Source organism: Telmatherina bonti, assembly GCF_933228915.1.
Source record: "Telmatherina bonti genome assembly, chromosome: 8".
NCBI classification, from domain to species: domain Eukaryota; kingdom Metazoa; phylum Chordata; class Actinopteri; order Atheriniformes; family Telmatherinidae; genus Telmatherina; species Telmatherina bonti.
The window spans coordinates 14,948,046-15,195,379 of NC_136626.1; the positions used below are offsets into that span (position 1 = coordinate 14,948,046).

At 38.5% G+C, this 247,334-nt stretch overlaps 5 protein-coding genes across 8 annotated transcripts; 2 read left to right on the forward strand and 3 right to left on the reverse strand.

Moving 5' to 3' along the window:
• Positions 1–90,189: 90,189 nt before the first annotated feature.
• atg4c (autophagy related 4C, cysteine peptidase) lies at positions 90,190–98,920 on the reverse strand (the record flags this gene model as incomplete). Its single annotated transcript, XM_079244676.1, has 10 exons — positions 98,821–98,920; positions 98,175–98,258; positions 96,808–97,032; positions 94,221–94,560; positions 93,397–93,467; positions 92,570–92,751; positions 92,251–92,329; positions 91,368–91,444; positions 90,765–90,884; positions 90,190–90,357 (listed from the first exon to the last, which is right to left on the reverse strand). Exons 1-10 carry the CDS (start codon positions 98,894–98,896, stop codon positions 90,190–90,192), a joined length of 1,422 nt encoding a protein of 473 aa, XP_079100802.1. The 5' UTR covers positions 98,897–98,920.
• Positions 98,921–100,425: 1,505 nt separating this feature from the next.
• On the forward strand, positions 100,426–152,990 carry dock7 (dedicator of cytokinesis 7). Of its 4 annotated transcripts, none has more exons than XM_079245531.1 (50): positions 100,426–100,534; positions 103,572–103,671; positions 105,484–105,659; positions 107,366–107,434; positions 107,565–107,694; positions 107,870–108,082; positions 108,244–108,329; positions 108,429–108,495; positions 109,125–109,274; positions 109,964–110,044; positions 110,350–110,512; positions 111,513–111,655; positions 111,749–111,842; positions 111,988–112,150; positions 123,231–123,348; positions 123,835–123,905; positions 125,951–126,089; positions 126,242–126,343; positions 127,022–127,108; positions 128,409–128,640; positions 128,946–129,110; positions 129,343–129,363; positions 129,672–129,841; positions 133,024–133,113; positions 135,124–135,219; positions 135,329–135,469; positions 135,956–136,069; positions 136,261–136,428; positions 136,554–136,693; positions 136,791–136,960; positions 138,191–138,369; positions 138,521–138,703; positions 139,175–139,310; positions 139,605–139,701; positions 141,664–141,760; positions 141,924–142,058; positions 142,186–142,338; positions 142,627–142,785; positions 142,929–143,029; positions 143,824–144,016; positions 144,109–144,252; positions 144,470–144,601; positions 145,784–145,798; positions 149,954–150,079; positions 150,175–150,264; positions 150,406–150,642; positions 150,854–150,997; positions 151,079–151,185; positions 151,276–151,443; positions 152,229–152,990. In XM_079245531.1, exons 1-50 carry the CDS (start codon positions 100,497–100,499, stop codon positions 152,269–152,271), a joined length of 6,336 nt encoding a protein of 2,111 aa, XP_079101657.1. In that variant the 5' UTR covers positions 100,426–100,496; the 3' UTR covers positions 152,272–152,990. The 4 variants fall into 4 exon arrangements, with proteins under 4 accessions (XP_079101657.1, XP_079101660.1, XP_079101659.1 ...); XM_079245534.1 differs by lacking the exon at positions 129,343–129,363 and adding an exon at positions 130,871–130,960; XM_079245533.1 differs by lacking the exon at positions 133,024–133,113.
• On the reverse strand, positions 115,037–118,168 carry angptl3 (angiopoietin-like 3; the record flags this gene model as incomplete). Its single annotated transcript, XM_079245147.1, has 7 exons — positions 117,572–118,168; positions 116,953–117,063; positions 116,675–116,786; positions 116,479–116,592; positions 116,126–116,221; positions 115,398–115,670; positions 115,037–115,221 (listed from the first exon to the last, which is right to left on the reverse strand). Exons 1-7 carry the CDS (start codon positions 118,097–118,099, stop codon positions 115,037–115,039), a joined length of 1,419 nt encoding a protein of 472 aa, XP_079101273.1. The 5' UTR covers positions 118,100–118,168.
• A 253-nt stretch (positions 152,991–153,243) lies between the features above and the next one.
• usp1 (ubiquitin specific peptidase 1) lies at positions 153,244–163,024 on the reverse strand. Its single transcript, XM_079245396.1, has 9 exons — positions 162,977–163,024; positions 162,289–162,504; positions 161,196–161,337; positions 158,591–158,692; positions 158,215–158,396; positions 157,276–157,979; positions 157,000–157,158; positions 156,557–156,758; positions 153,244–155,431 (listed from the first exon to the last, which is right to left on the reverse strand). The coding sequence occupies exons 2-9, from the start codon at positions 162,456–162,458 to the stop codon at positions 154,657–154,659; spliced, it is 2,436 nt and encodes an 811-aa protein (XP_079101522.1). The 5' UTR covers positions 162,459–162,504; positions 162,977–163,024; the 3' UTR covers positions 153,244–154,656.
• A 3,024-nt stretch (positions 163,025–166,048) lies between these two features.
• kank4 (KN motif and ankyrin repeat domains 4) lies at positions 166,049–241,289 on the forward strand (the record flags this gene model as incomplete). The annotated part of the gene is made up of 10 exons (XM_079244612.1): positions 166,049–166,152; positions 222,967–223,040; positions 223,518–226,982; positions 230,532–230,625; positions 232,889–233,140; positions 235,018–235,102; positions 235,320–235,539; positions 235,648–235,790; positions 237,596–237,796; positions 241,182–241,289. Exons 2-10 carry the CDS (start codon positions 223,025–223,027, stop codon positions 241,287–241,289), a joined length of 4,584 nt encoding a protein of 1,527 aa, XP_079100738.1. The 5' UTR covers positions 166,049–166,152; positions 222,967–223,024.
• Between the last annotated feature and the right edge of the window lie 6,045 nt (positions 241,290–247,334).

Genomic DNA, 247,334 nt, shown 5'->3' on the forward strand with positions numbered 1-247,334 from the left:
TGGTCATCAGGGACTGCAGCTGTTTGCACTTGTAAACTGCACTCAGGCAAACTGTGAATGAATAAGCCCTGTTAACGATTGAGAGACTATAAATCAAAGAATTACCAGTTTGCCTTAAAGGTAGTTAAAAGAACATTGAAGTTTTGTTTTCTCTTAGTCATGTGTTTGAAGGGGTATTCAGGGCCAAATGTGATTATAAATTGCTCAAAAAGTCACTGGAAATAAACAGTAAAGACAGTGAAAGTAAATGCATTTAAGAATACAACTGGGAATCAAGTTTCCTGTTTTATTTCTGACCTGACATTAAAAAATAACATTTTAACATGCCATTACTGAAATCTAAATATGCTATATTGCACAAATATTCCCTTCTATTTTAACAAAATGCACAAATATAAATCTAGGCCAACCCAAACATCATCTTATTTTTTACAACAGCATCACATCTGAAGTGTTTAGCTCTGATCTCATTCTACCATTGATGTTTTATCGAGGACTGCCTTAAAATCTGCTTTGCAGTCAACTTTGCGATATTCCAAATCTATTCCTGTAAACTTTGAGGGATTTCCAACCATTCTGAGAGTTTTCTAAAATGCCTTTCTCTGCTTTACCTTTAACTGTGTTAAAATCTGATAATTACTTGCTGCATTAAAGTTTTAAATAACTTAAACCAGAGTAAATAAAATGCATAACAACAAATGTAACCACAAAAAATACCTGAAATAACACAGTTTAATCTGACGGCATTTAAGATTCTTTTGTTGCAACTACAACATGAGACGTTTCTGATCTAAGTAGAGTTCATGGTCTTGGAAACCAGAAGTGGAGCAAAATGAACATTTTTGGTTTCCTGTATGTCTCTTCTGCATAACACTATCCTCTCTGTGTTGATACTTATTTATTGTAAGTCAGAAACTTTCCATTGCTCGCTTATCTTGAATGCACTAATAGACAGGGAGTATCCCAGCTGCCAATCAAAATGAGCCTTTTGCCCTCAGTAGGGTGGGGATTATTGCAGTAGCACTGAAGCATCCTGTTTAGTTATTCAATTACTGTTAAGGCTTGTTGCCTCAAAACAAGTTTATTGAGTTATAAAGAAATCCATTTTGCGCAAAGAATGCAGAGATATGTAAAATTTGAAACCTTGCCTAGTCTGTGACCTTTCAAATATTTTTGAATATAACTGTGAAAGTGAAGAGTCTTCTCATTGTGGTGCCCAGAAAAGTAACTTAAGAGTCTAAACTATGCTTATTTGGGAGTTGGAAAGACAGAAAACTAAGAAAGGAACAAAAGAAAGGAAAGCAATGAGTAAAAGTTCAGATAATTTTAACTGCTAATATGTCTCCATCACAGATATGTTTTTCCATGATGTTCTGCAATAATTTTTCTTCAAATCTGATTATCCTAATCTAATTTTACTTTGAACACCTTTGAACAATTTTTTTTTATTGTCTTCTCTGATTTCTGTACAGACAAAGAAAAAAGGAATACTGAAGAGTGTGTGCCTTGAGATGATCTGCACAGGCATGCTCGTCTGTGGACCACAGGTGTCTGTACACATTTGTCACTGTAAATATGATGTGTTTTGGATGTGAGTGTGTCTCTTTTCTTCTCTGTGGTTTGTATTGCAAGAAGCACTGGATGTTATGAAATATTAAGAAGCTTTCATCCACTGGGAATGTTTACATACTCTGTCAAACCTCTTTTGCACAAAGTCCAGGAAGTAAAATGTATCTAATAATCACCTGGACTATTTGATATCTAAAAGACTGTTTAAATAAAATGTTCTGGCACAGTTTAAATAAACTGAGATATGCACAATTGTTTCATTCATGCACAAATGAGTTGAACTATCGTCCAACCATGGTCTTTAAAAAGATTCTTGGGGGAAAGGCAGAGAAGTTGGCTACATTCTGTCTTAACCAAATAAGTATGAACACACAAGATATAGTGTGGAGTTTAGATGAGCACACTGTGAAGATGATCAAGTGTGAAAGAAGGTTGTGTGTGGTCTGGTGCATATCTGTTTAGGTGTATATATGAGCTATTTCTCTCAGTGCAGTAGTAGTGTGTATCTGCTAACCCACAAAATATATACACTGACTTTATTCTATAATTATTTCTTTTTGCTCGGAAAGCTTACAGATGAGAAGCACATGGCTTTTTATTTGATGTCCTGAAATACCTCCTCCATTTCAGCTGACTTATTATTAGGTTAGTCTATATGTTTTCCTGTTCTTTTGCTTAATGCTTTGAATGAAGTGCTCTTGTGACTTATATTCATGTTGACAGCTGCTTTTGGATTTTATTGAAAAACACATTTTCTTGAATGAATTTGGTAATAAGGTTATAGAATGAATAGTAGTGAGAAAATAAATCTTAAAAGTCCCACCATGAGGTCTACTTATGCTCTGAAGGACATGCAAACAAAGACAACAGGTGACCTGTACGTTTTCTTGTTATCGTGGAGGACTGTAACTTGCAGCTGACCAGTAAAATAGTTTCCACATAAAGCATCCCCAACACGTAAACATAAATGCAGACAAGTTGGTTGATTACAATAATTATATCCCACATGTGAACACTTTGGTGAACATTATACCTGTCTGTTAAACCAAATATACAATAACCAAAAAGAAACCAACATTTTCAACAACTCTAAATAAATTATTCATTAAAAAATTTGGTATAATTGGCTTTTTGTATGATGTCAGAATGTACTTAAAGTAAGGACTGTGAGAGCCCCAGAAATGTGCATCATAGTAAGTCAGTGTGCCGATAAAATGAATAAGAAGCAGTGTTTTAAGGACAGAAACTTGCGTAGTATTACTACAACTGATCTGAAAAGTTGTCTTAGCCCTGCCACTATATAAAACATACAAATCCAAAGAAATAAAACTTTAGCTAAACCCAGTCATTTTTTGCTGAATATAACATGCTCAGATTTCGCTTTCTGTAAAACATTCATGATTAGTAAAATTTATGAGGCCGTCAGTGAAGATAGTCATATACCAGACAAGGAGAAAGCAAACAAGTCCAGAAAGTTCCTCCAAACTTGTCTACAAAGTTCTAACCCTCTTACTTTGGTTTCAGTTTAATATGGTAAGTTAATCATAAAACAATATATACTGAGATTAATTTATTAATTTAAATAAATAGTTAAGAATAGAAAAAAACAGACCTAAATATGAACTAATAAATGAGTATTGCTTTACTATGAAAAGGAACAGATAATGAAAAGCTTGATCATCCACAATTCCCATTTCTTTATTTTAATAATACAATGCTTAGAACATATAAATAAGCATATCCTGTACATGTTTTCTTATAGGACTGAAACAGGGCATGATATATTGCTTACTTAGTACTGTTTTGCATTAAATGACACACCAAGAGTGCTAAACTCCCCTGCTGTTCATTTATGATTCACAAAACAAAGTAGTCCTACCCACAGTATATAGTCCTGCAGTACTATATACTGTCATCATGGGACAGTATATAGTACTGCAGTATATAGTACATTATTGTGCATTTAAATCATGCAAGTGTTACGGTGTTAGTTGTTACAGCAGATGCATTTGATGATAACTGTGAATTTTTATATTCATTCTTATTTTGAACAAATTAGCTTGTTTTTAAATCAACATACTTCCTATTAGGACTTGGTGTTTGAAATTTTCTCTCTAAGTGACAGTCAGCGAATAAAGCAGACTGCAGCTTTCTCAATGACTCCTCTTCTGATGAAATTGGCCTACATGAAGCTACAAGCTTCTCCAACTCAGAGTTGCTGCAGCCTGAATTGGTGGCACTTAAAGATGTGTTTTCACTTTGAACAGACTTATTTCTTGAGAAAATACCACATATATTGGATTTGAACTATAATTCAACCACATGGGCAGAAAAGTTAATGATAATCAATTGAATTAGCGTTTGCCTCGTCTGTGATCTTGAGGAAGTTGAGAGGCCTGATTTGAGACAAGGCTGGCATTGCTTGTGGGTTTGTCACATGTTTTATAAATTATACGAATCTACTTAAATAACTGAATCCGTTTAAGATTAAATTAGGTATTAGAAATCAGAGTAAGAAAGGCTTCAATTGTGGTTCAACATTTCAAAGCTGGTACCCACCCCCAAGTGTTGATAGAGACACTAAAACAAATTAAATGTCTGTATCATCAGAACTGAGAGCCGCGGTCTTGTTCTGTCCCCTTGATTGAATGTAGTATAGTTATTATGTAGTGTCTCTATTTCACATATAAGATTACCAATCCAATACACTTGACCATATTGTATCATCATCATGTCACTAAATCCAATCTAGATTATATTCCAACTCTAATGTGTTGTGGATTTGTTTATATCTGGAATTAACACACATGGTGCCTTAATTAGGTCAGTTAATTATTAGTTAGCCTTTTGATAAAAACTGAGGCACAACTGACCTGATTAAAGTCATCCTGATGATTCTGGCAAGAAGATGGAAACATGCTGACTGCTTCTGTTTGGTTTCCAGTAAATGTTTTAGTAAAGCAGAATTTAAAGATGATATAATCCCTTTAAGGATTGGAATGATGAAGAAATGAATATTAAGTTCATCCATCCATCCATCCATTCTCCGCCGCTTATCTGGGGTCAGGTCGCGGGGGCAGCAGCCTAAGCAGGGAAGCACAGACTTCCCTCTCCCCAGCCACATTTGCCAACTGTGCGGGGGGGACTGCCAAGGCGTTCCTAGGCCAGTCGAGAGATATAATCCCTCCAGCGTGTCCTGGGTCTTCCCTGGGGTCTCCTCCCGCAGGGATGTCCCAGGAACACCTCACCAGGGAGACGTCCAGGAGGCATCTTGACCAGATGCCCGAGCCACCTCAACTGGTTCCTCTCGATTCTGAGGAGCAGCGGCTCTACTCTGAGCCCCTCCCGGATGACTGAGCTCCTCACCCTCTCTTAGGGAGAGCCCGGTCACCCTGCGAGGGAAACTTATTTCAGCCATCTGTATGTGAGATCCCTTTCATTCGGTCATGACACACAGCTCATGACCATAGGTGAGGGTAGGAACGTAGATCGACTGGTAAATCGAGAGCTTTGCCTTCTGGCTCAGCTCTTTCTTCACCATGACCGATCGGCGCAGAGTCCGCATTACAGCAGACGCCACACCTATTCGCCTGTCGATCTCGCGCTCCAGCTTTCCCTCACTCGTGAACAAGACCCCAAGATACTTAAACTCCTCCAAGAGCAAGACCTCACTCCCGACCCGGAGAGGGCAATCCACCCTATTCCGGCTGAGGACCATGGTCTCAGATTTGGAGGTGCTGATTCTCATCCCAACTGCTTCACACTCGGCTGTGAATCGCTCAAGCAACAGTTAGTCGATCATGGCAAGATGATGCCAACAGGACCACGTCATCTGCAAAAAGCAGGGACCCAATCCTGAGGTCACCAAGCCGGATCCCCTCAACACCTCGGCTGCGCCTAGAAATTCTGTCCATATAAGTTATGAACAGAATCGGTGATAGAGGGCAGCCTTGGTGGAAACAAATCCGACTTACTGCTGGCAATGCGAACCAAGCTCTGACACCTGTTGTACAGGGACCAGTCAGCTCATACAAGGGGGTCCGGTACCTCATACTCCCAGAGCACCCCCCCACAAGTGCCCCCAGGGGACACGGTTGAATGCCTTCTCCAAGTCCACAAAGCGCATGTTGACTGGTTGGGCAAACTTCCATTAAATCTAAAAATTTTTATTAAATGTTATTATTAATGACTAAATTTAAAATTAAATATTTCTTTCAGATGCTTTTTTTCCATAATAAGCTGAAAAGTGTCCACAAGTGGTAAATGTAATTGGTTAACATCATTAAGAAAATGCACAAAAGTGTAATGAAGTAAAACCAAACAAAAAAATCTTCTTAAAAGATCAATGACATAATTTCATGGTCCAGTTATGAAAAAGCTAGCTGTCTTCATGACTAAAGTTTGCCAGACTAAGTCAGTCAAATAATACAGGAGCTAAAAGTCACACAAAAAGCTATCAGATTAGTCCGAAAAGCCTAAATACTAGATGACACTTCAAAGTTCGGGGCAAGACATTACACCCACTTTCAGATCTTTGTAGCTCCCCAACATTACCTACCCCAGTTTTAATATTTTGTGTGGCCAAAGTTCAGAAAAGGCCCTAAGGTGTTTACTGATTGATCCAGCCAACAAAGAATGAAGCTTGTGTATCTTATTCATCATTAGTCTACAATCCTGGTGTGGGTCAAAGTGACAGCAATCTTTGCTCCCTCTCCTGCAAGCTGTTGACACTTCATGATGAGTGAAAGGTGCACAGAGGTGGGGGGAGCAGGAGGAGAGCAGTGAGACTGGTGATACATGACAGAGAGGTGGAGAGAGAGCTCTGTTTGGGCTTTGAGTGTGTTTTGGAGGCTGCTTAATTGAAGGATGTTTTAATGCTGTCAGATGATGGCAGGTTGGAATAATCATAGCTATTTGTTTACGGAGCAGACACCCGGATGGACTTTTAATGGCTACAGCCTGTGTAGTGCTTCCAAGTGCCCTGGTGAATTTGATTTTCATTACTGTGTGGAAACATTCACTCATCTCCGTTGCTTTCCTCTCTTGGTTTACATCAAGAAGCTGGATTCTGCATAGATGAAAAGGAAGCACCAGGACCCAGTACCCTGAGAGTTTTTTTGTAAATGTAGAAATGCAGAAAGAGAATGTGGCTCTGACTCTGAGTCTGTTTTTCTTTGATGTTTCTAAATTACAGCCTTCTGTGTCTTCCAATACATTTAGTAATTCTAATTTGCAGTACTTGATTTGATATGTCAATAAATTTGAACTGAAAACATTAGCTTACATGCTTTTTCCAGAGTTATCGCATATGAAACATTTATCACATGTTGGCTACAGTTACATGACGTTTTTTGATTTGGAATTAATAACTCGGAATTAAATAATTCGGAATTAAATCATTCGGAATTAACATATTCTTCTATGAGTTTACATGAAAATAATAATTCCGAATGAATGTTTACATGCAACACGTCTTCACTTAATTCCTCTTTAGAGCGGCGGGTTGGGAAGGGTAATGATTGGACAGAGGGTGCACGTGACGTATGACATATACTGGAAATAAACAAAGTCGGCTTCCTGCTTCTCATCTTTTCAGTCCTAACTTGTAAAAACTACATGATAAGTACTAGTTTCACCACTATTTTTAGTATAATTTTGAAGTACCAGCTCAACACAAGCATACTACTTCACTTTATGCATCAACTGATAACAAGACAGATAGACCACTGAACATGAGAGGCAAAACAACGCACGTCGTCGGGACAGGACAAGGTAACGAGCATGCGTAGAACAACTGGAATTGACAAAGAGCGGAATTAAGGTTTACATGACAGAGGAATTAAATAGATAGGAATTAAAATGCGAATAAACCAGCTACTTACATCGGAATTAAGTTTAATTCCGAATAGAAATTTGCATCAGGAATTAAATGTTTACATAATTATTTTTCATCAGTTTAAAGCGGAATAAACTTTTATTTGGAATTAAACAGGAATTGAAACTCCCATGTAAATGTAGCAAATGAGAGAACAAGTTAAAACTGTCCACCTAAAAAAATAGATTGTAAAAATCTTTGTAGTATCACAATTTTGCCACAACACCATGTAATATCACCCATAACGCTAATGATTCTTATTTAGATGTCAAGTGAAACTAGTTAGAAATACAGACATACAAAGCTAAAGCTCAAATACTCTTAGTCCAGTTTTATCTAATTTATCTGGTTTAGATCTTGAGAAAAAAAAACTAATTAGTACCAAATGTAATTAGGTAAAACCAAGAAAAAGGAATAAGCCATTCTCCATCAAAACATATCCCCACAGTGCATAAGTTCATGCAGGCCAACATGACCTATAATCATGGTTTCTTTCTTTTTCTTTCTTTCTTTTCACAAACTAAGTGGACTTTCTGAGCAAATGAACTAGGATTCGAATAAAAAAGGCTGATGTTAACGTGCCCTTATAGTAGTCTGGTTCTGATGTGCTTGTAACTGTACTGACTGAAGCATTCAGGATCTGATTAAAAAAAGTAGCGCATGTTAAAATGGGAATTCATAATAAGCCTTAATATTTTTATCATTATTATTTGGATGATCTTGTTTTCCAGGTTTTTTAAATCACCATTTATATATGGATAGTAAATGAAGACAGAAGTACAACCATTATAAAGAAGAAACAGACACAAGGATTGTAAGAATTTCATTCTGAACTGACATTTTTATTAAGGCTTTCCTTAAGAAAATATCACTCGTAGATATCTGAGAATACCAAAGACTTTAATAATTAATAATAATAATTAACATGGTAACTTTAAAAGGGTTTAGTTTATTCATTAAGAAATAAGTTTTGTCTGACCTTCTGTGAGGCTGGGTCAGGGGTCATATCTCTAGAGGGGATTTAAAGATGACTGTCACTTCTGCTGGTGTCCGTCTTCAGTTTAGCCTCCAGGGCAGAAACTTCCTGTTTGCCAAATTAAAAACAAAAGCTGCCTTGTTATCATGCATTGTGACCACCTAGCACATCTTTGGGAGTCATGAAGTCGAGGTGACTAAAGGGGTGAGGGGCAGGTCCTGTAATCTACAGCTGCAGTGGGGGGTCAGTTCAGCAGGAACAGGCTTTCTTTTTTATGTGACCGTTCTCCCTTTAGTTCCAAATGGGGCATTAATCAGTTAGTAGTGGGAGGAAAGGGGAGTTGGAAGTGAAAGGTGGAGAGCAGTGCTGTTATCTCTTTAGTGATGTGATACACAAGACTCATTTTAATGTTTCGAATATGTTGCCTGAAGAGTGGATGAGAACTGGTGAATGACAAAATTAAAACATAAGTCTCTGCAGTTTAACTCGGCTCAGTATAATGATAAAAATGGTATTTGGATTTATTCAAAACTTAAAGCCAGAATATCTCTTACTTGCATCTTCTGTTCATGTGACAATTGCAGTGTTTGTCACACAGCACATATATACGCATACAGTCACACACATATGCACACGTGCACTGTGGATGTTTAATTACATTAATATGCAATATCGGTCATTAGTACCGCTTTAATTATGAATGAAGATGTAATGACATTATCATTAATATTTAATTAAAGGGCAATAAAGTGTTATTTGGCAGCATTACAAAACTAGACACTAATAAGGGAATGTCTTTAACAAGTAATCATTAGAGACAGAAGAGCTCTGTGCCTCTTTAAATCTGGCAGTGCAAAATAGTAAATATGTAGGACACATGGAGGTTAAAGTGTGTCAACACTCTACATCTATGTGACTTCATTGACTTCCTACTTCTTTACTATAAAAAGCCATTAAACAGCTTTTTTGCTGTAAGTGGAAGGACCTGATTCAACCTCAGTGATCTTTTTTATCTGTAACAATTCTGCTCAATGCAAAAACGCAAGGTGACAGCATGTTAACATATGTAAATATCAGACAAAAGGAAGCAAATAGAGCTCTATGGTGATGGTAAAATCCCTGTAGAATGTTCTGAATATTCTTCCCTATGATAGCCCCCAGCCAGGTGAACGACTCTCTGGCTTGAGTCAACTGATCGAGCCACTAACACTTCAATACGCTGTGCAACATATAAAAATATTTATAGTCCTGTTTGGATTCTTTGACAACTACACTTGAAGGTTTTCAATGACAACATTAATCTTCTAGCTTTTAATATATACCTCTTCTGATGCAGACTTTCAAAACAGTTTGTTTATAAACCCTCAGAAGATGTCTAGAGGGGCCCACTGGGCAGAACTGCGTCCAAAGTTTTCCCAGGCAGGAATGTGTGATGCCAGCAGGAACAACAGATTGCTTAGCAGCAGACACCCATGCAGTGACATTGAGATGCTAAAGCTGTAGCTTGTTTACACAAGTTTCCCCCTTTTTTCCTCTCAGAAACCATCATTTAGCTAGACAATGGGCACAATGTGGCCCTCATCTGTGAGTGGGATGGGCTGACAAGGGAAGCAGTCAGCTGGGGCACTCTGGTTTTCTCTGGAGTGGATGTTTACATCAGTGGGAGGAAGCATTGTTTTAACCTAGAGGGCCATGCACACATGACTTTCAGAAGTAATTAAAATGGTAAACAGTGTTTTCTCTAAACAATCCATAATCAAGAAAAAAAAACAACAACATTGCAATGATTCCTTATCTTTGCTATTCAAATCTTACTTCCATCTCTGAATTTAGACTCAACTTTAGGACGTTAGAGTGACCGAGAATGTAACTTTATGGCTGGGCAACACTTGGAAAAATCTTTAAACAGTCCTTAGCATTACTGTGTCTTTTCATAACTAATGTCAATATTTTGCAAATCTTAAAAACGATAACCATAAATAGATTTAATTAAAATGGTCATTTTAGTATTAACTCAATGTTTACTCGTATAACATCAATTCAGTAAATTGAAAGATATTGCCTAGTTCGCTCATATGAATTATAATTCAGTCAAGTACCATTCATTGTAACTGTGCTCATATAATGTCATTTCATCAAAAGTTAGTTAAATATAGAAAGGATCACATATAACATATTAGCATTACAAGCGAGTTAAATGTGCGTTTCAAGCTTATGGAAAGAAAATAATTTATTCATATGAATGCTGAAGAAGAGACAGAGCACAGTAAGAAACATATACTATAGACAACACAGTTTCTTATTGGAATAGTAAGACTTGTAAATCATCACTGAGCTAAATTCATAGACAGCGCAAGACTGACATGCAGGCCTCAGAGCTACTTCAGTGTATATTAAGTCCAGCTAATGAGCTGCTCAGTGTGACAAGTGGTGGCTGTGATCGATGTCCTCTCTGAATTGATGTGATCTGCCAACGACGGACACTGACCCACGAAGAAAATGTTGATGAAGTAGTCGCCTGGAAGTTCACAGTTCCACACAGACTGAGAGGATCATGTGTGCACAACTATCAAGGCAGGTCTCATTTCACTGGACTATAGGTACTCATCTTAATTCTACTCTTCAAGATAAGCATTAATAAGGTCTAAAGGACCTAAAGTTACCAAACTAGTGCGACACTGAGACAGTCATTAATTAATAAAAAACAAAAAACAAAACATGGTTAACTACAAAGCATAAAGGTTTGAAGATTTGATTGATTTATATATTATAGAATTTATACAAAAATCTTAAAAATATCCCTAGAATTTAAAGAACATAATCATCTTGAAATGTGTTTAATTCCAAATACATCTTTTTTATTTCATTTCACTTGTTGCTTTATACTCTAAAAAAAATTGTGATATATGTGCAAAAGAAACATTTTGTATATGGTAATACGTCTATTCAGTCTACTCTTTTAGAACCATTTAAAGACCAAAATATATTTTTCTAAAATTGCACAGTTTTAATGAAATGTATCATGATGTTGTCAATGTCCTTTTGATTTTCTCAATCAGAACATTTCAGATTGTGATGGTAAAATATTTTTTTCACATAATAAACCATATTTATATATAGCAGATAATTTTTTTCTCTTCTGACAGTTTTTGGATATCTCTATTTTTCTAATTTCAGGCTTAGTCAAAAAAGACTTAATCTGCATATAGAAATCATCAGAAAAGTCTCCATCTGAATATATTGGCATAAGATTATTACTTTTTGGCACTGACCCAAATTAAAGATGAGACGAATTACTGATGAGCCTCTTTTAATGCTAATGTATAAATCCTGGGATATATATAAATATATGCTTTGACATTAATGACTAAATATTACTTCTCAGCCTTAGAACAATGATGATCAAATGTACTTTCCTTTTTCTCCCCTCTTTAAAATTTCAGTTCTGTCTTCCTTTTTCCAACTAATATTGTGGATAAAAGATTTCTGTATGTCAGTCTTAAAGAGGGGGAATTTATTCTATTGGTCTAGCAAAGTTTTAGAAGCACTGTTGAAAGGAACAGCTTGGAAGTTGTGGGGAACCTTGAACTTAGGACAACTGAATAAACAATGCCCTTTTAAAGTATGCAAAACAAACATAACACTTTTTTATTATGTCCAATTGCTTTTGACATTATGTTGCATGTGAGAAAAGTCTGTTTTTTCTCATTTCTCATTTCCATTTTCAGTGCTGTCCTTTTTATTTGATGTTGACTGTATATTAAATAATGAGGGTAAAAGAAGACTGTCAGTGTTTCAACCAACTCATCTGCCGTGCACGAGTCCTGTTCAGTATGCAGCACAAGCAACAACTCAATTAACCAGAGGCCCCTAGCCATCACACCAGCAGGTTGCCTCATAATATTTCCCATAATGTTTCATCCAATTTGGAGAGTTTGACGTTTACCCCCTGCAGGACTGCAGCAAGAGACAATGACTGAAGGCAAGGGGGCACTGAGGTAATGGTGAAGTGTGTGCATGTGTGTGAATAGTAAAACGGTGGAGAAATCACTGTTCAGCCCTGCAGGCAATGAAGCACCATCAACTTTTTTAAATCAAGTATCTTAAACTTTGCAAACACTATCACATAGTATTTTTCAATTTGTTGTGCATAAGCAGTCCACAAAAAGTACAAATAGTATGAGTATGTGAACAAGAGAGTGCATAAAAAATTATTTTGTGAGATATCGCACAGAGGTAATAGACTACCAAGACTGCGGGTGTTTAGTGCCGAGCTGCTGGTTAAAGATAATGTTTTAGGAGTTTCACAATACCAGCATAAAGATCCTCCACTCTAAAGAATATTTAAGCTGGGAGCCACTTTAAGGTCACCTGTCATTGACATGACCCTCCTTTTACCTCTCCACCACCTCCCTGCTCTCCTTCTCCTCTGTCTTCTTGGACAGAGGAGATCTCTGCAGCTCCTAAGCAGCAGTGAAGGAGTCACCCCGGTGGAACTGATGCTCCTTATCAGCGATGGGCTGGAAAAGCATAAAGACAGAAAAAGAAGGAGTGGATGGAATGGCGATGAAGAGGAGAGTGCTGAGACAGCACTTTCCTTAACCCACAGAAGGGGGAGAGAGGGCAGTGAAATAGAGTGAGGGAGGTAGATAGAAAGAAATAAAGACAGGGAAGAAGAAGAGGGAGGGGTCTCATTTATGATTAAAAGATAGGCCAAATAACCCTGCGATCCTGCTGGGCTCTAATGGCACCTGGGTAGGGAGGGGAAGCTGGGGCATCATTAACCAGGATATTTGAATCCTTATCTTTGGCTAAGATACTTCTTGGCTGGAGTGAGAGACACTCAAAGTTTTCTTAAAGGATGCTGGTTGAAAAATATAAATTAAAATATCCATAACCTCTGGTATAAACAAAGATTTCAAATGGTACGAATCCTGATGGACCAAAAGGAAAATGCTGACAACATAAATTTAACAGGGAGAATATGCGGGAATGTAACACTGGATGGGTGTACACACAGTATGTTCCACCTGTCTGCCACTGCTGCATCTCTGTTAAACAAGCTGCTCCTAATGAGTGGGTGAACAATAATGTATCTCATTAGCTAAAACAGGTTTCTTCATGAGCAAATGCTGCTTCAGCCACCACTCCAGATTCAAATATAGCTTTGCTTTATCATCTGACAATGTTCTAGGAAATTTCAAAGGTAAAAAGTTTGATTTGATACAACATTTGCCCATATTTAGAAATTTTTTGAGTTGTTAAGTCTTACAACTATATCATATCATATACATATATATTACAACAATGAGCCTGAAGATACTTGGCTAGCATAGCATGAACTTGAAAGACAAGAAGGATGTTATGGAGGGTAAAGTTGAAACAAAAATCAAAGTAACACAGGGGAAGTTCAACAACTGTCAGAACTCCAGAAGAGAACACCTACAAAAGGGATATCCAAGAGGTACAGCCAGTTTTTTTTTACACCTCAGGTTCTGGAAATGGCCAAACAAAGACTCCATTGCCTGCACACATGAAGAGATAGACCAGGAAAATAGAAGCCAGGAAGATAAACTGTCTGGCCTGCTGTAATGTAGCTAAAATGTACTCCCAGTGGCTGGGTAATACCACATGAGGTAACCCACTAAGACTGGAGACTGAACAATACTGGAACTTATGGGCTGGGTAGCATATGAGAGAGGAAAGCCTCAGATCAGGGAAGAAGAGTGGTTTAAATACTCAGAACAGACCACTTCTCCTTCCCTGAACAAGGACCAGCTACCATCACAGATGGTGACTTCCCTCCACGAGTGTCTCGCGGCACAAATGATCCAAATGCTAAGGGATGGGACCCACCTTGATTGGCTGATACTGAAAGATCCCCAGAAGGGAACACTCCCATCCAGCTATCATTTTTTAAAGGGACTTAAAAGCAGATTGGAAGCGAAAACACTGACAAGATTAAATTGTACTATCCACATCAGCACGGGCGTTGAGGAAAATGTTGCAGGACAGTATATTTTTCAGTGTGTTTTCAAAGGATAATATTGGACAGGCTGGTTGGGTGTGTGTGTTTAGTGGAGTGGGTGGTGGTTGACAGTAAGGTAAACCCTTTTAGCACATTCATAAAGGCAGCATTTAGCATTGTCACAACAACTGCTTAGGAGAAGCCAAGCCTTCATTAAACAAGGGCAATGATGCACTACAAAGTCACAGCCCCTTAGCACATCGGCCCACATCCAGCCCACGGTCCCTTCTGCATAACTTACTGCCTGCCTTGTATACAGTTCTTGGTACACAGCAGCATGAGAGCGGTTTTTCTGAGTGATTTCCAGTGTGAAGTTATGGTGTTGATTAGCACAGTGACAGCTGCCATGATTAAAATGGCTGATAGTAATAGTGCAGCATTCATGCATTGACAACTTTGCTCTGCATGGCTTTGTGAGTGGTGATGTATGACACCATTAGGGTAACCTCAGGGCCCTGGAGGACACTTATCTCCCTCGTCACGTCCTTCACACTTCCCATTCTCCCTCCAACAAAAGGACGCCTGCCGACCAGCTTGCATGCTTATGAATTGTGATTACATGTGCATGTGTTAGTGTGCAGTAGGTCTGTGTGCCTATTTACTGTCCATCTTTGGAAAGCCTGGTTTTCAAAAAGTAATACTTTTTGGACAAAGAGAAAAACTCTTTAGCCTTTTTTACAACATCTGCCTATTATTGTTAAAAAGCTCTCAGCTGCAGAAAAGTTTAGCATAAATTCAGTTTAGTTGTCACATAAACACAAACTCCTTTCTGGATTGTTAGACCCTGTCTTGTAATGTTGAAATTCTTGTGTTTTAGCATTTCATATGCCTGTACACTCATTGATTCTTATCTCGCACCTGAGTCCAAGATTTTGTTCATTCAATCATTTAAAAAAAAATTATTTCAGTACATAGGGTGTCTGTTACAAAATTATTGGTAAGTTCTCTTAACAATCTCATGACGGCAGGGATTGGTTACAATTGAATTGACGTCATTAATCCACATTTGCATCACATGTGTTTGTTTTTCAAAGTGTAAAAAGAGCAAGACAGTTATAAACATCTCTTCATGTGCATGCATCCTGTCTGTTGGGTTGCGCTGGGCAAATGTTTGTGAGAACACCTCTGTAAACATGCACATCCCTTGGGGGGGATCAGCCAAGAGGTTGCTGACACCTAAAACACTCCCACCACTGACACTGCAGTCATGTCAACGGAAGTGTAAGGCAATACCCAGTTTTCCTAACAAGTTGAACCTATCTGGAGGCATCCTGGCATCCCAAGACTCCAAACATATGTCCACTCCCCACTTCAAAAATACACACCCCCTTATTTTTGGCGGCATGCAACCCTTGATTATTTCAGTGGGCTGAATTTGAGACGATTAGGTTCTTAAGATTTTGCGGAGGGCATGGAGTCAAGATACCAAGGAACAGCAAGAAAGAAACACCGAAGGCGACAGGATATTTAAGGGAGGGAGGGTGTGTGTATGTGTGTGTGTGTGTGTGTGTGTGTCTTTGTAGGTGGGTAGACGTAAATGACGGGCATGTACATTCACACAAACAGATTCAAACTGCTGTCCCTGTCTCTCAAGTCCTCTTGTCCCGTCTTCTGGCTGCTACACCACCACTACTGATGAGAAAAACAGACCCCAGCGCAAGCTCTGTCTTCACCTGGGATTGATAACATTTGTAATTGAGGTGCTTACTATGGAGTGCTGGTTTCCTCTGACTTGCACGGTGGTTTCCAGGTTGTCTCAGTGAGACGAGAGGCGAGGGGTGATGGGAAGAATCTGAATGTAGCGTGTTGTGTCCAAGCATTAGCAAACAAAAAATGGGAAAACCAAAGATTAAATTCAGTGCTGCTCAAGGGCTTGTTCAGTGATTCATACCAACACTTTTCACTTGAGATGTTCATGCACATCATCAGCTCAGCAAAATAAAAAATTAAATATGGCTGATAGCATAATGGAATTGAAGAACCATAATTATGCCATACTTGTGTCCATATACGAAATTTTAGCCAGAAAGAATATCTTTATTTGTGTTTATATTAGTATCAAGCAGTTGATGTTGTTAAATAAAAGTTTTCTAGACATATAAATTCTATGACGAACTATTTTAGGATGGCTTTTTTTTTTTCCCTCCAAGGCAGAGTTTGTTTTCAGTGGAGTTGGTTTCTCTGTATGTCTTCTGTAAGTAATATACCTCAAAAACCTTATTATTGGATTAAGTTAAATTTTCAGGAAATGTCAGTCATTGAGGGAGTTAAGGGAACAAGTTATTATATTTTGAGGCCAATCCAGTTCACTAATTGAATCTGGGAATTTTTAAAAAGAGTCTTTACTATAAGGAGAAGGCAATAATTTTGCTTTTAGAGGTTTCAACCCAAAGATAAGGCCCACAGTCATTGACAAGAAAATTACAATAGCTTTTCAGAGGTTGGTGCAACCTGAGGGCTTCTAGTTTTTGCATGTTTTTTTCTGTCAGTTGTTTAGATTTTATAATTTTGTCATTGATCTTTTTCTTTTCAAAATTTGAAGGAAAGTATCAGAAAATAAAATGTAATAATGACAACTAAATCTTACAAATCTATATTTTATATTTAAGTAATCATAATAAAATGCAGGACCAGAAAGCCCCCGTTTCTAATTAGTTTGTTGTTTCACGTTTGTTATTTGATTACAAGCACCTGCTGTTTGCCTGTGAAGCTGGTTGTGTTGTGAATGATGTAATGGAACAGCCAGAATATAATTAGACTAATGATGCACTGACATGTAGTGATGCCAAAATATATTCAGTGAAAGAAAATCGTGTTCTAGATATCAGTCTGGTGTCATTCCTCTATACCAGGGGTGTCCAAAGTCGGTCCTCGAGGGCCGCTGTCCTGCAGGTTTCCCATGTATTCCTGTTCCAACACATCTAGCTTCCACTAAATGGATCAAACAGCCAATGACGTGCACAACTGATTAAGCTCTACTACTAATTAATTTGAATCAGGTGTGTCTGAGCAGGGATACATAGAAAACCTGCAGGATTCTGGCCCTCGAGGACTGGAGCTGGACACCTCTGCTCTATACTTTATGTTGACAGGTCTGCAGTCAGCCTCAACCAGCTCAGATAAATTAGGTTTTATAAGCATCCTTGTCTTTATTGAAACTTTTTAAATTATTCAAACACTGTGAAACCTTTAAGACACCTGATGCAATTCTAAAATTGAGTTTGTCAAAGACGATACACATTATTTCTCAACAAGTCCCTCCCAGTCCAGTAAATGCTCGGTGGAACTCACCAGTACTACAAGTGTGGATCAATAGAGATTGAATGAGAGTAATAGCTTTCATTTATAACACACAGATTTCAATTATGCTAGTTTTCAAGCAGACACTTGGCATTTTCAGAACTGTTTGGTGTATCACTGGTTATACAAACTACCTCAATGATGCATTGATTATTTGAGATGATTTTTAGAGTGAAAAGGAATAAACTATAATAAATTATACTTCTCTAGTTTGAAAAGATTGCTTCTTTATACATTAGTGCTTTCCATATATCAACATTTAAAAGTAAGTTGTAAAAGTGACCGACAAGAGTCTGTGTTTCCAAATAGCAAGTCTAAAAGGAACAACTATGATAAATCATGGGGTGAAACGTGAGTCCGGGCTGTTGTCAGAGATTTATTGGCAGCTGTATTTTTCTAGTGTCAACTGATGTTCCATAAGACTTAGCCAACGTCTTACGTTGCTCCCACTCATGCTCACTCCCCAGCAACGCATGCCCACATACACATACGTGTCGTGTTCTGTGCACATCTTGAGTGGACAGGAACACACACTATGCTTCTTCAGTCCATCAGCAGCTACCCAGTATTTAAATTTGAGAACTATTCCTGTGAGAGCATTAAACACAACAGATTGAGATGAGTAGCAACTCTCCAGTGCTAGCATAAGCCCCACTTATCTTATTAGTGGGACAGCTCATACACATTTGATACCCCCATGGCTTCTACTCTTCTGGCCTCAGGGAACCCGTAAGGGCTTCAAAGCCCTGATCTGGCGTCCTGGTGGCTCAGCATGCTGAGGCGCATACCACAACGATGTTGGTTTTAATTCAGTCTGTGGCAGTTGTTGCACATCTTTTATGGTCACATTTTCTCTTCAGTGATTTGAAGTGATAAACAAGAAGTTAGCACTTCTATTTTCCATCACGCTGACTTGTAGACATGATCTATCTATCTATCTATCTATCTATCTATCTATCTATCTATCTATCTATCTATCTATCTATCTATCTATCTATCTATCTATCTATCTATCTATCTATCTATCTATCTATCTATATATCTATCTATCTAGATGAATAGATGTTAATGTTATTAACAAGGAGACAAAAATGAAGGAGAAATTGTGGGAGTAAGAGAGGAGGTTAAATACTGCAGGTGAAAATGAGTCGAGTTAAAGAGGACCATGGAACAGGTGGTAAATGAGAAGACATGAAATGGGGAGCTGAAAACAGAAAAATGGCAAGGAAAGTAGAGAACATGCAAAAAGCGTAAAATAAGAATCACGAACTTTACAAGTAAAAATTGGATGTTTGAGGATTTTGTGGTATTTTGAAACACCAAGTTGCATCAATTAAATTATAATTTCACTTGGAAAAAAATTATGGCTGCTCATGAAACATATCCACAACAATAATTATGCTTCTTCATTAAAATGAGACTTTCAATCTGTGTTTTATTTCACCACATTTCTATGATTGACATGCAAGTTGCGTAGTGGTAACGATCTGGTGTAAAGGAGTCTCTGTGTGTTACTGTAAGTAGCAACACATAAGTCTAACCTTTAGCTGCTCACTGAAAACTGAGCTGAGGAAAGCTGCTTTGATGATTTGAACCTTGTGCGTATGTGCACATACGAACATACACAACTGCAGCACCAGCGGAGCCACACACTGAGCCATGCTTACATGTGCTGTGTAACCTGCTATAATATACCTTGACTACCATGCTGGGGAAAAAACCAAGACAAAGATGATTTCCTCTTGGTGATTTGGGTGACAGTTGATGAATAGTCAGCTGCCCCCTCGCTTTTATTTTGCTATTTATTTGTTTAGCTTCTCTGACTCTCTGAACTAGGGGTGCCCAAGTCTGGTCCTCGTGATCTACTACTCCTGCAACTTTTTTGCACACTTCTTCTCTTGTGCACCTGAATCAAATGGCTGAATTCCTTCATTCACATGTCAACAGCTCTGCAGAGGCCTGGTCAGGAGACATCGATTTGATTCAGATGTGTTGGAAAAGGGTTGCATCTAATAGTTGTGGGTGTAGATCTCAAGGACTGGACCTGGGCATCCCTGTTCAATACACTACCAGACACACAAACATATTGTTCATAGTTGCTCAATCCTCCCTATCAGCACCCTGTTGTGCAGAAACTGCTTACAAGACGCCTTGCTATTCTTAAAGGAGTCGTGTGAACATGCTGGGTGGGCAAACAGCCACTTCACAGCTCACCTGCCTTTCTTTGGCACACCCACTTTTCTCACACTTTCTTCTGCTCCAGCCACTCTCTCTCTCAGCCACACACACTCAGACACTTGTCACCATAAAACAGGTTGTGTTGTCAAGTTGCCTGTCACCATGCTTGTTTCTCTGCACCATATATGAGCTCTGTCAGCTGCTCCTCACGGCTGAACCACAATTAACCCCACGCATACATGCTCAGAAGCACACTTGTGCGCGCACTTACACACTTGTAGGCCTCCACGCATAGTTTGCACTCTCTCTGGCTCTTTCTCACTGCGGCTGCCCTTTCACTATCAGCTCACACTGAAATCTAATCCATGTTGGAGGGTCATTCACTCTTTCTGTCAGGATTTAAGTGTCACTAAGTGAGTTTGCAGCATTCGTTTAATGTGTGTTGCAATGCATATGATCTTTTTTTCATTGTATAAGAACTAAAAACTGTTAGTCTTGGTATTAAGAGTTGGTTAATTATATTAATGTTGTTTGATTTGTTTCTGTATAAGAAAGTTCAATCCCCAGATTAAATGCCAAACCCATAAACCAAGAATAAACCGAAGGAGAGGTCTCTCACCATTAACCAAATTATGGGGTCTGACACTGGAGCTGGTGGTATCTGAGCAATGTGACATCTAAATAAGAAAGACACTGAAAATGTTTCAGGCTTAAAGGAAAATAAAACCATAATGTTATGAAGTGTTTGACTTCCATTACAGGAACTAGAATTTTATTACAGAGGGGGTAAATGTTTGCAAATGGTGGCAATAAATATAGATAGATATTTTCAGAATGACTATTGACCTTGGTAAGGGGAATGGAGATAGCCTGGTCACATTTTACATCTACACTACAGACTCTATGCTGGCAATTTATGCACAACAAAGCTTGATTTAGTCTCATCTTTTTTTTACTTGATTGTTTCCCCTTCCTTTAATCGTTTACACTTTTTACTAGTATTATCTTATTGCCTTCATTAGTTTTCCAAAGCTGCTAGCTACCATCATATGTTAATCATCTTTACATAAAGATGCATTATGTAACTTTCTAACCTGAAAAGCATTGGTCTGCTTTGACTGTTTGTCGTATTGGTCCAAAATGTTGCAGTGCAAGGCAGCCACAATATCCCTTCTTTCAGAAGTGTCGACTTTCAGGAAGCAGGTGTAGGAGGTCTAGGCAAGAAGTCAAGAAGAATGCAGACAAATGAAGTCGCTGAGGTGGTTTTTGACACAACCCTGAATTGGATTAAGTTGTATAGAAAGAAATGAATGACTGAAGGAAAGGTAATATTTGAGGTGGTTAATGAGCAGTTTCCTCCGTGGAAAACAAAATTAAACATTAGTGACTTTATGCCTTTTACAAATCAACGCACACTAACACACACACACACACACATACACACACACACGCACACACACACACACACACACACACACACACACACACACACACACACACACACACACACACACAAACTCATTTAAATAAACAAACCAAAAGATGTGAATATGAGTGGATTTATCAGTTGCTTGGCAGTGTTATAATCATTTATAGTTTAGTTTTTTTGGGTGACCTAAGCCCATTTTAATCTAGTTAGTTATTATGTTGGATGTAGGAGTAGTTTGATCCTGACTGAAGTATGTTTACATGTATGTTTATATGTAAGATTTTGTTTCAGTGTGCCCGAAATGATACAGCTTATTATATATAAAAGCCTCATTTTGGTCTAACCAGCACAATTAGTTTTGATTATTTTTTTAAATATTTATGTATTTTCTAATAAATAATTGTTTTGGCTTTGTTGTCATAATAGATTTTTAAAAATTGCTTGTCAGGTTTATCAGGTGTTGTCCCCAGGACTACTGAAAAAGAACATTATGTTAAGGGGATCTATAATAATTTATGTCTTATCTGAGTTAGAGATGGGAAAATTACATTTTTTCCTATCTTCTGGTAATAATGCACTCTTTAATCTGAAAATATGACAACACATCTATGTATTTTAAATTAAAATAATAAAAACAAACCATTTTTTCAGCTGAGCATGGCCTACGAGTACTTTGTATTCATTTAAGGTAAATGATGTTGCAGAAGTATCTGGGGCTTGAGACAGCTCTTTTCAATTAAATGGCCAGTAATGAGCGTATTTGTCAACACATGCAGTCTCTTACAGCAACACTCCATGGTACAGCCAGAGTTTCATCTAACCAAGCACAATACAGTCATGGAAATCATTAAAATCCCCCAAACTCACTCCATCACTATTTCCAAAGTGATCTGATGGAGATATTACCTAAATGGCTGGCAAGCTGGGGGCTGCTAGCTAAATGCTAAAGCGTGTCAGAGCTTGGGTGAGGATTTATGACTCACCATCTGTTCCCCAGCATACAGTACAATGTTAGCTTATAATGTTAGCTTTGATCAAGACCTCCTTGTTCATTTATCCTAATCACATCTGGGAAGATATTAGAATCAAGTACTTCTCCTTTAACCTGATCGTGTTCTGCACTGCACAATACTCATTTACATATTTCATTTGCATTCTAGGAGCTGAGCTCTTTTTTTCTATAATAAAATAAATAAATAATAATGACAGCATTGAAAATGTTGCTTTGTAATTCACAACCTGATTAAATAGACTGCAAATGAATAGATTTAAATCAATGATTTACCTTCAAATATCTACTCTGTCACTGCTTTTTCGTCTTGAATTATTTATTTATTTTATTTTGTTTTTTTTCCATTTTCAGTAAACACTGAGATAAACTTTCTCAAAATATATCTGACATCACACTTTTATCTTTGAAAACATTGTTGAAAAAATTGTTTGGGATGAGTGCTTCAGTGAGATTGTTTTTATACTTATTGCTCAAACACTGTGTGACAGTTAATAGAAGCCACATAATGAAGGAACCATTTGCTAGTGATCTATATGGATCAGTAAGGAAAAATAGTGAACTTTGTGAAGAATTCCACTCAATCCATCTGTCCAAACAAGTTTATTCTAACATTTGTCTTCCCTGAGAAACCTGCAGGCTTCGAGCATGCCTAATACCATTTGATGAAACAGTAAAGATTCTCCATATCTTTTCCACACTAAAAGGCTAATTGCTTTGCTGTAGTCAGATTTATGTCCCCCACCATTCTCCTTTATGCGCTAGGCATCTGTAAGCCCTCATGCTGCCAGTCTCCAAAGGGGTGTATGTTATGATCCCGTGTCAGCGAAATCAATCCTTATCAATTTTAAAGTTCAGATTTTTATTTCATGGCTTTCATGGGAGTGCCTTTCAAGCGAAAATGACTATTCCAGCTCTTTTTTTCTGCTGCTACCTCTCTTCCCATCTGCGTCCATATTGATTGTCTGTGTCTGCAGCTCTCCTGTGGTTTTTTGGGGCCCTGAAGCGGCCCATGGACTGTTGTCAGCAAGTGCCTAAAGACATAACTGAGTTAAATAACACTAACTAGAGCCAGTAATCTGTCTCTGTGTGACTTCCAAACATTAACAAGCTCTGGCAATTGCCATGTCTCCACAGTGTCTGGGCTGAGACCAACAAAGGTCAGATGTGGTGGTACAGAAAATTACACTTTGCTATGTCAATATATGTTGGAATTGCACTCTTTTTTGTCACATATTTATTGTCTAAATTCTCCACCCTGATAATTACATTCAACACAGTGTCAGGCAGGAACGGAGGTTAAATATGACTGGGTGCTTTTACAAAGACTGACGGATTAGACACTCAACTCACTGTTGTGTCTAACTGTGTGTAAAAAAACCTGTTTATGTGAGATGGTAAATGGTGTGGTGGTGGTGAGAGTAAAGAGTCTGATTTCAATCTTCTAGTGAAATAGCTGGAAAGTTAATCACAGACTTGGTCCAATCAGCACAGACATCATGAAGGAATTCAACATTTGTGAGACAAGGTGTGCCAGAAGGTTTAAAAAAAAAAAAAGAAAACTAAACAAAACTATATTTTAAACAACAATCCTGTGTGAAGACATATATATTGCAAATATGCGGAGAGAAGAATATAGAATAGATAGATAGATAGATAGATAGATAGATAGATAGATAGATAGATAGATAGATAGATAGATAGATAGATAGATAGATAGATAGATAGATAGATAGATAGATAGATAGATAGATAGATAGATAGATAGAATATAATATAGTCAGGATACAGCTTGATGGGCTGTAAGAAGAGACTGGTCGATCAGTTTACAGTGACACAGACACATATTTTCTTTCCAATACAATATGATCCTTGCTGAATGATGAAGATAAACTATGCTCATAATTCCTTCTGACATTTTGATTAATTTGTGAACATACGGTACGTGCACAATGTATATTCAAAAACCTTTGAGTTAATTTGGTCTCATTTCAACTGCACAAATCTTACCACAACTTAACAGTCATCAATACACAAATGAGAGAATAAAACTGGTCTCTGTGGTTTATCTAAATTTCATAGTCAGTGTCATCTAATATTTTCTTAAACCTTTTCTTAAACCTAACTTTCCATTTCTATAGACTGTCCAGTTGTGTTGGTCCAAGTATGCATGCTCTTCCAATGTCATTATGACTTCTCTCTGGGTTCTCTGGAGTCCCACCACACTCAACAAAAGCAAACATGTTAAGCTAATTAGTCAGAGTACACATGGTTGTTGGTGTTTTTGTCTAACTTGTCAAGGCTGTACCCTCAACAGTACTCTGTCCGATACCAGCTGAGTTATCCACCCTTTCATGACCCTTAATGGCATAAAGCAGGTATGGAGGATGAACAAATTTCCAAAAACATTTTAAACTTGAACTGTGATCTGCAACTGGAATGTTTAGAGATGAAATGGTCCAATTTAAAACCCATCCATGAGTCCCAGTGTTACTGTCTGCACAAAGTGCATCATTTGGACTTGGAGTAAATACCGAATCCTTAAAAAAAATAGAAGTAAAATAAAGCGACATTTGTTTTTTGCACATGTTGTCTTGAACTGCTTTCAGCACAACAACAGAGAAATAGTTCCTGATAGCATTGGGTCCAAGCGTTTACTGGCAGCCAACAAAGTTTATTCCCTCAGTTTCTTTGACTCTTTTCCTTTTTACAACTTGTGTCAGGTAAACATTGAAGAGCCGAAGATTTGGCAGAAGGGCTGTTGTTCACATTGTGTGTGAGCTATGGTATCTGTGTGTGTGTATATTGTGCAGAGGATAGCTGTGAGGCCTCCAAACAGTAAACTAATGGTTCAGCGCTAACTGTCCACTAAGTGGGTGGGACAAGGATGGCCTGACCCCACTGGCCTTCCCACCAGTCCCCTCTAACAGCTTTGGCCTTGGGGTCAGCTCAATTTCCCCACTGCTGAGTGGTCATTACGGAGCACAGCTTTGATAAATGCTCACGGCTGCTCCGGCTCCTGCTGGCTAGAGACACTGCTCATCTGCCAGGCTCAGAAGCCTTAACTGTGCAGTCAGACAGACAGAGAGGAGGGGGAAGAATTGGTGTAAAATGTAAAGGAAGAGAGAAGAAAATGCACATGATCATAAAGATGAGAATACCAACAGGAAAGAAACTGGGAAGCAGCAACCCGACCAGAACGGGATCCCCAGGATTCTTCTACTTGCCTCCGCAAGACCAATGTTGCTAAGCAACCAGAGAATCTGATCCGCCTCACATTTTTCTTCAGACAGAAAGGGTAAAGTGAAAAAGATAAAAGAGGCAGTGATGGTATAAGAGGAAAAACAAATCAGATGAAGATTGTTACAGAGCCCAGTGGCACTCCCAATCTCCTTTTTTCTCCCTGGCTTTCTCTGCCTCACTTCCACTGAGACACTGTTGATAAAAACCTCTGAATAATCCCACATCCCTCTAATTCACTGAGCGTGCCAGGTTGGCAGTTAGCCACTTCAGGGTGCTAGGCAGATTTACTCCACCACTCTTCTTTGTCTTTGTGCTACATTTTCAGCAAGACTGCATCTCAAAAACAACATTGGCTGATAAAAGGAAAAAAAACAATAAAGTTTTATTCTTTGTGCTAAAATATCATAGAAACAGCAAAACCTAAGAGATACAATAAATCACACAGGAATACTATTTCTGCTTGTAAAAGACAATAGGGTCCTTTGCAACGTAAATATTGTGAAGCCAATATGCTTATCAGTATAAAACACTGAACCTGACTACAAGGTAGATTCTGAAAGGCCCACTGGTTGTCCTCGTGTAAAAATGAAAAAGGCTGTTAGTGATTTCCACTCGCTTCTTAACTTTCCTTTTAAAATGACTGTGGTCACTGAGTTCAAAGAATCACGATTTTTTTATTCACTCACAGACTCTTAAATTCCTCCTCAGACTGTTAGATTGTAATTAAAAACCAAAAACAAGCCGAAAAGCAACATATCGACTGTTGAGCTGCTGTTCAGACACACAACTACTTTCCTACTTGTTTCTTTACTTTGAGACAGTCCAGTCACATAAAAACAACCATTCACGTGTTCATCCTGAATACAATGTATGCAAACCAGATTTTCTTTGTTATTTTTTTTCCCCTTCTTGTAGAACCATCCCTAAGGGGACCTCACGCTCCACTGTGACTCAGACCTTGAAGATGTAAAGAAGAGTGAGTGTTTATGCTGTTCTTCCTGTTTGTGTTTGTTAACCACACAGTAAGGTAGAGTTGATTACACACTCATACAGAAACACAACTACACCACCATACACCAACAAAATCAGAAGGTTCCTTTGAAGGCCTCATACCACAATGACAGTGAAGAAACCCAAAAAGATCATCTGAAGATTTCACATAAACAAAAAATGGAAGGCAGACACAGCGCAAAGGAATACAATGAAAAGGAAAACAAGTGGAAAAGGCATTTTTCTCATCTATTTCTATCTTTATTTGCACCACCGGTCCAGATCAGTTCAGACACTTGTCTTTTAAAGTATTAAAAGGGAAATGATCGCAATATTTACATAGAATCAGTTTCTTTATTAGTCCAAGAGAAAACTGGCATGTGAACAGAATGACACGTAAAAAATGTTTACTTTCCTCGAGATGAACAATGTGAAAGGCAAGTTAAACCATAAATTAATTTAGATAAGACCCAATCTGAGAGGTCAGACTCACCATTTCCTCTTCAACTTCAATATCAGCATGTTTGAATATGTTGAATGTGTTGTCACTAATAAACGTTTCACAAAATTCTCAACGTAAATGTACGACAGTTAACATAGGAAATCATGAGGGTCATGTTAGTTCTCGGCTTAAAACATTGCTACTTTGCATAAAAACCTTCAAAAGTGACAAATTGACTACACTTTCTGGGCTTTGATATTATTCCCAACTATGTCCATACCATGATGCAGTGTTTATGCAGTCAGTTGTTATAGTTTCATTATTGCAGATGTCTTATTTCAACAGTTGTCATTGTGGTGGTGAACTTAAACTATTATTCATCACATTACAGAAAAATAGTACTTCATGGAACATGGGTGCTTTTTGTATGGGTGCATGCGTGATGCATGTATGTAAAAGTGCAAGAGTGTGTGAATGTCTTAGCCTAAAGAGGAGATTGATGTGGTGCATCGAGCTAAAGTAGTCTCACACCTCCCCAGCTGCTCTGTCTGAGGTAGAAGCCTGAGCAGAATCATGAATTAGAGTTTGCTTTTACAAAATATTAAAGTTGTTTAATGGCCTCTGGATTGTAAAACTGTGAGTTCTTAATACAAATTTTCAAACAGTTGTTTTATTTAAAGTCCATGTGGGACCACTCTTAATATATCCAGGAGATGTTAGGCTGATAACTGAGAAACTGTGCTTGCTGACATATTGCACTGATACATCTTATTTACCCAAACTCTTGTTTCACACTATTGCAACATTTTCCAACATTTGTGGCCTATGACTCCACAACTCTGATGATAAACAGACATTTTTTATACAGTATCAACAACTATGCAAATTTACGTCCTCGCTCGCTCACTCACACGTTAACAGCTGAACAGACAGAACACCCTCAGACACTGAAACTAAACCAATCATACCTAACCACCAGATCATCAACTTTGAACTCAGGGAGTTAAAAGACTTTGTAGCAGAGGAGTGGTATGTTTAGTACACATGTGACATCTGTTTGTTTTGTCAGAAATGAACTGGATGCCTCGGAGCATGCAGCTGTTATTTTGACACCTTTTTGCATATTCAAGAGATCCTCTAATATGAGTTTTCTTCTCCTTCCTCCTATTCTAGTGTTGTCTTTCGTTACCAGTCACAATTTCAGTGATGCCTCAAAAATGGCCAAGCAGCTGTTCCTTTTTCATAAATGCAGAAATGAGCCAATAATAATAGGACTATTATTGAGGAAATTGACCCAGAACAGCTTAAAATACACCCAATTTGTCATCTTGACTACAAAAGCTTTAATTAATTGTTCTTCCTTTGATTATAAGGGATAGGTTTAGAAATAAACAGCACAACCTGTAGAGAAGAAGGCTTGTAGCTGCTACAGTGTTTGATTAAGTCATTCTGTATAAACCTCACATCTTATATATCATTATTTTAACAGTTATACATGCTAAATTTCCTCCAATTGTTGTAGCACCTACAGTAAGTAAAGAAAAAACTACATTTAAGTTGTAACTTTAAAAGTAACTGTCCACAGTGCATTGGTATGTTTGCACATTTTAACGAAGATAAACAATTTTAAACAGGTATTAAATTCCCTGTATTCAAACAGCCTGCATACACCCTTTCCTCTCAGAGAATGCCAGTATCTGTCAGAGCGTTTGTCTGCAGGGAGATGTGTGTTTGCATGTCTGGTTACTGTATCTAAAATGAAGGAACAGGAGAGTGGGAGGGAGGAGGACAGAGGCGGGGCTGCAAAGGTAACAGATTGGCTGTGAAATATTGTGGAGTCTGCCAGTTGCGCCATGATGTATTGGGAATCACTCGCTCACTAATTACCTTAAATTAACAGTAGAGTTGGGTGTGACAGTTCACGTAACTGTTTTTTCTGCTGCTACAGATGAATGGGCTGGGGGAGTTGATGCCAGGTTGCTGTTGACAATCAAATTCTCCTTCAAAGTCCTAATCAATTCCCCCCTCTCTCTCCACATATGTGCTGGGGAGAGATTTAGATGAGTCAATGAACCTGCGATGAGGTTCAGAGATTTCTGTGTCAATGAATTAACCGAGATTAGTACATTGATGATATCTTTGTTTATGAATTACCATCTTCATTGCTTTTGTAAAATGTGAATAGAAGATGGCTCTGTAATCATGTGAGATCCTCTTTCCAATAATATTTGGGCAGCACAAATAGGCTCAATGAGCCTGGTTTGCACTTTTAACTTGGTTCTGGGCATTTTGAGGTGAAGCTTTAGGAGTTTTTCCAATTCTGTGCACAACTTTAGCAACTCCTTGTCATTACTAAATGTTTATTACACATGTGTGAACGCAAATGTTGTTCCCTGTGTGATCAAACAACTGAAAAGTCTTGCCTTTCTACAGCATACATGTTCAGTCACACTAACACACAGAGTACATTATTTTCACCCCCCCCTCCACCCCTTTAAAGAGAGCTCAGGGAGGATTTGTGGGTCTGTGGAAAGGACCAAGAAAAATGTTTTCTGATAAATTATTCACAGTCCCACAATCCCTTTTGGGCAGAGTGTTGCATCGCACGGCATGACGCATTACACCTTCACTACCACTCCCGTCCTCCATTTTCCTATCCTTCATCACTCACTCACTCTTTCAACGTGCCCTTTTCCTCCCTGTGCCTCTGATTTTTTTTTTTTTGCTCCTCACTTTTTTGTATGCTGCAACCCCAAGCCTCACGCCCCCAGAGAAGGGCCCAGTTCCCGGGCAAGCTGTCGCTGATAATGGTGGCAATTAATAACATGTCATAATCCTGCAGAGAGCAAGAGGAAGTGTGTGTATGTGTGTGTGTATGTGTGTGTGAAAGGCCAACACCAGTGAGTGTGTATGTTCCAGAGAACAAACCCTTATGTTTTTTGATTCAGTGTGTAAGAAGTAGGACAACGTCCTTGTGTATGTGCATAAATATACACAATATTAACATGTGCGTGTGTGTGTTTATATTTATAGGATAAGCTGCAACCCGTGTGGATGTGTGTGTTTGAAAGCATGTTATGAGCCATGGTGAGAGAGGTAAAGAGAAGGCTTTGGCAGCTGCAGGTCTTTAGCACATCTAATGCTTAGTGGACACAGGTGTTGTACACATTTAAGGTCACTGAGCTTCATACACTCACATACACCCACACGTGCACACATAAAGGCTTCAGAGTCCACAGCAAAGAAGCCGAGTCATGGGCCAAGTCACACCATACTGGTACATAGCTGAACATAGAAGTGAAATGAACAGAGAGGACAGTTTGGGATATTTTTACTGTTTCCTCCCCAACATGCAAAAGCTGCAGATGGATAAACTAAAAATATAAATACAGCCAATTATTAGTTTGAAATGAATGGTTGTACCCTCAGTGTATTATTAAATGTACTATAACAAGTATATAAGCAGATTTACAGTCGGTTTAAAATCTCCAGGGAGTTTGATGCCATATGTAATTTCAGTGGAAGCTGCAGCACAGCATTCAGAATTTTTACCTCTATGTGTTGTTATTCTATATACATGTTGCCATCAGATCCTCCTCCCCAGGTGCACAGTCTTGTATAGACACTGTATGCCTGTTTTGCCTCCCCTCGCCTCAGTGCAAACTGCAGCAGACAGGTGTGATTCTGAATACTCTTCTTTTGACCTAACATACTCAATTACACTGATAGACACATAGACATAGTCATATTCACCCATTTCCACATCTCAAGACAACAAAATACAGGAAAATAATTTTGTATGTACAAACACAAATGCAAAATAGTTTTCTTTTAACAACTGTATGTGTATTACTCTGTGTAAACCATTTCTGTTTTTATTCTGGATTACTCAACAATTTATTGTTCCTCGACATACAATAAATATTGAAACACATAAACCATTATTGTGGCTTTGATGATCCTTTATCACCATGGCGCTGGGCTTGTCCGTGTCTATTGAAGTTGTAGTGTGATAAAACAATAGGTCTATGTGGAGGTCAAATGGAGTGTCATGGCAGGATCAGAGAACAGGGTGCAACATTCCTTCCTCGGCCTCCACTTGTCTGTGGCCTGCACAGATACATTCATCTCCTTATATACCGGCTTGATCGCGGCTTTTGGCTACTTCCACGATGTTATTCCGTTCAAAGAGGATCAGGTTTAACACCTATTCTTTAATTTACCAATATAAATAACATTTCTGGTTGAGTAAAACTGTTATTGCTGGAGAGTAGTCTTTCAGCTATGCTTTACTTTTACAGAGGGGAAATAAAGCTGTTTTTTTTTCTTTTTTTAAATTCAATTCATCTCATTTACATGTTTAGTTGTAAGCAGGAGATAATGTCTAGATGATTTTTGATCTTTTGGAGATATCAGACACTTTTCCATTGTTTGATTTAAAGTATATAAACTAAGCTTTTGGTTAGTTATGCTAAAGTTTAATTTTCTAACCTTTTCTTCAATAAAATCTTTAAAACCTAACTTAAAGTGTGCAGTGCAAACTGAGCTATCAGTGTGCTAATTGCACAAGAGAAAGATAATTCCACACTAATGGACGTGCCAATCTGCAGGCTAATTTTGATCCTTGCTGCAAATAGTTAGCTGAAAGTTAGTAAAGTCTCTGTCACACCTGAAAACACCAGTTGTTCCATTGCTTGTGTCTGAACTCTTGCATGAAACTCTCCAAGAAGGCCATTTTCCATCCTCTTTATTTTCTGTTTCAGCCTTTCTGACCTGGCTTATAGGTGTAGCAATACTTAATGGAAGAAACTCCCCTCCTACTCGTCTGAGTCCACCCCCTTCATCGTGGTGCACCACTGAAGAGTTGATTTAGTTACCTACTTATATTACAACAGCAAAGCTGCCTGCAAAAACCTGGCTGCTTCAGCCTCAAACAGCCAAAGTTTACAAACCTCTGGCAATTTGTACACTCCTATTAGTGGTCAGGGGAGGTGCATTAGTAACTGTCAGTGAGCCCTGCCTGATGCACTGCTCTCATTTGACCCAATTCATTCCAGTGGGTGTGTCCCAGTGGCAGTGATATATACCTCCTGTGATTTTACTGATGTATAATCACTCAGCTCTCTAAGAACCCACAGTTATCTTTACCTCAATAGGCTGAGGAAACAATGAGAGCGCCATACATAAGCTTTCTGAGAGGTTGGGGCAGAAGGGTAGGTGTTACTGTGTTGTGTAGGTGTGTACACTAGATTCTATAGGGTGGATGTGACCAACAGGCTTAAAGCCACTTAACCAGTTGAGATGATGGTTGAGTTACTGTTTAAATAAGGAAAATAATGCATATGAATCTGTTATAATAATTGTCTATAGTGTAGAATAACTGGTGAAGACACCTAACTTGAACATAGGTCATGAAGGCATAAACAAAGTATCCCTGAAGCTTTGCTGTTTTGCCTTGTCCTCAGGGAAGATGGGTGACTCCATGTAGAGTATTAGTCCCTCCATATCTTTCACGGAGTTTTCTATTATACAACCTGCCTCATCTTTATCTGTCTAATAAAAAGATGCCTTTAACACATCTAAAACAGACATCCCCCACTTTGGTCCTCAAGGTCCACTGTCCTGCAGACTTTCAATGCTTCAACACCCTGGACTCAAATGCATGGCTCGTTATCAGGCTTGTGCAGAGCTTGTCAGAGATCCATTTATTTTGAATCAGGTGCGTTGCAGCTGGGAGACATCTAGTATCTGTAGGCTAGTGGGCCTTGAGGACCAGGGTTGGGGATCATTGATCTAAATCTTAAAATTTCTTCTAAAAGTTTGTCTTTTGGAATAACTTGTGAATAACACACCTTATGGCTGTTGAATAATAGTCTATGTATGGTGCATTTACAGCAAGTTTAAGAAAAAATATTTATTTAAACCTTAGATTGGGTGCTGAAATTCAAACTTCATAGTTTCAGGTAAATAACTGAATAGGAATGGGCTCATCATTTGACCTTGAGTCACTAGCAGAGAGGGAACCATAATCAGTCCCAATCATTTTTTGCCATATGTATTATAAATTAAATGGAGAAAAACATGTCAGGTGTGCTTTAGAATAGAACAGGCTGGCTCAACTAGACCAGCATCAGCTCCTGGCTAAAATTATTCTTTACCATAGATATGAGAGTTCGGTGAAAAATGTTCGTTGTCCATCTCTAAATTGCTTCTGATTGTTGTTGCAAGGAGCATTCTCTCTTCCTGTGTGTTCCTCAGATGCTTGCCTTATTCCTTTTGTAGCGTGTTTGTTATTCTTATGGCATGGCGGACAGCACCCAAGAGTAAGAAATGCATGAGATTCATCTTAGCATCCTTCTAACCCTGATGCAAAACAACAACCTCTGCCCCACAGAGCTGTTTCATCCCAGACCCTTCATCTGTGCTGTCTCTCTATTGCTCTGCATAGCATAGCATAAATCAAACCATGTGGGATTCGTTCTCTTTCTCACAGCAGCCATAGTCATACCCCTTCTCCCCCTGTTACATTCACAGATTTAGTGGCATTGTAAATAGATAAACACAAGCAACATCTATCAATGCAACTCCTAGAGAGGGTCTGTAATCAGAGTACGGGTTTGTGGCCGACGAGGGCTATCTCCATTTACCTTGGGATAAATCCATCGGTGTGACCAACACAAGCGTGCCGGAGGGGGCCTGACAAATCACCCCAGTCAGACCATGGGGCTGCTGGGCCTTATTGGCCTGGCCTCTAAGTGGTCTACCCCTTCAGCGGAAAGGATTGGCCCTGTCAAGCACAGCTAGATTAAAAAGTATACTGTGAAAGAAATGATTTGTTATTAGAAAATGCCCCTTTGTGAATCTTTAAGGGGGAAAGCAACCATGTATGACAGCAGTGGAGGGCAGTGGAGGGTGGGCTGTAGATGGACTGGTGGTTCCTGCACTATCCACTTCTGTCCCTCTTGCATTCTTCCATCGTTCTTTGTTTCTGTCTTGTTTGAAGGCCCTGTGTACACTGAATGTTTCTGTGAATGCTTTCTTGATTCAATTTTTGACTGTTTTAGGATTGCTTTTGGAGTTATGAATATGGCTGCTTCGTGTGTTTTAAACTGAGTGAAGCATTGGATAAAATTGTGGAAAGAATTTAGGTGCTTCTCAGAGTTAGTGGTTCCTCCTTGAGTCTTTTTAAGTCCAGTTCAGGAAAATATGTTCATTTGGAAAACATACTGTGACAGAATAGTTAAGGATGTAAAAAAATGCCACCCTTGCATTGGGTGGCATTTTCCACCCAAATACAGGCTAAAGCTAAAGACAAAACAAAGAGCAGGTCTGGTAGTTGAATGACTGAATCCGGGTTTTCTGGGAGAGCAGACAGTAAGACAACCTCAGGACAGACAAAAAAATGTAAACAAACAGAAAACCCAAGATCAGCTGGCTCAGGAAACACAACACAAACCACAAACAATCATACAATAGTGGGTGTGTTTAAATCACAGTAATTTTGAATTGCACCCTACTGTTTTTAAACCACCATATCTGGATAGCTAACAGTAATTTATCCTGGGATTCCATATTTAGCTTTTCTTCAGAGGAACATATAATGTCAACAGCTTTACTGTGACAATAGACATGATGAAACAATTAGATCCAACAAAATTTGAATGCAAATTGCCGTGACATCAATCTGCCTTCTGTCTTCTCACCTAGTGCAAAGGATTGTGGGTGCTTTGGGGACACAGAGGAAGCACAGAACTGACCTTAAATTTATATTCATGAAAGATCTTTGACGTTGGAGCCATCTTTGCATATTTCCGAAGGCTTGGGAATCTCTTGTTCTCTTTCTCTTGGAAGCACTGAAAAGGGTGGACGTGGACAGCAGAGCAGGTCTTGAGAACAGCTCAGTGTTTTGCCCTTTCAACCCCAAAGACACAGCCTGAAATACATGGAATAAGTACTTTAATGTTAAATTATAAACTCTGAAAATTTTACCATCTATTTTGAATCTTTGGTACAATGATATTATAATTATTTCCATTTAAGTTTACACCAAACCCATGAGGACAAAATTTAAAAGCAACTATTCTGCATTTATTTACATTGCAAAATGGGGATGTGTTGAAGATATTCACCTTGTACGTACACCCTGTAGAAACAACCATTTCTTAATTCTGTTTTGGCTTTAAAGATGATGTTTACAGAGAGGTTTTTAAGAGAAAGAAAGTCAGAACACAATGGATATGAATAAAAACAAGAACATTTTTCATATTTCCATCCTGCTATTTGATGATAATGTGCAGATATTTTACAGCCATGATTCTTGCTACTGTTGTTTTTGCCGATGTTTCACTAATTCAAAAAAGTTAAACGACGTGACGACCTGCAAGATGAAAGTTGTGTGTCATAGTAAGGACTTATAAGCAATAAACAATCAAATGTATTGTGGTAACTTGTATAGATCATGAGAGAAAGTGTGAGATTTGTGAGCTACTGCGTTACTGACAGCATGGTTAAAAACGGGGCCGGGGCTGAGAGAAAATAAACATTATTTCTCTGTGGTTTACCTGACGTTTGACTTTGAGGGCTGAGATTTAGTGACACTTTTGCACCAAACACTCTGTAGACACACAGCAGTAAATTATTTGAAGGTTGGGAGTATGTGCAGTCTTGCTGACAGAAAATATTAGGCACTTTTTTTTCCCCCCTCTTGTGTGTATGTGTGTGTTTGAGAGCGTGAAAGAGAACATGTGAGTGTTATGTTGCCTGTTGTAGCCATTTCACACCTCAGCAGTGCCCTATTGAAACTCCTCCAATGGACAGGATGCCCATTAAATACATTTCATTTGTGTTTGCATCGTTTCTCTGAGGTAATCCTAAATATTTATTAGATGTGCGCAGTAAAAAACCTGTTCATTGGAAAGCTGGTCAGCGAGTTTGACACTAGGGACAGAGAAGAAGAAAGTCTGTTTCTAAAACAGTCACACCATCTGTGCTCTATTCCTCTAACAACAGAAGTAGACAAAAACTGAAAATACAAAACTTATAAAACAACTGTAAGTGTTTGCATGTCTTTATTTACATGCCTCTAAACACTATAAAATAATTTTGAAAAAAGTTAATGGAGAAACAATTTTACAAATATTTATTTAAAGACCTTTAGCCCCGCATGTAGCTTATTCACTGAGTTGAGCTGCTGGCAGATTAAATTTGCAGTGGGAGGGTCAAAGGCAGTGATGGAAAGAGGATAGACGGAATCTGTTACTAAAATGTCTACAGAGTTTGTCCTTTTTCCACTGAGACACAAATGTAAGTATGCACACACACACACACACACATACACACACACTCACACACCTATAGTGTCTCAGCTCCTTCCTGGCACTCTCATTCTGAGGCGTACCTTCGCATACCTACATGTGCTGAGACAACACAGCTGGAGGAGAAGTCAAAGGTTACAGATTTCCACAGTTTACTGAATAACTGTATAACTGTATGAGACACAATTTGGACATTTTCTAACATACAGTGCACGTAACGAAAATAAAGTCACGGTGATTAATATGTTCAAAGACATCAGTCACCATCCACTCAAAGAACATCAACCTTCATTTCATTTCAGATAAATGAATCCCTGAAATTTCTTGATTTGTCATAAACTTAGATAAAGTTTTTAATCTACAGGAATTACAGGTTGGAATCACATCCCAACAAAATGTTGAAACAACAAGAATTTTTACTCTTCTTCACGGCGCTGAAGATGTTCTGGTGATACTGATACATTAATAAACCAAGAATGTGTAATTTTTCACCATGTTCTAGAGATCAATGGAAAGCAATACATTTTGACAACTTGGTGGGTAAATTTACTTTTCAGTATATTTGTTGCTGGAGATCATACAGTACATGCACAGAAGATAGTAGCGTTGTGGCAACATACAACTAGCTCAATGCAATTTTAATATCTAATCCAAAATAATTCCATTATTCTTTTGGTATTCAAAGTTAAAGTTTAAAGTTTTGATTGTGGGAACAGTAGATTTTCAAACGCTCGTCATACTATCATGTATGTAAAGGTGTAGTTGCTTCAGGTCACAATGCATAAAAAGAGCTACACCTTGCTCTGCCAAAATGCTCCGAATAATCAGAGCAAGGATACATAACCTTTAAATCTAAATGTTGAAGTAGTACCTACATTATCGCCAGGATCAAATCTTTTTTGAGCTGAGCATGGTGTTTTCATGATATGATGAGTTTCACCATGTCATCTGTCAGTAGTTTTAATGTTGTGGCTATTTTCTGCAAATTTCCACATTTTCTGCACATTTTTCCTTATCTAAGCAATTATTTGCCCCGTTTGACATTGGATGCATAAAATTGTGAAGAACTGATCATTTGAATAAAGTTTGCCATCATGATCTCCCTGATAAAATAAAGATATTTTATCTGAGTTTAAAATTATTTTGTAAATTCTATCAATTTACTGCTTTATTGTCATTGGCATAATAACATAGACATAACAAATAACATTTAATAACACATAAATAACAACAAAATGCCATTTGAACATCCTAATACAGGCATAAAAATGATCTATCAGTTCTGAAATGTTTTAATTGTAAGGGTCAAATTGAACGAGAGCAACAGTGTAATTATCAGCGGTGGGAAAATGTACTTTCCCTGAGAACAACCTCCTATTTTCACAGCAGAGAAGCTGAACTGTGACAATCTCTTAGAAGTTACAGTGTTCTAACAACATGTCAGACTCATAAGAAAGGATGATTACATTGCATGATGTGGCAATGAATAGGAGGAGTTGAAATTACTGAAAAAATAATCTTACAACAGAAACTGCACCTCATCTGTACATGTTTAGCTCCAGCTGCCCTGTTACAGATTGACCAAAATGTGGCCGCCAATCCAGTTCAATGGCCTTTCCGACCACCACTGAAAATTCACACACCAGTGACACCCACACCTGAGGTAAGGAGGGAGAAGTGTCTTGCCTTGATAGATGGACTGGGGCAGCGGGATTCAAACCACCAACCTTCACATCACTAGATGACCTTTAATGACTTCAATTTCGAGCTTACAATTACTCCAGAACTCAGCGGCACAAGTTCTGACGAGGACCAGGATGTGGGAACACATTACACCAGTTTTAAAATCGCTGCATTGGCTCCCTGTGCGTTTCAGGTTTGATTTTAAGATTGTTTTAGTCATTTTTAAATGTCTTACTAGTCTTGGGCCTTCGTATTTATCTGACATCCTTTTAAGATATGAGCCCTCGCGGACCCTGAGGTCCTCTGGTACCGGCCTATTACATGTTCCTAAAGTGAGAACAAACTTACGGCGAGGCGTCTTTCCATCATTAAGGTCCCTGTCTCTGGAAAAGCCTGCCGGAGAACCTCAGGGCTGCAGAGACTGTTGATGTTTTAAAAAAGAGGCTCAAAACCCACCTTTTTAGTTTAGCTTTCAGATGCTCTTATCCGGTGTTTAGTCGATGTAAGGGTTATTTAACCATTGTTGTTCTTATTGCTGTTCTACTGTTTTTCACTTGCTTATTTTTATCCTTATTTTATCACTTTATTCTTAAAAAATGTTATTCTTGTGTTTACTTTTATTCATTTATTTAGTTACTTTTTTTTCTTAGCTGTTTTTGTAGCTCTTAATCTTGTTTGATCTTTTAAGCTATGTTATTCCAGTGTTTTCCTCAAGAGGATCCTTCACGCTGCCTACCCATTTTGCCAGGTTGTTGCCAGGTTGACGGCCATTTTACAGGTTGGCCCTTGCATTGCAGCCATTTGGCTGTGGTGGAGATCTGAGCCAGCCCTGGGTTGTGGCCGGTCCAGTGGTGACGCGCTCCATGGTTATGAGTGGACTGGCCCCTGGTGTGAAAGGATCCCTAGGATATTGTTTTGTCACAGTTTGCCAAGCCAGATATTTATTCTTTTATTATTATTCTTACTATTATTATTGGTTAAAAAAAGACGGAACATTACTTTATAGTTTTGCCATGCAACATGGGATTAGGGGTGTGTTCAGTATGTGTGTGTGTGTGAATGATTATGTTTCTAATTGTTTTACTCGTTGTTTTAATATATGTAAAGCAATTTGCACTGCTTTATGTATGAAAGGTGCAATACAAATACATTTTGATTTGATTTGACTTGGTCTACTAGCTGTGCCACTGCCACCCTTTAGCTGCAGAGAACAGCAAGTAAGTAAAACAGTGTTATAAGTATTACAGAAAACCACAAGGGATGTCATTCCGACATGACACCATCAAATCCAGTTAACTCCAGATTATTAGACAGACTACATATAAATACAGCTCATCTGTAAATACAAGCAGTAGAGATGCTACACTTACCTCGCACTTATTAGCCTATAAAATCATCACATTTGGTGCCTCTGCATTGATTACATTTTCCTCCATGCCACTCAGAATATTTGAGATGTTATGTTACACCCTATTGATTACCAGTGTTAATTAAAATTTTAATTACATTTTCTTTACGGTCACCATTTTACTTGTGATAATACAACAGAAAGCGAGAGAGAACACCCTCACCTTCATAAATCTCCTCTTTATTTGCGGTGGCTGGCCATCAACAAATACAACTGTGTACATAAAATTTTACTAACATTGATTTTGAAAATATTAATATTACTTTAAACATTGGAGATGTGTTATTCAATTTAGAACCAGAAAGCATAAAATCCTGGCACTATAACTCAGTTAATGAACAGGAAAAGTCCATTACAAACCTATCAGTAGACGCATCATCTGATCCACATAAGTGCCTGTGATAGAAGCAGAATCATTTACTTTAAGGCTGCACAGACGACTCCTTTAATAACAGCAGACGGAGCATTGTGAAAGCAAAATGAGCTCAGATGAATGAATAGTTTTTCCTTTTGTCTTATGAACACAGAAGACAGTTTAAAAACTAAATTTAATTTTTACCCTGTGTATTGATCATGTATGTCACCATGTATTATTTCTTGAGGAAGAAAAATCTGTGTGATTTCTGTCTTTCTTTTTTTAAATACTTGTCTTTTGTTCTTTAATAGAGCTAATTCTGTCCAAGTATAATTGCTTGATGTGATGAATGGATAAACATTTACCACATCCAATTTGTTGGACAAACTGTTTCTTCAGATCCTGATGCAGCCGTGTTTCCTTCCACTCTTTATCAGCAATAATAAGACTAAAAACTATTGAGGTTAATTATGTTTACAGAATAAACTTGGAAAATAAATAAAAAGAAGATATTTTTTTACTTCAGATTGTTGGTATGGTGTATAGTTTTATACCAAAAGGTGGAGCCAGGCAAGAAATTCCCACAAAGCAGGAAATGAAAAAAGGAGATGAAAGAAGTAAGAATTAAGGACAAAATAAATGAGATGACAGAGACACATAACTGAGTGAGTTGTAAAAGCAAAGAACAGGCAGACAAAGCTCTGTACTGTCTCATCTGTACCCAGCAGTGTGTGTTAATTAGAGGAATGCAAGTTTTAAATTAAGTGCTGAGTAGCATGGAGCTGTAATGAACTGAGATTGGCCTGGCACTGGGCGAAATGCTGGAGGCCTTATGGTATTTATGACCTAGGGGGCCTCTGCCTCATCCCTATCCTCCCCAGTCCAACTCTGCCACAATAAAGCACTGTATTTTTGCGATTTGTTATTTTAAAGAATAAAAATTTACATCAAAACTCCTGAATTCTTAGATCTTTTTTCCATTGTGTTCTATTGCTGCCACGTCAGCTTCAATGTTACCATATTTGTCAGAGTTTTATGACACTTGGATTACATTTTTTGGTGCAATTTTGAGGATTTTTCTTTTAAATCAAGAAATTTTGTCCCATCTATCTTGAATGCCAAAGTTTCAAGAATATTATCAAATTATATATTATAATCAGATGCCCACTTTCTACTGAAACAAGTCAAATAGATAAATAACCCATCAATGTCCTGATAGGCTAAGAAGAACAACCCCCAGCTCATGAAGCCATGCTCTTCCAGTCACAATTGTAAAAAGATCCATTCCCCCATGGGAAGACGTTCCCTACAGAACAGAAGCGTGGGGGGTATCATTGTCCCACTGCCACCCTCCCTCCCACACAGGTCTGACTGATGTGTCCTGGTATTGTTGTTCAGGAGGATCATTGGGATCATTGAGTGGCGTGTTGTTTTAAGGGCTAAGCTCTAACCAAATGGCTCCATTGTATGAGCCATTCTGCCCATGGCTGTTAACAGCCCAGGGGCAGAGCCAAACAAGATGGACTCATTTAGAGGCTTTATGGCAAGCTAAGAGGCGTCTGGCTTAAATAATGCTTTAGGTTATTCAGTTACAAGCAGTCTTCAGTTTTAAATTCCTCATGTTTTTCCTACATCTGAGTATTTCTGTTTTGATGTTAGTGTTTGTTTTGTCGGTGAAAGTGTATATAGTGTGTCAATTTCCCATAAATATGTCTTATTAGTGAACCATAGTTCAGTTGATAATCCTGATATGCAGGGCAGGTGTTTGAAAATGCTTATTATGATTGCATGCACTATGGTGCATAAATAGTATTATTTCGAAATGTGTAGGTTTGGCTGTGTACCCAATTACTATATATATAATATGGGGATATTTCTACAGTACACAACATACTTAATGTAATTTTCAAGTTGAACTATTGCGGTAATGGTGACTTTGAATAAATATTCTTAAGTTATGAATATCTTTTTATGCATTTAAATGATTAAATGATGAAAAAAAATATACTGGGAATGAATTGATGAAAAATTGTTGCCAATTTTTTGCATTTACTTTGGAGCCTGCAACATACACCGGCTCTTGAGCTTCTCTAAGCATAATATAGCTAATCTAGTCAGATGCATGTTCTGTTCCAATCATCCCCTATTCCTTTATCAAAGATTTTCTGTACCTTTAGTTTATTATGAAAAAGTTAAACATATACTTACCTATCAAATACCTGAATTGTCCAGTGAAGGACAAACTATCTTCCTGCTCTTTTGTAACTTTGCAGCACTGTGCATGAAAACTGTCAAGTGTTAACCCAATATGTCATTTCTCAACCTTTTTCATTTAATGCATGGCGTGGATTGTTTATTTATTGTCTGTTTGCACAGTCTATATATATATATATATATGTATATAGTCATACATTCATTCATTTTCTGAACCGCTTATTCCAATTCAGGGTCGCGGGGAAGCTGGAGCCTATCCCAGCTGGCTTTGGGCGACAGGCAGGGTACACCCTGGACAGCTCGCCAGTCCATCGCAGGGCTATATATACATATATATATATATATATATATATATATATATATATATATATATATATATATATATATATATATATATATATATATATATATATATATATATATATAGTATGTATGTATGTATGTATATCTGTAATGTAATAATGTAATTTAATGTAATAAAAATATAAATTCAAGCAGACAAGAGATTGCAGATATTTGTGACAACACAGGACACCCACATACATGAAGGGGGGGTTCTTACTTTTTTCTTTACACAGACTCTCAGATACGGCGACATTTCTCATAAATTCTTTTTTACACAGATACACTTTACATGAACTGTGTCTGATCAGCAATTCATCTAGAGGTGAGTATTGACAGGTTTTGTTATTCATAGCATATTCAAGCTATTATATTTTCTCCTCTGCTGCCATAATGTTGCCAGTGTTGCGGAACACATTGGTAGCTATCATTCGTCAGCTCTTTTTAAAAAACGTCTTGAGGCGTGACATTATTACCCATGAGCCATAAGGAGCCTATTCAATGACCAAACAGGGCTGGTTTCTCCTTTTATGGCTGCCATGCTCTCCATGAGCACCAGAGTTCAAAAGGGCACGGCCTTCCTGCCCTCGCGACACATAGAAGCCATCTTTTTATACTTCCTTTAATCGAAACACCGTGTACTACATCACATTTATGCTTTGGGCAAATTAAGGTTGCTATATTGATTTCATATTTATCATTATATGCCAGGCACTCATATGCTCACAGATCATCCTGTTTGCCCCATACCAGTAGACATGCATCCCCCATCCTGCAGTATATCATCCTACATAGAGCCATATTTGTTCAGGGGGCGCATTGTATTTTCCATTGTTTTGGTGTAGCATAGCTCTCTTTGCTTGGGCTGGAATCACTCTTCAGGACTTTGCCCTTCCCAGGAGTCACTTTGGGCAATAAAGGAATCCAGTTGGGTGAGTGCTTTAAACATAGATTTGTTGTCTAGCATTTGTCAAAGGTCAACAGCAAACAAGCCCTTCGGTGGCCATTTAACTTTGCCACTGAACTTGTTCTTTTTCACACAGAGATCTGCGATTAGTAAATATTTCTAACCTTTCTTAGCCGTGTAGGTCAAAAACAGGTGATTCATAACAGGGCTGAAAGGTCATGTCAAGCGGCATGTTAGTATTTCACTTACACTGTGATTAAAGATTTTTGGAAAAGATGGGAAAATGACTTAATTTCGGTGTGGTCCTCCCTCTTCTTCCTTTGTGTCCAGGCTTCTATATTTCCTCCAGAAATCAATAAGTTGGGAGCTGAAGAAGCTATTGCGGCACTCTCTCTAGGTGCGGTGCTCATTCATTCATCCTCAGCTTCTCTAATAGATCATGGAAGGTTGAAGGAGCATACAAAAACAGACAGAGCTCTCCTTGCCCACCCTGCTTCTCCTCTGTAGGTTCTTTATAACAACAACAATCTTACAAAACATGTACTGAAATCAATTTAAGTTTCAGGTAAATATAAACTTAAAACATACAATGAACACTGAATGATTTTATGACGTAGTTATAGTTTTCCTGGCTAAAGAAGTTTGTTTTATTTGCTCAGAAACTTGTGTGGTTAAGGTTTTATGTTTGTTGTTTTTGACAGTGCAGCTGTTTCAGCGAATGTGGAAGATTACCAAGTTTAATTCTAGTTACTAAAATCTCCCTCTGGTAGCTGTGATTTAAATACTGTGGGAAGCCCCTGGCAGAGGATCTAGCATTTAGTTGCAGCTATAATCAGTTAATTGTATCTGTGCAAAACTGAATAGATCATTTCATAAGATTCATTACAGAGCAGCAACTGAATTCTCAACAAAGAAGAGGAGAGAAAGAAAGAAAGAAAGAAAAAGCCAAAAGAGAAGTTTTGAGCTTTGGTAAATGATTGAAAAACTGTGCTTAAATATCAAAATGCGTCTTTACTGAATCGCATGCAAATATAAACGTGTGACATGCATTGAGATTAAAATTCACCTCTACAATATATTACCTCACAGTGGAGCCTGACACGTTTAACTGCATTATGGTTTCACCATTCAGAGGTCTAAAGTAATGACAGCACTAAGGAGGCACTTAAGCAGCTGCCTATCGAATAAATCCTTCCACTAGCATGCAGTCATATTTACACTTGCAGCAATGTAGTAGAATACTGTCCAATGTCTCAAACATGCATGCAAGTAACACATGCACAAACACTTAAAAAATTGCATCAAATTCATCTCAGCACTGCAAGGCTTGATGATGCGGTGAATTATTATGCATGTGGCGCATATTATATTGTTCTGCGTGCGATGCACATTACGCACATGCAACTTCTTACATTTATTATGTTGCATTAAACACACAAAGGTCCATTGCCTGAGGCCTAGACAGGCTAAATTGGAGCAATGGGGGAAAACAAAAGGGGATTATCAGCCCAGATAGACTCTTTTGCTTTTGCCGTTGCTACCGTAGCTGACCACTGAGACAAATGTCCACTGAGACACCTTGGGGGGGGGGGGGGGGGGGGGGGTCACAGAACAATTTGTTATCTTCTTGTTCATTAACTGTAATATGAATGTAACTGTACGCACACTCGAGGGAGTTGGGCGCCAGCCACAATTACCGCTGACCCCAGTGTAATGGGAAACAAATTTGTGTGAATATCGCCAGCCATTTGTCTTTATTTACACGTGGTAATGAGGTAGAGTGTTATAGCACTGAAACACTCTTCTGTGGGGAAGCTATATCATCAGGCAGGCTGATACAGACAAGAAAATGACCTGCTAGACCTAGAGTCAGGACATGCAGATGTAAAGTAAAGGAAGAAAGAAATCTAAATTTGGAGGATAGTAGCAAAAATTAAATGCAGGTTTAAAGAAGATGCAAATCCACAACTATGTATGCTAGTTTAGCTACCATATTCTATATCTTTAAATTCTAAACAACTGAATTTTAATTAAAACTAGTTTAAACCTGTAGTAATGAGAACAAAAACGTTTTCAATTAATTATACTAAATTAACCATTGAGCTGCAAGTTTAAAACTAATCAATCATTCAGAAAACTTAGCACTTTTTACTGGGCCCTGTTCTCCTGACTGTTATCCTTCTTCAAAAAGCCAGGCCACCGTTTCTTACATTTTCATTGATTTCATTTTTCGTTCTTTATTTAATTTTTGCACTTTGAATCACCCTGTTGTTGAATTGAGCTATACAAATGAACTTGCTTTGCCTTGCATATGAAGTCATTGAGTATTGTGACCTCAAAAAACACCTTTGAAAGAATTGTAAAATGTGTCTTTGTCCTTCACATGAATTACAACCAAAACAAAATAAACCAAGTTAATTTCAAGCTTTGATATAGTCTCTTTCTACTTTAAAATGACCAAATTACCTTGAATATCTCTCGCTCTGTCTGTGTGCATAGACACTTAGTTGAAAACAATGACAAAACCAAGCAAAAATGGGGGGAAAAGGTCAGTTTTATATCAGAACTATTACAGGTGTGATAACATTATTCCTCTTTGAATCATTTTCTGCATTTGAAATCATTTTGGTTTAATTTTACCACAGTAAGAATCTGTTCCAGTAAGAACTAATAAAATCTACCTCCCAAACAGAAAGCTCTTTGTGAGTATGTCCCTGTAAATATATATCCTCCTCTCTCTGCATGCCCCACTGCTCTTTGAATAAGCGTCACTAAAGAAGCATTCAGGGGGACATGTTCCTGTCAAAGATGCTAAACCATGCAAGTCGGCTCTCGGGTTCTCTACATGAGTCCCTCTAAATGAGATGTCCCTGTGGATAATAGGACGGCATGCTTGCAAGGTAGTGCTCTGTGTGGCTCTTTTCATGCCAATTAGACTATGTGATATAGTCACAGCAGATGCACTGCCAGCACCAGAATATCCAGCCGATTCCTGGCCCGGTCGCACATCATGACAACATGGAGACAAAAAGAAACGAGTATGTCCTTTGCAAGCCTTTACTAGTTCCTACCACTAAAATTCTTGTAATGAAAACTGTTGTGAGAAAAATGATCATCCTTATGTTACCAAGAAAGGTTTCACTTCATGCTACACTAAAGTTTATCGCAATTACAAATGTAACCTTGGAAATGAATCACTTTTGTCTTAAAGTTAAACAAGACAACAACTAACCATCACTCTAAACGTAGATACTCCAATTTAGCTGAAATTCAGGCACATAATATGAGTTGAAAACTTGTTCCAACATCCATACCCCCATACATCTCTCTAGCTCCCTCTACTGTCTCCCATAACTGCCCTGAAGGTGTTCAATGTGTCACTGAGACCATTAACCCTCAGACAAAAAGTAAGATGGCCTGTAATGGCCCTAATGAAGTGTGACAAGCACGGAACATCTCTAGCCGACATATAGAGCCTCCAAAATTGGATTAGTGATTAACCATGTTGTCCTGCATTGAGTCAAATGGTCGGGGGCGACACACAGTGCCCAGTCCGCTGCCCTGCCCTGCTGAGAAAGGAAGCTCCAGGAAGACAGAGAGGGGGGGGGGGGGAAGAGGAGCAAAAGGTTGAGAGATGGGGGACAAACTGGAAATGGCTTGAACAAGGAAAGGAAGAACAGCAAAGCAGGGGGTGTCCCTGGGGCTCTTAGCAGTGCCATGTCTGGAGGCCCCACTGTGCAGTGAAATGAGAAAGGCTCAATGCACCTGAGCAAGCCCAGGAGGGGCCTGAGGCGGTGGGAGAGCCTGAGTAAAATCCTCCCCTTCGTGCTCCCCTCCATCCTCCTCCAAGCCGCTCCTGAAATATATCTTGCCGTAAGACAAGAGCGCCAGTGCAAATCAAACCCACTGCCCATAAATTATCTCTTTTATTCTCCCTTTAGCTCCTTCTCTCCATCTCTCCACCTCCTGCCCCACATTCCTCCTTTTTTACCCATTACCCTTGCAGCTCCCTCCCCCACTTCTTCTGTGCACAGCTTCACTCAACATGCAACTTCCCATTGCAATATAAACTTGCCTGTCAGATGGGCAGTTGCAATGTGGCAAACTTGCCATCGTAACAGCAGCTTGACAAATGCGGAAGGGTGGCGGAGCATTGTGGTCCACGTACTATACCTCCTCCCTGCTAACCCCAGTGCATTGTGGAGAGAAGAGCATGTGATGTGATGCAAGAAGAGGACAAGAAATGGTAGAATGAGAGGAGGAGATGAGGCAGGGTGAGGTGAGGAAGAGGGGGGGGGGGGGGGGGGGGGGGGGGGGGGGGGGGCAGAGATAGAGAGAGTGACTTTCAGAGGGATAATGAGCCTTTGAACGATGGCTGAAATGTTGCCGTCAACCTGCCCTTCTGCTGCTGGGTAATTAGGTAATCAGTAAAGGCCTAATTATGGGATCAAGGTGCAGGGAAACAATTAGCAGAAAGTATTGCCACATAAAACGGAAATTTACGTTCTGCCAAAGCATTTTTAATTCCTGGATGTGTGTGCGCTGTCCTTTCCAAAAAAAAAAAAAAAAAAACACATAAAGGGTATATTTCCTTTTGCCTCTCACATGGCAAATGAAAAGGTTCATGTTGGTGATCCAATCAGCATTTATGGATAAATATAGAAATTCTGTGGGTATATGATTAAATTGAATTTTAAGACTTATGGTAGATTTTCTTGATTTTGTACATAGATATGACTGCTGTGTTAAATACATCTGAGCGTCCGTCTTTGAGTGCACAGGAAAATCGTGGCTTTGTTCTGTGTAAATAGATGTATAGTTAAGTAGCCTCATTGGTTTTGTAAGTGATTGTAATTAAATCATGTTGCAGGGCCCCCCCACTGACACAGCTGCTGTGTGTGTGCTAGAATTTGGTTAAATGATGTGGCTTTGTAGAGACAGAAGGCAGGGAGAGAAAATGTAAAAATAAGGATCAGTCAATGCTCTCAACAATGCACTGGCAGCCCATACAAACATAAAAAGAGAGAGGGGAAAAAAAAGAGAGAGAGCACGCGAGAAAATTGAGCTTAACAGCCTGATTCTTAACTATTATTTATCCATTATGGGGGGAATGGAGCTGAGGTGCTGTGCGGGAGAGGATTAGAGAAGATTTGTGGGCTTTACAAGGCCCTGTCCTCCCATCCGCATCGCTCCAGCTCCCAGGGGCTCCGCAGCCAGCGCCGGCTCAGCTTGTCTGATCATTTATCCATAATTAGAAAATTAATATTTTAGATGGCGCTATGATGAACCCATTATGGTGATGGGCCCCGATATCAATTATAACTTCAATTTCAATTTCACTTACAGCCGCGGCAGCAAAATGGCTTCGGGTGGCGGAGTCGAGTGATGGGCTCGGTGCCATGGAGCATGACGAATACAGATCACTGCACATTAGGATGAGCAATTATTTGAACATGTATAAAAACTATTTACAAGCAATGTAATTGACCAGGGTCACGGGGAGATGCGGGAAAAATGGACAGGTTGACAAATTTTTGTCCCTACCAACAGAAAAAGGGGATTTATTAATTTCTGGGGAGGCTGTAATTGAATTTTTGAGAGAGGTTTCTTGTTAAGTCGCCTCTGTGGTCCAGGGCTCATCTCCCACTATGACCTTACATACATCTCACGCCACAGACAGTCTGCTACCCCCACCTCACAGAAGCACACTCATGGCCTTTATGTGAGGATAAGGACCAGAAGCACCTAAAGAAGAAAAACAAATAAGTAAAAGAGAATTTTTGTTGACAAAAAAGCAGGAAAGATAATAGAAGAGAAACATAGCTTTCCATTTTTCTTTAAACATAATGCAAATTCTGCACCACTTTTAAAATGTATGTATATTTAGTTTGCTTTAAATGCAAACAATATTTATGACAGTACTTTGTCTTATGTATGCAGAAATAATATACATATTTTGAATTAGTCTTTGAGCTTTGTAAACTGCGCAACAATAAAAATATTAAGGGTAAGTACCTGAAGATGGAATATTTGTGATGGCATATTAGCAGACACTGTCTCTGACTCTTTCTGATTAGCTGTTAATTCAAAATGCATTATTATTAATTATCTTTTCAACAAATCTACATTTCCAGCACACATGCACCCTCCCCAGAGTTTAGTAATTATCCCGTATCACCACATTTATAATTGAGCCATATTTATTATTTAACTGCTTTCATGTTTTCCCAATATGTGTTTTCACCAGGTTCTTCTTATGTTGCTGCAGCATGAAGTGAGAATCCTATCCATCATTCAGTCCCATTCGAGCATGGCAGAGGGGGGATATTACTATCTCACCACTGCTACAACAAGGGGAGATGAATCTCTGTAACAGCCCTAATCATACACACTCTTCATCACTGAGCTTAAACTACTGCGCGTTAATTATGTAGACATCACTCAAAGTGCTCCGCTACACTGGACCATTCACCTCAAAGAGCTCATTTGTCAGCTGTGTGTGTCGCACAGAAACAGAAAACAAAAGGTCAGTTGGGTGGACATGATTTCAGATAACCTGCTTGGTCACTTTTTTAGACATCTTGCTCTCTCTCTCTCTCTCTCTCTCTCTCTCTCTCTCTCTCTCTCTGAAGCCCAAGCTTCATACAGAAATGTACATTTTCTTGCATTTATAAGAATCTTACAGTCAATCTGGATAGCAGTGCTTATTTACATATTATAACCAGTGTATCATTGATTTATTTATTCATTTACATTGCCAATATAGGGGATTCTTGTCATTTTAAGAGATGCTCAATTTGACCTTTTTTTTTCTGTTACACTGGTTTGACTTGAGGCTTGTAGAAAAGAAAAGATTAAAAAAAAGTATTTACTGAACTAAACCAAACATTCAATCCAGAAAGCAGTATTGGTAGGAACCAAACAAACATTATTTCGATGTTCCCTACCATGGGTCCCAACCCAGACTTTGACCCTCCTCCTGCCCTACGGGCTCAGCCCTTGTATGCCTGCTCGACACCTTGTTTTCTTCATGTCAATTTAATTGTTCACTGTCAGGGGCAGAGCAGCGGATAACAAGCTTAGCAAATGATGTCTGCTGTTGCTACACATTGATTAATATTTTACATGTTATTATCCTCTGTCCATTACCACAGCAAATTAAACTATAAATCACCCCCTCTGCTGGTGTCACTGGATCATAAATTGTCTCTCCCGAAGCTGCACGCTGTGCCATGCCATGCCGTGCAAGGTCTTCTCTTTGGTAAGACAACAAAGTGGGGTAAGTGCCTGTGTTCTTTAGCCTGAGTTATGGACTAGTCACGGTCACCAAATACATCAAAGCCATGAAAAATGAGGAGTTTGTTCTGCTATAAACTAAAACAAGAAGCAAACATTCGACTTTTAAAAAGTTTGTACCTGCAAGAGCTTTAAGTAAACTCAAATAAGAAACAAGCACAGATCACAAATAATTATTTATTATATTTTATAGTACATGTTTTGTGGCATTGGGTGTTTGATAACTTTTTCAGACAAATACAATATTTGATGGTATTGACAACTTAATGCGGTCATTTTAATGCCAATGACACAACAAATACACATTAAATTGTATTCAGATTTATTCCCATTATCTGACAGCTTTATTTGCATTGGTTTGTAGTGGCAGTCTGCTAAAGACGCTACAGATAAACCACATCCTTCCTTTGATGGAAGTGCTGCTGCTGGTGTTAAATGGAAATTCAGATGGAGCTGTAGATAAATATTTTTTCCCTGACTGTTTAGACCCATTTTTCCCTGGATATCATCAAAGATATCAGATGACCTTTCCTGGCTTGTCATTTTTTTTCTCATTTTCCACTCTGTGGTGGGAGAGATGCAAAGGTGCTTTACCAGCAGCTGGAAATCAATTTATACAGTCTCGCGTTGTATGTAGGGAGAGATGGGACAGAGCGGGCCTGATATAATGACACGGCCAATTGCATTGTGTTCAGCTGCGGGGGTCAAGTGGGGTCTGAGTGTGCCACGGATGCAGGCTTTGTTCGTATGAGGGGCATTAGGCAGGAATTACACAGCGAGGTCAAATGACCCACACCCAAGGAGGCAGCCATCACCTTAGCCCCCCCTCCCAGCCCCCTCATCATCAGCTTGGGGAGATGAAAGTGACACGGGATGACACTCAAAAAGGAGGGGGGTGGAGAAACACTCCTACTAAACACTTCACCTACTGATAGGTGCCACTGACCCTTCCTAAATCTCATCATCATCGCGCTCAACGTAGGGGGAGATAGCGTGGGATTTTCTCTGACACCCCCTTTTATACCTTTCCCCCCTGTCTCATTCGGACTCTGCGGCTCTCTCTGGATCTCTGTTGCAAGCTCACTCATTTGTATACAGACGCATACACCTAGATTTATTTATCTATCTGTCTGGCGGATGTAGCAGATGTCCCCTGCTGAAGATGGCAATACTCACAGACTGATCCCCCATAATCCTGCTTAGCATCTCCCAGCAGATACAGTCCCTCTGCATCGTTCAATGATTTATCAATTTACAATGTTTGTTACCATAGCTTTGCTGTGGCTCAACAGGCAAAAATCTGCCACATGTTCCTAAATCACTCTACAGTAAGACACACATTATAACCTTGCCTGATCTGTCCTGTGATTCAACCATATTTTGTCCAAACAAAGCTGAATATTATTAATGTATTATTAATATACTAAGAAAGTTCTTGATCCAAGGAAAAAATCCTAAGTCTTAGCTTTGATGTTGGTGAAGGGTTGCCAAGGGAGTCTGACCCTCTGACAGTCCAATGGAGTGCATAGATCTGGGGTTAAGTCATCTGACCTGGCTGACTGGTCAGTCGCTTGCTTTTTCCCATAATTACTGCTCAGACAACCAAACTTTTCTCCCTTTCCTGCTCTTAAACCAACACAAATCCATCCCTCACACCCACCATAACCTCAAGGCTCTGATGTAACCTTTGCCTATCAGTCTTCCAGAGTCCATCTGTCAAACTCACTTTGATTTATCAATATGAAACATTCATCATAGGTTTTAGTGGCTGCACCTTGCAGCCTTGAAAACCTTTCAATATGAAGTTTAACACTTAGCATATGAGCATATAAATATCTAAATTTTACAGATATCTTGGTAGAATATGACAGATTGATGATTTATGTGGAAGTAATTTGTTTGGGTTAAGTTTGCTGGACTCTTGTTGATAGAGGAAGTATGAGAAAGGGATGATCAAGATTGCACAGTACAGAGGTGAATCATATGCTAAAATGTACTTATCTTACACAAACACACATAAATCCAGCAGCAAACAGTTTGCTCTCAAGATTTTTTTTCAGCATCACATGCACCACGGCTGCCGCCTATCTGATCCAAAGTGAATTCAAAGAGCCCTGGTCGTGAAAAGGTGGGGAAAAGGGTGATAGAAAGAAAATAAAGGCAGAGGAGAAGAACTACGGGTGATAAAAATGAAAAGAGAGAAAGTAGGCAAATAAAAAAGAAATCGAGTGAAAGAGAGAAAGAGCAGGATGGCTCCTGTCAGCTGAGGCCCGCTACAGTGAAACACTAACTGTAGCGACAGGCTGATGAGTCAGTGTCTCTTTAAATGGCAGCTTGTCAGGCCTCCAGCTCTGAGGTGGGCTGCCGACCTGTCAGGGCCCTCACCACATTAACCAGCTGACCCTATCATCCTCAACATTGCTCTGCCACTGAGCTGCCTGTCAGTAACTCTGCCATTTGGCTTTCCAGAGATCTGCCAGAGAGGGCAGGCACAGCCACCTCTTAGTGTTGTTTATTGATTTCTGACCCGCCGCTTAATAGTTTTCCCAGTCCCCCTGAATGGCTTTTGTAAGCAATAGGGTTTGTACATCTCGCAGATCAATACCTTTTATATTTACAATAAAATTGAAACGGCTTCTTGGTGGGCTCCTAGTACCTCGGCATTTGTCATCCTTCTGCAAGGGAAAACTATGTCATTATCTGAATTAAAACATTTATTTCTGATTAAGAGAGTGTCCTATCTCATTAATTTTCCCCTTTCCAATACAAGGGGAATGGAATCCTATTGATTTTTGCACTTTTTACACGTCTCCACTACTGGGAAGATAATTGAGAAGTTAGCCAGATTAAATGAAGTTTCTAGTCTTGCAGGGCAGCCAATCCCTTGGAAATGTGAGGTGTTTTTGTGGGAGCAGGCCTTTAATTTTGTGCCAGCAGAAGACAAGGGGACTGAACAAATTGGATTAAGGCTGAGGGTGGTGTAGAGTTGAGGGGCCAGAGGAGTTGGTGGGTGTGTACCAACACTGTATGTGTATGTGTGGAAGGGAGTAAACTTGGTATTTCAACAATAATAAGACCAACCCCTCGGCACACCAACCAACTTTTTACACTATGAAGATACTTCAGAAGGTGTAAATGAACGCATTTGAAAGACACAAGTGATGAGTTGCTGCTCCCTGCTTATTGTTGAGGAAGATTTGAAAGACAGAAAATCAATCTTTGAACTCGACCTTTAACACTGCAGGGCTCATTGATTAAGCATTATCAAATTAATGAGATTGAATTAAGTTGTGGCGGTTATCTTTTTTGTGCCATACAGTCCCTGGGGTCAGCTTTCTGTGTGTCTTCTTCTTCTACTGATAATATTTAAAATATGTATCAAACTGGTCAATTTCATTTGCAAATTACACAGCTTTAACATCCAGATTAAGATTTGTAAATTGAGTGTTGAAATATCATATTTATTCTAACAGGGTTAAGAGAAATATGAGAGCATATAACAAAGACTAAAGTCATTTATCCTGACATGACTTCCATCCTTTACTTGTAAGTTTTGCTTCTTTTTCTCATCACATAAATCTGTTTTGCTTGTTGTGACAAAGAAAAAGAGAGAAGAGTCACAGAGCTGAAATGTGCTTAAATGTTGCCCGCTTGCTGTGGCATGGCCACTGGACTGATCTCCAAAAGGCAGGGCCGTGTGGTCAGCTCCAGTTTGCACAAACCCTGCGCAACTGATATGGGGGTCGTGAGAGGGGTGACTGAACACAGCAATTGGACCTCACAAACACTCGAAGAGGCCAGCGCCAGCCAACTGGTTGAGACTGCCCGATCTTGCTTCGGGGACTGAGAGAAAATGTTGTCCGACTTGGAGAGGGCATCGTCCATCATGGCCCCAGTCCTCCTGTCAGCCAGCTGATTGTGGAAGAAAAGAGAGGATGAAAGAGAAAGAATGAGGAAGAAGCTCAGGAGTCAACTGGGAATGCAACCGTGAGAGAAGGAGGTGGAGAGTAAGAAGAATAGGGAAAGAGAGGAAGACGTGAAGAGCATGGTCTCTGCTCCCATCTACTAACTTGCCGCCTGGCTTTTGGCCACAAGGCCCCTGAGAGGATTTGCTCCTCCGTTCCATCCCTCTTTTCCTAAGCCATACTGCCATGCTTTCTCTTGCAATCAACAACACTTCCTTTTCTCTTCTCTATTAGATCTCGCCATCCTTTGGCCCACTGAAGCCTTCTCTTTCTCTCTCTCCTCTCTTTTACTCTCTTCTTTTTAAATGATCCTTCTGTCATTCCTTCCCTCCTTCATGGACAGCTGGATGTAAGGCTGATAAGTCATGGAGTAAGTGGGGCACCTGCCAGCACCTTGCTGCAGAACAGTCTCTGACAGGCCACTAATTTAACAGACAGAAGAGAAACCACAACCAAACACTCAGGATATCAGTCCAAAGAGAGGCTAGAAAAGTTCAGAAGATTGGAGGACGAACAAGAACAGACAATTGTGCTGGGTTAAGGTCTGGGGAAGTAAAATTTACTTCCTCACTCCAGTTATGGTATTTAGGAAAATATGCTAAGATAACAACAAAAACATTAAGTTGACTTTGGCTGTTAGGCATGCATGAAGTACTTGTAAATCATTTCTTATTTGTTGCTTTAAACAGGACAAACTGAATTAAATGGTTTTCAGTATTTTTCCTGACCGGCCCCACCATGTTGAAAACATAAGCAGTTTCAGAATATGGCAACTTGGACAGAGAAAAAGATGAAAGTTTATAGAATATGCATGAAATGGAACAATCTAAAATAATCAGACGAATATTAAATCATAGGTGAAAGGAGAATCCATCATAGACTGAGTTTTTTCTATCAAGAACAAGTCATGTGTCACCACTTTGCACACACTGTTTCTGTTTGTAAAAAAAAAACAAAAAAAAAAAACAAAGAGCTGGGATTTTCAGAAAATATTCAGAAAATCTCAAGGTCTAAACTAGAAACATGACCTTTTAACCAATAGACATCACTGAATAAGGAATAAATATGCCACTAAGATCAGTGTGACCCCACACAGCCTGACATGCACTGGAAAACTACAGTGAACACAATCCAGTGTTGAATCCAGAGACATCACCTGAAACTTTATTATGGGGAAGCCATATACTCTCCAGTTCTCTGAGCTTGAGCTTATTTGAAATGTACAGACTGACAATGGTCAGGTAAGTTCACTTCTCAGCTGGTTTTTAGGAAAAATAAAGTTGGGTTCTACTTGTCAATCATGAGACCATTTTAGCTGCTGTCAGGGAAAGAAGCAAATGCCAGCAGTTTAATAGGATTTAGTGGACAATTGAATCCAATAATTGACACAAACATTAATACTGTAAACTCAAGCTCTAGTCATGTTTGGGAAAATGTATGTATGCCTGCTGCTCTGATTCCAGACTGACACTGGGTGCTGTGTGAGGACCAAGCCTCTTAAAAGTGTTGTTGGATGGATGCAGAGACTGCTGCAGCACTCTATATTGAGACTTCAGAGAAAGTCACCGGTGCACCAGAGTAATCTGTGTATCAGGAAATAGTGCTCTGATAAATGTTCTGCAAGGTCTGGAATGCTCAAATGCGTTATTCTTTCTGCAGTTCATTTGTTTTCATTCACACATCTTTTACTTCTTTTTTCAACCTTCAGATGAGTCAATTGAGAAGAACCTTTACGTATTAACAATGATAACCTGGCAAGCGACAGCATAAGAGGCAATTCAGCAGCAGTGGGGCAAGGAAAACACAAGGAAATTTAAAATTTCAAAACACCAACTTTTATATAAGGCATAATTGACAGTGTTGGTCTTCTTGTATAGGCTAGTTGTGTGTTTGATTTTTCTTTAGTTTTTCATGTTTATTTTACATTAAAGTAACAAAAGGGACATTTTTCTGAGCGTACATGTGCACTTGAGCAAATACATATTCTTTATGATTCAACATGATCACAAAATTCACAACTGACTGTACATTTTTGCAACTTTTAATTTTTTATTCTATATTTATTTTGTTTTACTATTTTTTGATCTGTGTTAAATGTAGCTTTTTCATTGTTTTACATTCTTCATCTTCATCTTCTTATTCCTGTTTTACCAGTAGGCTACTTGACTCTGTGGATTTTGCTAAATTTAGCTTAATGTATTCTTTCACATCAGTCCTATGCTGACTTATTACCACATCTAAATAACCTTAGTTATTATTTCCAGGCAGTATGTGTTCTCCCAATTTTCTGCCAGTTTCTTATCTATATTTCCTTTGCCTGTTTCACCAGCTTATTTAAGCTTTTTGCTTATGGCATCTTAAGTTGTGTGTGTTTGTATTTCTATTTTATTAAGCTCCTGCTACTGTTGTGCTTTTAGCTTGTTAAGGTTATTATTTTACTCACCTGCCTCCAACTACATTTTGGTCCAATACTAATATTATAATCTTTGCAAATCAGTTCTATTAAACAAAGAACTATAATTTTAATTGTTAATTGTCTCTTAAAATGGTCATGAAATTTTTTTTAAAACTAAAATAAAATCAAAAACGCACAAACAAAAAAAATGTTCTTATGCAACAGGACAGGCATTAAAAACACACCACACCACCTCTTTCCATTTGTTTATCTGTATAAACGTACTCATGGCCGGTCAGGAACAGTGTTCAATGAACAGCTTAATTTGTGGATGAATTTCTATGCCTAAAGTAATCTAAGGTGGGATGCAGAAAGGTTGGGTACATTCATCACAAACACAAGCTTAACATAAGTGAAAAATTACAGCATTCCCAATGACCTTCCAACCAATCAGGCCTGGTAATTACACTCATTCATTACAAAGGAAGGAAGAGATGGAAGAATACAGAGATGACCCTTCAGGACAACAAAAATGTTTATAGATGGGAACAAAGAGGAAAATGCAAATAGTTTAGCTATCTGGCTGGATGGCCCTGAGAATGCAAAAAAAATATTTTTCTTTTTATGCCTGCATCAACTTTCATTTTTGCTGTAAGATAAAGAATTGTTGTTTTAAAGAAATACTTTAAAAAGAAAAGAAGTGTCTGCGTTGTATCTGTGCCTTTTAATTAAAATTAAATTAAATGTGGCCACATTTCTATTAGGCTAAACAGATTTAAAAAAAAAACAGGTTTCTTATTGTGATAGTTCACCTTATGTGTTATTGAGATTGAGTAAGATTCTCAATCCCAGTAAATCAACCTTTATTAACATTCTGAATAAAGTCTAATGTAATAATGGAGTAATTACAGTCTACAGGGCTGGGATTATCTTGTTTAACTGTTTTGACACAAGCATTTCACATGAATTGTATATATTTCTAACACTACACTTTGTGTTGTTCTTTGGGTGTATTTTGTTGGCCTAGCTTAAACTCTCATAGCATGTTTCTTCTAATACAGTAACCACATGTTGATTCATAACTCATCACTCATGCATAAGTGGCGTGACGCTCTGGTACTGAACTTTTCGATTCATTCCATTTCCCAGACGATGGTTTTTGACTGCTACTCTCTGATTATGCAGATGATATTACTTTTTTTTTCTCTTGTTGATATGTGTTTAGGTGTCATTTGCAGTGGATGATGTTCTCATTGCTCAGTTTACCGCGCCCATAATAAGATCACCTGTGCTATGAATACATTTCCCCACTCTGCTCGTGTATTTGGATTTGCAGGATAAATGAGTTTCTTTCGGCCTCGAAAAGAGCGAGAGAGACAGAAAGAACAGGAGTGGGGAGAGAGAACACATCAGGCACGTTCTTAGATTCACTTTAGAGCTTGACACCTCAGCGCTCGGTCAGTAAATGGCTTTTCTACAGGAGGAGGTTGGATATGGGTTTGTGTGTATGTGTGTGTGTGTTTTTCTGCTTCAACATTTGTAGACTACATGAGCGTATAGGTGTGCCTGCAATACTGCTTGGGGTTTTCTCATGTTTTGGTGTGTCTTTTGGAAGATGTTGGTGTCAGTGTGCACACACGGCAGAGGAGCTGAATTTTGTAGACATATCTACATCTATTTGCCCTCTTTGTATTCCACCCTGCTACCATAGCACAGGCCTCAACTGTCATTATTCCCTATCCATCCACAGAGAAGTTATAGTTGGCAAAAAACCCATCAGGTGGGCCGGACAACAGATAATTGAGGTGATGATCGGAGCTGTTCAAAGACAATTGATAGTGATGGGGGAGCGAGTAGCTGAGCCGGCTGACCGAGCTCTCCTGGGGCTCAGGGAGCATCAGACTGGAATGAAATGGATACTGCAGGGTTTTTTTTGTTTTTTTGTTGTTTTTTTTTGTAGAGAAAATTAAAAATTTACTTTCAAAGAAAAATTATATTTTCTGACTTTTGTTCACAAAAAATAGTTTTATTTCCCCCCAAAACAGCAAAAAAGTCCTGTGAATACTGGCCCCCAGACCACCTTGTGTTTTATTAATAGCCCAAATCCCCTTTGCCAAGACTACTTCAATTACATAACAACATATTGAACTAGCAGAGAAAGCCATGACCTGAACATCATATTTCCACCTGCCTCAATTCTAGTGACAAGTTGCCAAACTTCAAAATCCCCCAGAAAACCCAGTTAAGGCAAAGCAAGTTGTAAAGGCGTTTTTCATAAGCCGAGGGACAAGGAGGAACAAATGGAGGTTATTACTTTCCTCCATTTCAAATAGCCCCCTACTGTCTGGCTGAAATAGGCCAGGCAAAAAAAATGTCTTTATATCTCACATCCATACATGACATCATGCTTCTGGATTTTTCTATTACCCGCCGGCATCTTTTTTTATTCGTCTGCTCTTCATTTTTCTTTGCCCGCACGCAAATGTTATCACCAAAATGTCATCAATTGTGTACATATAAAATCAGCCCATAATGTTAACACATCTGCTCACTGCCTAGTTTCAGGAACATGATTCTTCAATGTCCTTGGATGTCTTTGCTGAAAAGTTGAGATTCCACCGCCTGTTTTTGCTGTGGATCTGAAGCATACGCCACTTTTACCTGACCTGCATGCAGTTGTTGTGTTTCAGAGAATCGATGAGTGGTTTAAGTCCAAGTGCGTGATATCAATAACGCATCACACACAGTGACAGCCCACACACAAAGTAAGTCATAGATGCACACATAAAAACACGCACAATGCTCGGATGTTAAACAGTTGCGGTATCAATAACTCTTTCAGCTGTACAGCGACACACAGACACTGTCACACACATGCTGTCACACAGAGATGTTCTATCGATAACTCAATATTTCAGGCGTCAGTCTTCTAAGGTGTACCATGCCCTCTGTGGGGTGGAACCTGGGGGAGGTGGTGGTGCAGGTTGGCAGCAGAGGACAGGGAGGGACACTCCCTGACAGGGCTGTCACACCTTTCAATATTTCCACTCAGCCTGTCATTAGCTTGTATGTGTGTGTCTGAACTTGTGGCTTGAGCTGGCTCCGTCAGCAACTATCAGTGATGGCTCCCTCCCCTAATTTTCACCACACACACTTTGTCACCTCGACGTTCTGCAGATTTCACCTCAAAGTTGGCTCATCTGGGAGGATGACCCACTCCAGCTCCCTATTGTGACTCCCCCCTATAACTCTTTTCTCATTGCTGGTTCATCCACCAGCTCCCAAGTATTGACCCAAGCTGTCACCCCGACCGGCACCCCTGACCCCTCTCTGCGACAGGGGATCCATGACAGGGCCGAAGGTTCAAATGATTTTCCTCTGACTCCTGCCAACCTGTTTTCCCAGTGAGCTGATTGCTAATGACAACATTAGAAAAGGGCATAATGGAGATTCCACAAACAATTTGCCCCTTGGATTTGCAAATCTAAATCTCTGCAGAATTTTCTAAAACAATGAAGTCTGTCAGATTTATTTGTGTGTGCAGAGGCTGCAATGAAAATACTTTGGTGCACCTTGAGCATGGGCTTAGTCTTGCTATTGGAACATTTTTAAAAATGATTTGATCATTTTACTAAAGAAGTTAAAAAATCATACTTTGCAGCTATTTTAAAATCAATGTTACTAACAAGGACTACAGCAATAGCAAGTATGTTGTTAACAAAAACAAAGTCCTGCAGTTTTTATTCTTTTACTTTCTGGATCAGTGCTAACGTAGCTTTTCCCCAAAAATCAGTTTATGCAGTAACATCCTGCCAAACCTCCTGAAAAGGATCCCTAGAGTAGCTAAAATGTCCCTCCATTACAAGCCTTATAACACCTGCCTGAGATATATGTATTTATGTGGCAGGAAATAATATTAGAGTGAATTGCCATAACAACTTTATAAATCAGGCAAATAGAGGGATGGCAGGCACAGGAGAGCGAGAGGCAGTACCAAGGTGGCAGTAATGCTGATGAGAGGTATCCGAGATGGCATTCATCACATCCGCGCAGTTTGACATACTTTATCAAGAAAATAGGTTAAATCCTGCTTCACCAATTTAAGTGCAAAACCCCTCCCCATAAAACATAAAATCTTCACTGTCCAAACCGAGGTTCAAGGAGTGCCAACTCCACCCTTGTTGATCCCGCTGGTCCTGCAGGTCGTCCTGCTTCTCCATCTATCCAGACAAACAGTGGAGATTTCATCATTAATCAAAAGTTACAAACACACTTGGCTGTGTCATAACTCCTACAATGGGCTTTTCCGTTGATTGATTCCTATACACACATGCTGTCTGATTACCATAATGTGTTCCTGTGGCAAAAATTCTGGCAGTAGGGGCGAGTGCGGGTGGGGGTTGAAGGGGTGGGGGTGTTGGTAAGAAGGGGTTTTAGGAGGGGGGTTTGAAGCAAGCAGGAAGTAAATAACAAATGGCCCAGACCCCACCTCATCCGGAGTGATTTCAATCCAATGTTCCATCATAGCTAGTGGAGAGAGGCGAGTGTTTGGGGTTTGGGCAATCAATTACAAATATGTGTAGGCAGGCAGACACTATCATTTCACTGATTGTCACCAGTCCACTGTGGTGACATCAGGAAGTGATTCATCAGTCTATTTCCTGTGACACATAGAGAAAGATGACATGCTAGGACCAGTGGAATTATGGGGTAATCTGAAAGAGGAGCTCTTTAACATGTTGGGGGACAAACGCATTCTAATGCAGACATTTAACCTCTCTCCCTCTGCGATTGCTCTTAACTGACTCGTCCATTCATTCATTTCAGCCCACAAGTCTGCCCGCTGATGAAACCATCAGCGCTATTTGTTCACCAACACGTCAAAAACTGGATAATCGATGGAATCCGTGGGACTGGAAAGTCAAAGAAAAGAGCTGAGAGACCAAAGAAATCGTCAAGCTTTCACAATTTCATATATCATTACAACAATCATTCACAGCAGATGAGATTTTGAATTTGTTAATTTTTCATTTCATTTTTGTCAAAACAATTCCAACAACAAATCCAAGCATGTGCACTGATACACTTATACAGTTATGGTGTGGTGTAGTTATTAGGTAATTATTCTAATAAGTCAACTGTGATACGAACTAAAAAAATGATCATTTAAAGGTACATTGCTGAAAGAATAAGATGTAAACTTTGTTTTTGTGCAGTTAGTTCTAAATGTATTAAAGATAGGCAATAGTTTGTAATTGATGTAACAAAAAGTTACACTGTTTTCCTAAACCTGAATGCCTAAACTTAACCAAGTTGTTCTTAAAATCTAAACCTAGCTAATTGGTGTCTGTCTGAACAGGTATTGAGTTACTTATAGAAAATCTATAGCTTGCAACATTTCACTCTTCCACCAAGGTCCCATCACCCATTCATTTGGTTATAATTCAAGATAAAAGTAACCAAGAGAAATTCAAGGTATTTCAATATTTTTAGGTTTGTGGTAGTTTCAAGAACTTTCAAGAGTATTTCATCATCCTTCTTCACCCACTCCTGAATTCAGTAATATTATACAACTACATAATGATGGTTAAATAAACTAGAGCTGAAATAACACTGACAATATTGTATCAGTGTGCCATTTTCTTTGTAAATGTACCAAATATACATTTTTTTAGAGAACAAATTAAATAAGGTGTCAATCCTAGAAGGTGACCTTGTCATCTAATGTGTTTATTCTATGTACAATGACAAATATCAAACAGCAAAAATATCACTAGCTGTTAAAACTGTTTAATCCATATAATATATACAGTTTCTGAGACATTTGGCATCACTTTATGGTGCAAACTTTGCTCAAAATACTATGGAAAACAATCTGATTTTTGTCTTCTGCCCCTGAATGGATACCAGAAAGCAGAAATTAACACTTATCACGTGGTAATACATGGTAAACATTCCTCAAACGTTTGTTACATTTATATTTTCCACTTTTTAAAGGGATTTTTTAAAAAAAGCCTTAGACTTATCTTCATTTTTTTTCATGGGTTGCCTCTTTATGGGTTAAAAAAAAAAGTGAGAGAAAGGAAGGCAACAAATTGCAGGAATGTCACTTGGTATTTTTTATTTGAAAATGATTTAATAATAATAAAGAAAAATTTTATATTGTTTTCAAATAATGAACAATAAACAAATACAGTTGTTGTTTGGCAGTATCCCTACATAGATGCATAGATGCAGCTATAAGCATGGTCTCTCAGGTCATCCTTCCTTAGAGATTCATGCCATGTTGGTGGTAAGCACAGATGATACCAGCAGGCCAAACTTTATTCCTCCCCATTGCAATTGCGTCTGTGAGCAGTGACTCTATCAATCTGTAGGCGGTTGGGGAAGATTGCCTAATCCAGTAGCCAAGGGACTCTTATCATCAGTCTGTTTCTTCTTTGTGTGTCTTTGTGTGTGTGTGTGAGACCAGCCAGAGCTTCATTGGTGGGAAATGTATGTACTTCCCCTCTGCTCCTCTGCTTAACATTATCACCCTCATTTGTAAACACAGTCATCCATCAGTTTCCTGCCCCCCACTTATCCAAACAGATGAAGAAGGTGTATGTTCTTATAATTTGCTCTCATCTCAGAGAGAGAGAGACTGAATAATAATAATCTCTTCCTGATGTACAGTTGCCCCCTCCTCCTTTTCTTTTTCCTCCACTTTCATTCTCTCCCCTTTCTCACTTGTGGATGGTGTATTAATGAAGCAGCCTAATTTGACACCCTGCTGCAGTGTAATGGATTAAAATGAAACTGTGCCATCCGTCTACCGGCCACAAATAAGGGATGCAATATAAATATTGTAATTCATACCTGTGATAAGGATCGTGCTGCCAGCTCTCACCTAAGTCATAATAATCTAAACATGGTGATGTTTGGCATATTGGAAAAAAACTGATTGTGTGCCAAACTATGCTTGGGTGTTTGTTGTGGTACATATAACATGAGAACAATGTTTCTTGTTTAATTGTATGTAGCCTATATATTATTGTGATGCTTGTAATTAACAGTCTTATCAGGTATTTTTGATACATGGATATATGTGTGGTAGAAATATTAAATGCATTCCTGATCCCTTGAATTTAAACTATAACCTTACTATTATGTAAACTTGAAACAATTGATTCCTCCAGATAAATCTGACGATGTTATTGTGTGAGAAAGCAAATATTTCAGGTATAACTCAGAGTAGAGGCCAAAGTACAAAAATGTCATTTATTGGGCCAAAAAGGGATTCAGTACTTGGACAATGAAAACAGCTGATGGGAAAAAGTTGGATAAAAAAAAAAGGAAGAAATAAGATGAGCAGAATTACTTAAAAGCCTGGGGAAAAAAGGTGTGGGCCCCAGATTTCTGGTCCAGAGGAAGGAGGAAATACAAATGTAGGCCAGCCAGCTACCAGAAGGAAGAACACCGTAGGTAGCGTAAGTTAAGTCATGTTGCATTGGTCACGTCTGTGTCACAAAGCAGACGCTCCAACATTTAAATCTGAACCAGTTCAGATGCAAACCAGTCTAATAACAGCAACAGAATTTTATCAGGCATTTCCTTTACACGCTCAGGGTTAATATCTGCCGTGAGTGTAAAAGTGTTGTCTTTAATTGAACATTGAGTGCGTGGTCCTGCCAAGATGAAAATATTCCTGATGTACCAATCAATGCAACAATCAAGATCAAAAGCTGAAATTTGCAACTATGTATGTTTGAGGCAGTACCCAGTCTTATAAATTTGGTAAAGTTATATAATTTAAGTAAGAGAAAACAATAGTTTAAAAAAACACAATAAGTACTTTGACTACTAGTTTTTGATCAATGATACAAATCACCTACTTCTTTCATATCATTTGTTGAGGTTTCACAAATATAAGGTGTCCATCAAATACAAATAACAGAATTGATAATAATAAAAAGAAGAGAGAGAGAGAGAGATGAGATCAATAAAAATGAATTTTTAAAGCTGTGGCCACTTGGCATTATGGGAAGAAATTGTGGCAGGTGTAGTGTTTTTTATACTGTAGAAGATCATCAGTAAACACTGAACCACTTTATTTTTGGATTTAAGTACTTTCACGTAACTAATTTCTGTATCAGTTTTCAGAAGTGCAAGCATTATATATTACAATACTCATCTACATCAGATTACATCTGTAGCTAATAAATGTCATTTTCACATTCATTTGGAAGTCAGTTTTGAAAGTAAATTGACTTCATTATCAGTCTTTCCAAAATTAATTTTTATCTTGTTGTTCTGCTTGAAATGGTTTGATTTGCGTGTCGCCCAGAATCAGATATTTTGTATTATCATGGTTATTCTTTTCCCTTTGCTGGCATAATCTGAAGAGTTTTGGCATGAAATGCGTTGTTGTGTTTGACATTTACAGATGTTTTATTTCTATTTATATTTTTATTCCTATAATCAGTGAAGACACAAAAATGAGCGTCTGGAGTTGCTGTTTGAGACGAATGGAATACATGGAATGTTTGTTGTGCTTTGCAGCTCACAGCGATCATCACTCTCTAATCACAGCAAATCTTTATTTTCTTTGTTGCTCTGTTTTTAATCTTCGTCATGTTCCCCCGGCCTTTCTTTTTCGCAGCAGGTGTCTGGACTTTAACAACTCCTATAAGCCGCTCAGTCTGTCGGCACATTAGTCACGCTCTCCCAAGGAGCTTAAGTTGCTCTTGATAAGAGAACCCAGCTTTGTGTCCACAGGTCTGTCCACATGGTTAACACACTGAGACAGTCTTCTGGAGCAACTATGTGAATGAACATGACGTCTGGCAAAATACCAGTAAAACAGCCATGATCAGATATGTTGTTCCCATCTGTCACACCCATAGAGGTGTCGAATGTTACACAAAAAGACTATGAGGAATTTATTTGTTATTAAAACCAATAACATCAACATCTTTTTTTAATGTTAGATGTTGCTTTCATTATAAACATTTCAATGAACTGCTGCTTGTTTGTCTAAACCGAGCTGCTCATTAAATCTGCGGATTTGCAATTATTTTCTCTATGTAATGCACCGTTGCCACAAAATCAGTCCAATCTTCTCAACACTTTCATTGCAGACTATTTTATTCAGGACTGAACCTCTTGTATAAGCACTCTTGCAAAGAGGGCCTATCCTGGCTGATGCTTTCTGAATAGCAAACATCCTGGTCTCTCCATTTGCAATGTAGATGTGCGTGTGTGTTCTCACTTGCTATTGAATTGTTTTCTTAATCGTTTCCTTTGTGCCAAGAAGTAAAGAAAACAGATTGTGTCTGAAGAGCATTGGAAGTGCCAATGACCCCTGGTCACCACAGCAGCATTAGGACTGCCAGAACAGCAGATAAAGAGCCAGATGGGTCAAGCGCTCTGTCCTGCCATGATTGCTTGCACCAACATTTTCTTACAGAAGACAAATTTGGAATTCCGCTTTGCTCCTCTATTGTTGATGTAAATTTACTAGAATGCAGTCCCTTCATTTCGCTGTCCAAGTGTGTCTGTTCCACTCAGTCTCTCCTTTTTAACAATAAAAGCAGCAAAAAGTCTTCTATTAGGTCATATCTACATCTCCAATACAATTATCAAGTTGCCAATCCTGTAAATAAGAGTACTCAGGTATGAACCAATGTTTGAGGAGAACATCATATGAGTGCAGACTCTGTTGAGCAGAAGAGCCCCCATTTTATTTTGCATGTCCTTCTCCCTAATATATTGTAAATCCTTGCTTATTTATCCGAAAAAAATTTCAATGTCCACTCATAATAACAATAATTACAACGAGAATAAGAGTATCAAATAAGACCAAGTATTTAACCTTATTCAGTCTAAGAAAAGAATAGCCAAATTTAACAGCAGCAATGATCAAAACACTGTAAAACTAGAAAGAAACCTAATTGCCTTTCAAACCTCCGTGGCACATTCTATTTATTAATCCAATAATGGTTCCAAATCTTGGGGATAATGAAAATCTCTTTAATAAATATGTATGCAGTGAAGTTGCAACATAATAGGGGCCTGGTGAAAAACAGGAGGCAGCAAGGCAGCTGAAGGATGAGGCACAGGCCCTGCAGAAAAGAATGTTCCTCCAGCAGAAATTGGTTTAATTAATAGGACATTTTACATAATGATTACAGTGTAATTGCACCGACTAGCAGAGTGTCATTAAATATATCCTTGCTCCTTTACAACACCCTCCAGCTAAAAATAATGAGTTACATTGGAAATCACCATGCAACAGGTTCATAAATAACATTTAAGCCCATACAAGGCAAGTACTTATAAATAATAAATATTTGCCTTTTGTAATTGAAGAAAAAATGACTGCCTCTTTTTTCTGCCACTGCACGCAGCTTTGTCCCGTTGTAAGCCCATGAAAGGAGATTTTTCCCATATTTTCCCCTCTTGTAAGTGCTGAATAATTGATTTGCTGGCTAATAGTCAACACTGTTAACACCCGGTGGTGAAAATATACCTGTGTCCAGATAAATGCAGCAGCCGGCTACAAAGCGATTATTCCCTGCTTCCAGATATTTTGTTGGAAGCAGTCCCTGTATACACTGCAGTAAATCATCAACTTCCAATTACCTTCCTCCATAAAACAAGGCTCGTATTCAAATCAGGCCCCAAAAGAGAGACAGAGATGAGACAACGGAGCATGCCGGGGGGCTCTGACTGAACATGTGCATTTGTAAATGTGTGAGTGCATGGAGGGAGTGTGTCCAATTTGTTTCTGCTTGTTCCCTCTTCATCCCAAAGTGACACTGAACTACTATCCCTGCTTAAAGACTTTCCTTCAAGTTGATTTTTCTCTATTCAAAAAGTTAGCAACTAGAATACTTTCTCTAGTTTTTATCTCAACAGAAGATCCAGAAATTTCTCTGACATATTCTCCAAATAGGATGAAAGAGTTATAAACCAGTGACACATTAGCTGAATGAGCAACGCAGCGGTAATTGTTCTCAGGGGATTGTTTTGCTGTAAGTGGATCTATCAATCATTTTATATACCAGAGTTTTAAAGGGCACCTTAGGAGCCTTGTTTAATCCTTGGTGCTGGTATTTATTTATCATTTGTCTTCAAAGAGTATGTCTTTCAAGAAAGGGAAATATTGATGTGTGCATGTGTTTTACCAGACATAACAGCAAAGTTGATTGGTTATTAAATATTTATGTGGGGGAAAAAAAGACAGTATATTAGATCCTGATTTGTTACTATTGTGTTTACATTCAAATATATGTTGTGTTGGTATCACTGCAGGAGAGTCAACATAGCAGTCTCATCTGACTTTCTTCATGTGCTAAATAATCATATCTAAAATAAGCCCTGGCACAGCACATAGTTTTTAATAATGTACATCCTTCTGCACAGCAGAGCCTTAGAAAAGTATGTGCTTTACATATTTAAGAATAGCCCATAGAACCTCTATTAAAAGAAAAAACAACTAAAAAACAGTCCATTTTTTACTGGCCAAATGCTATTTGATCTGCAAGTCATAATTTTAAGTATAGAAATAGCTATACTATGTATAATTGTATAGCTTTGCAATTGATTGTATTTGCATTGTTCATATTGAGACAGGCAATGCTAATGTAAAAGCTATTTTTTGCATTGACATTAAGCTTTCTGCATATCTGTTGGAAAACTTTGCACTTTTTTTATGTGTGTAGAATCCATTTAGCTCCTTTTCACCCATCTCCCACCTCCTTATTGCCTCCTTCTTATTCCCTTACCATGAACCCCTCTTATCTTGGCTCCACTCCTTGACATCATATCCTTCTTATCCTCCACTGAACTAGCAAGTCTGATAAATGTCTACCAAGGTGTCATCATCACACATGCAGAATACCCTCGAACACGATTCACTTCTGATCAGCTCCTCTGTGCAACACTGGGTAAAGACCATTTAGGTTGCTTTTTTCACTGCTCTTTTTCCTGCCTCTGACTTTATTAAATACCTCCACTCACACACACATAACAAAATGCTTCTCTTTCATACCCATATCCTAGCAGCAGACACCACCAATGGATTGCATTTATGGAGAATGCATCAATAACCAGAGAAACTAAGAGGCCTTGTCAGGGATGGGGAGTTGTCACAGGCGCAGGCAAATGATTCTATGCGGTGCTCATCTGAGCTGCAATCAGCCTATAATCTGAGTATACATCAGGCCCCTGTGACATGGAAATTTCCTGCTCCTCCAATCTCATTTTCAGATGCAGTAATCACAAGGAGAGGCGCTCAACCTCACCAAAATGTATAAATAATTTTCATTCAAACATATTAACAGTCAAAATACTAGAATCCATCATGGTGTTGCAGAGAGCTTCTTACGAAGCAATCAGGGCGTCCGCGTGTGTTCTTTGTCTTTGGCAGCTGAGAGACAGGGTGCAGATTACTTGTGTGAATCCTGTTTTGCATAATGGTCTACCCCCTTGGTGCTTTTAAACTTTCCTTCCAATCCATTATGTTTACCAGGCCCAGCTTCCTGTCTGCCTTTAATATCATGCTTCCTTGGGAAGTGGATGTGGACGAGGGCTTAAAGACCTTTTTATTAAGGCGCGCATGTCGGCATCAATTCATCTTCCCTAACTGGAAGACACGTTTATGTACCATGGACAGGTTATGTACCGCCACCTTAAAGAGCAAAAACTTGCCCTTTTTACTTCATTGGGTAAAAATGGAATCATTGAGACTAGTGTGTGGACTTCAAGGTTGTCAGGCCAAAAATCGTTTGAGCAGAAACGGACAAAAATGTTTCTGAAATGGTATGTTTTGAAGACATTTTCCAACAAATGCGTATAAAAGACAACCGTGAGCCTGAATTTCAACTCTCTGTTTCACCGAATCTAAAGATGTGAAATGACACAAATTAGGCATAACACCATCTCATTAAAGCACAGCAAAATATCCCTTTCTTCATGCCAGAGGAGAAAGAGGATGTTAGTTCAATTCGCAGTAGTCGAAAATTAAGGCAGTTTGAGTTTGGAAGCTACCCGAGCTTGACAGGACATGGGCTGCAGTTTTATGTCATGTCATTTATCTGCAGTTTATATTTTATATGACCGCATTGTGTCTTTCAAGAACCTTTGGAAAACACATAAGCTGTAAAAACAGCCACCCTGCATTGTGCCTCTCGAATGCTAATGTTTTCATAAGAGTTTCAGCCTCTCAATGATCCACACACACTTTTGCACAAGATATTTCTTTCTGATGTTGGTTCAAATGCATCTTTCTGAGCAGCAGATGTGGGGGTCAGTGAAGGTAGAAACCTTAGGAAAAATAGGTGAGTAATGAAACATTCTAAAGATGGTGTGAAACTAGTGAGGGATGCCCTCATTGTCAGCGATAAAGCACACTGAGGCAAGGCAAACACCCATGGATCACAACCCTTTTCATTACAACAGTAAGAGGATCCATACTTTCCATTTCATACTATCAGCTTTAAACGTTAAAACCAAAACTCTGATGTAAAATTCCATAATAAAAAGAATAATAATGGCTTTCTGTGTGCCTACTGATTAATGGGATGGATCCCGGGTGGGTGAAAATGGAAGGAAGAATATATTTTCAAACATTGTCTAGGTAGAATTCAGCTGACAGAGACATAATATGCATTTCCAGAATGTTTTTTAAACAAAAGGTATGCAAATTGTCCCAGAAATGCTGATGATACATGTTTATCTCTTCTTTATGTTTTTATTTTAGGCCCAGTAAAATCATATTTACATATTCTAGTCAAGACACAAACAGAAACTAACACAATGAGCAATTGCAGCTTTTTCTTTCCGTACACAACATCACAAATTATTCAAACCATTTCACCTGACAGTATATGCAACTCCAAATGTAACAAATGACAAGCATTGCAAAATCTTTCCATGTCTCCTCAAACTTTTTGCTCTTGAGGAAATGAGAAAAACTGATTGCAGACAAAGTATGTCCACAAGCAAACAGCTGGAGTTGTGCAAGTTTGTACATCTCCTTCCACTTTTCATTAAACTAAAAATCAGGATTGCAAATCTTTTTATACTATTTGTCTTTTGATTTGTTTCTCACCCTTTTTGTCTTTTCCTGCGCTCTCTGTAGACCTGTACACTCAGAGGGCAACAAGGAATTATAGCTCAGTGGAGTGCAGTGGCTGAGCTCCAGAGATTCATAGACAGTTTCAATGATAAAGTCCAGTCCAGTTGGATTGCTACAAGTGCAATAACAGCAAGAGAGGGTCACAATAAAGTTTAGTTTAATGACAAGAACAAATAACTTTAACATTTGGCTGGGACACTGAACCCTTTCCCTGGGATCACATCTGATATATCAGCAAGCAACTGGCTGTGACTGCTGGGCGATTGTATTTGCCACTCTGGTGCTAGTGATGCATGCAGGGTCTCGTGGCAGGTGTCCATTTTATAGAGTTATTCAGCTGGAAATGCTGGACTCTGACTAAGGCACGAGATCAGGAGGAGAGGTCTGGGTAGTATTACTGGTACAGCACAGCTGACATCACCCAGACTCTTATCTGTACACACACCTGGCCTCTTGCTAACTGTTAGCCTCTGAGTGCTGCAACAAGCAGCACAAGCTACTACAGAGCTTTGGACAGGCTCTAGAGGACAGGTCCACTTAGATACAAATGGCACACAAAATGGTATAAAACAGAAGAGGAATTATAGGTAACCAGCTGCTAGTCAGTTCAGCCTTATTTGGTTGCCAGCCATAGAATTAGGCGTAAATAATGGTGTTTTTATTTTTATTATTAGTATTATTCACAGCAGCGGTTTGTTTGTTTTTTTGTTGTTTTTTTTTTTAAATGTTAAAAAGTGAAGAAAACTAAAATGGTACTTATATTTTGAAAAATTTGAAGGTTATATCTTTAAATCTTTTATTTTGTCTGATCAGAACTGGAGTCTGAATCAAAACCTAACACTATCTTGATCACATAAAAAATATAAAGAAATAAAAAAAATCTTGACATTGGAAGAGCTGAAACAAGTCTGATGCAGTCCTTTTTGTCACATTAATCAGTAAAAAATAATCAAACAGTTAATTTTTCCTAACATATTTATTTCAGTTATAATATTAAATAAGATGATAAGTGGGTTTGCAGTCACTAAAGCTCTCAACTGTCACTTACTGGCAAACATTTCTCACAAGCTGTTCTGGCTTTCATCAACATGTTAACAACATGAGCATGCACAGTGCACTGATGAGAAAATTTTATGGATCATAACAATATTCAATTTGCTGCCACAGCACCCTTTGACAGGGTACTTAGCCTCAGTGAGTGATGAGCACTGATGGCCCTGAGGTGTTGCTGATGGCTGCATGGGTCTGCTGGGCAGCTGCTGGTCTGTGGCTGTATCAGGGGGATCAGGCAGGCAGCCATATTGTCAAAATCTGTAGCAGAGGAGGCCGTAGCGAAATGGATAATGGGAGATTATCACATCTTGTAATGTTTAGGTGCAAGTTTACACTTGTTTCATTTATTTGCTTTGGGCAAAATTAAATGGAATATTCAAACTATCATCAACAACTTTTAGGAAGCATCACCTGAACTTATCATTCGCTATTCCAAAAAAAACCTTCTGACCGATTATCTGTGGCCACATTTCAAGTTTACACGGCCTGAAAAAGACCCATTCATGACTTCTATTGTTGAACACAGACCTCATATGCAGATCCATTTGAAGGACCATTATCCAAAAAAGAATGTGGGAGACAAAGCGAAGACAGGGTAGTGACAAATGATCAGCTAGATAATAGGCTGTAAGACACACTTACCATGCTAACAACAAGGCACACAGAATGGACGCGCCCCCTGTCGAAAACAAACAATGTGCTTCTAATCTATCATCGTTGATCCATGTCATCATTACCCCTCGATGGCCGTGCGGACATCAACATGACAATGCGACATGCAGGGGTGGCATTAGTGCGATTGATTATTATCATAGAGAATGTGGCACAAATCTCTTATGGAGCATTATAGCCAGTGAGGAGAGTAGCAAACAAACAGATTTATGTCATGCCGTCCCTGAGGAGGCAACTTGGCTGAGCAGCGTGTGCACATGCATGTGTTTTTGGCATAAATGTGTATTGGGAAGCTTTGCAGGTGAAATGTTGTGCTAATTCTGTACAGGTTGGGCTAATGTCAAGCCCCCAAGTCCTGTTCCGCTGGCAGGCTGACTGGTCATTAGAGATATAATTAAGAGCAGCTTTGACACAAGTACCATCTTCCACCACCTCAAGTTCCTGTTCATCACCCCGCCCTCTGCCTTACACACAAATACACACTCTGACTGCCCCCGCGGGCCACTTCACATTGCTGTTTATGGTGCTTCCTCCATTATCCACCAACAAAAGGAGCCCTCATTGCACAAAACCCCAGCCAGCTGTGAGCCTGACATGGTGGCGAGTACACAGTCTCTCTCTGGTGACAATAAAAAGAAACTTGAGTTTGAACAAAAAAAGTTACACCATATTTGCTCAGACTAACTATGATGAAAAGCAATGAAGACAAGGGATCCTCATGTAGGTATCAATATAAATATTACTGGAAGGTCAATTAATATGTAAATTAACTCCTCCATTTAATTAGCTATTTAACTATTTTCCAAGGCATGGACATATTAAATCATGCTTAAAGACCCCTCTAACTAGCCTCCTGACAATAGTGCCAGGGAGTCGTGGGCTCATAAACTACCGGCTTGACCTATAAAGAGCCCCGAGTCTGCTAATTCCATCTCAGCCTAATTTTATGACTTGCATAAAATAACCATAGTGCAGCTTTGTAGCTGTAAAGAGGATATGGGTAATAAAACGGAGCTGGGGAAAGCATCAGAAATCTCCTCTTCACTAGTGTCCTCATTTATTATTCTATTATTCTTTGCAGGGTACCAGGCTCATGTGAAAGACAAATGACCTTATTATATTAAATAATTTGTGAGGATATTAACCGTTAATCACACATAAACAGCATTTAAAAGGTATTGATTTTCCAGCGTTCTCAACAGCTTGTTAAATTTACCTCCAATAACATGATAATAGATAATCAGGTGAGTGATACTCATTTGTGGAGGACAGAGGAAAGGTAATGGGCATCACTGACCTTGACTCCACCATACTTCTTTATCCTGTTCTTTCATGACCTTCAAGCATGTCGTGGTACGACCATGTGTTAGATATTGTCTCGAGCAAGGGAGCGTGATAGTAAGTCTATTATGTGAATGAAGCCGCTCCGACATAGCTTATTTAGTTTCGTATGTTATCAGGCACTCAGTTGTAGCATAGGCCAACCTGACATGTTTCAACTGCAGTCAGAGATGTCCTTTGACATCTGTAATATTATCAGAATGTATAATATAACAAAAAAGTGTTCAAATGAAGTTGCAAGAGAGTTAATTGAGGATGAAATAGCTGGTCATTTAAGTGACTAAGTGGCAACTGTTTTATCAATTAAGAAAACATGCAAAAAAAATCCAAAGATTGTGCGGTTTTTTTCTACTAAACTGTGACTTTTCTTGTTAAAAAAAACCAACTCTTTTAATTCTATTGACTCATAAAGACAATTATTGCATCCAAAATTGGTTAAAAAGGTTTACTTTAATAGCTCATCAGAGGTAAAATTAGATAAAATTAATTCTACGTTTCTCCTGACTTAACTGGCCTGCTGGAAGAGTTGAACGGACAGTAAACAGGCTCATGCTGGAGGATAAGATATAGCTTTTAGACCTCAATGACCTTGTGTTTGGCTTCATCAGAAGCAACTAACTTTGTCTGAAAAGTTGCTAACTGTTTCTTTGCTTCTGAAACGCTTCATCAGAGTCATCACTAACTGTTTGGCACGCTTGACAGCTGTATTCTGATCTCCATGATTACTTTTTGATGCAGTCTTTTCCTTCTCCAGTGTGTGTGTGAATTTGAACGAGAGAAACAGCGTGTGTGCATGATTTCTATGTGTCTCCTGACCGCCTGCAGATACCATTTAGGTTTGAAAAGTCCTCCAAGTTGCTGTTGGGGAAGCTGACTTGCCACAATAATAAATTTGCAGCAGGTAACAGAGAATAGCAAGTGGCATGCAAATCTGTCTTGGTGTCCCTCTGGGGCCCCAATGTTCACTCCGGGAGAAAATGAAGCCATGCTGCGCCAAGCACTGTCTCTCTTTCTTTCCCGGGCCGAATGTTAATTTCAGTGGAAAGAGCCAAATAAGGTGTCAACTGGTCTCTTTTCTCCAGCCATGTTAGCACACCGAGGCTTGCTCTTTGGATGGATAAGAGAGAGGATAGACTCACACTGCCGACATGACACTGGCCCTCTTGATTCATTATGACAGGCCAATCTTTTATTAGCCTGGGCATCGTATTCAAAACCTATCTGGAAAAAAAGTGAAGTTGAATTTTTTTCTTGATGAGTATGGCAGATTTATTATGTAGAGCCTCCTCCTGACCCCCCTCATATAAACCAGATAATTATTAGCCTCATGTTTTTGACAGAACTGGTTTTCAAAATGTTATCTGATGTCAATGTTATGCAGCACCAATTGAAAGGTTTGACACAGAGTCATGCTGCTCTGCAAATGATTTTGCTAAAAAAAAAAAAAAAAAGAAAAAGAAAAACAGAAGTTGGACCTTCAGTGTGCTCCCTCCCCCTCATGACTGAAAGGACAGCATCAAAAATAACCTGTTTTGCTATTACTTGCAGATTTCAGGACAGTAAATGAATGAACGGTAGAGTAATTCAATTACTGTGTGGCAATGCAAGTCTAGTTTTATAGCCTGTTCTCTGCTCCGTGAGCACATCTGCAGCTAAATGAACAAGACAGGAAATGGTCATCTCCCATGTTGTTACAGGATAGCTGTTGGGCTGCCTCAGTAAGCATATAAACCAGGTCTGGGTTCAGAATATTTTTACGTTAAGCAATCATTTCAAATTATTTATATGAACAGATCATCATATGATTAGATCTGTTTTCATACACATACACACAAATATATACATTCTATACACACACACACACACACACACACACACACACACACACACACATATATATAATATATATATATATATATATATATATATATATATATATATATATATATATATATATATATATATATATATATATATATATATATATATATATATATAATATATATATATATGTATACATATATTTACATATATATATATATATACATATATATATAGAATGTCTAAATGATTTGATGACTATTTATTAAAGTATGATTTTTTTTCATCTTGAAATATGTGTTTTTCTTTTTTTCTTTCTCTAGAACCAATATTTCTGACTACATCTGTCTGGTTGCCTCAGTATTTTTTTTTTCTTAGTCCAAGATGACCATCTACTAAAGACAGCCTCACAATAAACTGAAGTCAAAATGAATTTTTGAATCACTTTTGAGGCCCATCCGACTGTTTCAAAAGCAATACTTGTGTAAAAAAAGCTCAGTTTCTCTATGACAGAAAGTTGGCTAACTCGAGATTCAGGACTTGTAGTGCAAGTGATTGCGAGGCTCGTCTGTGACGGTGTTGGTGGATGAATGTGCTCTGGTGTTGGGTAAGAGGGGTAAACTGTAATGATTCTGATCCAGTCTCATTTTTGTAAGCAGACGGCATTTCACGCTGTGTTTGGGTACCTTTTTGATGGCCTTGACAGCTTCTGCTGAACGCTGTCAGAGACTATTTGGCAGGCTGGACAGGGGTGGTGGAGGGAGGGACATGGGGAGGAGGAGGAAGGCAAAAGGAGAAGGAGGAGGATATCTGTTTAGCTCAGTGCGGGCTGGTGACAATCGCTTCAGCCTTGGAATCAATTCTGTCTGTTTACAGACCATTTCACAGTCTTTTACCTGTAACATCACTTGTGTCAGTCTCATTAATACTCCCAGATATATAATGGTTGAATTAGCATAATGGCTAAAGCAAGGCCCTGGACTGTGAGCAAATAGCAAACGTCAACATGTTCTCTTCACTATAACCCAATTAGAGGCCATTAACAGGCCTGCTTGGCTGCTAACATCAGCAAAGTTAAAGACAATTCTAAACAACATCCCTCCAACCCCCTTATTCATTCTTGTAATAGATGGCCCATAGAAAATGAAATGTTTGTAAACAGTTGGCCAGCTTAGACTTCCGCTGGTTCATCTCAAGTCCGCCAGTGTCTTCAGCCTTTGCAGTAAAATGCTGCCTTTGTTTACTTTCTCTTTATCTACATGTTCCTGACATGTATCATTAAGCTGCTTCACAAAAACTTAAGCTCTTGTTTTTATTTTTTTAACATGTTTTCTGTGAAATGTAAGGAAAACAATGAGCTCAAACATTACACATACCGTAATATTGATCCTTATTTAAATGATAAAACCTGTAACGGGCGGCTCAAACAAAAAGGTAGGCAGGTGTTTGCAGATCACTGAAGCAAACATGCTCTCTGTGCTCGGAAAAATCTAATGAATTCAGATGCATATTTAGTGTTGCCCTATTAACTTCTTTTTCAATTAACTGGTTGAAACAATTTACTCAAATAGCTCAGTCTTTAAACAGCTGGTAATCTCGCAAATGCTAGCACATTAATTGTGAGGTAAGGAACGCGTTTTAACCGGTTTGAACCTTTTATTACCAAAAACTAATCCAATTATTAAAATGCCTCCAAAAATACGCCATAACAACTGTTCTATGAGATTGCATTTACAGTGTATTGCTATTGTCTTTGTAGTTTCTGATTAGAAAAGAAAAATAGGAAAAGTAAGTCATATATAAAGTAAAATAAACAAAAAAAAACAACAACAACAGTAGTTTACTTTTTAGACCAAAAATATAAATGAGCATTATTGGATTAAAAAAAAACTGTAGCAATGTAAAAGAGGAAAAAAAACAGAGCTACACTCATACAACATCTTCCAGGTTTAATTTCTAAACCAGTCAAATTAAACATTTGTTATTGTTGCTTGTTGATAGATAACTACTTATATTTTCAGCATCTACACATTTTTCTGCTTTAATTAAAAAAAAAAAAAAGGGTTCAGGCTGTTATCGGACCACAGTTTGTATAATTACCAGTAGACATCAGTCAGACACACACATCTTTAACTAAATACAGAAAATATCTGTCATATATCCATTAGTCAGAAGAAGGGCTAATTCAGTAAATTCTTTAGTTTAGAAAAAGAAAGACAGACATGATTAGTTTCTTCATACAGTTTGGATTTACACGTAAATGTGAGAAGAGTGCTTATACTTTTAGTGTAGCATGAGAACAGCAGTACAAGTGTCAAGAAAAGTCCTTGGTAGTTTCGTCTGAAAACTGCAAAGGCAAGCAAGGCCTGCTTACACATCATCAATGGCCTTCAGTTAGTTGTGTTCCTGCCAGATGATGGTTCTGCCCCTGAAAAAGCTCTTCAGATATCAAAATGCTTGAATCCACAGGTCCTTGTGGTTTTTAATTGACTTTAATTGTCTGTATAGCACAACTATGCTTTCCAATTTAGTCATAGAAGTTTTTTGTCATGTATCTTGCACATGTTAAAATGAATAAGCAAATCAAAGAATGGAAACCAGTGAAAGTGAATAGGATTTGTGAAATGAATCAACTTCTATCCTAAATGTATACACAACTTGCTAAAGGTACCCCAGAGATGTTGCCTCTTTCTGCACTTGTGTGCTATTAATCTGAAACTGAATTACACAGTATTGTGTGATAATTGCAGTGTCAAAGTGTTTATGATAAATAATGTGTTTGGACTTGGTTCAATGCTCTCACCTCAGTCCAGCTATTTGGACAAATATTGGACAAAAATGGACTAAAATAATAGCTTTCAAACAAAAGCAATAGCTTATGAATAAACATCTTCAGCAACCAAAGGGTACGAGTAAAGAGACACTCGTTTTACACATGTTCATGTATGATCTCATCATCACTTAAAACAAGAGGATCAAGAACACACATCTGTAATACAGCCAAGTAGTCAATGCATTGTTTTTGTATTTAGTATTAAGTTATTCTGCCATATTTCTTTGATTTTGAGTGTTTATTTCTTGTATGTTTCTGTTGTATTTTTCTATCATGCCTGGTACATTTCAATTTGAAAAACCACCACAGTATATTCCTTAACACATCGTTCGTTAATATCGCTCTACTATTGTAATTAAAAATTACTTAATGAGTCTTGCAAAATGACTGCATTGTCACACAGTAAGAATTAGGCTACAGTGTGAAGGTGGTGTGTATATTTTGCAAAGTTACTTGTAGGAAGACTCATGCGAGCAGGAACAGTGGCCTTTCTGTGTGGAGTTTGCATGTCCTCCCCACATATGCATGGGTTCTCCGGGTACTACGGCTTCCTTCCATCCACAAAACATGCATGCGATGTTTAATTGCTGTGGCTGACTGATCACTTCTCACATGCGAGTCGCTTTGGATAAAATGTTGGGATGTAGGACAGAATCTGAGATGTCTTTGTGATGTGACTTCTTATTCACACACTTCATGTTTCTAAAGAATAGATTGATTCCATGTTAAAGGATATAAACACAGCAAATGCAGCTGAGATGCTTTGTTTTTCTTTTACTTTGCAAACTTGGCTCATAACAAATTGGCAACTGCCTGCCAAGCAGATCACTGATGCAGCCACCAGGCCTCAAGTGGACATCAGGATGCAGCCCACTGTCTGCTGCCCCACTCGACTCACCTCTGTTCAGCTTCGCGCCCAGGCTACAGTGATAAGTCACCCAGCCAGCTAGTATTGATTGGGGGTCCTCGAGGCTTATACAAAGGCAAGTAGGGAGGTGACTGATTGTGTTTTACAGAGAACATTATCACTCCACTCAACGCAGGAAAGCCGACAGAATTTCCTTGCCCAAGAAATGGAGACGACCACCCAAGCTGGGAGTATATGACTTGACTCACTGAAGCGCTAAGTCCAATTTGAAAGCCAAATTGTGAGGCTTAGAACAAAGGGGAGAAAAGGAGAAATGGTTCATTTGTCTGATGATTTTTCTCTTTGTAGCATTGACCAGTCCATACAATGCTGCCTTTTTTTTATAAAATCATAAAAGCTTTTGAACAAGTAGCTCTCTTCAACAAGCGCTGAGCTTTAACCTTAAAGCCAAACAGCAGAGAAACTTTGTATTTTAAAGTCTGCTTTAGTCTAATTAGCACTGCTCTTATTGACTCTTTTAATTAAAAATTAGTGGTATTAGTCACATAAATCAGAGAAATAATCATTTCTTTGTTTTTACATAGAAAAATTATGCCACATTTATTGATGTGCATCAGTTAAAAGATTACTCCGAATAAAGAAATGTTTGCAATAAATAAAAACTACAAGGTGACTGCAGTTCATTTGATCTGCCTCCTCTGTCTTTTCCACTCCTCTCCTCCTTTCTTGTCTCCTTTCAATCTTTCTTGATCATTTTCTGCCTAAATAAAGCTTGCACTCTCTCTGAGTAATCAGGCAAGAGTATCAGGATCTAATAGACTCACACAAGCTCCCTTATCAGCCAGGTGCAATCTGAGGCTGCTGCTGCTTAACAAGGAATTAAACATTTTTCCATGCTGCTGCCAGCACTTTAATTGATTGATGCTAAAAGTTTGGAAAATATAAGCCTGGTGCGTTGAATGAGGCGCTGTTTTCCAGGCCCTGCCGGACCTCACTGAGAGAAGAGTCCTGGATTAGAAGTGGCAGTTCACATTTTCAGCATCAGCCGGCCCTGTCATCTCAGCCCAGCTAGGATTTGTGTGTAGGTGTGAGCGTGTGTGAGTGTGTGTGTGTGGCATGCGTGTCTGCCACTTCACATGGAGAGCAGCGGCTGAAAGACACATGTACTTGAAATAAGGGAATCAATAGAACACTTAATGAACAATTAGGGGAACAGCTGTAGGCCTGTCAGACACCCATCTGCACACAGATCTGCTCTGAGAGAGCAAGACTGAGAGTGAGCCCTTGTTACAGCTCGGAGGCTATCGCTTCAGGACATGTGCAACCCCTCTTTAGCCTATAAACATCCATTTACACACTCCTCACCTCCCTCCCTCTGCTCCAAGCTGTGTGAGCCGGGCGCAATTTAGCCATGCAGACCTCCATCTCCTTTCATCCCTCACCTCACATTAGCAGGAGAAGCCACTTAAGATATGGAAATGGCGCAGGACATCCTTCAGGGTTGTGTCAGAAAAGGAGGAGGATCAATAAATTTGACAATCCATGGCATTTAATTAAAATGGCTGCTGGAAGCTAGGCAGTTTGTTTTTCTGTGTGGGACTCAGCCCGGCGTTTATTGCTCAAATGAATACATAAGTGTATTCATAAGCACCATGTACATTAAATCCACCTCACTGGTTGAGAGGGATTGTGAAAGGGTGTGTGTGTGTGGGGGGGGGATTCAACTTTCAACGCTGACTGAACACCCGGACAGGCAAAATTAATATCTCCACCTCTGCCCCCAGTGACTTTTAACGTATTCTTGATGCATAAAGAGATATCCTCCTCAACGAGGGCTCTGACAAATGAACATCGACCACAGCCAGCTCTCCTGATTTGCCTGTCTGTGACAGTGGCGACCTTATGTGCCACTCAGGACGAAAAATAGTCAACAGTAAACGCACGCTGACAGAGGTGTTGGATAGATAGGTTCAGCCTTCATCTGGTTATCTGACGTTTTTACATGTAGATCAGCAGGCTATGACCGATATCTATTACAGCTAACTAAGCACGGGAATCCGGGAAGAGGATCAGAGGATGTGCAAAGTCTGATAATTGACCTTGTACAGCCTCTCCGTCGTTCTTTATTAAAACTTCATTTAAAGAAGAACAACCCTGGGTGGGTGCTGCTCAAGACTCTTTATCTCCTGCTCTTTCAGCAGCTATAATGGATTACATAGGGATCCATTATGCCTTCCACACAAGAAAGAAGTAGGGCTCAAGACCTGCTTAAAAATATATTTTTAGTACTGAAAATTAATGTGTTCACACAAGCCAGTGAATCATTTTAAATGTTCTTTTTTAGTATATTAGGTATATGTGTTGAAAAGACCTATATTTCAATGAGGCTGTGGGGCTAGTGGTGTGAGAGTAATGGGTGTGCTAATTTATTCATGATTTTAGCAGTGTTGCTATCTCTGGTTTTCCTTGTGCTTATTATTGCATTATTTAATGGTGTACATTGTGTGTTTTCAACTATATTGCTGTCGAACGCCATTTTCATACACTTGTACTTCTTATTTAGTATAAATACCAACAAAACTCTATCCAACCAGAGGCAATGGCAAATTTCCCAAGCTTTAGACACACCTGCCTTGCACTTGACTGTGCTTTACATTTGGCACTATAATTTATCAATAGTCCAGCCAGATTGGTTGCATTATGTGGAATAATTTGGGGGGATTTGATCTCTAATCAGAAAGCATTGCAGTTTTTCGATGAATGTTTCATATAAATAACCAAAAATGTATGTTGTGTTGACTTATTTCTTTGAAGTTAAAGTGGCTGCATTTACTCTCAGGATAACAGGAAACATTGATGACTTACACAAAACTTGTATTTTGACAGATGCACTTTAACTTTCATGCTTCGGCTTCTTTCCTTCTTCCCAGAATGTAACTGTGTCTTGTTTACTCCTGTTCTTCCTGAAGTCAACAGCTATCCCTTTGTTTTGTTAGTGTTCAAGACGAGTTAATTCTTACCACACCATCTCACAAATTGATTGATTTGTTGTCTGTACTCAGTTTTTTGTCAAATCACCGATACACCCCACGACTGCAGAGAGTGTTTGTACAGATGTCCAGACTCTTAGTTGTATTGCAAGTCTGAGGTGTACAGTGTGAAGAGAAATGGTGAGAATACAGTCACTTGTGGTGCTCCAGTGCTGCTGACCACCATCTCAGACTCAAAATAAAGAACATGCCGCCAAAGTGCTTCCCGATTGGTCCAGATGAGTGTGGGCTCTGTGAAGCAGGTAGATGATGGTGTCTTCAACCTTAAAACCATTACAATAAGCAAACTGTATTGGCTGCTTTAAGGTATTTGCTATTTTATTGGGGTGAGTACATAACAGTCTCTTAAGAAGTTTCATGATGTTGAGAGATGTTGAGGCAACTGGTCTGTAGTAATTTGGTTAAGATGGCATAAAATGGATAAAGCATAATGTTTTCCACGGCACAGAAACCCTTCTGACTCTGCCTGATGCTGAAAAGGCGCTGAAGAATCCAGCTGTCACCCTATATGACAATATACAGGTGTTAATAAAGGCTAATTGATGTCAGATTATTCGCAAGAATTACTGACAAAGCCAACATGAATGTCTATTCCATCTTTGCTGGATCAGATAAGTAAATGGCACATCAATGTCTAGTTCTTTATCTTCCTGAAGATGGATAATAATGGAGTCTTTATGCTGCAAACATTAAATCATATAATTATAAGTATAGGTTTTGTGAATAATACCTAAGAATATAGGTAAACATGGTAGAAAAACAAATTTGACCCTTTCCACTTTGCTATATTAAGACAAGAAAGATGCACTTCCATTGTATCTTGCTTAATTATTTGTAAGGCACATAAGAAAAATGAGGGTGTGGTGCAAGCTAACAGCGAATGTAGTCGCAGTAAAACAGATTAATCACTTTGGCTGTTTTTATGGAATGCAATACTTTCCTGAAGTTATTGTAAAAATAGTGGATTTAATATGTAATTTTTTTTATCAACAAGAATGCAATAAGATTGCTAATAATGTTAGTTTTGCTGTTGCTCTCTTGCTAATTTACCTTCAAAGTTTCATCAAAGTTGAACATAAGACGTCAGTAATTTCATTTGATTTTACTCATTTTGTTGGGCACCTTATTTTTGGTTCAAACAGGCACATTTTAAATATTATTTCGCTGATTCATAATCAAATGATAGTTAAATGATAGTCTTGTTTCCTAATTTTCAAGTTATCTTTCTTTCCTTTTTTTTACGAATTGGCCTCAGTTGGTTTACCCTCTACTTGTATCTTATTGGCACGATGTATAGCTCTTTCAGCAGCACTAACGAAGAGTATCAACATACCGGGACAAACGGTCTGTGCGATCAAATTTTGGTTGATTAACCTTTACCCAATCACAATTCTAATGATTTTACCTCTAACAATGTCATACACATGCTTACTTGTACCTGCTCTAATATTTACCTTGGACAATGGTCCACTCATTGTCCACTCAAGAATTCAAAATACAGAATGATTACAGCATGTATAATATTTTACAATTTTAACTTCTGAGGTATTAAAAGGTTAGATTGCGCCATTAGGTTGACTGTGAGCACAGGTGCTGATTAAGTTGATTCACTGAGGCAATTACAGCCAGATCCCCTTTAATTACTGTGGGTTTTATTGCAACTGTGTGATAATGGTGCACAGGGCCTGCAGGAGTTTTAGATGGTGATGAGATTGCAAAGCCGCACACAAAGACACAAATCCTCATGAACGAAGAGTTCCCATAATCACACATACACTCACCGACATATGCACATACTAAAACCAAAAAAGCTTGAGAGGGAAAAAAAAAAAAAAAAGAGGACCGGTACATTGCATTCTCTCTCACACACACACACACACACCCACACACACACACACACAAAACACACTGTATGCCATTAATTACCTCCATGTTAGAGGATAATAACCAGATCAAACTTACAGTTTAGCAGTAACTGAAACTAGTTACAATATAAACATCAGAAAAAGCTAAAGTGGCGAGAGTGTGTGTGGAGTATGATCCAGTCCTTAATTCATGGCACGTCCCGCCACATACATTTTACACACACAGACAGCCTTATAACCTCCTAACCTCCACCGTAGCCCCCCCCCTCCCAGCCCTCCCTTCCAGACTCACACATACACACCACAACATGTTTGCCACCCTGCTCAATGCTGGCAAGCAATGAAAAAGAAGCCGACAGCTACACAGCAGGCAATATCCATTGCCTTCAGCTTGGGTGCCTGTTTCGGATGCATCCGGTTAGTAAAAGCTGACAGAGGGCTGGCCATGCCTCAGAGGACAGCAGAATGAGGAATTTCGGCGTTCCTCCACATCACCTTTGAGATGCAGGAAACACAGGAGCAAATCCTCCCACCACCACCTCCAAACGCTTCCCCGCACACAACACCTCCAGCCCCTGATGTGCTCCTAAGATTCTCTGTCACCAGGAATGGAAATCGAAAGCGGCACACACATCCGTTATCTAAATGTTAACTCCAGTGCCCTTCTTGTTGTCACAGCCGGGCGAGGTTAGCCAACAGAGGAGCTTTGCTTTGGGCCTCTGCCACAGGAAACCCCTCACTGAAGGAAGAAAAGAAGGACAACTTGTCCTTTTTTCACAAGTTTTTTTTAAATATATATATATATATCATGAAGGTTAAAGGGATGCATTGAAAAAATTTGTTCTGATGATGTTTTTTTTCACTGCACATGTGAGTTACATTTCAATCTGTTCACAGGACTATTTGTTTTGTTAAAAGCCTGAAAGCTCAGAAGAGGATAATGGATTAATTCTTTAGCAAAGCCCATTAGTTTTACATTTGAACTGATTTATTTTCCCCAAATAAAATTAACATTATAAATATAGTCATAACTTACACTACTACTGAAAGGAGAGTTGCCGAATGAATTGAATTAAAATTAATTACAAATAACTGATTGAAGTCAGAGGATGTTCTGCAACAAACTCTTGGTGACAGCATCGTCTGAATCTGCTTCATATTAGCTTTTTTGTGTTCAAGTTTAACTAAGCCTTACAATAAATACTCAATAATTCTCTTATTATTTATTTTAGGAGTTTGGAAAAATTTTGCATCATAGCTGAATCCTATACAAACTGTCCCAGCTGTCTTGGCTGGTTCAGAATCCGTGGCTGTGACAATCCTCTATATCTGCTGTAAGACATTCATTCATTCATTCATTCATTCATTCTCCCAACCGTTTAATCCACTGAAGGGTCACGGGGAAGCTGGAGCCTATCCCAGAAGGGTACACCTTGGACAACTCGCCAGTCCATCGCAGTCCTGTGAGACATATTCTATTAATTAATGATTATTTGTTTGGATAAACAGCATGGTCATGCTAAGAAAAAATACAGAGTGCAAGCCACTGGAAATCTAGAAATATTGTGCTGAATTGTTTCTGAACCTAAAACTTTCATCATGTATATTATCAATTATCATATTATCTCTTGTTGCTGCATTTATGAAGAAATACATGTACTCCTTTTACCCTTTTGTTGATGCAAAACTGAACACTTGTGATTATGAAAGTAATCAGTTGTGGATACATCATTGTGCACATTTTTAACCAAAGAGGGAAAAAAGGTTAGAGACCTTTGCCCTACTATGTGCTGTAGGTCATGTTCACAGGGCAGAACGCTCTTAAAGCTGCTGTGGTGCTGATTAATCACAGCAACATGACATTTGTCTGGCTTCAGCCCAGAGGAGATGTGTTAGGCATGCAGTGCCTCAGCACTTCTCCAGGAGCTGGTGGGGGTGTCGGAGGAGACGGGTGGAGACAAGTGGACAGTTGCATGGACAGACTTGAGGCTCTGAATGCAGTCTGATGCAGTGCAGGCGGTATTTACGCTCTGACGGCTGCGGGATCCGGGAGCTGGGTATATTTAGCCGCCTAGAGATCACGCCGAGATGAGATTTCAAAGTGAAGTACCTGTTTGAAGATGCATGGCATTCCACAAGGGTGGGCAAGGGCTACTGGGTATAAATCTTGCACCCCTGCACCTGGTGTGAAGACAGGGAGGGAGTGTGACACCTAAGATTTAGAATGTCTAACACACAAGCTGTACATGTGTAAACTACACATTCATCCATATAAATTTACATGCTCCTTGGGAATGATAAATGAAAAAGACATCACATTTTTCCACATAGCCATACACATAGATACACAGACGGTGCATATTACGGTTTCCCTTTGTTGGTAGAAATAATTGTGCAAAGCATTCTCAGGACCATTCATCATGATCTGATCTTGATTTGAGGAAAGGGTTAGAACTTGTGTGAACTATAAGGTTTGACAGCGTTGAGTTTAGGTCTAAGGTGAAATTAGGCTAATTTTTTAATATGGATATAAGATACCTATAATATGTGCTGCTTTCACAGGCATGAAAGAGAGACTGCTAAAAATATGCCTATTCTTAGTCTTTTTTTAAATTGTAATAATTCATGACAATGCTTTTCTTGCTTTCTGCATCTCTGTCTAAAAGCACATTTTCTTTGTACCTTTCTTGTATTTTATAAAGTTAAAACTCAAACAAAAACACTTAGCTTGTTTTTGGTATCAACATTCATCTGGCTGTTCTCAGATCAGCACTCTGACTTGAGGATTAAAGGCAAAAGGTCTCCGTGTACTTACGAAAGATCCATGCCAAGATTTGGTCGGGTGATCGTTGTACAAGTAGCTATAGTCTTAAGTCATAAAATCAGATCATACTTGATGTGCTTACCTAGTGCAAGGTTTGCATACCACAATATCCTAAAACTGATGACACTTCAATCCAAATATTTATTGTCCATCCCGTCCTCCTATCCATGCATCTGTGGAACAGAGGAAGGCCTCCAGCATGGTGTCCCTCTTGTTAAGGAATTTGCTTGGCTACAAATGATTTTTTTTTTTTTAGGAATCTGCAGTATCAGTGACACTTTGGTCAGCTGTGTTAAATGGCAGACCATTGTGTGTGTGTGTGTGTATATGTGTGTGTGTATGCAATCAGCTTGCTTTGTAAAGCCAGCTTATACTGCATTTCCCCTGAGCCTGTGACTCAATCAAATATTCATACATTCCCTGTAAATACATGGTGAACACAGTCAACTCTCACAGATCAGTCTGTCGCCACAAGCACAAATGCTCTTTCATGTTTCTGACAAAAATCCCAAATGTCCCATTCCCTAATGCCCATTCAACCCTTCCGTTTCCTTTCCACGCTCCAAAACAGAAGAACATCTCTGCAGATCCTTTTGCATATTTGAGGCTCCCGCTCTATCTACTCAGTCTGTCTCCAATCCAAGAGAGAGGAGAAAAAAAAAGAGACAAAAACATAGATCAGACAGATGATCTTAATGACTCCTTTATGTACTCTGCTGTTGCTTTTCCATGCCAGAGAAAAGAACAGATGAGGGATTCTTGCGCTTTCAGTCCATCCTCACCCTTGCCCTGGCTGCTGCACACAAGAGACATTCCCCTCCTTTAAAAAGCGCAGCTCATCATAATACAAGAATTTGTATTGTACATGAAAACAGTCCAGCATAGCTCAGACTAGGGGAAAGGGGGTGTGTGGACGACAGAACAGATTATCCATGGTAACAGAGTTTTGCACACAAGGATATTTTCTTTTCCTCCACAGAGGAACACAATTGCTGCCAGTGTCACTGGGTCACATTTTTTCCAGTTCCTGGTTAATGGGCTGTAGAGATGGTTAGCACGTACGATTAGTTTTAATCTACAACATTTGACTGGGAGAGAAAGGGATTGAATTCATTTCAACACACCGCTGAGATTTGCATGCAGCAGTGCAAATGAAGCAAACATTTCTTTTTTCACTCTCCCAGAGTCACTATAAGACCCGCAAGTAGACTCAAAAAAAGCAAAGCAATAAAGTGAAATACTTTTGACTTTATTCAGCTTTTATTTTCCTCCAGAAGTGTTAAAAACATTTACAGACACATTTTCAAAGTTATGCAAACAGACAAGCAGTGCATGTTTTGCTCTGTAGAAAAGAACATGAGAAATGGTTCAGGACACTTCAGTGTTTTTAATCTCGCAAATGAAAGCGCTGGACTGCGGCTTGTAGCTTGACTCTGGTCCACCGTCTCATGTCCAGGTTATTCATTTGTGATTATTGCACAGAGACAGAATTTCACTCACCAAGCAGGAAACATGAAAAAGGATTACGTGACATGCTGAATGTTAATAAAAAAAAAAAAAAAAAATCCCTTTTGCATGGACAAGATCCTAATCCTAAAATAAATTGCCAAAATTGGAGAGTGCACATTAAATACACAGGTATTAATATTGATTTGGAAATTAAATTGTACATTTTTATCGGGTTTAATATCACAACTTCCTGGATTTAATTTAATCATAGTTTTATCTTGAAGCTGGGATGATACTTCATAGCACGTGCTGCCTTGAGGTGTGGCAAATGACATTATAACATCTTGGACTCTTGCACCAATTGGTCTCCTTAAGCATAAAATACGCACCTATTCAGGCTGACAGCATCATCACATGGCAGTGATATATTACTGCTGAGAGAAATAGATGAGCACAAGTGAATAAGAGAAATGCGTGTGGAATTCTGGTGTTTACTTTTTACAATTCAGCCAAATATTTTTTGGCAAAAAGGTTTAAAAAAAAAATAAATAAATGACTTGGCGCTTCAGGGAGGGCTTGTACTTCTTGTACTGTTTATGACTTGTATTATAAACAGCCCTAAGATGGTATTTTAGTATTGATTTTAGATTTTATTACTGCTACAGTATTTATTCTTCAGTTTTGAATTCATGAAGAGATGTTTATCTGGATCTATTAAAGAAGTTATTAGCAAATTCCTCCAAAAAAAAAAAAAAAAAAAAACAAAAAAAAAAACTAAAGAAAAAGTTAAAGAAAAACTGAAGGATTGCTTCTCAGCTGTGTGTCATAAATCTGCAACCAACTTAAGCAATGAACATTTGAAACAGGGATAGACTTAGCTTCTTCTTTCGTTAACCACACGCATTTTCCAGCATCCGGGTTTTTAATCTGAACACCGTACATGTGGTTTATTATTCGCTACACTTTTAAATAACAGTAACTTTATCCATAAACTTCAAATTTTACATCATAATCAAACGCCTATGCTTCTCAAATAGTGACAGTGATATAAAACTATTGGGAAAGTCACAGCAACTCTATACCCTACTTGTAGATATGATCATTTCTCTATGAAAGAAAGGATTTATCTTTGTTAATATTTGGGATGTCTGTAACATCTTATCACTACAAAAAGTTCTTATCAAGATCTTCTGTACGAGAATACAACTAACTGTGCAAAACTGCTTAGTATTCTCCAAAATGCTGGTATAATAAAAAATACTAGGACTTCAGATTCAGCTATACAGCAAAATATTTCCTCATTTTTCCAGACATTATTCATTGCGTTGAAATTGCCAAACACATATATAAAACAATACTTTTCAACAGGGCTGTCAAAGCAGCACAAAATCCCCAGCGGTGGTGACCGTTCTCTGCGTGTCACGGATGAAGGGCCATTCCCGCTTCTCTGGGGCCAGGCCCGCCACCAGGGTGTAATCTCTGCTGTGACCCTGCATGAAAGTGAACGCCGGGTATTTCTCCTTTGGTGAAGGCTGCAGCACCTTGAACAACAAAAGATCAAGCATCTTTGTTTTTGATTTTCACTGCTTTGCATAACAAGTAGCATTCTCACTGCGTGGATCCAAATTACATTCACTTCAGCACAAAGAGAGATGTACTCAAAGAAGAGGTATGACAAATTTAAGGAGGGAAGATTGGTTTAAATCATCTATCCAACATAATGACTGGGCGGAGAAGCCGACCACAGATGAAGTCAAATCCATGGCTAAATGGTGCCACCTACTGGCCAACACAAATAACACAGGAACAAAAGCAAAGCCACATCAATAAACACTGAATACACAGTAGTGTTAAAATAACAACCATAATATCTGGGAAATGACTCATAAAATTATAGCACTGGGTGAGTTAGTTTTAAGGTGTTCTGTGACGTTGCAGTTTTACCCACTTTGGATAGCTCTTCCCTGATTCTCTCATAGTCTTGAATGCTTCTGGAATAGAAACCAATGGTGCAGCTCGGGTCCATCTTGCTGAAAGGCATCTTCTTTGGCGAGGGGCAATGATATGACTAGACAAAAGGAGACACATTACATCTGAACATATCCATCAGGCTGAGGGGCCACGCACCTGCAGGGCATACATACACTCCGTGACAGCGTCAACAAAAAAAATAAGATGTATTCTGCATCATTTGATGAATGAAATCCTATTTATTTGCTGTCACGGGGTCTATAAATTTACAGCCACGCCGCGTTGTCACATTGCATGCCACGGCATGCAAAAGCATAAAACAAAGTTGCTATACTGTGCTGAGTGCTGATTTTTATGTATGACTTCTGAAATTTTAAGCTTCACAGTGACAGATTCTGTATTTGCAGTATTTCTGTTAAGTGGCAGCTTCACTTATCTGAGCAGCAAATAAATCAGTCGATCGGGACTCTGTAATTGGGCTGAACGAGGCTTTAAGATTCACACCCGTAAGTACTAACAGAAACTATTAAATTCACATTACTGGGGCTGCAGTCAGCTCGTCTATGTAATTTCACATTACCTGGAGAGGGAAATCGCTGGTGCTGACATCCACAAAAGACTGACAATAATGAGGGTCCATGTAAATCAAGCTGTCATCTGCAAGGACAAAACAGAAGACAAGTTATTCAAAAACATCAGATTATTACAAAAAAAAAAAAAAAAAAAAAATCTGCTTCTCTTCAATTTCTATGCAGAGTAGTTCAAAGTCACCCGCTTGGCCTGATGTTGGGCTTTTGCGCGTCAAATATGCCTCCCAGAAGGTTGTTGCTTTTTAATATCCAGCAGGGTGGATTAAATTCTGCATAATCAGATGCGTTTGTACAAGCACATTCTTTACACCCACAGAAAAAAAAAAAAAGAGGAGGTTGTCATTTAATTTTTGTGAGAGGGAATTACTTTTACAAACACACAATTATATTCGGCCATTTGCATATGATGAATGCTGCGCTGAGCCGCGCCCTGGCAGGGAGAATGTATTGCTTGTCATTTAGACATCATCCACCACTGTATATCAAATTGGTAAAATGTAAATGCGTAAATATTGACTGCCAAGATGTACAACTGAAGGTTCCTCCTGGCTCCTGAAGGTGATGAAGAGTGGCTCACTTTGGGGCTCCGGATGAAATTTAATGCATGCCTCTTATGGAAATCAATTACAGCTCACAACTTGGGAGGTTTACTTGTGATGAATGGGTGAGGCTTTGATGGGTCAGAGAGAATAAAGTAAGCCTTGCTTCACCCGCTTTCATCTCCACTCCTCTCCGTTTTCCTCACACAAACATGAATACATTAACTTACTTTGTCTCTACACATATGAAGGGTGTATTATGCAAAAATAATTTGTTATTCACTGCAACCTCTGTGTGTGTGTCTTTCTGTTTTCCGTTATGTAAAACACTAACCTTGAAATCCCACAAAGTAGCAGGCCTGTTTGGGCTTTCCTCCGATGATTCCTAAGCAGTATTCCAGACTGAGAATGCTCTACAGGATCACACATGGACGACACAGAAAAGCATTTTGTTTCCTGCTTAAGATATTCTACCTGCATTAAAACAGATATTTTAAATACATTTCTTGTCTCCATAGTGACTTATTTCCACTTTGCTTTAACCCTTGACTATCTCCAACCAGATTTCTTCTCACATATGTTTTTAAGCTAAATGAGAACTTTAAGTTAAATCGAAAACTTTAAAAATGGTTTGAAATAGATGTACTGCAAACCTTTGCAACGTTAAAATACTCAGGATTCGTCCTCTCTCCTCCCAGTCTCACAGGAATGAGAATGATGACAGCTCGGTTGTGGGGCGAGACAGGTTCAGATGCTGGTTGATTGTCCGATGATGTCTCAGAGGACCGCCCTGCACTGGGTGCCCTGTGGCACTCGGCGACATCGGCACTGTAGACTAGCAAGGACCAAGAGCGCAAAGATGAGATGAAGATCCTTCTGCAGTAGCTTGTTTCTTTCAAAAGGTTCATGCTCATTGTCTTAAACATTTGTAAAAACATTTTATTATTCATATATTTGCTTCATACCAATCAGATTTTGTTGTTTCATACGAGTTATTTAAAAAAAGATTAAAACCAAACACCTCTCTTCCTGCTTTTAATGAAAAATAACCTATTAGCTCCAAAATACAAGCCAGACAATTCAGCTAATCATGAAGAGATAATGAAAAAAGCTATTTTGGATTATTGGATATAATATAGCATTACAAGTAAAACTTGAAGAGTCGCATCTTTTTGCAACTTTAAAACCACACTTTCAACACACCAAGGTACCATCTCTCACACAAATGGCTATCTTCTGCTATTGGGAAGACAAACATGAATCAACAGCTAAGATATTGAGGTTAAGAGGAGGTAGGGCTGGGCGGTTATAGATCTGGAATGGATGTGTTTGTTGGGGAATAGAAACAGTGAGACTGCTGTCACCACTTTAAGCAGCTCTAGACTCGTGGCTTCGGAAGGATGGTGGGAAAAAAAGAAAGGTCGGTTTGGGCACTGCGCCCAGTCTCCTGTTTTATCAACAGCTGGATCATCTTTCATACCTGTACAGTCCTGGGAGACGTAGGCAGTTATACCCTCTAAGCCAGGGTCCATCGCTTCCTCAACAGCTTTCCTAAGAGAAACAGAGAGGAGAAGAGAAGAAGAAGGGAAAGAAAGTCAGGAAGAGTTTACATGTGGAAGTTAATCTTTTCAGAGGATTCTAAACTTATCAGTAATAATATTAATTGTTTAATATCAAATTAGTTGGGCATCTTTTATAGGATATTTTACAGTGAGTTTAAATAAGTTAGCAGCTTGAAATTCATGATAATTTTTCAAATAGCAGCAAAGCCGATAAAACATAAATGACTGAGTTAATGGGAGTGTAGGTGGAAGCTGGTGTTCTCCTGCATGGATTTATATTACAATAAAACAAAACAAAAAGAATATTACCCTCATTTTAGGCAATAAATAATGTTTTTTCTGTATTCTTTTCATTTAAAAAAAAAAAAACATTGTTTTTTAAGATATGCTTTCTTACCTCGAAACCATTAGTTCATTCATCAATGGACATAAAATGTACTTTAATTAAATGCAAATGATCGAATGCATGAAAATAGCTATTTACAGTCTCAAATATTTTTTAAAATCAGAGGAAAAAAATGTTTGAGCAAAAATCAAATGAATAACCTGGATCTGGAGAGAAAAATAACAAACCCAGAAAAAAACACCACATTTCTGAAAACTCCTCTGAGAATCTTTTCTTATTGACCCACTATGAGACAGACTGCGCTCTGCAAAAGCACAAGTTATAAATAAGCTGTCATTTATTGTAAATGTTTACAGATGTATCCATTTATAAGTACTGAACGACATCTGAACTTACTTGAGGATGTGTGCCACGACAGCTGGTCCATACCAGTCCCCTGCCTGTTTTCCCATTGTCAGGCCCAAATGGACAAGTCTATGCAGACCTAGTGGGGCAGCAGAGCTGTCACCAAACCAGGAGACCAGGGAGCGATGGTACATCTCCTTCAGATGTACATCTGCCTCCTCTGCAGATCCCAGCACCTGGACTTTAGGTGGAAGACACGGGCCGTTATTGGAAGTCTTGAGTGAGCCCTGCAGGGAAGCCTCTAAAGAAGCGACAAGACGCTTGGCTGCAGTGGTGGTCCACGTCTCTGCATCTAAAGGCTGCAGTGTCAGCGCCTCTGACCAGGTCCAGTCTGTGGAGAGATAAACGGGATTAGGGCTGGTTATTCTGGAAGGCAGCCAGTTTCTAAATTTAAATGACAAAACAATTGATTATAATGACAACAAAGAATGTAAACTGAAGTCAACCCTTCTGGGTTCACTTAAAACTATAATGGAGATGATCACAAAACTGTGAACGATGTGTTTGTTTTTTTACCTGTGAAATATTTGTAAACATCTCAAATGCAAATAAAGAGAATTATGCATTTTTAACTTTTACAGTTGGCCACACCAAACCACCATCACAAAACAGAGCAAAGTTAGGATCTTATAACATGAAAAATGCGCTCCATCCAATCATCTGTCCATTTTCTTTGGCTTCTCTCAGCTGAGGTCTCAGAGGCAACAGGTCCAGGAAGGAAACACAGACAACCCTCTCCCCTGCAACACAGGATCCCACACTTCTTGGGGGATCCTGGGGTGTCTAATGCACAGAGTGTGCTGACAAATATTCAAAGAAGGCTGGATGTAGAAGAAGATGTCCCAATCAGATGCCCAAGCTCCTTCAGATGACTACTTTCTTTGCCAAAACTCTGCCGTAATATCTCCCTGGATACTCTCACCATATTTCTAGGACTGAGCCCAGCAACCCTCAGAAGAAAAACTAATTTCTACTGTTTCCTCATTCCTCACACCTACAGTGGCAACCCAGGGTTGTTAGCTGGAATAGCCAGCAAATCATAAACATTGCTTCTCCGCTTGACTTCCACTTTACAATCATGTACTAATGTAGCACCTTTAATACTGCTGATGAAGACCAAATCTGTCTCTTCATCTCTCTCTTTAACTTGCCATCATTTATGAACATGCTCCTGAGATACTTAAACTGCCATATTTGAGGCAACAACTCAAGAGATGGATAAATGCAGCAGATTTACCCTCAGATGCTTCACACTTAGCTGCAAACAACTTTAAAGCACAGTGAAATTCACTTCTCAAAAAGGCCAAAAGAACCGCACCATTCATCAAATGCAGCGCTACGACAGACACCCTTCTCTCCCCAGCTACGCCTCAAAGGAGGCAGTACGATGCCATATTTTTTTCTACATTTAGTAAATTCAATTTACTAAATGTAATCAACAGGACACTGCTGCCACAACAGCAGACATGGTAGGTTTGAACAAAACGCTTATTTTAGATTTTATTAATGAAAATGTATAACAACACAAATACTAATGTGGATAAATGCATAAAATGTAATTCTAGGGCCCAGAAAAAGTGTAAAGACCTGATATTTGAAATGCAAATGATGAAACACCCCCCCCCCCCCCCCCCCCCCCCCCCCCCCACTGAGGAATCCTGAACTGGACCGCTTAACACATCACACTTTCAGCTTAGACCAATACGAACAAAAAGTCATTCAGACCTTGAATTTAGAGTTTTTACCTCTAAAAGCCTGAACCCTCATGTGCTTTAGTAACTGATTAGGTGTCATTCGGTTCAATTATAAGTTTGAGGGTCTGCATATTTCACTTTAACAGCGCTTTAGCCTTACAAACAGGGTGGGGACTGAAGGCGGAGAACATGGGAGTTGCCCGGGCCATAAAACAGGCTAGAGGCAAGTTGAAGGAATTAATAAAAATGACCTTGATTCAAACTGAATCAAAGTGAAATTGATCAATAAATATCCTGAAATGGACATTAGTCTCTTTATAGAGAAATATTTCATTAGTGACATATTTTAGATTGGAGAGAGGAACAAGTTTTAGAAACTGTTTTCTAAATGGCTGCATTAAACTGACAGTGAGCTCATTATGCAGACCCATAAAGTCTTGGACACTTCAAAGATGACTGATCTTAGAAAGATATGAGGAACTCACTCGTGTCAATGTCTGAAATACCTGATTAAACTTTCTGATTTAATAAAAAAAAAAAAATCATAAAGCCCTGACAAGAAACAGTCATTATTTTGTCCTTACAAAAACAAAAACTGTTGCGGCTCATTCTAAAATTACACCTTTAATAGCTTGTTGATGCTACCACTCCTTATATACACATTCATTGCAAATAGTCAGTAAATGAGCCACCTCAAACAGCAGAATGCAACCAGCCAATACACTGCTTTCCCTTTTACTGAAATGTACTAGCTATGAACACAGAAGTCCTCATGTGAATAAAAATGACTCAAATGAGACCCTACACGAACAGCTTTCTTTTATTTTTTAATCTGCACTGTCCATGTGTCTCATTCTGTAGCCAAGTTGTGGGACAATGCTCACCTCTGCCCAGAAAGTGCAGAACAAGAGCCTGAGCCAGCATCATCTGTCCGGCCCTCAGCATGCAGCCCCAGCCACAGTCAGAAGTCAGCGTGCTGCCTGGCAGTGGAAGGAACTCTTCCCTATATGTCAGCCACACACGGGATGTAAAATCCCTCCGAAAAGCCTCCGCATCCCCCAAGTCATCATCAGAGGCATCACTGCAGGCTTCAGTAAGACTGTCGTCATCTGGGGGAACAATGCATCTCAAATTAGTCTAAAGATCATGTCAATGAACCGACCATTTCTGTAAACTAATATGAAACCAAAGAAGATGTTCAAGTTTCTTTCATTCCTCTGGGAATGAAATGAAATGAAAAATACTTTATTAATCTCCAAAGGGAAATTCAATATTGCAGTAGATAATTAATTTGAGGAGGTCTTGTTCCAGAGGCTGATGGCAGAAATGATCTTCTGTATCTTTCAGTCTTACATCGGACCTGAAGAAGCCTCTCACTGAACACACTTTGTTGTTTCATTGCTGTGTTGTGGAGAGGGTGTGAAGAATCCTCCATCATCTTCATCAGCTTGTGCAGCATTCTTCTTTGGACAATCAGCTCCAGCGGCTCCAGAGTTACTCCAAGCACAGAACCAGCTTTCCTGATCAGTGTGTTGATTCTTTTCTGGTTCTGATGCTACTACCCCAGCAGATGCTGCAAAGCTGATTGCACTCTCCACAACAGACTTATAGAAGATATGCAACATCTTGGTGCAGGCATTAAACGATCTCAGTTTCCTTAAGAAGTACAGTCTGCTCTGATCTTTCTTATAGATGTAATCAAGTCTAGGAAAGTCTATTAAGAGCTAAAACACACACACACACACACACACACACACACACACACACACACACACACACACACACACACACACACACACTCACACTCAACACATCACGCCAGGAGAACAATTTGCCATGTTTACTCCCCTACCCCCATAAATAATGTATTTATTGGGGTAAATATGACCAAATAGGAGAACAAATCTGACATTATAAAAAAAAAATAAAAAAAATCCCATTTTCCATAATGACTCACAAAACTGATGCTTTTGCAAAAATACGTCTGTGAAGAAAACTAAAAACAAAACTGAAGCAAGGAAATCTTCCAACCACAAAGACACAGAGATGACTTCAGAACAGAGGCTCCAAATCCCAGTACAGATATTAGAAAGGTCATGACTGTTATGTAAACCAGTTTAAAGAAAAAGTATTATTAGCTGCTCCAGCACTCAGTTTTACTTTCATTAATCATGTCTGTTAAAGATAGTTAACGTCACCATGTGGTTCATTTGTAATCATTTGCATGTGTGCTTATAAGTGTGCATCATACCTTCAGCTTTAAAATGGTAGCATTTCCCCAGAAGCAGCACTGGAGAATTTCTGCTAAAGGGCGTCTTTGCTTTAAGAGCCCAACCTAAGACAAACAACAAACACATACATAATACATCAAAACTTGGCCTATTAAACATCTCTCTTGGCTCTAACAGATTCTGTTCATCTAGTTGAGTGGCACACCTACAGCATAACATTCATCATTCAATGTGTTAGCTTTTCCAGACCACTTACAAGAGACCCCCTTTTGTCATAGGAAAGTCACAGTAATCTTTGTTTTTATCAAAGAGAACAGAAGTAGAATGAGATAAGATACAATGTTTTCTCACAAAATAGTATGGAGAGTATGACAAAGGTCTGACTCAACAGCAGCAGGTTGTTTTATCATTGCATTTAGGTTCTTTCTGTGCCCATTTTCAATCTTTCTTGTCACAGGACATTTAAGTTTCGACTTTTACATTTCAATGATAAAATGTCAAATGAGACAACCTTTGAATATAGTTTTTTGTTTGAATACAATGCGCTATGGAGAGTATTGTTATGTTTAAAAAAAAAAAAAAAAAAAAAAAAAAAAAACGCAGCAGAAACACAAGACGTCAAGCATGTAACAAAACTAAGTGTTTGTGTGTGAATGTTTGACTTACTATACTTCACATTGTGCCAAACTGACATGAACTTCGTCTTTAGCTTTTCCACCTCGTCGTTCCCTTTGTTCTCCATCTGGACCAGCGAGGAAATGAACCCATTCCCAATCAGCACACAATCCTGAACATTGTACACACAAACACAGCTTGTACACAGCTGAGCGCAGCAGTATCACTTCTCTCTGAAGGATTAACGCGAAATCATTGGTTGTTGACACGTTGCTACCTTAACACTTATTCAGTCCAGTTGTTTTCCACTTAAAGACGCGATGCTGCTTCGTATTTAACTTTAAACGAGACATAGTGATACAGAAATATTTAAAATATTAAAATTAATTGTAAAAGAGTCCTCAAAAGGTCCTGCGTAACTTAACACACCCCTGAAATGATCACTGTTTACACTTATGAGGAAGTGAGGAGTTATGTCAAGTGATCTCGCGGTGTTTCCTGCGAGATTAAGAAGGACAGGACGCGACAGGGGGGCTCGAATTGAAAATTATGGTAGCCCGAGCGGGCGGAGTTAATAGCGTTTCTCGACCAATTAAACTATTTTATTTACTTATTTATTTAGTTAGTTAGGTTAATTCATTCAGTTCAAAACTAATTTAATGAAGTTAAGGTCCATATTATGTAACCAAAAGGGAAAATATTTCAGACATTGTGAAGCTGTCACTTCAGTGTAGCTATTAAAAAAAAATACGTAATTTTACTTGTAATAGAATTAAGCAGTTGAATCAGGGTTGTGGCTTATAATGCTTGAACATTTTTTTTTTTTATCACTAAACATATGATGAATGTGTGAGACTAAAGATTGCTCTGGGGAAAAGTCAGTAACACATCAAATATTTTATTCAATTAAATGTTTTAAGTCAAGGACAAGGACAGAACATCTGGAGAAAATGTCGAGAGACGAGATGACCACTGGACTTGAGTTCACAGAGAGCAAGGAAAAGATCAATGCCTATCTATCTATCTATCTATCTATCTATCTATCTATCTATCTATCTATCTATCTATCTATCTATCTATCTATCTATCTATCTATCTATCTATCTATCTATCTTCAGTACACAGCGTGCAGAAAATCTGTTCACTCACTGTTAAACCTGATCTTTGATGAAGCTAAGTTGGCCATTTGGAAGACCAGAAGGAACAGGATCAAAGGTCAAGGGTCAGAAGATGCTCTCCTGGTTTTCACCAGGTTATTGGCGGCTCGGCTCAGAGTGGAATTTGATTTTTTTAAGCTCACAAACAGGTTGGAGGAATTTGTGGATTTTTGGGGTCTGCAAAATGTTCTGTGTTCAGTTACAGAGAATTGTTTGTGTTTCAATTTTTGATCCTCCCTCCCGCTCACCTTTGGTTGTTGTACATGTAAATTATTCTCCTTTGTTTGGGTAGGCTGAAATAAAGGACCTTTTAAAACTATCTATCTATCTATCTATCTATCTTCAGTACACAGCGTGCAGAAAATCTGTTATCTGTCTATCTATTATCTAAACTTGTGCCCCCACCCCCAATTTTGCGCTAAATCTTTTTAATGTTCGCGCACTGTTGCGCAGTATTCCAGGTTTTACGGCACTGCTTCCATTCTCCCGTTTTCCCTGTGGCCGTAGTGAGTGGAAAGCGGAGTGCCTGCTGCCTGGGAATACCGTTAAAGCACATCAGCGGCCACTGCCATGGCTGAACGCCGCGCCTTCGCCCAGAAAATTAGCAGGTAAAGACTTGGGACTCTGAAAGACATTTCTCCAAATGAAAACAGGGCACTTTGTGGGTTTTAATGTAGGTCGCCCTTACCCCACCACTGCAGGAACCCTGCAGGAGGCCCAGTAGCCTGTCTGTTCCGAGCTAACCCCTCGTTAGCTGTGACGGTAGAGATGCTCAGACCCACCCAGGCAGCGACTGTGCTAGCTGCGGCTTTCCTATTCCACTGAATGCTAACAAAGGAGCGATATACATATGTCATAAAAGTATATTGGCAAGAAGGAAATTAGGTTTCCTTTCACACCCCACACTTAAGAGACTCAGCTACTGTAAATTGAAAACCATACATTGTGAGGCGTTAGCTAATTTGCATCCAGTAGCTAGCGATGGGAAGCTACTGTAGATAGTGACACAGATAGAGATGCGGCTGAACTTTGTTGAGCTGTTTTCAACAAGACCTGCCTGAAGAGAGAGCAGAAATCTTACGTAGGACAAAAACCACCCACATGCGCCATGAAATACTGATATTATAATCTCATCCCCGTCTCTCAGACAGATCAAAGTAATCTCCTTAACAAAGGGCTTTGTGCAAGCTGTCAAATGCCACCATCCCGGCGTTAATATAGACATAAAGTAAAAATCCACACGAACTACCTCATTTTATCAGTCAATTTATAATTGGCTCATTCCATATTAAAACTCATATTTTTGCTGATTAATTTAATCATAGTGCTGGCATTTATTTTGGATAAAATAACTGCTTTATCCCCACTGGAGAGCTTTTTATTATCACCTGGGATTTTAGGAATTATGGAAAACCTTTACATGATTATAAGAGACCGCACACATTGTTCTTGCTGTTCTTTCCTATTTATTTTAGAACTGTTAATTAAGTCAAATCTGAAATGGCCAGTATCATAATAAGTTAAAAATGTTATTTTGGAATTGTAGCTTCACCTGCAAGACAGAACAAGTGCAACTCTTACTGTATAAACATGGATGTTTGCTTCTTTTTTTTTTTCTTCTTTTTTTTTTTTTTTTAAACAAAAGTGAAAAATCAAGTAAATATAATGTCCACATAAGAGAACAGAAGTGCAACCAGATTCAGTCATTACACGAGTGTAAACACCGCCAATGAGCTCTATTAAACTGGACCAAGAATATATTTCTGTTAGACTCTGACAACTGTTTTCAAGCAGCTAAAGGAGACTGTTATGACTGTGCAATCATGAATACCTATGATTACCTAAATTAAATGCAATTGCATGTTTTTAGTTGTTATTTTGGACAAAACTACTGTTAATACCATCTGAGACTGAAGTAAAATTGCTCAATAGGATGACAGAATAAAGATTTTATTTGTGATACAATGTAGAATGACCACTGTAACGTCTTGTTGACTGTTCAACTTTAAAAAAAAAAAAAAAAGACTTTGTAACCTCCATTTTTAATGTTCTCTTTGGCAAAGTTTTAAGACAAGAAAATTAAATTTTAGCTGTCAAAACTGGTGTAAAAGTTTTATTTACAGTCTTTATAGTCTTTTTTTCAGATCTGATGATTATTTCTGATTGGATATGTATAATGCATTCTTTTAACAATCTTCTTGCTACCACTATTCTCAAACCAAAAATAACAACACATTTGTTTTGGTTTATCTCATCAGATTGCATTGTAGGTTTTTTTTCTTTGAAATTTTATCTGTTGGAAAAAAAAATATGGAGGATCTCAATAATGAAAGATTTGTTTACCTTTATCACAGACAGTCAGAACACTTTAGCTCTTTGGGAAGACTTTGGAACGTGCTGGTAAGATCAGCCTTTCTGCAGGAAAGTTGGCACTGCACTGTAAGATGCCATTGGATCTTTTCTACTGATAACTGGCAGGATGGATCATCTTCTTTTTTTTAAATGATAAGTGGGACTTTCGTTTGGCAGGCTTGTCAGACAGGATTGGTGTACAGAAACCGATATGACTCAGTTGTTTTCAATGGCCACACTGACAGACTGACAACTCTCCATTACGTTGATCATGGTTAAGAGTTTGAAGTTGCATTAACACTAGTTACTTTGTTTTATGATGAATACTGGGAAGCTACAGGAGCATTGGACAATTTGTTGGTTGTATGGAAAAGTTTGATAAAAAATTACAGTTAATCGTTGCCATGGAGCCTCATTGCTTCCTTTATTCCTGTTTAACCTTGATTTCAATTTTTTTATTTATTTATGTCACTTTGGGCTACTTGCTGCATTACTGTTTTGCTCAAGGCAAATGTCTCTAAGTGGTTTTGGTTGCTACTGTGATTTAGAGGGCCTGTTTGTAGCTTGAGCAGCAGGCGAAGACCCAGAACTTTGTGCTGACCACTGGGATCCAGGGATTTTTATTTGCTTTTCTCCTCTCTGGTCTCTGCTGTTGTAATATATGATGATTGCCTCACTTCTCTGAAGCGATCCAGTGAAGCAATCAAGCAAAACAAGAGAAAAAAAAAACCTTACATGATGAGTGTTGGCTGTGTCTGAAACATTCTAGCTATCTTTTCTTTGATTGTTGCTTCAGGTATATGGTGAGCTTTTGAGTTTTCTTTATATTCAGCTTTCAAAGAACCTCACTATCTTTGAATTCTTTATAGTTTTTATGGAGCAATAGTTCTCAAGGCTCTTTAAAGGTCTATGAAGCTTTTTTTGTTTTTCACTTTTTTTGAGTCTTGTCATTGTACTTGTTTTTTATTCTATATTTTTGTGTATGTTTCCCACTCAGCACTGATCTGTCATCAAAGCATGAACAAAAAGCACCTACTTTAAGAGCTTAACCAAAATGGTGTGTCTACCTATTACAGATGCTGAACAAAGAAGCAACTTATTTGTTTAACTGCTCTCTTAATAGATTACATATAAACATTCATACATTAGACAGGAGATCCAATCTTTTTTATTAATTGTTGTAGGAATGTTTGACTATAATTGTAATAGTCATTTTTAATTGTGTGAATATAAAAACTTCACAAAGTTTTACTTGAACTGTATTTCTTCTTTGCTTCTCACTTCTGTTTGCAGGACTGTGGCAGCAGAGGTTAGGAAGCAGATAGCCGGTCAGTATGGAGGATCCCCTCAACTCTTCAAAAACCTTAATGTCGGGACAGCAACAAGCAACACAGTGAGTTGTCCAAAGCTTTTTCTACAGAATTGGATCCAGACTTTGGCAATACTTGTCCAATCTGGGGAATTTGTCCAAGTCTAACTAGCATATCTGTGTGAATTACTAAAGCTAAATTCTACATGAAGTCTAGTGATGATCGCAAATCCAAATTCCAATAAAATACGCCTTTTCTACTGGGTGTTCTCATATCTCCAGTTTTTCATTACAGCACAATGCAACACGACTAATTTGTTTTCCAAGATTGATAAAACAAAAAATGTTCATACAAGTACAGAGTGGTGTGATAGTTTGTGTCAGCCAGTTTATTAAAGTACTTTACTGCCAATCTAAAATCCCTTCAGGTAAAATTATCTGTTTACATATCCCGAATTTTTTGTGTATTTTCACATCAAACTATGAAAAAGCAGTGACATATTAGTATTTTCAAGATCATCATAAAGTCCTGCATGCAAATGAGAAACATGTTGTTTGTCATTTGAATGGAAAATTTGAGGAACCAGATGTCCATAAATGAATCTCCTCAGAAGAATGGTAATTTCTTTGTCACATTTGCAGAGACACTGCCAAATATCTTGCATGATCTGGACAGAAGCAATGTGAAATTGGCTTTCTATTCAGTGTTAGGCACATGTACATGTGCAAGTTAGACACTTTAGACTGTCATGGTAACAGTTTGCAGTGTAGGAGGATGAGAAAAGCAACAATTACACACATGAATATGTGCAATAACAATGTCTTGGAATGTTACATTGAGGTTCATCTTTTTGTTTTGCAGACTTGGATTATTATATAACCTCACATGATTTCTTTTTCATTATTAAGCAGCTCCTGTAGTTAAAAAAAAAATCTTGGTAGCTTTAATGTCAAGTAGTATGCCATTTAAAAATAGTGACTGATTGCTCTAGAATTCATTTGTCGCTATTATTTGTCACTATTCATTTGTCACATTTGTCACTATTCATTAGCCATTATTAACATGGCTAATTGTCATACCAATTAGCCATGTTAGGTTGACATCTCTATGATGTCATACAGGCTGCAACACTCTGTGTCTCTGTGTAACTCTTTTGGATCGGCATTTTAGAAACAAGAAATTTTCATTCCATGTGAGAGGTTTCCCCGAATGGCTTATTCACCATACAGCTGTTGCATTATTTCTAAGGTTATCTGTGTTGAGCTCAAACTGTATATTTGTTAAAGAGGTTATGCCAATTGACTCTGAACAGCCCTCAGCCCAAACACAAACAACTGTTCCTCATTTCCTTCTTAATTAGGCCACAATTTGTTAATTAAACTGTGAAAAGCTGTGAGGTACAAACACATACAGTCCAACTTAACAAACAGATGAAACATTTAAAAAGCAGAGGACACATTAAGCCATTAGTGTAAGTTTGAAATGGCATAGTCTGATGAGATAGTTGCATGAATGCAGATACCCAATCGTGAGAAATATGAAACTAATTTAATGATTTTATGTGAAAACCATAAAATTGGTTTTCATACATGCTTTTGAAATTGATGCACGAGATAAAGTTGTTGTCTCAATTTAAATCATCCTATATTTTGGATATGCTGTTTATTTTATACGACTTTTCATGCATGCATGCAAGTCTCCTAAATCTTTTACTAAGAACTGGAGATTGTATAACGAAACTGAGATGTTTGTTCGTGGCACCAAAAGAAATCAGTTTATACTATGAATATTCAACAAAAGAAGAGGCAGAATACTCAATAAGGAGCTTTTTTAGTTTTCCCTCATCTGATTAAATTTTTCATTGACCTGATTTGACTTCTTTCTATACCCATCAGGTTCCCCTTACAGAGGCAGTGGAACCGGTGGATTTTGAGGAGTACCTCATCACTCACCCTCCCATCGTTGAGTCTGGTCCCCTGAGAGATCTGATTGAGTTTCCTCCTGATGACATCGAAGTCATCTACACACCCAGGGAGTGTCGCACTGTGGTTCAAGCTGTCCCAGAGGAAGGGTAAGTATGCACTGTGACTAAGAAGGGGTTTAGGACTAAAATTGGACTTTAAGCACAACAACACACTGAATTTGCAATGAATGTTTTTTTTCCCTCAATTTTTATAGCATTTTAATGTTTCATTACAGAAGTGAAAGGAGGTTTCCAGATAGCATCCCAGAAATGGGATTTTATTTGTTTCTTAGCCTCTCAAGGATAGTATAAACATGAACTACAAGCTACTTTAGAGCTGGTCTTGTTCCATTATGTTCATTAAGATTTATAAATTAAAAAAAGTATCAGGTTCATTTGTTTGAAAATTAGAGGCAAATGCTACTTAATACCAAGAAGATAATATTCTGCAGGAATATATAACTTTAGCAAAAAGAGAGCATTATATTTGACACAAAAAGTTTAATAAATTCAGATACTTTTATTTTATTTCAGTAAAATAAATTTTCTCTTTTACAAATCAAGTTTTCTGCGGGTTCTTCAGAGGGCACATAAAAATTTCTCTTTTTTTTTTCCCCTCAACCCCATTTTCTCCTTCCTACTGAAGGGTATTAGGGCCACTGAAGAAAAAATATTAATTTCTGACAAAAAGTCAGGATTCTGAGAAAAAGTCAGCACTCTGAGATTAAAGTCAGAATTCTGACTGTTTTCTAAGAATTTAATCTTTTTTTTCTTCAGTGGCCCTAATACTCTTCCTTATCTTCCACTTCTCTACTCTCCTCTTCAGGTTTTGCAGTTTAACAACAGAGAACATAGTCAAAAGTTAAATAAAACTTAAACAGTAATAAAACTTTTTTTTTTTTTTTTTTTTTTTTTTTTTTTTTTAATAAAATGAATTAAAACCTTTTTTGTATTACATGATAACCATTTTCCCCAGTCCTTTGCAAATGCCTCTTCATTCATTTTAGAAGTAAGTTGTTCTATTATTGGGAAATCCCACACAGCCAGACATCCAATCACACAGCCATTGTCAGCATGTTGGTGTTTCATTCTCAAACCAGTTCTTGGATATTGCTTTCTTTGCTGCAACGAGGAGAATCTTCAGCAGTTATTTGTCCTTTACATGCCCTGTTTTGTCCACATATCCTAGATACAATACTCGACAAGATTGCTGTATCAGATGCATCAGTATCTTACAGACAACTGAATGAATGGTATCCCTGGATGACTGTATTGTGTTTCTGTATTGTGAAAATGTGTGTTTGGTCTGAATTCATGTGATTACATAGTCTCCAACATAATTGCTGAATTTTCATTTGTAGACTTTTAATTTAGAGTTTTGTGAAGGATCGAATTAGGTTCTTCCAAGGAGATTCTCGCCACATCTGTGTTGTAGTTTTGTGAGCTTCCCACGACATCCCACATCTCTTCTGGGATTTCTTCACTCAGCTCTCGTTCCCACTTTGGCCTGACATACAGAGTCAGTGCTTGTTTTGAGACATTTATATTGTAGGCCAATATAAATGTCTCAATTATAGGATGTCTTCACTTTATATAATAGTATTGCATTTGTAAATGCTTAAACAGGTCTTGTTTTATGACACCATATGTATCCTTAAGTTCCTGAAGACTTTTCATATCACCCTTTCTAATTTATTTTACATATGCTGTTCTACCCAATGCAGAGATAAAAAAAAAGGACAGAAATATTTGTGTGTGTAAAGTGTGACTTTATTTTTAAAATAAAACATGTTTGGTTGTCTGTCTGGTTGCAGAGACACTGACCCCCATGTCAGAGACTGTGTCAGATCCTACACAGAAGACTGGGCCGTTGTTAACAGAAAGTAAGACTTGAATTGCCATGTTATTAGACCTTTAACTTATAAAAGCAGCTTTATGCAGAATATTAATGTATGTTGAGTACAAACTGTTAAATAAATAGCAGTGTTTTAAAATGGTTGTTTGCTCCTTCAGATATCACAAGCTCGGTACAGGCTTTAACCCTAATACTCTGGACAAACAGAAGGAACGTCAGAAAGGCCTGCCCAAACAAGTGTTTGAGGCCGATGAGATGCCTGACAGCAGTAGTTATCAGGACGATCAGGTACCAGTGTCTCAGTGTGTTTGAGAGGGTGCAAGACCACAGCTGTCCTCCCATTTTCTTTTTTTACTGTCTCATTTTTACCACTTTTTGTTCACATTTCCTCTTTAGCATTAGCTTTAAAGTTTGAATTTGTCTCCTTGGGCTTCATGTTTTTTATGGGCTTGTTGCATTTTAGGATGATCTGAAGCGGCGGTCGATGTCTATAGATGACACTCCACGGGGCAGCTGGGCCTGCAGCATTTTTGACTTGAAGAATTCCCTCCCTGATGCCCTCCTTCCTCACCTCCTCGACCGTGCTCCCAATGAGGAGATTGACCGGCACAATGAGGAGCAGCGAAAGACCAACCGCCATCGCGAGCTATTTGCTCTGCACCCTGCCCTCGATGAGGTACAGTATGCACCCTGACCATTAAAGCATCTTCTGGTAATCACTATTCCATTTAGATCTGAAATTTGGTTGTGTTTGGTGAAGATTATTCATCAGTTGAAAATAATCAGTTTTATGACATATTTTATTCTTGACTTGTGATCTTCTGTGTGAATATGCAGGAGGAGCCCATTGAGCGCCACTGTGTGCCTGAGGTACCTAAAGAGCACTTTGGCCAGAGGCTACTCGTCAAGTGCTTGTCCTTGAAGTAAGTAGTGGACAGCCCTTTTCAGAAACAAGCTATGTAGTTCTTTTATTTAACTGCTGCTTTCTGCTGACCCGCTCCTTTTTTCTCTTCCATGTGAAGGTTTGAAATCGAAATTGAACCCATATTTGCTAGTTTGGCCTTATACGATGTCAAGGAAAAGAAAAAGGTAAGCTGTTATGCTTTCCTGTGCGCTTCTTCAGCCCTGAGTTGTGTGATCACTTCTGCAAACCATTAAAATCGTTGGGTGGCCAAAACGAATCTTCTGTGGACTATAAAACTTTATGTTGTAGCCCTGTTATGCTTTTGAGAACGCAGTTAAATCACACATTGGAACTATGTGTCTATCTGAACGAGCCCATCTGATGCTGCAGGCTTCTGCTCTTGTTTAGCTTCAGTAACAGACACTAGAGGGTAGCAGTAGCCTTGATAAGTAGATTTCCAACATGTATTGCACTGCTCTGGAGCGCCACTATTACACAGGTCTCATTTGTCTCTGAAATGTCACCATGTTTGTCAGCAGAAAGAAATTAGATCGCAGTAACAGCACTTTGTGTTAAAACTTTGGTTTTATGATATGTTGCATTCACTAAGAAGACACTTATCCAAAGAAACTTGGAAAGAAACACATTAGCGGCAACATGGACCCTGATATATAAACTAGGGAAGTGAAGAATCAAACTGGCAAGTAAGCTACAGCTGCCCTATTATAACAGTTATGATGTTATTGTCGTGAATATATTTTTGTTGTGCTGTCATCTAATTCAAATATCCTGCTTTTTTTTTTATGTCCCTCAGATATCGGAAAACTTTTTCTTTGACCTAAACTCCGAACAGACAAAAGCAATGTTGCGTCCACACATACAGACAGCAGCCATCTCTACACTGGCACGTTCTGCTATTTTCTCTATTACCTACCCCTCCCAGGATGTCTTCCTAGTCATCAAGGTAAAGCAGTTTTAGCCATCATTTCCATTTTTTTCAACAGCTTTTGTTTTTTTTTTTTAAAGAATGAAATGCAATTATTATATTGCAGCTGATGCTAGGATACCTTGGGATGAATGATTTTAGTGCGGTTGTTAAAGTGTTGTGGTAAAGAAATACCTTCAAACACACTCAGTTTCAATAAACAGGTAATCTGTTTTCAGTTTGCATGTGCATTAAAGACATCAGGAAGTGCTCGTAACAAATTTAGTATTGCATTCGTATTTCCATTTTGACGGGACAGTACTGCATGAGCCATAAGAAACTCCTGTACATGTTGATTTGTAATGCTGACTTACCCAGAAAGACATACCATAAATCAACTATGAGAAATCTGCTTGTCCAGCAAGATTAAAGCTGGATTTATACCCGTGCGGCGCCTGCATACACTATGGCTGGTGTAGCTGACACGGGTAAAATGTTCGTGTCATGCCCCCACAGACCTACACTATGCCTACAGTTGTGATACTGCAACTGACCTTATGCAGATGCTGCATAAGAATAAACATAGCTGCCAGAAGTTCATAAGTCAATAGTCTGATACGTAGAAATTGTTTCACTTGAACAAAACATACAAACAGTGAATTGCCATTGTGTTGCCATAGTTCTTAAGTAAAATATGTCTTATATGTAACTATATGTGTTGTAAATAGCTGGAAAAGGTACTGCAGCAAGGTGATATAGGGGAGTGTGCAGAGCCTTATATGGTCTTCAAGGAGTCAGATGCTACCAAGGTATGATCCTTTTGAATTATATCTTAAATGTCATGTAGATGTTTTCTTAAATGGATTATAATGATGTTCATACATGATGCTGTAATATGTGGTGACTCAATATCCCAAGTTAATTTCTTTTATGGCAGTATTCCTATTTTTATTAGCAATTTAATAAAATTTTATATGTATATGAAATATATATTTAATATTTATATATAGCAATTTAATATCATATATCATGTTTTAAGCCATTAAAAGTAGTTGATAGTAGCCTGTGTCCCCTTTATTAATAGATAATATACACTTTTTGTTTGTTTTAAAAGAACAAAGAGAAGCTGGAGAAGTTACGCAGTCAGTCGGAGCAATTTTGCCAGCGCCTGGGCCGCTACAGAATGCCTTTTGCATGGACCGCCATCCATCTAATGAACATCGTAAACAGTGCTGGCAGTCTTGAGAGAGATACAGAGCTGGAGATGAGCCTCTCAGGTCTGACACCTATTTAACTCCAGATGTATTAAACTGAATGTAAATAAGGTTAATGCATTTCACTGTGATGCTTTTAGTAGTGATAATAAAGAAAAAATTATCTATGAGCATATTTAATTTATGTCCACTAACAGTCTTAGTAGCTGTGCTTACGTGGAACACTTTTGATTCAATTGTACGTCCAGAAAATGAGGAGAAGGGGAGAATAAGAGGCCACAATGTGTATGTCAGAATTAAAAAATAATTTAAACATAAAATAACCATTCCAAACATTTTTAGGTGGATGTTGTTTCTGCACATGTGTGAACCACATGGAGTGGAGTTCACGGTAGACTTAAAACATGGCAGCAGCAAAACAGAACGGGACTGGATAGAATACAATGTTTTTGTTAGAAACGGAAATGAGGATTATTCAGCATTTTGATGGTGAAAAGTTACAAGATAATAAGAATAAAAAGAAGTTATTCTGAATTAGTATGCATTTTGCATGTCAGAAGTGTTAAATTAAATCTATCATGTAAACACACAGCTAATCAGATCACTTCATTTAGCATCCATGTAAACATGTCAGCTGGAACTTCTGGTCTGATTGATTTCAATTGGATAGATTAAATATTTGTCTGTCTAAACGTAGCTAGTGTTGCATTTTGTTATCTAGGGACAGAGATCATGAGTAGATCTGGCAGTCATGCATGATACTCATGGACCTGTCAGTTCATCAACACACTTTAAAACCTTTAACTTAAAAGAATTCCTAAAACATATAAATGAAAATTCAGACAGAGATAATGAAGATAAAAAAAACAAACATCCAAACAAAGTATACAGCTGTGTTGATCATTGTGTTATTTTAAGTTTGGCTCTTTGTGCTTGTCTAACACGGGACCTTAAGGTTTCTTTGAGATGACTGCTGGGGCTGCTTTTTGTTGCTAGGCAGATTAAGAAAATTTACTTCAAGTAGGTTTTCAAATCTAGAATTAGTTCAATCATTTGTGTGCAGAGAGAAAAGGCTCGTGGTCAGAACGCAGGAATTCTAGCATCATGGGAAGGCGTTCCCTGGAGAGGACCACCAGTGGCGATGAATCGTGTAGCCTGACAGGTTTCAGACCTGCAACACTTACAATCACCAACTTTTTTAAACAGGTATGTTCATTAATATGTAAATCTGCCACCTTGCATTGAAACTTTATTTGTTTCTTAAAGTTTCTGGTTAACTTTTTGTTATTCATTTTTTAGGAAGGGGACAGGCTTAGCGATGAGGATTTATATAAGTTCCTAGCTGATATGAGAAGACCTTCTTCAGTTTTAAGGAGACTGAGACCCATCACAGGTACATATGACACATGAGCAAACCTGCTTTGATATACTAGTAAGTTAGTAAAAGGAGAAAAAAATCAAGAAGAAATCAAGTTTGTTTCAGATTCAGACAGTTTTCTTTACATTCTCATCATTCCCTTCCTCTTCTGTCATCACAGCCCAGTTGAAGTTGGACATTTCTCCAGCTCCAGAGAGCCCACACTATTGCTTGACTCCTGACCTCCTGCAGGTTAAACCTTATCCAGACAGTAGAGTGCGCCCCACCAGAGAGATCCTGGAATTCCCTGCCAGGGATGTCTACGTGCCAAACACCACATACAGGTAGAGAAAAACTGAATAATTGCCTTTAGTTAATTCTTAGTTCTGCAGGGATTGGTTATTTTCCCTGCAAGGAAAGACTATAATTAAAGACCAAGCCACACTAAGTGAAGGCTTTTCACAGTGATGACTAACAATGCAGCTTGTTAATGTTCACATAATGTCTATCCTTGTATGCAGGTCATGTTTGTCAGGACACTGCACACGCAGGCAAACAAGACCTATGTACACTAGTACTGTAGACATGATCTGTGTATTTAGTGCACGTTGCCCACCTGAAAAAGGGCTATTTTTGTCAAGGTCATTAGGAGAGACAGCTATTACCAGACGAAGCTGTTGATAGAGCTTCACTGTCACAGGCCTTGTTTGTCTGCAGTTACCTGGGTGTGGGTTTATTAATGACAGACCCTACTGATGCCCTGCATCCTACAGAAATGGGTCGTAACACTGCCTTCTGACTTTGATGTCAGTCAGCACTTCGTGCAATAACAAGGTTGGGCATGAATAGATTACATGAAATGAAAAGTACTTTATTAATCCCAAAGGGAAAGGCATACAGATTGAGTTACCTGTAGGTAAGCATGTCATTTTCAGGAAATGGTAAACATTTACAAAACTTGTTGGATTTGTAGTGAATATGTCTTTCAGTATGCAAACAAAACAAAACTTTTTATTATATTTATAAGGATTTATGATAAATTTGAATTCAAGACATTTTTTCTGGCTAGTTGTCTCCTCGGATTGTCTGTTTTGTTAGTTGTGATTGAACCAATATTTGATTATTCATTTTTTAGTAGCAGCATTTGGAAAATTGGGTTATTGTTTTGTTACTAGGAAAGGAGTGTGCAGGAGATAAGATGTGTGTCTCATGCATTAAAGCAGTCAAATGTGACTTTTTTTTTTAAATCAAAAATTGTTCTGTTTATGTAAAATAGATTTGAAAGTAAAACAGATTTTTACTTTCTATGAAAGTTTAATGGATTTTTTTTATTTTATTTGCATACAAAAATGTTTTTAAGGAAAATAAGATCTGAGACCATGGTCCTCAGCCGGAATAGGGTGGATTGCCCTCTCTGGGTCGGTAGTAAAGTCCTGCCTCAAGTGTAGGAGTTTAAATATCTTGGGGTCTTGTTCTCGAGTGAGGGAAGGATGGAGTGTAAGATTGACATACGGATCGGTGCGGCGGCTGTAGTAATGCGGACTCTGCGCCGATCTGTCGTGTTTAAGAACAATTTACCAGTCGATCAATTCTTCTACCCTCACCTATGGTCATAAACTGTGGGTCATGACCAAAAGAACAAGATCTTGCATACAGGTGACTGAAATGAGTTTCCTCCGCAGGGTGGCTGGACTCTCCCTTAGAGATAGAGTGAGGAGCTCGGTCATCCAGGAGGGGCTCAGAGTAGAGCCGCTGCTCCTCTGAATCGAGAGGAACCAGTTGAGGTGGCTCGGGCATCTTGTCAGGATGCCTCCTGGACGCCTCCTAATGAGGTGTTCCAGGCACATCCCTGCGGTAGGAGACCCTGAGAAATATCCAGGACACGCTGAAGGGATTATATCTCTTGGCTGGCCTGAGAACACCTTGAGATCCCCCCCACAGAGTTGGCAAATGTGGCTTGGGAGAGGGAAGTCTGGGCTTCCCTGCTTAGGCTGCTGCCCGCGCAACCCGACCCTGGCTAAGTGGTGGAGAATGGATGGATGGATGGAAAAAAAAATCATAGCATTTAAGTTCTTTTACTTTTTATAATCTAGACTAACCATACAAGCAAATTGCTTTGTATTTTATAATTGTTAATTAACTGCATTTATATGTGTCATATCCAATCTTGTGTTTATCTTTTGTGATCTCAAGTCACCATTTTACTTCTGGGATGCATTTGCACAGCTTCCTTTGTAAAAGTAAATGGTTTAAAACCAATTCTAAAATATGCTCATGATATATAGTTATACTGACATGCATTTTATTTACTTTTTCACAAACATGATTTGTTAGCATACATTGTTTCTTATCAGGATGACTGTTAGTGTGAGAAACATTTACAGTACAGTTGATTGTGTTGTAATAATGACGAGTCAATATGACTCAATAACAGAATGTATACAGACATGATGCTATTTAACAATACCAGCATAAATCATATAATAGCACTAAATGTTTTAAATACATTAGAGAATAAAAAAGGGAACGAAAAATCAAACAAACAGACAAAGAGAGAGACTTAATCAGTGCACTGCCAAAGCTTTATATGAATAACATTTTGCAGAATACTCTACTGCTGACACGATACCCACTTTTTAAAATATGTTAGAATTGACAGCATATCGCTTGAACCTTATATAATTGGCATTACATAATTGGCATACATTATGTAATACCTATTGATATTTTTTTCTGTAGCCTCAAAGAACATGCAGTGCTGTTTCACCTAAAGATAAAATACACTTTAAAATAGCTTAGCAGACAAAGAAACTCTCACATGCATGTAGCTTCACCCAAAAGTTTGGGTAAAGCTAAATGCAAAAAGTTCTCTATTCTACGGCAGCTCTGTAGTATTTTGCAACCAACATGAAACCAGGTTGTGGATGTGGATCAAAATGTCTGTTTTGCAAATTATTGCAAATGTTGCATAATAACGGTTATACTGTGCTTGCTGGATCGGACCCAATAGGTTAACAACCTACATGTCATGCAATGTTTGTATCATTGCAACAGTTTTCCAAGTCTGACTTGCTATGTGCCAGAATGTTAGGAGGCAAAAAGCTTCTCACTACAGATTAATTAAGAGTTTAGCATGGTAAACATATCTAATGCAATGTTATTTTCCTCCTTATATGGAACTGTGGAAAAATAACCACTAATTTTGAAAGAAAATGTGACAACTGTGGTGCTCATTTGGCATTGTCTGTAGTTATGGCTCGTCGCAATGCAATTTTGGTCATCTTGAAGGAATATGAGAAACCAGTGCCAGGCTGCCAGTGAATGCCCTTCCTCCTTACAGAGCGTCCCTTTGCCCGTAACCACTGGTACTTTCCATTTAGGTTGGTTTCACCACAGGCATTGAACCACCATCCACCTGCCAGGATAGGAATCAGGAGTTATATCAAAACGCATCATTTTAACTAGTTGGTCTGACCTAGAAAAACCTTCTCATTTAAATGCTTCATTCAGTCATTAAAAAGCAACAAAATGTAGGCAATGATGCTCATTATTTCATAATTTTGTGGTAGTGATACAGATGAAAGTCTATACCTGTTTTATTGCGAGAACAGTTGGTGTTGGGTTGTTTGTTGTTATTTCTGTCTTTGGTGGAGAATCTCATGCCGGTAAGGTTGGTCATTGCATCTGGCAGATCACCTGAGAAGTTGCTGATACGAAGGGTGTAGTCCTTAGCAGGACCTTCCAGCACAAAGCTGTATTCAGCCCAATACTTTTCCTCCCTCCAGTCTTCCAGATCAATATGCAGGATGTAACTTCCTTGTTGTGTAAGGCTGTGTATTTTCTTTAGGCCCAGCCAGAAGTCCTCTGCATGACAGATAAACCAGTACATTTATCTTGTTTGGACATTTCATATTTATCAAACTCTTTAAGAGGTTATTCACTAACATTTGATCAGAAAAGGGTGTGCCTGTAGCACTGGGTTTGCCTTTTCTAATCAATTATTTGTTTGGTGGCAGTGGGTATTGCACATATACAAGAGCCATTTCTTTGATATTCAGTATGACTGGTCTTATCGAATGCTCCAGGGAAAGCTGCCAAACTGGCTGTGTACTCTGATAATGCAGGAAGTCTTTTTGTCAACTCTCAATTGATGTTTGACAGTTACTGTTACCTGCGACGAGTTAAGAATAAGTGGCCACAATATGTACAGTTACCTATTGTGAAAAATAGTCTGTTTAAATTCAAATTGGTTTTAGTTTTACAACATTGAAATAACGATGAATGAAACATTAATTACTGCATACCTAAAGTTTACTTACTTTCCAGATCTCCAAAACCGTTTTCATACTTTTTCCATGTCTGGTCAAAGTCCACTGAACCATCTGCCCTATGCTGGATGACGGTTGAACCTCCATCTGTTGGGGAAAAAAACCCCAAAAAACCCCCAAATGCACTTAAATTACCAAATGATCACAAAGTCTCCTTATCAGTAATACTATATCAATCCTGTTATCTGCCCTTATGGATTATCCATTCATGTTCAGCTACTATATGTTTTTCTTAGACTATTGATTGGGGTCACAAGCCAACATGGGAAAATATATAAAAGTCAGGTCCTAAGAAATGATTTAGAAAATCTGTCTGAAAACAAAGTCGTTGACATCTGACTTACCTGAATCAATTTCACAATAAACATTGAAGGCCTCCGACTGGTTTGGTTTAATAACATAAATCCCACTGCTTGCTTCTCCTTTATTAAACAACTCACTGCAGTCCACAGGGAGGTCTAAAACATAAAAAAAACATTAGCATACTATTTATATCCATCAGAATAATTTAAGTAATTATTATATTCTTTAAATAGTTACCGTTTGCCTCCAGACCAGTTGTGTTTCCAGTCAGATATTCAAACATATCAGCAGCTGTTTGGTCTGAATCTGATGACTTGTCAGCAGTATCTTGAAAACTGTCATAGCTCAGCTGCAAAAGAACGCATACAGATCTTTAAGTAAAGTTTTCTGCACTTGTAGGATCATGCACACTATAACTATTACTTAAACAGAATACAAGTAGTGCTATATCAAACTCTCAGATATCAGACGTTTGACCTGTAAAGCTAAAATATAGTTGGATCTTTCACAACTACCTTTTCTTCCAGGTTTTTAATCTTGCTTTTCTGGTGATCCAGCTGATCATGCTGTTCCTTCACAGCTTTTAGAAGATTGGTGATGGTTTTTTCTTGCGCTTCAATCACATCCTAAAAAACATATTTCAGTGGCATTTCATGTTGTAAAACTTTATTTGGGTTTTATGGTATAGTAAAAGCAACTTTTGCAAATAAATAAGAAAAATTTCATTGGTATTTTATAAGTGTAACAGACTTGTTTATCAGTATCATGGTAAAAATAGATAAATATTCCTATTGGAAAGAAATGTATGTTTAGTTTTATTAAATATTACACTTAATCGTACTTAAATGCATTTAGACAAAGGTAGAATTGAAATGCTAATACACAATTAGTCCAGGGTTTACTGTTTACCAATAATACCAATGTTATCATTGTAAAGTGTGCTACTCATATTGTATAAAGTTCAATTTGAGTACTTTCTAAAACTTCTATGGTAATGATTAAAATAACCTATTGGTTGATAGTGTCCAAATTATTCAGCCCATAACATACAGTGGAGTTGTGAAATCAGTATCAGTAAAGCATCTGGAGAAATAAAAACTCCTAAGAGTTGTATCATCTTGAGCATCGTCTCACCTTGAGTGTTGTGATTTCGTTAAGCTGCTCAGCAGGGATAATGCTCTGGGACAATCCTTTCAGCCTCTCCTCAAGGCTCCCTACTTTGTCCTGCAGTTGTGCACGCTCCTGCAGGATGCTGTTGATCTTAGAGTTGATTTCCAGTGACAAATTCCTGATTTCTTCATTGTTGACCTTTAAAATATTTGTGGTCTTCTTAAGCTCTTCCTCTTCTTCCTTGATTTCTGACGTGACCACTGAGAGGTGGTTGAAGGAGCGGTCAAAAATGTTCAGCTTTTGGAAGATGTCATTGATTTGGGCTTTGGTCTTGTGGACAAACTCTCGTAAACTCTGACCAAGTTGGAGGAGACCATTAGCTAATAGGCGAACATCATCCAGCATGGCAAAGCGAGACTTTGCCTCAGTTGGGCTTGGCGCTGTGACAAAGGCCTGGGAATGCAAGTTGGGATGCGCTTGTCTACCTGAGGTATCCAGATGGACAGCAGCAGGGTAGCTGGCTAACACGAACAACAGGCAAAACAGCTTCATTATGACTTGCTTCTCTAATCCTAAATTTTGGAATGTTTTCTAACTCTGCTTTTGCTTTTCTTCTCTATGTGCTCTTCTCAACTTCTCCCCTCTCTCCCTCAGCTTACAAGCTTGTCTCCCTTGCTGATGAAATGATGTGAGAGCAGCAGGCTGCCCCTGGTTATATACTGCCCTCTCTATAGAGGAAGGGGGGGATTAGCTGATCATTAAACTCTACTATGTTTTTAGCTTTGTACCCCACCTCCTCCCAAATCCCTCCCAAGCCCTCCCTCTCCTGAACAAACAAATCACAGTAGTGTGCAAATGACATACCCCCCCCCTCGCTTCACTACTAACCATTTAACCCCAATCCCCTCTCCATACCACACCCTACCCTACTCTGCTTTCCATCTGTGGTGCAGTACTTTAGCTGATCAGCAGAAAACCAACAATGGCCATCACTGTTTTTGATGGATCCTCAGTCTAATCGATCTTAATCCTTATAACTCTGTGCACACTTTGCTCTGATTGATAATGCCTCTTGTAATTCATGCTCCCAGGTTTGATTTAGAATCCTGCTGAATCAGCCCAGGCAGTCTTTCTTTCCATCTCTCTGTCCTTCTCATTTTTGTGGGGTGGGGGAAGGGCCTGACATTGGTGCCACGGTTGAGTCTCAAGGCATGAATAATGTTGGAGATTTTGCAGTGTGTACTCTTCATCATGGTTTTATTGCTCAGGCTTGTCTTTTTGTTTGCCATGCTTTGCATGTTACTTTGTAATGCCAGGTGACATGGTACGGGAAAAACACAGCACGATTAAATGATTATGCTGTTTTGGATCAAGTTACTTGGTAACATGGTAAACCAACGTTTTATACCATTATTGTCCAAAGTTGCAAAATTTTTTATTTCTTTTATACATGTGCATAAAAAATATGAAATTTTGCACTCAAGTACAGAGGTTAGCCTGTAAGAACAGTCTGGATTGGTAGAGCTTAGAGCAATGGAGAGAAGCTGAGGCATCACTTGGAGAGCTTAAAGAGAAGTGGGTTACAAACTGCCGAAATGTGGGTGGAGAAATGAATAATGCATTAAACATTCTAGTGAACCCTCTTATTGCAAGATGGACCAGTGCAGCCAAAAAAAAAATTAACTTTAATCTGACAAATTACTGATTTAATTCTCTTGCTCTGCATTGTATGGCAGGGAACACTGCTTGGTTAATGTCATTACACATTACTAAGAACACATTGATACACTTAGTTAAAATCTTTGGGAAATTTGTCCCATTGCCCAACCCTAGCTTTGGTTTTTTAATTTGGCACCTTGGCTGTAACAGTGCAGCTTTAAATACCACATAGCCTTCTTAATGAGCTCTTCGTAGTTTGTGGTTATGAGGCTGAATTACCTCAGTTTCCAGTAATGATGAACGGAAGCTTTTTAGTGTGAACAGAGAAGTCAAAGTATTTAACCCCCCAAAAAAACTGCATGTTGTGCCTGAAAAAGGCTTTGTAAGCTGAAAGAATGTAATGCCATCTCACTCAAGTTTTTTTCTGCTTGGGACTAACATTTTCTCTTCATATGTTTCAAGTTTGATTTTCAACTATATTTTTATTCTCTCATCAGCATTATCCATTGGGTTACATTGTTGTTACATGAATGAATTACTTGACCTTGTGGTATAGAAGCAAGCGTTATCATGTTAGCAAACAGTAAGGTTTTTATCTTTTTATTTAGCTTCTTAAAAAAGCAAAGCTTCAAAGATGCTTCCAGATCTAGAAGCATTGCCCTACTTGGAGGGTTTTCTGTTTTTTTTTTTTTTGTTTTTTTTTTTGTGTTACTACCTCTTATCTGAAATGCATTTATTTATTAGGTATTGGGTGAAACAACATAGCCCAAATCAAAATACGGACAAAAAATTAACAAGATATTTTAGGAAAACACATGAGTAAAAAATGATGTCACAAGCATTTGTATGAAGTTGCTTAATAAGACAAAAGAGGCTTTTGTGGTCACATTTAAATAAGATCTATTCCACTTGGTTGCAGTTCAAGAGTCATGTGATCTCAGCATATATACTAATGTTGTAAAATCAAGAGCCAGACTACGCTTAAAAATAATCTGAAACTTTGAAAATAATCCATCAAAACAAAATGGATAGAATATGTCACCAGAACAAACATGCCTTGCAAGGACTCGCTACCAACATTAACAGTCCTGGGCTTTAGGGAATGGTCTCCACAGCAGAGACTGATGCATCTGTCCATTGGACCACTCTAAACTATACTGCACAGAGATGGGCTACACAGATGTGTTGCCAAAAGAAAACTGAGCAACAGATTGCACTCAGAAAAGTTTGCAAAAGGTTATGGGAGAGGTTCGCCAAACATATAAAACAAAGTCCTCCGGACAAATTAGATAAAAAATGTATTTTTATATTTATTAATTTTTGTCCATCAATTAAATCCCTGTCTGAAGCTAAGCAGATACCTCTTATCACTTAAAGACCACATCCACTATGAAGCATGATGGTTGCAGCATCCCGTTGTTTCAGGCTTCAAAAGATTGCACATTGGGTCGGATGTTCACCTTACAGTACAATGACCCTACATGTTCTGCTTAAGCAGATATCAAGTGGTTTAAGGAGAGATGTTTGTGTTTAAATGATCTAATCAAAGCTTTATCCTCTATCCAGCTGAGAATCTGTCATGTTTTCCATCAGCAGGACCTATCCGAGTAAGAATGGGAAAATGTTTTTGTGGCCCAGTGTGCCCAGCTCATACATGCATACCCTGTACCTCAAGTACCACCACCCTGCATATTTTAGAGGTGTCTCAATTTTAAAGCACCTGAATTAAATTAATGGCTGCTGTGAACTTCAGAATGTTCATTAACGTGAATCAGGTGTGTTGGAGTAGTAACATGTGTAAAACATGCAGGGCAGTGGTACTTGAGGACCTGGATTGGGAAATACTGCCGTAATGTAATTGCTGCAAAATGTGGCTCTACAAAATACGCAATATGCATGCAGTAATTTTAATTCATTTATATGTTTTACTAAATTTACATTTTAAAAAATTTAAAAAAAAAAAAAAAAAAAATGTAAATCAATCCAATTTATTCCCTCACATAAATACATTTAAGTTATTGGTTTTAATGCTGAAACAGGAAAAATGTCTAGAGAGGAAACCCTTTTGCAAACCACTGCAACTGCTATCTGCAGGTATGATGGAGAGTTGTAGAGTTTGCAGTGTTAAGTTTGCTTTCCTTGTATACTGATTAACCCGTAGAACCTGATGAAATGAACCGACCAATCTCTTTTGCCTCTACGTTGACTTCTGACGATATTTAACCTTTGGTGCTGTAATATTATCTTTGGGTCTATTTAAGTTCAAGTTCAGCAACTCCCTTCAAATGGCAATTGTGAGGGATGTGCTAAATGAATGTTAATAAAACGAAAAATTAAGTAAACCTGGATCGCCAGACAAAGATTCCCACGCTTCCCTCTCAGTTGTGGTTCCAGCTGTTGTCTCTGTGGGTCCATCCCCCACAGAATCAACCACGTCATTGCGGTTTGTCAGCTGATCCTAAGTTATTTAACGCTTTTATTCTTCCTCTTCCTTCTCAACAATTTTGTAACCAGCATTTGTTTAATGACTGGTTTTATGATATTACCACTAAGATTATTTTATCAAATTTGTTTTGAACATCATAGAATAGTTCACTGTGGAATCGTTTATTTATTTAAATAGCTTTGTGTGCACACATGACTATATATTTTTTAAATTTTTTGTTTTGTGGATCAACAAGAATCCCAAACATCTCTGATGTAAATTATTGGAATATATTGATTAAATGCATATTCACAGCATACTTTAGCTAATACAGGACTGCAGTATTGGCTTATTTGTAGATTTTTTTGTATTAAAAATGTCCCTGTATTTACAATTTATAGCTGGTGAATGTGTGATTTAATTAAAGCAAGAGAACCACTGGCAAGCGTTTTGTCTACGTACCTGACTTATTAAAAAATGGATTAGTTAGACTGCTTGGTTTTTGCTTACATGTTTTTGTTATCCTTTTTCTTATGGGTTCTTTTTTCAGTATAAATTTGTGGAATTATTGCTTTCATGGATGTAAAGCAATGTGGAAACTACAGATAAGGCTTATTATTATTTTTCAAATTAATCTAATACAGCCAGCTGTTAATGTTTTCTTTCTCAGCACTGTACTAACAAATCCGCCCTATAGTAAGTTATTGGCAGGTCAAGCCTCCTGTACTTGCCAATCACAGTATGGTTTACCTAGCAAGGTGGCCTTTCCCCTTAAATTGATCAGTTCATGGAATCTGATGTAATTTTTGTTAGGTAACTGGGTCAAGTACTCTCAAAGAAGCTTGGTTTAGTTATGGTCATTGTATTAGTTCATTGGTCTCGGTGGACAGATATGTATCATTGCGTTATTGTGTATATATAAGTTGTTTTTCTATTTTTTTGGTAAGGAAGAATGTTGAGTTTATTTAGAAACAGGAAAACAAAGTGAATGAGACTGCTAGCCTTGCAAGTGTGACTAGCAAGCTTATTCTTGACCCTATACAGGATGAAATGGGGAAAAGAGGCTGGATGAAAGGATAGATAAATTAAGGACAATTAATCATTATGCATACTAGAGTTTTCTATTTAGATTTGGAAGTCTGCTACATTCACGTAATACATTTTGTGACTTTTTCCTTTTTACTCTCAAAGCATACTCAAAAACACGTTAATTATATGTTACTAATACCTTTTTTATGTGGTGATCTGGCTTTCTTTGCTTTTTCTAATATTTGTTGTATCTTAAGCATTTACAAGACCTCAAAGCCAATTTTAAAACAGTTTTTTTTAGGATTTTACTGACATAAATCCTTCACTTTGGAAGCAATGTTATGTAGAAACAATTGGTTTTTGCCTTTGAGATTATAAAACAAAACAAAGATGTGTTGGTTAATGCAGTGATACATGACATGTTCTTAAGTTAATATTATACTGATGACAAGTGCTTGTGATGGATGTTACTTTATTACTCAGTTTTTATGTCCCGACTGGATTCTGTGGTTCTGTGGTTCAGAATTATGTTCTGAAATGAGAAATGAGTCTGAATTTTCTGTCTTTCAGGAATCTGCTGTATGTGAACCCTCAGAGTCTTAACTTTGCCAATCGCCAAGGTTCTGCCCGCAACATCACAGTGAAAGTGCAATTCATGAATGGAGAAGATCCAAACAATGCAATGCCGGTATGCCATTCAATTCTGTCAGTTCAGACATCCTTTCTATAAATGTAATATCTTAGCTTTATCTTATCCTTATTAACAGCTTTTGACTTTAACCTTCATAGATATTTTTGTCAGGAGTACTTCTGACTTTCTTAAGGGTCAAAAGTTTGGTTCCAGGGTTTTGGCCCCTTCATGCGGCCAGTCCAGATCTGGAGCTTAGAGATCCTTTGTGGGCCCAGACTCTGCCCTCTGGTAGCTTAGCTAATGTAGCAGGGAGATTGAATATTCACCGTAGGGGTCCCGCTCGGTCAACTCTTTACGCTTTCTCTTAAATGCTTCAGTTCTTGGGAGGAGTGACATTTCTTCTGGGTCATGTATCTGTTTATTTTTTTAGTCTGTTAACAGGTTTTATTGCAATTGCCGGGGTGCATTATTCTGCAAAGGTTGGGCTTGTATTAATTCATTATTTGTTTCAACATGCCATCTGAAAGTAAATTTATTCTTTAGGTAATATTTGGAAAGTCAAGCTGTGCTGATTTCTATAAAGAGGCCTACACTGCTGTGGTATACCATAATAGGTGAGTGATTTTTGGTAACTTTTTGTTCAATAATGATAACATACTGTTAACATATTCACCCTGATGGAAGAATCTAGTCAATAGGGCTGTGACGATATGCTTTTGTCCTGATTCGATTCCGATTTTTTGGGTGCCGATTCGATTTAAATTGCGATTCTCACGATTCTTCGATATTGCCGATTTTTGTAGATTAAAAACAAAACAAAAAAAATGTGCAAAACTTTTTTGCGAGTCAAAAAAAAAAAGATCTTTAATGGGGGAAAAAAACCATATTAAAATTGTGGAGAAAAAAAAAATCCCAATACTCAATTTTTTTATTGGATTTTTTTAATTTGACTTCTAGCAGTCAAGTTTTTCCCACCCCTAGTAGTCAAAAGTGTTGTCCTAAACAATCTTATTTGAACATGTTTAATGTGTCTTGAGTATAAGTTGTGAACATCTTCATGGGTGGGTGCCTCAACTGAAACAAAAACTTAGCAAACAAACAAAAAACAAACAAAAACAAAACAAATATATGTAGGAATTAATTTACTCTTTAAAACTGTAAGTGAACATTGGTTTCCATGCATAGTTGTAAACATCATGTATTCTTACTTAACTGGAGTTTTGCCTTTTTGTGTTTGTGGTTTTACACAATGCTTCAGAGCTTTAAAGACCACAAATATGTAACAACTCCATCTAGACTTCAAAATGATCCGTGTCATTATTTTTGGGATAAATTGTTTCTGGCACAAATTTCTGCTCAAAATAAAGAGAAGAAGTGCTAGAAGTTAAAGATGGTATAATTATCTAAAGAAATGGTTTGTAAATCATGAAGTTATGATCTTTGCTTCCTTGTAGCATGCCCAGCCAAAATCCTGATTTTTTAATCACAAGAATAAAAGTTGCTCATAGTGTTCATTCTCCAGGGTTTTTGTCCTTTTCTGATCCAGAAGCACATAATTGTTCCCATGAGAAATGTGGCCTTCTGTGAACCCTTTAAACAGTTTGGGTTGTTTCCATGCTGGAGTCAGCCCTAGTGGATTTGTTGATGGGCCCGCTCCAGTCGTAGGCTGTTTGTTTCTGAGCATTGCTCTGCTGAGAAAGTTTCTTCCTGTGGGACCTTAAAGAATTCAGCTGAAATAAACTATGATGTGTTAGGTTATGTCTCTTTTTAGATCACTTGGATACCAAGATGACCTCCTGCTGTGCCTTGAGACCAAGATTGCCAAGTCATATGTGGATGAATGCAAATCTGCAGGCTCTTCATAGTTTTCCTGTTTGTACTTCCAGACATGTTGCTATGTGAACCCAATTAGTTATTATTTTTTTGAACGTTCATAATTGTTTTCATAATGGGCCATAATAAAACAACCACTGTGGGTTTTATTTTTTGTGTCTTGAAAGGGGCACATTGTCATCAGCCTTTTTGATTTTAATCCTCGTCCGTTGATCAGAAAGTCCACTCCATTTTGGGAAATGTAAATGCATCAAAATGAAAAGACGTCAACATGGCAGCTTAAACTGCTCATGTTTGGCAAAATGAGTGACTAGGTTTGGCTTAAATTTAATTGAAAATAATATTGGTTTGGTGGCTCACATTATAAAGTAAAAAAAGCCCACATCCTGCAGTTTTCAGAATGGTGTGTTTTGGTTCACTCGTTACCCTCTTTCTGTCAAACACACAAGCGTTCATTATGAGGAATGTATGAAACCTGTTAATTAGCCTACCTTTAATACACTGGGCCTCTATTGTTAAAAAGAAAAGAAAAAAAAAGATAACTTCATAAGATTGACTAGTAGAGTTGGAGTTACAGCATCCTGGAGCAGGTATTTCAGATCAGGCTGGTTTCAGATGATTGATAAGCAGATCATTTCCCGAGTTGGTTGGTATGGATTGGCTTTCTTGACTCTTGGGATGGGTGCAGAAATGAAACAAAAATATAATACATTTGTCACTTACATGAAAGTCTCTTTTTGATTTTAATCTTCCTCGGAATATCAACTGGTTTAGTTTAACACTGTTGTGGGACAATCTTTTACATTAATTTTCTTAACTACTGCAGATCTCCTGACTTTCACGATGAGGTCAAGATCAAGCTGCCTGCCTCTCTGTCCGACCACCATCACATTCTCTTCACCTTTTACCACATCAGCTGTCAGCAGAAGCAGAATACACCTCTGGAGACTCCTGTGGGATACACGGTAGGTAAAACTACACTAGTGTACACATTTGTACTCTGGTTGTATATACTGCACTGTTGCTATTGTTGCTGTTGCTAGGTGAAAATGTACACATTCGTGTCACCACAAGCCGCAATTAAATTGTTTTATTTACCTAATGTTCCCCTATATAGTGGATCCCCATGTTGCAAAATGGACGTCTGCGAACGGGACACTTCTGTCTGCCTGTGTCGCTTGAGAAGCCACCACAGTCGTACTCTGTTCTCTCCCCAGATGTAAGCTATCGAACAAAATATTTTTAGAAGGAACAAACAATTCATTGTGTGTTGACTGTCTGCAACATGCGCACATATCTCCCAAAGTTTTTAAAAAAAAAAAAATATCACTGGTTTGAGTCATAACCACTTACTGTCTCACTTTATTTTTTATTATAATATAAACATGTTGGGAAAAAGTTGCTTTTTATTACAAAAGTCAAAAACTTTGGCTTTCAGATGCTTTTTGTTTCATGTCTGGTGTCTGTAGAAGTTGGCAAAGTTTTCATGGAATATTAACAGTTCTGTTAAGCTTTTCTGAAAACCCTTTTGGCTTTAAGAGACTGAAACTCACCCTTATAAGTACTTTATAAAGGGGAACCTTAGATGTGAATGCGTCAAGCCAAGAAAAAAAATTATGTATTGCACAACAATGGAAAAAAATAGTCAGTAAAGGTACTGTGCTGAGTTCACAGTTGTTCGTCCATAAAAGACTGCAAAACATGTCAGCTTTCTTTAATATATTAAATGACAAAACAAAATTTTGTTGATTTTTTTTCTTACAAAGATTTGAGGAATTTCTCTTTGAGCCGGCTTTGCATGATGTAATAACAGATGTCTATCCTGGCTCCCAATCTTTTATTGTCTTTTCATCTCACCAGTGCAGCCTGTATTTACTTGACTATTACTGCATTTCAGGTCCCTCTCCCTGGAATGAAGTGGGTAGACAACCATCGAGGTGTATTCAATGTGGAAGTAGTGACGGTTTCAACCATCCACACACAGGTAACATTACTCTGTGCAGCAACTTTACAGTAGTTTGGTGGATATTTCGGGTTTGTACTGCTGAACTTCTCATCTGTTTACAATTTGACTTAACCAGTTGTTATCATCTGCATACTTTTTATCCGTAGTCTTGAATAATGAACTCATCGCATATAAAAAAAGCAGCTTCACTGTCATAGAAGTCACTGTAGAACAAATTTTCTCATAATCTCAGATAATAAAATTGAATTTTAATTAAAGTTAGAAGTTACAACCACTATATTTTATCACATTTAGACAGTAATTCCTTTCTGACACTCGTTCATTAGTGGGCGAATCCTACCTTGCCAGAAATTTACTGAGGTCTACTCCATCTTTGTGTAGCTGTGGTAAGGAAGGTTTGACTGAGGTTCTTAGGAGCCTCACTGAGACTAATGTGCTCATAAATCCTGGCACAGATTAGAGTCTCTGGATTCTCCTGTGTTCTTGTTGTAATGTTCGTTTTGCAGTTTTTATCTGTGAGCCAAATTGTCGACTTAAAAAGAAGTAAAGAGAGAAGCGTGTCTTTGTTGTTTTTTTTTTTTGTTTCTTCTCCATGTTATTCTTTATTTTCCTTCAGCTTTAACACACTTGTGTTTTGTTTAAGCCGGTTACTATTTCTTTTCTGCCCTTTTCCTCTCCATCTCTGTTGTATCAGTCTCCTGTCTTCAATTTTTTCCCAACATCTTATTTCTTCTCTTTCTTTGTAACCGCTACAACAGAAGTGGCGGACATTATGTTTTTGCCAGTGCATATTTGACTGTTTGTTTATTAGCAAATGGATGCAAAAACTGCTTGATGGACTTTCTTGATTTTTTTTTTTTTTTCTGAAAATTGGCTTTGGTTGAGCTTAGATTCCATTAAATTAGAAATACTGGAGAAGTTCCCAACAGGTTTTACACGATATAAAATAAAAGATAGATGTGGAACCTGGCAAAATTATGGATAAAACGATACAGCAGAGGAAAAAATGGGGGATCTTTGAAATTTTCATCAATGCAAGAGAATAAAATAAGATATAAAGATGAAACAAACACCACTATTTAGCCAAGACACTGTAAATCGATAATGAAAGAATCTAGGATTCTCAGATTGTTTCCATAGAAAATGAATGTTGGTCTATATTGTAACAAAAAAATAGAAATCACAATATGGATAGAAATGAGCTCCTAGGAGGGGCCCGCATCCTTCGAGTGCTTTTCTAGTTTCCTCATGAAATATGTCACTCTTACTTTTCTTATTATTTTTTTTCACCCCTATCTTTCTCAATTTCCCTCCCCAGGACCAGTACCTGGATAAGTTCTTTGCTTTGGTACATGCTTTGGATGAGCACATGTTCCCAGTCAGGATAGGAGACATGCGGATCATGGAAAACAACCTGGAGGCTGAGCTGAAATCCAGCATTGCAGCACTCAACTCCTCCCAGCTTGAACCAGTGGTTCGATTCCTTCACCTTTTACTTGACAAGCTGGTCCTGCTTGTGGTTCGGCCACCAGTCATTGCTGGACAGATTGGTACGAGTCTCAACACACTTGACACTTATTTTAGTAGCAACTTTAATATTTGAACTACCTTTAGTTATAAAAGGTTATGTAAAGGTGTGTTTTTCTGACCTCTACAGTGTAAAGTCCACCGTTTATTGCATTTGCAGTGTGTTTTTTAACAGTTGTCAGTGTAATGCACACACAGTGCTAACACCAAGTGCTCTTGTTTGTGTGTGTGTGTGTGTGTGTGTGTGTGTGTGTGTGTGTGTGTGTGTGTGTGTGTGTGTGTGTGTGTGTGTGTGTGTGTGTGTGTGTGTGTGTGTGTGTGTGTTTAGTCAATCTGGGTCAAGCATCCTTTGAGGTCATGACATCCGTAGTGAACCGGCTTCATAAATACTTGGACACCAGCCAGGACATGCACAGTCGCAACAGCCTGCTGTCATCTTACATTCACTATGTGTTCCGTCTGCCCAGCACCGACCCCAATTCTCCATCACCAGGTATTATACAGTCAATACAGTTAAAGTTTCTTTTTCCTTTTTTTATGTTTTTTGTTTTCTTTTTTTTTTTTTTTTTTACTTTTCTTGAGTTAACTTCATCCAACGCCCAGCTCACCCTCACTGATCATCTGTTACCAAAACCTGCCTGTCATAATTTTACTTCTATTTTTTATCTTTTGCGGTTTTTTTTCCCCCTCCCAAAACCATTTTGTCCTCTGCCTGCCCAACACAGACTCCAACACACCCCAAACAGGTAGATATGTGCCACTACTGTTTGTCTTAATCTGTGTACAGTTGTTCTACTTTGAAATAAAAATGACAGTTTCTGCTTCTGGCTGTTGATGCTGTGGATGAGTATTTGTTGTGTGATAGAACGTATTTCTTTACTTCATAAACCATCCAGTGCCTCTGCAGACTTCCTTCTTTATACTGTCATTTTTGTTTAGTAGTTATATGTATTCATCGCTCTTGGGTTGCAAGTTCAAAACTGTTTAGTATAGTGCTCTGGCACCCCTTATCACATCCCAATTTACATTTTTCATCCTTTGTGTGTTGTCCCAGGTCCTGGAGGATTGGGGGGTTCTGTTCATTATGCCACCATGGCTCGCTCAGCTGTTCGACCAGCCAGCCTCAACCTTAACCGCTCCCGCAGCCTTAGCAACAGCAACCCTGACATATCAGGCACGCCCACATCTCCAGACGATGAAGTTCGCTCCATAATTGGCAGCAAGGTAAGGTCATCAGACGGGAGCCTGTTACTGCCTTCATCTCAGTTCTACTTGTTCAGCAGATTTTGTATAAAAAACATGAGTGCTCAGTGTGTTAGGTGTGGTCCTGATGTAAAACACAGGAGCCTTTGGGCACTTAACCCTAAGTACTTTTTGGCTTGTCCACACTGCACGTCGATGATAGATATCATCGTTAATCATTTAACATTGCTGTAATCGAGCAGCTCTCAGTGAATTGTAAAGTATTTTAGTTTAGTCTGTTTCGACAGTGTGCATCTCTTAACCTACATAATGGGGAAGCATCCATGTGCATTGTGACCCTGTGGAGTTTTTATCAGCTTGTCAACTGTATAGCCAATACGTAAACATAAGCCTGGACATCTTATCTGTAACCGCTGTAACGTCAACCTGTTACTCACTGGCGCATGCACAAACTATGCTTTGTGTGTGTGTAGGCAGTGAAAAGCATTTCTTGGATTGAACTTTTTTAATCAGTAAAACTGGTTCATACCTTAACTGTGGCATAGTTTCGATCTTTTACTTCCTTGTTTTTATTTTATTCATCTGTTCTCATGTATTCTGTCCTGTATGATGATTTTTATTTCACTTCAAGCATTTTTCATTTAACTCAGAAAACACATGAGCAGTGAGTGAGTGATGTAATGTGCCTTTCTAATGGTCTTGCTGTACTTGTAACCATGATTTGATGGATGCAGCCCCCTTTTGATGAATGTTCTCTTTTCCTCTAATGTTCAACAAAACCTTTCTTTTCTTGTCTCTGAGGGAGGGGAAGTTATTTTTGCTCACAGTGAGAAAGGGAGAGATAACCTATGTGCTTTGCTCCTTTGTGGTGCTGATTTTGATTTTGATTTACTGACAGCTAACCTTTTTGGAGCCTTGGCATCTTCCAGCAATCATGACCTCTGAACCTCTTTAACTTGTCATTATTCCTTCCCTCCTCCTTCCCCCGTGCTGCTCGCTTGTTCCCTTGCTTCCTGCCTGCCTTGTGTCCTTTGACCTTGGCACCCCTAGGGCTTAGACCGCTCCAACTCGTGGGTGCACACGATGGGCTGTAGTGCCCCCTGGGGATCCAGCCCCGGGTCCGCTCCAGAAACCATGCAGGTGGTTTTATGAATGCCCCGTCCTCAACTTTACCTCACTACAAAAATAACCTTATTCACACTCAATGGATACTGGAATATTTGGAGTTTTGGTTTTTTTGTGTTCTTTGCTTGAGTCACTGATAGGAAAGTATCCCCATTTGATTTGATTTTATATCCTCACTCATGAAGCCACTTACTGAGTGTTTTTATATCACCACTGATGACCACTTTTTGCTAGAATGATACCATACTACAACCTTCAAGACCTTTATAAGCCTTGAGCAGTGTTGCTAGCATAACACAAAGCCATAAAAGACCAAAACTACACAATATTACAGCATTCTTGTAAACTTTAAATCACACCCTTCCATGATCCCACACATGGGAGTCACAGCCGCCTCCATGACCCTCCTACTGTCACGTTAAGCCTTGTTCACACATGCAGTTAACATGTATCTTTAGTAATTGGATCATAAGTAAGCGATTCTAAGTACTGATGTGATTTCTATATGATTTATTAAGACCCACTTTCAGATCACATTCGATGTAGTCTGGGTTAACAGTGAAGACTGTCAATGCGATATGATCACTACAATATGGTCTTGTTTTCCATTAGTTTGAAGTAACTTGTTTGGCAGTCATGCACCAGGTTCTGTTGCCATTGTTACTTTCACCTTGGATCAAATAATGTGAGGAGAATCACTTTAAAAGGTTATAAATCAAATGACTGGGCCTTCAGTAATGTATCAAGGCAGGTCGAGATGATAACTGAAGAAAAAATTATTTAATTTACTGAGCTATGAGGGTGAAGAACGTGCAGGGTTTCAATATTGGATCGTTTAAAGAGTCTATCTCTTGAAATATGCGACAGGCAAGTGAGCTCAGATCACAGGAGATTACTTAAATAAAAGCGGAGACATTTTAATTTGTCAGGTGGGAAATTATAGAGTAAGAGCAGTGCACTTATGATTGGATAACTCAGGACACATGTTAATGATATGTGTGGAAATAAGTCGCAGATGTCAACTGTCTGTGCTTAACAACTCTGATTCTCACGCCTCTTTTTCTCATCCCCCACATTAAACACCATGTAGATCCACAAGTTTTGATTGGAGACCATTTATAGATTGTAATCATTCTTTAGATTTTAACCTTCTTTTCTGTCCATGATGGTTTACTGACTGTTAAAAGTTTACAGTACGGCCATCAGTTAGTGCTAAACATGAAGCTGAGACGCAATTTTTCTGTATATTTTTCACAAAGATGTTGATTGTTGGGATGATGGAGAAAACGAGGAGTGTTAGAAATCATTTCCATCGTTACCAGGCTATGTTTTGTTTTTTTTTTGTTTTTTTTTTTTTTAAATTTCCTTGATTTATTTTTTCCTTTTCTTCCTTTTGGATTTCATCTGCTCTCAGCCAGTTTACCTACATGTCTCTAACCCCACTTAACCATTCACTCTTGTCACTGAAGAATGGTGTATTTGTGAGTGTGAATTTGTATCAACATGTGTGAGGTCTGTATTTCACCTTACATTTTCATGTGCCGTTATGTCTTCTGTCATTTTAAGTTTTCATGACATGACACATTTTTGATTTACACATCGAGATTAAATAGTATCTTTACAATCATAGAAAGGCAACTAGATGACCCATCTACCAGTAATGTAGCCTTTGACATTGTAGGGTAGTCTTCCTTTTTGCTGTTGTGTGTTTCTGCAGTGTTAGATTCACCAGGAGAGATGTGAAACTTTGCTTCATCAAGCAGTTGGCTGTAAATTTGTGGAAAGATAAGAAGTAATTGGTTTGCATGGCCCTGTATGAAGTCATTTTGCATCTCTACCTTTTTAGAGTTCGGGAACAACAATTCAATGTTGTGGCCCTTTCCAGTGTCTGAGTGTTTTGTGTCTTCATGTGTGAAATGTTTGTGCAACAGATCACAAAATCGTGTTTTTTATGCATGTCTGTGTGGGGGTGTGTGTCACTCAGCACACACAACTGCCTGTGTGCTGAGGAGTAACCCCACACTCCTGTTGCTCCTCCACTAACCTTGCTGTCACCGTTCCATTCATCCCACTCATAGGCCATGGAGCGCTGTGGCAATCGCATGTCTTCGCACACTGAGAGCGCCAGTTTCTTGCAAACTTTAACAGGACGGTTACCCACAAAAAAGGTAGAGCCACTTGCACTGGGGGAGGAGCCAACCCAACCCTCCTCTTATTCACCTCCTCACTGTCCTGTTTGTGGATGTGTGCCTCTGGATTGGTTATTGTCGTATTTGGTTGTTGTGGAGTCTTGCTGAATGCTGTATGTCACTGCTCTGCCTTATTTTTTATTATGTGGAGGAGCTTTAAATGTGGGTTTCAGTCTGGCTAATGCTGACCGTGAGGTACAGTGAGCTGTATCCACATGGTCTGGGAAGTCTTCATTTGTTGTGAACAGCTCTCTCAAAGACATTCAAAGACTGTTTTTCAATCACCTGCAATGATCCCACCGGAAATATTGAACAAAAATGCAAAAGGGGGTTCGTTCTACAAATTAGCACATTATTTTTAAAAGTTATAAATATCAAACAAGAGATTATTCTCAGCAACTTTTTATTCACATCAGCCTTCCTAAGCAGACTAGTTTATTATTCTCTAATGTGTATACACTCACCGGCCACTTTATTAGGTACAGCAGGTTACTAATAACACTGTTCCAGCTTGGTAGTAATAAGGACCAAGCCCTAGGTTCACTTTTTCTTTTGCCTTCAGACTGCCTTAATTCTTTGTGGCACAGATTGATATGAGGGCTTCTCTTGTGCACCATTTGAATTTTTGCTGCTGAAATCAAGATTCATCAGACCAAGCAACATTTTCCAATCTCCTGCTGTCTGATTTTGTTCGGGACTGTACAAATTGTTTTCTGGCCTTAACTGACAGGAGTGGCACCCATCTAGACAGCTGCTGCTCACTGGGTATTTCACTTTCAGGCCAGTCTCTGTAAACCCTAGAGATGGGTGTGTGTGAAAATCCCAGTAGATCTGCAGCTTCTATTCATTCCAGCATGTCTGACACCAACAACCAGCCACAGTCAAAGTAACTTAAATCTTCTTTCTTCCCACTTGTGATGCTTGGTTTGAACTTCAGGAAGTTGTTTTGATCATGTCTGCATGACTAAACATACAAAGTTGCTGCCATTTCATATGATTATTACCTATTTGTGCTAACAAGCAATTAAACATGTGGACCTAAAAGTGGCCTGAGAGTGTACATGACAAATGTTTCCCTTCAAATTAAAAAGGTCAACAGTAGATTATTTTTATGTAGAGCTTTTCCAATTTAATTATAAATCCCTTTCTTCTTTTTTTTTTTTAAATCACATGTCAAAAACAATGAGGGAAGGCTTACCAGACAAAAAATTGTGTTAGCCAGACTATATTTGATCTTACTATTAAATACACAATAGGTTATTATTATATCTGCACTGTAAAAAAGAAATAGGAAAAAGCACAACTTTCTTGTGCAGAAACTTTTTTTTTGTGTTTATACATATTTATTTATTTTAACATATGTTTGTAGTTGATAACGGGAATCATTACACCTGATCTTATGTTGTACTTAAATATAATCCAGTGTAGGGGAGCAGAAGCTTTACTGGATTGTTTTGTTTTTTAATGTAGAGATTGTAGCCGTTGTTAATCATTATTACTCTGGGTCCTAGCTCCAAGTTGAGAAGACCAGGACTTTTATTTATTAATGTATTTTCCTTTTTTTTTTTTTTTTTTTTTTTTTGGGTTCTAGTAGCCTCTATTATAAATTGCTAGACAGGAAAGGGGGTAAGAAAGAGAGAGTTATGACATGCAGCAAAGGGCCACAAACCGGGTTTTAAATCTGATTCGATGTATCAAAAAGCTGTAGAATCTCTTCATTTATTTATTTTATCTTTGCATACAATGTCAAAAAACATTTATAACCAGTTGAAATTTCTTAAGTATTCTATCCTACATTAGTGTGGTTTGGGTTCTTGTTTCCAGTGTAAAAGGATGTAGATTTAGTTCTGTTGTGAGAACAAGCATGAAATACTTCTGGAGGCAGCTCATATTTTCTCCATCTGGCTGTATAGCATTCTGTTTTCCTTTCTGTCTCCATCCTTCCCTCTACACCTTTTGGTCTTTATGTATTGTGAACTTGTTACTCAGCTCTTCCACGAGGAGTTGGCTCTACAGTGGGTGGTGAGCAGTGGAAGTGTCCGGGAGGGTGCCCTGCAACAGGCCTGGTTCTTCTTTGAACTCATGGTAAGAGGCAAAATCTTGAAATAACTCTTAGATAGACCAGAGTAAGTCTTGTTGCTCCTTTCTTTTTCACAAATCTGAGACTTACTCCTTATATACTCTCAAACTGTAGGTTAAGAGTATTATCCACCACCTCTACTTCACTGAACGCTTAGAGTCACCCAGGAAAAATCGTTTTCCTGAACGCTTTATGGATGACATCACAGCCTTGGTCAGCACCATCGCTGGTGACATTGTCTCTCGCTTCCAGAAGGTAAGCCAAGACTAAGTCGAGTAGTTCACTGTGTAACCAATAAGCTTATAGCATATTTTTAACAATTACTTCTATCAAAAAAGAAAAGCCATCATTTACATAGTAAAAGTTTTTATTCAAAGCAAAATCATAATCCATGTACAGACTTCAATGAAAATCACTGATCATTTTATGTTACAGAGGGAGTAGGAGGAAGCTAATGCAAGCCTACCTCCCCTTTAATATACCATTACTATATACTTATTTATATAGTATAAAGCAAACATGAACACTATTACTTTACAGACAATATTTAGTATCAAATTAATCAAATACTTCTCCAGTTGCATTGAGGAATAATTGCAGAAATCATTTCTGAATTTTTAAAAGGAGTATCAGTGTTTTTTGTTTGTTTCCTTGATTCACAATATATGGTAATATAACATGTTCTTGATTGTACCTAATGCAATAAAAAGATGATTTGAGACTTGTTTCTCATCTGTTTAGGATCTCGAGCTAGTGGAAAGGCTAAACACAAGCCTAGCCTTCTTTCTCAATGACTTGCTGTCAGTTATGGATCGAGGTTTTGTCTTCACCCTAATCAGGGCGTATTGGAAACAGGTACGATTGTTTTGTATTATTATAAAAGAATCTTCAAGTCTCTGTAAGTTTTATATTAAACCTATATCGACTGTGCATGCTAAATTATATGAAATGGACATCAAATGCTTAAATTTTTTTCAAAATTTAAAGTGATAAAGTACAAATCACAGTGCTGAGAGACTTTTACATCAGTTTGTTCTCCTCTTTAGGTTTCCACAAAGCTTTACGCTCTGCAGAACCCAACCCTGGAGTCTTTGAGGCTTGATTTCCTAAGAATCGTTTGCAGTCATGAACACTATGTCACACTTAATCTGCCATGCAGCCTGCTCACCCCACCTGCCTCGCCTTCCCCATCAGTATCTTCAGCAACCTCACAGGTCAGAGATCTACAGATTTAGGGAAACTGTGCAGTTTTTGTCAAACATTTTAGTTCAAGTTAAGTACTTGCAAGTAAGACAATAATGATGGACATTTTGTCTGAATTTTCTCCCTCCTAACACAGAGTTCTGGGTTCTCCACACATGTTCAAGACCAAAAAATAGCCAACATGTTTGAGCTGTCTGTCCCGTTCAGAGAGCAACATTATCTGGCAGGACTAGTCCTGTCTGAACTGTCAGTCATACTGGACCCAGATAATGAAGGGTTAGTAGGATCATGAAGTTTAAATATGAAAACAATGTACATGCGATTCTTTTCTCTTGTTGATGATATTTTTTCCTTTTGTCTTGCCTGGCTGTAGAATGTTTGGTCTCCATAAGAAAGTGGTGAGCGTTGTTCACAATCTTCTGTCCAGCCATGACTCTGACCCACGATACGCGGATCCTGAGGTGAAGGCTCGGGTCGCCATGCTTTACCTGCCTCTCATCGGCATCGTCATGGAGACGCTGCCACAGCTTCATGACTTTACAGGTATTTTGTTTAACAACATACCTTAAACCAAACTTTTTCTGCAGGGCCCCCTTTTCATTGACGACAATAATGTCGAGCCCCCCCCCCTCCCGTCTCATGAACCAAACAAACATACTCAGAAATGCGTCTTTAGTTGTAGTGGCTGTATTGTAAGTAACTATAATTAAAACCGCGTCAGTATTATTATCCATTCTTCTGCTTCAGTATTTCTAAAGTAACCTGCGGGTTTTTCTTTGTATTCAGGATGAAAAGTCCCCAAGTGGTGTTGTAACTTGTTTGGCTTCATACCTCATTATATTAGATAATATTTTGGTACATGCAAAAGACTGTGTTCTCATTATTACCCACCATTGATTATTACTATTACTGGTCAAGCAAAGAGAGATATGCTCCATCATAGTTTGTTCTTTTTTTTTTTTCATTACTTGAAATCACTCTGGTTGATTTATAATCATTTCCTATGAGTGTATTAACAAATTTGTCCAGTGCCAAAACTACAAGTTTTATTTAGCTTCACCGTGCCCCCCCCTCTGATAACTCTGGGCCCCCCAGATTGGGAACCACTGCATTCAACAATGATAACTTTTGATGCCTGCAAAACACGCATTGGTGTGATTGCATGAAAAAAAACTTTCATAATCAAGTGTACTACACTTTTAGACTGGAAGTTTAGGAATGACTTACTTGATGATATAGAAAATAATTTATGTCGTCTTTATACTGTTTAACTCAATGTGGCATACATGTTACATTAGCATTTAACACATTTATGTTTTACTGTGAAATGTGCCTATCACATCTCTTTCTGCTGTATTTGTTTTTAAAATAAAGTTAAATGAGCATTTGAAGAGCCGACTGAGTTTCTTAGTGTTTAAAAAAGGCAACTGCAGTTATATTTGGACCTTTAAATAGCAACATCTCCTGTGACCTGGAAGGTTATCAGTTGAGCTTTAAAGGATTTTGTTGCCCTCTAACATAACGAACCAGCTAAACTCTAACCCCAGTCAGGCTTATCTCATGTCATTTACTCGTTTTAGCCGCTTACACTCAGTGACATGTCTGCTCAGGCCAGCAGGTCATAAAAATGATGTTCTTGGAAATGTTTGCAAATCCCCCCAGTTCTTTCCATCCTTTACATTTTTTTTTTAGTTCTTCTTCTACATAATTAAAGGTTAAAAGTATGATCAGTTGCTTTTCCTACTATTCTGTCCCACCCCAACAAACACACAGAGTCTCACAACCAGTGGGGTCGACCAGGTGGTCCTCAGGCAACAGGATCGGGCAGCGGAGGAGAAGAGGCAGAAGGGGAGGGGAACAGTTTGATCAGTCAAACTGTTGCTATGGCAATAGCGGGCACCTCCACTACATCTCCAGTGTCCCGACCAAGTAGCTTTTTACTCAACTCGCAGGTATTTTTTATTCTCTACAGGGCAGAATGAGAGTCATATTCACTCAAGTGTAAATGGAAGGGTCTTGCTTCGCTTCATAATATTACAATTTCCATTCTCACCCTCTGTTGCCTTCTTGTACCTGCTGATCGGCCCCCTTTTGTCTCCCCAGGCTAATCGGCAGCATGGGAGCTTCTCGGCGGAGTCCAGTCGCAGCCTGCTGATCTGCCTGCTGTGGGTCTTGAAGAATGCTGATGAGCTGGTGCTGCAGAAATGGTTCACAGACCTGTCTGTGTCCCAGCTCAACCGTCTGCTGGATCTCCTCTACCTCTGTGTTTCTTGCTTTGAGTATAAGGTAGCCACAACAATCAACACTAAACACAGCTAAATGTTTACTTACATATAGACAAGTTGGATTGATTAACCACTTTAATACTGTAAAGAGCACACAAAGCGTTTGGGCATTCGCGGTGTGAAGCATGTTCTTATCTTTAGTGTTTCCTTTTTTGCATTTACAAAACCAGTGACTGTTTTAGCCGCTGTAATATTTCTGGACGTAATGCTATTATTTGGATGGAGTTGTCAACTTGTTGCTCTATATGCTATAGTTATTTCTTTCCTTTCATGTGTTTTGGAGCCTCTCTGCCATGCTGGATGTTTGCTTTTTGCTCTTTTCTGCTTGCACCTTGGCTTTCACAACACTAACCTGCTTTGCTTGCTGTGTGGTGTGCTGCAAATAACTTTCCTGCTGTGTGTTCTCTCTGCTGTGTATTCCACTCATCATCATCTTCATGGATACAAGGCCCATGTTGTGTTCACCATGCAGGGGAAGAAGGCCTTTGAACGCATGAACAGCCTAACCTTTAAGAAGTCCAAAGATATGAAGGCCAAGCTGGAGGAGGCCATACTGGGCAGCATTGGAGCCAGACAGGAAATGGTGCGACGGAGCCGAGGACAGCTAGGTGGGGTTACGCTTTTTAACACCTGTTCTTGCATATACACATAAGAGTAGACACACATATGAACAATTGGAAAGTAATGGAAATTCTCAGCCTTATGAATTTTTGATGCAAAGACTTCAATAAAGACTCAGCAGTCCTGCTTCTCTCTTACATGCATGTGTGTGGACAACAAATGTGCAGACACATGCGTCTTTTGATGTAGATACAGCTATCGACAATCAGTTAAGCGTTCCAGTGTATATACAACCTCTTTCGCCTACATTAGAAAGTAAATGATGTCTCTTTACCATTTAGAGCGGAGTCCATCTGGCAGTGCTTTTGGAAGTCAGGAGAATCTCCGATGGAGGAAGGACATGACCCACTGGAGACAGAACAGCGAAAGGATGGACAAGTAGGCACTTTCAAACACTTATTCACTTCTGTCATAGAGTAACCTTTAACAATGTTCTGGACCTTTTCCAAACTTCAGTGAGTCTGTTCAGAGGCACATATTTCAGTTCAGAATCATTTAAAATGCAGAAAATCAGAAGAAAATTTGATGAAGATTCATGTCCATTGTAAAATATGCAAGTCTGAAGAGTTTAGTGAATTAAACTGAATGGCTAAAAGCTCTGATTTGATGCTTGATACCATTAAACCACTGCACAAGTGCACGAGAGAGGCAGTTAAACTAAATAAAGCAGTCCCAATATGTTTTCATTTTCAGTACATCTTCAGGGCATGGTGGGTTAAAATGACAAATAGTTGACATACTTCATTCAGATAATAATTTGAGTATGTCATTTTTGTCACCCTTTGCACTTGTTGATTCATCAACTTTTCCACCACAGCCAATTTTATTTTTCCTTTTTGAAATCAGTCATTAGGAAGCATGAACCAATGCAATATGTACTGTTTCTGAATGTTAAATGTAATGTTTAAATGTTTTTCCTTAGGGGCTTTCAACAAAAAAATAGCTATTTAAGTATATCTATACACATGTTCATCACAAACTTATTTCCCATTGTTTATTTTTAACATTATTTCTTGGATTTACAAAGGAACAGAATTCATATATTTGAAGTATGACTATACTTGCTACTGTTTTACCAGCAACTAAAACTGTTTGCAGTTTCACCTAATACTTTTTTTCATCATATTTAATTTGCTCTCAGATGATGACACCTTCCTGTCATCCCCCAAAATAAAAATAACAATTTAATTTCTGTTCTTTTGTAAATTCCATATCAGCATTTGTTTTTGTGTTAATATCCATTTGTTCTCTCATGTTGCTGTGTGTTTATGTAGGAGTCACAGATCAGTCAGGTACTGTATGGTCAACATTTGCTGTGTGCTGCTTTCAGTTACCCCCCGCTTTAGTGCCTCTTAACGGTGTAACATCATGCATGTCAGAAGTCAGACAGCTAGACTGGAAACGAAATGAATGAATAACTTTTTTTGCGGCTTTGTTGTAATTAATTTAAGCTTCAGGCACATCCTTGAATAATTTTCAATTTATTTGGCGTGAGACAGTAATGTTTTAGCTACTGGTACATTTTAGCATTCTTTTCTTTTCCATTTTAACTTCTAAAGTTCTGACATGCAAATGAAAGCACCAACGGAGACCCCCTGAATCCTGGTTATGACCCTGAATCCCCTGCCCATCAGTCCCTCTGTCGTGGTAACATGTCTTGGGGTTGGTTAGTGGTTGCTGTGGGTCTGTTTTGCTTTTTAACCAGTATGCTTCTTGTTTTGAGGTTTCCATTTATGTGTCTCTGGTTGCTCTTCTAGGAAAAATAGATCCAGATAACTATTTAATTTTATTTTATTTTTTTTTGTTCCATTTTGAACAATATAAGTACCATTATAGCTGAAGAACAGTACTGATAAAGTTTCATACTGTCAAACATAGACATTCTGTAACATGTAGATTCACAACATTTAGCATGTAGATTGGATGGATTATTTCATCCTGAATCAACATAAAAGAATAGTCTCTAATTCCTGAAAATTTATTAACCCTCAGCGTATGGAGGGCATAGATTTTGGCTAAATGTGTCTTACTGGATTAGCTCACATTGTGACCACTGGTTATTTCAAAAGGTAAGGATCCAAGAGATACCGTACAGTGCAGCCTTGTATTTTAGCAGGGCCACTAAAAATTCTGTGTGCTGTGCTTTCAGAGCATTTAGGAGTGTGTTCTAGGCTGAGAGTCCACTTAGTACATCACAGTTTGATCTTCACACTTCTGTATGGTGTAAGGTTAATGGGTGGATTATGTAGATTGAAAGGTCATGCAAATTTCACACACATTATCTACATCACACTTTGGAAGTTCTTTTTTGTGAGACTTTTCTGGTATCTTAATTTGTAGGACAAGAGCGGAGCTGGAGCATGAAGCCCTCATTGATGGCAACCTTGCAACTGAGGCCAACTTAATCATTCTTGATACTTTGGAAATCATTGTACAGGTATATAAGTAGACGCTCAAGGATAAGTATTTAAATCTTTGTTAGATTTAGAGGTAAACACTCTGTGTCCTATATGTAGTATTACAATCCAAATTCCGACTTTCAACCTCTGCTCTGCTGTTTCATCCTCTTGTTTCCTTCTTATGTGGCCGTCTCCCCCCAGACTGTATCAGTTACAGAATCCAAGGAGAGTATCCTGGGCGGTGTACTGAAAGTACTCCTTCACAGCATGGCCTGCAACCAGAGCGCCCTCTACCTTCAGCACTGCTTTGCCACACAGAGGGCCCTTGTGTCTAAGGTTAGCATAATGTCCTGTTTATTTATGATTATGATTCAGAGTTCCTGATTTAAATATATCTTTGCATTTTCTTTTAGAATTACTTAACTTTTTATTCGTCAACTTATGTGTTACTCTACGCTTGTAGTTTCCAGAACTGCTCTTCGAGGAGGAAACTGAGCAATGTGCTGATCTGTGTTTGCGACTCCTGAGGAGCTGCAGCAGTAGCATCAGTACCATCAGATCTCACGCCAGTGCCTCCCTGTATCTCCTCATGAGGCAAAATTTTGAGATCGGCAACGTAAGTGCCGAAGCTAACAACGCAAACGTTTCAGTCACAGGATTTTTATTTATTTATTTATTTTTTTTTAATTTAGTGTTAGTGTATTCTGACTTTTAGCATGGATCTGCTAGTGTGATTGAATTAATATCAGAAAAAAGTTTAATATTTTAATATATTATAGGGCTGCACAATGTATCAAAAATTTACCTCCGTCTCGATGAATGAAGGACATTTGGTCCGTCTTAGCTATTAGCCTCATAAGAATATGATTTTTATATTTCTCTTATTTGTGTTTTTCACTGTCAGAACTTTGCAAGAGTGAAGATGCAGGTAACTATGTCTCTGTCCTCGCTGGTGGGAACCTCTCAGAATTTTAATGAGGAGTTCCTCCGTCGCTCTCTGAAGACCATCCTAACCTATGCAGAAGAGGACCTGGAACTCAGAGAAACAACATTCCCAGACCAGGTACTGATTATTAAACTGGCAATGCTACTTATCAAACTAGTCTGTTTTTATTTGAAACTATTATTACTAAGGCAGGGCTTTATATTTTTGTGTTTTCTGAGAAGCCAACCTTTTCATCTTGAGCTCTGTACTCTCATTCACAGGTCCAAGACCTTGTGTTTAATCTACACATGATCCTGTCTGACACGGTGAAAATGAAGGAACATCAAGAGGATCCTGAAATGTTGGTAGACCTCATGTACAGGTACGGGCTACATAAATAACCAAGGAACTTCTTTTTTTTTTTTTTTTTATCACCTACTGTAATCATGAAAATCATGTTAGCTTTGTGAACTCTTGTGTATGTTCAAGTTCAGGTTGATTTACACAACACAATTTTTGCAACAGCAGCTGCCCAAAGTGCTTAACAATAAAGCAACAAACAACAACACTCCACAATTTAAAATTAAACACAGCAGTTTGACCGATCAAATGCCAGTGTAAAAAAGTGGGTTTTAAGTACAGACTTAAAACCAGAAACGGACTGGGCAGCTCTGATGTGATGGGGAAGGCTATTCCACAGCAACAGAGAAAGCTGTGTCACCCTGGATTAAAGTCTGGCAAATGGGACCTTGAGTAAGAGCTGTGAAGAAGACCTCCGAGTGCCGGCTGGCGCATGCTGGTGTAACAACTCTGATAAGTATGAGGGAGCCGATCCATTTAAGGCTTTAAAAGCGATTAATAAAATCTTGTACTGGGTCTTAAACCTAACTGGATGCAGGGAGGCAAGCACAGGGGTGATATGATCATATCGTTGTGTTCCTGTAAGCAACCGTGCCGCAGCGTTTTGGGCAAGCTGCAGTCTGCAAAGCTAACTGATCAATGCCTTAATAAAGAGAGTTGCAATAGTCTATGCAGGACATAATGAGCAGGCGGAGGACTTTTTCGGGGACAGGTTTCGGGAGATCAGGCTTTAACTTGCCAGTTTTCCTTAAATGAAAGAAGCACTTTTAACTACAGTGTTCTGAGCGTGCCCTTCCTTTCTGTGTTTAACTTTAGAATTGCAAAAGGATACCAGACTTCTCCAGACCTACGGCTGACATGGCTCCAGAACATGGCTGGAAAACACTCTGAGAGAAACAACCACGCTGAAGCTGCTCAGTGTCTGGTGCACAGCGCTGCTCTTGTGGCAGAATACCTCAGCATGCTTGAGGATCGCAAGTATCTTCCTGTTGGCTGCGTCACCTTCCAGGTAAGCCCACTTCTAGCAGAAATGTGTTCAGCACACCGTTTACACCCAGTAAGTGTCTGATGATGCCTGTGTTGATATGCTGTGTACTGCAGAATATCTCTTCAAATGTGCTGGAGGAATCCGCAGTCTCTGATGATGTGGTGTCACCAGATGAGGAGGGTATCTGCTCAGGGAAATACTTCACTGAAATTGGTTTGGTGGGCCTCCTGGAGCAGGCAGCTGCCTCTTTTTCCATGGTGAGAGTTGGTGGATTAATTGAACGGATGTTGCAAAAAGAGTTTCTTTTAGCAAACAGCTTTTTCACTTTTGAATAAACCAATTTCACCCATTTTATCCATTATGGAATGCTGACATGTTTCATTAAAATAACAATCTGATATGCTTGGAAACAAAACTGAGTTCTATCTTGTCTTTTATTTACCCCCCCCCCCCCCCCCCCCCCCCCCCCCACAGGCTGGCATGTATGAGGCTGTCAATGAAGTGTACAAGGTACTGATTCCAATCCATGAAGCAAACAGAGATGCAAAGAAGCTAGCCACCATTCATGGTAAACTACAGGAAGCTTTTAGCAAAATTGTTCATCAGGTAAATACACAACACAGCATTCTCCACTAGTTGGAGCTGCCAAACTAACACTGAATATTATGTAGCAAGAGAGAAGTGTTTCTCACTGTGAACCCACCACTAGTCCTTATCTGGCTGCTGCTATTGAAATATTTTTTATCCTTTACTTTGTACAATTTTTTTTTCCATATTTATATTTATCGAACAAGAGTTTTTTGGGAAAGTTGTTCTAAGTCGTTACTGAAGCACATTTTACAAAATCAAAATCACAAAGAAAAACAGATGTTGAGTATTGAAATCATCAGTCCTCCATATACACGCTTGCATAAGTTCATTAACTATGTCTGTTCTATTTTATTCTAGTCTAGTCATTTAGCAGATGCTTTTATCCAAAGCGACTTACATATGAGAGTGAGAACAACACAAGCACAAAATCAAACAGTAGAGGACATCATAGGGAGTGGACTGTCCAGTTGAAGACAGGTCCTTACATGAGGTGCTACAGACTTTTTAATATTAATGGAGTATTGCTGAGAGTTAAGATACTCCCATTAATCTATCTTTGTCCAGGGGTGCGAAAGGTGAGCGCTACTATCCTGCAGCTTTTAGATGCACACCTAAATGAAATGAATGGCTTGTTATCAGACCTCTGCAGAGTCCAATGACAGGCAGACAGAAAAAATCAGCCATGTGAAATTCAGTCTAGAACTTGGAGGATGGTAGATCTTGAGGACTGGACTTGGGCACCGCTGACTTAATCTAAGGAGCAAAAATGAATTTGCATTCACCATAATCTTGGCACAAGTAATGACATCTAGCACACTGTGTCTCATGATGTTCCTATCATTTTGATTCCAATATGTTTGATTCCTGGCATGCCTTTTTTTGCTTTTGATTTATATGATTACGGACACTTATTTTGTTGAAAGTGACCCCAGTTAAGTTTTTTCTTTAGTGGCAATTATGTGACTCTTATTGGTGTAATTTTATAGTGTTGGCATGGTTACAGTGGTTGTATAATTACTGCTTACTATTTTAGGATAATAATAATTAGCTTTAAAAAGTCAGATGCTCTGTTCTCCAGCTTGCCGACTTGGATTAGTTTCAAAGCTGTCATCCTGTGTGTGTACCACACCGTGTCTGTGTGGTGGGGGCCGTATGTGTCTTGTTGTTCACATGTCCTGTATTTTCTTTGTTACACAGAGTACTGGCTGGGAGGTAGGTGGTCCAATAGTTCCTGCTTGGCCCTGCTCATGTTTTTCTTTGGTATTTTTTCATTTGCCAGCTGTGGGCATTCTGTTGCTCTCTTTGCTTTATTCCACACATCCAGTCCATTAACATCTGCAGACAATGCAAACTGTCTGCCTCACTGGAGACACTTGTTGTACAATCAGCAACATCCTACCTGTTTTCCCGTTTCCTCGCCTCCTCTTCTTTTTTAAGAGGAGCTTGTGTTATTTGAGAAAAAAAAAACGTGGCAGAGCTGACAGGCTGTGCATGGGAGCTGTGGTGTGTGACACTAATGACAAAAGTCTATGTGAATGCATCACCTGCACAATCTGCACGTTACCCATTCTCATCTTCTGTCTGTCCACTAGTGTCAGTTAACGCACTTATTGACTGGCACCATCTGCTGTCACACTTCATCTCATCCTCATCCACAGGGCTCGATTTCAGTACCACTAAGTAGTGCCTATTAGCTTAGCCCCCTCATTGTTCTTACCAGACACAGTTTAATAAGTTTTTTGTAACTAAATTGTATCAAACTGTTAGTCAAAGCTTATATCATTTGTCTAAAGCAGCGAGTTTTTTTCCCTTTTTGTTTGTGTATTATTATTATTATTTTTTAATTTTTAAATTTTTTTCCCCCCACTCAAGCGGTTTCAGCTTACAGTAACTTCATGGTTACTTGATATACATCCGCTGCGATTTTGGTTACTATTCTGCTTTCTGTTACTAATTAAAACTAAATCGATCCCTGTTTATTTTTCATCCATTCTGTCCTTGTTAACAGTATTAACATGAGTTCTCATGGTTTTTTGCATGAATATGATAGAACTCTTGTGTTTCCTTTGGAAATGCACTAGGAGTGCATGGTGTGTTGAGGGCTGTGGACCTTTTTTGGATCTTATTTTTTCTTGTTTTTCCATCACAACCTGCATGTCTGTTTTTTTTTTCCAGGTTTATTTTCTTTTTCAAAACCAATGGAGATATTTTTGCTGTTGTCTGTTAGTTTGTGTTGCTTTTGTAATTATCTGGGGAGACCCAATCTTGATTAAAATTTGTTCTGTTTTCTCCTTTTTATTTCTCCGGTTGCCGACCCTTCCCTTCCACTTTACTTAATTGTGTCTTTTGGTAAGTTCCTTAGTTTTCAGGGTATCGTAAATAATGCTTAAATTATTATTTCTAATCAGCAGGTGATGTGTTTATTAAATGATTATTTCATAATCCTGTACTGGAAACATTGCAGCTGCCCCTCAAACTCCTACAAGTCTCTATTTATCAACAAGGCATACATCCATACAGAGCTAAATATTTTCTACATTGGGAAACCAGTTAACTTTTTTAGAGTTACTGGTTGGAGGTTTATGCAGAGCAATAATAATTCTTATTATTTTTTTTGTTGGTTTTTTTAGTGTTCCTTTTCTTTTTCTTTTTTTTTATAAGTTGACACAATTTCCCAAAGTCTTAATGGATGGTCTGCAACATGCTGAAGTTGAAATAGCACAGAAAGGCAAAACGGCTCCTTTTTCCCCCTGAATTTGATTCTTTATTTACACCCACATGTTTTAGGGTTCAGATTGAACCATTCATACAGCTTCTCTCTGCTGGAGGGTCTTCCTTTTTTGTGATGTGTAGTGTTTCATGGCTCCCTTAAAGCACAGTGTTTCTATGAAAAATAACTTTACTATTCATAATATGCACTAGTCCAGGTTGTCGTAACACTTCAGGATCTAACCTAATATTTAGCTGTTTTTACATGAATAAAAACTTGCAACCCTTCCATCTGTTGGGGGCTTTATAAACCTGGAGCTTCACAGTTGGCTTATTCCTCTGTGTCTTATTTAAATGTAGAGGATGGATATTTGTATATGTATGTATCTGTGTCGAGGACATAAAGCACCTATGTTTTTATTTCTTTAGCTAATTTAAGAGGATGCCTGCAGATAAAGATTTGTTGTTAATAGTGAAAAAATTTAAACAGCCCAGTATGTAGTACCAGCAGTATGCAGAGGACCAGTGAATGTAGAATAATTTTAACTTAAAGTGTAGTAAACATAGATAGAAGAAGTTGGATAGATAATAGATAATTCTGAATGATACATTTTAAAACGGTGCACGGAAAGTGCCAGGGTTGCATTGGTTTATTCTTATTATGCTTCCTTTTAGCAATGTGAAAGATAAATTGGATTGTTGTTTCTTAGTGTCACTGTAAGCTGTGTTATGTTCAGTCTTTTTTTTTTTTTTAAACCTTTTTGCTGCTTTGTTTTATGAAGATGTCATATTTAAAGATTGTACAATTTGCTGGCAAGTCTGTGGATTTTAGTAGTTCCTTCATATATATCTCATCAACACTGTAAAAAAAGAGAAAAGAAAAACAACTAGAAGCTGTTGACATGCTGACAATTTTTTCCTGATATTTTTGTGTACATTTATCATTACATTTTATTAAACCGGCACAGAGTACTTATTGCATAGAACAAGGTGATTTGTCTAATTTTACATCACTTTTTGTCCCATGTTCTCTATGATGGGTAAATGATTTGGAGGTTGCTCATTTCATGGAAAAAATCTTGCTGTTTTATGTGTTGTTGCAACTTCTACAAATGAATCTTCTCTTTCAGGACCAACAAAATACTTATCAGATCAAATTTTCTATACATGTTCTTTCAGCTCACTTATCAAAAGGCTCCACAGAAAAGAAGCAAAATGTTTTAAACTAATGAAATCAAATGCAGCATTTTTAATAAAGTGCTTTATTATATAATGTGTAATGATCGATGAAAGACTAAGGTGGAAGAAATATATAAACTATATTAAGTCAAATATATGAAAAATCATTTCTGTTCTTTATAAAGTTAATTTTTTTAAAGTCATTGTTTGTTTTATATTGTTTCTTTATACTATTTATATATTAAATATTGTGTTGAAGTCTGGGGGAACACATACAGGACAACATTAAATTCTGTCTTCTTAAAAAAAAAAAAGCCATAAAAATAATAACAAATTAAATCTACACAGCACCAGCAATTCTCTTTTCATTAAGTTGAAAGTGTCAAAATTTGAGGACCTATTAAAATTTAAGATACTTAAACTTATCTACAAAGTTAAAAATGATCAGTTATCCAGTAGCGTCCAAAAGCTTTTCCAGTTAAGAGAGTATATTTGGTCTGAGAGGAATATCCATTTAAAAAAACAAAAAACAAAAAACAGCTATGAGGACAAATGCTAAGCTCCATTGTATTTCTACAAGAGGAGTTCAGCTCTGGAACAGCTGCAGTAAACAAAATCATGTTAATCAATAGGAAAATTTAAACAAATTATTAAAAGATTATATAATTAAAGGTTATGAGGCAAATAGGGTTATCTTTTAAAAGCAATGTATATTGAATTTTATGATTTATTGTGTGTATTATGACTGTATACTGTTAAAGTTTAATTGTAATGGAATTTAATGTGTGTTACTATTTTTTCATGCTGTGAAAGTTTTACGGTGTCATTGATAAAGTGGTTTTGGACTAGAAAAGTGCTCAACTTCTTCCAAAACCCTTTTCAAACTTAAGAAGCTCGTTTTGTTTGTTGTCACCATTATTTGTTCTTTTTAAATGTTTTCTTTTGGTTCGAAATAAATTCTAAATAAAAAAACAAAAAAAACAAAAATGAAGCAACCGCACTGGACCAAAGTGCTGTACTAAAAATTAAAATGAAGGCTGCAAAGACTGGAAAACTTGCTTTTAAAAGTGTTTGAATCCTTTGTTTCACTCTGTTTCTGTCAGTGACCCTTTTATAGACTGCTACAACTTAACTTGTCCTCCTGTGCTTGATGGTATTAATTTAACATAGTTGGGATGACTTTATACAATATACAAGTTTTCATGGCTATCACTGGTCAAACTGGAAAGCCAAGAGTGGCCAAGATGTCTTCTGATGGGATGTAAATGCTTCTACATGGACAACCATCAGTGCAGATCAATAAACACCTCAGCAAGTCATCCAGTAAAAAAAAAAAAAAAAAGCTAACAAAGATTAAAGCATCATCTCTGTCCAGTGTTTGGGATAAAGCCGTATGTTGATACACATCATTTCTTTTTCTTTTCTTTAATTTTAACGAGGATATTATGTAACAGTTTCCTCTGCTCACAGGATGGGAAGAGGATGTTTGGTACATACTTCAGAGTTGGATTTTATGGTTCAAAATTTGGCGACTTGGACGAGCAGGAGTATGTGTACAAAGAACCTGCCATCACGAAGCTGGCTGAAATCTCTCACAGGCTAGAGGTAAACTCAAGCATGCAGCCTCTATGCTCTCTTATAATTCATTTATTTGCCTGTATATATGTTAACATAACAATGATCTCTGTTTCTGCTTTTAGGGTTTCTATGGGGAGCGATTTGGAGAGGACCAGGTAGAAGTCATAAAGGACTCCAACCCTGTAGACAAGTGCAAGTTAGACCCCAATAAGGTTAGTGTTGACTGAGGCACACATATCAATGCACATGGTGTTGTCAAAAAAAAAAAAAAAAAAAAAAAAAAAAATATATATATATATATGTATATATGTATATATATATATATATATATAATATGTTCTTTATTTCCGCAGGCATTCATCCAGATTACATATGTTGAACCGTACTTCGACACGTATGAGATGAAGGACCGCATCACCTACTTTGACAAGAACTACAACTTGCGTCGTTTTGTCTACTGTACTCCCTTCACCCTGGACGGGAGGGCCCACGGGGACCTGCATGAACAGTTTAAGCGCAAGACCATCCTCACCACCTCACACGCCTTCCCTTACATTAAGACACGGATCAACATCATCCACAAAGAAGAGGTAGGTGAACAGTTCACACGCTTTTAACAGGAAAAGGTGATGGCGAGTTACCGTTACCACAAAGCGGCATCATTGGTGGAAACTTGAGTAACATTCTGTTAAATTGTCTGACTACTTACTGGCCATAAAAATAAAAATGATCAAAAGGGCTGATGTGTACATTTGGCTCGTACACTGGTCAGAAATGTACCACTCTACTGTTGTATTGCAGATTATATCCACACCCATAGAGGTGGCGATAGAAGACATGCAGAAGAAGACGCAGGAGTTGGCTTTTGCCACCCACCAGGACCCTGCTGATGCCAAAATGTTGCAGATGGTGCTTCAAGGATCAGTGGGCACCACTGTAAACCAGGTGACACCAAACAAAATAAGAAAGGCGAAAAGAAAAGTGACTTTGTAGCTTGATACTAAACAGATTGTGTGTTTCTCTAAGGGTCCTTTGGAGGTAGCTCAGGTGTTCCTGTCAGAGATCCCCAGTGACTCCAAGCTGTACAGACACCACAATAAGCTACGACTGTGCTTTAAAGATTTCACTAAGAGGTACACTGTGGGGGGGTGGGGGTATTTCATACTTTATCACCATTGACTGGGTGTTTACATGCCACTACTGTGCCAACTTCCCTTCCAAAGGTGTGAAGATGCCCTTCGAAAGAACAAGAGCCTGATTGGACCAGACCAGAAGGAGTACCAGAGGGAGCTGGAGAGGAACTACCACAGACTGAAGGAGGCGCTGCAGCCCCTCATCAACAGGAAGATCCCTCAGCTTTATAAACCTGTCCTGCAGGTCAACTCACACAGGTAGGATAAAACATGGTTTCTCTCTCTCTCTCTCTCTATGTCTGTGTGTGTGTGTGTGTGTGTGTGTGTGCACCAGGTGAGAGCTGATTATTTTCTGTGAATGTTTTTTTTAAATGAGTCTTTGTTTTTGCTTCCGTAACGATCATGCAGCAAACGGACAGCTTAATAAGGTAGTTTTCAGACTACATTGTGTGTTATGTTTTTGTCAATCAGAAATTTTTCGAGCCGTTTTCCAGAAGAGAAGTAAATTAGGATGGTGTGAGCAAAGCAGAACTAGAAAACACTTTGATCCCCATCCATTTTGTTTTATTTTTTTGTTTTCTTTTTACTTCTACTTTTTTCCACACAAATGCATTTGTATCTCATATTTGTTTTATTGCAGTTATATTAAAATATGTTACGTTTAGAGCTGCACTGTGTACAAACATACTGTCGCAATACAAACATACACAATATCAGTATAGTGAACACAAAAAAGCACATGTGTGAATGAGGGCTGTATTCCAATTAGAAGAAAGCTAACTAGCATTTACAGGTAAAGTGGAATCCAGCTTTCATTAATACGCCTGAGATTACAACCATTTATTGAATCATTAGTTCACGTATATGCATGCAAATTAGGTTAAAAAAAAACATTAAAAAAAAAAAAATTTGCCCATGAGTGGCTAGCAAACCAGGAAAAAAATTAGTTGTCAGACAACAAATCTAAAAAATAATCTTTATAACTGTTAAAGGGCGGATATTTTTTCATAGTAAATAAAATATCTTTTTTTCTACATTTGCAGAGATTCCTTCAGCAGAATGAGTCTTCGCAAGCTTGATATTTGAAGATGAAGATAAATACACTCGCACACACATTGTCCTACACAAAGACGACACAAATTGCAATATTAATTTATTCTCAAGTGTAAATAGGAGTGTTTCTTGGATGGTGGTAAGTGTTTAGGAAAGCATGTTGGGAGGGAAAAAGAAAAGGAAGGCTAAGAGTTGCAGCTTGGTACGTCATTCCAGTGTCTTAATTTGTTTACAAACTGTTACACAATCAGCAAAGCGAACAAGTGGATCTGAGATTAAATAGATACCTTGACATTTCGTAGTTCTGTGGTTGTATTTGTTCCAGCAGGGATGTTGCTCCCTATGCTACCCTAAAGAAAAAGCTAACGTTCTCCCAACAGAAACGTAGCTGTGAGCAGTCAGACTGAATATGAAGAATGCTCCAAGAACAATTCAAGTGCCAAAAATCCTTTTTTCAGTCATTTTTTTTTTCTTTTACCAGTGTCTACAGAATAGGTACAATTTTAAAAGTCAAGGTGTCTTTTTAATCATGTACGATGTGTCAAAAGCTGTATTCAATTTAATGTGTGCACTTTTTTTTATTATGGTGTAGCAATGCATTTTACAACTTGAAAGTTTATGTATTTTAAAGTCGAGGGAGGAAAAAGAAAAACATGCAAAAAATGTACCAGTATTTATCATGATGCTTTATTATCATTTTTAGTTGAAGCAACTATGTTTTAAAGTTAGGTACTCCAAACATCCTTGTATAATTTTATGTAGTTTGTTTTATTTTAAATATTTTACTAAATAAATATTTTAATGTTCACTGGGTGAGATGTTTGTTCTTTTGCTGACTTAAAACCAAAACAAAGCAATACAGGACAAAATGAATGGAAAGAAAGCCAGTATCAATGGAGAGGGTGTACAAGTAAAAACTTTATTGCTTCTAGTGTGGACCCTCCCACACAAACATTACAGCTTGGATGGGCCGGTTTCACTGACAGAGTGTTGTGTTAAATTTAAAGAAATCTTCAAGTGAAATTCCAAAGAAATCCATTCAGTGTATACTGTGAAGTAAGTTGTAAAATGTTACTCAGAAAAGCTAAATTATAAGTAAGTCAAACACTCAAATTGTGACCAAACAATAATGAACAAAAACTTATTGGGGTGCCGGAAGCTACGCGAATGCCACAGGTCTTTCAACAAGCATATATTTACTGCTTATTAAAAGACTTAGGATTAACAGGGACACATTTAAGGGTTAAAGAAAAATATATCGTAACTTTCAAAAAAAAAAAAAAAAACATTTTAAGTCGGGCAGTCTCAGCTGGGGCGTGTAGGAGGAATTTTGGGCTGATCTTTGAAAGAGGGCATCACAACCATTAACATATCAAGAATGGAATATAAAGGTGATGTTTCCATACTCCACCAAGGTAATAAGACTTCTCCCTAATCAGTGTCATAAATCAGGTGGTCTAAACTCAGTAGAAAGTTTAGCTTAAGAAGGCAATTGTAAGAAAGAACATATCCAATGAAACAAGTTCTCTTTAAAAATGTAGTTCTCAGTAAAAATGAAAAAACAGTGGCGGTAAGTGATGCGGGAGCATGCTGTGTAGGCATGTTTCTAAGCTCTAACACGACTTTTTCCATTAGCACGCCAACAAACTTCCAGCTGAAGTGAAGCTATAAACAAAGCTCACGTTTAATATCCCAGGATGCACATACAAACAAGGGATTCATTCTAAAAAAAAAAAAATCTTTGAAGAGCTGTTTGACAGCAAGCTGAATAGTCTCTGAATAATAAAAAAAAAAAACAAAAAACAACCATTTACTCTTCCAACAACACCTTTTATAAGGATTGTCTCAACTATAATTCAGAAATCTGCTGCTGATGTAACTATAGTCCATACGGCAGGTTCCTTTATCACAACCTAAACAAGACAGCTGATTTGGACCATGATTTAGGCACCGGTGTAAACTACACAGATCATTTGAGAGGGAAAAAAGGTGGGCAAACTGTTAAGAAAATATAAGGCAAACGTCCAAATATTCAGCATCAATAATCAGGAAAACAAAGAACCACAACTAAACTAATTGCTGCAATTTTTCATTTAGACAACAAAGCCGAACTATGACTCTGAAAGAAAAAAAAAAAAAAAATCATAGTACAGACTGTCAGGAGTATTAAAGCCAGTGTCAAAGAAATTACAGTACAGACAAAAACACTACAACATCCTCCTCCAAAAGCAGGCCTCCCTCATGTAAAAATGTAGATCCTTATAAAGCGTGACTCTGTATGCAGATGTTTCCATGAAAAGGGTCTTTGTACAATGAAAAGATCTTGGTCCCACCAACCTAAATAACCTCTTAAGATGGTTCAGTTTTGTTTTTGGCACTTGGCATCTGTCTTAGTTGCCAAAAGGCCAATGTTTCTTTTTAGAGTCCATTTTCAGGCACCCTTTTGTAGAACAGCAGGTAAGGTGTTGACGAGGAACACGTTTCAGGAGAGCAGGCTCGGAGAAAATCCTCTTCCTCAAACAAACGCACCTCGGAGTCATCAAACAGCAGCCATTTACCCTCATATTCCAACAGGTTGTTCAAAGCCTGCTGCTTTGAGGCCTCCATCCCGCCACAGACAGAAACTTGAGTCTCCTTTGAAGCATCCGACTCCTCTTTGAGCCCAGCCTCAGTGTTCTGACTGATTGTCTTCCTCCGTTTCGATTTCTCTGCGACTCCACTGCTGCCTGTTTTTTCTGTCTGTTTGCTGCCATTTCTAAGCTCATAACTAGACAGACTCCTCTGTCCTCCCAAGAGTCCGACGCCGCCTTCTGACAGCTTCTTACGCCCTGATTTAGAATTAGCCAAACTTGCACGTCTCTGTCCCCGTGCATTCAGGCTTAAAGACACTTCTCCATCATCATAGTCTGGAGCTCCATCTTTCTGGAGGTCTTTGCTTTCTTTCTCCTCCTTCTCCACTTCAGTTTCTTTTTTGTCCCGCAGCCAGAACCTCACGTCGTTTAGATCAGACATGCGAATGTAGGCGGTGTAATGGCCGCTGCTGATGGTGACGCCACTGTGCATGACCACAGCAAACAGCTGATACTGCTGCCCTTTAGTAGATGAGGACTTTGTACACCACTCTTCCAGCGACAAAGTTAAAGGTGTTTGTAAGGGAGTGTTTACTTTAGAGAGGCCAGCGTAGGGGTCCAACCTGTGAGGAAAACAGAGGAAGATGAGACAGAGGGAAGAGGTCAACGCAACGCCACAAGTCATTTAGGAAGCTGGCAGATATTCATGAGAATAATCACTATAAAGATGTTTCTTAATGTTTTTAGAGACACAAACATGACACTCCGCATATCCCAGACAGGAACACGAGCTACAATCAGACTCCCGAGGACCTTTCATGACTCTGTGGTAGCATCAGCCATTTTTTTAATGGAACAGTTTGCTGGAAGTGGTGAGAAACATGAGGATGCTGCCTAAGCCGTCATCTGTGTTAAACAACACATCCCACCTGATACGGGACACTGACTGCTCTGGGCAGACTACTCCATCCACGCTGTCTAAAGCAGAGGTACCGCAGATCCCGCCTGCTGCTGTCAGACTACACAACAAACATACTACTAGCTAGTCTGCAGACCAGTACACAACAAACAGAACAGACTTATCACTTGACTCTGCATGATACAATACTTCTCTGATGAGATTTTTCACTGTTTTGCACTGAATTCATACCTGGAATGTTAACATTTCTGATATGTAAACTCTCAGGCACACTCCTCTCTGTACAGATATACTTACAGTTAATTAAATTAAAAAATGATTCTGATTCCTTTTTCCTGTTTTTTTTTTTTTTTTGTTTTTTTTTGCTGTTGCATTGTAAATTTCCCCACTGTGGGACAAATAAAGGAATAATCTTGAATTCTACTAAGATATACTGTTCGATGTAATCATTTTTAAACAAATGAGTTCTACTGAATATACAAACCTCTTTGAAAAGGTGAGTATTTCAGATTTCTTTTTGACTAAATGTCATGTTTCTATCAACATCATGAAGAAATTTGGTGACTCTACAGTTAAAAAGGCTTGTATATAACCAGTGCTTTGTAAATGTACTTTCTCTTGATAAACAATTTGCTACAGGAAGTTTCATCTTGAAAGATATTTCCACTGTGCTAAAGTACTGACTGACAATTGTAAATACACCATTACATTAGATTATAATTTATAACCTCAAAACCAAAATTCTACTTCACATTTATTTGAGCATAACTTCACAACTGCATCTGTGCACATCTGAAATGCTGGATTTACTCTAAGGTCGTGAACTCACTCCAAGCCGTTGGCAGAGAAGCGCTTCAGATGGATGGTGATGACTTCAGGAGTTTTGTCAAACAGCAGACTTCTCTCAGCTTCTGTGTAATGATGACAGGTTTCACAGAAGTATTTGTCTTCTCCAACAATCCGCTCCACTGAAGCAAACTGAGCAATGGCCCATTTTAGAGTCTTCAGCTCTGGCTTGGGGTCCGGTGAAACTGGGAATAAAAAGGAATAAAGTACATTTTTCTGTCATGACTCTGTGAGATCTACTTCTCAGGCTGATCATTTCAAGCACGTCATTATTTTTTCTATAAGAAGCAGTACACATCATAAAGACGGTCCCAAAAGCAAAATCTCTGAAATCGTTTGAAATAATTACTTTCTTAAATAAACTCTTTGTTTCGATTCCTTTCCTGAGTAAGAACACTGACATCTACAACATATACATGTCCTCACCTTCAGAGAGGTTGTCTGGGCTGATGGGTTGGTCATCGAGCACCGGGACGCTGATGTCCTGGAAGTCTTCTTTCCGCTCTGTGAAGCTCTCACACTCCAGACATCGAGTCCTCAGGACTAACCGACCGTGGAACAATTGTTCCATCAGGCTCAGGTCCTCTGAACCAAACAGAAATACACACACAGGGTGATCCAGACTGATAGTTACACATCAACTTTTTTTTGGATTTCTTTGCTAAAAAATACTAAAATAAAGTTTGACTCCTCGCCACATACCTTTGTGTTTCTGTGCACTCTGGTCTCCAGCTGCATTTTGAAGGGGAAGCTCCTGTCCAGCTTTTTCATTTCCCCCATCTGTCGGCCCTTTTTCCTGCTCTGCTTTATTCTGGTTCTTCTGAGATGTGGAGCTGATCTTTCCCACGCTGCAGAACTTGGAAAAAATACTTGGCTGTTTTCCAGATGGTCTCAGCCAGCTCAGCTTAGCTCTCTTCTTCCTCTTCCCTTCTGTCTCCTTACATGCATTCTCACCTTTGCCTTCTTTGCTTCCTCCCTCCTTATTGAGTTTCTTCACCCCCTCCTCATCCTTACTCTGATTGCTTTCCACTGGGATGTCACTGGAGGATTTCCTCTTGGAACGAGTGAGAGGACCGTTTCTACAGATGTTTTCCTCCGCCGTGTCAGATTTCTTCGACTTGACAGACTTTGGTTTCTTCTTGGCATTTCCTACTTCAGTGTCGCTCTTCCTCTTGCCGCTGACTTGCCCATCCTCGTCTGTGAGGGGCTTGGATTCTGTCTCGGAGCAAGTGCCGACTGAATGAATGCCATTTTCCACTTTAACTTCTCCATCATCCCTTTCTTCCCATTCCAACTCCAGCTCCTTCCTGATGGTTTCACAGGCCTCCTGAATGTATCCCAGAAGACACTGCAGAACCTCCTGAGCATCATGCTGCAGAAAGCCTTCATACATGGGGTTTAGCTGCCTGCAATGCCAAAGCACAGGTGATAAGTAAACAGGAAGAAACAAAACAATTTAAAAGATCAGATATAAGAAACAAAAACCTAGTCTCCCTGTGTGCCACCAAGTTTATTTTAATATCATTTATAAAATCAGAAAAAATATAACTTATTACTCATCATTCTGTAAAGAGTGTTGGATCATGCAATTAAAGCTAAAACTGCGATTAAAATGGCATTTAAAACTCACGGCAGCATTACCTGAGCGTGTTGAGTACTTTTCGCGGCGGAGTGGCCAGCTCCCCTTCGCTAAAGCTCTCTGGGTTGAGCAGGATGCTGGACTGCAGCTCCTCTACTGACGTGATCAGACTGCTGAAGCTACTGAGAAGCTCAATGTGAGCCGGCAGAGACTCAGACACACTATCTGACGGCTGGCTTTGAGTCTGAAGAAATAAAGCATAAAGTTTGAAAAAACAAAACAACAAAAAAAACACTTGAATCACATTACAGTGGAACATAAAAAAAAAAAAAAACATTAAAAACTATCTTCTTATACTATACAGACTCTAAATAACTATTTACATCCACCTGAATTAATTGTGTTGAGGGCATTTTGAACCATTTGCTTTGGACCAACCTCCTCATTTTTATCGCTTTCAGCCTTTGGCTTGTCTTTTCTTTTGGAGATATCATACAGCTTCTTTATGCCTTCTCTGAACTTTGGACAATAATACAGAACCTGTAGAAGAAAATGTAACATCTGATTAATATTTTTTAACAAAACATATTAAAAAAAAAATATATATAGCGTTTTTACAGTTCTTATTTTAGTAAGAGACGGTTGCAAGCTGCTTCGGCTTGTATGCATAGAGGACAGAATGGGAGACAGAGTGATGATCCTGGAGTCAGCCGGTTGAGCAGCCATCTCATATACAGAAGATACAGCGTCTCCACGCAGCAAGCCAGGGTTCGAGTCCCAGCCTTTGCTTCATGTCATTTCCCGTCAAGCTACCGGGAGTTAATGGCTGCTACAGTGGAACTCATCATCATGCTACTCATGCAATTTGTTAGCACTCAAGAAGTGTAACGGTGACAAAAAGGTGAAGTCTCTCCATTGATTGCATAAAAAAGAGCCTACTTATTTTATTAATATAGAATATGAAATTCATGCATTTTTAATCAGCATTTCAGAGCATCACATTTGAAAATGATGGACTAGCCTCTTTAAACACAATAAATGGGTTGCTTGCTAACAAATTACAAAATGCATGCGCAATCAGATGGCAACATTGCAGTTCACAGACATGAATAAAATTTTGTTGATAAATTTCTCTCATTTATAAGTTCATTAAATGACACAAACATAAAATGTGACTCATAACCCAGTTTTAATACAAACTCACGTTTAGAAGCTTTTAATATTTCTGAAAGCTCTGGCCTGTTGAGTTTCTGCTATTTCTATTTAACAATATCAGCAACATGGAGGTATCAGGTTCACTGGACTCAACAGGCAAACATTTTCATTTTCTAGTTACAACCTGCAACATTTATTAGCGATTATAGATGCTGCACAGATAAGACATCTGAAACCAACAGGAATAGAGCTGGAGTTGAAAAATTTCTCATAGTTCATTCAAATTTATTCCACCGTCACCAAACCAAATATAGTGAGATTTCAAGCAGCAGTTCATTACGATGGATAAACTGATTGGTCAAAGTTAACTGCCTGCTATCTGAGACTAAGCTCGCTGTCATGAAGGCAGTTACATTGTATGACCAGATATAAATAGCTGAGAAAGTCATTTGGTGTTTTGAAAAAGGAAAATCACATGAAGATTAATCATATTATGCATATATTTATACTGTGCATAGTTTTAGGAAATGAGTCTTATGCTGCTTTTAGGTTGCACATGACCCCCAAAGGGCCCTGCGATGGACTGGCGAGCTGTCCAGGGTGTACCCTGCCTTTCACCCAAAGCCAGCTTGAATAGGATCCAGCTCCCCGTGACCCTGAATTGGATTAAGCGGTTTGGAAAATGAATGAATGAATGACCCCCACAGGGCAGTGCTTCCAGTAAAATTCTGGGTATGCATGGATTCCTTCCATCTTCTAAAGGTGATAAGTAAGTCTTTTGCCCAATCATCTTTTGAAGCTTGGCTCTGACAAACAAACTGGAATGTTTTCTACTCTTGCTCTGACTGTGCCTCCACCTCTGTGATGCTGCATCACAGAAACCAGTTTAAAACAAGTAACCAACATGTGAAGGTTTTCTGCTTTTTTTAAGTGATAAATTTATCACTATATCAGCACAGTGAACAACAACAATACAAGTTATGAAATGATGGACCACTTGAATGCATAAGATGTCACCTTACTGTGCAGTTAGGGCCTTAAGGTAGTGTTGTTCTTTTACTGCATGTTCTTTCCTCTAAGGAAGGACATCTTATTCCAAACAAAAGCTGACATATGACACCACAGCTACAGACGCACTGTGCAAACAGATGTAACACAGGAGATCATATAAGTGCCTGTCTGTGTCTTCACAACCAAACACTGCCTCTTCAGATAAACTAAAATGAGCTGATATGGACACACAGTGTGCTGCAGTTAGGTAAACAGCAAACATTGCAGAGCAGCCACTTATCTTCAACTCTTCTAACACAAAACATTGCTTTGACTGTGACTTCAAACATTTCGCAGTATTCAGAGAAGCCATTTTGTCTTCTGCAGGTATTACCTCTTGTGTTGCAAATGCTTTTGCTCCTTAGGAAAAACAGACCTGTTTCATGATTCCAGATATTGTGATGTATTATTTTAGTTGACACAATAAAAGGGAATAAATGATAAAGGCAAACAAGGCTTGTAAATGACAATAATAGTGTTCATATACAGAAAACTGTAGGACACAGAGTAAAAAAGCACTAAAATGTTGAAAGAGCCCAAAGAAGAGTAAAGATTGCTGACACAGACTTTCCTCCAGTCACCTTACCTCAACCCCAATGAACATTTTTATGAAACTTAAAAACTGAGCTGTCTTGGACCTTTGAAACATTGTCACATAAAGCATCAATATTGTTGTAACATGTTTTGCACAGACATGTGGACTTGAGTGTGCACCTTGAACGCTGCTGAATAAGGAAAATCAAATACTGATACATTTGTGAAACATGAGCATTTTAAAAGGGTTAAATCTAAAGTGTTATATTTGTAATAATTCCCTCTATGTATGGTATTGACCCACCTGTAAGATACTGTTCAAATAGCAAGTGTTCCCCAGGTTGTTAAGCCCCACAAATGGCACCAAGTTCTCTCTCTTCTCACAGGGCAGAGGAATACCAGGTGATGCTGGACAGGGAGTGGGACCATACACCACCTGCTCACAGCTGCAAAGCAGAAAGAAAGAAAACAGAAACTTATTGGCTGGTAGTTGTTTGTTTGAATTTTGTGGTTATTTTCAGGGTTTTATATTAATTGAAACTATATAAGAATACTTTGATCTGTGTGTACTGTGCTTAAAGGTGCTATATAAATAAAACCTACTTTACATACTTACTATATAAGAATACTTTAACCTGAAACCAATTGATTTTTGTTTCTTAGATATGACCTTAATACAATTTCATTTCACATAAAAAAGTAAAAGACCTTAAACAATCTCCAATAATAGCTACAATACTGAAACAGTCTGATCTATTGCATCAGTGCTGAAAAGTTATTATGTATAACGCTGACAAAATGTGGTAAAACAATTCTTAATCATGTCTCTCCAATGTAACAACTGTGTCTTATCAGTCAACAAAATCAGTTTAATGTTTTTTTTTTAATATCTTATTTATGCTAATATTAATGTCTAATGTGCCAAAAGAAGGACAGCGAACATCCTACAGATAACGTTAAAGGGTATTAGATGCATATCTGGCCATTATAGAACACCTGTCTATGATCCTATGTCTAGTTGTCCTTTTCCCAATAAAAACAGCTGATGTAAGATTATGAAAGGAGTTATTTATTCTGATATCTTAAAAAGGATGAAAATGTTTTTGAGTTGTTTTGTTTTAACGGGGATGCATTTTTAAAAAAATGCGCAAAAGAAAAGAAAAGCAGGCACAGTTTGTGGCATCTACATTTATATCTTGGCCTCATAAAGACTGTAGTCTCTACATTTGTGTGACTGAAACTGTTAAGAGTGTGAAAATTTATGCTTGTGAACTAAGTTTTTTTCTATGAAGTTAGAAAAAAAACAAAAACATGATCTAAAACAAGGTACAGTCACAATGCAGTATTATTAGTTCTGCTGACTTATAATAAAGTGAACAGTGGCCTTGCAAACTCACCTTTCCTCGGGCTCCTCTGGTTCAGTGGTTTTGGCCTCATCTATTTGAGGTTCTGAGAAATCCAGAGCCCGTTTGGTTTCTTTCTTTTGGAAGAACTTCAGAGAAAGTTTGCTCTTCTTCACAGGACTCGCCTGCGCCGCCACAACATCTTCACCCTGCAGACCTGGCATGTTACCCCGGTGGCTCTTTTCTACTGAGACGCAACAGCGACCCTCGCTGGTAGAAAAGGGGAAATGCAGGTCTTAATTTTAGTGGGCGCCATCAGAGCTCAACACGAACGAACGTAACTACGCACTTAAGTTTATGCTGTAGTTTTGTAACCTGGAACAAACTAGCATGATTTAATCTTTTCAGGCAGTTAATAGTGTAGCATGTGAAACCCAGTTACCGACAGATCAAAGCATTACATAACATATTAGCTGGCTAGCGCTAACTTAATGACACCTGTTGGTGACTTCCTTCTGAAAAAGTAGAATCGTTACTTGTTTAACTTTAAGGAGTATTGATTACACGTAAACAGAGCAAACGAAACATTGCTGAACATTTTCTAGACAAGACTAACAAAACTGGGTCGACGCGGTGCAGTGTTGTGAAGAAGTGGGAGGAGTAAACAGGCAGCACGCTTTTTCTAGTTCAACCTAACCAACTTCTTCAGTTTATACAGAGATAATACCCTTATTAAACTTACCCAAATGAGTCATTCCAACTCTGAGTTTGACGTATTTCCACAGATATCCTATCCTTTTAACCATCTACATTGACGTTTGACTACACAGACGGTGCAGCAGAAGTTGGCGCTTTTTCCTGCTGGAAGATCTGCTGACCGTTACATCGCCAGCGAAACATGTACACGGGTTCAAAAGATCTGACAAACATGTCCAAATAACAGGAGCACATGTAACCGAAAGTATATATCATGTATGAATAAAATCGTCAAACATACGAAGAAAAACAGATATAAATAAAACCAGAAAGACTGACTGTTTTTAGGTCAGGCTTACATTTAGACAACTAAATCAGTTAGGCCCTCCAAGCCTGTATCAGACGCCATGTTTGTAGTTTTTAATTACTCTGCATCAAGTCGTAGACCCTCTATCAGTAGACTAGAATATTCACATTATTGGGTTTTACCTTCAAACAAAGCAATCAATCAATAAATATTGGGAGTTATTGGTGGGAAGGGAATCCTAAACACATACCGTTTTAAAATAATCTTTTAAGCTTCTCCACCTTATTAAAAAGCGTAATTGTTGCTTATTGTGTGGGATGGCTATTTTAATTCATGAATGGGAATTTGAAGCTGTACATAAGCTCCAATAACAACATAAAAGAAGCATGACATAATTCTGACAGGCGTTATTGAGAAACAACTCTTTTCATGGTGTGGCCGTGTCCAACTTTCATCGGCAGGGGTCGACATTACCCAGAGAAAATAGATTCAAGTGTCCAGCAGCATCATCACCATCTTCACTGGACCATCTCATCTGACAGTCAGCCTCCACGATTTTAACGGTAAGATACAATTTACATTTCCCCTGTTTTCTGCTAAAACATTGAGACCTGTATCCATTTGATGTGCTCGCTCCCACAGCATCCATTTAATCCTCATTTAGCTTAACGGTATCAGTTGCACTGTTTTGACATTAATAAGGATGTAGAGTGTTGTTTTTGGCGTGCGTTTTTACGGCACGGGGAGTACCGTAGCTTCCGAATGAAGCACAGAAATGAAACGACAGGCACGTCGTTGCATTAATGTATTGAGCCTGTGTTGTCAGTACGACGGTATGTGCGCTTCTCCTGCTCCTCCTGCTGCTCCTCCTGCTGCTGCAGAGTGGCTGCTTGGTCAGCAGCAAAGATGTATCGATGAACCTGAGCTAATGTGCCCGAGCTTCCAGAAACCACTCAGGTTCTCAGGCAGCAGAGATGCTGATACTGTAGTGAGTGTGAGTACTTTAGGGGAAGCAGTACTTATTGTGGTACTGCAACCAATTGCAATACCATCCTCACTTTTATGCCCCAGTAAGGGTTATCTCCTCAATCTCCAGCTCTGGGATGAAGAACAAACGCTCACATATGGACTGTTCCCAAATCCCTCAACTCAGTCAGAGTGTATAAAATGAATCCAGAATGACATGTATGCTGTTTGATAGTTTCTTAATGAATTGCAGATGTGATTTATCCAGATCTAACAAGTAGAGCTGGTGGGGGTGTGTTAGAGATGCTCCCTTACATCCCATCCAAGTCCTAACCAGGAGATGCATTATAAAGAAGGATTATTGTGTTCCACTTTCCTCATCACCTCCTGATACCATTTTCTCCAGTAAGCCTGCCATCCGTGTCTTAAGCTACTGAGTACACAGCGAAAGCCATATTTTAATTGGCTGTTTCATTTCACATCGGATGCTAAAGGATAGAGAAACACTGAATGTGATCACTGGGTAGATTGGAAGAATAAAGCATTCTATGTCTGGAAACACACTCCTAATTATTTATGCAGTTATTTTTCAATGTTTAAATGGGATAAAACCTGAGATTCAAGATTGAATTTGATAATTTAGAATATGTTGCACCTGCTGTAAATGTTTGCATTTCAAAGATGTCTCCACATTTTCGCCAGTAGAGCAAGAATTTAACCCCATAGCTTGGGCTGGTAATGAGAACCTTTCTCCACGCACTGAGCAATGACATTGGCCTTTATCAAGGAAGGCTTTGTCCCAGGAGGCATGAAACTCTCATGGCCGGAGTGGTAGAGGTGGGTGGTATAGCGGCTCAAAGCCTAAGACAAGGGGAAAAAAAAGAAAAAAGCCTGCCTCCATCCTCCCCTACTCTGGCAGGAGGGGGAAAGTAGTGGGAAAATGAAGGCATGTTGAGCGACAGGGAATGGTGCACTCCAAGAATGAAAAGCATGTCCCGAAGTCTTTACCTCTCAACAACAAATCCTTTACACACACATGCATGCCGTGCTCTTCTCAAACTTCTATTTCAATATCACACACATTCCTTCCCTCACATACAGCAAAAACACTTTTTGACAAGCAGACTTGGAATATTTTAAATTGATGTTTGAATTCTTTTAAAACCTGAAGTGAAAATGCAAAATAAACAACTTAATTAGAGAGTTATGTTCCTTGACTTGTGGGGCATCAACCAAGGGTGGGCACTGCTGGTTTATCTCCTACTATTTGTAGCACTACAGCTTGAGAGCATGCCAAGAGCATTGCATTCATTACATTAGCTGTACATTTAAGCATAAAGATAAGTCCTGGCTGTTTATTTGTTTCCACTGAAAAGCCCCGGCAGACAAATCTCACAAGGCTCCGCTCAGCTGAGGGGACAGTTTTGTGTGTGAGTGCGTCAGTAAAAGTAAGTTAATGAGTATGCATCGCCTCACATGTGCATACATGAGGTCAGATCAGATCTCAGGCTGCACACAGGATTTCTCTCTGTTTTTGCTCTGTCTGCATACTTTGAGGAGGAGGTGGGTGTATCCAGCACAGTCACTCTGATGTTAGGAAGCAATAGCTCTTGCATCCTACTCAGTCTGCTCTCTACTCTTCCTGCTCTCCTGGTTCCCCCAGCCTGCCTGCATTCTAGTGTAGTACTCTCCTTTTACTCGCTGCTCCTCATCACCATCTAGGATATATTTACACTGGCCCAAGTATAGGGATAGTTCTATCTTAGAGGACTAAACAGTTTGCGCTGTGCCAGTAGATAGAGACATGTATGTACGTTACCCTGGAAAGACTTAGAAAAAGAGGATCTATAGTGGTGCTGCTGAATTTAAAGGTTCTTCTCTTTATATATACTTATATATTTATATAGATATTTTTTTTCCATCGAAGGATACAAGACTCAGCTGCCGAGGTAGGAGAATGACTGACTTTTTAAAAGTATCTCTTTTTTATTTATTCCTCTGTTTCTTTAGTTCATCTCTTTCCATAGTACTCTCTTATCTTGAGGCATCTTCAATCTAATAATATTCTATTTATAGTTATTCAGATAGTATTAGGTACTATCACAGAAAGAAAAAGAATGGAGAAATTCTGACCATACCATAAATACTTTGGCTCTTATCTTACGCTTTGTGCCGATTGTTTCCCTTATGCCCTGAGCATCGAGATCTTCAGCCTCTGTATGATAATCAGGTGCTGCAAGCCAGACATACACATGCATACTTGTGCATTTATGAGCAAACATGCCGACAAAGGAAATCTTTTCCCTTCTTCCTGCCTTCGATGCCCCTGTCTTCACCAAGTGATCCCATTTCTGGAGCGTTTCATTTGCAAGGCTAGGTTTCAGTAAAATTCCTTGCTGGCCTGACTAATGTTTTTCAGCTGGAGCCTGATGTGTGCACGTGTGCATACATTCTTTAAGAAGTAACTAGGCAGGGGAACAGTGAGGAGGAGAAAAAGCGATAAGGGTGCTTGTTGTATCAAATGATCATATATGCATCTTCTGCTTAGCGGCGTCTGCATGCGCTCGCTGCTCTGTTTGCTCTCCCTCCTTCTCTGTCTAACCTCCCTGCCTCTCTGGTGCCTTGTGTCTACATGTATTCACAGTTCGCCTCAGTCAGTCACTGCTCTGCTTGCCTGCTGATTAGCCATGGTTGGTTGGCTAACCACAGTTACACATTAAAATAGCAAAAAGTTCCTTTTCACGCAGGCATGTTCACAGGGTATCGCACTGTGCCTTTGTGTATGTTGTGTGTTGCATGTAGTGACTTAAATCTCCACTGGTGGGCATGTGTAAGAGCATATTCTTTGTCACTCACAAACACGATATCCTCTGAGATGCGGCTGACCCGTATTAGCGTACAGTCTCTTGCTATGAGTGTATTTATGTTTGCTTGTATGTCAGTGTGGGTTACTTGGAGGTGCAAAGGTGAGTCATACCAGCTTACATGCTGGTGGCTGCCAGAGGCACTCAGTGTAATGATATCATGATGTGTGATTTGCAAATTGACAGTGTCTGGTGAATCTGCAGAGCTGTGAAATGTCAGCATCTCTGAAAATAAAAAACAAGCAAATCCGCCTTTTTTAAAACTCGATGTTCTTGAATTTTTCTGTGGCGTGCGGCACAACCTGGGATGCGTTCAGTAACGCAAGTCTGACAGAATTTATCCAACATTTAGGAGGAGTTTGGATAGAATTTCTTTTAATTCAATTATTGAAATGAGAGAAATGAAAGTTAAATGGTTTGTTTTATGCTAGCAGTGGGACTTTGATCAATTTAATTCAAACTCATCTCTGAAATTGCAAATACGACTGTAGTTGCATGTTTGAGTTTGTGTATAAGCTGAAGGCAGTAGTTGGTACTACTAAACCACAATCCGGTTTAGTTGAAAAAAAAAAAAAAAAAAAAAAGATCAGACACATATTCATTCACTTATTTTTTTAACCGCCTAGTCAAATTCAGGGTCACGGGAAGCTGGAGGCTATCCCAGTTTCCTAGAGGTGGGGGTACGCCCTGGACAGTTTACCAGTCCATCGCAGGGTCAATACAGAGAGACAAACAACCACTCATTCTCCTTCCTTGATCCAAATAAGAGTAACCAATTCACTTTACATGCATGTCTTTGGATGGTGAGTCGAAGCCGGAGTACCCGGAGAGAACCCACACACACACACATGGGGAGAACATGCAAACTCCACACAGAAATGCCATTGTTCAAACCCACCCCCCCAGCTGAGGCTCAAACCAGCGACCATCATCTAATTTTCTTAGATTTCATCTTTAGTCTTTGTTTGTCTTTTTGACTTTAACTCCAACAAATTGTAAAGTTGCAAACACACTCCATCAATTTATTTTCTCCACCACCTTAATCCAATGCAGGGTGACATGTGGGATACGGTCTATGCCAGCTGCTATCAGGTGAGAGGCAGTTTCCCCCCCCTTCACTGATCACCACTCCATCACAGGGCCAACAGAGAAACAAATAAGACCATACCTATCAAGTATCCCGTTTTTTACGCGCACCTTCCTGGATTGTTATATTCCCGTAAATTTACAAGATTATGATACGGTGAGAAAGTAAACTGACAAATATCCCAACCTGAGAAGATCTAACATGTGAGAACCTTATAACCCCATATAATAGACCCCCCCCTCTTTCTCTTTTTTCCGGCAGTTGTCTTGTCAATTTCCCAAATTTCAAAACCCAGAGCTTCACAGATATGAATAACACAAAGAGCCACTCATGCTCACTTTGTGCTCACTTTAAACGTCACATGGTCTGCAGCGTTGCATAAATGTTCCAGAATCTGTGAAATTAAGATTGATAGATGTTGGCTGAAATGCAACTCGTCCAACATTTGAAGTCAAACACTACAGGATGCACAGTTGGACCTGAAATTGTAGCAGAACGAGCACAAAGAGTGCAAAACCGTGTGATCACAGGTCATCCAAAATGATCCGTCAGTTAAAAGAATAGCAGTCAGGTGATTATGGAATAATCTTGACAAGCCTTCCAATGGTTATTGTTAAAAAGACTCTAATTATGTGACTTAGGAACACTTTAAGCTAATCAAGATAAAGTCACAGAGTTGGTTCCCAGTTGAACAGCTCCTCACAAGTCCTTTCTGCAGCTACCTTGTTGCCATGGGGTTTTCAACAACTCATCTGACTGAATGCTGCTCTGCCATGTTAGCAAAAGTGGTATAGCATGCATGACTTCAGCATTATTACACACCACAATATGTTGCATCAAGTCAAAGGAAGTCCTCCTCCTAACATTAGTGATCATAAAACCTTTTCTCCATCATCAAACAGGAAGCCAAAGGAAAGTTGTAACACAAACATAACTGAAAATAGTTATATATATCTGTGACCACTTTACTCAAAGCTTTGCTGTAAAATAAGCTACAAAACAAAAGTGACAAAATGAACAACATTCTCTGAAGTAAACTAAATCACATGAATAGTAAATGATCCCAGCTTGGTTCTGCAGTGGGAACGAGGCCATTAGGGAGCAAAGCCTTAGGTAGAACTGTACTATAGGAAAGGCTTAGCAGCTTAATCTGATGGAAAGGGTTTTGAAGCACTGAAGCAGACACAGACACATTGAGCCCACCCAGAATATGTCGCCACTCCAGTGAGCATCTTAGGGTGGCTGCTCTTAAAGGCAAGAACAGAGCTGCTGCACTTTGAACAAGAAAACATACAATACTTTTATTCCCCTTTTCACAGTGTTTTCAGAGTTTGGTTTTGGGATTGTCAGAGTGATAATGAGTTTAGTTCATAATTCTAAAAACAGCCGTCAGGAAAGAAACAGCTCAACAAAAAAACAACCTGGCACAAGCCTTTCCACACAAAGCCTGTGCTGATCTGAGGGCGTCTGGCATGTTAAACGCAGCATGTCAAGAGCCGAGATGGCCAGTATGGTACATGGTTCCTGTGTGAAGTTAGTTGTTGCCAGTAGATGCCAGTCTGTGCTCTGCGTCTGCTGGCTGAGCGCCCAGCGATCCCATGTGGTTCGTAGTCTACAGTCTTACACGTGCACTCTCTTCTCCGAAGGCTTCACTGGACCTGTAAATGCCTTTGTTGACCCACACAGCATGAGTGTGTTTGTGTGCACAAATGTGTGCAAAAGATGATTCTGTGAAGGGGTTGTTTGGTGGTGTCTGACGCAGACGCACACAACAAAAAAAAAGGATAAAAGAAAGAAAGAAGTGAAAATCTACTACAAAGGAAAAAAAAACAGCACTTGAAAGAAGGACTCTTTGAGGGAGTGTGAGCTTTCATAAACACTTCCTTATAAAGTGTGTGTTTGAGGTTGAGTCACGCTGGGCGACTGAAGATGGATTGCTAATTGTTTCATCTTCGTGGCATTCCTGGTTTTTAAAAAGACGAGCTTTCATCTAATAAGTGGCAGAATCTGGCCTAAGAGGCTTTCGGCTTTCTTAGCTCTGTTGTGGGAGGGATGGGACTCCCTAAACTCTCTGTCTGTGTCAGTCAAAGAAGCTAAACCCCCCCCCTCTAGCTGAGAACACACACAGATTTATGAAAGCCAGGAGTCAGTGCATACACACACACACATCAGCTGAGCGAACGCCTTGGGAGGGCACTACTAATCTCATTCTCCGCTGGCACACTAGTCATCAGCTGTGCCATGCTTTCACTGCTCTTTCTCTTACAATGTTGGTATCCTGAAGCTTCGAGGTTTATTCCTTTCTATCAGTGTCAGCAGAAGGGAAAGTTTACAGCAGGCCAGAGGTGTTTGCAACGTTGTGCCCACAGCACTTCTGATCTGCAAAGCGCAGCTTCCCACTAACTGCGCCACTTAAAAAACTGTATCGCTTTGCAGAAGTTTTGATGGGTCGCGCTGCAGCTCTTGACTGAACCGTATGGAAGATAGAGGAGAGCAAATCATTATTAGATACTTTTACTGGGAGCAATTTAGAGCATGAACACAGATTAAGAAAATGTATTTCAATCTACTTATTTTCAGGTTGAAAAGAAACCCCAGAAAGAGCCAAAGAGTTGATACATACATAGAATGAACTATATCAGTGTAACTGTAGAACTTTATTTTCCTCTTATTTGTTATACTTACCAGACAATTTTTGAGTTTGTTGAGATTAATTCAGCATGTTTGGCAGGATTTAAGTAATTGCTAAGGTGGGCAAATTTCTTTCTTTGACCTCAAAACATACTTTGTGTTTAAAAGAATGCCAACTGGTTTATATTTGCCTGTACTCTCTAAACTGATTTATGATTTTTGCTTCTTTTGCCAGCCAAAAAGAAGCCATTTAGATTAGTGTTATTCACATCATGTTGATGGTTCGGGCACAGTAAACCAGATTTGACAAATGACATCATCCTCGTTGGATTATTGATAATTTTTTTTCTTTTCTTTGATTAGTCAAATCTATTACTCTGTCTGTCACTCAAAGCTTCTCTTTGTTTTATGCTGTTGTATCGCCCCTCCTTATGTCAGAGCTGTTAATTATCCTTGTGTGATATCGCACAAACTTGTTATTATTTCTGTGATTTCACATTTTGTTGGGCATGTGCACAAGAAGCAGTACAGGCTATAGAGGTTTACTTGCATTGATCTGCTTTGTTGCAGTCAACAATGGCAGTCATGTTTTTGGATGCACGTGTGGGCGAGATTAGTTGGAAAGGGTCACCGAGGTGGGCTGGAGTTCACCATTCAGGGAGGTCACAGAGATCAGAGGAACAATACTGTAAGGCTTTCCCTTGTTCTTTGGTTTCAGTATGGGTGGAGGATTCTGGTATGCTTTTCATTTTCCAGGAAAGTCTCACATTCATGTCAGTGTTCATTTCACAGCACCGAACTCTTCTTTCCAATGCAAGTTTTTGAACTTCACATTCACACTTCCCTATTATGACTTTGTAGATGTTGATATGGACTCTGCCACATGTGTCATTGTATAAAGGTTTAATCTGAAAACAGGAAAAAGAAGAGGGCTGGCGACAGACTTTCCAAGTTGTTGGAGTTTTTGGAAGCACAGCAATCCAAAACAAAGCAAGTTTAAAAAGAAGACATTTAAAAACACTTATTTATACAGTCAGCTTTCCAGGTAAATGTTGAAACCTAGGCTCCAGAAATAAAGTAATGTAGTTGGATGGTTCTCAAAGAGCAGTACTGTGAAACAATAGCATGGTCCATCCTTACATTGTTTCCCCAACACTGCTCCTTAATGTGTTCCTGGAATTGACAGGCAGGAAAAAACAGAGACTGTCGTTTGGAGTAGAGAGTGCCGAGGGTAACACGGGACTTCCTTAATGGAACCTTCGTCATCAAGAGTGTTTTAATTGGCTGGACATAGGAGGCAGGAACGTCCTGTTTCAATGTTGTTGGAAGTGACTACATCCTACAACAAGACCTGTTGAGTGTGTACATTTACTTGTGCTTGAGTGTGCAACATAGCAACCTATATAACACATTGTATGCCAAGGATTGTTGTAGCAAAAAGCCCTGTGCATTTTGGAGCATTTGGCTCATCTTTCAGGACTGTGGAATGTGGGGGGCTGATTTGGCCAGGTGTGTGTGTTGGGGTATTTTTTGGGTGCACACTCGAAGTGCAATCACAACATGTAAGATGAGCACTTGGGCTGTGCTCAGGGGGGTACATTTTGGAGGCTTTCCATAAACAGAAAGCGAAAAAGCACAAAATACCTAAAAAAAAACCCTTCAAAAGACGTCAAGCTGCCAATGGGTTTAGTTGCATGCAATCACTGAGCTCAATACTAAGATTTCTGTTTAGGATATGTGTGTCATTATTCCTCAGAAAGTGGTGTTTAATTGATTTTTTTAAGTACATTATAACACAGTTCTAGTTACAGTGCGACTATTTCTTTTATGCCCACAGGCTTTTGAGGATGTCTTTAGAGTTGTAAACTCAGATCAAGTTACCAGGGCTTCTTATGGATGCTGCTGAAAATGCAGATGATGCAAGCCTTTTGGCACGTTAGCAGAAAGTGCACCAGTCTTTACTTTTAGTGAGCTGCAGTTGAGTATGATATGGTGTGAATTCAAATCAGCAACTTTAATGGTAATGCCATGGTTCCCTTCGAGAACGGGATGAATTTTGACTATGCCAAAGGTTTTCAATACAAGCGACCAAAATGGTTTTTCACTCTCTGAGATTAGAAGTTTGAAAATCTGGGACAGGTTTGGGACAGACCTGCTGCTTTTCCACATTGACAGCAAATTACATGAGGTTTTCAGGCACTAGAGAAAAAAAGCCCCATTTAGAGTTTAGGCAGAAGCTGATGCAGGACTTGCTAAAGAGAGCTGGCCTTGGAGTGGCAGGGTATTCCCCGGGCATCTTTGCTCCACCTATCAGTGCAGTGACACTGAAATAAACTGAAAGTGGTTTGCAAAATGGATGCATGGATGGGTTATAACTCACCCAGCTCTGACAGCAATCTAATTTACCTCAAACTTTACCTTCTGAAACTTGTATAAACACTGTTCCCTTTACAAGTGACTGAGCAGCATTTACAAATTTGTGAAATTCAAGCATACTCTTCACCTTTACAGCGTCTCTTTCTGCTCCATCATCCCCCTGCAGGCTCTGATTATATGTTGTCCTCAAATAGAAGTTCATTACAGTCACAACCCAGCCACCACTGTGCTACACTTAATGTATACCTACAGGGGGTGATAAGACCAGTGCTTGCACCTCAGTTATCAGCACTGTGCACACATCCACAACTCTGTTCAATCTGAACTTGTTGTCTGAATTGCACAAAAGCACAATTTAAGTTAGAGCGTGGTTTACTCTTTCCTGCTCCTGCTGACAGCACAAGTGACAAGAGGAGACAGTGGGTAACCACAACAATGTGAGTGCGCAGAGAGTCACTGTGACTGCTGGACAGAAGGAAGACTATCTACAGCAAATGGTTATACCAAGCATTAAGGGTTGTTTCTCACTACATGAAAGATACGAACTCATTTCTACAGGCAAGTTACAAAGTTTATTATCAGATATGATGGAAGGTTTCATTGACTTAAAGTGCTAAGGAGAGAATATTTAACTTGAAAGAAACGTATTTTGACAATTATTATAAATGATCATTCATAGGACTGAGCAACATGTTCTCAGCGCCGTACATCTTAATGCTGCTAATTGTTTGAGGACAGAAATGAAGGAAAAATGTAAACAATTATAAGGATTAGGTTTTAAGATTTGAGAAATATCTCTGCAAGCGCATCCGGCATCTTCCACTCGCAGAGCCGCATTAGATCTGAACCACCTGTTTGAAGAAACAAATCAGTTGTAAGAGCTGTGGTACAGAACTAAATTCAGACCCCTCAGTGTCTCAGTGTTGCAACTGTTTGCAAGTAGAGGGAGGTAGACAGATGGAGGCAGGGACAGTGTAATAAAGTAATAGATATGTAATAACATTTCAGTCATGTTTGTGTGAGTTGCTTATTTGGAAATGTCTTGTCTCATTTATGTTTTCTCTGCAGATGTATGGTTTTTTTTTTTAGTTGTTTTCATATTGTTCATGACTTTGACTTTTTGCTTTCTTTCAGAATTTGTTAAAACAATCCTTACCCCCCAATTTGTGTTTAAATTTCCTAAAGGTTACCCTCAGGGCGACCTTTAGGGTAACTCTCTATCGACTGAAAGTTTAGTGTTTCCAAGAGAAAACTGGTCTCGCCTTTCTTTTCCATCCAGACAATTGGTTGATTTCGTTTTAAATTGATTTTCCAGAGTTCAAAGAAACATATATTTAAAAGCATAAGAGTAAAGAAGATCGGAAAAGCTAAAACAAAGATGGGGTGGTTAGCATTGTTGCTTAACAGCAAGAGAGTTCCTGTGGAAAGTTTGCATGCTGTCTCAAGTGTGAGTTCTGTCCGGATACTACAACTTCCTGCCACCATCCAAAAAACTTGCATGCTTGTTAAAGAGTGATTCTAATTTGATTAAATCTCTGTTTAGCCTCTGTGATGAACTGGCAACCCATCCAAAGTGTATCCCCCCCCCCAGCTGGCAGGGATAGGCTCCAATCCCTCCACTTCAGCTGAATTGGATTCAGGTGGAATAAAAACATGGGAAAAAGGACTGTTTTTGTGTGTGTGTGTGTGTGTGTGTGTGTGTGTGTGTGTGTGTGTGTGTGTGTGTGCGCACTTCAAATTTTAATTTAATGTTCCTCCCATGCTTCAAACTAACTGTGGTGAAATATCCTGACCTAACAGGTTGCATGAAGCTCAGGAATGTAGGTCAGCAGATGAATACCTTGCCACTGCAAAGATCTCTCAGTATGAATGCAGTTGTGTGTGACAGTGAAATCCCCTCCACACAAATGCAGTTGTAGCACACACACACACACACATACACAGATGCTTGTAAGATCCCATGAGCTTTCAGCATTGTGTGTTTTTGTGCAAATGGTCATTGTAGGTTGAATGTTTCTTGGGCAAGTTGCAGAGGTTGAGGTCTCATTGGAGCTCCTGGCTGACCTGGATTTAATGAGGCCTGAACTTTGACTGCTGCTCCACCTGTGTGTGTATGCTTCCACATTTCAGTTTCTCACGGCTTCTTATTGGAGCTGCTAAAACACTTGCTTCCCACCAGGGACTTTGTGGACATTTCTATGTTTAGCCAGTGTTCTACTTTTAAATACACAGTTGTGGTCAGTGTTGTTTCAGTCATACCAAACAGACTTTTGCAGCCCTTGAACTGAGTGCCTATTAAGTCTGTGTTGGAAACTGTAAATGTTATTCTGTCAGTCAAAACTGATGTAATAATGTGAACAAGCAAAAATAAGATGAGTAAGCAAAAACCGTCAAGAAAAATTGACTTGCAAATCTTTCCATAAAGCAGTTGCATCGGTGAAAAAAGTCGGAAATTTAAGCACATCCCTCTGTGATGACTCCCAAATGTAAAAAAAAAAAATGTGCTACTAGAGATAAAGGCTAAGAACTCGGATTTGCTGGCGATGGTAGGATTTAATTGTTAGAAAAGAGGAAGTTCATTGAGGTTAACGCTGTTACTCAGTGACAGGAGTGTAAGATCAGGCACACAAACATTACAGACTTGGCAGGAGGAGCATCTACTCTGCCGCATCGAGGCAGCAGAAAGGAAGTAGGAATAATAATACATGACAAACTTTTAAGAAATCTGTAACTAGAGTGAGTTCTGGCAAAAAAAAGGCTTAAACATTACTTTCCTTTTAAAGTGTGAGAATAAAGATCAAATAGATGTCGCAAATATTGAAGACAAATCTATATATTAAGTACACTTAAATCTGCCTTAAACTCTAAAAAAGGCTCAGAAGTACAAGAAGTGGGAAAGAGGGAATGTACAGTTGTCACTGAGACACAATCAGGCCAGATTGCATCACTTGAGCTCCCACACCCATGATGAATGACTCTAATCAGGGAGGTTGTATCATCAAGGAGACCTCCTGTGACTGTCAGTCAGAGCCAAGTTGTTGACACCCACCTTCATGTTTCAGATTAGTGTCTTTTAAGTAAACCTTGAATCCAGATGTATCATTTTTAGGCTAAAAATATAAGTCAAGTGATGAGTTTAATTAAAGTAAAACTATCTTAAATGAATGGACTTTGATTGTCATTTAAAAAGGCACAGATTATAATCAAATAATTCTGCAAAGCTGTCTCTGAAGCCACAAAGAATGATTGAGATGAGCTGTGGTTGTGATAATGACTGAAGCCGTGGGACGACTTTAAATAGTCACAGCACAGTCATACAAATCCACAGCACTGTAGATTCATTCACAAATACTGCTGGGGTCCCAAGTTCACCCATCACAGCCGGAGAGAGCAGCTGCTGCTTTGTGCACAGCCAGTGGCAACATGCTGCCAGAGACTGGCCCTTGAAATCAGTGGTGAGCAGTAAAGGCAACATTTTAAATGTTATTAAGAGGCAGAGTTATAAAACTGAGTTTAAACAATGCACTATTGGTTCATATGGATCAGAATTAGCGCAACAGTCAGAGTGGCACAATTTGCCAGCTATCACTAGTGTATAGGTTTATTGCAACTGGGCACATCTAGCTTCATCCTGAAAAAAAGAAGCTATTATGCAGTTCAAATAAGAGTTTAAATCAGAATAGAAATCCGTCTCATTCACTTTTCAGAGAGGATATGAAGTGAACAAATATATATATATATATATATATATATATATATATATATATATATATATATATATATATATATATATATATATATATATAAAGAAGGAAAAGAAACAATAAGAAACATTTGGACATTCTCTATTCATCTTCCTTTGGCCCCTGCAGCCTCTGAAGTTGCTGACATGATGCCATTATCTCCCTATTCTCCCCGGTAACTAAAATCCTCAGACAGCTCTCCATGTCAGCCAATCAGATATGCCTTTCATCCTGCTGCTAGAAAGCATTTTGTTTGCAAGATAGGAACCTGCAGTGTTTACTATTCGCAGTCTTTTCTTAACATGATGAAATGTGGGAAAAAGATAGGGTTTTGTTTTAAGATAGGTGAAACGGGGGAATAGATGGAGAGGCAAAGAAGAAGAAAACAAAGAGGTGTGCACAAATAGAAAGCAAGAAAGAATGAGGGGAGGAGGTGATGAAGAGAGAGAGACTGAAACCCTCTTTCAGCTGAGATCTCTGATGTCAGCTACGAGGAGGCTGGATGGAGAGATGTTCGAGTAAGAAAAGGAGCAAGTCAGTGTAGTATTCCAGAGGCCATGCATTCCTTCATTACTCTCTCTGCCTGTGTGTGTGCCTCCAATCAGATATTTATATCAGTCAGCAAGTGCTCGTGAAACTCTGAGATATCGCTGTTTTTCATCCTGCACACGAGATGTGGAGAGATAAAGAAGGGGAAGGAGGGATGAATGAGGATGAAAAGAGAGAAAAATGAGGAGGCAGCGCTGAGTGGTGAAAGAGAAGTGAGAGCAGGATCAGCAGATATATTTGGCATCTTAAATGAAGGTTTGTGTTGGATCAGTACACCGACTCTGCTTGGTGCATTTCATTGCGCTGCAGTCATTTCCCAGGCCACATTAATGAAACTCACCTGAGCCCAGACAAAGCCTCAGAGGGAATTATTTTTTTATTCAATCTGATCACTGGTTATGGTGCATTTGCAGTAGACAGAGAAGACTTTCCTGTTTAAATTAGCCAACTGGGTCTGCCAGTGCCAATTACTTTTACTATTAGAAGTTAGAAGAGAGCAGACACTGACAGCTGAGTCCAGTTTGCAGCTTTTTTTCATAACACAGAGGAATGTGTAGTATCACACCATTAAATCAGACACCACTTATATTGTCAGGAATATACTATACTATCTTATCATTATAGCCAAAATGTCAAGATAATGCAGCTACAGAGTCACTATGTTCAGATTTCAACTTGCAGACAGATTTTGTCTGCATATATATTGTTTGTAAAATCACACCTTTACTATCGACACAGGCGTTTCAAACCAGTTCTTATTCTGATTTTGGTTCAGACTGAAATATTCTGGATGGTTTAGGTCTTGCTATCAGTTTTGTGCATAAACTCATGATTAAAATTACTTTTGACATCTTTAGAGATAGCATCAACAAAGATGTGTTGACCAATTATCCAGTAATTTGAAAAATGGTCATGAAAACATAAGCAGCTTATTTTGTGTACACTGGCATAAATGTTACGTTTTATGCCAGTGATAGTCAGTGTTGACTTTCAAGTCAATGTATATGAACAACAATATCATTATAGCTACATCACATTTCCTGTTGTATTTTTATTGCTGTCTATTTGGACCAATAATGGCAAATCAATGCAAGAAAATAAAGTTAAATAGCACTTAATGACTTCTCTTTTAAACAGGCTTTAGTTCAACATGGGTTTTTATGACCGATTTATTGTTGTTATTGAGTTTTTGCTTGTAAATTGTTTTGTCATTTCTTCTGTATTTCGGTTTTATTTGTATTGTTTTGTGTGGCACTTTGTGATTTCATATCTGCGCAAGGGGCTATATGAATAAATTTAATATTGTTATTATTATTAATTTGTTCATTATAGATGTATGCTTCTGTTTCAGCTGCAGCAACTTAATCTGGAAAACTACTGTCGTGTTACCAAGACCTTAGCCATAAATAACTCGTTTTATGTGATGCACTGAAACTGGTGTGTGAAAATTAAATTCCTGAAAGGAACATCTTTCCTCCTAGAATTATATGGTACAAGTTACTCAGTTACCTGACAAGTAATGACATCTCTGCTTTTGTCAAAAAAGCTCAAGAGGAATTTATTCAGATGATGAAATAAATACCATTAAGAGCAGAAAGAGGTTTGGTTTTTTTTTTTTTTTTTTTTTTTTACTGGCTTAGCTGGCTAAATCATGTTTAGGAAAAAAAATATTATTGGAAGAAGAGATGACAGGTACACTACAGTTATCCATCAAACCACTGGTTCTCATGGAAGAGAGGGCTTGAACATGAGGAAAGGATTAAAATCCAAACAATTGGCAGAATAATCCAGGTCCAGGGATTCGAAGTGGTTTAGAATAAAAAATAAAAATGGGCAAGAATCATAAAAAAAAATACACCATCATGTATCGGCTTATGATTTCTTCAGGGTGTATAGTGACACACTCCCTGTGTCACTGGATTACCTGGATTATTCTGCCATTTTTTGGATTTTAATCCTTTCCTCATGCTGTAAATAATATTGGGTTGCTAAATGTATACAGTTAAATTGTTCTTCCAGAACAATATGCTGATCAGAAATAGTTGTGTAGTACAGATGCATGGCAATGAGCCAAAGTGTGGGATTGAACCTGTAACTCTGCAGTGGGTACAAGCATCCACACTACTGAGGAGGTATTGTTAATATTTCAAACTTGACAGTGTTAGTAAACTTTACTCTTCATAATGGCAACACAACTAAATCAATACATTGGATTTCATAACTGAAGCCTGTACCTGATACTTAAAGTGGAACTATTATGTGCATTTCAGGCTAATTTATTTTTATTTCTGAGACCAGAAGGGCTGGGATTGGTCGAGTTATCGTCACAAATCGCTTTATTTACTTCAGACCGACCCTCTCCGTAGGCTGTCAGATCAGCCTGTGGGCAAAACGAGTGGATTGAGACTCTTCTGCATTAAGCCCCGCCTCCCGCCACTGCACTACATCGGGAGCGTGCACCGCACCTGCTTTCGCCGTCATTGTAACAAATCACATAAACAGAAGGATTAGGCTAATATAAACTCAATAAAAAAAACAAAATGCAATGTCAACACATAGCATACAGCCCTACATGTTCGAACCTGAATCAGACCCTGGAAACGAAGTGGTAAACAGCAACCCACAGCAACGAATGCAGCAGGATGTCTCTCTTTGGTAAACTCACCAGCCATCATTCGAAATAACTTTAGCCGACGTTTTCCACCCGCCTGATGTATTTGTACATGCCCTTGTTAACCAGTAGAAGGTAACCATTCAACAAACCTTATCCCCCGGGACGTCACAAGGATTTCCAAGTAGAAAAAACTCTCTACAATGACGCATTTTTCATCGCCATGGAAACCGAACGGAGAGAGTGTTGGAACTCAAACTAAAACTCGAACATGCGTTTAGGTGATAAAAAACAGTGCCGTTCACATGTCTGATGAGGATTCAGCACTGTAACTCTGTAGAAAGCTCAGAAAACTTGAAATATCATAATAGGACCCCTTTAAGTTAGAAATCCCCAGGTCTATAGAGATTTTGACTTTGAATCTTCCTCTTATATCATCAAGGCATGGTTTCATTCCCTTAAACAGCTTGACATAATATCTGCACAAAAACTGCTTTCAGTTGTATTTTACCATGAGCATGAATAATATAGTGAAAATGCAAACACGTACACCCAACATCAGCATGCTATCTGTACAATTTTGAACACATTAGCATCAAGTTAATGTTAGCATTTAGCACAACCCACCATGGAGGGAAATACAGTCATCAGCTTGCAAAGCTGTTCTCTTAGTCTTGCTATTTCAGAGCCATCTGGGATATTTGGACACTTGCACACACACACGCTTTTGTTTTGGCTGCTACTCCAGTACATTTGAAATTAATTTGCATAACTGACATGTTAAAGAGACAGCTTTCATCTAAATGTGCACAGTGCTTACTGGGGTTACTTGCAAATATGATTAAAGCTGCGGTTCAGCTGTTGTTCCTCTTAAATCAGTGGGTAACTTACATATAATACTGGTCAATAGAAAAGAAGTACAAAATAAATAAAAGTTGCCACCGTTGCCACTGTGATACTTAGTTACTCACCATTTACACCTGCTGTGTGGCCATGCAGTTTCTCAGCAGAGAGCTGAAGTCAACACATGCTTTGCCAGCCTGCATTCTGGCACAACAAAAAGCCAATAGTGACCCACTGTTGCTTTATTTTTCCTGTGTGATGATGCAAACCCTGTGTATTGTCTGCTTCTGACTAAGCCTCTTCAAATCTCCCAAGTGAATGCAGTAGTTTGGCTACAACCCAGAGCCCCAGATTTATCCCCATCCGTTTCAGTTGGGACAGTCGTGCCAACTGTGTCTTAATATGGAGAAAAATCACCAGCCTGTGTCACAAACCCAATTTGTCACCAGGATCAAACAGATGGGCAGTATGTTTTCTCCTTTCAGTCTTGATCTCTCTTTATCGGAGCATTTTTGTTGTTAAGCACACTTATCTAATATGGCTTTGTAGGTGAGTTGTTTGTTTACTGTGGAAAGATGCGGCCTATCTAAAGCATACTGCCATTATTTTTTATTTTTTTTATCTCCCATTAGATATATGGAGGTATTGGTGTATTAATAGTGTGTTTTCACCCATCCATCTTCTTTATCAACATTAAACATGATTCTTTCCTTCAGCATCCCTCCAAGATGTAATACCATACAAATACTGTTAAATCCACACACACATGCAACACAAAAACAAACATAAATGGACAGAGAGGTCTTTTATTAGAAAAAAGGTTTTCTGCCTTGGCTGTTGGGGTTATTTTTAACTTGAATGCTGGTAAGCTTGTGGGTCTTCCTCTTTGCATACCTCTGCCCCTCAATGACTTTTCTCCTCCTTTTACATCCTCCCCCACTCTCCATCTACATCTGTTCATTAAAGCTATGTGAGAGTGCATCTCAGGGAAGAGATGAAAGACACCAGACTAGGGTTTTTTATCATAGATACATATGTGCACACACACACACAGCTCTCTAGCTGCTGTGTGGATGTGCAAGTGCTTAATTTGCTCATGTGCTCTGGAGGGATTTTCTCTTAAACTCTTCCAGTGTTTTAAAACATTTACATGTTCCACTTTCAGATGAAATTCTGAAAAAAAACAAAAGAATTAATTTGGTTTGGAGCTATTTAAATCAGAATTTTGTTTTAGTTTCACTTATGCGAGGTCTGTGTGTCAGAAAAAAACAGAATAAGTCAGTTACCATGGAACCGTGACGGTGTATTTTAGATTTTACAAAGCGTAATGGTGTCTGTGTGTCAGCAGGCAGTTGCATATATAATACAGGAAGTTACTGATGAGCATTTTGCACATTTTTGTAAGCATGTGCATGCCAACCTTCAACATACAAGATCGATTTATTATAGCTGTACTGACAAATGTGATATGGTCAGTATTCAGTACTGGACTTGTTTATGATTTTTTTAAGTGCTATAAAAAGGCATGGCATTCTAATAGTTAAAATGCTATAAAAAATAACATATTTGACCATTTTAAAAGATAACATTATTTTTATCTTGTTGAAAAATGATTTAATCAAATAACTTTCAAATTTTGAAAACTACAGCAGTTCATTAAATGGCTAAAATGCCATTTAATGAATTTAATGGAAAAAGCTAATCACAGTGGCAGCCATTATGGCCAATAACGTAAATGTCTTTCTTCTCTTTGTTACAGTAAAATATATTGCACCACTTATTTTCTTTGTCAGTGTGGAAATCCTTCCCACATCTTCCAATTGCATTGTTAGTGGATTGGATACAATGCTGCTGAGTGGGACCCAACGTCTCTGAAACATGGTTGACTCTTGATGTATAGCTTTCTGTGGTGTTTAACATGGTGGTGAATGGGAAGAGGATAAACTGACAGGCAGAAAGGGCTCTCCTTTGATGGGATTAGCACAGTGGCAGACAGGGACTAGTGCTTTAGATTGATTAAAGTGTAATCCTGGTGGATAATCATGCCTCCTGATGTGACATGTGTGGCCAGCAACCTCATGCAGCACCCCCTATTTCAGTAAATACTAACACATAATCACAAACAAACAACATCACTGTCACATTTGGGCTGTCTGAGCTGTTGCTTGCTGTCCGTCTAATTTCTAATTCTTCCATGTCTTATTAGGATTGTCGACATTGGGTAAGGAAAATGTCGGGAATAACAGAGAAGATAAATGATCACTTCAGTCGGATGGATTTTACAGATAGCACCACGCTAATGCATTTGATAGTCAAATCCCAGGTTATGTTTAGTTCAAATTGGGAATAAAGTGACTGATCTGACATATTTTCACATGTACTCTTTGTCACACCTGTAGCAGACCAAAAGAAATTGTCCATGTTGGATGGGAAATTTGTTGAAAGTTCTCTGTTTGACCACTTCTGCGTAGCTGGTTGGTAATTTGGTTGATTTATAACTTGATGTACCAGATGGTTTGTTACACACAGCTATCTGTGAGCTTATCTGAAAAAAACCTTTTAAATAGATGTTTCAAAGAAGCATTTATCATTTCATGTCAAACCAGCCTATTCGATAAAGGACTTTTGATCTATTGATTAGACACTTTTCATCTACTGCTGACTGTTGTCACACATAAAACCAGCAAAACGTGCTTTGGTTAGTGTGAACTTTGACACTTTTGCCACAAATGGATTTGTATGTAATTCACCAGTCTTGCGTGAATCCATTTGCATCACAACATAAAAAGCATTTGGAAAAATCAACTACTACTGTCAGAGGTGCAAAAATCACATCATCTCTTCTTTATGTGTGCGTTTTTGTGTTGCTTCTTCTTCATCATCAGGCCCTTCTGTTTTTCTAGTTTTGTCCTCATCACAGAGCTGACATGTCATCAGCCCGCACACTGTTTCATGTTAATTCTTTTGAAAATTACTGACTCCTCAGTTGTGACTCATTCAATCTGACAACATCCAGTGTGGGTAAAATCCACATAAACGTCAAGTAATACTGAATTTGAAATGCTTAGTCAAACATACAGCTCCTTGGTGAAATGTTTAGAAATTTCCCAGGCAGTAATTCATGCATAAAAATGTAAAACAGGGCAAATCTCTCTCACAGAAAAACAGAATCTTGACCATATCGCAGCCGCCTTTGGGCAAGAAGCAGAATACATGCATTATCTCTATTAGTAAAATCCCTGCCAATGCCTGGATGTTTTTCTTCAAGTCCCATTTGACTCATTACTTATCAGTTTTTACATACCAGATTTTATATGGGTTTGATAAGGTAGCGTGCTGGAGGTGTTTCTTTGAAGTTATTTACCTGACTATGTCCTATTTACTGGTCTATGAACTATTTCCCACATATGACATTATCAGGTTAGACTGATGTTCAGTTTTTATATTGTTTACTCTGTAAATACCATAAAATGATGATGACTTTTGGATGCGCTTTAATATACTAAAATATTTAGCAATTAACTTGACTTTTTAGGCAACAATTGTTTCTCTTACTCTTAAAATGCAATTTATTAATGAAAACCCAATTTGCTGAACAGAAAAGAAAAATGAATAAAAAAACAAGCAACATTTATTAGATTCATGTGAAGGCAGCGGTATGCATACACACATATACAAACATGCAAGCAAAACAGATATTTAAAATTACTTACAGCACGCAGCAGAATTTGGCAGCAAAATGCATTATACGTTCACAGTTATTAATTATAGGCTTTGGAATGCAGAAATGATTGTAATGGATTTTCTTTTGTCTTTCATATGAAATCTGGCTGCTGCTGTGAAAGCACACAGAAATTTCATTTACATTATTTTACATGTTAAAGCAGGAGATTCTGAGATATGTTCTCACTGCCTGGAATACTTTGAACGGTTTAAGATGCTAGAACATGATGCTGAACATTAGCCGAGAAATTTGGGTTTAATTTTAGTATTCGAGAATGGTAACTATGCTCCATTTCTGTTTGAAATGAAGGTTATTTGTGTTTATAGTGTATTAGAAGGTTCCCGAAAATACCGGTGAACAGTTGGAAAGCAATATATGAGTCAGTGTTTCTTATCAACTTGGAGACTTGCCTGCCATAAATCCTCCAGGGGGATTACCTGCTGTATTCACACATCGTCGCATAGTTATCTTCTAGACTTCTCATAGGGAAGCTGGCTAGGTATATTTGGGTTCTTTCTCATGCTGCACCTCTGGAATGTATCTGGAAAGTTTCAGAGCTACAGAGCTTATGTGAAAATGGATTAATTTTATGAGATTTTGGGCTTGTTTTTCAAAACAATCACTTTGGGATCTTGGAGATTAGAATTACTGTTTCCATTTTTGAAATATAAACAGTTTCAATTTGAGATATTTCATACCTTAAAAGAATAAGAAAAAGAAAAAAAAAAACATCAGGTGAAGTTGTGCATGTAGTGGTGTAGTGACGTTCTTACCAGAACATGAAGCCTTTCCCCTCTTGTGCTTCATGTTATGTTTTGTTAAAGTCTCCATTGGGCAGAGGTATAAAGTTACACCCTCAGTTGGCAGGATGGGTAAAATAGAAATAAAAACACAGTATATATTCAATTGAATACACTGCAAACACAAGATATTTAATGTTCAAACTGTTAAACATTATTGTTTTTTGCATATAGACTCACTTGAATTTGATACCTGTAACATGTTCCAAAAAAGCCTGGACAAGGGGCATGTCTCTGTGTTATATCACTTTTCCTTCTAACACTTAATAAGCTTTAGAGGTCATTCTAGTATTTGCATTTTTGTAACTACAAAACCACACTATTGTAACACGTAGAATGTAGCTTGGCATTATCTTGCTGAAATAAGCAGGGACCTCCTTGAAAACGATGTTGCTTGGATGGCAGCGTATGATGTTCCAAAACCTGTATGTGCCTTTCAGCGTTAATGACGCCCTCACACCCTGATGCCTTCGCAGATGCTGGCTGATAATAATCCGGATAGGACTTTTCTTCTTTGGTCACGAGCACACGACATTCATATTTTCCAAACACAGTTTAAAATGTGGACCCGTCAAACTTTCCCACTTAGCATCTGTCCATCTCAGATAAGCTCAGGCCCAGAGAAGCCAGCATGATGGTAGTATCTTTTATTCAGTGACGTCAGACTTTATTGCAATGCAGAGGGATCGAACGTCAGACATTCAATGTCAGTTTTCAGCCTTGCCACTCACGAGCAGAGATTTCTTCAGATTCTTAAAATATGTTGATGATATTAAGAACTTTAGATAAAGAAATCTCTAGATTCCTAGACCCCATGCTTGGTTGTGAACAACTTAGCCTTTTAAGAATCCCCCTTTTAGAAGTCTTTTATTGCCCCTGTCCCAAAGATAAGTGAGTATTTGCGTTAAAAGCCCATCAAAGTTGATGTATTTCAACATGTCTTGTCTTTGTAGTGTATTTAATTGAATGTTATAAAGGATTTACAAGTCGTCTTGTTCTGATTTTTTACTTTTTACACAACTTGCCAAGTGCTTTTAAATTAGCATTCCTTACTGGCCCATTTCTTCTCTGAGTCTGAGATATCTCGAGTGCCACATTAGGTTTTAATCATCATTAATAAATAGTTAATTTACTGTAGGCCCTTAAAAAAGCATTCTTCCTATTTCGTGCACCATCTAGTATCAGGATTCTATTATGTTTGGAATCAATAAACATTCTCCGACAAATCTGCGTCGGTTTTCCAGACCTCTTGGCCAGATGTTAGACAAATGGGAACAGTGCGTATGAGGGTCACTGACATTATGGAATGGAGGGCAACAATCGGTAGTTACTGAGGCATTACTGTGAGAGAAGCTCTAAAGACTCTGTGAGATAGCCTGGAGTGTGGAAACTTTCCTGCATCCCAGCAGAGGAAGGAGGCCACTTATTATGGCTTTATTAGTCCATCTACACTCTGAATAAATCCAGTTTATTTGTCATGTTCAAAGAAAATAATTGTATTGAAACTATTGTTGGTCTTTTGGCTTAAATTGAGCTGTTTTTAATGTAAAAGTAGTTTTTTATTCATACTCGGAGCAATTTATTATGCCATCTGGACTGTTGGGTTTAGAAGAAAGATGATTGAAAGGAAACTGTTCCAAAGTGTGCTGTGGGAGAGTAATAAATAAAAAAAGACAGGGTGGTAATGCATGCTGGTAATTACAAGATGAAAACCAGGGGAGAAAAACAGCCGGTAAGCATAAAATAACTCTCAGGCTACTCATGTCAGCTTCCCACAGCAGTCACACAAACATGTTGTGAAACACGGTAGGGGAAAGTCATCTTATTCTCCTTCCTTATTCACATCACACCTACACAAGCTGTGAATTTCTTTCTTCTGCTCATTAATTTCATAATATCAGTGCAGTTCTAGTTGTTACATCTTATGCAAGGAGAAAACGGAAGAGACAGGAAAAGAAATCGGTCTTAAGAAAATAAGAGAATAACATGGCGGGAACTGAGATGAATCTTCCTGGTACGTGCAAAGGATCAGTTTGATGCAGATCTTGGTTTGCATGTTAACATATGGAGGCCCTTAATCCTAGAACCAGTGACAGTTCCCATGTTATATACTGAAGTGAAAGCCAAAACTGTCTGATGTTTCTTTCGGTTTTTATCCTTTTGAACATTTGTTTAACACTTGCTGCATTGTATTTGTATTTGTGTATGTGTGTATATATCTATCTATATATATATATATATATATATATATATATATATATATATATATATATATATATATATATATATATATATATATATATATATATACTTGTCCCTATAACTTTTCATGTCTCTTCGCCTCATGTTAAGCCCCAGACTCAGAGTTAATTAAGCCATGTGTACTGTATGTCTCTGACCATCTGTGCTTTTAGCCTCTAAGTAATCTAAATAGTTGTATTTTCAATGACAAGTGAGCAGATTAAGCCCCCTTTTTTCTATTTTCCCACCCCACATCACTCAGTGTGCAACAGCCACAGATTACTCACAAATTAAACAGTAACTGAGGGTTCCCTCACTTCAGAACCATCAGGCGACAGGATGCAGTTTGATTTACAGGACACTTCACTCAGGGAGCTCTTCTAATAAACACACAGCTGCAGGTTCTTTAAAGGGAAACTGGTAAATCCACAACAGCATGTCCTGCAGATTGAAACCTGCTGATTTGATTTGGATTGATCATGGGTAGTAATGGAATAACAACTTGTCCAAATGGTCCCTTCCTTTCACCCAATATGAACTGTTAATATTACAAACATGTGACCATCATAAGAGATGCAAGTGATGGATAAATGGATTGATGAGTGGTAATGGTTTGTTTTTTATCTTTCAGAATAGTTTAGTAAACTTCTCACAAAAGATAGGAGAATTTGTGGCTGGTGGATTATTTCTCCTCTTTACGAAGACCCATTAGTGTTGTATTACATGCCATTGGAAAGCCTGACTAGTCACCTTTACAATGAGGTACAACTTGTAAGGCCTACGCTTCTGTGGAATGAGAAACACAGCTAAATGTGTGGGTAATGCCCCCAAAAGTCCCTTGCAATATTAATAAAGATCCATGTGCTACCAGGTGTGTACCAGTTAGAGATATGACTGATTGGCTACTAATCACAGACATAAGAATGAGAATCTGGAGCCGCGATAATACCATCTCTCCAGAATCTGAAGCCTAACTCTGTTTTCCAGAAGACAGCACTCTCTTCCACAGAGCCAGGATCATTACAGAGTACCTCGAGAATCTGGGAGTGGAAAGGATGTAATAATGTACCATCAGTCTAAACCTAAACCCTTGAATACTTTACCTCTTTGTATGGATGACTAATCAGTTTTTCCAACAATGCATAATAAAAGGCCAGTTTGTATTATTAAAGGGGAGAAATAATTGACCAAATAAAAGCAACAGTAATGTTCAGGAGTGTTTTTACAATGAGAATTAGAGTATTTCAGGATTGATTTTAAGATTCTTTTACTTGTTTATAAATGCCTTAATGGTCTTGGGCCTTCTTATGTATCTGACCTTCTTTTTAATTATGAGCCTTCGCGGACCCTGAGGTCCTCTGGTACTGGCCTTTTAGTGGTTCCTAAAGTCAGAACTAAGACATACGGTGAGACCTCTTTCCATTGTTATGGTCCCGACTGTGGAACAGCCTGCCAGAGAGCCTCAGGGCCGCGGAGACTGTTGATGTTTTTAAGAAGAGGCTCAAGACACACCTTTTTAGTTTAGCATTTAACTGAATTTTATTTTACTTTATTTACTTATCTTAATTTACTTCATTTATTAATTAATTTATTTTTAAATTGTTTTATTAGATTTCTTATTTTTAATACATTATTGTGAAGTCCTTCTATGTATATATGTATATTTTCTTTTATTGTTGCTCTTATTTCTTACTGCTTCTTAAGGTTATTCATCTTCTGGTTTTAACTCCAGTGTTTTCCTTATGGGGATCCTGCATGCTGGGGGCCCTGCCTGTTTGGTCTGGGGGCTGTTGTCATGGCGACCGCTGCTGTTTGGGTGGCGCGGGGTCCAGCACTGCAGCTTCACGGCTGCAGGGTGGCCCCGTTGCTGCCTGGGAGTTGTGCGGTTGCTGTGGCGGCGGCCCCTATGAGCATGCGGGGGACTGGCTCCTGGTGTGGATGGATCCCGAGGTATTGTTTCCTCACATCAGCATCAAGTCAGAATTTTTATCACTTACTTAATGTTTTTAGTTGTTTTATTAACCAGAATTCAGTTAAAGAGACAGTATTCAGGGAATGATGTTTTTCGGGGAATGTGGGTGGGTGTGGAGGGGGTTCTTTGCTCTTTGTCCTTGTGTGTGTGTGTGTGTGTGTGTGTGTGTGAGTGTGTGGAAAGAGCGTGTGTCGATTATTTTTAAATGCCTTTTTATCCACTGTTTGTTTTAATCCTTATGACTTCATTTTATCCTGTAAAGCACTTTGTGTTGCCTGAGGCATGAAAAGTGCTCAAGAAATAAAGTTTTTTTTTTATTTGATTTGATTTGATTTGATTATTTGAATTATACTTGGTACTTAAACATGTCTTGGAACAAGTTGTTGCCTGGTCCTGCTGGGTATTTAACCTGCAACCAGTAGCTTGAATTTTGCATTTGAATAGAAAACAACTTGAACATTTTTCCTAATAAATTAAGATGTTCAATTATGATGTGATGTGATTTACTCGCTTCACATGTTCCAAATCAAAGGGAATTAAATAATAACGGCAGCACAAAATAATCTATGTTGCTGTAGGCTATCAGGAGATGATTGACATCCTATAAACTGATAGAATCTGTTGTGCGTCAGGATTGAAATTTGGGAAAATTACTTTCGCAATGAGCTGTGAAGTCTTTAGTTATAAATAATCATTTTTTCCCTTGATTTTTTACATGTACGACCTCCTTTTGAAATCAATATTCTAACACTGATGGGTTTGTGGTGAGTCCATGTATACCACATGTCAGAATGAGAGAAGAATATGAGACAGATGAAGCATAAAGCTTTTAAATTGCATGTTTCTTATGTATTAATATAGTTTTTTAATAACTGTACAAAAATAATATATGCTCTTTTCATCTATTTTCACATATCACATATTTCACATAGGGCTGGGCGATATGACCTTTTAGTAATATCCCGATATTTTTATGGCCTGTCACGATATACGATATATATCCCGATATTTATCTCAGCCTTGAATTAATGCTTTGGTGCATATAATCACATCAGTAAGATGATTTTGTGTCTAGATTAAAACTTAATTGTTCATACTGCATTAAGATATGCTGATTTTAAACATTTATGCCAAAAGGATGAAATTGTAACGAAGCAAACTGATCAAAACTGTATTTATTGAACAGTTAAAGCAGTGGCAGAAACAGGTCATTTTAAAACAAAATAAAGTGCCTTTGCATGATGTAATAAATGCAACGTATGAAAATAGGTGCTCTAGGGGGACTTTTCAAATGATGAACTATTATAAGGCTTTGCTTTATGGATACGTTTTTGAGTTGTCGTGTATTTTTTTTAATCGCAGAGTTTAGCGTAGAAATCAGTCTTGTAATACAGGCAGTATGTCATCGTATCGTCTCCAATAAACGGCTTCAGCCAGCTTTGAATTCAGAATTTGATTCCCACTCCTTTCTGTACTTTCTAGAGACATGACGAGCTAGATAAATATGCTTGTGTCACACACAGTGGATGAGGTGAGTAAGTGACAGAGGTTGTGAATGTAATAAAATAGAATCAATTATTTTTGCGTGACATGAAAAACTTTGTAATTTACGTCCCACTCTGTAATCCAGAGCGGGATCAGTGGCGGATTTGGCTGTTCATTGTGACTGTAGGTGGAGTCGTGCAGGTGTCCTCTCTGCTCCTCTGACTGGCTGCAGCTGCAGCCGGAGCGACTGAGTGTTTTAGGACGGGGAGAGACTGTCGTTCTGACAATAACTTTACAATATGTACTTTAAAGTCAGTCAGTCGCCAAAACACCAGAAAAGTCTCCAATAACTCCTGTAAAAGTTGCTAGATTTGTCGCTTTTCACAAAAAAAGTTGCCAGATTTAGCGAGTAAGTCACCAAGTTGGCAACAGTGGCTACACGCTGCCTCTCATGACGTAGCACATAGCTCACGTTATGTACGTAACTAGGTGTGCTTGCTTTAACTCTCTGTGCAAAGCGGTGCAGAGTCGAGGAGGAGGGAGGAAACCCCGCCCACAGCTAAAAAAAACCTGCGTGACAACAGGATACTCGAATATAACGAATATAGGCATTTTCTATATCGCACAGAGGACTAGCAACGATATCTCGAGTATACTCGATATATCGCCCAGCCCTAATTTCACATATAGAAACAAAGGGTTGTTTTTATCCCCCCTTGTGAATCTTGATCTTCAGCAGAAATGAAATATCACAGACTAAATATCCCCTAAATTTGATAGTGTGATGACAATTGTGGTTCAAACATAAAAATAAGCTTGCTTAAATACAAACAGGTGTTTTAGATACTATGGTTTATCCTGTTTTTTCCTCAGACAATAAGACTAAATCAGTTTTCTTCTCAAGCTAACCCGAGCCAAGTTTATTTATAGAAGCACTGTACGACAGCGACCACTAAAAAAGCACTGAACACAAAATAACTAAAACATTAAAAACACAATAGATTGAGAAATAGTACAAACAAAACAATACAAGCAATAAAAGCAACTCATATCGGGTGAAAAGAAAATACAAAAATGTGTGTCTTAAGAAGGGATTTAAAACTGCAAGGAGAGGACGCCAGTCTGACCTGCAGTGGCAAAGAATTCCACAGGCCTTATCCACACTGAGCTTCCTGTGCATACATGTGTAGCAACTCAGAGAGGTAAGGCAGGGTAAAGTTAATTCAAAACAAATAAGAAAATGTGAGATGAACCCTAAAAAGAAGAGGCAACCAATGCTGTGCAGCTAAAACAGGATAAATGCAATTTCTCTTTTGTGTTCTGGTCAAACAGCAAACTGCAGTATTTTACATCAGTTGCAGATGGGACAAATATTTTTCTCAAATGACTAAGACTTAATAGTAGTCACCCTTTCACTGCACCTATAAATCTATTTTTTTCATTGTTCCATTGCTTTGTGTGAAGCAGATGTATTTTGGCTTTTGTCATTTACCTTCTGACATTTGCAATGACATAAAGCCTCAACAAAATGTGTCATGTGTTATCATCAGCTTTAATATGTTTCTATTAGTCATTTGTTCACATACCATTAGGGCTGGGCGATATATCGAATATACTCGATATATCGTTGCTAGTCCCCTGTGCGAATATAGAAAATGCCTATATTCGTCATATTCGAGTATCCTGTTGACACGCAGGTGTTTTTAGCTGTGGGCGGGGTTTTCTCACTCCTCCTCGACTCTGCACCGCTTTGCACAGAGAGTTAAAGCAAGCGCACCTAGTTACGTACATAACGTGAGCTATGTGCTACGTCATGAGAAGCAGCGTGTAGCCACTGTTGCCAACTTGGTGACTTTCTCGCTAAATCTGCTGACTTTTTTTGTGAAAAGCGACTAGCGAAAAAACTAGTGACTTATACAGGAGTTATTGGAGACTTTTCTGGTGTTTTGGCGACTGACTTTAAAGCGCATATTGTAAAGTTATTGTTACGAACGAGAGTCTCTCCCCGTCCTAAAGCACTCAGTCGCTCCGGCTGCAGCTGCAGCCAGTCAGAGGAGCAGAGAGGACACCTGCACGACTCCACCTACAGTCACAATGAACAGCCAAATCCGCCACTGATCCCGCTCTGGATTACAGAGTGGGACGTAAATTACAAAGTTTTTCACGTCACGCAAAAATAATTAATTCTATTTGATTGCATTCACAGCCTCTGTCACTTACTCACCTCATCCACTGTGTGTGTGACACCAGCATATTTATCTAGCTCGTCATGTCTCTAGAAAGTACAGAAAGGAGTGGGAATCAAATTCTGAATTCAAAGCTGGCTGAAGCCGTTTATTGGAGACGATACGAGGACATTCTGCCTGTATTATAAGACTGATTTCTACGCTAAACTCTGCGATTAAAAAAAAATACACGACAACTCAAAAACGTATCCGTAAAGCAAAGCCTTATAATAGTTCATCATTTGAAAAGACCCCCTAGAGCACCTATTTTCATACGTTGCATTTATTACATCATGCAAAGGCACTTTATTTTGTTTTAAAATGACATGTTTCTGCCACTGCTTTAACTGTTCAATAAATACGGTTTTGATCAGTTTGCTTCGTTACAATTTCATCCTTTTGGCATAAATGTTTAAAATCAGCATATCTTAATGCAGTATGAACAATTATGTTTTAATGTAGACACAAAATCATCTTACTGATGTGATTATATGCACCAAAGCATTTATTCAAGGCTGAGATAAATATCGAGATATATATCGTATATCGTGACATGCCATAAAAATATCAGGATATTACTAAAAGGTCATATCGCCCAACCCTACATACCATCATCTGTCATGTTATAATCAGCATCCTTACTCCCTTTAAGAGGTGTGTCAGAGTCCAATGTACCACAAACTGTTTTGAAACCAGCTCCCTTCAGGCCAAACCACACTGTGCTCTTTCCACATCTCTTCATTTTGCAATAGGCATTGTGTGTGATCATGCAATAAGATGACTGATTTCCCGCATCCTTACAGTGGCAAGTTTTCACAACATTCATGTGAAAACCAATGCAATTTTTCTCTCTTTTGTATTATGTCTTAAGTTACAGTTTCAGTGTTGGTCACTAGAGGCTCTTAAACGAAATGGATTTGAAGTAAAGAGAAAAAACTCAATTTCTCTCTAGAAATACCAAATCAGTAAATATTTTGTCAGAGATGTGGAGGCATTTCTGCTTGATTTACAGACGTCTGATCCTATCAAGATCAACTCAGCTGCAGCCTGTTTGCCCAACTTAAAACTGTCTCCCAACAACAGACATGATGTCACTCAGTACCACAAGCTATGAAATGCCCCTACACAGAGCTATGAGGCACAGCGAGGCTCAGTTCTTACATCTCGTGTTCAAAATATGCTTGGAATTCATCAGCAACAGAGATGTGACGGTAGCCATGTTATAAATGGATAGATTTTAGTTTCAGCCAGTTTCAGCAACTTCATGTTATGTATACTTGTATCTCCTCTCTTTGTCCTGCAGTGAACTTAAATACACGCATCTCACCAGCAAGCAGCCTATTTCGGGAAGCTGGTAATTTTGAAATCTTTGGGAAGTTTTGGAAGAACTGTCAGAAAAGTAGTATTTTCACCCTGAGTAATATGATTATGAGGTAACTGAGGTTCAAGAGGAGAGACGGATGAAGAGGAATGTGGGAGTTTTAGCTTCTAAAACAAGAGTCTTTAAAATATGTGTCAGTGTGTATGTATGCTTTCCTATCCTGGGTCCAAACATGTGCAGTCATTTGTCTATTGACCTTTGTTTTGGGCTTTGTACGCAAACATATGGTACTTTGTAATTCTGTGTTTTCTCTGGGTGATGAATATGCATGTATGTTGTCATATGTTTACATACTAAGGGAACTGAGCCATATTTATCCTGACAGCTACATAAGAGATTGCAAACCCCTCAATCTTACTCTCTAAGCTTTAATTTCTTTTCTTTTCACATTCCCATCACAACTCTGTCCATATTTACTGTCCTCCAGCATTTATTTTCTCTCCCCCAACATTTTTAAAGAAGTCTAGTAAAAAGAAAAAAACAGATTGCCAGCAAACATTACCATTCTTTCATGGAATTGTTTGTTTTTCAGATATAAATGCATTGTGTTAGGTCAAAACACAACAACAACAAATAATAATAATAATAATAATAATAATGATGATGATGAGAAAGTCCATTCAGTTGCTTTAAAATAACTTACTAATGTAGATGACAGATAAGCTTAGGGGATCATCCAATGCAAATTAGAGGCAGTATGAATTTTTGACTATTGCTTGATGAGTCAGCCACTGGGAACAGCACCAGTATGGCCATCTGGTCATGTAATATTCAGGTCACCATATCTCCGCCGTGCCTTCCTGCACCACTTGTATGAAACCCTGACTGGCTGCAAGTTATTTAAAGAAACTTCACCACAAGCTTAAATTTGATCCATTTTGCTTTACATCATTATTTCTTCACAAATAGCCTAGATGCAGTAAAGCCCATCGAATTGTGAAGAACCTGCACTTGTTGAACCTGGTTGCAGATGAGCGAAGGCAGTTTCACATCACTGCTTCTCCCTCATGTCTATACACTAAAACATGGCAACATCAAAAAGACATGCGCGTTCCTGTCAGTGTTTAACCAAATTCAACTCAGTTTCTTGAAAAGACCCTGATGCTGCTTACAATGTTTGTTGCATGCTTGTTTTCTCCAGGTTTCAGCTTGACCCCATTCCTGTGCTGTTGGCTTCAGCTCCTAGCTATTTAAACAGCTTAAATAAGCCTCAGTCTGGGGATGACATTTCTCCATGAACATCCTAATTCTGTTATTTGTAGCATTCACAGATAATAGCTGTTGCCTTGCTTCAGATAAAAAACATATGAATCCTCTAACACCGGTCTGTGAATGATCACGCCATCATATGAACCGGGGTTTAGACAACCATTAGAGCATAACACTCACATGTTTCCATTTAATTATATTCTATTCTACAGTCATTTAGCAGGCGCTTTTATCCAAAGCAATGTACATATGAGAATGAGAACAGCACAAGCGTGACATGTGTCAATCAAGCGCCGTTTTGCGTCCTCTTAGTCTCAAAACCAGCATTTTTTTTTTTTGTTGAACCTGAACGTTTAACTAAACGGTAAATGTATAAATAATGCAATGAAAGGCTGATTTAAGTTATAACCACCACTGATAAAAGGCTCAGTTTGCATTCTGGAGGTTTAATATGCAGTAACAGTTAGTGCTGCAGTCCAGTCAGGTGTCAGTATTTACATGCGGTGCACCCAAAGCATGTCATATAAACTAAGTAAGCTTATTTTACTGCTCTATATAGTCTGTTTTCTCAAGCCAGCTTACATTTAGATGCTTTTAAATGTATGTAATGGGTCATTTATAATAGTATCGTTCATGTAGATTTATGTAGTCTTGGTATGGTATGGTCAGTTTTGTTGCTTGGGTTTATGCAGAAGTCATGTGAACACTGCAGTAACGAAGCACTACTCCCATCATCAGCGAAAATGATGCCTATCTTGTGTGTGTGTGTGTATGTGTGTGTGTGTGTGTGAGAGAGAGAGTGTGAGGAAGGGATAAAAGTGACCTCTTTCTTTCTCTCCAATTTATTTCTCCTTGCAGTGTAAGAAGGGGCAAACAGAGGAGTGGGATACGGATTTCATTTGATATCTCCCCCGTGCTCAGGGAATACTCCCTCCTTCCGGTTTCAGTCTGGCTATCTGTGTGTCTTTCCTTTTGCTTTACAGCAGGATAAAAGCTGCCCTTGGAATTAATGGCTTCCTTTTTCATTTCCATTAACTTCGCATTCAGACATGAATTGCTCAGGGAACATGGATGGATCTTATTTTTTACTAAATAAGGTTACACAGAAGTCAACTAAATAATGGTGTCTCAGAGCCATTTGCAGACATGCACAGACCTTCATCATCCCTCCAAAAGAGTATGTTTGATTAAGCCTTGACTCAAACACAAGGGTTTGGGAGATTTTATCTTTATTTCACCTCACCTTTGTACAATTAATTGCAATAAAAAAATGAACGATCAGAGAGAGAGGACCACAGAGGTCGCAGATGGAGGCAGCCAGACAGAGAGAGGACAACAGTGGTGGACTGGCGGTGCAAGTAAGTTGGCAGGGGCCTCAAGCTGTGGGTCAGAGGAAATGCCTTTTGCTTTTTGCATATAGGTTTTTATTTACCGGTGTTCTTTCCTTTCCATCTATGTGGGTTGGTGTTTTATCTGGTTGAAGGTAGAGGCATCTATGAGTTCAAGCTTTCCTAAATGATGCAAGCACACTCAGATAACAATTGGCTGGCTTTCATTCAGCTTTCTGACCACCTCATCAATCATCCTGAATCAAAACCTAATCCTGTATTATGTAAATCTGCCGTTAGTGCAATTACTTTTTAGTTTTTTTGGTTCCAATTTCCTAGAAACACTTTCCCTGAGGGGAAAAAAAAAGTTGTCTTTTCAACTGTGAACAGCTGTTTACCAAAACCCATGCATTTGACAGATGGGACTGCTAGAACTTGCACATTTATACAGTGTTTTCTCTCCTCTGCTCCACTAAAATGAATCCAGATTTGAAAAAAAAAAAAAAAAACTTTCCAGCGAACCACATACAGCTAAATTCAGCCACGAGCTTCTGGACCAACACTTTCTTGATGTCGGCTGTGCAAGATGCAGAAGTGATGGATCATGTCACCGTTGCAGCTGAGTGGAAAATCAATTTTCCCCTGAGAAAACATTCTCTGATATACATTATTACATTTCACGCTGTGTGACATAGACTGAGATGTTTTATTTTGAGACATTTTTATTCTGCTCACAGCACCTCAGAAACAGTCAGTTGATTGAAAAAGTGGGAGTTGCTTAATGAGGTAAGGAAATACAGTGCTTCAGAGCCAGAGCTGGGTGGCGTAGAGCTGTGAAAGAGTTTTTACTCATGCAGCTTTTTCTGATTATAAGAAATTAGAGAGGAAGAAGGGCTGGAGAGTAAATGCTAAACTTGCCTGTGTGCTACTCAGGTTTCTACTTGGACATTAAATTACAAAGGGATGATGGTCTCAAATCTGATGGTAAATGTTGTTTTGTGGACCCACACAAGTAAACTCCACAGATTTAATGAAAAAAAAAACAAAAAACAAAAATGTGTATATCCAGTATTCAGATATAAAATAATTATCAAAATAAGCTTTAATCAGTAGTCTTCTAAAGACAATAACAGAAAGAGATTCATAAAATGATGTGAAAATTCACCTGGATAATCCAGGTACTCCTGTAGTCCCAAAGCACTGGTGATTCTAAATTGGCCATAGGGTGAGTGTAAGTGTGCCTGTTTCGTGTATAATTTCTTTCCATGTTGTTCCTTTAATGAACAGGTGACTTGTGTCTTTTATATAAAGGGCAGTTTACGTCAACTTATCTATTTTATTGACTGCTTAGTTCAACTGTCGGTCATGGGGAAGCTGCAGCCTATCCCAGCAATCATGGTAGACCCTGGACAGGTCGCTGATCCAGGGCAGGGCCAACACAGTGAGACAGACAACTATTCACACTCACACCCACTTTTTGGGACATTTTAGAATAACCAATTAACCTAACATGCATGTCTTTGAACAGTGGAAAGAAGCCAGACATTATATATATATAATGTAAATATGCAAAATTTCAGCAGAGCTAATTCACATCCTTGTCCAGGGTCAACCCCACCCCTTGTCCATAGGCGGCTCGGATGGGCTCCAGCACTCCCATATGTGTATTGAAGTTAGCAGGGATGGAAACTGGATGACTCCACTGACTGTATGGGATTTTCTCAGATCGAAGATTGTACAAAGTAAGCGCATCAATAGCGTACCACTGGCTATAAAGCACAGGTTTGGCTATGATTAATACACTTAAACCTCACAGCTGTTGTCTAACAGGAAATATGTGTATCAGGTTGGCCGGGATAGGACCACACAAATGCTGAGCTGTTGCCTCAGTATTGTCTTGAGTTTGAGTATGCTGGCAGGTTCCCCCCATATAAACACTGATGTCTTTCTTACTCCTGTCTCAGCTTTTTGTTTGTCATTCAGAAGGGATACAGTCTTGTTTTTATTTTGTTTGTTTTTTTGTTTGCTTGTTTAAAAAAAAATCTCTTGTTGGAATTTCATATCACTTATTCCTAGTACAGCCCACAGTAACTGCAGTGATAAATGACTAGTATTACACTGTGAAAGACAGAATGAGGTGAGTTGAGCAGGGGGTTTGCTGCAGGTACCCCCCTCTAGGGAAAAATTGTTTTGAGAGATGTGCAATTGATGGAATTTTGAGCACCAGCCACACTGGCTAAAGCCATATCCCCCATTGATCAACTGAACATGTCCCAGATACTATTCTCTTTTTGCATGTACTCCCCAAATGCTTTTCAGACTTGTACACAGAGGTATGCTTTTATTGTAAGTGTGTGTGTGTGGTTGTGGGGCGATCGGCTCTTATGCCAGCTAACAGACTAATGGATTCTGCAGCAGTTACAGGCTGTATCGTTTTATTATGTCAGGGGCAGGGAAACTACAGAGTTGTCAAAATGGACTTCAAGTGGCTACAATTTGCAGCAGGTCAGGACTTACTGAAAATGCTTACAGCGCAAGATCAAAAGCACTTCCAAACTTTGGTTAATTAAAACGATTGCACAGACGTGATCAGAACGACAAAAGAGGAGAAAAAGCAGCACAACCTCACAATAATTAATGAAGAGCCCCCTACTCCCCCACCTAATACATACACACACACACACACATGCTCATGGCTTATAAAAATTCTGTAAAAGATAGCACTCGGGCACTGACTTGTCTCAGCTGACAGTGAGATGGCAAAGAAGACTTTGCTGCTATTAAAATAATAATCTGTGCATGATAGGCATGCACAGTAATTGCCATCACCATGTCTTCTTCTTTTCCCCTCCATAGTATGTGCTTTTTCTGTTTAAAGCTTGATTGCTTTGTATATTTTCAAGATCTTTCCTCATTCCTTTCTTCTTCCATCAGCCAATCCTGATTTCACCATTATCAACCTTTACCTTCACAATTTTCTCTAAAATATGATATCATTGTTTACAACTGCTTGCATTAAAAAGCAAATAGGATGCTAAGATGGGACTGGTGGATATTTGTTTTTCTTGTCTAAATAACAAAAGTGGTGAATGACTTTTTTTTGTCATTATCTTTGTTTTAAATAAAACATTTGGCGCATGCAGCAATTGAATATGAGCAAGTGTACAGGCGTTTGAAACAGCCTTGTATATTCTTCCAAATCATTATTATTGCATGGAACAATGCATTCCTATAATTGGCCTCCGACTTCTGTAATTACTTGTACTTCTCATATAAATCCCATCTAACTTTTTATTTCAGATGAAAATGGCAGCTCTCTGATTATACCTGAACAAAAAAAGCAGCTGATCAATGTTCATTCTGCAACATCTATTTCAGTGAAATTGGCAGCTCGTTCTCTGCTATTGTTCTGCCTTCAGCACTTTGCTGTGTTTAGTGTGCTTTCCAGGCTGGCGAGGCATAAATTGTTTTGAAGAAGGGCAAACCGTAGAACGACATACAGATTGACAAAGACTGACAGTGAAAAGATTTAACCCTGACCTGTTGTTTGATGGCCGCGGGCAGCTGTTGCTGCTCCAGAGCCATTAAACAAACCTCTACCTTTTGGTTGCATGTAATCCCTCAGATTACTTTTCAATTGGCCTTTTTAAGATAGGAAACCATTTGGAGTGTTGGGAAAGATAACAGAGCTGGCACGGCATGCATAAAAGGATGTGAGGGAAACTTTAACTGTTGTAGTTTCCTTGCTTGGAAACTGAGCAAGCTTAAAGACCAGGCCAACCTTTTCTCACACTCATCTTTTCTCTTCTTTTTCCTCATCTGCATTAAAAATCTCTCCTCTCCCTTTCTTTCCTCTCCTCAAAACCATAAAATCAAGGAGCGGGAGTGAAACGCCTGAGTCCACATTCTTCTCATTTGCTTGTAGCTGGAATTATACCAGGAACAATTCCCAACACAAAACAGTTTGTTTATCCAAAGAAATAATTTACATTGTTAGCAGCAATTATGCAAATCCCTGAAGTCATCCTCAACATGTGGTCCTAGCATTTAAAGATTCATAGTGTTTTCCTTCACTTGTAAAGATTTATGAATATCCAAATGTTGTCTTCCTAATCATATAAAAGGTCAGTTCAAAGCAGTAAAAAAAAAGGGTCATGCTTTGTGTGAGCAGTATTCAGGGGTCTGGACCACTGCAGGTTGTGTGTGTGTTTTTTGTTTTTTTTCTTTATAAAATTATGTTTGCCTTTATATAATTTATCCTTACGTCTTGTTTAATTATGGGCTTTTGAAGGTAACTAACTATTCTGTTGTCATATAGCCGCCTCTTATAGCCGTCCTCAAAAGACTGAAACTTTAATCATTGCCCCAGAGCAGAAAATTCCTTTAATTGCTGGCCATCTTGGTTCTCTTGCTTCATCAGTTCAGCCAAGCATAAGAAATCTTGGAGTTTGGTTTGATCAATCATTGTCCCTTGACAGCCATTCCAGACTCTTGGTAAAAAACTGTTTTTATCATTTGAGAAACATCGCAAAGCTGAGGCCAATTTTATCAAGGTCTGTTGTTGAATTGGTGATTCATGCTTTTATTTCGTCACGCTTGGACTATTGTAATTCCCTTTTTACTTGTTTTAACAAATCTGCTTTAAATCGTCTTCAGTTGGTTCTAAATGCTGCTGCGAGGCTTTTAACAGGATCTTGTAGGCGCGCACACATTACTCCAATTTTATACTCTCTGCACTGGCTCCCCATTAAATTCCGAATTGATTTTAAAATTTTGGTCTTGACGTTCAGAGCTTTGCAGGGCCAGGCCCCCTCGTACATCTCTGAGTTGCTGCAACCCTACAGCTCCAGTCGGTCCCTTCGGTCCTCGGGCCAAAACCTCCTCATGGTCCCAAAGACCCGCTTTAAAACCAGAGGTGATTTGTCCTTTCAGGCAGTTGCTCCAAAACTGTGGAATGCCCTGCCTTTTTCCCTCCGTGAGATTGAAACTGTTGATTCTTTCAAAAAGCAGCTGAAGACGTATTTATTTAGACAAGCTTTTAGTTGACTGTCTTCTACAGATACAGATTTTTCAAATGTACATTTGTTTATTTTTGTGTTGTTGCTGTTCCCCTTTGCACTCTGTGAAGCACTTTGTGATTTTATTTCTGTGAAAGGTGCTATATAAATAAAATTTCTTCTTCTTCTTCTTCTTCTTCTGTAGCGTTAACACACCTCTGGCCCACAGTGCACTACCTGCCCTCCCATTTTCACTGTATGGTGAGATTCCAGGGAACTTCTCATACAAGATTGACCCCATGTAGCTTCCTGTCAGAATCAACTTACTTTGTTCTGAGAGTTGAGCTAGCCCCCTGGCAAGACTTCAATACAGATTGACATTAAGTAAGTCCAGATGTACAAATCTTCCTCTATCATTTTTAGAGACAAAGGAGTATTTTACTTTCTATCACTATTGGCATGTAATTTCTGTTTGAACTAGCAACCGTTTGTTTTGTTTCTTTATTTCGCTTTTGGTTTGAGAAAATTCAGTTGAAAAAATCGTTTACTGTAGAATGAAATAAATGTTTGCATGACAGTATAAGTTAGAAACTTAAATAGCTCAGATCAAAGTGCTTCGACATCAAAAGTCACACGAATGTCTTAAGTTACCCTAAACCCAGCCAAATCTTCCCGAAAAAACAACAATATTGGTAAATTGACACAACAGGTTTAAAGCTTAAGTTCATATAACAGAAAATTAGGACTTTCTCTTCCACCAAAAACACGTCTACATCACGCCATTTACAAATTAGTCTCTGCCAACAGACACAGTGTGCATGCAGCAGTTCAACAGGACTGACAGGTGACCTTAACAGTTTCCTGCCCTTTGGTGCTGTGGTGCTGGGCAACGCAGCTTATTCATATGCAACAGCAATATGTCCTGGACATATAAGCATTCTCCTCCTGTTCCTCTGCATCTTCTTTTCAAAGCTGTCCCACCTACCTGAGGTCTGGCCAGATCTGGTCTGAAATCAGTGGCATCAGTATTGGCTTGTCTGTTGTTTGTTTGTAAGATCTTTTAGTTTTAGGGGATTTGTTATGTCACAGTGTACTGGTTAATTCAGCTGTTTCCATGTGAAGGATTGGCAGAACAGCTCATATTTGTGATATTAAACTAATGAGATAGAAGTGCGGATCATTAAATTATACAAACTTTCTTTGCTGTGTATAGGATATGTGCTTACATTGATTTCTTACATCAGGGGGGCTGTTGCTGGGGTGATGAAGTCGGTCCTCGTCCTTCCAAAAGCCAAAATGTCTGCCAGGAAGACATTAAACCCTTAAGTTCCTTCCCATGGCAAGGCAGGGCCTTACATGGCAGCTCTACTGGTGTGACTGTGCCACAATGGAAATAATAACACAAAAGACAAAAATGCTTTGTGTCCTTTGCTTTAGGTTGAATGACTGGTGCTCACCAGCTACTGATCTACCTTCCCACAGGAGTTGGTTTCCAACTGTCTCATTACATGAAAATCAGCACATAGATATAAAACCCGGGGTGGGCAACTCCGGTACTTGAGAGCCGCAGTATTGTAAGTGTTAGGCATTTCCCTGCTCCAACACACCAGACTGAAAGCAGCAGATTACTGCAGAGTTTAATGTCAAGCTCTGCACCAGTCTGCTAATTAGGTAACTCTTGCAGAACTGCAACCCTTGAGGACTGGAGTTGCCCACCCTCTATAAACCCCTCTGCAGAAGTTGAGTCAGTTTGCCATGTGCTAAGGTCCTCTGCCATCCTGGTCCATGCTGATTTCATGTTCCAGTCATTGTTTAGGCATTGATGGCTCTAGTGCTGACTGATAGGACTACAAACTGTAAAATGCCAACGCAGAAATACAGACAGAATTACTGTAATGTATTTCTACTAACACACACATAAATAGATAAAATAACGGATAGGAACTTTTTCTGTGTTTCATCCTTTCTGTGATGTGCATCTTCTGCTTCTTGGAAGTACTGGTTGTGACATTGGAGGCCAGACAGTAGTCTGTAGTCCTTCGCCTCCACGGGTCAGAGAAGTTCAGTTCGACAGGAAGAGGCTGTCTGTGGGAGAAGAAATCAGTTTATTGTTTAGTCATAATTCATCCTGACTTTAGATGAAACTCTATTTAATTTCTCCTATTCCGTGTTTTCAGATTTGTAATGTTTGGTGGGCTTTGGTCCTAATTTTTGGTTTGATTCTTGTTAAGTTTCTCTTTTTTATCCGCTTTTATTTCCTTGGTATACCCCGTTTGTATTCTAGCTAGCTGCCATTGCTGCTGTCCTGTCACAGGTTTTCTTTTGTGCATTGCCAAGTCATTGTTGTTTTGTTTGTTACAAATCTATTTTTCTGACTCAGTTTAGTCCATCTTTTGTGTGTTTACCTGAGTTTGGTTTTGTTACCTTTAAGTCAGTTTTTGAAGTTACCTGCCTTGGCAGCAACCTTTTATTTAACTGAAAGAAAGTCTGAGTTACGCTATCATACCTGCCTTCTGCTTACTCCTCATCTCTGATAGATAGACATATATCATTATCATCATAGATCATAAAAGGATTGCCAGCTAAGATAATCAGAGTATTTCTCACTCTAGATGATGAGTAATAACAGATGTCAGGTGTAAAAACAACACCAACACAGAGGTATGATACTCACCCAGTGGTCGCTCGTGAGTGTCTCGTTCAAAACTGGTGAAACCTGATAACGTTGTCACTGAACTTCAGTTGCATTGTATAACACCCAGTGGAAACATGCAACCTCCTCAGATTATATTTCTGAAGGCTGATATGCGTTTTCGCTTCACTGTTTTTGTTGCTTTGTGGTTTATTATGCAGATATAATAATTGCATAGACAGCTATAATGTTCGTAGAACACTTTCAGTGCCTTTTTTGTGAGAAAATAACAGCAAATCGAGGTGCCAGTCTGTAGATTGCAACTACTTGGGAGTCTCTTCCAGCTCATTTAAGTTGTTTACATTTTTCACACTGTGCTGAAGCTGTCGTGCACATGTTTGAATGGAGCACAGATGCTTCCCCTCCCCACTGTTATCTTTCTTTCAAAGCAAGGTTTGCTGTGGGAACTATAATGACACTGTCATGCTTCGTGTGGACTTTAATAGATCTTGTAGAGATCTGAAGAGAGTTAAATGACAACAGAAAGTCATGTAAATGTAATGTAGGTATACATGAAGCAGTAATTCTCAGCTACAAAGATGACATTAGATGGTGTTTTGTGCATGTCAGAGGGTGCTATGTACCGGTTAATTGTGTGTTATATCCAATAGGTCATCTTGCGGCCTTTTTCTAAATGTAAGGCTTTAAAACTGAGTCCTTGTAAATAAAGAGGATTTGGTTCACCATTGTGACATGGCGGCTACACGCCAGCTTCTCTAGAGGAGACAATGCCAAATTAGGATTTTTGATATGGTAAGACAATGAACTCTGTTGCTAATACCTTAAATGTATTTAAAAGTGGATGCATTTATTCCACAGATAAAAATATTTGGATTAATTTTGACAGGCCTTATAAAATTTACCTTTATTTAATAGATGAATATTTGTTTTTTACAATGATCTGACAACCCCCTGAAACTCTCCTGCGACCCCTGTGGAGGTTGGGTCCCCCAGTTAGAGAAAGGCTGACATAAACATAGACATTTATCCAGTCAACAGGCTTGGATCGATGAAACAACAAGAGATGGTAAAAGAAAACTTGAGTGAAGGCATGAAACAGCAATGTGGTCGAAAGGAACAGTTCCTTTCGTTCTTTTCTTCTCTTGCCGTGCACACCACATTTTATTGGCTGGCCAATGGACCATAAAATAGTGATGATATAGATTTCAGGCTGCAGTCATCTTTCTTACGGCTGTTGATGTAATCTGTTTTTTTAAGCTCCCACATCACTCAAGCTCAGTTCAGACCATTTCCACTTGTGCAGTGGGGTGTGTACTGTGTTGAGCTTTAAGGGCGTCTGTTTCAACGTATAAACAGTCTTTTCCGTGCCTGAAAGCCTTATCAGCAACTGGCTTTCCTCAGGATGTCTGCCAGTCATAGACCAGCAACACATACGCAGACACACACCCAGCCATGTTAAACATGGAAACCTGTTGTCACAGCTTGATTTATTTATTTATTCTTAATTTGTTATTCCTTTTTACTGAAAGAAACATTATTGGTTCCCACATTTTTTTTCCAGGATATTAATCTGCATTCTGCTACGACACACTACATCCCAAACTCCACTATAGGTCGATCACAGCCTTTATTCTTTGGATTGTGTTTCTGTTTACTAAGTGCACTGCAGGCGGCTTGAGAAAATCTTATTCCCTGCTCAGTCAATTGTCAAAACGTCAAGAGCAACACTGCAATTCATTCCCAAATGATTTTTTGACTATGATTTAAGAAGTGATTAGCATGCATGTCACTTCACCTGTCAGCCTTTAACTCACCGTTGTGAAACAAAAACGTAACATACAATCAAAACTGAAAGCTGAAGTGAAAATATGAATGCAAAATGAATGTTGAATAATATTTTCTGTGTGTACATGTGTGTTTTGGTGGAGGCAATGAAAGAACAGAGCAGTGAAAACAGAAAAAAATGTAGCTCAGATTCCATTTGTTGGGGGTCAGTAGAAATCATATCACCATTTGATGCTTTGAGGTCAGTTGAGACTATATATGGACCTGAGTTGGATGTATACTTAAGCAAAAATGCATGACTTCAATTAAACAAACACATGACTCCATATTTTTAAACTTGTAAAAAGCTGTAAGTTTCTAATTAAAATAAGTACAACAGGTCTGTTATTGCAGCACATTTCTGCTTAAAACTGCAAATCTTTGCTTGATTAATGAACACACTGAAAAGAATGGCAGGGATAAAAGTTGGTGTATTGGAGAAAACATAACTATCCCAAAGCAGTGCATGATCTTATTTAAGAATAACAACATTAGTGGATAAAAACTCAATATGAGTTATTTTAGATATATCATCTTATTCTGCAAGACAGTTAGTTTTTACATTTTGAAATAAATACATTTAGTGCTTTTAGACAGACTAGTAATGGCAAGTGGGGAACATCCTAAAATTAAAGAGTATGTAATTACCATTTCTCACCCTGAGTTATTTTTGAGTTTCAATAAAATCAAATAAAATTTTTTCATTTCCAAACAACAACTGAGGCTCTTGGATGTGATGTTGTTTGAGAACCGTGAGCTTCGCCAGTAAAAACAGTTTATGGCTTTTTGCACTCGCACCCACTCAGCCACATGCACACACCAGCTGCAGACAACACACGGATAATTGTCCGTTACACAACTGAATAAAACTTGCATTGCTAGTGTTAAAAGCTGCCGCAATAACTCAAATGTATTTTATTAGACATTTAAGCTGATAAGCTGCAGTGTTTACAGCAGCGCTTTGAAATTAATAATGATAAAACTTGCTGTTCCCGGAGCTCATATCATGATTTGAGGAACAACCGAAGTAAAACAAAGGACAAGAAAAAAAAAAGCAGGTGATGAATGATGACTGCCGCGCTTGGTGGTTTCCACAAACCATTAGTTATAATTATATTCAACATTTTGCAAATACTTTGAATGTTTCTTTGTGACTCCCACAGTTGTGAAAACATTTAATTCATGACTTCAAGCTGTTTTACACGACTGTTTATCGGCTGCAGCAGTTTTATGTTGTTAGTCAGACATATATTTGCAGAATCCTGCTGTGCCAGACTGTGCATCACACTGCCTGTTCGTATTTTAACGTTTTAACTATTTTATACCTAAGTTTAAAAACTGATTTCTTTTACAGACAGTATGCTCCACACATGCATTTTGACTTGCTAGATTTATAGGATGATTCTTTATTTAAAAAAATAAAAGCAAACAATACTTTTTAAAAAGATACTCAGAATGTTTTTTTCCTCCTCTTGGATCTATGTGTGTGTATGTGCATGCGTGTGTATGTGTGTTTACATCCCATCCCTGTGGGCACTTTAAACTGATATTATAGGGACCTCATGTCAGTTACTTTTTAATGCTTAAAAGTAGAATTAGGTCAAAGTAACAAGTATTTTGTTGTGTTGGTTAATGTTTGGAAGGTGAAAATATGTGCTGTTAATGAATATAAAATAAAGAGCCCAGTGTTGGTGTTAGTGTACCACAAGTCAGCAAAAGGTCAATGCAAAACCTTAAGGCCTGTAAACACAAAACCAAACCCAAATTTTTTGGCCCTAAGCGACTTGTATTTGATATTTTCATGACAGTCTGAACGTCACAGATCTGATTTGTTCAAATGCAACCCAGCCCACTTGGATATGTGGTTCTAAATCTGATACTGTCTGATGTTTTGCCATGCGACTTTAGTCTGAACAATCAGGTCGCATTTGCTGAAACTTTGACATCATACTGGAGCTCCTGGAGGTTGTTTCCCAGAGGCATCTGGATCTTTTCAGGCATGAAGACACGCTGCACAGCTCTGCAAAAGCCATGGACTACAGAGCAAACAGAGGTCCTGGTGATGCCAAACAGGTTAGCCAAGGTGCGTTAGTCTCCTGAACAACGTGGCACATCTCTACAGTCTTGATGCGATGTGCTGACAGACATGTGAACGGTATTTCTTGACATTCTAAAGCTTTGGAAGAACTCCAGCTGTGTGAAACCACTCGCATCCTGATTCCACCACTCTTGGCTCTGATGTTGCAGCCGTTGCCTACTTGACCAGGGACATCATTGCAAAATTACATTTCTTTCTCCTCTTCAGCCTTTTTACCAGAACTGCTGACCCTCCACACACTGTTTTTAACAGAAGCCAGTATATGATAGTACAGATTACCTCCATGTTTGCTTCTGTAAACACTTTGTACGTGACATCATTAATGTTACATTAAGCATGCAGATCTCTTCAGGAGCACAAGCTTTTCACACCGCAGTCCGCAGACAGGTCACATTAACATGTAATGTGAACAACTAAGCAAAAAAAAAAAAAAAAAAAAGCAGATTTGGCCAGAAAATCTTAACTGGGCCTTAAAACCTGTAATGTGAACATAGCCTAAGTATTTATGCTGATGGGATCCCATTGTAGTTTGTTGGTTTGCCTAATTCACTGAGTCTTAGGCTGAAATATGCTTTTAATAAGGTGCTAAAAATATGAATAAAATCATTAATAAAATAATAAAACTTTTCTGACACCGGGGCCCAGGTGTGTACAAGTAAGTTGGGTTTCAGTCCGTCATGTCGTCATACTTTCTTTCTATTTTCTAAATATGTTTTTAAATAATTAAAAAAAAAACTTTCATTCTGTCATTTTTTACAGTAAGAATTCAACAATGTCCTTCAATAACCAACTTAAAGCATGAAACTGTTACCCCATATTTTAGCAATTATTTTGTGTCTATTTTCCCCCTTTTTAGTCCATTTCTTTTTCTTTGTGCAGAAAAGACTGATGAAGATTGAAATCTTTAAAAACTATTTATGCTTCCTTTTCAAAGTGGTCTGAGCTTTTTTTCCTCTTGGGATCAAAGAGATGAACAAATAATTTCTTGCAGGAATTCCTTCTATTGGTTCATTAGTTGTCTATACCTGCTTTATCCTATCCAGGTCACGTCCTTTTTATCATGAACATTGAACTCACAAGACGGGAAGGTTCAGCCGCTTCAGTTTGTATAGAATAAACATGGCTGATTATCACAGACATAAGAGAATTATCACAACATTTAAAATATATATAACTGCATATTTGTTATCTTTCTGCATCTTTTCTTACATACTAGCATACGTTTTCATTTTTTTTTCTGCTGAAGTATCTTCAACCCTTACATCTAGTTGGTATGTCCGTCCCTGCATTACTTCAGTCAGTTCCATTCTTCATCTTTTTGTATGAATATACTAAAACTAGTCTTCCAAATACTATTTTTCTCACTGCAAATTTAAATTTAACTAGAAATACCTGTTCTAATATTTTCTAAATGAGGACACGAGATGGACAAATACTCTCTGACCTTGACATACAAGGAAAAGACCAAAGAGCAATGAGACTCAGCAGGTCCTTGGGGTCTGAGGTGGGATCTGATCTCACCTGACAAGAGGAGGCTCATGTGATCAGCAAGAGAAAAGCTTAACCCCCCCTAGGCTGCATCGCACCCTATTTCAGCCCAATGCTTTAGATGAAAGGATGTGAGCTGATGTTATGCAGTATTGGACAGATAATCAGAGGGGAGGATTTAGTCAAAGAATCTGTGAACATTGCTTTAGTTTATGTCTGGCTAGCTTTCCCTGTGTGAGTCAGCACCCCGAAGAAAAAAGTAATGTCTTCTTTTATCACTCTAAAAAGACAGTAACAGAACACTTTTTACACATCCTGCCATGTTCTGCCTCTCCTTTATTTGATTAGTCAATAAAAATGACTGCCTTCAGTGATAATAGTTTCACGACACACTTTAAAAGCATTACTAATATAGTTTTTCAGTGCTTTAAGTGTTAGCACCCCAAATGTCTTCCTCCAGACTTGATTCAGTTAAAATATGTCAACTATGCCGTAAATCCCTGTGATCAAGTGTTGCTCCTTTATGTACACACTTTCTCATGGTGTGCCAGGTAAATGGGCATATTGACTGTTTCGTGCAATTGATGCAATGCTGGTTTTGCTTGGATGTTAGCTCATTCACTAAATGAGAAACTAGCGCTGGTGGTCTGAGAGAGTCATGCAAGAGAGATAAGAGACAGGATCCATTAGCCTGGGCAGTTAGCTTATTTAAAGGAAGTTAATTATTTACTTCATTTACACTGCAGCGCCAACTGGGCTCAAACCATGGTTTACTCATTAGACAGCTTTACAGTTCTTAAGCCACGCAGAGCAAACTAGGGTGATTGCTCGTCAGATTTTATAGAGATTTATTAATATAAATACTTCTCTGACCATTTGGTGCTCATGAAGATTTTTTTTTTTTATTTATTTTTTTTATCCAGTATGAAGTTTGATTTGGCCAAAGCTGAACTCATGTGGCCCCGTGGCAGCACAGCGGGGGCTGACTTTAAGTGCTCCAGTAATAATTAGACTGGTGCATGGCAGGAGTTCACTGGAGGGTAAGCCTCATGCCCACGGCCAAACACACTGACAGTACCACACATGGACATACTACACAACAGTAGATGCATGAGTGAACACAAAAGTTTGTTTCAGCTAAATACAGCAACGCATGAGGCTTGTCTGCATTATGTTTCCCTTGTGGTCATTTGCACTTAATAAAATATCTGCACTTTGCACTGCTCTCTGTATAATGACAGTTGCTGCACTATCAGCACAGTGAGTGGTGTTTGAAGATGTCTTTTTTTTTCTATGTTTGTGTGTTTTTGGCTGCAGTGGAGACAGCTGATAGCTTTTCTGACGACTTTGCCTCTCTCGTCGTCTTCTCTTCTGCATCATCTGCCAACACATCAACCCTTTCCCACCCTTCACCCTCCTTTTCGCTTTGTTTTTTTCTCCGTTTCTTTGAGGCAGGGTCAGTAGCTTTCGTAGAAACAGAAACACAAGGGCAGGAGGTGAGAGGAGCTCCATTGGCAGGTAGGAAATAAATAGCCCCCCATTAATTCATTTCAGGCTTCTACCTTTTCCTTTCCTTGTCTTTTACTCATTCCCTTTCATTTCTCTTGTCTTAAAATTTTGTCATCTGACTAATGTTTAGCTCTCTTCAACTCTGTGTTGTCATCAGATGTAATTCTGTTTTCTCATATTACCTTTTACGTTGATACTTCTTTCGGTTCTTTGATCTGCTACCCCTCAGTGCTATTCACAAGCTCTTTTCTACAGGAAAAACATTGTTCGCGTGTGGTTGTTATCAGGGGAAACGTGTGAAAAAGAGGAAGATTAAGCATGTACCTGTACGCGTGTTGTTTGTATGAGTGGTGTTTTGTGGTTGCAGAAAGTTAACAGCCACCCCACGTTTTTGGCTGTTGACAGTGCGGGAGAACTTAGCACTTTGGCGATACAAAATGCTGCATTCAAACTCAAAGTGTTGATGAAAAATGATTTGCCCGCATGCATTCTTGTCTATGTGCACACACAAAAGTCTTTTTTTCACATTTCCTGTTAGATATTTCTAAACTTGTGGGTTCATTTTCTCTGAAGCCTCTTCAGTAAAGTGGGAATTACAGTAACAAGGGAACACATTTTAGAGCCCATGTACATGTGTATTTAGTATTTGTACAACACCTGCATACATATGTATATGTAATTATTTCATGAATAGTTTCAGTTGAGCCTATAAGTTTGTAAAAGCTGAAATGCAATAGGAAAAACATCCTAAAGAAGAAGGTAAAGATAAGACAATTAAATAAATAGGATTTAAAAATGTTCGTATGCACGTTGTTTCTTTTTAAACCTTTGGCCTACCTCATAATCTAAAGGTGAAATGAGCCCCTGCATTTTTAGTTAATAATATATTATTTGTTGTTTTATTCAAAAAACATAAAAGTATGGCCTTCAAAACACATGGCTATAAAGGTTCTGCTGCAAAAACAAGAACAATCTGAGGATTTCAGAATCATAGTTGTACAACAGGCTGGAAATGTTGCATTATCTTTAAAGTGTTTGTTGTGGTTGTGATAGATGAAGTTAAAACCCATTTTTATTCACCCAGAAAGTGGTTGACCAGCAAAGATCTCTCCAACATATGTATAGATTTGTACTACCCTGCAAGATCGATGGCTAGGTGTCAAACTCAGGGTGACCTCTAACTCTAATCCTCGCTCACACTGTTAATGCTCAGGGGTTCATGATAAAAGTAAAATGCACAAGTCAGCAGAACAAAGCAAATAAGCACCAACTAATCCAAAGTCAACTAATCTATGGCATAAAAACACAAACATATTTTAATTGTAATGTGTGCTTATCATATCAAACGCCTTCTTAGTGCTCAAAGAGATTGTATATGTAAAGATGTCGGGGAAAGACCCCAGTAACATGCTGACCAATCCTGGAAGAGGAAAGGCGCTGGTGTCACTTAACTGCTCTGAAGTCGGATGGCTTTTTGCCGATGATCCCATGGACAAGCCAGATGGCTGCTGGAAATATCAGATGTGAAATTGTTAAGGCCAAATTGAACTTTGCTTTAAGTCAGAAGCTTAATGTTGGGGGGAAGAAAAACTCAGTTTCCTAATCAAAACTTTATCCTTTAGTGGGACATAGACGGGGGATATTAGGGTTTTAGCCTGATTTGACACATTTTTTTGTTATTATGCTTGTAAATTCCTAAGAAAACTCTGTAAATCTGTCCATGACCCGAATTTCAAGTGAAAAGGTCAAACAGCAATAAAATAGCTCAAGGCACAAGTGATTTTACCTCAGAAGGATTGAAGAATACAGTTAATGTTTTAAAGCCACAAAGTTAAAGTTTTAACCTTAATCCAACAAAAATGTTATAAATGGACCTAAAACAAACTTTTAATGAAGAAAAATTAATCTTTTAGCAGTTCAGTGGAGGAATAAGCTCAATTTCATCCAAAATAATTTAAAGGACTAATTACACTAAATATGTGAAGCAAAGATTTGCATAGTTTTATACTGTCTATATTGTTTTGTATTGGATCACTCCACAATGCCCACTTCTCCATGTATTCCTTTTTCTCTTACATCTTTGTGTGTGTGCAGGTCATCTCTATGCCCATCTCCTTTCAGCACCCTTTAACATCTGCAACTGTTGACATAGTCAGATGGCCAAGTCCTAATTAGCTTTATCGCTCTAATTTACAACCATGGCGGAAGTAGCCATAATGCTAACGTAGCTCCAGCTGGAGGGGGTTGTGTGCTACCCTGAATAATAGATGCAGTGTCGCTTCCTTTTTCACTAATGAAAGCAGGCAGCTGCTCCTCATACTGGAATGCCACTACAGGGCTGTGTAAGGATGGGAGTCTGCTGATTGAAGATGGTGTCATTTTGTCTATGAAGGCATAGAGAGATCGTGCAACAGAGAGGGTAAAAAAGATAAAGAAACAGTTGCAGGGAAGGTGTGGTATAAGTTATCTTTCCGTAGACAGACGCAAGATATAGGTGGTAGAAGTCAGGTCGAGTCCACAGCATTACAGATAAATGCAGAAATACTGTACACATTTACGCCTTAAAATAAGTCTCTTTCTGTACTGAAAAACAACCAATCATCATGTAAATACTGTAATCTGTAACGATTTGAAATCATGGCTTTTAATAAATGGATGCATTGACTCAATTGCTCTTTTTATAAATGCATCATATAATAAATATTCACTTATGAGAACCCAGCATGGCATATGTGATACATAGAGTTTCTGAGACATTTGGCATCACTTCATGGTGCAGACTTTGCTCCTGCAGAACACAGTCTGATTTTTGTCTTCTGCCCCTTTAATGGACACCAGAACGCAGAATAATATAAACATTTATACATATGACATGTTAATAATAGATAAATAACCCTAAAATATTTAGGTACTTTTTTATTTTACATTTTGTTAAAGGGACAAATAAAGACCTTGTATTAAAACAAATTGGACATATTTTACCTTTTTTTTTTTTTTATCATGTCTTTGGTCTTAATGGGGTCTTTTAAATTGCTAGTACTAGAGTTGTGCATATGATGATAGATATATAATCTGGACAAGAGTAAATGTCTGTTGTTTCATATGAGGCTCAGTTGTTTACACCATGGTTAGGAGGTTTACTGCAGTATTTTATGTCAAGATGTGCTTTATGGCATGCACACTGCATTACATTAACAAACATGGAGGAAGACAGTAGCAGATGCATTTCAGAGCAGGGTAATTACCTAAAAGATGACCAGCCAACCCAAACCAATGAGCTTGTTCCTAAAAGAGGAGCAACTTCTGTCACGTGGATGTGGTTTGGATATAAAAGACCGATGTGGAACAGACAATGGATGTTTGAATAATTTGACAGCTCACAGTCCCAACAACAGACTTCAACACAACTAACTTATTTTATCACCTGTGTAAAAATCATAACAAAGAATACGGAGAGAAACAACAAGCAAAAGCCACAAAAGCAGCACAAACTGGTGGGGAAAGCACTCATAAACTCCAAATGGTAGAACTTCATATATACAACGATAGTTCCCGCAGATGGAGGGAGATCACTATTGCTGTTGCCAAGCAAATCTGACAAATGACTAATGATGACTTATTGGCACAAAACATTTTATACTGCTATGTATATCCTTATTAGGATATATAATATGACATTTTGGTCACACTAGTAGTGTACCTATGTGGTGAATAGCAATGCAGTACTATTATGTCAGTGTAGTCCTCAGATCCTAAGTTGTTAAGTAAAAAGATACACTGGAGATTGCCTTTGGTCCGACTCCTAAAATTTGTCAGAATCTTTTGAACAGTAAAATGAAACCTTGAGTAGTACTTTGATGATGTATTTAGAGGCTAAACAGGCAGTAGAGAGACTTAAAAAGCACTTGTCTGTGCCTTTTGGGCTTTGATTTTTGCATAAGCAGCACTTTCTGTTGTTTGCCCAGAACTCAGAGAGGATGTTATTTATATTTTACATATATATATATATATATATATATATATATATATATATATATATATATATATATATATAAAAATATATATATATATATATAAAAATATATATATATATATATATATATATATATATATATATATATATATATATATATATATATATATATATATATATATATATATATATATGCATATATATATATATACATATATATTTTTTTTTTTATCTTTTCATTTACTACTGAATAGAAAAAAAAAATATGCTTGTTTGGGTTGAAATTTAAGTTCCAACATATGGATTGTTTTAAAAGGAATCCAGTACAGCTCATAACCTGAATTTACAGCTCATAACAGACAAATATTCTTTGATCTTGCTTATAATGAATCAGTAGTCCACTCACTTAGCCATGTGGGAATATTTTGATGTTGTTTAATGAAGCCTGCAGACAGAGGATCTCGTTTTCTCTGTGGAGTTGAGAGCCAGATATTGTTTGACACAGAGAGAACAACCCAGCCTCTGTTGAACACAGAGTCTGTCTTACTGGACTTCACCAGATAATACTGAGTTAAGACTGAGTAGAGGATGTCTGGAAGATAAGCTAGACTGGACTGAGCGAGGAATTCTAAGGACAAATTGGCCCGGAAGATTTATTCTGCTTGGACAGTTTTGCCGATGTGCTATACATAGACGGAGATAATGTTAGACAGGCGTGGGATGGACCAGACTCTTCTCAAATAGCTGTAGTAGAGCAGGAAGATTGATCTGTTCCTGCAGAGCATGCACACACACACACACACACACACACACACACACACACACACACACACACACATGCACACAGTCTCTCTCATGCAGCTACACAATATCAGATAATGTCTGTCATTATAATGCAGAAGCTACCAGCGTCTGTCATTTGATCTGGATCAGCAGCAGTAAACTTTCCTGTTCCCAGTTATCGTGTCAGGGATATATGGTTTTCCCAGGTCATAGCTCACAAGAATCTCCATACTGTGGATGCTATTTCACACACAAGTACAACTCATTATACTGAACTAATAGATGTTCCATCTCTCTACCATGAGGGGCCTCTTAAATCCAGCTTGGCGTCATGGTAAATAAAGAAATAATAAATCTACACACTGCATTGCCTCTGACAGCTGACATGAAGAGAGGTTGTGGAACTGAGTTTGAACTGATCATACACATAAAGGAAGGTTTATTTTAAACAAGCTGGTTGATGATTGTAAATATGTGCATAATGTAAAGATGAAGTAGTGTATGTGGCTTGTGCAGGAGAATGCTTTGAGCGTTAAAAAAAGAAAGAAAAACAGTGCAGTGGTCATTACAGAAATTGCTATTCCTCTCTAATGAAGGAAATGGGATTGTAGTATATGATCATTCTTTCAAAGTTAATCATATACTTCAAGTAATGGATTTGTTTCAGAGCTCTTTCTCCACACAGTCAATGTTGTACAGCAGCAGACATATTTGGTATCTTACGCATGTCTTATCTGCTCCCTCATGTTTGTCTGCAATGGTTTAAGTATTTCTGTTGAGAGCTGGCGTATTAAGTTGGACAGATCTTGCTTATTTTCTCAGGGTATTGCAAGGTAAACAGAGATGGCTGGTCCCACGTCAGGGCAGCGATAACAACTCCAGACCTGCATTGTTGTAGCTTGGCTTGCTGTTTTTATGTTATCTGCAGCTGCTTGCAGCTCTTCACTGCCTTTTTCCCATAGCTGACTAACACCAGTGTAGAGTGGAAAGCTTCAGCTAGAGTCTGTGCACAATACTGTTTAAACAATACATTCATCTGCACTTCGAAAGGTGATAAAAAAAAAATTATGTAAAGGAGAAAATACGTCTTAAAGTACTGGATGAGAGGAAAATGTAACACTATACATATATGAGATATAAGTAGACCTGACACTCCCACCGCTTCTTCTTTTTTCCACTAATTTCTTCTCCCATCCGCCCACCTCTTGTCCTTTGCTTGCTCTCTACAATCTTATTTCCTGCTGGTCTGTCTTCTGTTCAGTCCTGTTTTGTGTCAGTGTATCCGACTAATTCGATCTCCAGTACACAGTCACTCCAAAGTAATGACCCATGACATTCAATTAATGCCTCTTGGTGTGTTAGGTCAGCAGTAATTTTATGTGTGTGAATGTGTGTTTGTCCCATGTGCATGTGTGAATCCCTGAGCACTCATTCTGGGTATAATTTAAAGGATGGCAATCAACGTAACCTTGTTTCATCTCCTCACATACTGTTAACGCTTGACTGCTGCCGACATTAAACATGTGTGTTTGTGAACATTATGCTTAATCTCTGAGCATCTTCTTCCTTTAAAAGTTCAGCAAAATTAAACTGTATTAGCATGATTGATGTTTCATGTTGGTGATGGATGAAAGCCCCTTGCTGTCAGTATGAGCTTATTTACTAAACTGTCATTATACTTGTCTTCCGGGCTGCACATTAACAATATCATCGCCTCTCACCCCGGCTGTCACACTTATTGGATTGGCGCTGACAGATTGCGGCATGTCCTTTAAGAGGTTATGTGCATGTGTGAGACATGGCGAGACTTCCTGTTGAAACACTGTGACTCAGCCAGACACACACATTATGAACCAACATCCTAACCAATGTGAGCACACACATAAACAAGCCTTCACCGAAAGCGACGCATACAGACAGTTTTTGGATGCGCTTCGTGGTGGTTTCCTTTGAGCTTTTTTTTTTTTGTGTCCTGCAGCAAACACTTTCAATTTGGATTAGCATGCCCTTCATGAGCTTTCAGCTTATATTCATTATGCCTGTAATCCAGTTTGGGTTGTGTGTCAGCAGTGTCAACACAGGCTGCAAAAATTTAATTACTAACTCGACCTGCATAATCTACTAGTTTAGAGCGATATTAGTGAAAGGCTCATCGTATTTCAGTAATTTACCACTTTACTGTACTAATGCTCACCAAATGCAACAAGATTCTACTGGACCATTCTTCTTCTCAAGTTTATTTTTAATATGCATGTTAACACGATAAACACAATGTTAACACAGTGTGTTGGATGTGAAGATGGAACACGTTTCTCAGCAGGCTGCACACAAGTGGGGTGAGGGAACTCGTGGCTTATAATGAGAGTCTAAAGCAGCATGCAATACACAGTTAAAGCTAAGTAGGAGGCCATGTCAATAAAATAAGCCTATGAATATCCACAATAGTGTACTTCTTAAGGGTTTTTACTGTGGCATTGCAGTTTCAGTGTAAGATTGCAATATTGTGTATTTAATATCCAATACCTAAAAATATGTATAAATGGCTAAAAATAAAGTGCACAATAGTTCCAGTATTGATGTTAACAAGGCTGAAGATACGATATCATAACGCAGTTTGTCAGTAGGCACAGGATTGTGCTCCTGTAGAATTCTTGAATTATTATTATATTGTTATTCATGCCAGACTTTTAAAGTCTTCTTAGGACGTAGAATGTTCCTGCATTTTGTAACTGTATGCAAAGTTCAGGTCAGGCTCTCTGCCATGTTCATGCCAAGGAATTTGAAGTTGTTGTTCAACCATGATACCACTGAGCCAAAGGGGCTGCTGCCTGCCTGTTGCAGTTCTTCTGAAGTCTACTATGATTTCCTTACAGCGAGGGAGATCGTTGCACTAGAACTGGTTGGTAAGTGCTGCATACTCTTCTCCGTTAGTTGTCTCATCATTGTCTGCAACGAGGCCTACGATGGTGGTGTTGAGGATCAATGATGAGATGTGAGATGTAAAGCCTGTTTATCAGGAAACTGAAGACACCCTCAGGTAGAGGCTGATACTAAATACTAAGCTGTAATTATGAAGCTTTTAACTTTTCTATGTGGGTGCAGGTAGTGTGTGTTTCCAGGTGATGGCATCCTCAGTGGCTCTGTTTGACCAGGGATAATATTCATTTGTGTCATTGGTGTTTGGGAGACTGAAATACATGTGATCTTTGACCTGCAGCTTAATCCAGACCATGATGGTGGTCTGTAGTAGTTACAGATATCAGAAAATATTAAATGAGAAATCAAATATTTACTGTGGTTGATGCAATCCAGTCATGTTGATTCCTGGATATTATATTATCAAAATGCATATTATTAAGACTGGGTAATGTTAGAGGCTGCTTACCTATGCTGCTCACACTCACCTTTTACTCCTCTTTTTTTTACGAGAATCAGTAAGTAAAAATTAATGCAAGTAACTGAGTGTTGTTTAAATGTTACAGTCGAAAGAAATTGTGGGACAGCGTTTTCTCCTTTCATGTCCTGTAAGAGGGAAGTCTTTTTCATGGTAACTGAGTTTCAGAAGGAAGAACTGAAGTTCATTTCTTCAGCATTTGCAGAACTTTGCATACTGTTCGCATTGATGTTTCTCAGATACTTAAGGAACTAGGAACCCTCACAAACAGACTGTTTGAATTGGTATAGCATTTTAAATGTGCCAAACTTTCGATATAGATTTCATAAAACCGTTTGATTTTGATATTATAAAGTAAAGGAGGAGAAAACTAGACATCAAATAGGTTATCCTAACAAAAATGGGAGACTCTGTGAGGATTTTTTCAGATTTGTAACTTTGCTGATATTTTGGATGTCCAGATATACATATATTTCCACTGCACTATAACTTGTTACTTTTATCTTCCCTCTTGCCATACCAGTCTGTTGCATTTGGAGTTTTGTCTTTCTTCTGCTCCACTTATTCAAAATGGTCTTTTTTCAGACTTTTTAATCTCTTTTTAATCCTTTATTTTCACTTTACCTCAATGTCTCATTTTACCAATGATCTAACTGAAAGAAAGTTTTGTTGCCAGCCCACTGCAAGTAATTGCCAGCAGAGTGTGCCTGTACTTAGCTCAGTAATTATAACATTCTTTTGCTCCCAGATCAGCTAATTAAGCTTTAAGGACAGTGAGCTGATCATTGTCCCATTAAGCATCACGAGGAGTAAGGAATGTGTGTGCTCTTCTTCTCACTCCTGGGATGCACAGAGGTAGTGGATTATGGAGTGGTTGCCAAGTTAACAATCACACAATGTCAGATCCTGTCAGTCGGTTGATCTGTGTGTGTCTCTCCTTGTGTGTGTTTATCTGCTCATTTATAGCAGAAACAACAGTTCTGCTCCAGGTCACCTGTTTTTTTCCCCCATTATTAAGGCTCAATCTGTGAAGGCAGGGGCCAAATAGAGCTTGTCACATTTCCTGTTAAGGTCCCAGGGTGAACTGGCTGTCATTTTGATTGATTACATTGCCAGCTCATGTAATGCTTGCCTTGCAGAATGTCACTATTTAGCACTGCAGAACACACAGTTTTCTTCATGCCAAGGACTGTGAAGTTTACGTCAAGCTGTTGTAAATAATCTTGCTTCTGTGTGGCACAGACACGCAAGTGCCTAAGTGTGCTGCTGTAGCTGCAGTTTTGCACTTCAGACAAGTTACAAAAGGGGGCTTCCTCCACCAGAAAAAACTACGTCTTCAGACATAATTTGGAGCAGGATCAGTAAAATATTCAATTATATACCAAACAATCATCATAACTGCTAGAGAGAAAATGTCAACTGGTTGTTGAGAAGTAGACATTCAGTTGTTTCCTCTGTAGCATATACAGTACTTTTTTTTTCAGATAGATTACATAGGTGAGGGGGTGGGGGTTGTCTCCTTTATCAAGACATCAAACAAGAAACCTTCAATTTGACTTGAAAACCACCTCCTGAGAGACAGTCTCCATATTCCCAAAATACTTTTTTTGTTTTTCCTCTTTGAGTGTAAAGATTGCACTGAAATAAGAAAGTAAATCACAGATGACAGAGAGAATATCACCAGAGGGAAGTATGCAATATAGTATTATAGCCTTGGTATCTGCAGACACCCTGAGGCATATACGCATGAAGTATGAAATCTATAACAACCAAGACTGATAAGGGATTACTTTAAAAATACATATATATATATATATATATATATATATATATATATATATATATATATATATATATATATATATATATATATATATATATATATATTCTTTGCATTTGATCCAACACATTTTACATACACTCTGATGAATCACCTAAAATAATGGAAATGCTCAATTTACACCTCTGAAGCTGCTTACATCTTGAAGTGTGAAGTTATTAACCATTAGCTGCAGGCACATATATATTATGTCTTCAACATAGAAATTGTTGGTTTTTTTTTTCTTGGGACAGAAATTTGCATGGAAATTGTGTGAATAATGTGATTCAATTTGTTAAATACCCTTAGAACTCGTATTTGGCTTCAGGGGCTTCAATGTTCATATAAAATTAAGTTCAGATGTGACACTCATTCAAAGATAGGAGAAATGTCTTAGTGTAATTCTTGAGTTTGGGTATTTTATTAGAAAGTTTTATAATAAGCCTTTAAAAGTTTCTATTTCACTTTGTGAATTGCTTTTTATTTCACATAACCTCTACTCTGCAGAAGGTAGTTCTGCTGTCTTGGCTTTTCCATCTAAAGCATATAAAACAATATGCTATCAAATGAACCCCTTCCAAATCCAAGGTTACACTTTAATTTAATTCATTTAGAGTAATGGACACAACAGTATTTTATTTAACTTTCCTTTGGCATGGCTTCATTGCGCATGCAAGTAGAGGAGCTGAGTTTGCACAATGTTTGACATCCACATATCTGTACATGCAGTTAAAAAGATTCACAATGTTTTTATTTGTAACAAGCATAACAACTGAAGTGCTATTGTTCCAGTAACCATCTGAACTGTTACCACCACTGAACTGATTTATGCTTAAGCGAGTGTGAGTTAGTTTGCATTGTCAAATCAGAAGGGCACATATATTTTTAAAAAAAAATATGTGTGTGTATACATACATACATACACACACACACACACACACACACATATATATATATATATATATATATATATATATATATATATATATATATATATATATATATATATATATATATATATATATATATATATATATATATATATGTATATATATATATATATATGTATATAGGTCTGTATGTATGTTTTGTTTTTTTTTTCTTTTACTTCTTTTATTTTTTTACCTTACAAGATTATTTTTTCTGTTTAATCCAGGCTGCAAGCTCCAGCTGTAGCAAACACAAGTAGATGACTGAGAACTCTGCCTCCCAGGATGGACAAGAAAAGTGGTGAGAAACATCCACCCTATATTAATTAAAGAAAACATACCCTTATTTCCAACATCTGTTACAGGTCACATCCTGTTCTACAAAATACACAATTAGACATGCAGAATTCTATTTTTGTTCATTAAACTCCAACATCTGACATTAGAGAAAATAGGCTTGACTTGATTATGTTACCAAAAGGCAGCTATTTTCCTCAGGTGTTAACCGCCTCCATCTCATACGCTATTCATAAGCTGGCACAGCATGAACAGCATTTTACATGCTGATTAGTTTGTTTTGGCACAATCACTGCATGATAATTACTTCTCAGTGAGTGATATGGCTTAACATAATGAAGAACCATGTGTACAGTACAGTAGAAATTTAAATAAATAATAATACAGATAATCTGGGATCTGGTTCATGCAAATTTTGTCAAGTAACATTTAAACATTTACTTTAACCTATAACATTGAGAATTATTTTCCTTCTTTGCAGCCAATGGCTTTCAGACCAAAGCCAGTGAGGGTGGTGTTCAGAGGAAGCAGCTGCCGTACTCAGTGGAGACCCCCTATGGCTTCCACCTGGATCTTGACTTCCTCAAGTATGTTGATGATATTGAAAAAGGCAACACCATCAAAAGGGTCCACATCCAGCGCAGGGTGAAGGGACCACCTAAATTCAGCACTCTGCCAAGAAATTTCAGCCTTCCTGGACATGGAGTCAGACCTTCTCTTAAGGAAAAGGACAGTGCATGGTCGGGGACATCCACCTTGGGACCCAGGCCTAAATCCCGTGTCACAGAGGTCCAACAAATCTTTGACTTCAGAGCAAGCGAAGGCGGGACTCCTGGCCAGAGCAGCAGGGGGACAACCAGTCAAGGAACCGGATATGTTTCAACAAAAGCTAGAGATGAAGCAGGAGCAGGGTTTCGAGGTGTTGAAGACAAAGTTGCTGCAATTCAAAGTCGGCCGAATCTCCTCAGAGCGTCAAGCATGCCCATTACCCTCCAACAGCGTAAAGGTTCCGACTCAAGCAGCCCTGACTGCGCTGTGGGAACACCGGAAAATGGCTCAACAGAAAACATGTTCCGTCCTTCACCGGACGTAACAGAAAGACGGTGTCTTCCTCAGGATCGGGTGGGTCTGCACCAGCAGATTACAGTGGCACTAAAGCGGGTCAGAGAGCTGGAAGAGCAAGTCAAAACCATCCCAGAACTTAAGGCTCAGATTTGCTCTTTGAGAGAAGAGAGAGAGAAGCTGCTTCTTCAGATACAAGCCCAGGCTGAACTGCAGGTTTCCACAGCATCCTTTAAAGAAGCCTCAAGCTCTGATGCTGGGGCCAGTGGTCAATTACCAGTACGCAGGTCTTCGGAAGGGCTAAACTTATCTCAAACGCTTCAGCCCAGTGAAGGTTTAGGGGCTGCAGAGCGTGTCCCAGAAAAACAGTTAACAGTGAAAGGGGCACAAGGTGGGATGCAGGGACCTGAAGTTTTATCAGCAGACAGAGACACTTCCACAGCACAGCAAAAAACACTGCCATCAGAAAAACTACATAGTCAAAAGGAGAAATTAGAAAGTCCTCAGAAGTATCCAGAGCAGAAGATGCCACAGGACGTCGAAGGAAAGGATTTAACATCGCTTCAGGTGACGATAAAAGAAAAAGACACTAGCAGCAGTCAAGATCGTATCGCAGCAAAAGGCGGGAACATTGTGGAACAAGATGGAATGCAGAAGCTGCAGGAAAAATTAATGATACTAGAGGCAAAACTTACTCAGGCGAGCCAAGAACTGGAGAGAACAAATTCTCTGCTGAAGGAACAAATAGAGGAGAACAAAGCGAAAGAAGAGAGAATATTGAAACTAAGTGAAGGAATGAGGGTGGAGATCTGTAGCACACCATCGCTTGAGCAGCCAAGAAGACAAAGCATTGACACAGGAACGGTAACTGAAAGAATAGACTTTGTCAACCAGAAAACAGAGACAGAATCTCCTGGTACAGTCGATCAGGGGACAGATACTGATAGAATCTGTGTTGAAGTCTGTGTGCCCAAACCAAGGGCGGGTAGCATAGATCAGGGAACATTGACTATTCAAGTTGACACACATGATCAGGTGACAGAGATACAAACAGAGGCAGAGATGACAGCTGGGGTTTCTTCTCGACCCCGAGCCAACAGCATGGAACGGGGCACAATAACGGAGAGCATCGTCACTCAGGATCAGACAACTGAGACGCCTGTAGCTGAAAGGGTGAACCAAGTCACAGAAACGGAGGGAGAGACGGTGACAAACCATATACAGAGACCCAGAGCCAGCAGCGTAGACCGAGGGACAGAAACGGAAAGAGTGAACACCGTGGACAGGGTGACGGAGACAGAAGCAGCACAGAGGGCCGACCAGCAAACTGAAACAGAGACGGAAAGACGGCAGGACGACAACCCGGCCAGAGATACAGAGGCAGAGAGTCAAGCTAGCGCGAACGAAGATGTACCTACTGTGGTCAGTGAGGTAGAAGAAGATAATAAAACAAATGAAAGAATTAAAAAAGAAATAAGTGAGAGTGTGGTTGTGGAGGTTTCTACCGTGAGTTCAGTGACGACTGCTGAAGACAGGGTTGTGCAAACATTAGCGTCAGATGTAGACCAGACTGACATGTGTTCCAGCCTAGTTTCTGCAAGCAGAGACAGTCAGGCTGAAGTGAGCCCTGCACAAGCTGAATCAGCAATGAATGAGTTGAAGCCCATAAAGATTGTAGAAAAAGAAAGTGTTGCACCTCAAGAGGAAGCCTTGGAGGCCACAGAGAAGAAAGAATCAGAGGGACAGACTGTTTGTGCATCAACTAAAGAAACTGGGGTTACTGAGGCTGTTGTTAATACAGCAGATACCTCAGTTGTCAAGACAGCAGCACCTGTAAGACCACAGAGAGGCCGGAAGACCTCCGTGGAGCAGGCCCAGCCATCACCTCAGCTGCAGGCTGTACCTGCACGTCCTCGTAGGGCATCCAGTGACACTCAAGGCCAGCAAGCCCAGAAAAAAACTCAACCCCAGGCACAGGTTGCACCACAGCCTGTGGATCAATCTCCTGCACAGCACCATGAAGCACAAGAAAAGCATCAAAGCCCTTCTGTGTCTCAGGTTGAAGGCCACGGCCCGGTTAAGAAGCCTCCCGAGGAGACGAGTGAGAAACGGTCTAAAGCGCCGTCTCGGGCTAATACTCAGGGCCCTGCATCAGGTGCCGGTGAAATCCAAATCAGGCCAAAATCTAATCAAGTCCAGTCTCAGTCTCAAACCTCTGCATCTCGTCGGGATTCCAAAGAGCAGAAAGCACTACAGAGGGGATCCAGCGTATCTCACGCTGCTTCCACTCGAGTATCAGGAGAAGGAAAGACCCGCCCAACTCGACAGGTGTCGAGTGATGTCCAGCCTCAGTCTCAGGGCTCGCGTAGAACTTCCACTGAGGCTCAGACACCTTCCAAAGATGCCAGTGAGACACAGTCTCTCCGAAGAGGCTCCAGTGAAGCAGCTCCACGCCGTGGTTCAAGCGAAAGCCAAGCCTCACGTCGAGACTCTGGTGAGGCTCAGACTTCTCGCAGAGGCTCCAGTGAATCGCCAACATCGCCTGCAGCTTTGGGCCAAGTTGTAACACGGTTAACAGGGCTTCTTGGGGAGCAGTGGGCACAGCTCGGGAGCAGCTCTGGAGCCCAGCAGATGGTCAGTCAGCAGGAAAGCCCAGCCACTCAGAAACAAGCCACAAGCAAAAGACCAGAGGCAGGAAAAGGGACCTCTGCAAAGCCTGCAGGGAAATCAGAACCTGCAGCAACAACTGTAAAGCCAGCAGGGAAGCCTGCTCCCTCCAAAATGAGCTCTATTCAGAGTCAGCTGGTCAGCTCCCTCAGTGTCCTTTCTGCTTTCTACTCCCCAGGCCAGAAAGCAGCCGCTGCCAACAAACAGCAAGAACAAGGTAGGCATGAGGTTCATTTGTTTATCAGACTGTCTGAAAGCTGCTTACCTGACTGGAACAACAAACTGAATCTGTTCCCCTCCATATCACTTGTTATGCACCCTTTGCAAATAACTATATCTGGATGAACAACATGGAACCCTGTGAAATCTCTAAACACAGAGGAGTTTTATTATTAGTACGTTCACAGAGCATTCATTTCACTCACATAAAAAGCAGCAAATTTATCATTTCATGTTGGAAAATCTTATTATCACCCTGACAAAAAGTGACAAGCCTACAATATGCTGGGAGATCATAACAGCACAGGTTTTATACAGTGGATTTAAAACATTCTTCTCAAGTAACAAGCTTTCGACCAGGTCTTCACCATTAATGAATAACTAGCTGCAGTTCAGTTGGAAAGAAAAGAAAAAGTTGTATCTTTTTTTTTCTATTAAAAAATCTCTTATCTTGTTGCTATTTTGAATGATGTTGGTGTCTTGATTTAATGTCACATCGACGCATCAACACCAATTATTTTCAGTGACTTCCTGAAGGAGAAATGTTTGCTTTGCCATGGTTGGGCATAATTGTATTTTTTTCCCTCTCTCTGTCTTTGTCAGGCTTATTGATTTTAATTTTAGTCTGTCGTCTCTGTCCTCACACCCTCCTGCAAAGTTTGTCTCAACAGGAGGCTTCTGGCAGTGCCTTGTCTTTTTTTTTTTTTTCCTTCATCACTTGACACAAACCAATTTTCTGTTCAACGTATACAGCATGTTTATATTTAGCAGCGATGGCAGCACATTTTGTAGGTATTTATTTGCTTTATTTCCAAGATACAGAAACAGCTGGTTGTCACGTAGAAAGAGAGGAAAAAAGCTCAAGCTACCAAGCAGTTGTTAAACACATGGTTGACTGAAATGCTAGTGCACATCAAACGCCCATTTCTCATCCCACTCATGGTATGAAAACACACAATCACACAGGAAAGTGGAGCCATGTATTTCAACACTTACAGCACACTGTCAAGTGGACTCTCAAGAGCGGGCCGTCATACATTCATCAATAAAATCATGCCTCCCTATTTATCTCACTGCTATGTTTCTGGCTAGGAGCTTGGACTCTTGTACACACACAGCTATCACAGGGATATTTTTATGTTCAAAGTTCACGTTCAGTGCAGGGCGGATTGTGTGTGCATGCCTGGATTTATGTGTTCTCTTATAAATGCCAGTGTTTCTCTGAGGCTGCTGTCTTCTTCTTTAATTACCTTCTCAATTCTAGCATTCAGTTAATGATAAATTGACATCAAAACCACTGCTGTTGCACTAAGAGCACTCACTGCTAGCAGTTGTAGTCATCAGATTCATGTCCAGCTTTGGAGAATTGAGCAAATGAACACATTGTCAAACATCCCCGACACAGAGGAAAAGGTAAAGTCACACTGGTTTTCTTCCACTAGGAGTTGTTAAGAGGATCCATATAAGTGGCAAATGCATACAAAACACCCTCTCTCCATTACCATCTCCCAAGAGATAGTAAATCCATCAGCAGCATTCCTTTTTTGTGGTTGCTTTTGCTTGGATCTTCTTGGCTGGCAGTTTTTGGCCCAAAGCCACATCTTTGTACTTGTATAAAACATTTTCGATCTTCTGTACTATGTGCGCTTTCAGGCACAACTTAGACAGCCATACTGGGCTTAGAGCCAAGAGCCGTCAGCAAAAGAGCCCATGCGGAATCAATTATTGGCCAGTTACATACATAAGATCCGACAATGTCAAGGTTGTACATTGTCAGTAAGGTGTATAACGGTGACCTATGTATGCTTGGCAATGGGGGTTATGTATCTTCAGTTAAGTTAATCTTATTCAGTAGGTTTTCATCAAACACAATGATCTAATTTTTCTGCAACTGTCAGCATGCGAGTGACTTAGGATCCTTTTCAATACATGATTCATTTTCTTGTTTGATATTGATCTCTGACATTACTTTCTTTGTTGTCTTTTCTTAAGTGTGCAAACAACACTGTAGCTCCTCCTTTCTTTCCTTTCACAGTGTTTATTCCTAAACTATAATCCATACAAGTATGAATAGACTGAACAGTGTGTGTTTTAATATATAAAGGTGTACCTGTTGCATAGATTTGAGACAGCCACTGAAAGAGTTTGATCACCACAGTATTTTAATCTAGAACTTGGGATATCTAAGATGCATTTGCTGGTAGGTCACTGTGCTCTCACAGGGATGTGTGTCTTGATAAGAAAGATTTGTTAAATAAGGGGAAGACAACACATCATACATTTTAAAAGTAAACAAGAAAGCTATAAAATCAATTAAAAAACACACAAGGAGCCAGTAAAGAGATGCTAAGACCAAAGTTATGGTTAGAGTTCTTACAAACCAGTTAAAACATGAATGACTGAATCCTGAACCATCTGTAACCCAAACAGATGACTAATCTATATATTTAATAAAATGCTAATTTAAAGTTCAATATGATATCTCCACTGATATGCTTTTTGAACTTCCTGTCAAACATCCCACACATAATTTTAATAGCAGTGGAGTTCTATATAGCTAATGACCAGCAGATCTGTCAAGTTGATTGAATTTCTAAGCCAAATTAAATCATTAGAATTTTTTTTTTTTTATCAAACTGAGAGATTTAATTACATGCTGCCTTTAAGGTTACAAAGTCTGGCAATGTTTGCAGCGGATTATTGTTGTCTGACTTGATAAAATAATCAGCATAGATATCATCAACAAGCTAATGTTAAGGAGCATTACGCTTCATGAGAGTCGAATCGAAACGCAAAATATGGCAACACTGTTTAAATCTTGCCACAGAATGTAAACTCCACTGTATCAATGGCTGCAGATGTAAAAGAAAAGAAACAGCGGTGAAAAAGAAAAAAAATAAGAACTGTTTCCGTGTCTTTTTACATATCTCACAGGTCTCTAAAAATATTCATTAAAAAATATCCAGATATCCTATGTAAGTTTATCCTGCAGTATTTGATTAAAAAGCGAACATTAAATAGATGCAATGTGTTACATAGAGTATTCATTTTGGAATGACATAAGCATCAACAATGGCTGCATCCAACTGGGTTGTCAAGATTCTGTCTGGTGGTTCTGTGCAAACAAAACAGAAAATATAGAACAAATTTTCAGAAAACGAACAAAGAGAACAATAGAAAAGAGCCTTTTAAATAGCTTTGTAGTCACATTTTATCAGGTTTTTTTAGTCTATTTAGTTCCTCAGCGCATTTATAAATTCCGTTGCCAGTGATGGTGATATTTTTACATTTTCTATATATTCATCAGGTCTCAGTACTGGTTTTCATACAGGATTTTTATGTTTTGTTTTTTTTGAAAATGTATTTTATGTAGTTTTATGTAAGCAAAAGCAAACACCATGTTAAGCAATAATAAGGATTTAAACTGTGTTTAGCTATGAGGGAAATTTGGCAAACACACTCCTCAATTCCACAGAATCCTCACACTTTTTTTTTTTGTCTTTTTTATAAAAATCTTTTTCTCTCTCTCTGTCCTCTTCTTCACCAGGTCTCAAATCTATCATGAAGAAAGATGGGGTTGCTAACAAGCAGAGCAGCAAGGGAGCCAAGAAAAACCTCAAATTTGTTGGGGTGAACGGAGGGTAAAATCTTCTTTTTAATCTGCATCCAAACTTGTGTGATTTATGTGTTCATATGGACTCCAGTGTGGTCACATTTCATATTTTACAGACAAACTGGGGAGTTATATTCTTAGCCATCTTCTGTGCAGATATTTATTTAATGAATCTAATTGGATGTACTTGCATATTGAGTTAATCTAAAAAAAAACTATTCAATACAGCTTTTCAGATTAGTGATGTTTAGTGTGTTTTCTTGCAAAGTGTTTATTCAGTTGGATTGCTGATCCTTAAAGTACATCTTCTGAAATCATACACGGAAATAGAAACATTGTCTGAAGGATGATAGATCAGTTTCAGGGTTTTTTTTGTCTTTACTCACTGGTTGCTCATATAACAAAAACTGCACGGTTCTAGTTAAAATGCATCATTTGACCGCTGTAACCCCAAGTTCAGCTGTGTTCCCCAGAACAAGTCAGGCTTCACTGCTGTCTCTGCAGGAGTGAATGTGTGTTCTCAAGTTTTTAGGAGCCATGTGTACAGATGGTACAACTAATATTTCAACAAATATTACAGTCTGTGTGCAAATATTTGTACATGATGTACTGATCTATTTTACATGAAGCATTGAACGGCTTGAGGGACAAAGGTGCATCTTTAATGCCAGTTGATTTTGTTAACTGTCTGGTCAAATCAATCAATTTTCCACTATCTGCATAACTATGGAAATTTATTTAATTTTTTTTCATTATCTGTGCAAATGGGAGGATGTAGATGTTAAAAATACCCCCCCCCCCCCACATGCATACCCTCAATGCATATGCAACTACATGTAGACAGAAAGTAATTACTATCTATTAATCCTACTCTACTAGACTGCTGGTGTCCCCAAATGCTGTCGCTTATAATGGCAACAATTTTTCAAGAGCGGCCGTGAGCAACTCAATGGGTTGGATTGTGATTGATAGTTTACCCTTTCGGTGATCTATGAAGTTTCCAGGAATTAATATCTCATCCAGGAGGATTAGAGTCTACCTGTCAAATATAGTGTTTATTCATACATAAGGCAAATTAACAAGCTATCCATGACAATACAGTTACATATCATATTTTCATAATATAACAAAGATCGTAATCATGACTATGTTGCTAATAGACCTCTATTGTTGCTCTGTTCTAACCTGGAAACCACGATGAAGCCACTTCCTGCCAAACCTTCCACCAATTAGATGTCCTAAATTCATGGTGATGTTTAATTAAAAGCAGCCAAAGCTTGACAAGTGATAAAAGTTATGCGTCTGTCTGGGGGAAAAAAAAAAAAAAAAGGTCCTTAATGGCTGAGTAGAACCGAGAATATATTTTGGATGCACCAGTAATACTGGGTAGATAAACAGTAGTAGATAAATATTAGCAGAAATAACTGTAATGAAATGAAAAATACTTTATTAATCCCCAAAGGGAAAAATCCCCAAAGGTAACACCTGAAGGAAAAACTGTAGCAATGTTGTGTGTTTGCTTTCATCCCAATATTTTTTTATCCGAAAGCCAAGACTTGAGATGTGCATATGAGAAAAAGACTCAGTCACTGCTGATCTATATGTTATTTCTACAAAGTGCAGTTAGTAATAACTTTGATTTATTTTTTTCATTGGCCTTTATGGTCATATATGGATTAAAATATTCATTTTACATCCTTTTATTTTCATATATCGACAGTTGTATGTATGCTGTGTGTTGACTGTGCTTAAAAAGGTTGAGGTTCTACGTGCGTTTTTACAGTAAAGAAAAACCAGGCGCACCAAGGAACCTGTCTTTGCTCCTCTGGAATGCTGGGAATGCTGCGGCGCATGAGCGCTTCTTGTGTGGTTTTTCAGTGTGTGTATCTACAAATGATCATGAATCAGTGGCTTTCAGTGGGAGGCGTACCTGATCACAGGCCTCACAGAGGTGCCTTCATGATGCCCCTCAGTCATCACAAACGTCTATCTTTAAATACATGAACAGCTATTCCTGAACACTGAACAAAACAGTGCTTGTCCAGAGTTGCACATGTGTGTTTAAATATACATATAGGGTTTTATGTACTTGGTCAATCATTTAGTTGATGTGGCTTTCTGTACATCTAAACTCTACACATAGGTACTTTTAGGGAAGAAACCCAATCTGTGACGGATAAAAATGAAGTTTTCTTACTTTTAAGGTAAAGTTTAATAGAATAATATGAAAGTTTTCTTAAGTCTAGGTTTATAATTCTGCATATGTTCTCCTGACTGTATCCCTTTCTAAGCTATGAGACAACTTCCAGCGAGGAGTCCAGTGGAGACGAGAAGTCAAAAGTGGAGGTGGAGGAGGAAGATAGCTCAGAACCAGAGGCGGAGAAGGAAAAGAGTAAGGAGCCTGAGGAGGCAATGGAGATCCTGGGAGCAGATGCAGAGAGCAAAGCTGAGGGAGGAGGCACTGTGTCTGCAGAGAAGGAGGTGGAAAGAGGTCTGCTGGATCCAGAAGGCAGTCAAGATCTCCTGGAGGAGCAAGGAGATGGGTGAGACAAACACGGGCCTTTGTGTCGGGCTTATTGTGCCTGCTGAAGCTGCCAATGTTTTGACTTTTATCAGAGTTTTTTAATAAGAATTTCAAGAAAAGAGATTAATGACACAACATCCTGCATACAGTAAAATGAGTAAATAAGAAGCAACTTTACATTATCTGAGATGGTTTGTGCTTCATTACATATTCAAGATATTTATGTTGATAACAGTGTCTACATGTACATTTTAGTTAAGTAAGTAAGTAATCAGTTAAAAAAATACGGTTCAAAACAAGCTGATAAACTTCTATTACTGATATAAAATATCATGCTCAAATACTTAAATGCATCTTTTAAAATAAAACATTTTCCAGTGGTCAACATGATTTAAAAAAATAAAGTATAATTCATTGCAAACAACTTTACTTGTTGACTTATAGTATTGCAATCTGCTTGTTCACACAGCAGCAGGAACGAATATATTGCAAGATTAAGGAACCCTTTTTCACATGAATAGCTGCATATTGATCATATCTACCAGTCAGCACAGGCAGAGGAAGTATTACACCTGTAATTATGCATTTCTCCCACAAGTGCTTGTATCAAATATATTTGCAGTGAACACAATTTGCGGAGCTCATTAGATCACATACAGCATGGTGATGAAGACGTTGGTGCAGTCTGACAGGAACAACTCAGTGTTTCATATTTAGCTGTGTGTGTGAGTAAATGACAGGTGCCGGGATGTGCTTTAGTATGCATAGATCTACCACATCTGCAAAAAAAAAAACACATCCACTGAGATGTTGGCAGTAGCTTATTTTGGGGCTTTTTAGCTTGTTGTCTGCATGGATTGAGCACTTTTAGCACACAGAGGCTTTATGGGAAAACCGCTGTTAAGGTGGATGTTTTTGGTTTTTGTCAAAGTAACATCAACATAAATGCCAGGAGCCAAAGTTTCCCCAAAAGCATTGCACTGTAACCAGAAGCTATGTACATGCAAATCTGCACACCAGTATCTATTTATACTCACTACAATACTGCTAATATCTTGGCCGTATTCACACTCACATACACGATAAATCTCTACATTTTACATATACATACTCAATGTATTTTTTACCTTTTCAGCTTTTCAACGGACTGTACACGAGCACTTTTTCTCACAACAAGCTAAACTTGCACTAACTGATGTCTCAAAGCATCACATAGCCACTGTTTATTCCTTGAAGCGACAGCAGTCGGATATGAAAGCAAATAACTGATGATGTTGTCTTCCCTGCTACTGACTGATAGCTTCTCTGCCTCAGGTATGCAAGGCTCTGACTGACGGTCATGGTGCCAGGAGTAGATAGCTAGGAGAAGGCAGGACTTGTATTAGCTCATCATTCAGCACCTGTCGGATCATTCTTATGTGTGTACGTGTGTGTGTGTTAAGGCTAGAGGACAAGTACTTTACAGATTGTGACCCACTCAGGCTTATGCATTCGGCAATACAGAATTTGTATGATGGATAACCAGTTTAGGTGCTTTGTGGATATTATTGGACTGTGAATCAGTGCAGACTGTTACCACAGAGGTTTGCTTGAGCTCTGCATGTCAAACAACTGACTCATCTGTGAGCTGTAAAAGCTCTTGTCACATTTTTCTTATTTTATTTGTATTTTAGACTAAATTAACCCCAAATGAAGTGAAACATCTCTCATCCATATGGTTTTCCATATGCATTTCCACATAAAACTTTGGGGGAAAATCGTCTTTTAAAAACAACAGAAGGACCAGATGTGGAGTGTGCTGGTCGATTTGGAAATATGAAAGAATCTGAGCCAGAGTGAGAAAAAAAATCAAACATCTTCTTAGTTTGCCTCTCTTTTTTCTTTCTTTCATTTTAGGGAAAAAGTTGACAAAGGATTTATCGATGCCTGCTTGTATGTAAAGGACCGTATGGAAGAGGTTTCCTCGCCAGATAAAGAGATGGTAAGAATATTCTGAATCAAATACATACTGACTCGGCTGTTAAAAGTTATACGCTTTAACACCCAGAACTTCAGATTTCAACCTGGATTCTACAACAGAATAGAAAAATACTTTTTAATAAAAAAAAAAAGAAAAAAAGTCAAGTTTGTATTGACTCTCTTTTGTCCCAGATGCTTTTTTAAATTTTATATATTATCTCTCCTCTGTTTCTCTTCAGCGTCAAGTGCTAGTGGTGCTCTACCAGGAGTGGTTCAGAGTTTCCAGTCAGAAAGACTCGCAGGCAGACACTGTTAGATTATACCTGCGACAAGTGGGATTGACCACCCCCACTCTCCTGCCATATGTTGTTAACTTGACAGATGGGAATGGAAATATGGCTCTCCACTACAGTGTGTCACACTCTAACTTTCCTGTGGTAAAACTGCTGCTAGATACAGGTAATATGCAATGACACATACAGCTACAGTGACAACTAAACTGCAAGCAGATTAATATTCATCTGGGAACAGATTGCTGGCTAATTCACTCCTCGTGCTTGTGTCCAGGTCTATGTGAAACAGACAATGTGAATAAAGCCGGCTATACTCCAGTGATGCTGGCTGCGCTGACTGCTGCTGAGAGCCCCGATGATCTGGAGGTGGCGCAGCAGCTGCTGAAGCTGGGGGATGTCAACGCACGATCCAGACAGGTAGTAATACTTTGCATTATATGCTTAAAGTGAAACATGGATTGTCCCAATTTCCCCGAATGTGGAAGAATTTGTCGGGTTGTGTAAGAGGTGTTATTATGTTAAAGCATGTTGCATTTCAGGAGCACCAAGTCTAGAGATTAAATAAATCCTCCAGGGGAATCGGGGATCATTAAAAAATGTTTATGGTGTAAGTGGGTTACTTTGAAGCAATAGATGCAGTTATCATTTTTTCCTCAACTGCAAGGATGACTTTGGTGGATGCTTGAAGGGATTTGTAAAGGAATAAGACAGAATTTTTATTGAGGTCACATAAACTCATGTATTTATAAATGAACTTTGAGGTTGTTTTTTTTTTTTTTTTATCTGAAATTTTCTGTTCAGCAGGAACATCTGTGTGCAAGTTGACGTTAAAGATTATCTTCTATTCAGCATTGTTTAATTGACCTGTTTTATGGAGTTTTCTGTTTCCAGATGGATACCAAACATGTGATGCTCACACAAGCCCCAAACTAATCAGGCAAAGCCAATCATTGTGGATATACAGTATAAGCATAAATACTATTTTGGGTCATTTATTTACAGATAGATATTATTGTTTGTTCCATGTCTATAAACCTAAGGATTATGTGTCTTTAGTCTTTATGCATAATAACCATGAACAAGTAGATGAAAGGTTTTATGTAAAGAAACTCAATTCTGAGCTTAATAATGCATCTCTAAATGTGTATCATGGTTTTATCAAAGGAGATTCCTGAGCATCTCATAAAAAAAAAGTTTCTTTTTTCTTCTGCTTGGAAAAGTCTTATGAACATCTGCGTTTGCATTCCACAAATCAGTACTTGTTGCAGATTGTGCAGAAAAGGCGTAAAAGAATCTTCACACACTCCAACAGCAAAGTGTGTAATGGTTAGTAAAGACAATAACTATCTAGATATCATTTGAAAAAAACATTTGTTGTGAGATTTGACCACAAATGGGTTCAACTGAGAAGTTCTGTTCCATTTGTGAATGAAAGCAGTGGCACCAAAACCAATGCTGTCACTGTGAACCAATGAGGTGGATCATACAAGTGAACGCTTGAGGCTGAACAGGAAGATCTGTATTGTATCTATAATTGTTATTTTTTATATATATATATATATATATATATATATATATATATATATATATATATATATATATATATATATATATATATATATATATATATATATATAACACTTAAATCTAATTCACTTTTAATTTTAGACTTTATTTACCTGAATCGGTTTGCATTTTACTTTTGGTCTGTATTTTGTTATTTTACATTGTAGTTGTAGTTATCAGATACATAAAAAAAAAAGAAGGAAAACAAGAAACAACAAACAAAACCTGAATTTCTAAAAGTCAGGATTTTTTCAGGAATCTGAGCAATGGTTATTGGAAACTTGTTGTAGCACCTGGAGGCCACATCGGATACTAAACCAAAATTTGACTTACAGTTCCCTTAAAGATATGTGGGGAATATTTAAGGTTAAGTTTTCGAGAGATAAATAACATTTTTGTTTTATTCATTTAATTCTGTTTTCTGAATCTACATTTAGAATTCATGTGAACTGCAATGTTGCATGCACATGCACATATGCAGAAATATAAAACATTAGGGAATTACAAACCCTCAAACTATGGTATGTTATCACTTCCATTTCCGTCTTTTTCCCTTTTCCTTCTAAGAATGAACCAGTCGTCATCCATATCTTCTCCCCATATCTGCCTTCTGTTAAACTCTAATTCCAACCAGTTTTTTTCCTCTCTTCCTCCAGGCAGGCCAGACAGCCCTCATGCTAGCGGTGAGCCATGGTCGCGTTGCTATGGTAAAGCTGCTCCTGAGCTGTGGTGTAGATGTGAACGCCCAGGACCGTGAGGGATCTACAGCACTGATGTGCGCCACTGAACACGGTCACACACACATTGCCAGTCTACTGCTGGAGACAGGCCGCTGTGATACCAGCCTCACTGATAAGGTATGTTGTTTGACTTTGAAGTTATTTATTTTTAAGTTAAATGATGGTGTTTAAAAGGCTATTTTATCAAAATACAATATTTTATTTCAATTTAAAATAAACTGTAGACTGGAAACTAAAAAAAAAAATGTTTCATTATCATAATAATAATAAACTCTAACTACACTCCAGTGAAAGCAACACATTACTGCATTCCAAAAGCAAGACAGTGATAAATCCCTTGTATGCATTATCAGGCATGCCTTTTATGCATAACCCCACATGTGCAACACATCAAGACAAGACAAGCACCCAAAGACTTTTGCACTGTTACTCCACAGCCAGAGTGATGCAGAAGAGTCCAAAAGCTTTAATCAGAACAGAAATCAACAACAACTTGAAAAAAGTACCGCATGTGGTCATGGACTCCCACATTTCATGAAATCACCATGACACTCTTCATGTCACACACTTATTTTCTTACAGAGAAAAATGTATTCACAACTGATCATGTTGTGCAAGATTTACCTGCTTTACAGATTCTCTTAGAAATGTTTTCTTTTTCATCAAAACAGCCACCAGTGACAAATCTTGCATCTTTATAGATAAATATCCCAAGAAAAAATGTCGTTTTCCACAAAAGCCTCTCGTAGCCTGCTTGTCCAACAAGTCTGCTGAATTTAGTCAAGACAGAACAACTGAGCTGAACCACCAGCCTCCTGCATGAGGGTTCACACTTTCTGCAACTGAAATGAGTGTTATCTACTCTTGTCTGTTATTGTATTTACTATCACACCAATGATTAGTGAAATGATCACAAAGACATGCTGCAAGACAGATGCAGCAGGTTATGAATATTGCTGCAGAACACTGCCCGTGCTGTCAGCTTGGGATATTTACAGCTCCATTATATTTGATTAATGTCTTCGTGTCAAACACACAAGCCCTCTTACACCGTAAAGAGATGGGCTTGCAAGTGTTTGTGTTTGGAGAGGTTTGCTCTCTCAGTTGCAGGTTAAGGAGGGAAGGGCTCGAGGACAGAAAACCCATTTGTCATAATTGCAGGTGGATGACTTCAGTGCTTGATAGCTTCAGATGCGAGCCGTTCTGGCTGCATACTTAGTTAAACAGTTAAAATTGGATTATTTGCAAATTGTTTACCTTAAATGACTTACAAAGCAAACACGATAACGTCTTAACTTTATTTTAAATTCAAAATAATTAGTTTTTAGTGGTCATGTAGAATACAACTGAATGATCCAGATGACAAACCATCATTGAATTACAGCTTTATATTTAAGCAGATGTGTGCTTGTTCACATGGGTGGATCAATGAATACTCAAAGATATTGTTAATAATGTCTTAGTTCTATAATTCCAGTGTTGGTTATCCAAACTGGATTCAGAATCTATTTAGTTATGTTATGGCGAAAAATGCTCAAACAGAATAGTTTATTTTTATGCCATGGCACATTATTTGTTTGAATAAAACTGATACTTGCAGTGGGAATTTCTTTCCATTTTCCAATTTTTTTCCTGCTTATTCTAGGTTTTTATTTGTTGCATAAAAACGAAGAAATCATTGTACTGATATTGTCAAACCAAGATTTCGGAATAAACAGAGGACACTAAAAAGTCCAATCTCGGAAGTAAATTCTTCTTTAATATCTCTCCCCGACCTCATAAGGAGAGAGGTCAAACAGACCATCCTCTAAGGTCTTCCTTCATATTATCCAATAAAGGTTTAGCATTTAAGTCAAATATTTCATTGGAAATTTCTGTGTGATACAACACTGCTCAAAACTGTAAAAGGGTTAAAATGAGTTATTCCAGTTGAACAGTTTTATTCATTACACAGTGGAATGTTTTGAGCTCATAATATCATTAGAACAATCAGTGAAAATTAAAACTAACTCAACCCATTCGAGGTCTGGCTTCAAGTTTATAAGCAGAAACATCAGATCACACACTGACCCAACATCCATGGAAATTCCTCAAGACAATTTAAAAAAAGAGATTGATAAATGTGTGTGGCTTCTACGTGCCTGTATGCGCTCCCCACAAGGTCTGGGCATGCTCCAGATGTGATGACAGATGTTGTCCTGAGGGCTGTCCTCGCAGACCTGGATCAGGGCATCAGTCAACACCTGGACAGTCTGTGGTGTGACATGGCAGTGGTGAATGGATTCCGGCAAGATGTCCCAAATGGGCTTGATTGGATTCAGGTCTGGTGAACAGGCAGGCCAGTCCATAGCATCAATGTCTTCGTTAATCAGAAACTGTTGACACATTATCCAGCCACATGAGGCTGAGTGTTGTCCTACATTAGAAGCAACCCAAGTCCCACTGCAGCAGAATATGGTCTCTGATTTGCACATGGAGGTCTCTACCTCCATTTGAGCCACTCCATTCCATGCTGCAGGATGTTGTAGGCAGCAGAACATTCTCTACGGCATCTCCAGACGTCTGTCACATCTGCTCTGATTCGTGAAGAGCACAGTGCCACTGGCAAATCTGCCAATCCTGCACATTGTTGGACAGTGAGCACAGGCCCCACCTGTGGATGTTGGGCCCCCATGGAGTCCATTTCTAACAGTTTGAGCTTAGTGCCCTGATAGAGACCAGTAGGCAGTGCTCCTCTTGTTCCTCCTTGCACAAAGACGCAGATATCGGTCCTGCTGCTGGGTGGTTGTCCTCCTACAGCTTCCTTCACCTCTCCTGGTGTGTCTCCTGGTATCTCCAACATGCTCTCCACATTGTGCTCTGAGACACAGCAAACCTTCTTGTCACAAATTGCCCTGATGTGCCATCCTAGATGAGCTTCATCATGCGGACAGATTCTGTTGCAGATCCCACCTCGTGTTACCTGTTATGGTGAGAATGCAAACATGACCACAAATTGGCCCAAAAGAACGAAGACGGGGAAATGACCTGTGGTCACCACTTGCAGGACCATTCCTTTGTAGGGCTCTCATTTCCTTCTGTTGTGTGTTCCATTTGTACAACAGCAGGTGAAATTGATTCACAATCAATGTTACTTCCTAACTGGACAGACTGATATCCCAGAAGTGTGACTGACAGTTACATGGTGATAATTATGTGTTTCCTTTATTATTTGAGCAGTGTGCATTTTAAAGTCAATTATGAATAGCTATACTTTTGTGTCATTTTTTAAATAACTTATATGACCTTGTAATTTGTCTTTTTTATCTGTAAAGCCTCCTTAATAACTTATTTCCTGATACTAAATCCAGCTTTTCTCACAATGCTATGAGGGCAGGTGCAGCACTAGCATAACCAGGGAATGTATGTTTAAACTAACACAGCACTGCCACATGGAGGATCCACACAGTCACTGCAGCAATTCTTTGATATAAAGCCTGCATAATGTCTCTTTTCTCCCCAGAATGGTCAGACAGCTCTAGCGGTGGCGGAGGCAGCTGCACACCAAGACATCATTGACCTCCTGAAGGCCCATGCATCTGAGCCCACATCTACTACAGATCTTCTCTGAACCTGAGTCCTCGGAATCATTACTGCTTGATAACCCATAATCCCTCCCTTTCCAGGCCATCTTTAAAAACAACAAATGGGGGGAAGGGGCTTAAATAAAAACACAACCCAAAAAAAATCTACACAAAGTTGTCATAATACATTTAAACCTTTGCGATTGAAGCAATTTTCCTCATATCTCTGCTAGCATGCCTTATGGATGTTTGTGGATATGCTGCATCAACAGCTTCAGTGTTAAAAGGTGGTGGAAGAGTTGATCAGACATTACCATAGCAACAATTGTGACTGATAGCATTTCAAGCAGGACACAGGGTGAGAATATAAAGTAGGACAAGTGGCGGACACACTTGGAACTGCTGCTTCTTATCATCAGCTAACTCTCAAAGCAAAATACTAAGCACATGATCTACCTTTCAGATATAATACTAGATATACATGAGTTTTATTTTCTTTTTATGACATTATTCTTTTCTTATTTGGACATAAGCCATTATTGAGAACATACTATAAGTAGAATGCTATTCTAACAAATTATAATGAAAAAAAAAAAAAAAAGAGACTATTTTCTACTGCACTTTTTAAAATTGTGTTAGTGTACAATAAATAGTAGTCTATAATTAGAGTGTTCAGAAGAAACTATAATTCCAGATGTATTCATTCACTTTATCTACTAGATCTCCAGAGTGACCATGTTTATCCCATGTGACTCATGAGTAATCATGTTTCAGTTAATAAACAATAAATAGTTTCTCCTGAGAAAAAAAAAATGTTTATGTTGGGCACAAATTTAATTATTTTTTTGTAATGACATTATAACTCAGCTGAAGAAAGACAAAAGTCTTCTCTTTAGAAGATTGTATGAAGCATAAGAAGCTGCATGCCAATACAGTTACTCCCCCTACTGGCTGTCTTATGTATAGTTCTGCAGAGCAGTATGTTGTAATACTGTCTGTTCTCATGTCTCTCTGTCTCCGTCCTTAAATTCAGATGAAATGTATGCCTTGTTCGCCTGCTTGTTTGAAATCCAATCATGTATGCAACTGCTACAAAATGCACAATGAATGTCAGGCTGGCTGTGAAACATTCCAGAAAAGAGAAAATGTAGCAAGTTTAACCGAACCGGCATGGAGCACAGGACTAACACTCGGGCTGCCACTGGATGAGACAGACATCAGAAGCAGTCTAGATGTTTTAACTATGTGTGACTAAAGACTTTACCTAATCTGATCACCTTTGTATTTGGATTGCCAAGAACAGCTTATCCTATTATCTTTATGTTTCACAACTGAAATATAAAAATCCATAAAAAAAAAGAAGCAATATGAAATAAATACTACCTTATCTGACAAACTAGGTAGGAGTGCATGACACTGATCTAGCCTTAATCAGACAACATTCATCTATTCTGGACATTATCTTTAGTTCCCAGGAAGTCGGGTCATCGTCTGTCTGCACCTGTGTTCTGTAAGGCCTGTAAAGGAGAAGCAGTGGTCTTATAAAATGTTTACAACTCCACATTCCTCTCTGTTGTCACAGCAGATGCCAATCAGCTGAATAAGTTTACATACAATGAGGAGATGAGGCGAACAGACAAGTTTATCAAACAGAACATCAAATTAGGACATGCATTTAGTTCAGTGTTGACTCCTGCTCTTCCTCATTAGAAAATGATAGCATAATAGTTCAGCGTGACTTTAAAATGAGACTTTTTAACCCATAAAGATAGATGAAAAATCTTATAGTAAGACTTATTTGTCCCTTTAACAAAATGCAATATAAGAAAGTACCCCATATTTTCAAAAATATTTACAATTTATTACCATATGATATGTCAAAATGTTTATTTTGTAATCTTCTGCGTTCTAGTGTCCATTAAGGGGCAGAAGACAAAAATCTGATTGTGTTCCACAGGATTTTGAGCAAATTTTGTACCATAAATTAATGCTAAATGTCTCAGAAGCTGTGTGTATCATATTTGTCACTCTAGGCTCTTATGGGTTAATGGGGTAAAATCAATTTGCAAAAGACACTGAAGGCAAATTAAATGAAAACTGCCATAAATGTGATCAACAGGAACCTCGTCTACATTTGAACTCGCAAACTTTGCAGAGACAAAACTCCCAAAAACAATTAAAACCACTAAACATTTATAACATGTTTTTAAATGGACAGAACTCATCAGTTGTGCTTATAGCTGGAATTTTTATTTGTGGCCATTTTGATTAGTCAGTTGTACCATGCTGTCTTATAGCTAATATTTTTTAAAAATTTTTAAGTGTGATCTCATCACTGTATCTACATCCGTGATCTGCCATTCCCAAACACTCAGTGGAAAAATGTGACTGTAAAAAGAGAACTAATACATAATACATAAGGTATGTTTCTTATATGGAGCTTTATACACATCCTTTTTTTATTTTGGTTTTTTATTTGTAGCTTCGTCACACTGTAGCAAACATTTTCTCAAGAGTGATGCTGCATTTACAAAACATCAGTTATTCTGAGTTTTAACTCTGTGCTGCACATCTGGTCATAACTGATTGCCTGTAAAATAGAGAACAAATATAAAAGTGTGTACCTTCCCACATGTCAAACAGCCAAGGGATGGTCAGCGCTGTGCTGAGATAAGTATCTGGTCTATCTGGTCTTCCGTGCCTACACATAAGATCTTTATGGAAATCTATATGTTTAATCCAGTGTGATCCAGATGTTAAAATATTTCACATCTGGCTGATCACCAAAGAACTAAGATCAAATATGTTTTACATTGGGTTAGATATATGTATTTTATCTGTTTCTGTAAATCCAGCCAAATACATGTACATACAGTATTGTGAAAAGTATATAACAAGTATTGTCTGACAGTCTAAAAATAACCTTACATATTTATTCTAAATACTATATTTTTATCATATATAATAAACTTATGTATGCATGGACAATATCCACGTGATACTACTCAATGGGATTTTGGATTATTGAAAAAAAAAAAAATCCCTAATGATGTGATTATTGACTTAACTTTGACTGGTTGGGTGTTTGTAGTACATGCGTGATTTGATGAGGTTGTGGAATGTCATGTGCCCTTAATGCTACTTTTGACATTTGCAGGGAAATTGTAAAGAAACGCTGACACTGATAAGCTATGAGGGTAACATCTCCCTTGTTTGAATACCAGTCTGACTGTTGGTGTCTAATCATATGACGGAGTCAAATGTAACAATCTGTACCTCTCTGTAATATTCTGTGTGGAACAAGCGTGTATCTTACAAAGCAGAGAACTACTTCTAAATAAAACGTTGAAAATACTTAACTATTTCTGTCCCAGTCATTTGCTGCCTATCATCACATAAACATACTGAATCTTAACTCTATTTCCTCATCACCTGATTTTACAATGAAGTCACGTTTTCTATGCTCAGGTTTAGTTTTTCTTATATTTCTTGGATAACTTAATGACTAAATATGTCCTCTTGAGTTAATTCTCTTCCAGATTCCAGACCTCAGTGATCAACCCAAGCTCTCTAAGCTCACCATTATGCTGAACCCTTCTCTCTGTTTCTCTTCTTATTCTCTGAAATAAACTATGTTTCACTACATGGACAACAGTAAACATCAGTTCTTTGGCTTTCTCTTTGTCTCCTTTTTTTTGTTAGTTTTTATTTTGCATTAAACTGTCTTGAAATGTTAATCTAAATTAGAACTTGATGTTTCCTCTATAACACTTAATTATTAAATGGGTGTTTTGATCCAATTTTCTGAGCAGTCCTGTAAAATAAATACCATCTTTTGAAAATATTTGGGATTAGAATTTCTTTGAAATATTGACTGAAAAAGGTGAAACACTTAAACAAATGACTAAAGTTTAAAAGGCTTCTGTCATTAAGAAAAGATAAAAAAAAAAAACAGAACAAAACATTGTAATGGTTTTATAAACTCAGGTCAGACTTTGGTGCCATGTTAAACATGCAATCTTCATCCATTCTACTTCAGCACTGATTTGATTCCCATTAATCTAATCCCAGAAATTTGTTACTGTTGTGGTACATGGGGCATCATCAAGGTGGGATCGTAGAAGCTATCCAGGCCCTCAAAAAGAAAAGATAAGAAAAAAGAAAAGAAAAGAGGGAAAGAAAACTTGTGGATGTTGTGATGGATCCTTTAAGTAAACCCACATGCTGGAGGCTGGTGGTAAGAAAATTTATTCAAGTTTTTAACATACTTTCTGGAAATGAAGCTGTGCTTCGGGAACTGTAAGAAAGGGAGCAAAAAACAAATAAAATAGAAACAAATAATCTTATTGAAAACAGCAAAACAGACGAGTAAAAAGGCTGATTATGATAGTGTGTGTCAACAGCGGATTTCACAACCGGTGAGAACTGGTGGAGGTGATATGGTGAGTCCAGTATAAACAAGCAACAGTTGGTGGGCTGAAGCTGCGCTAACAATAGAAATGTAGTAAAGAAGGAATGTTTGATATTGTTTTGTTTTTTTTAACAGATATGCGATATACTGATTTTGCTAATTTTCTGACACTCAACTAATCGAAACGAATCATTTTGGAACAAGGTATGCTAATCAGATATCTGGAAAACTACATGACATCAAATATATTTTGTCATTCAGAGTTAAAGAAGACTTAGCTGAAGAGTTTGACAAATACAATGGGCATGTTGTGTAAAAGTTATGTCCTAAAAAAAGGAAAAAAACCAAGACCATTCATTTTCAATATTACATTTTTAAAATCAATATTGGTATGCTGATGATAATGGACACCTCTTAAGTAAAGTATAGCCTGTTAGTAACCAAAAGTGTAGTAATAGTATCACCGACAATACTCATCCTGTCCATCATGTTTTTCCATTCCTGCCTTTGAAAGATGCAAAAGGGTTTTGATTTGTCTTTGGACTTGCCTGGACTTGAAAAACACTTTTCATATGTTTATGCACCTTAATTATAGTTTAGACTTTTTTAAGTTTACAAACTGAAAAATATTCTTACCTGTACATGTGTGGAGGAGAGTGTGATAGCATCTCAAGGAGATTTGTTGTAAATTCTTCTTTGTTTCAATGCCATTCAATTGGAGTGTGTGCATGTCAATTGATGAATGTGACTAGTAGTGTAAAAAGTATTAACAAATGCAGCTAATGCAGCCAAAAATCTAGCAGGAGATTTATAATCATAAAGAGAAAAACTGCATCAAATGGAAATCTTTGTAATTTCATCACAAGCTACAGGTGTAATTGCACCAACGTGACTAGCATGTTAGGAAAGTTAGCTTTCATTTGCAAAAGCACAAATCAAGCTGAATATCACTGAAGAGCGCTCAGAAATTATTTGAGATTGCCTTAAAAGTTGAAAATTATGTAGTTTATTCAGCCAAAACCCGAAATGCTATTTGAAATAATGCTTCTAAGAGAAAAACCAGAGGAGTTACACTAAATTAGCCTTTTTTAAAAACCCAATGATGCAGACAATAAGCCATAGCTTTTGTTGTTGTTGTTGTTGTTTTGTTAAAGAGAAGTATTTTTTGGAAATGCTAAATAAACGCTAGCTTACGTCTAAAATAAAACACATAATGAATAAATAAATAAACCCCTTTTCTGAATTCAGTGTTAGTTGTCCACATTTGTAAATAAAACAACATCCATCGCTACGTTCTAACTCAGAGTATTTCTTCTTTACTCAAAGAGAACGTCTTTGCTACCTAAAAATCAACTGTCTCATAATAGCGTGTCTATGATAAACATCTGACTAAATAATGACAGTCACCATGCTTGTTGAGTGGTTTGAAGAGAACTGGAAACCAGTGGCCAGCAGATGGTGGTATAGCTGTTTGGAATATGTTTTCATATGTCTTGCTGTCTGTAAATGTCTGAGGACTACAGATGGAAAGTAACTTCAAGCTAAATCTGGCATATTTACACACTGTATTGAATTATTACAAAGTGTTCATTAGCGTGCATTGTCCTAATTAAATTAAATAAATAATTAAACAGACAGGAAGAAAACCTGAAGCAAGCAATCATTCCCACAAGGAAAAGTA

Coding starts and splice junctions, on each gene's coding strand:
- dock7 (XM_079245534.1), top strand. CDS start 100,497: ATGGCTGAACGCCGCGCCTTCGCCCAGAAAATTAGCAG. Junction 110,513..111,512: donor GCTGGAGATGAGCCTCTCAG/GTCTGACACCTA, acceptor ATTTGTGTGCAG/AGAGAAAAGGCTCGTGGTCA. Junction 127,109..128,408: donor TTTCAACCATCCACACACAG/GTAACATTACTC, acceptor TTCCCTCCCCAG/GACCAGTACCTGGATAAGTT.
- usp1 (XM_079245396.1), bottom strand. CDS start 162,458: ATGCCAGGTCTGCAGGGTGAAGATGTTGTGGCGGCGCAGGCGAGTCCT. Junction 158,397..158,590: donor AAAGCGATAAAAATGAGGAG/GTTGGTCCAAAG, acceptor TTATTTCTTCAG/ACTCAAAGCCAGCCGTCAGA. Junction 157,980..158,214: donor AAAGTACTCAACACGCTCAG/GTAATGCTGCCG, acceptor TTGGCATTGCAG/GCAGCTAAACCCCATGTATG.